The sequence below is a fragment of the Bubalus bubalis genome, chromosome 4 (genome assembly GCF_019923935.1).
Source record: "Bubalus bubalis isolate 160015118507 breed Murrah chromosome 4, NDDB_SH_1, whole genome shotgun sequence".
Taxonomy (NCBI): domain Eukaryota; kingdom Metazoa; phylum Chordata; class Mammalia; order Artiodactyla; family Bovidae; genus Bubalus; species Bubalus bubalis.
Window position 1 is genome coordinate 57,158,140 of NC_059160.1, and position 260,263 is coordinate 57,418,402.

Genomic DNA, 260,263 nt, shown 5'->3' on the forward strand with positions numbered 1-260,263 from the left:
GAGAGAACAGGAGGAAGTGTCCTGGCAGAGAGCGGAGTGGTTGCGGAGCCACGTGCTCTGCATGGCGCGGATGTACTCGTGTGTGGTGTGGGTGGGCATTCAGGAAGAGGCTGGGCTTGTGTGTGCTCCCCTGCCTCCCACCCAAGGGGCGTGCGTGTGTCCTAGGAAGGTTGAGTAGGGGTCGGAGAAAGTCACCCAAAGCCAGATTTCTCACATCAGGAACAGTGCTATCTACTGTCCTTCCCAGCAGAGCCCTCCAGAGAACCTGCGCGGATAGAGTAGAATCCAGGGCAGGGCAGCTCCTACACGAGGGGTCAGAGACCAAGTTAGTGTTACCCTGATAAGCAGACAACCAGCAGAGAGAATTCAGCCACTGCCAGATAAGAAAGGGGCCCTTGTCCTTCTCCTGTGTCCTTCTCCCCAGATAAGTGCATGAAGGAGGTAGAGCTTGGGGTAGGAGGGCTCCAAGGTGGGCTCTACTGCCCCATCAGGTGTGTGATGAGGAAGGGCAACGTTTGAATCATATATGATATTGGAGTATGGCCCATCTGGGGGTAATGATTGGAAAACAGAACATTAAGGTATCTGAACCCCCTGTGGAGTTGAGACTGTTTCATAAACTGACTCCATTTATGTGTATTTCTTTCAGGATTAGTAAACAGACTCCATGTAACTGAATAGCCCCCTCCACCTTCTTGTGAAGTCATTACTGGGCTGGCACTCCTTCCTAGCCAGCTGACATGTTGTAACACTTCCCTGTGTGACCTCAGCAAGCTACTGAACGTCTCTGGATGTCATTGTCTTCATCTGTCAGATGACAGGTGATCCCTGGATTACTTCTGTCACTAAAGGCTGTGAACGTTGTAGAAGGTGTAATGTATGTAAAAGAATTAGCTCAAAACTGTGGGTGACAGTGCTTTAAGGGTGTCCTCGAAGCATGTTTGGTGCCAGTTAAGATGGTAATCCTACTGAAGCATGGAGTTAATATATTTAAATCAGATGACAGCTATTGGAGATGAGGCTGGGAGTTTAATGACCCCAATGCTTAACTTGCTAGAGATTTAATTTTTGAAAAGTAGGAAGGGGTAGATGCCCCCCCTGTGGAGAAAATGGCATGATGTTTAGGGCAGATACTGAGAAGAGCAGAGCTGCTTTTAAGTGAGAGGTGGTTGGAAGTGCCTTTTGGTCAGACCCCAGGTATCTTACTTTCTTAACAGAATGCCAGTTACCTGACAGTCTGTCCCCAGCAAGCCATCCAGATGACAGAAGGAACGGAGAGCAAGATGTAGGTGGGTATGGAGCTGCGTTTGGAACTGGAGAGAGAGATGTTAAATTTATGGTGAGCATTTCTGGGAGGGTGGAGGTGGGAGAAACACTTAGCCAGAGGAAAGCTTTCGTTTCCACACTTCCGCACTTGCTGGTGATAGGGTTCCTTGCTGGGTTTCTAAACCATACTGTGCTTGTGTTCTTATCTCCTTTCTGCACTGATCTTTGTACGCTCTGCTTGTGAATTCTGGGGATGTTCACAGTGCTTGGCCTAATAAGCTTAGGCGTTCTGCCATTTTCTGTGATTCGATTTCACAGCGTCTTTTAGATGATGGAATTCAGGAAAAGAACTCGGTAAAGGTCAGGCCAGGAGCCTCGTTGGTTTATCTGGTGGTTTCTGCTGTAACTCCTGGGAGGGTGCTGGTTCATTGGGCATTTGGTTCTAAGCAAACATTATTGCCTTTTAATAACTGTTGGTTATTGGATTGTTAGTGGTGTGGTGGAGAGTCCAAAACATGGAGCTGACTCATTAGGCTCATAAAAAAGCAAATGCTGTTACCCAGAGTTTCTGGTGAATGACAGAACTGAGCTTCCAGACCCCAACCCACCCCCGATTCCGCCTCCATGGCGCCCCCTCCACCACCACACTCTCCCACTGCTGGGCAGCAAGCGGACACTTCTCCCCTTGTTAATCACAGAGTTTTGCCCTTGAGAACTCTGGAGGGGGAAAATATCTTCTAGGTTTATCAAGCTGAGCAATAACTAAACTAGGGAAGTCGTTTTATTGCATTGTGTGCTCCTGGTCATTTGCCCATAAGAAAATAAAAATGTTTGGCTTGTGTTAAAGACTTTTTTCCTATCTTTCTTGAACTTCATGAAAATATTTATCCTATGAAATGAATGACGTGAAGGGGGAAAGTATTTCCATTCTCTTTGGCAAGTGGAAAAACACAGTTTGCTTTCTTCAAGATGTGAGTGGATTGGTAATTTCCTTTGACATAAAACTAATGCATAAATGGTCTTTTTTTTTTCTCCCAGCCAACCCAAAATGTTTTTAAGCAAAAGAATGACTTGGCAGTCAATTATTAAACCTCGGGCAACCTAAAGCATTTTTTGAGTGTTGTTGTTTTTTTAAGAAATGTGATTCTTTGCTCTTTATTATTTTCCTCCTCCCCTTCCTTGATGCTACCTTGGTAGCTGCCGTGTTTTAAATATTGACAAGATGAGATAGTTTTCTGTTTATATCAGCAGTCGTCTGTCTGTGAGATATGGACGAATCAGAACGCTGGATTTCCTTTCTCAGCCATCCATCAGGTTCATAATGTAAGGTTACAAATGGTTATTTTCTCTTCCTGAACTTGCGCTGTGTCGTGTGTTGCAAAGTGTCGTCAATAGCTATAGGGACTATGTCCTGGCAATGCAGAAAATTTGTGATGTCTAACAACTCCTGAGATTTTTTTTTTATTATTGTTTATTATACTTCATTCACTGTGCCTCGTGACTAGTTAACGTGCAAAACATTGTCCTGAAATGAGAAACATACTTGGTTTGGAAGTCTACAGTTAAAATCTGTCCCGTGTGAGTTTGGCTTTCATCCCAGGTGTCCGCGTTCACTTGCTTTCACAGGAGAAAGGAAAAGGGTAAATTGATATATATATATACCCATGTATATATCAGTATTAGTCTTCCCCATTTTGTACTTCCCTTGTCCATGGGCTATTCAGTCCTTTGTGCCTAACACAAAGGTTCATGCGCTTCACTTGTGAGAAATATTTGAGTATGATTTGCATGATATTCTATATAAGTTTTATGCAAATGCAAGAGGACTGTAGCCAAGAGAGGCACCATTACAGCTACAAAGTGGTTCTCAGCCTAATCCTTTTTTTTTTTTTCCACTTGACAGTACTGAATTGATCTTTGGAATGCATGCAAAATCACGACCGATTTTACTCTGAGCTGCTTAATATTCAGATATTCACATTTCACCTTTGCATACATTTAAAAATTCATTTTTGTTTGGAAAGTAAACATTTTCATGTTTGGTTTTTTTTTGTCTATTTCATATTTTAAAATACAATCCTATTTTCACACTTTTAAATTTTTCTCATTGGGCAGCCTGCTGTCTGAGAGGTTGAGACTTTTGGTTGAGAATCACTCAAAAGGGCTTTTGCAGAGCTCTTGGGGCAGCATGCAGAGGGCCTCTTTTGGGGTGCCACGTCAGGCATACCCCTCCTTGTGTGCATGGGATTTCTGGCTCTTGGGGACCAGTCTATACATTGCCTGGTACTGCTGCTCCCGTGACCCAGCAGTTCCTCCTGAACACGTAAACGCTGGCTAACCAGTGCTTTTTCACGTTCAGAAGTGGCCATCTCCTCTCTTTTATCAAAAGAAACAAATTTAGGATAACCAGCTGCATTCTTTATTCTTGAAGATGTTTTAGAAGAACTGCACCAGCATCTTGCTTTCATGTGTGTGTGAACTGTTTGTAGGAGGCCTTTCCTTACATTCACTTCCCAATGTATGTACACATATGTATACATATGTGCCTTCTTCAAAGCTGTTGCGATAAGGGAAAGTAAATGTAATCACATAACTTATGTATGTTTGGGTAGCCCACCTCTAATATTTGTTAGAATTATTGAAAGTGAAACCTGAAAATAACAATTGTCATTTAAAATCATTTTAGTTTTTCATTAAGTGATCTGAAGAAATAGAAAACAATGTTTGTTAATATTCAATCTAAATTTACAAGCAGGTAGGTGGGAGTTGTTCCTAATAGAAAAGATTTAAAAGCTTCTATTAAAAAAAATCAATTAAGTCCTCATTTAAAAAATTTTTTAAAGAATAAGATAAGGCTTGGAAAATACCATACTTTCCTGTTCATGTTAGAGAGCTAGATCCTAATCATAGCTTTTAATTATTTACTGACATCCTAACAAAACTTTTCCTTAAGAAGAAAGTAAGAATATAAATAGTGTTTCCCCTTTGTATTCTCAGAACACAGAGAATATGTGATATCTTCAGTTTCCATTTTGGGGGATAGAGCGTTATATGATACGATGTTTTTGAATTAGATATCTGGTGCACATGAACTAAAACCATGCAGTTTTACCACCTTTTGAAATAATGAAAAGATTAATAGCTGCATTTTGGAATCTACCACCCAATAAACATCTATCATGGAATTTTGCAAATTTTTTTCTGCGTTATAACTAAATTCAGTTAGTGGCTTATATTTTTCAGCTGGTGGTATGAGACATTTAATTTAATTACATTATATTGAGTATGGCCCAATCCTTAAAACTCAGCAGGCTAAGAATTTCTAGTTGGCAGTTGGTAAATACCTATTAAGCAGAATCAGTTCTCTGTTTAAAACTTTAATCTCAAATTATGTTTTTCTTTTGTATTAGAAGATTAAGTTTTATTTGAGTTTGAAGGGATAGCTAAGAATGTACATTTTCTTCTGTTTAATTATGTCCTAAAGGAACAAATACACACATAAATGCCAAGTAAACAAGGTTTTAAGCCATGACCAAATTCTTGAACTATTAAGATCATTTAATACATGAACCTAAAGGAAAGGTTTTTCTCCAAGTATTTTAAGCTATAAAGAAGTAGCCTGAAGATATTTAGTAAGAGTGCCTGGAATCACTGTAATGTCTCTTCTGCAATTACTTAAGCCTTTTAAAGAGTACTGCCAGTCACTAATAGTTTACAATGTGACAGACTTTTGCAATTTTATTTTGTTATTCTAATTAAACATTATTGCCTCATAGTAACCCATGTTTTGCTAAAGATAAGACTTTATTATAAACTGTTGTTTCAGACAAAAGACTTTTTAAGTCTGTTTGGTTTTTAGTTAATATTTAATAAGCATTTTTAACTGAGAGATTATTAATTTTTTAAATTTACCTGAAGAAATACAGATAATATCTGGATATAAATTTAGTGTTTAACAGGACCTAATACTGGGCTTCACAATTGAAATTAATTTGAAATGTGAGGCAAACCCCTCCCTTGCTTTTTCTCTCTGCTGCTCCTCCATGTTATCACCACTCGACCTGTTTCCTCCATAGTTCATTCCTGCTATAATTCAGCCTCCAAAAGGACAGAGACCGAGGGCACCCTTGCTCTCCAAGTTCTTTTGTTTTTACTGTCCCTCAAGGAGATGAAGCTGAATCCCACCCCAGGGCAGGCCACATCTGCCCTTTACAATAGTGTAATGATGAGTCCATCCATTCCCACTGAATCAATTCCAAAGAGAAAAATCAACACCTACAAACAGAGTCTTCTAAATACTCTTATATCTAAAGTTAAAAATAATAATCAGTTGATGAGTTTCCAGGAAGAAAAGAAAATTATTTCCTTATAAATTCAATTTTAAGAACACTTTTTCCTCTGTTTGAAAACGAATTTCTGGAAATAGCACTCAGTATGACAAAATTCAGTTTCTATTTCCAGAAAGGCAGATTCAGTCCCTGTAGGGAATTTTTTAAATATTTGGTCTGGAGCATAGTTTCTGGGCCACAAAGAACATAAGGATTCTGTTTCTCTTCCCTATAATTATCTTCCCCCATTGCATGTCGGGGAAGCGTGTCAGAGCACTCCAGATTCGGAGCAGGTGGTTTGGGATTTCTGGACAAAGTGGAGTCACAGGAGAGCAGATGATGGCGCTGCCTAAGCAGATGAAATGGACGCACCACTAAATTCTTCAAATGCTTACGAAATAAGAGATCGAGGTCGTTTCCAGACTGAGATGCTATGTGCTGTTATTCCCAAAATGGCTGCTCTGACTTCTGTGGATGATGTAAATATTTGGATCAGCATTCTGCTTTAAGTGTATGTGGAACTCACATTGAAATTTAATTATAAAAGTGCCTGAGTTAATTCAGCAATTAGAGAATGAGTTTGCATATGATTTGCATGCTTAACGTACAAACACCTGAAATGTCCCCATAACCCCAGCTTCATCCCACCCATTCCCACCCCCAGCCCTCCCCTATCCCTTGACCCGCAACCCATGGTACCCCCAGCTCCTGCCATGTCTGTTCAGGCTTTTCTGAAAACTGCCCGTTGAGCTTGGCCAAGGTGAACCTCAGCTAAACGATGACAGGGCTAACGCTGAAGACTGGATGCTTGGTTTGCGTTGTCACGTCAGCAGACACTGGATCCAAGGATCTCTTGAGGTCAACCAGCTCCCTTTGTATCATTCCACGAAGTTGCGTGCAAACTTCTGTTGTTGCGTTAACAGTGTTACCTGTGACTTAAGTGTACAACACCTGTTTGCTGTGTTGTTGTTGCTTTATCAAGGGAGGGGGAGACCAGGGGTGTCAGTTAATGGGGGAGATGAGAGGGTGATTTGCTGGATGTGGGGAGAACTTTGAATTAAGAACTCACTGTTGCATGTTTCCAGAGTTTTAACTGTTATCATTTAAAGGTTATTACACTCACCTTTGAAATAATATTGAAATTCACATATTCTGCATTTTAAATTTTATACTAGTTTTTTTAAGAGCAAATCATGTCAGTTGAAATAAAGATCCAAACATTTAAGAGAGAAGGAAAAGAAAAGATCAAAATAGCAAGTCAGAGGAAAACTTAATTAATTGCAACTAGTCACTGTTTTTACAAAATAAAAATCCATTTAAACAAAGAGAAAACTTAAGAATGAGTCAGGGATGGGTCATAAAATGAAGGATTTTTGCTTAAAAATGCTTAAGTAAATATTCCAGATAAAGTCTTAATGATATCAACAGATGGAAGATGGGAGAACCGAGCCCTGTGCAAGTAAATTAGCAACTGGAACAAAACTAACAAGCAGAATAGCTCAGAGAGAGGAGCCGAGGGTTCTAACCAGTCACACGCTCCAGTGAGAAGCCAAGGAAATAACATGAGGCTCATTTTTCTCTTCCTGTGGTTGGGATTGACAGATCTCAAAGAGAAAATTTCAGGCTCTCTGCCTCACAAAATGGCCTGTGCATTCCTAAGGGGCTCTGGAATTCTTCTGTTTTTTAAAACCAGTTAAAAATTTGACTTTATAGGCGCTCACACTAAACCATTACAGTAATAAAACATATTGAGGTTAGCGTCATGGAAAATGGTCATGAAAATGATGGGATGTCCTTCTGTCTTAAGTCTGTCTTAGCGGGCTCAGGTACTACGTGATACACCGTCACATAGACTGTGCTTGTACTTGTGCTCAGGCTCCCCAAGTACATGCATATGCATATATGACCAACCCTGGTATTTAAATATTTATTCTTCAGTCATGCTTTAGGTTTTCTGAGGGAGGAGTTTGAGTATATCCAAGACAGTCACGGGGGCGTTATATTGATACAAATGAATTCGGAGGAGGGAAACCAGGTATCATCCACTAGTACATTTTCTTCTGAAATTTTGTCTAGTATCACGCCTAGCATATTTTCTCTCCAGAGATACAAAATTTTTCAAAGTACATGGCACATGTCCTCATCAGGAACTGAAATTTATAAACCGGTGTATTGTGAATGCATTCCAAACTAAAAATTTCAAACAGTCAAGTTTAAAAACAGAAAAGTCTTTCAAAGATCATACGTTCTTTTCTGTTGGAACAGAAAATTATGACTTAGTAAATCATTTATGAATATCTTCATGTTTAATTTTAAGAGTACTTAGCTTAGGATGTCATTCTAAAAATAGAGTAAGTCAACTTCTTTCATACCTCAAAAGTTAACTCAGCTTTGGAAACAGGATGGTAGGACATATAAAACCATAATAACCATATAACACACCCAAATGTATTTGCACCTTTATGGCACACAGGTTTAAGATGAACTCAGGCCAGCTATAGTGCATGAACTTAGCCTATTACTCATGTTACCTCTAGAATAAATGTGATTTTCAGACAGGAGACTGGGGAGAACCTTCCATTACCTTGCGGCCTCCAAACGAAGCCACAGCCTCAACTCCAGTGCAGTACTGGCAACACCACCCGGAAAAGCTCATCTTCCAGTCATGTGATTACAAAGCTTTTGTAAGTTCCCCAGAACTGAGTACTTGGGTACCAGCAGGAATAGAGGGTACATTTCTAGCTTGTTTGCTTTTATATTCAAATATCCCCAGACATCCATCACTGAAATTCCTAAAATGTTTTCCCCTTCTCTTTTTTTTCTTAAAGAAGCTTTCTTCAAAGGCTACTTGGAAATTCCAAACAAATGGAACTTTATAACTCTTTTAATTTTGTAAGCTTAAGGTCTGTTTTGCCTTCTTCATATATAGTTGTGTATTTTAAATTAAATGTGATAAATCGCTGTCTTAAAATGGAAATGACTGTAAATAAAGCACATATAGGCATTTCCACATAACTCACCAGTTATCTCAAAACATTGGGTCTACAGCTTTATTTAAATACCAGATTCTTTTCATTGTCATCATTTGGATTATATTGCTAGGCTTCTTTTTTTTTTTTTAGATAGGAGAGGGAATCAAGCTTAGCTGAGATTGTGAGTGATATGAACAGGTAAATGTTCAAAAGATACCATCAGTTTGGGGGCAGATGGTTGTCATGACTATAGCAGGGAAAGTGGCTGAACCCTCAGCAGAACATTGAAACCGTCTTTCTTCAAAATAAATGTTTTAATTAGGACAAAGTTTCCTGATATCTTAAAAGATGAGGATTTCATATTTTCAAAAATAAGATAATGAAAAACATCGAAAAGAAGATAAGGGTTTCACCACAATCATCGTCATTCATTTATGAAGATGTAAAGGTCCTGATTATCTCACAGCAGTTTAGTCTTTTCATTTTGTGCTCTCTGCACCTCTTTAACTGCTTGTGTCTTGAAGCACTGGACTTATTTCAGTCGTAATCTCCCCCAAAACTGTAAGACTGCAGTTCCTCCTTCTTCCTCCAAGACCCAAACACCAGATCCCTGAGCCTTTCTGAGCATGCCTTCTTGGAAGCCTTTGACTGAACCCTCTGCTATTGTGCCTGTGCACAAACTCTTCAAGTCCGGGATCTCCTGGGTCTAAAAGACTGATTCCCAGCCCAGTTTTTGCAGAGTGCCAGGGTCTCCTCAGTCACGTCCAGAAAACAGTCATTTTAATACACTCTTAAAAAGACATATTGAGCTGTTGTCTTTTCTCTCTTTTTTTGAAGGAAAGTAGAGAAAAATGACAGATGTAAAGAACCCTAATGAAGTTTCAAAACGTTGTGTGTGTGCATGCTAAGTAACATCTGACTCTTTGTGACTCTGTGGACTGTAGCTCGCCAGGCTTCTCTGTCCATGACATTCTCCCAGAAAGAATGCTGGAGTGGGTTGCCATGCCCTCCTCCAGGGAGTCTTCCTGAACCAGAGATGGAACCTGAGTCTCTTGTCTCCTGCACTGGCAGGGAGGTTCTTTACCACTAGTGCCACCTGGGAAGCCCCTTTCAAAAGGTTGAAGGAGAGTCAATTGATAGGAAGGCAAAATAGACATTTTGCTAAAAACTCTTTGCCCCCAGCCAGAGCTTGGAGTGTGTGTGACCATCTGTACTAAGGCAGCATTGGAGCCTATCACCTAACAGCAAAGTGACTGGTGATTCCTGGCAAGGAGATACTACCATCCTTCTCCCACCCTGTTCAGCCCCTCCAGTGTCAGTTTGCACCAAGGAACTCAGCTCCCTGGGCTGTGGAACAACTGAGAATGGCGTTCTCTCTCCCCGCATACTTCCAGCCCATTCTCAGGTGGATCAACCACCAGGCACGGAACTGAGAATGAAAAAGGTCCCAAACTTTTTCTCTGCCTAAGAGCAGCCTAACATTAATTACCTATGCAGCCAACTAAGTCCAAATGGGGTGTATGTTGCTTCGCTTCTCAGCTGTCTCATACAACCCTGTAATTACATAGATAGTGATGTGATTTATTTTTGCAGACATTGCTGCCTCAAAAAAAAAGGGAAAACATTTTTAGATGGCCCCATTTTGCAGTTAAATATGATCTGAAAGATGGCATCTTTAGAAACTACTGCAGTTTTATTATAAAGAGCAATTTACAGCTTTCAGAACTGTGGTTAATTCTGCTGCATTCTCTGTATACATGCATTTATTTGTTAGAATTAGTTACTGTTAGTTTTTAAAAGTTATGCAGCAGCCTACAACCAGGAAAGCTGGCCAGTAGTACTTCTACAATCTGCTTTTTAATTGCTACTCATATTTATGTTCTGTTTTTCATAAATCATTTATTTATTTATTTATTTTGTATTTCAGTATTTAGGTTCTATGCTGATAAAAGAGCTCAGGGGGACAGAATCAACCCAAGATGCTTGTGCAAAAATGCGGGTAAGTTTGCCAAACAATTTTATTTCTTGCCACTGAAATACTAAATACTGGGTATGGATACAAATTGCTGCTTCTCAAATTCCTATTTTCTTCATCTGTTGGTCTGCTGAATCACACTGGTGTTATATAAAAAGGTGTTTGGGTTTTGTTCATGTTTATGCCACTGTGGTTCGATTTGATGTCTATTGGATGCAGTTACTCTGATTTTTAAAGATTTAAAGTAATTTTATATACACTGATCATCTCCAGATTACAAGAAAAATGACCTTTAGTTTACTACAAAAAAAATATTTTAAGCACCCACTTGGCAGTCTGAGAATACTTACTGAAAAGACTGCCAACTAACTAAAAATTAACAAATGCAGGAATATTGAAAGCATATTATTTAAAGCTAATATGCCTTAGGAGCTTACTAATTATTCATTTTTTTAAAATAAGAAAACCATAAAACTCCAAATTGAATCATGTAAGGATACAATCTTGACAGAAATGGCAATTCCAAATGTCTGTGATTGGTGGCTGCTGGGTTCCAAGGACCCTGTATTAGTCAAACCGATTCTCACTGAGAGACTGCAGATCCAGTGGGCTTTTTCTTTCGTGTGTCCCTTATTCTTCCTCCATAGCAGATGTGTAGAAGCCATGATGATATCTGACTGATACAAAGTAAGAATATCGGACTTAATCCACATAGCAACTAACCAGTCAAGTTTGAGATCATTAGCAAGTGAAACCCTAACTTCTGTTTATCATTTATTTTATACAAGCAGCTTCGGTGGGAAATACTTAAAAGCATGTAATTTAACAGTCATTGCTCATGGAACACTAAACATGTATGAATCTTCATGACATTGATGCCTCTGTATGTAATAGCTGATTTGATATTTTGATGAATTCAGTAGCAGAAAGACTGAAATAGTTGTCTTTCTATTTGATGTAGGTATAGTATACTTAAATTGTCAGGACCAAGGAATCTTTATTCCAGGTACTGTGTTTAGATTAAAAAAAAAAAATCCCTGATATGTGCAGGAGCTCCAAGTTGCAGTTCTGTTGGTGCTTACTTGCCTTAGGAGTCACTGTTTTGTCATAATAACTGGTAAATTTACTGAGTAGTTACAATGTGCCAATCTTCTGTGCTGAATACCTTGAGTGTTTGCTCATCTAATCTTTACCACAAAGCTATGAGATTAATACTGTTGTTAATCCCCATTTTGTAGATGAAGAAACTGATTAAATAACTTTCCCAAGATCAGACAGTGAATAACTTGCCAATCTGGGACTGGGTCTGGCTGACTCCAGAGCCCAAGCTTTTAACTACTACATTCCCCTGCTTTTCCTGGGCTTCATTTTCTTAGAAAATAAGAACATTGGACTAGATCCCATTAGGGTTCTTCCTGGTTTTATAATTCTGGAAAACTTGTATTCTAATTATCTGTCAAAGAACAATAAGAATATGGGAAAGGTTTTCAATCATCAAGCCTCAATAATTTTAGAGCCATTCATGAACATGTCGAGGAAATTAATTTGGCATCTCTGATTTAATACTATTAACTCAGTTATCTGAATCCAGCTACTGCAATGCAGTAATGAGCATAAGTAGCACATAGAGCACATAGCGCCATCTAAAATACACCAGATCTGTGATTTAAATTTCAGTCAATTTCTTGAAATTAAGTGGATCTGAAATTCCATTTGGACAGCAATAGCAAAACCATTTCAACAGTCTCAGTGGAGAATTATTTAGTTAAATACTTGTCTGTTGCTTAAAATGAAAAAGCCATCTATTTAGAAGCCATTCTTCTGTTCTTTAGGGTGTTTTTCCAGTTTGCTGCCCTTGGTGTTTATTTTGAATAGTTTACATGAAAATAAGAACTTCATTGCTACTTGGGATATCAAAAAACCCTTATTTCCCATCTTGATTAAATAAATATCAGTCTTTGACAGAGTAGCTAAAGTTGCACTCACTGGGTTCATCAGAGCCTTTAAACACCAGAAATGCACATTTGATCTGCTATCTGGGACTATTGATTTGTGAACTAGAGCTCTCACTGACTGAAAATGCTATGGATCTCAGTTTGCAGTTAATGCTCTGTTTGAACCTCCAGTTACTGTTCTCTCTGTTTTCAATATGGTGACATTTCAGCCAAAAGTCCCAGTAGAATCAGATCTCCCTAGGGGAAGTTTATTAGGGCAGGGGTCCTCAACCTCCGGCATCTAATGCCTGGTGATCTGAGGTGGAGCTGATGTAATAATAATAGAAATAAAGTGCCTTGGGCTTCCCAGGTGGCACTGGTGATAAAGAATCTGCCTGTCAAGGCAGGAGACATAAGAGGACATGGATTCAATCCCTGGGTTGGGAAGATCCCCTAGAGGAGGGCATGGCAACCCACTCCAGTATTCTTGCCTGAAGAATCCTATGGACTGAGGAGCCTGGTGGGCTACAGTCCATGCGGTCACGAAGAGTCAGACACGACTGAGCTACTGAGCATGTGCACACACAGTACCTCTCACATAAGCCAGTTAAACATTTATTGCCTTGAGTTTTAAAATATCTGAAAATGGATCATTTATGTTGATAAATAGTTTTAGAGTAGTTTTAGGAACCCTTAAAGAGTCTATAAGATTCAGTCAATTCAATCGCTCAGTCATGTCTGACTCTTTGCGACCCCATGAATCGCAGCACACCAGGCCTCCCTGTCCATCACCAACTCCCAGAATCTACCCAAACCCATGTGCATCAAGTCGGTGATGCCATCCAGCCATCTCATCCTCTGTCGTCCCCTTCTCCTGCCCCCAATCCCTCACAGCATCAGGGTCTTTTCCAATGAGTCAACTCTTCACATGAGGTGGCCAAAGTATTGCAGTTTCAGCCTCAGCATCAGTCCTTCCAATAAACACCCAGGACTGATCTCCTTTAGGCTGGACTGGTTGGATCTCCTTGCAGTCCAAGGGACTCTCAAGAGTCTTCTCCAACACCACACTTCAAAAGCATCAATTCTTCGGTGCTCAGCCTTCTTCACAGTCCAACTCTCACATTCATACATGACCACAGGAAAAACCATAGCCCTGACTAGACGAACCTTTGTTGGCAAAGTAATATCTCTGCTTTTCAGTATGCTATCTAGGTTGGTCATAACTTTCCTTCCAAGGACTAAGCATCTTTTAATTTCAAGGCTGCAGTCACCATCTGCAGTGATTTTGGAGCCCCAAAAAATAAAGTCTGACACTGTTTCCACTGTTTCCCCATCTATTTCCCACGAAGTGATGGGACCAGATGCCATGATCTTCGTTTTCTGAATGTTGAGCTTTAAGCCAACTTTTTCACTCTCCTCTTTCACTTTCATCAAGAGGCTTTTGAGTTCCTCTTCACTTTCTGCCATAAGGGTGGTGTCATCTGCATATCTGAGGTTATTGATATTTCTCCCGGCAATCTTGATTCCAGCTCGTGCTTCTTCCAGCCCAGCGTTTCTCATGATGTACTCTGCATAGAAGTTAAATAAGCAGGGTGACGATATACAGCCTTGATGTACTCCTTTTCCTATTTGGAACCAGTCTGTTGTTCCATGTCCAGTTCTAAGTGTTGCTTCCTGACCTGCATATACATTTCTCAAGAGGCAGGTCAGGTGGTCTGGTATTCCCATCTCTTTAAGAATTTTCCACAGTTTATTGTGATCCACACAGTCAAAGGCTTTGGCATAGTCAGTAAAGCAGAAATAGATGTTTTTCTGGAACTCTCTTGCTTTTTCGATGATCCAGCGGTACCAAGTAAATTAAACCATTTAGGTACAGACATATGTAGTAATTTGGGGTACATTCCAGTGTGCTAACATAAAAATTTTAGGAGATTTTTTTAAATTTCATACTTATCAACTGCAAATTTTTTTTTCCATAACACTTGCTTCTGCACATTCACTTTGCCCCAGCAGAAACCAAGCACAGTTTTCCCTTCTCAGAAGCACTTGGAGTGTTTGTTTGATAGTCACAATTGGTTAATTTCTAAGTTTATCTAAGCTTGTTTATTCATCTCTAAGATCCCCTCAGTCCTGAAATAAAGCTAATTCTACATTGCTCTCCTAGTGTTCTATTATACACCTATTATTTCAATTAAAAATACAGTATAGTTAACTGGTGGTGGTAAAGAACCCGCCTGCCAGTGCAGGAGACAGAAGAGACACGGGTTCAATCCTTGGATTGGGAAGATTCCCCGGAAGAGAGCACAGCAACTCACTCCAGTATTCTTATCTGGAGAATCCCATTGTCAGAGGAGCCTGACAGCGCATAGAGTCAGACACAGCTGAAGCAACTCAACACACACACACACAGACACACACATTTATCAGGTTTCCCACAGCCCCCATCCCAGATCTAAACCCTAAATAATTCTCATCTTAAAATTACCTTTTAAATTGTGTTTATTGGGAAAGAATCAATAGAAACTTGCAGGAAACCCTGATCATTTTTAAAGTAAAATTGCCTTTTTAAAAAATAAAAGCCTACAAAACTATCTTAGGAAGAATGATTTCTATGAATTATTTTGCACTTCAGTGGTACAACTTGGCTGCTTATTTCCTTTCCCATGACAGCTTTACAGACATGTCTATTTAAAATTAAAATTTTAAGACCTATCTTAGTAATACGTGAGAAGCTGTAACCGATCTCTGAACACATTCATTTGGTGCTGCCTTTCTGTTCCTGGTTGGGTTTTCCGGCTAAATGTATGCTCAGAGACAGAGTCTTCATTCTGAAAGGACTCCTGAGAGGAATCCTGGCTCTGTGGTCCTGAATATGTGCTCCCCTAACATGTTACACAGAGAGCAGGGAACCTTGCCTCTGCCACACCTCACATCACACTCCGTAACATCTGGCTGCCCCTGCCCCATGCCCATAGAAGGCAGGAACCATGTATACTGTATCCCCAAGGCCTGCTGTGTGATAGCTGCCTTAGGAGGTGGTCGTGATGATTCCATAAAAGAATGCCTGTGAAGGGTCTAGTTCAGTAAAATCTTAAAACACGTAGACCTCTTCCTCCAAATGTTTGAGAAATAAATAAATTGATGGTTAGATTTGCTCTGGAATGTTTCATTTGTTTTTCCCCACCTCTGATGCCAGTGCCCCAGCCTTTGTCCCAGTTTTCTGTGTGTTAATACACAGTATGAAAGAGAGTATTCAAACACCTAGGAACCCTGCACTCTTCTGTCCAGTTTTTTTTTAATATATTTATTGCCTGGAGAATCCCAGGGCCGGGGGAGCCTGGTTGGCTGCCGTCTATGGGGTCGCACAGAGTCGGACATGACTGAAGCGACTTAGCAGCAGCATTTTATTATCTGGCTGTACTGGGCCTTAGTTGTGATGTAGGGGAACTAGTTCCTTGACCAGGAATTGAACGCAGGCCTCCTGCACTGGGAGCATGGAGTCTTAGTCACTGGACCACCAGGGAAATTTCTTCTGTCCAATTTTTAAAGGTCATTGCCAAAAGGGAGAAAAAAAAACCAAAAGGGCACTGTGGATGTTATATGTAATTTTCATTTTATGTTTAGGGGAGGTAATTTGTTTCTGAACTGATTGGGAGTTGCCTTTTTTAAATGATGTGTCCATAGACTGAACTTTATAAAGCAATAGATTGTTTTGGCCTTTCAGTTCTCTTTGGTATGAGTAGCTGCCACTTCAAAGATTCTAAGTATAGAGTTTGGTAAAATGAGGGATTTGTTCTGACCACATGAGGTTCCACTATTCCATTTTCCTCCCTAGGCTTACTCATACCCTATTTCCCAACCCTGAATTTTGTCCCAGGGTATATGTTTCAGTAATATATAGCACTCTCACTTCCCTAATTAAATATGCCATTAGGAACACATCTGCTCCTGTAAGAGGTAGGCCGTTATATTCAATTTAGTACTCTGAAATCTGACTTTCTCTAATCCCATATTTGAGGGTTAGAATTGTTCATCGGTGTATGTGTTCAAGGAAATTTCCCTAAAAAAAAAGAAAAGGAAATATCTGTTTTCAACTACAATAAGGTAGAAACCAGCCTTTCTGATGTAAGAATGGAAATATTTTAAAATTATTTTTAAGTGAGCAATAAGCAAATCTTCCAGTGTGTTTAGATTTTGGAACCTCTGTTTCCCAAAGGGCTTAGTTTCACAATCCATTCAGGCTTCTTGTTGAGTCTGTACCCTTTAATTTATATGATTTCTAAACTTTCAATCTGGAAGCAATTCTAAAGTTGAATTTTCAAATATATGGATTCCCAAATAATTGTCTGTGCCTTGGTTGAAGTGTGAAGACCATCTTTTTTCCTATGCTTGCAAGGAAAGAAATGAACTGGAAAGCTTGAAAAAGGTAGACTTTCGAATCAGATGAAAATGTTAAATTAAGAGTCCTCTTTCCTTAGGAGATACTCAAAGAGAAGTCATGTGTGTGTGTGTGTGTGTGTGTGTGTGTGTGTGTATATGTATGTAATTTTATTTATTTATCACCTGTGCTGGGTCTTCATTGCTGCAGTTTCTCCACCTGTGGTGTGTGGAGGCTAGTCTCCAGGTGTGGTGTGAGAGCGCCTCATTCTGGCGGCTTCTCTTGTTGTGGGCCTTGTTTAGGGCCCTGGGTCTTCAGAAGTTGTGGCTTCCAGGCTCCAGAGCACGGGCTCAGCAGTCGTGGCACGTGGTCTTCGTTGCTCCATGGCATGTGGGATCTTCCTGGAAACAGGGGTCGAACCCATGTCCCCTGCTTTGGCAGGGGAAGTCCCAGAAGTCATGTTTAGTCCTTCTGCCCTCATAAAAATCCCTTCTGTGAGGAATTATTTTCAGAAATACCTTCAGGAACTACATCTCAGAAAATAGGCTGGGGGAAAAAAAAACCTATAAACAACTGCTTTTTAAAAAGTTTCTGTTGCCCAGGTTTCAGGGGAGAATCAAATTTTGTCCTTCTGTCTCTCAGAAGTCCTGCACAAGGCAGGTATATGGTGTGTGTTGTCAGTGTGTGTGTATTAAAATAGCAGTACACACACACAAACAGCCGCACTTCTAACCCTGTTGCCAAGCTTTCCTGGGTACTTCTTGCTTTGTGAGTCTTGTCCTTTCTTAGGGGCCTATCCCAGTGGAAGACTAAACCACCCAACCACCTTATCCCAGATCATCTTCATACCCCAGATCTCTTTATTTTTCATTTTTGGTTTTATTGCTCTTGTTACTGGATTTTCTCCCCTGTAACACCCTCATTGCTCCACATTGCTAAATTTTGTGCGCCTCTTGTGTCTTTAATTTCCACTTGTCTGAAGCTCTTTCTAAACATGGTGAGTCAGTTGTCTTTGATCCAGACATGTTGCTCTGCTGAATTTTCATTGTTGCAGCCATTTCACTGCCGTCCTAGCATGTCGGCCCAGAGATTATTCAGTTGTGCTCACGGATTCCAATTTTACTTCTGCCCTCCTTTGCTAGTGGGATGCTTCTGCCCTCCTTTGCTATTGGAAAGCTAGCCACCCTCAGAGTAACAGTGACAGCCCAAATCATTGATGCTAGGCATGTGTCATCTCACAGCAGCTCCACAAAGTAGATGCTATATTAACATCCCCATTTTACAAATGAAGTAACTGAGACAAAGAGAGGTTAAAATACCTATCCACATAGTTTGAAAGGGGTGGAGGGAAGACTGGACTCCAAACATACCCTCCAGTGTTCTTACTATAGTGAGTAGAGGAGGCCCTGGAAGAAGGAGCTCATCATTGGGTCCCTTCATAAATTCAAGATAACCCCCCCACCAACACACACACACTCACTCTGAAGCTGTACTTAAAAGTGATAGGTTGAAAAAGTCCCTGTGTTTTTGCACATGTTTACAATTGGCTTTTCTCACTTAAAAAATCTTAAATTTTTAAAACTTACATTTGCTTCTTACAAAAGCAATATACATTCATTATTAGTCAACTTTCAAATAGAGATACAGAAAAGAGAAATAAGAACAACTGTAGTTTAAAAAAAAAAAATGTAGTTTTATCATCCCGCAGTGGTAAACACCTGTTAACACCTTGTTTGTATGTAATCCTCCAGACTGATTATACATTCGTAAGCATCACTTTTCTACAAAAAAATGGAAATATTATGAGCCTACTGTTTTAATGTTTTAAAATATATTTTGAAACATTTTTATTCCAATAACTGTTCATCCCCAATATTATTTGTGCCCGTTGAAAAATACTCCAATCCATAACTGAACTAAACTTATTTAACCATTTCCCCCAGTTGATCATTAGTTTATTTCCATTTTTTTTCCAGTTATAACCAATTATGGATAACATCCATAAACCTAAGTCTATTGCAACGGGTCTGATTATGTCTTTAGAATAAGCCACTAAATGTAGAATGAGTAGGTCAAAGAGTATACCCATTTTGAAACTCTTGATAAGTATTGCCAAACTGCCTTACAAAAAAATTGTTCCAATTTATACTCCGAGAAGCAGTCTCCAAATATGTACTGATGTTTGCTTGTCACATCTCTCAGGATGTGTTGGATGTGTTCCCAGTTGAGGGTGCGTTGGTGGCACTATGGTAAAGAGCCTGCCTGCCGATGCAGGAGACTCAAGAGACACAGACACGGGTTCAATCCCTGGGTCGGGAAGATCCCCTGGAGGAGGGCATGGCAACCCACTCCAGTATTCTTGCCTGGAGAATCCCATGGACCGAGGAGCCTGGTGGGCTACAGTCCATAACGTCTTAAAGAGTCAGACACTACTGAAGCTACTTAACACACACACATATGGGGAATTTCTATGAGAAAACACATCTCCACCATGACCCCTGGGCCTATCAGCTCTATCTGGTCAACGTCTATTCTAGATATAACTCTGGAATCTGTCTTTAGGACCCGAACCCTTTATTTTATGTGCATAATGTTTTATTATACTTTCACAGTCCCTGAGGAACCATGGCCAAATTAAATAATACTTGTTAATTGTTCTGAAGACCAAGATCTGCAGCTAAGTGCTAACTAAGGATTTTTGGAAATCACTTGTCAAGTGGAAATAGCGTGTTTTGATAAATTAACATCTCTCTGAATTAATGTAAGTTGCAGCACAACTTTGTATTCATGGCAGCAGAGAACAGTTCTGACAGTGACTTTCAATCAAATTGATCAACTGTATTTTTAGAGCAGAAATTCTCAGTGTGGTCCCCAAACTGGCAGCATTAGCAGCATCTGGAAACTTGTTAGAAATGCAGACTCTTGGGCGCTACCACTGACTTACTGTCTCAGTCTGTTAGAGCCACTATAACAAAAACTGGGAGGAATTTATTTCTCATAGTTCTGGAAGCTGAGAAGTCCAAGATCAAGGCCCTGGCAGGTTTGGTGTCTGGCAAAGGAACTTTTCCTGGTTCATAGACGGCCAGCTTTTCACCCTGCCCCCTTGACAGGAGAGGCAAGGGAGCTCTCAGGTCTCTTTTATAAACACAATAATTCCATTCCTGGGGGCTTCCCAGGTGGCTCAGTGGTAAAGAAACTGCCTGCCAAGGCAGGAGATGCAAGAGACACATGTTCAGTTCCTGGGTCGGGAAGATCTCCTGGAGGAGGGCATGGCAACCCGCTCCAGTGTTCTTGCCTGGAGAATCCCATGGACAGAGGAGTTGGGCAGGCTACAATCACAAAGAGTTGGCCACAGCCGAGCACACACACGTGCACAGAGTCCCTTTCCTGAGGGCTCCACACTCATGAGCTTGCAATCCTATAAAGGCCCCACCTCCTAATACCACGAATTGGGCATTAGGATTCAGTGAATGAATTTGGGGGTAGGGAGTACAAACACTTGGCCTACAGCACTTCCTGAACCAGAAACTCTAGGGGTGGCATCTAACAGTCTGTTATTTACCAAGCACTCCATGGGATTCAGATGCTCTCAAGTTTGAGAACCACTGCGTTGGTCCATGGACAACCAGTAAGGCTGCCGTGTAGACAGACTGTCCTGGTAGAACACTGTGCCACGGTGCCTGGAAACCAGCCAGGGCTGGAGGAACAGAGATCGAGGGCATTGCATTGTGCCCTGCAAACTCAGCCAGGCCGTGTTCTTTACTCTTGACAGTACACACAATAGCCAAATCTTAGGCAAGAGGACTGGTTTAAATGGCTGCTGCTTGCTGCACTGTCTGTTCTGGTCACGTGGCCTTACTTAGGCTCTATATTCGCTGAGCCTTTGGGTCAGAGTCCTTGTGACCAGAAAAGCCCCGTGAGGTCATCTATACCTTCATTTCCCGGCCAAGTGAGACTTACCCCGAAGTCATTAGGAACAGATGAGAGTGACACTATGATTAAAGAGCAGAGGGGGAAACTTCTCAGCTTTGCCTCTAATGATTCTTCTGCCCTCTCAAAGAGGCTTTCCTTCTTATCTTGGTGCTGGCAGTTGGAGCCAGTTTCCTGTTGCCAAGGCCTAACCCTCTCCTTGAAGCTGAACTATCACGAGATCTGTGAAGCGTTTGCCACCCCAGAGGAGTCTGTCTCGGTGCATCTCTCATCACATCCGTGGTTCTCCTCCCAAGTTCTTCGGAGCATCTGGGTTCTCTGCAAAGTGTTCTGAGCTCTCCACGTGTTGAGAGGCTGGGACTGCAATTCTTCTCTGTAAAGCTGGCTTCCTACTCATTGCTGTACTACATTAATTCATTTGCTCATTCCTTTAACAGTCATAGATTTCAGCAGCTTTTAGATTGATTCCTGTAAAATTGCTGGTATTTAGCCATTTTGACCTTTAAAAAAAAAATGGCACCTTCATAAGTTTCATCTGAGACCATGTGCTAGTCATTGTAGGACAAATTTGGAAAGGTGGGGGCGGGCCTCACAAGGAAACAGACAGCCCCACCCCCACCGCGAAGGAAGGAAAGGGGAGGAAAGCAGCCCCTTCAGCCAGGAGGCCAGAAACTGACCAGAGAGGGACTCCAAAACTGAGCTTTTCCCAGAAAGTAACCTTGAAACTGAGCTTCGAAGGATAAGAGTTCATTTCAGATGGCTAATTTGCAGTCTGCTTTTTCTCTCGTAACAATCCCTGCAACTTAGCTGGTTTTGCCAAATACAAAAATCACCACAATATTGCTTGTTTGGTGTGGTTTTTTAATTGTTTGAGAGTCACTTGGGGCTCCCAAACATAGAAGTTTGATCCTGTTTTAATTTACTTGCTGAAACTAAATATAATAATTAAGCGTTGAAATAAGGGAAGTATTATATGGCAAAAGTAATAGTTATGACTCAGCACTGGCTATCTCACTAGAAAGCATTCTCAGGGTAGCTGTGTGTAGGTTAATATATGCTATGAGTTGGATGGCAGTAGACCATTGAGAAATCTGTGCCAGCCTGTGCTTAAAACACCCCCTGGCAGTGATCCGGTTTTGTAAGAATGAGGGGTCAGTGATATCCTCCCTGTGGGCTCTTCACTCTGTACTGACTATGGGGCACAATTGATTCCTATTAGGAGCATAAATGTCACTCTGGACCCAAACCTAACATTGCAGCTCACAACTGAAGTGCTTCTAGCCTCAGCTCTAAACTTCTTTGCTCTCATTTACCCATGAAAGTCCTGCTTTGAGATCCATGCGTGCTCAGTCACTTCAGTTGTGTCCAACTCTTTGCAACTCCATGGACTGTAGCCTGCCAGCCTCCTCTGTCCACGGGATTCTCAGGCAAGAATACTGGAGTGTGTTGCCGTTTCCTTCTCCAGAGGATCTTCCCGACCCAGGGATCGAACCCAGGTCTCCTATGCCTCCTGCATTGGCAAGCACTTACCACTACTGCCACCTGGGAAGCTCTGCTCTGAGATCCAAGGGCCCCTGTATTGCAAAAAAATATGTTCTCACACTGTTGATTCTGCATTAGAAAATAAGAAACTATTTTGGGGGTGTAAGGCTAGAAAAGCTCAATGGCAATTTCTGACTTGATACAAATATTCCAAGCAGTTCATAATTTGTACTTTAAAAGGAAATGAAAAGTGTTTGAAAAAAATTAAAGATGGTTGTTACTACTTTCCTTGGTGAATCCAAAAATCCCTCTTTAAAAAAAAATGCTGTAAGAGTGTTCAGTTACTTTTTCTATTACAAACAGTATTACAGGGGCCTGCCCCCAGATAGGAAATTATGATCCCTGTTCTGTGTGATGCTTAAAAACAATATAAACCCAAGTGCTAAAGAAAGGACTGGCTTTGAATTGATTCAGTACTTGCATTTTATTATAGGTTTCAGAAAGGTAACATCTGTATATAACTAAATACTGTTTCTCTTGGAATAATAAAAGGATGATAATCTTAATTGGGGAAATTGTGAAGAAAATACAATGAAATATCACTATATTCTTTCAGCTTTCAGTGGGAGAGCAGGATGCTGCAAAAGTGAAGTTAATTTGGGGCATTACCCATGAGCATACAGCTGATTAGGTAGGCAGAGGTCCTCGTTACAACTTAGTCTCCCCTGTGAAGCTGAGGGGTTTCCCTAGTGGTTCAGAGGGTAAAGAATCTACCTGTAATGCACGAGACCCAGGTTTGATCCCTGAGTCGGGAAAATCCTCTGAGGAAGGGACTGGCAACCCACTCCAGCATTCTTGCCTGGAGAATCCTATGGACAGAGGAGCCTGGCGGACCCCCAGAGGAGTCCATGGGGTTGCAGAGTTGGACATGACCGAGCGACTAAAACACACACATACACATGAAGCTGGTGGGGATTTAAGACTCTGAGAAACCTTAGAAATTCCACCTAGAGTGTGGCATAGTAAAAAAGGCAACTGGAAACAAAAGGGAACCACAAAAGAAAGTTTGCCCTGAGCATTTTACTGAGGAAATGGGCCTGAAAAAGAGAAGTCTATTTATACAAATAAATAAGGCTTCAATTTTTAATATACACCTGTGGGAGTATTCACCATCCAGAAACACAGCAAAGCATGCAGCTAGGTCATAGAAACCAAGTTGCCTGAGACCAAGTGCTTTGTAATTCGAGCAGTCCAGACTAGGTGCCTTCGACCCTGGACGGCGGGATGAGGGGGGGTGGGGGGGAGATGGTTACAACACTGAAAGAGAAGCTGGGGAGGAAGGGACTTTGGCTTCTTGGGGTCGGGCTGAGGCTCCAGGCTCACCTTTTCTTTTTGTAATTGTATTCATTTTTGGCTGTGCTGAGTCTTCACTGCTGTGTGAGCTTAGTGGCTTCTCTTGTTGCAGAGCACAATAAGGCATGTGGACTTCAGGAGTTGCCGCTCCCGGGTTCTAGAGCACAGGCTCATTGTGGCCACGGGCTTAGTTGCTCCACGGCAGGTGGGATCTACCCAGATCAGGGATTGAATCCATGTCTCCTGCATTGGCAGGCAGATTCTTTACCACTGAGCCACCGGGGAAGCCCTGAGCTCACATTTTGATATCTGAAAAGCCTTCATAAAATGAAGCGCTTATTGGATTTCTTGCCTCCCTGATTAGCCAGTGAAGACTCAGTATATTTACCTTCTTGCTCTGTACTTTCATCTTTCATTAAAATCATGTGTGAATAGACCTCTTTAAAGCTCTGTAAAGTACACCATCAGAAAATCCTCTAGAAAGAGATTGGATCTGTATCTCTTGTACAGAATAGAAATGCCTTAAAAAAAAAAAAAAAAGAAATGCCTTAAAGGAGGTGATTACTCTGAAGACCTCCCACAGCCCCTCCCTGGCCGGATCCATCATCGTCTTGTCTAGACTCAGTGGGAAGAGAAGTACAGTTTGGGCCACAACATGCAGCCACCCCACCACCAGCCCTCCTAGGCCTGTGTGTAGCCTGCAGCACTGGAACCCCATTGTGGCCTCCAGTTAGGAAAGCAAGGATTCTTGATTCATTGCACCGTTGAGGTTTTCTGTGTCTGCTGCCACCATTCTCCGGAAGCCCCTTTTGGTAAAATCAGCAACAGATTTTTCTGTTTTCCCAAGCTGGGGCTTTCAGCCAGGAAACCCAATAAAAGTAGCAACCACGCCTGTGTGTGCCTGCCACTGTGCTGGGCACAGATTTGTAGGCCTTTTTAGTCCTCTTGACATCGGGCACTGCTCCCACCCTCTAAGGAATCTTCTCTTGACTTCATGATCCTGCTGTCAGGCTTCTTCCAACTTTGTTTCAGGTTCCTTCATTGACTCTACTTTCTTCCCCATTTCTTCATTATTAACCATCCCCTGCAGGGTGATTCTTAGCCCTCCTCTAGTTCACTCTGAGCCACTTTGTCTGCTCCTATTTCCTCGGTCACCCCCTCTCTGTTTGGATTTCCAGATCTAATTCTTATTTCCAGTTTCCTGCTGGACATCTCTGCCAGATTATCAAGGTGATAATCGGATTCAGAAAGGTTTCTTGCAAAAGCGCAGTCCGCTCTAGTGGTCCTTATCTCAGCTAATGGCCTCTTAGTCCTCAGCATCCTACTGCTCACCATGTGGACCAGTCAGAAGATCCTCTTGATTCTTCCTCATCAGAATGGCAGCTTCCCTTCCATTCTCCAGAGCATCTACCTCAACTTGGGGGCTTAGGACTCTGGTTTGAATTTATACCTTCCTGCCTCCCCACGTTCAGCCTCTAGCTGTTCAGTCCATACAACCCACTGTAGCTATCTTTCTGCAACACAGACCTGATCAAGTCACGCCCTACTTGAAAGCATCCAATGGATCCTAGGTTGGCAGAGTAAGTTACAACCATCCAAACCTACTATACCATCCTAATCTCCCACCAGTTATCCAAACCCACCATATTATTTCTCATTTCCAGATGTGTGCATTTTTATGTTGATTCTGCTGCTAAAACGGCCTCTTTAGTCTTCTTCTGCCACCTGGAGAATCCTATCCATCCCTGAATAGCCAGGTCAGTCACCTGGCTCAGGAGGCAGCTGGTTGAATGGATGAAGACTTGCCCACTCCCTCACCAGAGTGAGGCTCTTCCTGCTCAGCACTCTGGAAGGACTCTGTTCACATCTCTGTCACATTTGTCAACATTTGTGTTGTAGCTGCTCTCAATCCAGGAATGGTGATATGTCTCTCCCTGTCCACGGCAGATGTTGTTCCCAACCCTCCTTACTGCAGAGCCCAGACGCAGCTCAGAATCCATCTCAACATAGCACTAGATGGCCGCCTTCAGCAGACTGAAGTCTGCACACGATCTGAGGTCTCTGTGACATCCCCCAAAGTAGACTGCATTTCTCCAGCTTGTGGGCCACTTAATATCCACTCAGTTGCAGAATGAATAACAGATGGCTTTTCTTTTTTCTTTGGGATGGGGTTTCTTAACACTACATAACATGTTGGTATTTTAACCTTATGTTAGGGGAACGTGTGTGTGTTAGTTTCTCAGTTGTGTCCGACTCTCTGCGACCCTATGGACTGTAGCCCACCAGGCTTCTCTGTCCCTGAAAGTCTCCAGGCAAGAATACTGGAGTGGGTTGCCATTTCCTTCTCTATATGTTGGGTGTATGTTAATACTATTTCATGTCACAGATATCTGTCCACGAGAGTGTATTCACAAGAGATGGGCAAGGTGATTTGTTGGAACCCATTGTTACTCTTTGCAAAGAATTCTTCACACGTATGCACACATTCAATGCACCATACATTCCATCCCTTCACACACACATTCAGTCCACCAAAGTGCTGCCTGTTCCTGCCACAGCCTCTCTCTTTACAGAATTCAGCCCATGGTTTCACCTTCCAGTCAGCATGCTGCATGTTATTTCTTCTAGCCTTCAATTTATCTTGTACGTCTCTAAGAGCTGGTTGGATAAAGTATTCAAAAATAAAAGTATCTAACCTTACATTCCAATTTCATATCTCTTTTTGGCAATCACAAAAGAAAACTGGTGAGTCTGGGTAATTTTAAAACTAGTTAAAAAGCACTTCACAGGCACTGCTTTTTTTCTGTACTGTATGAAACACTTAATATTACATAGTAATACTCTCAGTAATCAATTTTCTTTATCTCTGATGCAGATATAGTAGCTCTCAAAAAGGTGTGTCAAAACAACCAGGAAAATGTGAAACACCTTTTCCATGGCTCAAGTGAAAGATGAAATGTAATTATCATTACGAAGTTCAATGAGTTGTATTCAGACTATTGGATCTTCTTTCATTCTGGTCACATTTCAGAGTTTATAAATGAAAAACGGGTAATATAAATGAAGAAATCACGAAAGTTCATATTTTCCCTCAATTCCCTTAATGTACATAAGACAGCTGGTCCTGGAATGCTCAAAGCAGAAGGCTCGTGCATGTCAGTCATATTAAGACTGTGCAATGCAGTAAACAGAACAATGAGAAAACAGTAAAAACAAAGGAGAGACAGGGTCTGGAAAAGCCTGCAGCAGTTTCTGTAAAATAACAGTTGTACTGCATCAACATGTATCTATAGAGCCTGTTCTCTTTACTGTCTAATGAGTCTGTGTTGTTGGTGAATTACTGAAATTGTTTCCTCTCACCTTTTTACTTATTTTCTCTCCTATTATGTTCTCACCTGTCTTGTCTGGAAAATCCATCAGGCTAACTGTCAGGTAAGTTCTTCTTGATGTTTAATGTGATTATTAGGAGTGTCCACAGCAGGAAATGAAGTAAACAGACAGCGGGTGACCTGTGATGAATGATAAAACTAACCAGAAAAGGCAAATGCTAAATTACAGAGAATTTAGCAGAGATTTAGCAGAAATTTACAGAGAATTTTTGAAGATTCAGCCATTGTGGACATCTAGTGTAAGAACTTTAGCCTAAGGGATTAACCTCACCTCTAAATGATGAAGTAGGTTACCTGGACTGTCCGATTTTACCATGGCTCAAAATACAACCTCCTCCCAGAGGGATTGAGCATCATGGAGTGGTATTATATCTTATGTGGCCACAAGCAATTCTGCTGCAAATATGCTACCAGCTTTTACAGGTTTGGTCAGGTGCAAGAAAAATTCACAATAATGTATTCTAAATCCCGATTTTAAGTATGTATTCAGACATGCCTTGTACCTTGAAGAAAGAGACTGGGAAGAAACAGGCAGAGGTGGCATGTATTTTGTTCATGCTAAACTCACCCTCGGATTTCCATCTGACATGGCTTAACTCTCTTCAAAAGAATGTCGCTTGAAATTGAAGTAGGGGACGGAGCTGTTTGTTTCTCCTCTTGGTGTCACAAAAAGGCAGTATTCCTTCACCCACATGAAGCAGCAGAAAAGCTTTATTTAGACCCTCAAGTGCAAGACAGATACTTTAGAAACCTAAACCAGAGCTAAGCCCAAGAGAAGAGAGACATACATTTAAATTAGAGTATGTGTGGTGTGTGTGTGTGGTGGTGGTGTTGTTTTTAACTTGAGCTTATTTTTATCTTTCAAGAGAAAAAAATTATGTGCTACAGTTGCCATGCAACACAAACTGCTCTAACAGCTTTCTAATTTTAATTTCAGAAGTCTACAGAGCAAATGAAGAAGGTCCCTACTATCATCCTTTCCGTCTCGTATAAAGGAGTCAAATTTATTGATGCAACAAATAAGGTGGGTACCATACCTCTACAGTCCGGAGTAAATGATCTAAAATCCTTTGCTTCCCATCATACTTAACATCCCCATTTTATTTAATTTTTCTTAATGTTTTGGCCACATCATGTGGCATGTGGGATCTGAGTTCCCCAAGCAGGGATCAAACCTGAGTTTAAGTCTTAACCACTGGCGTCTTAATCACTGGACCACCAGGGAAGTCCCATCATCCCCCATTTTAATCACTCCCCAACCCCCACCTCCATGCTCCCTAAACACAGCTGTAGACACACACACACACACACACACACACACACAGAGGGGCACCTTGCATTTGGAGGCCTGATCCAGGATTTCTACACATATTTTGCATTCACCTTTCCAAGGTACCTTCCCTCATAGACTGTGCTGTTCAGGATCTGACAATATCCCTTTGGGTCCAGGGAACGTTAAAACAGGAAAAATCATGTCTAGAGTGAAAACGCATCAGTGTTCATTCCTCCGTCAGAGGAAGTGTCACTAGGCAACAGGCTAGAGTGTTTGTTTTTCCGTTTCTCCAGAGATAGGCCTGTCCTTTATTTTGATGTATGTAATGAATACCTGACACAGGGAACACATGCTCTGGCTTTTACATCGTATAATTGCATTTCATTCTCAACTATTGAGATGGAACAGAGGGTTTCAACTGCATTGTTTTCTTAAGAGGCACCATCCGAAAAGCTCAGGCCATGCTGTGACCATGCTATGACCTTGCACTCACTGGGAGAACGGTTCATGGGCTCCAAGGTCAAGTGCAGACAAACGGGTTACATTTTACTTGAAAAGTGTCCTTTCTTGGCAAAGATGACGGAGTGCAGGTGCTAAACTAGAAAATGCGGGTGTGACCACTCTCACCCTCCAGAAACTCAAACCTGACTGGCTCTTCCTCCCAAACCCCCACATGTCCCTGCATTTTAGTCTTCCATCCTTCCAACCAATAAAGTATAGAAATTGGGGAAATGAGGTGATCCCCATTGGTGAACACTGTTTTCTGGACTGCCTAGCCAGTCCTCCCAGTTGGACCCACTCCATTCTGGGGAAAGGAAGCAGAAGTCATGAATCAGATGAATTTAAATGATGGAAATTTATGACCAGGGCACCTGGATTTAGATTCAGGGAAACATCCTGTAGCCAATGACTCTTGACTGTAATAAGCCTGACTATGTGAATCCCCAGATTCAATGACTTTCACCCACTGAAAGCCTTCCCAGTTTGTTTTCTGTAATGAAGAAGACTGCTGTGTCAGTGGTCAGATAAGCCCAAGCTCCCCAAGTCTACTGAGGAGAACAACCTCCCAGTTTTAGAAGCAGTCCTGAAACCCAGGCAGAAGGCTGATAATGCAGCCTACTCAAGCTAGCCAATGATGTCCAGAGCACACTCAGAGTCAGATGCCTTAGGTGGATGATGGCTTCAACCTGGCAATATGTCATTGATAGTTACCATTCAGTTCAGTTCAGTCGCTCAGTTGTGTCAAATTCCTTGCAACCCCAAAACCGGAGCACGCCAGGCCTCCCTGTCCATCACCAGCTCCTGGAGTCCACCCAAACCCATGTCCATTGAGTCGGCGTTGCCATCCAACCATCTCATCCTCTGTCGTCCCCTTCTTCTCCTGCCCTCAATCTTTCCCAGCATCAGGATCTTTTCCAATGAGTCAGCTCAGTTACCATTCAGTTCAGTTCAGTCGCTCAGTCGTGTCTGACTCTTTGCGACCTCATGAATTGCAGCACGCCAGGCCTCCCTGTCCATCACCAACTCCCGGAGTTCACTCAGACTCACGTCCATTGAGTCAGTGATGCCATCCAGCCATCTCATCCTCTGTCGTCCCCTTCTCCTCCTGCCCCCAATCCCTCCCAGCATCAGAGTCTTTTCCAATGAGTCAACTCTTCGCATGAGATGGCCAAAGTACTGGAGTTTCAGCTTCAGCATCATTCCCTCCAAAGAAATCCCAGGGCTGATCTCCTTCAGAATGGATTGGTTGGATCTCCTTGCAGTCCAAGGGACTCTCAAGAGTCTTCTCCAACACCACAGTTCACAAGCATCAATTCTTCGGTGCTCAGCCTTCTTCACAGTCCAACTCTCACATCCATACATGACCACAGGAAAAACCATAGCCTTGACTAAACGAACCTTTGATGGCAAAGTAATGTCTCTGCTTTTGAATATGCTGTCTAGGTTGGTCATAACTTTCCTTCCAAGGAGTAAGCGTCTTTTAATTTCATGGCTGCAGTCACCATCTGTAGTGATTTTGGAGCCCAAAAAAATAAAGTCTGACACTGTTTCCACTGTTTCCCCATCTATTTCCCATGAAGTGATGGGACCGGATGCCATGATCTTTGTTTTCTGAATGTTGAGCTTTAAGCCAACTTTTGCACTCTCCACTTTCACTTTCATTAAGAGGCTTTTGAGTTCCTCTTCACTTTCTGCCATAAGGGTGGTGTCATCTGCATATCTGAGGTTATTGATATTTCTTCCGGCAATCTTGATTCCAGCTTGTGTTTCTTCCAGTCCAGAGTTTCTCATGATGTACTCTGCATATAAGTTAAATAAGCAGGGTGATAATATACAGCCTTGATGTACTCCTTTTCCTATTTGGAACCAGTCTGTTGTTCCATGTCCAGTTCTAACTGTTGCTTCCTTACCTGCATACAGATTTCTCAAGAGGCAGGTCAGGTGGTCTGGTATTCCCATCTCTTTCAGTATTTCCCACAGTTTATTGTGATCCACACAGTCAAAGGCTTTGGCATAGTCAATAAAGCAGAAATAGATGTTTTTCTGGAACTCGCTTGCTTTTTTCATGATCCAGCGGATATTGGCAATTTGATCTCTGGTTCCTCGGCCTTTTCTAAAACCAGCTTGAACATCAGGAAGTTCACAGTTCACATATTGCTGAAGCCTGGCTTGGAGAATTTTGAGCATTACTTTATTAGCGTGTGAGATGAGTGCAATTGTGCGGTAGTTTGAGCATTCTTTGGCATTGCCTTTCTTTGGGATTGGAATGAAAACTGACCTTTTCCAGTCCTGTGGCCACTGCTGAGTTTTCCAAATTTGTTGGCATATTGAGTGCAGCACTTTCACAGCATCATCTTTTAGGATTTGAAATAGCTCAACTGGAATTCATCACCTCCACTAGCTTTGTTCGTAGTGATGCTTTCTAAGGCCCACTTGACTTCACATTCCAGGATGTCTGGCTCTAGGTGAGTGATCACACCATCGTGATTATCTGGGTGGTGAAGATTTTTTTTGTATAGTTACCATTATCAGATTACAATTGTGGGGAGCCTGATCAGAAAAATCCCAATTGATTTGCTTTTTCATTTCTTAGAAGCAATTTTAGTCTCTTCCTTTAGCCCTAGGTTATAGTCAATTGGTCTTTAAAGTTTCAAAACTTTATGGAATTCTTAAGATACCATTGTTTTCACTGTATCTAAACTTCAAGAAAGTCTTTGGCATTTTTTTAACCTGGAGCAGTTGCCTCTACCCCATTTGCACTTGAAAATCATGAATGGCAGTATATTTTCAGCATATGAGTTTAACAATCTCTTAGATTAACAATGTTATTAGCAGGCTTGGATTCTGACATTTTCTAAACAAGTTGTATTTGCCCTGAGAAGTTTCCAGAGTCTTAAGACTGTCGTCCCATGAAGCTGGTGGCATGACTGAGTGCATCTATGATAATAGCATCCTCTCTAATGCTCTCTCCACCATCAGAGGAAGGAGGGAGCACTGTTGGCTCTGTGGCCTTTACCTTACGGACACATTAGTGGCCATAGATCTTGATCCTAGATTTTGAGAAGATGCTTCTGCTTTAGTCACCCATACTTAGATGAGTTACTCATAGATCTCTCCCCACTAAGGACTACCTGGACATCTAAGCACTGAAAGATATGCCAAAGATAATTACATGAATAAAGACACTAGATGAAGAAAGCCCATGTGCCTTTCAAGTCCTCGCAGTGTGGTCCTCAGCCTATTCTCAAAATCCTAAGATAATATGTTACATTCCAATTTCATATCTCTTTTTGGCAATCACAAAAGAAAACTGGTGAGTCTGGGTAATTTTAAAACTAGTTAAAAAGCACTTGGCTGGCTTTTTCAGGAATTTGGGGACATTGATTTCAACACTGGAGGCTACCCAGGGTCCCCATCCCAGCATCCTCAGGTGTAGCTGATCTGCTTCAATCTGAGGGTGGATGGTGGGTGACTCAGGGCCGTGGCCTAGGAGTTAGTGTGTGAGAAACCAGAGCAGAGAGCTTGTGTTAGAAGGTAGAAAAGAGAAACAGTGAAGAGCTGCGCTGGTAGAGTTTGTCTGAGGACGGCTGAGAGACACTGCCAGCCAGGGCTGAAGGCCTGGTTTCAGGGGGTGTGGAGGAGCCACCGCTGGAGGGCTGTGCTCGGGTCGTGGTGTGAAGGGAACTGTGCTCATCAGCAGTGTCTGCAGGGCATCATGTGTACCACTTGGTCCTGTGCAAAGTCCAGCCTCTGGTTAATGCCCACAGCAGGGAAGGAGCAGGCTGATGCACTCCAGGTCCTGCTTCCGGTTTGCACCGCAGGTTCCTCCCCTGGGAAGCATTGTCGACAGGGAGTCACTCTGACTTGAAGTGAAGGACTTGGGATTTGTAGACATCTGGGAAGACCTCACAATTTGAGGTGCTGTGACCACTAAGCCTGTACTGAGACACAAGCAGAAGTCACAGCTTATTGTTTATGTTTGATGTTTCGTTGTTCTTGATTCTTAAACTGTCCCCTCCCGACCACCACATCTCTATAACCCTGCGCTGGTCACATAGAGGGGGTGTTTGGACTTCTCCGGACTCTACTCCGTAGAGTAACCAAAGGCCTCAGACCCTTTTCCAAGTGACTCCCTGCAGTGACACAGCCAGCTGGTCACTGAGAAGGACTAAAACTTGACTTTCCCATTCCCTAACCTAATGCTTTTTTCTGTTACTCCTTTTTTCTGTTTCCACAGCTCCTTCTACCAATTCGTTTGAAGTGCAATGGATGCTTAATTTACACTTCCATTCCTATTTGCTTGCATTTGACTAGGTAAAAGGTGAACCTTCCAGCAAAGCACTTCTTTCCTTTTACTCTCATGAAGAAATAGCTGTGGCTGAGTTCATGGAGAAGGCTAGGTGCCTGGTTATCAACTCATGAGTTTATTACCTACCAACATAGGAAACAAATTGAATAATTAAGCTCTATTTGAAAAGGAAGAAGCGAAAATGACATTGAACTAAAAATGGGACTTGGAATAGATTTATACTAAAATGTTACAGATAAATCACACCAGCTTTCTGGTGCTCCGTAGCCCAGAGGTAGCTCTAGCGTGGCTTTCCACCAAGAAGACTACAACTGCTTAGTTCCAAACCCGTCTTCAGATCAGCAGGGCCTTCTAAGAGGTGACACAGTCCCCACATCCAGCACTTGACCAAGATTGGGTTGCATTTTGCCTTCCTGCTCTGACCCCCTCTTCAGTCTTCCCATCCAGCTAAATTAGGAATAACTCAGTGCCTGGGTTTGTTTGTTTTGAATGTCAGCCTCAGGCGGGGCTTATGCTGTTTTTTTAGGCACAGATTAATTTAGGACTTTTGCCTAAACAAGTTGTTTATAGCACATGCAGCCTCCATTCCATCCACAGCTGTGGTGTAGTCTGTAGGCCAGGACTGTTCCTTGGTCTCAGAATCATCATACACATGGAGGCCTGGCCTTGCCATTCTACAAAGGCGATGCAGTGGTGGCAGCATTGAGCTCCGTGTCACCACAGGCTAAACACTCCCAGTGTCAGCGTTTGAAGCAGAGAAATGTTTATTGCAGGGCCAGGCAAGGAGAATGGGTGGCCCATGCCCATAGAACCCCAAACTCCCTGGAGGGTTTCAGCAAAGCATTTAAAAAAAAAAAAAAAAAAGAACCACCACACCTTTATTTAGTTTTTCAGCAGAGCATTTTTAAAGACCAAGTGAGGGACTGGTGTCCCCAGGTATGTGATCAGCTCGTGCATAGTTCTCTTGACTGGTTGATGGTGATCAACCCTTAGGCGCCAAGTGGCCTGGTGGCTGTGCACTCTTGATCATCAAGTAGTTCATTTCTTCCCAGGTGCTAGTACAAAAGAACTCGCCTGCTGATGCAGGAGACACAAGAGATGTGGGTTCGATCCCTAAGTCAAAAAGATCCCCTGGAGAAAGGCACGGCAACCCACTCCAGTATTCTTGCCTGGAGAATCCCATGGACAAAGGAGCCTGTTGGGCTACAGTCCATGGGGTCGCAAAGAGTCCAACATGACTGAAGCACTAAGCATGCATGCATGGTGGTGGTTTTTAGCATCGGAAAAACTCCGGCATGAGCTACTATTATCTGGGTACTCCTGAGAGCATGTGGGAGCGGGGTCTGTCCTGAAAAGGCCTCACTCGGTTACATCAGCAGTGAGTCCTGCTCGGTTACATCAGTAGTGAGATCCCAGGTCCTGTCCACATTCCAGCACCACCAACCTATCAGGAAGTTCTGTTCAAAATACCTCCCCAGCCAGTCCATCAGTATGAATTCATTTATAAGCATATTTTTCAACTGCCAATTAGGATGATTAAAGGCCAGTAACATGAGCTATTAACTGATTATAGAACATTTGTATTAGCCTGCCTTACCTCTGGTTTAGACCATGAGAACAGAGGAATAAAAGTTTCAGCAGTAGGTGAAGAGGCTGATTTTGGAACATGGAGCAGCATGGAGGAGGGCAGGGCCTCAGAGTTAAGAGACAGCCCTGGGCTCCTGGGGATGAGAGAAGTGAGGGAGTGGAGGGCGGGGGTGGTTGTGGGGATGGGTTTCAGAAAATTGGGAGGGAAAGTCAAGAAAGAGGAAAAGTGTCTTAGTGCTGTAATAAATTACCATAGATGCGGTTGCTTAAACCACAAATATTTATTTCTCACAGTTTCAGAGGCTGGAAAGTCCAAAATTAAGTCAGCAACAGATACAGTATCTGATGAAAGCCTCCATTTGCTGCTTCATAAACAGCCATCTTCCTGCTGTGTCCTCACGGCAGCGAGGGCCAGTTGGCTCTCTCGACTGTTTTGGGGTGGGTTGTTTTTTTTTTTTTAAGCCAACTTAGATTTATGTATTTATTTTTATTAAATGTTTTATTTTGTATTGGAGTATAGCTGATGAACAGTGTTGTGATAGTTTCAGGTGGACAGCAAAGGGACTCAGCCATACATTCACATGTATCCATTCTCCCCCAAACTCCTCTCCCATCCAGGCTGCCACATAACATTGAGCAGAGTTCCCTAGAGAATGAAGTTATGATTTCTGGGGGGAAAGATGGGGAGGAGGGATAGTTAGGAAGTTTGGGATGAACAGGTACATACTGCTATATTTAAAATGGATAACCAAGGATCTACTGGCTCCTCGTCTTGTAAAAGCACTAATCACCTTCACGAGAGCTCCACCCTCTTGACCTAATCACATCCCAAAGGCCCACCTCTAAGCACCATCACACTGGGAGCTAGGATTTCAAGATCAAACTTGGGGAGGACAGACACATGCAGCTCAGAATTAAGAGAGAGCTCCAGAGATAAAGCTTGATCTACTTTACAAGTTTTCCCTGGGCCAGAGGGCTGTCACACATCATTGAAAATCAAGAGTGACATCTTATGAACTGGCAAGATTCAGGGTATTCAGTGCAATAAAAGTCACAGGACACTTTTCACTGTAACACCTTCCTGAGAAGTTAATCTACCTTTTTTGTTGTTGTTCAGTCACGTCTGACTCTTTGCAACCCCATCAACTCCAGCACGCCAGGCTTCCTTGTCCTTCGCTATCTCTCGGAGTTTGCTCAAACTCATGTCCATTGAGTTGATGATGTCATCCAACTATCTCATCCTCTGTGGCCCCCTTCTTCTTTTGCCCTCAATCTTTCCCAGCATCGAGGTATTTTCCAGTGAGTCAGCTCTTCGCATCAGGTAGCCAAAGTATTGGAGCCTCAGCATCAGTCCTTGCAATGAATCTACCTTATGCTAGTTAAAAGTCTCAAGAACACAACATACCAATTAAGTTGGAGCCAATGCTCTATTTCCAATAAGAGTGGATCCTGGATGACGAGACCGCATCCACACAGACTTGCCGAAAGAACTCGCAGCCCCCAATTAAAATGACGGAAACAAAATAAATCAAATGACGGTGGAGGCCCAGAGCACCTGCTAACACTGTACCTATAAAGATCACGCAGCTCTTATTAATTTTAAATTTAAGATTTCACAAGTTGCTAATTTAGTTTTCTTCTTGAAGAAATGCTGTCTGGATGTCAGAAGAGGATCTGGACCTTCTATCTTGAAATTCTACCCTGCAAGAGGATGTCACTTGTTTATGCGATTCTGACTCCAGTTTGAGTTATTTTTGACAGTGCTACATGTAGTATCAACATAAGGGACCACTGTGAAGAAGGTCTTAATGTAATTTTCTTTTATGTGTTAATTCTGTAATTGCTTCCTAACCACACAGCTCAGCAGAGTGAGGGGCGTGAAAAACTTGCTCGGGGCGCTGGCAGGGAAGGGCATTTTGTAAGCATTTTTAGACACTGATGGGTGTACCCGGAGCATTATATGTGCTTGGGTTATTTAAGACTGTGCAATTACGAAGTAATTAGGGTAATCATTAAAGGTTTTAGATCTATAACAACTGCAGAAATCATAAATGAGATATTATGAGATTATAAATGGGATATTATGAGATTAAGAAATGATTGCACGATTATGTGAAATATTTTCCTTCTTAAATTCATCAATATATCAAAAGAAGTATCTGGCAGGGTTTGCAGCCCAGTGGTTTCTCCTTGATTATTTTGTGCTTCAGGATAATGGTACCTAAACCTTTCCTCGGGTACTTTCCCATTATTCTTAGAGGCTGGTTGGGATGAGGCTGGCAAGGAGAGGCCATGAAAAAAATGCTAGTGAGAAGGAAAATGAAATGGTGTTGAACCAGTGAGAGAGAGGTTGGGGGTGAGAAGCATTGCATTGTATTTGAGAGAGCCTGAGCTCTGCGGTCCGATAAACCGCAGATTGTGGGCTCAGCTCCACCACCTGCCCTGCGTTAAGGCACTTACACTGTCTGAGGACCAGTTTCCACCTGCGAGCTGCTGAGGCTAACCTCCAGCGGCCACTCGTAATTACAACACGGCGGGAATAGTTAGCAAAGCGTCGTCATCCACAGGGCCCTGCATCGAGCCTGCGGTGCGCTGTTTCCCTCCTCCCACCCCTGCGCCCTCGTCTCTGCAGAGTTGTCAAGACAGAGTGCTTTGACTTGCCCTCCCCAACCTGCCTGGCTCTGGGGAGCTCTGGCCGGCACAGGACAACAGTAAGGGATGGTGAGGGCTCAGGCTCCTGGGGAAGCAGAACAACAGGGCAGGGGGGCTTTTCCAGGAAGAGCTGGCAGGAGGCAGAGCTGACTCTCCCAGTGTACGTGGGGGATGGAAACAGTAAAATCCTTAACAATAATTATTTTTTTTAAAGTGGCTACACAGCGCCAGGCGAGAACTGCTGCTCCGGGTTCAGACTATTTTAGGTTGTTTTTCATTAAACGAAAATATTCCTTCCAGACCTGATGTCCCTTTGCCCACAGATAGTGGGTCATTTTGAATGTTGCTGGTCTAGAACATTCTAGGAAAAGGGACAGCAGCTGCTTCCCAGGTCGTTTGCCTGGGTTCTAAAATAGGCTGGTTTGCAGAGGAAAACCATGGTCATTTGTGTCATTTCTTCCAGAACATAATTGCTGAGCATGAGATTCGTAACATCTCCTGTGCCGCCCAGGACCCGGAAGACCTGTCGACGTTCGCTTACATCACTAAGGACCTGAAGTCCAATCACCACTACTGTCACGTGTTTACGGCCTTTGATGTGGTGAGTGACCATCCTCTTTAGACTGACTGAAGATTTCTGTGAATGTACCTGGAATTTATTGAGAGCAATGTAGATGCTTGGTTTGTTTGGGTTTTGTTGTTTTTGTTTTTTACTGTATCGGGTCTTTGTTGCTACCTGCGGGCTTTCTCAAGTTGTGGCGCGCAGGGGGCTGCCCTCTGTTGAGCTTCTTACTTCAGTGGCTTCTCTTGCCGTACAGAACATGGGTGTTGGGTGCAGGCTTCAGTGGTTGTGGCATATAACACAGGCTTGGTTACTCCTCAACATGTGGGATCTTCCTGGCTCCGAGATCAAACCTGTGTCCCCTGCACTGGCAGGCAGATTCTTAACAACTGGACCACCAGGAAGTCCAAATGCTTGGGTTTTGTTTGTTGGTTTGTTTTAATATTAAGGTATTTGTGGTATAAGATATTTTGCAGACTTCAGCTTTTCTGAGCTTTTTCTATATTTTCACTCATCCATTAAATTTCAAACTCCATTTCTATTCAGTATCTGAACTGCCATTGATCAACTACTAACTTCACTTTTTAAATTTAATGAATTCCTTTCTTTTTTTTTTAGAGTTTTAATTTTTTTATTTTTTTTATTTTTTTTATTTTATTTTATTTTTAAATTTTACATAATTGTATTAGTTTTGCCAAATATCAAAATGAATCCGCCACAGGTATACCAAAATACAGTAAATGTCTTTCAGCTTTTGTTCCTTCACTATATCTGTTGGTTTCTTGGGGAGCCATTTCTAAATTGTAGGACATAGTAGTCTAGGTTTGTTTGGAAGAAATATAAATTTTAGTGCCTCATACAATACTTATGGTTTTCTATATTGAATAGTAATTAAATTAGACATCTACAAATAGTAATTGGGAACAGTGAGGTTTGGTCTATCTAAATATGACCCATATTCAAAAATTAGTCTTGTAATGATGTCCTTATGGTGTTATACCACCTATAATCCTGTTTGTCATTGTCTTAAAACTAACCCATATGCAATATTTGTTTTTCTCTTTCTGACTTATTTTGTATGACAGACTCTAGGTCCATTCACGTCACTACAAATGACCCAATTTCATTTCTTTTTATCGCTGACATTCCATTGTATACATATACCACATCTTCTTTATCCATTCATCTGTCAATAAACATCTAGGCTGCTTCTATGTCCTGGCTATTGTAAATAGTGCTGCAGTGATCATTGAGTTACATGTGTCATTTTGAATTATGGTTTTCTCAGGATATATGCCCAAGAGTGGGATTGCTAGGTCATATGGTAGTTCTAGAACCTCCAACCTGTTCTCCATAGTGGGTGTATCAATTTACATTCCCACCAACAGTGCAAGAGGGTTCCCTTTTCTCCACACCCTCTCCAGCATTTATTGTTTGTAGATTTCTTGAGAGTGGCCATTTTAATTGGTGTGGAGTGATATGTCATTGTAGTTTTGATTTGCATTTCTCTGATAATGAGTGATGTTGATGTATTTTCATTTGTTTGTTAGCTATCTGTATGTCTTCTTTGGGGAAACGTCTCTATATCTTCTGCCTATTTTTTGATTGGGTTTGTATTTTTTTGATATTGAACTGCTTGTATATTTTGGAGAGTCTTTTTCAGATACAGGTGGTCAGTGTTAACAGTTAAGGACTGCAAAGCCAAGCCCTTACAGTATCCCTGGATGGATTTATTCCCATGGGATCGAAATTGTTGATTAAAGCCATGTCCACATTAGGTTTCTGGTGCCTTTAGACATAACTTGCCATTCTTGTGAGATGCAGTTGTTTCTTTAAACAACAGAATTTATCTTTCTATCCCTATACCTTTTGGTTTGCATGATACACCCTTCTCTGGGAGAGTTGCCTTGGTGTCATAGAAAGGACAAGCTGCTCAGAGTTCACATTCCAACTCGCTGCCTGCTCCCTGACATTAGATGAGGAGCAGGACTCGGAGTCCCGATCTCCTTTGTCTACAGAATGGGTGCAGGGATGTGTCCCTCACAGGTTTTCATTGGGACTGAAATGAAGGAACGTATGTAGAGGTTCATAAACAATGTGTCATGGTGAGCACCACCTCTGTCTCTCTCCTTCCCTTCTGACCTCACAATTCACTCTGGCCTTTTCCTGCTAAAAGACATAAGGTAGATTTTTCAGAAGTATATTTATGGTCCCACGTTTTCCCACTGCCCTTGCAAAAGAACTGAAAAAACTAGAATAAATAAACAGAAGCAGTAGAAAGAAAACATAGACTCTGTAGGCCTTCTCTTGGTCTATTGCTTCTATATAGTGTTTTCATTGAGTGTCAGCATTAATATTCCAGTATTGTCAGGATGAATTCCAGCCTTCCCTTGGGAATTGCAGTGTTTCTTTCTAAATTGGTTTTAGAGTAATATATAATTTGCCTCCATAAGAGTATCTAAAACAGTGTTCTCTATTCAAACTAAAAATGATACCCATGGGCCATCTGGTCCCTTGAGTTTTTCAGCTGGTGTATATGTGACGGCAGAATTCTGAGGCGAAATATAGGGGGAAAATAGTCAACTGTTTGGTTTTAAGACCAACACAATGTCCCTGGTACATTTTGAAAACATGTGGAGAATTGTTTCACCTTTTATCTTTTCATCCAGATGTTTGATTTAATGTAGACATTCACTAGCTTAGGAGTCTGGTATCAGCTCCAAAGGATTTTCATCTTACGCCATGAATCCACCATTTTAATTCTCTCTAGGTGAACAGTTTGTCTAACTTCAAAAACAGTCACAAAGGCCACCAGTCCTGACCTGGGCCTTTGAGCAATTTTGAGATGCACCAAGCTTTGTTTGTACTGAAGGAAAAAAAAGCCTCTTTGAGCATGGATTTCGTGTCTTTATATAGGGCAGTTCAATATTCAGCCCATTCTTGAAGCGTTAACATTCTTTTGATATGAATCAGTCCCCCAGGCTGCCCAAATGGCAAAAGAATACCTCCAGTATTCAGTCTTTCAGCTGATGTGTTTTGAGTATGTATTTGCTTACTTTTTATTGGAGTATAATTCCTTTACAGTGTTGTGTTCCTGCTGTACAGCAGCATGAAGCAGCTATGTGTGTATATATATCCCCTCCCTCTTAAATCTCCCTCCCACCCCCACCCCCATCTAGGTTACCATAGCGCACCAAGCTGAGCTCCCGCTACACAGCAGCTTCCCACTAGCTCTCTACTTTACACATGGTAGTGTACATATGTCAGTGCAGCTCTCTCAATTCATCCCACCTTCTTCTTCCCCCACCCCCCTGCCATGACATACACATTTTTAATTGCAGTTATTACTGCTTTCACTCTGTAGATCTCTTATGAGTCACAGGAAGTTTTTCTGAATATCTCCTATTATCAAGAAAATTCAGTGATAGGAGAACTTCCAGTTTACAGAGAGTTGGATTTTAAATTCAGAACATTTTTCCCATCGAAATCCTGTGGTCTTGGAAGGGAAGCTCAAGCCCCACTACGAAAGCAAGCATGTGAATCTAACACAGCTATTTACTCTGAGACGCTGCAGAGCCCTCAGTAGGCTCAGACACCAGGACGGGGAGTGCTCTGTGTTTTCCAGGGTCATTTGGCCGTGGGAGCCTCTTGCCAGGAAAGCTCCTCATGGGCCTGGCGTTCTGCAGAACATACTTCAGAAAATGTTATGCTTTATCTTCTCTAAGTTTGTTCTCATTCCTAAGAATCTATTAGGTTGGTACAAAAGTAATTGCAGTTTTGCACTGCAATTTTAAATTTTGTACCATGAATTTTAAATCATTATAACTAGGCTCCAACACATCTTTATTAATCAAAATAGAAACCGTTACAATCAACACATTTTTGCCAAAAAGAAATGTTTGTTTATTCCTGTAGCATGCTTCAGGATTCTACAAACTCTTGGAAAGCATTTTCTGCATCCTGCTGCTTGTGGAAGCACTTTTCCTGCAAAAAATTGTCGAGCTGCTTGAAAATGTGGAGGTCGATTGGTGAGAGGTCAGGAGAAGGAAATGGCAACCCACTCCAGTGTTCTTGCCTGGAGAATCCCAGGGACGGGGCAGCCTGGTGGGCTGCAGTCTGTGGGATCGCACGGAGTCGGACACAACTGAAGTGACTTAGCAGCAGCAGCAGGTGAATATGGCAAATGAGGCAAAACTTTGTAGCCTCAATTCATTCAACTTTTGAAGTGTTGGTTGTGCAACGTGTGAGCAGGTGGTGTTATGGAGAAGACAACAGAATGGGCCCGTTCTGTTGACCAGTGCTGGCTGAGGCGTTGCGGTTTTCAGTGCATCTCATCAATTTGCTGAGCATACTTCTCAGATACAATGGTTTCACCAGGATTCAGAAAGCTGTAGTGGATCAAATGGGAAGCAGACCACCAGTGACCATGACCTTTTCTTGGTGCAAGTTTGGCTTTGGGAAGTGCTTTGGAGCTTCTTCTCAGTCCAGTCACTGAGCTGGTCACTGCTGGTTGTCATATAAAATTCACTTGGCGCATGTCACAATCCGATTGAGAAATGATTCATTGTTGTTGCATAGAATAAGAGAAGATAACACTTCAAAATAACAATTTTTAAATTTTTAGTCAGCTGTGAGGCACCCACTTATTGAGCTTTATCACCTTTACAATTTGCTTCAAATGCCAAACAACCACAGAATGGTCAACGTAGAGTTCTTGGGCAACTTTTCGTGTAGTTGTAAGAGGATCAGCTTCAATGATCCTCTCAATTGGTCATTGTTAACTTCCGATGGTCAGCCACTGTACTCCTCATCCTCAAGGCTCTCATTTCCTTTGCAAAACTTCTTGAACAACCACTGCACTCTACATTCATTAGCAGTTTCTGGGCCAGATGCATTGTTGATGTTTTGAGTTGTCTCTGCTGCTTTATGACCATTTTGAACTCCAATAAAAAATCACTCAACTTTGCTTTTTGTCTAACATCATTTCTGTAGTCTAAAAGAAATATAAATTAAACCACAAGTAATATCTCATTAGCAAAAAAACGTAAAGTGAGAAATGCACATTAAAATGATGTATAGCAGAACCACATTTATTTAAGAATGTATTTCAATATCAAACGACAAAGTTCAACAATTGTAAAACTGAAATTACTTTTGCCCCAACCTAATACACTAAATTCAGCTTGTGATATTTTCAGTTTTAAATGACAGGTAGATGAAAATTCAAAAAAGACTAGATCAGAAGTGGAATTAGTGTTCCCAAGAAAAGCCAGTGTGTATTATACCTCATTGGGCTTCCCTGGTGGCTGAGATGGTAAAGAATCTGCCTCCAATGCAGGAGACCTGGGTTCGATCCCTGGGTTGGGAGGATCCCCTGGAGGAGGGCATGGCAACCCATTCCAGTATTCTTGCGTGGAGAATCCCCATGGACAGAGGAACCTGGTGGGCTACAGTCCATGGGGTTGCAAAGAGTCAGACGCAACAGAGCACACAGCATACACACCCATTATACTTACCAGCAAACCCCCGACCTACTCTGCATTCCAGACTCACTATGGTGGCAGCTGATTCCTAGTCACCTCTCTAATGGGACATGCCTCATCCACTTCTGAACAAGAAGCTGCCCAACCTCCACCTTCCAGGCAGTGAAAACTTGAGGGAAGAGAATAGGCCTAGGTAGGGAAAAAAATGTGTGTTGTGAGTCTAGGAGTGTAGTTTCCTGCAGTTCAGAAGACCCAGGTTCTATCCTCGGTTTGGGAAGATCTCCTGGAGAAGGAAATGGACACTCCGGTATTCTTGCCTGGAGAATTCCATGGACCAGAGGAGCCTGGCGGGCTACATACAGTCCATGGGGTCACAAAGAGTCGGACACAACTGAGTGGCTAACACTTTCATGAGTCTAGGAGTTTTGAGGCTTAAAACAACAAATTCAGCTTTTTCCTCCTCCACTCTTCTTTTTGAAAGATTTACTTATTTTATTTGTGGCTGTGCTGATGTTCACTGCAGCGCATGGGCTTTCTCTGGTCGCAGTGAGTAGGGGCTACTCTTTATTGTGGTGCGCTGGCTTCTCACTGCAGTGGCTTCTCTTGTTGCCGAGCACAGGCTCTAGGCGCAGGGGCTTCAATAGTTGCGGTGCTCGGGTCCAGAGCACTGGCTCAGTAGTTACGGCACACGGGCTTAGCTTCTCCTTGGAATGCGGAATCTTCCTGGACTGGGGATCAAACCCAAGTCTCCTGCATTGGCAGGCGGATTCTTAACCAGTGGACCACTAGGGAAGCCCCTCTCCTCCACCCTTATCTCCAGTCAGTGAAGGGGAATACCATGCTCTTGGGCTGACAAGAGGGAGAATGGGTTGTTTCTGGGGCCACTAGATCCCAAGGCTGCAGTCATTGTCCTTAAAAAGCCACCAAAAGAAACAGATAAGATAGAATTAAGATCACTTGGAAACTGTCGTTTTCTGTATATCATTCACTCAGTCTAGACATCTAGGTCATAGAATGGAGACAGGTAGATCAGAAAGATTTTGATGCATTCTTTGTGAAACTGTCAGATTTATTTTAGAAATCTGGGCGGGATCTCATTCAATAGTTTTATAGTATGAAATGTTTATTTTGTTTTAATAGCATTAAAAGCCATGACTACCACTAAACCGTAGCTAATTCTCACCTCTCTATAAAGAACATGTTTGCAGTCTTTGGGATTTTTAACCATGCTCATTTTTCTCTTACTTGCAACTCCCAAATGTTATAATCTTCAGTGTGTGAAGCGTAGACTAGTTCTGCAATATGTAGGGAATGTCAAAGTCTTGATGCCTGTGGGTGGTGTGGGGGGGAGACGAGGATCCCTCTTTCCTGTGCTTTCTTGGTTGCATGTGGGCCATTAAAGGATCCAACCTGGAAGAAGAGAGATGACAGAATGCAGGAAATTGTGGTCAGCAGGCTGGGGGACAGCATTCTATAGTCCTCTTCCATCACTAAGTATCAGCAAGCTTAAGTGCAGGGGAAGAACACCACCAGAGTCAACCACACTGTGATCAGTTTAATGAAAGTGAGATTCCTGAGCCCTTTCTTTTTCTCCAGTTTAATTAAGATACAATTGGCATATAACACTGTATGAGTTTTAGGTATGCAACATAAGGATTTGATATATGTGCTGCACAGTAAGTTTAGTTAACATCCATCACATACTTACACACTGGCTTTTGTGTGCATGTGTGATAAGAACTTCAGGATCTGTTCTGTCAGTAACTTTCAAATGTACAATATAGGCAAACCTCAAAGATACTGCAAGTTTGGTTTTCCAGATCACTGCAATGAATCAAATATCACAATAAAGAAAGTCACATGAATTTTTTGATTCCCCAGTGCATATAAAAATTATGTGTACAGTGTCCTGTAGCCTGTTAAGTGTGCAGTAGCATCATGTCTAAAAAACAATGTGTGTGCATGCTAAGTCACTTCAGTCGTATCCAACTCTTTGCGACCCCATGGACTGTGGCCCACCAGGCTCCTCTGTCCATGGGATTCTCCAGGCAGGAATACTGGAGTGGGATGTCATGTCCTTCTCCAGGGGATCTTCATGACCCAGGGATTGAACCCGTGTCTCTTAGATCTCCAGCTTTGGCAGGCGGGTTCTTTACCACTAGTCCCGCCTCTGGTGCTAATTTAAAAATGCTTTATTGCTAAAATATGCTAACCATCATCTGAGCCTTCAGCATGTTGTAATCTTTTTTCATTGGTAACAGAAGATCTGATCACAGTTCAGCATAACAAATATAATAATAGAAAGTTTGAAATATTACGAGAATTTAAAAAATGGGACACAGAAACATGAAGTGAGCAAAGGCTATTGGAAAAATTGTCAATAGATTTGCTAAGTACAGGGTTCCAAAAACCTTCACTTAAAAAAAAAATATCATCAAAAAACAATAAAATGAGGCATGCCTGTATGGTACTGTTAACTATAGTCACCTTGCTATACATGTGCACTCCAGGGACTTACTCATCTTACAACTGAAAGTTTTTACCTTTTGACGATTTTCACCTATGTTTCCATTTCTTAAACTTGGAGTTGCTTTCCATTGAGGAGTGTGGGGTTCCTAGTGGAAAGTACTTGTGGCTTATGTTGCAGAGATTGTCCCACAAAGTGGGAATTCACCGTTGCAAGAGAACTTCTATTATTGATGTTAGCTGACCTCTGATGATGGAATTAAAACTGTAATTAGAGTTAGATGGTCTCTTTCATTCTGTTTCTCATTTTCTCCACTTGAAAATGACCCTCAGGGACTTGACTGTGATACTATGAAAATAAATGGCAGTATCGTCATCGTCATTTAGTCACTCAGTCATGTCTGACTCTGTGACCCCATGGACTGTAGCCCACCAGGCTCCTCTGTCCATGCGATTTTCCAGGCAAGAACACTGGAGTGGCAGTATAAGAAAATGTTAAAGTGCATGGAGCCCTTAAGATGGGACTGTAACGCGTTCCCTGGCAAGTCTCCCATTTACAAAGTAGCAGCCTACTCTTAAGTAGAAAAACCTTTCCCTGGCACAGCCCCTAAAATTCACCAACAGGTCTGTGGCAGTAGAGATCCTGCTCCCAAGATCAATGATTGAATAAAAATGGCAGCACTCCCAGCCTTACGGCCCTTACATACCACCACCTTACCCCACCCCTACCCCCTGCCACCACCAAAAAAAAAAAGATTAATAGATTGCATTTATCAGTATATCCTGTCCATTGGCATAAACTGTTGAGAATTAATCAAGACAAAAAATATTAAGAAAATAAGTCACTTTTTCTCTTATTCCTATTTTGCTGGGGGCGGGTGGTAAGGGGATGGCTCAGGCGGTAAAGAATCTGCCTGCAATGCAGGAGACTTGGGTTTGATCCCTGGGTCAGGAGGATCCCCTGGAGGAGGGCATGGCAACCCACTCCAGTATTCTTGCCTGGAGAATTCCTGGAACAGAGGAGCCTGGTGGGCTACAGTCTCATGGGGTCACAAAGAGTTGGACTCAACTGAGTAACACTTTCACTTTCAAGGGGTTGGATGTTATCAGAACCTTAAATCAATCCCAATTTATGTTAAGTTAGAAAGTAGGCATTCTGATTTTTTTTTCTCACAGATTGTTTTACAGCATTCATACATGTATTTGTTATAACTCCTCCTATGTAACTGAAAATCAAATGTCATGTCTAGGGTTGAGGTCTTTAGAATCAGTCTGGCTTTTTTATTTATTTATTTTTAACGGAAGGATAATTGCTTTACAGTGTTGTGTGGGTTTCTGCCATACGCCAGCATGAATCAGCCATAGGTATACATACATTTCCTCCCTCCTGAACCTCCCTCCCATCTCCTACCGCATCCCACCTCTGTAGATTGTTGCAGAGACACAACTTCCCATTAGCTAAGTATTTTATATATGGTAATGTAGGAACCTGGAATGTCAGGTCCATGAATCAAGGCAAATTGGAAGTGGTCAAACAAGAGATGGCAAGAGTGAATGTCGACATTCTAGGAATCAGAGAACTCAAATGGACTGGAATGGGTGAATTTACCTCAGATGACCATTATATCTACTACTAGAAGAAATGGAGTAGCCATCATGGTCAACAAAAGAGTCCGAAATGCAGTACTTGGATGCAATCTCAAAAACGACAGAATGATCTCTGTTTGTTTCCAAGGCAAACCATTCAATATCACAGTAATCCAAGTCTATGCCCCAACCAGTAATGCTGAAGAAGCTGAAGTTGAACGGTTCTATGAAGACCTACAAGACCTTTTAGAACTAACACCCAAAAAAGATGTCCTTTTCATTGCAGGGGACTGGAATGCAAAAGTAGGAAGTCAAGAAACACCTGGAGTAACAGGCAAATTTGGCCTTGGAATACAGAATGAAGCAGGACAAAGACTAATGGGGTTTTGCCAAGAAAATGCACTGGTCATAACAAACACCCTCTTCCAATAACACAAGAGAAGACTCTATACATGGACACCACCAGATGGTCAACACCGAAATCAGATTGATTATATTCTTTGCAGCCAAAGATGGAGAAGCTCTATACAGTCAGCAAAAACAAGACCAGGAGCTGACTGTGGCTCAGATCATGAACTCCTTATTACCAAATTCAGACTGAAATTGAAGAAAGTAGGGAAAACCACTAGACCATTCAGGTATGACCTAAATCAAATCCCTTATGATTATACAGTGGAAGTGAGAAATAGATTTAAGGGCCTAGATCTGATAGAGTGCCTGATGAACTATGGAATGAGGTTTGTGACATTGTACAGGAGACAGGGATCAAGACCATCCCCATGGAAAAGAAATGCAAAAAAGCAAAATGGCTGCCTTACAAATAGCTGGGAAAAGAAGAGAAGTGAAAAGCAAAGGAGAAAAGGAAAGATATAAGCATCTGAATGCAGAGTTCCAAAGAATAGCAAGAAGAGATAAGAAAGCCTTCTTCAGCGATCAATGAAAAGAAATAGAGGAAAACAACAGAATGGGAAAGACTAGAGATCTCTTCAAGAAAATTAGAGATACCAAGGGAACATTTCATGCAAAGATGGGCTCAATAAAGGACAGAAATGGCATGGACCTAACAGAAGCAGAAGATATTAAGAAAAGATGGCAAGAATACACAGAAGAACTGTACAAAAAAGATCTTCACGACCCAGATAATCACGATGGTGTGATCACTCACCTAGAGCCAGACATCCTGGAATGTGAAGTCAAGTGGGCCTTAGAAAGCATCACTACAAACAAAGCTAGTGGAGGTGATGGAATTCCAGTTGAGCTATTCCAAATCCTGAAAGATGATGCTATGAAAGTGCTGCACTCAATATGCCAGCAAATTTGGAAAACTCAGCAGTGGCCACAGGACTGGAAAAGGTCAGTTTTCATTCCAATCGCAAAGAAAGGCAATGCCAAAGAATGCTCAAACTACCACACAATTGCACTCATCTCACACGCTAATAAAGTAATGCTCAAAATTCTCCAAGCCAGGCTTCAGCAATATGTGAACTGTGAACTTCCTGATGTTCAAGCTGGTTTTAGAAAAGGCAGAGGAACCACAGATCAAATTGCCAACATGCTGGATCATGGAAAAAGCAAGAGAGTTCCAGAAAAACATCTATTTCTGCTTTATTGACTATGCCAAAGCCTTTGACTGTGTGGATCACAATAAACTGTGGAAAATTCTGAAAGAGATGGGAATACCAGACCACCTGATCTGCCTCTTGAGAAATTTGTATGCAGGTCAGGAAGCAACAGTTAGAACTGGACATGGAACAACAGACTGGTTCCAAATAGGAAAAGGAGTACGTCAAGGCTGTATATTGTCACTCTGTTTATTTAACTTATATGCAGAGTACATCATGAGAAATGCTGGGCTGGAAGAAACACAAGCTGGAATCCAGATTGCCGGGAGAAATATCAATAACCTCAGATATGCAGATGACACCACCCTTATGGCAGAAAGTGAAGAGGAACTAAAAAGCCTCTTGATGAAAGTAAAAGTGGAGAGTGCAAAAGTTGGCTTAAAGCTCAACATTCAGAAAACAAAGATCATGGCATCCAGTCCCATCACTTCATGGGAAATAGATGGGGAAACAGTGGAAACAGTGTCAGACTTTATTTTTTTGGGCTCCAAAATCACTACAGATGGTGACTGCAGCCATGAAATTAAAAGACGCTTACTCCTTGGAAGGAAAGTTATGACCAACTTAGATAGTATATTCAAAAGCAGAGACATTACTTTGCCAACAAAGGTTCGTCTAGTCAAGGCTATGGTTTTTCCTGTGGTCATGTATGGATGTGAGAGTTGGACTGTGAAGAAGGCTGAGTGCCGAAGAATTGATGCTTGTGAACTGTGGTGTTGGAGAAGACTCTTGAGAGTCCCTTGGACTGCAAGGAGATCCAACCAGTCCATTCTGAAGGAGATCAGCCCTGGGATTTCTTTGGAAGGAATGATGCTAAAGCTGAAACTCCAGTACTTTGGCCACCTCATGTGAAGAGTTGACTCATTGGAAAAGACTCTGATGCTGAGAGGGATTGGGGGCAGGAGGAGAAGGGGACGACAGAGGATGAGATGGCTGGATGGCATCACTGACTCGATGGACGTGAGTCTGAGTGAACTCCGGGAGTTGGTGATGGACAGGGAGGCCTGGCGTGCTGCAATTCATGGGGTCACAAAGAGTCGGACACGACTGAGCGACTGAACTGAACTGAATGTATCTATTTCATTGCTACTCTCAAATTGTCCCACCCTCTCCTGCCCCTGCTGTATCCATAAATCTTTTCTCTACGTCTGAGTCTCTATTCCTGCCCTGCAGATAGGATCATCAGTACCATTTTTCTAAATTCCATATATCTGTGTTAATATATGATACTTTAATATATACTTAACATATGTTTTCACTTTCATGCATTGGAGAAGGAAATGGCAACCCACTCCAGTGTTCTTGCCTGGAGAATCCCAGGGACGGGGGAGCCTGGTGGGCTGCCGTCTGTGGGGTCGCACAGAGTTGAACATGACTGAAGTGACTTAGGGGCAGGAGTTAATATATGTTTAACATATGTTTAACATAAATATATGTTAATATATATTTAACACAAATATATATGTTAATATATGTTTAACATAAATATATATGTTAATACATGTTTTTCTCTTTCTGACTTACTTCACTCTGTATCACAGAGTCTAGGTTCATCCACCTCAGTGGAACTGACTAAAATCTATCCCTTTTTATGGCTGAGTAATATTCTATTGTATGTATATTTGCCCACCTCATGCAAAGAATTGACTCATTGGAAAAGACTCTGATGCTGGGAGGGATTGGGGGCAGGAGGAGAAGGGGACGACAGAGGATGAGATGACTGGATGGCATCACTGACTCGATGGACGTGAGTCTGAGTGAACTCTGGGAGTTGGTGATGGACAGGGAGGCCTGGCGTGCTGCAATTCATGGGGTCGCAGAGTCGGACACGACTGAGCGACTGAACTGAACTGAACCACAACTTCCATTCATCTGTCAAGGGTCTAGGTCACTTCCCTGCCCTGGGTATTGTAAATAGCGCTGCAGTGAACATTGGGGTGCACGTGTCTTTTGCAATTATGGTTTTTTCAGGATCTATGCCCAGTCGTGGGATTGCTGGGTCATATGGTAGTTTTTTCCTAATTTTAAAATAAATCTCCACATTGTTCTCCATAGTGGCTGTATCAGTTTACATTCCCACCAACAGTGCAAGAGGGTTCCCTTTCCTCCATATCCTCTCCAGAATTTATTGTTTGTAGTTTTGATGATGACCATTCTGGCCGGTGTGAGGTGATAGCTCATGGTAGTTTTGATTTCTTATTGTTGTTCAGTCGCTAAGTCATGTTTGACTCTGCAATCCCATGGACTACAGCACACCAGGCTTCCCTGTCCTTCACCATCTCCGGGAGCTTGCTCAAACTCATGTCCATTGAGTCGGCAATGCCATCCAACCATCTCATCCTCTGTCACCCCCTTCTCCTCCTGCCTTCAATCTTTCCCAGCATCAGGGTATTTTCCAATGAGTCAGCTCTTTGCATGAGGTGGCCAAAGTATTGGAGCTTCAGCATCAGTCCTTCCAGTGAATATTCAGGGTTGATTTCCTTTAGGATTGACTGTTTTTATCTCCTTGCTGTTCAAAAGGACTCTCAAGAGTCTTCTGTAACACCACAGTTGAAAAGCATCAATTCTTTGATTTGCATTTCTCTAATAAGTGATGTTGAGCATTTTTTCACGTGTTTATTAGCCATCTGTATGTCTTTGGAGAAATGTCTGTTTAGGTCTTCTGCCCATTTTTTGATTGAGTTGTTTGTTTTTCTGATATTGAGCTGCATGAGCTGCTTATATATTTTAGAGATGAATCCTTTGTCAGATGCTTCATTTGCAGTTATTTTCTCCCAGTCTGAGGGTTGTCCTTTTATCTTGTTTGTGGTTTCCTTTGCTGTACGGAAGTTTTTAAGTTTAATTAGCTCCCATTTATTTATTTATTTTTTCCATTACTCTAGGAGATGGGTCATAGAGGATCTCACTGTGATTTATATCAAAGAGTGTTCTGCCTATTTTTTCCTCTAAGAGTTTTATAGTTTCTGGTCTTACATTTAGGTCATTAATCCATTTTGAGTTTTTGTGTATGGTGTTAGTGTTCTAATTTCATTATTTTACACATAGCTGTCCAGCTTTCCCAGCACTGCTTATTGAAGAGATTATCTTTTCTCCATTGTATATTCTTGCCTCCTTTGTCAAAGATAAGGTGCCCATGGGTTTGTGGGTTATCTCTAGGCTTTCTATCTTGTTCCATTGGTCTATATTTCTGTTTTTGTGCCAACACGATGTGATCTTGATGACTGTAACTTTGTAGGATAGTCTGAAGTCAGGAAGGTTGATTCCTCCAGCTCCATTCTTCTTTCTCAAGATTGCTTTTGCTATCTGGGGTCTTTTGTGTTTCCATACAAATTGTGAAATTTTTTTGTTCTAGTTCTGTGAAAAATGCCATTAGGTAATTTGATAGGGACTGCATTGAATCTATAGATTGCTTTGGGCAGTATGATCACTTTCACAATATTGACAGAATCAGCCTGGTTTTGAATCCCAGGTCTGCACGTCTTAGTTTCATCATTTGAGCAAGAATGCCTCTGATCCTGTTTCCTCATCTGTAAAACAGAGATAACAGCAGCACCCTCCTCCTGGGGTTACTGTGAGGACTCAGTGAGATGACACATGTCCATGTCTGTTCATGGACATATGGCCCGTGGGGTTCAGTCCGTCTTAGCTGCTGAGGAGGGAGACCCGCAGCTACGGTTATGGTGGTGCTTGTGTTCTTTCTTACCAGACCCTGTGTGAGGATTTGGTTTATAACATATATTTGCTGCAGCAGTGTCCCACACCTGAGGGAAAAATCCAAGCCTGTATAAAACACATTTCTGTCCTGGCAGCTCAAGCGCAAGTTGGAAAAGAATTTCCAGACAGAGCATTTAAGAAGGGAGTGAGTTTATTAAGAGCAGGGAGTGGAGGTAATGAAGGCGCTGCGAACGCAGTGGGCTGACCTCCTGACACCCCAGAGAGAGCCGACAGGATGCTATTAGAATAGCGGACTGGCTCAAGGGAGAGCAGAGGCTTTTTGTGGGTTAATGGTCAATTTTTATAGCCTCAAGACAAAGGAAATTCCTGCTGGAAGGGTGCTATTAGGTGATTTGTTTGAGTGCTGTAGGGTAAGTACAGGGGTGGGCATTTTTGCCTCATTTGGGGTCAGGAAGCTAGATGGTGATGATCAGGGTGGACGGGAGCTTTCAGCAACGGTTACAGAGGGGCTCAGTCAGCTTCAGAGGTGGCCTTGGTTCTGGACTTTGTGTCTCTGGCCTTGGTGCAAAGCCTCGCACTTGAGGCCTTGGGATAGGACTCCACAATTTCTACATTTATAGAGTGCCTACCCTGAATTGGACACAACTGAGCAACTGAACTAACTACCCTGAGTTAGTTACATGGCCCTGCTCCCTAAGATCTCAGAGTTTCAAAAGGGTTCAGTCCTCAGTCGTGTCTGACTCTTTGTGACCCCATGGACTGCAGCACGCCAGGCTTCCCTGTCCATCACCAACCCCCAGAGCTTGCTTAAACTCATGTCCATCAAGTCGGTGATGCCATCTAACCATCTTATCCTGTCATCCCCTTCTCCTGCCTTTAGTCTTTCCCAGCATCAAGGTCTTTTCCAGTAAGTCAGTTCTTTGCATCAGGTGGCCAAAGGTATTGGAGCTCCAGCATCAGTCCTTCCAATGAATATTCAGGACTGATTTCCTTTAGGATGGACTGGTTGGATTTCCTTGCAGTCCAAGGGACTCTCAAGAGTCTCCTCCAGCACCACAGTTCAAAAACATCAATTCTTCAACGCTCAGCTTTCTTTATGGTTCAGCTCTCACATCCATACCTGACTACTGGAAAAACCATAGCTTTGACTGGATGGACCTTTGTCCATAAAGTAATGTCTTTGCTTTTTAATATGCTGTCTAGTTTTGTTACAGCTTTTCTTCCAAGGAACAACCATCTTTTACTTTCATGGCTACAGTCACCATCTGCAGTGATTTTGGAGCCCAAGAAAATAAAGTCTCACTGTTTCCTCATCTATTTGCCATGAAGTGATGGCACCGGATGCCATGATTTTCATTTTTTGAATGTTGAATTTTTTTAATTAATTATTTTAATTGGAGACTAATTACTTTACAATATTGTGGTGGTTTTTGCCATACATCGACATGAATCAGCCATGGGTGTACATGTGTTTTCTGAATGTTGAGTTTTAAGCCAAGTTTTTCACTCTCCTCTTTCACTTTCATCAAGAGGCTCTTTAGTTCCTCTTCACTTTCTGCCATAAGGGTGGTGTTCTCCGCATATCTGAGGTTATTGATATTTCTCCCTGCAATCTTGATTCCAGCTTGTGCTTCATTCTATCTGGCATTTCGTATATAAATTAAATAAGCAGGGTGAAAACATACAGCCTTGATGTACTCCTTTCCCAATTTAGAACCAGTCCATTGTTCCATGTCCAGTTCTAACTGTTGCTTCTTCACCTGCAAACAGATTTCTCGAAAGGGACGTCAGTTCAGTTCAGTTCAGTCGCTCAGTCATGTCCGACTCTCTGCAACCCCATGAATCGCAGCATGCCAGGCCTCCCTGTCCATCACCAACTCCCGGAGTTCACCCAGACTCACATTCATCGAGTCAGTGATGCCATCCAGCCATCTCATCCTCTGCCATCCCCTTCTCCTCCTGCCCCCAATCCTTCCCAGCATCAGAGTCTTTTCCAATGAGTCAACTCTTTGCATGAGGTGGCCAAAATACTGGAGTTTCAGCTTTAGCATCATTCCTTCCAAAGAAATCCCAGGGCTGATCTTCAGAATGGACTGGATCTCCTTGCAGTCCAAGGGACTCTCAAGAGTCTTCTCCAACACCACAGTTCAAAAGCATCAATTCTTCGGCACTCAGCCTTCTTCACAGTCCAACTCTCACATCCATACATGACCACTGGAAAAACCATAGCCTTGACTAGACGAACCTTTGTTGGCAAAGTAATGTCTCTGCTTTTGAATATACTATCTAGGTTGGTCATAACTTTCCTTCCAAGGAGTAAGCATCTTTTAATTTCATGGCTGCAGTCACCATCTGCAGTGATTTTGGAGCCCAAAAAATAAAGTCTGACACTGTTTCCACTGTTTCCCCATCTATTTCCCATGAAGTGATGGGACCAGATGCCATGATCTTCGTTTTCTGAATGTTGAGCTTTAAGCCAACTTTTTCACTCTCCTCTTTCACTTTTATCAAGAGGCTTTTGAGTTCCTCTTCACTTTCTGCCATAAGGGTGGTGTCATCTGCATATCTGAGGTTGTTGATATTTCTCCCGGCAATCTTAATTCCAGCTTGTGTTTCTTCCAGCCCAGCATTTCTCATGATGTACTCTGCATATAAGTTAAATAAGCAGGGTGACAATATACAGCCTTGACGTACTCCTTTTCCTATTTGGAAAGGGACATAGTAGATTGTTGTTTAGTTACCAAGTCATGTCTGACTCTTTGAGAGCCCATGGACTACAGCACACCAGACTTCCCTACCTCTCACCAGCTCCGAGAGTTTGCCCAAGTTTATGTCCATTGAATCAGTGATGCAATCCAACCATCTCATCTTCTTTCACCCTCTTCTTCTGCCTTCAATCTTTCCCAGCATAGGGGTCTTTTCCAGTGAGTCAGCTGTTCTCATCAGGTGGCCAGAGTATTGGAGCTTCAGCATCGGTCCTTCCAATGAATATTCAGGACTGATTTCCTTTAGGATTGACTAACGTTTGATCTCCTTGCTGTCCAAGGGACTCTCAGGAGTCCTCTCCAGCACCACAGTTCACAAGCATCAATTCTTCAGCACTCTGCATTCTTTGTGGTCCAGCTCTCACATCCATACATGACTACTGGGAAGAATACAGCCTTTGACTAAATGGCCCTTTGTTGGCAAAATGATGTCTTTGCTTTTTAACACACTGTCTAGATTTGTCATAGCTTTCCTGCTAAGAAGCAACCATCAACCATCTTCTAATTTCATGGCTGCAGTCACTGTCCACAGTGATTTTAGAGCCCAAGAGGAAATCTGTCACTGCTTCCACCTTTCCCCTTCCATTTACCATGAAGTGATGGGACCAGAAGCCATGATCTTATTTTATTTAATATTGAGTTTTAGATGTAACAGACAGGTGCAGTCAAATCCTGTACATGCGGCTGTGCCAGCCCCCAGCAGGGCGGGAGCACCCAGAGCAGGGGATTGAGTTTGAATGTTGAGTTTGCGTGAAAACACATGGTTCTCTTGGAGGCGCGACAATTCATTAATGCACTTTGGAAAGATGAGGTCAGGCTTTAGACAGGCATCTGCCATAAGCAAAGAAAAACTCATTTTTATCAACTGACTTGTCCCTTTAAGAAAGATTTTCAGAAGGGTTAAAATTTGGTAAGTGAAAAGTGTCTTAAATCTGGTGCCCCTTTTCAGAGGCATCACGAGTTGGTGAAGGGTTTACAGTAGCTTCCACTTGGAGCTTTTATTTTTCAAAAGTGGGGAGGAGTTGAAATCTAGCAAACTTCCCTCCTGCACACCCTTTCCCCAAATCTCTGCTGAGTGACACGACAGAGATGGGTCATGCTCTCCTCCTGCCCAGGCAGGCCAGCCCCTCTGGCAAAGGTGTGAGAGGCCTGCCATCCAGCCTCTGTGGGCTGTGGTTACGTGTGAATAGGTGACCACAGGGCGTGCATGCTGCAGAGAACCTGGAACTTTATGAGAAACCAAGTCCTGACTTACTGAGCTGGGGCCCAACCTCCTTTCTGTCTTTCACTGAGCTGCTGACCCTCATGGACTCGGGGCAAGGCATGACTTTAAACCTTAGTAGATGCAGTGGAATGCTCTGCTACCTTTAAAAATCTGGTTCTTGAAGACCATTTAATGGCATGCAAAAACCATTCATGATTTAATGTTGCATGAAAAAGCAACTCGTGAAACTGCACATAAAGTATCATTCTAATTTTGTTTTTATAAATATTCATATAGCTTATAAAAGTAATCATGGATATATACAAATGTAAAATAAACCAAAATGTAGCAGTGGCTGTATCCCAGCAGTAGAATTTTTAAATTTCTTTATGTATTTTCAAAAATTTCTGCATAGACCCCTGTTCCATGTAGAGAGAAATATTAATTTCATGACTTTTAGTTAGCTGGAATTAGCCCTAAAGAGGCTCTCTGTTTTATCCAGTTGCCATGTCAGCCCTGGACTAGATAGGCATTTTAGCAGGATGCCTAATACTTAATTTCTAAATGCTGAAGACCTGTGATTAAGCAGTGTTTGTTTCTGTAAATGTGTGTGTGTGCTAAGTTGCTTCAGTGGTGTCTGATTCTTTGCAACTCTATGGACTGTAGCCCACCAGGCTCCTCTGTCCATGGGATTCTCCAGGCCAGAATACTGGAGTGGGTTGCCATGCCCTCCTCCAGAGGATTTTCCTGACCCAGGGATTGAACTCACATCTCTTAGGTCTCCTGCATTGGCAGGCAGGTTACCACTAGCGCCACCTGGGAAGTCCATTCTGTAAATATAAACTATCAAGATGAAATTTCTGACTTTACTTGAGAGACTAACTAGGTAGAGCTAAGGAGATGTCAATGAATTCTGTGAACATGCCCAGAATATTTTCAGTTATTTTTGCCTCAAGACGTGGGTGAAGCAAGTTGTAGATGAAGCCTACCCTGGGTCTTAAAAAAACAAATCACAGAAGCAAGATACAGCTGAAGGATAAATGTGGCTTCTTTCTGGAGACCTTGAACAGACAAATATTGTAAAACACTTTCCTTTGTCTTTTGGCCCAAAGGGCATCACCTGCATTGGTTCAGCATTTGTTCATCCAGGTCTGCCTGTGGGAAAGAAGACAGAATTGGCTCTGGCCATCCCGTTACCCTTATCTTACCCTTGGGGGCAAGTCCCCTTATCGTAGGGACCTTCCAGGAAGCTTGAGCACCTGCTATGTTCTGAGCCCTAGAGATGCAGTCAAATGAGAGCAGAGCCCTCAAGGAACTCAGCCGGCCGGGGAGTTGGACCTATAAAAAGAAAATCCTAATAAATGCCACACGGTCAGTGGCGCTGTACCCAGGGCACTTTGAAGGCACCTGGCTCAGGCCTGGGGGGCTGGGGAGGGTGATTCAGGGCAGGCTCCCAGAAGATATAATGGCCCAGGTGATTCCGCAGGATGAGCAGTAAACTCCCCAGGCAAAGGGAGAGGTAGCGAAAGGGCACATTGCCAGAATAAAGGCCATCTGATAACAGACAAAAACCCTAGCCATTTAGGATGTTTTGGGGTGATTGTTGCCGTGGTGAAAGCCGGGCCCCTGGGCATTGCACCTCTGTGCACTGGCTGGTGGATTGATGAGACTTGCAGTCCAGCCTTTGGTAAAATGCTGTTGTTTAAACGTGGGATCAACTGTACATACATTTCTAAACTCAGTTCGTCATTGGTTGGGTAAGACAGCAGCTTCTAATCAGAGAATCCTGGAGCTCCCAGGTGGAGGAGCTAAAGGTCACCAGGACCAGACCCCCTTCTTAGTGCCATCTCCTCAGCGGCAGTGACAGTGCAGAGGCAGGCAGCCTAGGGCACACGCAGCCCAGACAGGAGATCCAGGCAGAGGCTCCTCTTAACGCCCCGAGTTTCTTGGCCCCACCTGGGGCTTCCTTGCACAGACGGAGCCCTCTTTTCCTCACATGTCGTTTGCACCCTCTTCAAGTGGGGATGGCTTCTGCTGACCTCAGGAATTGCCTCTGCTGGCTCCTGGGAGCCAAATACTCAGGCCCTGTAGCTTTCTGAGACTATGGACTACAATTATTAGTTCCTTCCATTTTAGTCACTAAAATGCAGTGGGACTTTTTAATGCTAATGGGAAGGTGCCCATGGACAGATTAGAATGGTCCACTTGTACACAGCAGCCTCCCAGCCTGAGCCAGCAGAGCCCTCTCCCTTTATGATGTCCCCTCTCCCCTCAGCACGCTTCCTTTTCTGTCACTTTCACCAGATGATGTGGGAACTCATGTCTGATGTACCTGGTTATTCACTTTTCAGTAAAGAGTTAAACAAAATAAGCTCTCAAGTAAATGTTTAAGTGAACAAACAGCCACCATTTATACTACGTCTCCTTTCATAAAGGACTTAAGGCAGTGTACATGGATGCATGCTGTACAGGTATCTATCTGAAAATAGATAATACATGGATCAGAAGTAGGGAAAATACCCACTAAAAGGAAGATCAAGACCCAGGCGAAAGTTTAAACATCAGCATAACAGAGTGCAGAATTCTACATAGTCTTTAGAAATGAGCCAAAGATTTGGCTCCGAGCTTCCTGGAAGTCAAGGTAAATAGGAAAACACAATCGTCATGTGCTTGATATTTCTTTGTTGATTATCCCTCATCCTCTCAGAAGACAAAACTTCAATGAAACTGATGTCTGAAAGAACATTTTTTTTTAATCGAAGCATTGTTGATTTACGATGTTTCAGGTGTACAGCAAAGTGATTCAGTTATACAGATTGAACTTGTGTCTCCTGCATTAGCAGGTGGATTGTTTACTGCTAGTGCCACCTGGGTAGCCCATATATGTGTGTGTGTATACACACACACACACATATATATATCCTTTTTCAGATTATTTTCCATTATAAATTCAATATAGTTCCCTGTGCTATATAGTATAAGTCCTTGTTATTTATTTTACATATAGTAGTGTGTATCTGTTAATCCCAAATTACTAATTTATCCCCTCCAGTCCCCCTCTGGCAACCATACGTTTGTTTTCTATGTCTGTGAGTCTATTTCTGTTTTGTAAACAAGTTCTTTGGATCATTTTGTTAGAGTTCACATATAAGTTATATCATATGATAGTTGTCTTTGTCTGACTTCACTTAGTATAATCATCTCCAAGTCCATCCATCTTGCTGAAAATGGCATTATTCATTCAAAAATGAATTATTTCATTCATTATTTTATGGCTAATAGTCCTGTGAGGGTGTGTGTGTACGAGTGCCACATCTTTCTTCATTCATCAATGGACATTAGGTTGCTTCCATGTCTTGGCTACCGTAATAGCACTGCTTTGAACATTGGGGTGCATGTATCTGCAAATTAGAGTTCCTGTCTTTTCTGGATACATGCCCAAGAATGGGATTGCTGGATCATATGGTACCTCTATTTTTAGGGTGTTTGTTTTTTGTTTTTTGTTTTTAAGAAAACTCCATATTGTTCTTCACAGCAGCAGCACCAATTTACATTCTCACTAACAGTGTGGAAGGGTTCCTTTTTCTACACATCCTCTCTGGCATTTATTATTTGTGGACTTTTTGATGATAGCCATTCTGACCAGTGTGCGGTGGTACATCACTGTAGTTTAGATTTGCATTTCTGTTAGCGATGCTGAGCATCTTTTAATGTGCCTGTTGACCATGTGTATATCATCTTTGGAGAAATGTCTATTTAAGTCTTCTGCCCATTTTTTGATTGGGTTCTTTGTGTGTATTTTGGAAATTAATGCCTTGTTGGTTGCATCATTTGCAAATATTTTCTCCCATTCTGTAGGCTGTCTTTTAGTCTTGTTTATGGTTTCATTTGCTATGCAAAGGCTTTTAAGTTTAATTAGGTTCAGTTTATTTTTGCTTTTGTTTCCATTACTCTAGGAGATGAATCCAAAAAATATATGTCGCTATAATTCATGTCAAAAAGTATTTTGCCTATATTTTCCTCTAGGAGTTTTATAGTATCTAGGAGTTTAGAGTATACTAGTCTTACATTTAGGTCTGTAATCCATTTTGAGTTCATTTTTGTATATGGTGTTAGAGAATGTTTTAATTTCATTTTTTTTATATGTAGCTGCCCAGTTTTCCCAGCACCACTTATTAAAAAGACTGTCCTTTCTCCATTTTATATTCTCTTTTGTTGTAGATTAATTGACCATAAGTGTGTGGATTTATTTCTGGACTCTATTCTGATGTGTTAATCTGTCTGTGTTTATACCAATACCACACTGTTTTGATTAGTGTAATTTTGTCATATAGTCTGAAGTCAGGGAGTCTGATTCCTCTAGCACTGTTGTTCTTTCTCACAATTGTTTTGGCTGTTTGGGGTGTTTTGTGTTTCCATACAAATTTAAATTTTCCCAGTTCTGTGAAAAATGCCATTGGTAATTTGGTAGGTATTGCATTGAATCTATAGATTGCTTTGGAGGAGGTATGGTCATTTTAACAATATTGATTCTTCCAATCCAAGATCATGGTGTATCTTTCCATCTCTGTCATCTTTCATTTCTTTCATCAGCATCCCATAGTTTTCAGAGTACAGGTGTTTTGCCTCCTTAGGTTTATTCTTAGGTATTTTATTCTTTTTGATGTGATGGTGAAAGAACTTTTCTTCCTGGGTCTCCAAGAGGGGATATTATGTAATGGTGTCTTCACGAACATTCATATTGCCAAATCTCCAAAACATAAGATGGTTCCTCAGAGGGTCCCTCAGTGCAAGTGGAGGCAGAACACCAGCAGATTCATGACAGCAATAAGGCAGGGCAGCCTAGTGGCACAAAAGTCTTATCTAAAGTCAGATCTGGGTTTGAATCCTGGCTCTTTCCCTTACTAGCTGTGTGAACTTGGCCAAGTTAATCTCACTAATCCTGAATTTCTCACACACAAAATGGAGATAAGTCCTCCTCTACACGGTGGTTGTGAGGGTTAGATAATCCACATCAGGCATTTAGCTCATCTCTGGGATGGACTTGGCAAAGTCATGTGATAGTTGTTACTACTGCTTTATCATCTATATGAGAGGAAGTAGAATGTGGTTCAAGTTCACAGGTGGTCTGATTTGGTGCAGGGATCAAAACTAGCACAGCTACAAAAGTGGATTGACTATGTGTCTGTAAGTTAATGTCCACATAGAACATTTTCCAGCTAGGTTTAATAGCTATTGAACAGAAGAGTTGACTTTTTGCTCTGGACTTGGAGTCAAGGTGTTGGGGTTTCAGGTTAAACGAATAACTGAATATTCTAAAATTCAGCTGAGCAGATGCTAGAATTGACATCCAATAGAAAACTGAAGAGCTTCAACGAGACTTTTGACCAAATGGATGGCCAGCGCCACTGGTTCATGGGGGTGAGTCATGGAAACACCAAAAAACAGGGTCTGGATTTTGCCTGGAGAAGTTCCCAGCCCTCTCTGCCAAAGAACAAAGAGGCAGGTGATAGATATGAGCTAGATTTTCTCATATTTTTAATTCTCAAATGCAAAAGCTTATTATTTTATGATTGTAAAATAATGCATTTTCATTTGAATGAAGTTCAAAACATACAAAGAAGTATAAAAAAAACGGTCCTTAACACTCAATGATCTCAACAATCGATAACCATTTAATAACATTTTAATATATATCCATTTTCTATGCACATAGATACCATCTATGTTTGTATGTATACGTAATTTTTACTGAGTCTTTTAATCAGTCTTTTAAATGCCTCCATTTTCATCTTAAATGGCTGCCTAGTAGCCCCTGTGTAGATCTATGTAGTATATTTAATCAATTCCCTATTAAGGACATTTTTAACACTGTGATGAATATTCTTGTGAATATGCCATTGAACCCTTGAGCCCAAAAGATTTTCAAACCCGGAGTTTCCAACACAGAAAAATCCTAGTGATGTGCCAATTAATAGAAAGTATTTACCTGGGTGGCCAGAATTTTTCCTAGGGGACAGACTACCTATAGTCTACGCAGCAGTTATTCTAACACCAAAGTGATGAGAGTGCCAGATGAGATGCAGGAGGTTGATGAGGGACACCTCTTTGTCTGTATCCTGAGCCCCCTCTCTCTGACATCATTCAGGGAGCAATTCCTGGACACCTGTTAGAGGCCAGGCACCAAGGACTCAGCCCTTGACATAAGGAAGTAGCTTGGTAATATCCATGGTGATTGACATTCAACTGCCAGTCCTGACTGCCTTAAGAAGCTCACAGAAAATACAGGCTGGCCTGCAGACCTCTCTAGTTTCCATAGAATAACAAGTTTGCATCCTTGGATTATACTTAAAATCTATCCTTAAAATATGGTGGCCCTCTAATGTAATCCACAGATCAAAATCCTAGGGGGTGGAGAAGGGGAAGGCCTTTGGAGATTGTAATGTGCCCCCTGGGACAGGTGTCCCCATTGAATTGAGCTTCTCTGCCTTCACCCCAAAGATGCTCCATTGGAGAGGAAGAGTTGCCTTTCATCCCTTATATCATCCCTTACCATGCAAGGGGCAGGGCCACCAGCTGAGAATCCCTGTGTTAACAGTTCATGTGAAATTGTAGAGAACACCCTCTGCCTAGAGAACACCTCCTGCCTGACTGGAGACACCCTCCAAACATGAGACCTTCACCCAGCCAAGATGCATCTATCACCCAGGAGCTTCTGTATTTAATGTTAAGATTTTTTCTTTTTTAGCAGTTTGAAGAGGTCTTCTATTTTTTAATTGAAGTACAGTTAATTTATAATGTTGTGTTTCTGGTATACAACAAAGCAATTCAGTTATACATATATTTTTTCATTATAGTTTATTATATTGAATATAGTTCCCTGTGCTATACAGCAGGTCCTTGTTGCTTATCTATTTTATATGTAGTAGTGTGACTCTGTTCATCCCAAAGTCCTAATTTATTCCTCCCCCACTTTTCCCTTTTGGTGACCATAAGTCTGTGTTCTAGGTCTCTGAGTCTATCTCTGTTTGTAGATAAGTTCATTTGTATCATACTTTAGTCTCCACATATAAGTGATATCATATGGTATTTGTCTTTCTCTGACTTATTTCTCATAGTAATCTCTAAGTCTATCACATTGCTGCAAGTGGAATTATTTCATTCTTTCTATGGCTGTGTAGTATTCCATTGTGTGTATGTGTGTATAATATATACACACACACTACATCTTAGAACCCAGGTCTCCTGCATTGCAGGCGATTCTTTACTGTCTGAGCCACCAGAGAAGCCATCTATATCTATATATATATAGAGAGAGAGGCATACCACATCTTTATCCATTCCTCTTTTGATGTACACTTAGGTTGTTTCCATGTCTTGGCTGTTGTAAATAGTGCCACTATGAACATTGGGGTGCATGTTATCTTTTCAAATTACAGTTTTCTCCAGATACATGCCCAGCAGTGAGATTGCTGGATCATATAGTAACCCTATTTTTAGTTTTTTTAGGAACCACCATACTGTTTTCCATAGTACCCACCAATTTACATTCCCACCAACAGTATAGAAGGTTCCCTTCCCCCACCTCCTCTGCTGCATTTATTCCTTGTAAACTTTGAATGATGGCCATTCTGACCCTACCTCATTGTATGTAGTTTTAGTTTGCATTTCTCTAATAATTAGCAATGGTGAGCATCTTTTCATATGCCTAATGGCCATCTGTATGTATTCTTTAATGTCTATTTAGGTATGCAGAAGTCTTCTATTTAGAAAGGAAGTGAAAGTGTTAGTTGCTCAGTTATGTCCGATTCTTTGCAACCCCATGGACTGTAGCCTACCAGGCTCCTCTGTCCGTGGAATTCTCCAGGCAAGAATATTGGAGGGGGTTGCAATTTCCCTCTCCACGGAATCTTCCCGAACCCAGGTGTCCCACATTGCAGGCAGATTCTTTACCATCTGAGCCAATCTTAAGTATAATTCTAAGGTACAGTGGTCAAGAGCACAGCCTCTAGGGACCACTGGATTTAAAGCCCAGCTCAGCCAGGTGCTGTCTTCGTGAACAAGTTATTTAACCTTCCTGAGCTTAATTCTCTGACATGCAAAACAGAGATGATAATGGCCCCACAGCTGTTTAATGTAACTTCCACAGGGTGGCTGTTAGGATTAAATGAGACAGTCCATGTGCAGCATGGCACACAATGAATAATAAATGTTAGTTGGTATTGTTATTAGGGTAAATGTTATTATGAATGATTCTCAAGGTAATCCAGTAAGGTGCATACATCATGTGTTACTATTCCCATTTTGAGAGAAGAAAACCGGCTCAGAGCATACTCTTCCCAGTAGTCACCCCCCTCCCCCCCGCCGCCAGCCCTGAAGACACATGCAGTGACACAGGCTTCCTTCTTTCTTTGCGGTCTGTGTAAGGTAGACAGTACTCAAAGTCAATTGCTGTAATAAGTGTGATCTCAAAAGAGTCACGCTGGAAAGGCCAAGGCAGGTATTTTCCAGTAAGCTAGGAGCTAGGGTCAGAGACAACCCGGTTATAGCATTTGAGGGATGGGAGGTAGTGAACATAAAACTAAATGAGTTTGGATTTATGCCCAAGCGAAGTAGCAACCAGAGATGAAAGTGTGGTTGTCAGCTGTGGTTTGGGCCAGCATGTGAAGGGACACCCAGGTGCTTACTGTGACCCAACGGATCACAAGCATCAGCTAGCTTTCCCAAGGTCAGGGCTGGGGGTAGAGGCTCCGACCTCCTGGGACTGTGTAATGTTATTTTTTAAATTTTACTGAAGTATAATTGATTTACAATGTTGCATTAATTTCTGCTATACAACAAAGTGATTCGGTTTATATTCTTTTTCATATTCTTTTGCATTATGGTTTATCACAAGATACTGACTATAGCTTCCTGTGCTATACAGTGCGTGCTTAGTCGCTCAGTCCTGTCTGACTCTTTGCAACCCCATGGACTGCAGCCCGCCAGGCTCCTCTGTCCATGGGGATTCTCCAAGCAAGGATACTAGAGTGGGTTGCCATGCCCTCCTCCAGGGGTTCTTCCCAGCCCAGGGATCAAACCCAGGTCTCCTACATTGCAGGCAGATTCTTAACCAGCTGAGCTACCAAGGAAGTCCGTGCTATACAGTAGGGCCTTGTTTATCCATTCTTTCTATAACAGTATGCATCTGATAACCCCAATCTCCCCATCCTTCCCTCCCCTGTCCTTCTCCTCCTTGGCAACTACAAGTCTGTTTTCTCTGTCTGTGAGTCTATTTCTGTTTCATAGATATGTCCATTTGTGTCATATTTTAGATTCCACATTTAAATATTTTTCTTTCTGGATTCCTTCACTTAGTATGATAATCTCTAGGCCCATTCATATTGCTGCAAATGGCATTATTTCATTCTTTTTATGGCTGAGTAGTATTCCATTGTATATGTATAGTATCTTCTTTATATATTCATCTGTCAGTGGACATTTAGGTTATTTTCATGTCTTGGCTATTGTGAATAGTGCTATTATGAACACAGGGGTGCATGTATCTTTCTTAATTATGTATTTGTCTGGACATATGCACAAGAGTGGTATTGCTGGGTCATACCGTTCTATTTGTAGCTTTCTCAGTGACTTCCATACTGTTTTCCATAGTGGCTATTCCAATTCACATTCCCACCAACAGCCATAGGAGGGTTCTCTTTTCTCCACATCTTCGCTAGCATTTATTTGTAGACTTTTTAATGACAGCCATTCTGATTTCTATGAGGTGGTACCTAACTGTAGTTTTGATTTGCATTTCTTTAATAATTAGCAATGTTAAGCTTCTTTCATGTGCCTATTGGCCATCTGTATGTTGTCTTTGAGGAAATGTCTTTTTAGGTGTTCTGCCTACTTTTTGATTGGGCTTTTTTTTTTTTCATTATTGAGTTGTATAAGATACTTTTATATTCTGGAAGTCAAGTCATATGGGTTGCATCATTTTGCAAATATTTTTCTCCTGGTCTGTATGTTGTCTTTTCCTTTCGTTTATGGTTTCCTTTGCTCTGAAAAGCTTAGAAGTTTGATTAGGTCCCATTTGTTTATCTTTGCTTTTATTTCCATTGTCTTGAGAGACTGACCCAAGAAAACATTGATACAATTTACGTCAGAGAATGTTTTGCCTGTGTTCTCTTCTAGGAGTTTTATGGTGTCGTGACCTATATTTTACTTCTTTAAGCCATTTTGAGTTTATTTTTGTGTCTGATGTGAGAGTGTGTTCTAACTTCAGTGATTTGCATGCTGCTGTCCAACTTTCCCAGCACTGCTTGCTGAAGATATTGTCTTTTCCCCATTGTATATTCTTGATTCTTTTGCTGTAGATTAACTGACTATAAGTATATGGGCTTATTTCTGGATTCTTCTGTCCATTGATCTATATGTCTGTTTTTGTGCCAATACCACACTTTTGATTACTATAGCTTTGTAGTATTGCCTGAAGACTGGGAGAAATAGTTTTCCTGCTTTGGCAATCTTGAGTCTTTTATGGTTCCATATAAATTTAAGGATTGTTCTAGTTTTGTGAAAAATGTCACAGGTAATTTGATAAGGATCACTTTAAATCTGTATATTGCTTTGGACAGTATGGCCATTTTAACAATATTAAATCTTCCTGTCCAAGAGCATGGGATATCTTTCCATGTCTTTGAATAGTCTTTGATTTCTTTTATTAACATTTTGTAGTTCTCAGCATATAAGTCTTTCACCTTCTTGGTGAGGTTTATTACTAAATATTTTTTGATGTAATGTTGAGATAGTTTATATTCCCTTTCTGATACTTCATTGTTAGTGTAAAGAAATGCAATCCATTTCTGTATGTTACTCTTAACATCCTGCTACCTTGCTGAATTTATCAGTTCTAATAGTTTTGAGTGAAATCTTGTGTTTTCCATGTATAGTATGCATCTGCATATAAAGACAATTTTGCCTTTTCCCTACCAATTTGGATACCTTTTATTTCTTTTCCAATTGCTCTAGCTAGGACTTACTAACTTGAATAGAAGAGGTGAGAGTGGGTATTCTTGAGATACCCAAGAATACCTGTTCCAGATCTTAGCAGGAAGGCTTTCAGCTTTTCACTATTATTATATGGATAATGGGTTTGTCATAGTTTTTATTATGTTGAGGTATATTCCCTCTATACCCACTTCCATAAGAGTTTTTATCATAAATGGATGTTGTTGAATTTTATCAAATGCTCTTTCTGTATCTGTTGAGATGACCATATGGTTTTTATCTTTTGTTGATGTGGTGTATCACATTAATTTGTGTATGCTGAACTTTCCAAGTGACCAACCCTACAGTGAATCCAACCTGGTCATGGTACATGAACTTTGTTTTGTTGGATTTGGCTTGCTAATTATGACTGTACTGTTCATCCCCATTTGCAGGTTGATGGTTCCTCTTCCTGCCACCTGAATGAGGTCTAGCCAGCCTTCCTTAGCATTGCATGGTATTCCAGTTATCTATTGCTGTTTATTTAGCAAACCACACCCAAAACTTAGTTCTATAAAACAACATCCATTTTATCATGTTTACCATTCTGAGAGTCAGGTATCTGGGCAGAGCAGAACACTTCTGCTCCATGATATCTGGGGCCTCCACTGGGGCCATCTGTCTGGGATCCTGGGTGTGGCATCTCTTGATGCTTGAATGTCTGGTGTCACTCCTTCACTTCATTTATCTGGAGGCTGGCCTGGGATGGCTGCAACTGCTGTTTCTCTACAGGCAGCCTCTTCCCCTGGCCAGCTTGGACATACAGTGTGGTAATCTCAAGATGAGATGTTTTTCTATGTGGCTGGTTTCCCTCAGAGTGAGTGTTCCATGAGGTCCAGGTAGAAGCTGAAAGACCCTCACAATCTAATCTCATAAGTCCCAGCATGTCACTTCTGCACATTCTGCTAGTTAGGGAAGTCAGGATAGCTAATCCAGATTCAAGGAGGTGAAAGAACAGACTAGGCCTCTCATTGGGAACACTGTGGCATGAGGGAAGCAGAAGAGTGATGCCTGCCACCTTGGAGACAAGCTACCACACATGGGGAGGGTGGGAATATACCTTTTTTGAAGCATAGTTGACTCACAATATTCCAGGTGTTTATATAAAATACAGTGGATTGGCAGAATTGATACAAAGTTAAGAGATTCAGTTTGAGTCAGAGTTACCAGCCTAGGCATCTGCTTTTATATATATTATTTTTTCAGATTCTTTTCCATTATAGGTTATTATAAGATATTGAGTATAGTTCCTTGTGCTATACAGTAGGCCTCTGTTTTTCTATTTTATATATAGTAGTGTGTATACGTTAATCCTAAACTCCCAAGTTGTCCCCCGACATTCCCCTTTGGTAACCATAAGTTTTCTATGTCTGGGAGTCTGTTTTGTAAATAAGTTGATTTGTATCATTTTTTAAGATTCCACATATGTGATATCATGATATTTATCTCTTACTACACATAGTATGCTAATCTCTAGGTCTGTGCATGTTAAAATGAAATTATTTCATTTTTTGTGATTAATATTCCCTTATATACCACATCTTTATCCATTCATCTGTTGATGGACTTGAGGTTGCTTCCATGCCTTGACTATTGTAAATAGTGCTGCTGTGAACATTGGGGTGCATAAATCTTTTCAAATTAGTTTGAAAGAACATAGACTTTTAGGTCACAAATATTGGTTCATACCACTGCTTTGTAACTTTCTAGCTTGTGATGTCAGATTAACCTTTCTGAGCCTCAGTTTCCTCATCTACAAAATGAGGATAATGATATTCCACTGCAGATGATCGTGGTAAACTTTATTGGTTGGTTCCGTGCCTAATATCTACAAAGTCCTCACTTAACAGTAGCTATGGTACCTATAGTAATAATCTGTAGTGTTATTACTCCAGCTTGGCCTTTAGATATTCATTCATTCATCAAACAAGCTCCCCTGCATGCCTGCAGTGTGCCAGGCACTGGCCTCCCCAGTTGTGAAGATGATGATATGCTGTAAGCACAGACTAATTGGGGTTTCGGGCTTTTTAAGCAGCATCTCTGGGGTCAGCAGGCCTGGCTCCGAGGAGGAAGGAAGGGCACGTCACCTAAGCCTCTCTGGTCCGACTGTGGTATCACTTTTGGTCCTGAGTCTCCTGCTCTGGCAGTTACTCTCCTCCCATCTTAAGTAGTGGTGATGGTATTAAGAAGAGGCAGGAGACACGAACCACCCCCCCCCCCACCCCGATTCAGATGCATGTCTGCAGGCTCCATCTGCTGAGTCCTTCTAGGGCCCCAGGACTCTCTGCATGCAAAGCCCCATAAGCTGCTCCTTGCAGGCTGTCGCTGGCATCCAGGATCGAAGCCTCAAACACCGAGATGACAGAAAGCATAGGCAAGGTAACAATGTCCAGCTCTTGACAGATCATAAAAGAACAACTCTCAAAATGAGCATTCTAAATAAGATGAAAATCCAAGACGTCATGGAGAATGCAAGCCAAATGAGGTTCCACCTGGCAGGGAACCTCATGGGCTAGTCTGGTCTCTGTGTCTTATCTCAGTGGTTTCCTACCACTGGGAACTTCTTTAAAATGAAAGGGTAGAGCTTCTAACCAGAACCTTTCAAAAACTTTTAGCCTTCTCATAATAGTCTTGTGAAAATCTCACCTGCTCAAATGGCCTTCATTTGAAGACACTGAAGCTGTAAGTAAATCTCACTTTCGGGAACTTGTTTTTAGGTTAACGATAAAGGAATTCACACTAAGTACCTTTGTCCCAGTATCAAAAAGCTGCATGTTACAGAATCGCTGAGTCTGCCATCTTTCCCTCAGTCCAGCTGCCCGTTTAGAGCACCAGTGCCTGCTCCTGATGGATGGACAGCCACCATCCACCTCCACAGCAGCCAGAACAAGACAAGAGCCCAGACTTTGTGGGGCAGCCTAAGCCCAGGGCCCCTTTCCAGGGCACCACACTGGTGGTGATGTAAGGGTCAGCCCTCCTCTGCTAGCATTTGTTGGTACATTGCTAATTTCCTGGTCTGACTCATCCTAGGAGGCAAATACTGGCCCATGTTCATTGAAGGAAAAGCCTGGCTGGCTGTGTGAGGCTCAGCGTCTCCAGTAAGCACACATCTGTCTTGTGGGGTGTTGCTTCTTCACCTGTGTCTCTAAAGAGAAGACATGTCCTCTGTGAGACTAATTCTCATGCTCAGAAGCGTTTAGATCTGCCAACAGTCCAGCATGGATCTAAACTCTGGTCAGGGTAGAAACCCACAGGTTCTTCCACAGGGCCTCTGATGGCCATCCTGCATCTCCCTCCTCCTTCATCAAGATGGAACAGTCCCCACCAGACCCCTCAGAGTCGTGGGAATTGAGCTCTTCTGTGTCCTGGATTGAGGAGGCAGGGCCACAGGATGCAAAATCAGCAAAGTTTTTCTGGTTTTGAGAAACCACACACAGACATCTAGGGATGTTCATCAGCGTGGAAACTTGAGATAGACCTTGCCAGCACTCAGCTGGGGCAGTGGTTTTAAGAAAACTCACTGTAACCCATAGACATCTGGCTCATTGATGTGCTGTTGACCTCAGGGTCAACGTCTTGTTTTCTCAGTGAGAGAAGATGGGGTGGGACAGTGCTCAAAAGAGAAGGCAGAAATGAAGTAAGAACCTGGAGGAGAGAAGCAAGACGTCATCCTGAGGGGAATGACTGAAGGTCTGAAGAAAAGAACTTCTCCCAGGCACTGCGTGGCATGGCATTCGGGCAGAATCTCCTTTCTCACACTGATTTAAGTGATAAAATATGGAGTGGACCCACAGGGAGAGCAGACGCCTCAAGAAATAGATGGATAATTGGCTCTGTTTGCATGCCTGCTGCTGTGACTGCGAGACACTACACCAGCATGACTAATGCCTCTCCCCTCTGCCTAAATTAGACTGTGATTGTGTTTCAGAGATGTTCACTGAATCACAGATGTTGGAGGTAAAAAAACCCAAACTTCTCAGGAGCACCTCCTGGGGAGTGTGTGGGCTCACCCTCACAGGCTGAGGGACCGGTATAACCCCTTCCCTTCCAAGGCCTGGGAGCAAAATAGTCACCCAGGGCGGGCTCCTTAGGGTAGCTGTAGGAGTGTGCATTGCGGCAGTGACTGATGCCTCCTGTAGACCCTAACTTGGACCCAGAGTGTGCAGTTTGTCAGATTTCCCCTGACTCGCTTTCACGTCAGGTGGAGCAGCTCAAGGTCCTTGCCGGTTCACCCCCTCAATGTCCTCTTTGCATGCTCAGTGACTCTGTTCTGACCTGCAGGATGCTGTTATAAACGCTTTCTCATTTCTCTTGCAGAATTTAGCCTATGAGATCATCCTAACGCTCGGACAGGCATTTGAAGTCGCCTATCAGCTCGCGCTGCAAGCCAGGAAAGGAGGGCATTCCTCCACACTTCCAGAAAGCTTTGAAAACAAGCCCTCCAAGCCCATCCCCAAGCCCCGCGTCAGCATTCGCAAGTCGGTGGTAAGTAGACAAGACACAGGTGTTCTGAGAACTGAAGGGAAGGATCTATGGTGTGTGGGTGCTGCTAAGAATCCAGGGCCTGCCCTTCCTGTCCTCCCCTCAGCCTTGTCCTGGCTTGTGACTGTCATCCTCTCAGCCCAGTTCCTGCAGTCTTGGGGACCGTCTACTGAACCTTGGAGACTCCCGAGAAAACCCCACTTACCCTGTGCCCTGCAGCATCCTGGGAGGGGGCTGGGTGCTGCTGTCCCAGGTCAATCTCTTCTCTAGATCCAGGCTACCTGGGGACCAAGTTCCCTGAGGCCTCAGCTGCCATCCCTCCAGGGGGCAGGCCTCTTCCAGGCCACTGGGCAGCAGAGAGGTTGGTAGAGGCTCACAGCGAGGGTGTCCCTGGTACCCAGCAAGTAGAAGCTGGGGGCTCAAGCTGTGCACGGAGTGGGGGTGGGAGAGGCCTGGGCACCAGGCCCTGTGTTCTCCCGGCAGCAGCTGAGGCTTCCTGCAGAGCGGGACTGTTCAGAAGGTACCTCCCCTCCTCCTCGCATCTGCCTTCCTCCAGGAATTTCCTCCCCTTCCCTCCCACACGCTCTGCACACATCCTGTCCTAACAGACTTTCCTGACTTCAAAGCGGCCTCCTCTGGTAGTAGCAGTACCCAGAAGCTGGAATGTTCCCAGCCAGCCTCACTTCTGGTTTCTGCTGCCGTATGGCATCCTTGGAACTCTGGGACTCCGGGCAGCAGTGCCATCCCAGAGGCATCACTCTCACCCCCATATATCCTTCCATCTGTGACTCTCCTCCTCCCCACTGACCCCAGGTCATGGGGAATTTTTAGGGTTTTTAATGTTTGCAGAAGCACCATGCTTGGAGATCATGTGGCTTCTTGTTCATGACTTCTCTTTGGCCTCTGCTCCTTGACAGCTCACATCTCAGATCTTTTCTTCCACCTCACCATTCACACCCATGCTTGTCCCTCACTGCTGACCATTGCCAGGAACTGCACGTCCTCCCACCTCAGCACCTCCCAGCCCCACTGGCTCCCAACCCTGATGCACTCCCAGAGCTCCAGACCTACAGGTTTAATTTCTCCTTTGATACTTAGCAGACAGCTGAAACTTAACTACCCCTAGAACAGAATTCTTGATCTCTCTGCAAAGCTGTTTCTCTCTCCCCACCTCTGCCAGCTTAGTAAACAGGCTAACCAGTCACCAAGTCGCTCAAGCCAGCAATCTAGAACGCAGCCTTGATTTCTGTTTTCCTCTCAGCCCTGTGTCCAGCCCACAAGCAGATTCCATCCATTCAGCCCCTGAAACATCTCTCAGCTCCATCCATGCCTCTCCATTTCTTCTGTCATTCTTCCCATCCTAGCCATCACCACCACATCTCTAAAACTACTCCAATACATCTCCTGAAACTTCCTTCCTCCACAGGGCAGCCACATCATGGTACCACAGCCTTGACTTCCCACCACACTCCTCCCAGGCACTCAGCCTCCCTATTCCTGGAATAGACAAAGCTTCCACCTACCTGTGTTCCTTCCACCTGGCTTTGTCTCCCCCTCATTTCTGCACAGCTGACTCTAGCTGGTCATCCAGGCCCCAGCTACACAAAGAGGCATCTCCTATTTATTGTCTTACCCCACAGGAAAGCAGGTTAAACATCCAGAAATTTTCAGAATATTTGAGGGACTAGCTGTAGTCTATTGTATACATTCCCGTGTGGGCTGGATAAATCTCTTCCTACCTCCATCTGACTTTTCTTTGGTCCCTGTAGACTTCTTCCAGGTGAGTATGAAGGGATGTGCACCATACGGGCTCATAGAATATTCATTTAGAAGCCTTCACTGAAAAAGATGGAACATACAGTGAATAATACTGCTGCTCTTTAACTGCCCCAAGATCCCGTCCCCCTCAGCAGGTGTCTGTGTTCCATTTCCCTCGGCCCCAGTAGTTTATTGTTGAGAATATCCTGTGATTAGACACGTGAAGTTCCCCCCACAGCCTTGTGGAGGTACAGACAGATCACATGCAGCTGAAGGCCAGCTCCCTTGCTCCAGGTTTCCTGAGCAGAGCAGCCAGGGGCAGACGTGGAAACACCAAAGACACACAGGGAGATCTGGTGCAGAACTGCCCCAGCCCCCTCCCTGATCCGCCCCCCCGTCACCATGAGAGCTTAGAACTCAAGCTTTACCCAGGCAGGGCCTGCATGACCTTGTATACACAGGCAATGAAATGGTGGTGACGTTTTCTAGCTCAGTTTGGTTCAAGGTCGAGGCTCAGCCTGACCTGGCCCTGCTCACCTCCTCACCCTCAGCTGTCTCCTCCCAGCTCCCCCTCAGCACCCTGACTGCAAACCCTCACTCCCTTCCCCTCAGGGACTCTGCACGTGCTGCTCCACACCCCCATCTTCACCAGGAACCTTAATTTTCCAGCTCTCCATTTGGACATATACCTTAATTTTTAAATAATGTCTAGTTGACAGGAACGGATTGGGTGCCTGTTGGTTACTGGGTTGCTGGGAGCTTGTCAACGTTAGAGGGAAACCGTAGTAAACAGAATGAAGTCCACCTTTGTGAGTGTACATTTTAGTGGCAGATGAACAAATAAACATGATGTGTATGGCATAAGGATTATAAAGAAGAGAGCAGAAGAGGAGAGCAGAAAAGCTGAGGTGCTAGTTTACATGCAGTAAACTGGTGAGGAGGTGACATTTGTGCCACACTCTGACATTAGGGCAGAAAGCACACAGGTGTCTGGAGTGTATTCAGAGAGCTGATGGGCACAGAGGGCATGGGCTTGGCAGGCAGGGCCCCAAGAGGTCACTTCGAGGACTTTGGGTTTATTCTGACTCTGAAGAAAACCAGTGGAGGTTTGAGAGCTGGGTAGGACATAGCCAGGTTCACCTCCTCCAGGAAGTTCCCCTGCCTCCCAACATGGGGTCAGTGGCCTTCCTGGGTGCCCTCAGAGTGCCCTCTTCCCTTTCAAATCTCACTTCTCAGTAAAGTGTTCCTATATCCGCTCCCCACCTGTGTGCCTTCAAGAGCAAGGGCCATGCCTCAATCACCATCCCCCTCCCCGACCCCGTGCCTTGAACACGGTTCCTATGCAGTAAACGTGATCAGAAGAACCAACAAATGGCTCACCCACCAGCATCCTGAAGTCTTGCCAGGGTGCAATGATTTCCAGGCATGCGTGCACTCCTGAGCAGGTACCGTATAACAGGCATTAGCCTTTCTGTTCTAAAGCAGATCGACCCATCTGAGCAAAAGACTCTGGCCAACCTGCCATGGATCGTGGAGCCAGGACAAGAGGCCAAGCGGGGGATAAATACCAAGTATGAGACCACAATTTTCTGATACTCACCTCCTTCCCGTCCTCGTGGTGCCTTGCACGCCGAGCAGTCCCGGAGCAGGCTTTCCACCCAGCCCGGGAGGAAGACTGCTCTGTTTGTGTGGCCTTGTCATGGGCGAGAGGCCACTGGCCACTCCTGGGGACGTTCTTTCTGCACCGGTGACAGAAAGTGCAACCAAGACTTTCCAGCTGTAACCCCTGAGAGACAGAGCAGAGGTTTGTGGCTGATGCTCCCAACCCCCACTCCTGGCCACCACCTGAGGTATTTCTCATGACTCTGCCCCAACCTCGCTTTGCTGTTATTTGGGGATAACACCTTGAAAAAACACAGGGGGTCGCTTATACTGCCTAAAAGTGTAAAAATCTTGGGTTTATTTTCCACTGTCAGCCGTTTTCAAGGTAGAACAGAACTACCCTCAGAAAGCATCTCTAAAGTCATGATCTCACTAAGTATTGTTTCATGCAAGAGGACAGAAGTTACTCCCCTGATTGCCAGGGAATTCTGTTTCCCAGTTTCTATATTTGTGGATTTTATATGTAATCAACCATGTCAGATAAGGAAAATCTTTACATCTGTGGATTGATTCAAAAACCTAATGATTTAAAACAGAGGAATTTATTATGCACAGAAAAATGTGTCTTGTATTAAATATTTTTATTAAAAAGAATGTTTCACTAATGCATCGATAAGAAAACTACATTAGTCGTGAGGGATGTTTCTGGTTTCCTTTCAAATAACTAAATTTCTCCTGCTACCACCAAGAGGGCTGCTCAGTGTGGCGGAGTACCCAGGCCACTCCCCAGAGCAGGAGATTCAGGCAGCAGACTGGCGTCTTACCGAAAGTGCTGACGCAGCCATAAGCCTGCAGAGATTTTTTTTTTTTAATCTTCACAATCTTTAATCTTTTAAAGAACATGTTAAAAAAATCTAGGGCTCCTGCTGTCAAGATTTCTGTCATGGAAACCTTGTTTGAGAAAGGTATTAATAAAATTCTATTGCAAAAAACTTTTTTTCTAGGAAAAAATAAAAAAAAACAAATAAAAAAAGAGAGATTCCAAAGTAATAAAACTTTCTTGAAACAAAATAAATAAATGTTTGCTTACTCTTTGATTAAATAAAATTTACTTACATTTCTTTAAGGTATTTTAATTTTTTAATGTCTCTGTGGAGTATTTGTATGATACCATAATGTATATTTATGTAGAATCAAATTATATAAACAGTACCAATATCATTATAGAAAAAAATAACATTTTAACGTATATTGTTCTAATCAATCACATTGTGAATCATTTTGAAGTTCATTATAGCGATATTGATAAATTGTGGGATTGTCTTAATGTTTTTTTTAATTAACCAATATTATTTTAAATCTGATTATCAGTTACATCATCAGTTGGTGAGTTTTGAAGACAGAAAACAATTTTATTTCAAACTGACAAATGTATATGGCTTTAGTTCAGTGTTAAAGAATTTTAATACAATATTAAATTACTTGAACTGAACAGTTCCTTGTATATATTTTGCCTATTCACTGTTGATATGTATGTAGTAAACTGAGAGTAAAATAACACTAAAATATGGTACCAAAAGGAAACTGTATAGGAGCAAAGTAAACAGTAGCTTTGCTGAAATGGAAACATATGTGTAAATATGCTTGGGCTTCCAGTTATAAATTTTGTAATTTTTGTCATTATTTATATCCTATTAAAAAAAAGTACATAAAATAAAATGGAAACTATACAGCTGTTGGTGCTTGGCATCATTCTGTGAGCACCTTCCCAGTTCCATTTCTAGGAAAGAACCAAAGGCTTAGCCTTCTCAGCATCCATAGTTAAATGAATTTTTTTACTTGGCCAAACTGTTGAGGAAATCAGTTCACTTCCAAGTTCAGCCAGTCTAAGAAAGATGCAGTGGCCTTTACAGTTTGAATTCGGCCATAAACCCACCACTGTCTTCGTTTAAATAGTAAAGTGGGCTGTAACAAAGAACTGCTAAAAGAGGAAGGACCACCAAACTAGATCATTTTTATAAGTTTGTCTACAGGCCTACACGTTTGTCTTAGGCTGCCATAACAAAATATTGGGTGGCTTAAACAAATTTCTTACTCCAGAAGTCCAAGATCGAGGTGTAAGCAAGGTAGGTTTCATTCTAAGGACTTTTTCTCTTGGGTTGGCTTGTTGGTGGCTGCTCTCTTGCTGTGTGTGCACAGGAACTCTCCTCTGTGTGTGCCTGCAGAGGGTGGGGGAACACCTCTTCTTATAAAAGCACTAATCCCACCATGAGGGCCCCACCCCCAAGGTCCCACCTTACCCTAATCTCCCAAAAGCCCATCTCCAGATACTCACTGTGGAGCATTAGGACACCAGCATATAGACTGAGGGGACACAGACACATGTACCAGCTCTAAAACACACGTACGAGCTCTGGGTCAAGAGATAAAAGGGCCATGTTAGAGAGACACTGGAAAAATCAATGATTCACATTCCATATCCTATAACTTTCAGAAGATCTCCCCACTGCTGGATCCAAGTGTGTTACTCTCCAAAACACGTGTTGAACCAATCTTGGGGCATTCCCAGCCTGATATGCAGAGGCCTACGGCTTTGAACCCCAAAAGGCTAAAACCATCCTGAAATGAGGCAACATTCACAGAGGTAGAAGGGCAGATTTCCTGATGGGAAGTTTGGGCTGGAATCTTAGACAGTAATGCTTTACCTGGGCTAATTTGGCCCCTTTTAATCTTTACTAAGGAGGTCAGCAATCCTCTTATTAAAAGTAAAAATCACTAAGTCTTGTCTGACTCTTTTCAACCCCATGGACTATATAGTCTATGGAATTCTCCAGGCCAGAATACTGGAGAGGGTAGCTGTTCCCTTCTCCAGGGGATCTTCCAACCCAGGGATCGAACCCAGATCCCCACATAGCAGGTGGATTCTTTACCAGCTAAGGCACAGGGGAAGCCCAAGAATACCAGAGTGGGTAGCCTATCCCTTCTCCAGAGGATCTTCCCGACCCAGGAATCAAACCCAGATCTGCATTGCAAGTAGATTCTTAACAGCTGAGCTATCAGGGAAGCCCAATCCTCTTATTATCTCAGGATTAAGATGCTTATTTGTATCAGTTATGGTCCCAGCAAGAAGAATATGGCACCCTGCAATTGGGAGAATTTTAAGAGATTAATAAATAAGAATACTTACAGAGGTGTTGGCCACATGTAGGGAACAGTATCCCTTGTGCTGCTACAGCCTGAGGGAAAGTAGGGACAGAGATGGCCTGTAGAGGGGGCTGCCAGACAGGTGCCACGGGCCTCAAAGGGAGCCTGGGTTAAAATATGCTGATCTCAGGGAGAGTGGCCAAGATGGCAGCATAGAAAGACCTGAGCTCACCTCCGCTCATGAGCACACCAAAATCACAACTATAAGCAGAATAGCCATTGATAAAAAAGACTGGCAACTACCAGGAAAGATCTTCTATAGATAAAGACATAAAGAAGGAACAACAACTAGACAGGTAAGAGGGGCAGACTCGCAATATAATCAAATCCCTTTACCCACTGGGTGGGTGACCCACAAATGAGATTGATTATATTGCAGAGATTCTCCCACAGGAGTGAGTCTTGAGCCACATGTTAGGCTCCCCTGCCCAGAGGTCTGGCACCAGGAAGACAAGCCCCCAGAGCATTTGAAATTGAAGGCCAGCAGGGCTTAACTGCAGAAGCCCCACAGGACTAGGGGAAATAGAGACTTCACTTTTAAATGGCACACACAAAATCTCACATGCACCAGGACCCAGGGCAAGAGCAGTAATCTCATAGGAGCCTGGGCCAGACCCACCTGCTGGTGAGTGTCCTGGAGAAGCAGGGTGGAGGTGCAGGGGACACCTAGCTGCAGCTCACCCTGAGGAGGCAGACATGTTGAGGAACACGCAAACAGATCAACACTGTGTTGGCAGCTGACATCTTGGCTCATTAGCACTAAGACCTGGCCTCACCCAACAGCCTGTAGGTGCCAGTGCAGAGATGCCTCAGGCCAAACAACTAACTAGGCTAGAACACAGCTTCCCACCCCCATCAGTCCAGACCCTACCATGGGAGCAGATGGGCCCTGTCCAGTCCTCTAGCAGACTAACACAATCTTCAGGACCTCATACCCAAATCACTCCACCACCATCACCACCAATGATCAATGATCTGAAACAAGCTCTGGGATCGCTGGGCCCTGCAGCAATACTCTAGGAACCAGCTCTGCCTGCCAGTAATCTGGGACTAACCCCAGACCTGGCTTCACCTGCCAGTGGTGGGTAGCAGCCTTGGAGTCTTCAGGACAAAAATGACAAAAATTAAAGAAAGAATATTAAAAGCAGAAAGAGGAAAGCAACAAATAACATACAAGGAAACTCCCATAAGGGTATAAGCCGACTTTTTGGCAGGAACTCTGCAGGCCAGAGGGAGTGGCAACATGTATTTAAAGTGATGAAAAGGAAAAGCCTACGACCAAGAACACTCTACCATTTTGATGGAGAAATCAAAAGCTTTAGATACAAAAGCTAAAATAATTTACCACCACAAAACCAACTTTATGATAAATGTTGAAGGAAGGACTCCAAATGAAAAAGCCATAACTAGAAACAAGAAAATTACAGAAGGAAAAAGCTCACTGGTAAAGGCAAATATACAGTAACAGTAGATAAGCACCCACACACAAAACTAGTAGGGAGGTTAAGCGACAGAAGTAGTAAAATCATCTGTATCCGCAATAAGCAATTAAGGGTACACAAAACAGTTAGATGTAAAATAGGATATCAAAACCAGTAAGCAGGAGAGAAGAAGTGTACAAACACAGGGTGTTTAAAACACAGTTGAAATTAAGAGATCAGCAACTTAAAACAATCATGTTTGTTTATAGATGCTACCCAAAAGCCTCATGGAAATCACAAACCAAAAATCTATAAAAGATAAAAAGGAATTCAAACATAATACTAAAGATAGTCAAATTACCAGAGAACAAAAGAAGGGGGGAAAAGACTCACAAAAACAAATCCAAAACAATTAACAAAATGGCAACAAGAACATACATACTGATAATTATTTTAAATGTAAACAGACTAAATGTGCCAGCCAAAGGACATACACTGGCTGAATGGATAAGAAAAGTAAAATCTGTATATATGTTGCCTAGAAAAGGCTCACTTCAGGTTTAGAGACACACATAGACTGAAAGTGAGGGGATGGAAAAAGGCATTACAATCATGGAAAAAAATTTTTTTTAAAAGCTGGAGTAGCAATACTTGTATCAGATAAATGGATTTTAAATAAAGACTGTTACAAGAGAGAGACAAAGAAGAACACTGCATAATGATGAAGGAATCCAAGAAGACATAACAACGACAAATACATATGCATCCTGCACCTCAATTTATAAGGCAAATCCAGGTGGCACTTGTGGTAAAGAACCTGCCTGCCAATGCAGGAGACATAAGAGATGAAGTTGGATCCCTGGGTCAGGAAGATCCCCTGGAGAAGGAAATGGCAACCCACTCCAGAGAATTCCATGGACAGAGGAGCCTGGCAGGCTACAGTCCATAGAGTCTCAAAGAGTCAGACACAACTGAAGTGATTTAGCAAACATGAATTAACATTAAAAAAAAAAATCAATTGTAATATAATAATACTAGATGACTTCAACACCCTACTTACATCAATGGACAAGATCATCCACATAGAAAATGAATAAGGAAACACTGGCCTTAAAAATACATTAGACCAAGTGGACTTAATCAGTATTTATAGAGCATTCCATCCAAAAGCAGAAGAATACACATTCTTTTCAAATGCACATGGAACATTCTCCAGGACAGACCACATGCTAGCCTACAAAATAAGCCTGAATAAATTTAAGAAAACTGAAATTATATCAAGCATCTTTTCCAACCACAGTACCATGAGGCTAGAAATCAACTATAAGAAAAAAACTGGAAAAACCACAATATGGGGAGGCTAAACAATATACTGTTAAACAACCATGGATCACTGAAGGAATGTATAACTGAATCACTTTGCTGTACAGAAGAAATTAACACATTGTAAATCAACTACACTTCAATTAAACAACAAAAAAATATGCTGATTAAAGAAATCAAAGGTCACACAAACAGGCAAAGAGATAAACCATGTTCATGGACTGGAAGAAGCCATATAGTCAAAATGACTATACTACCCTGAGGCAATCTACAGAGTCAATGCAAGCCCCTTCAAGATACCCATGGCATTTCTTACAGAAGTAGAACAAAATAAATCTTAAGATTTGTATGGAGACACAAAAGACCCTAAATAGCCAAAGCAATCTTGAAAAAGAAAAATGGAGCTGGAGGAATCACGCTCCCTGGCTTCTGACTATACCACAAAGCCATAGTCCCCAAAACAGTATGGTATTGGCACAAAAATAGAAAGACAGATCAATGGAACAGGCTAGAAAGACCAGAAATAAACCCCTGAACCTATGGTCAATTAACCTATGGCAAAAAAGACTATACAGTGAAGGAAAGATAATCTCTTCAATAAATGGTGCTGGGAAAACTGGACAGCTACATGTAAAAAAATGAAATTATAACATTCTCTAACACCTTATACAAAAAACAAACAAAATGGATTAAAAACCTAAATGTGAAACTGGACAGTACAAAATTCTTAGATGAAAAAACACAGGCTGAACACTGACATAAATTGCAGCAGTTATCTTTTTCAATCTGTCTCCCAGAGTAATGGAAATACAAAACAAAATAAACAAATGGGACCTAGTTCAACTCAAAAGCTTTCACACAGCAAGTTCAGTTCAGCCTGGTTGCTCAGTCGTGTCCAACTCTTCATGGCCCCGTGGACTGCAGGACGCCAGGCTTCCCTGTCCATCACCAACTCCCTGAGCTTATTCAAACTAATGTCCATTGAGTCTGTGATGCCATCCAACCATCTCATCCTCTGTCATCCCCTTCTCTTCCTGCACCTTCAATCATTCCCACCATCAGGGTCTTTTCAAATGAGTCAATTCTTCGCATCAGGTGGCCAAAGTATTGAGTTTTAGCTTCAGCATCAGTCCTTCCAATGAACACTCAGGACTGATCTCAATTAGGATGGACTGCTTGGATCTCCTTGAAGTCCAAGGGACTCTCGAGTCTTCTCAATCAACACAGTTCAAAAGCATCAATTCTTCAGTGCTCAGCTTTCTTTATAGTCCAACTCTCACATCCATACATGACTACTGGAAAAACCAAAGCTTTGACTAGACGGAACTTTGTTGGCAAAGTAATGTTTCTGCTTTTTAATATGCTATCTAGGTTGGTCATAACTTTTCTTTCAATGAGCAAGCATCTTTTTACTTTCATGGCTGCAGTCACCATCTGATGTGATTTTGGAACCCCAAAAATGAAATCTCTTACTGTTTCCATTATTTTCCCATCTATTTGGCATGAAGTGATGGGACCAGATGCCATGATCTTAGTTTGCTGAATGTTGAGCTTTAAGCCAACTTTTTCACTCTCCTCTTTCACTTTCATCAAGAGGCTCTTTATTTCTTCGCTTTCTGCTATAAGGGTTGTGTCATCTGCATTTCTGAGGTTATTGATATTTCTCCCAGCAATCTTTATTCCAGCTTGTGCTTCATCCAGGCCAGCATTTCTCATGATGTACTCTGCATATAAGTTAAATAACAGGGTGACAATATACAGCCTTGATGTACTCCTTTCCTGATTTAGAACCAGTCTGTTGTTCCATGTCCAGTTCCAACTGTTGCCTCTTGACCTGCATACAGATCTCTCAGGAGGCAGGTCAGGTGGTCTGGTATTCCCATCTCTTGAAGAATTTTCCAGTTTGTTGTGATCCACACAGTCAAAGGCTTTGGCATAGTCAATAAAGCATATGTTTTTCTGGAACTCTCTCATTTTTTCAATGATCCAACAGATGTTGGCAATTTGATCTCTGGTTCCTCTGCCTTTTCTAAATCCAGCTTGAACATATGGAAGGTCATGGTTCACATACTGTTAAAGCCTGGCTTGGAGGATTTTGAACATTACTTTGCCAGCAAGTGAGATGAATGCAATTGTGCAGTAGTTTGAACATTCTTTGGCATTGCCTTTCTTTGGGATTGGAATAAAAACTGACCTTTTCCAGTCCTGTGACCACTGCTGAGTTTTCCAAATTTGCTGGCATATTGAGTGCAGCACTTTCACAGCATCATCTTTTAGGATTTGAAATAGCTCAACTGGAATTCTGTCACCTCCACTACCTTTCTTTGTTTGTAGTGATGCTTCCTAAGGCCCACTTGACTTCACATTCCAGGATGTCTGGCTCTAGGTCAGTGATCACACCATTGTGATTATCTGGGTCATGAAGATCTTTTTTGTGTAATTTTTCTGTGTATTCTTGCCACCTCTTCTTACTATCTTCTGCTTCTGTTAGGTCCATACCATTTCTGTCCTTTATTGTGCCCATCTTTGCATGAAATGTTCCCTTGGTATCTCTAATTTTCTTGAAGAGATCTCTAGTCTTTCCTATTCTATTGTTTTCCTCTATTTCTTTGCATTGATCACTGAGGAAGGCTGTCTTATCTCTCCTTGCTATTCTTTAGAACTCTGCATTCAAATGGGTATATCTTTCCTTTGCCTTTTGCTTCTCTTCTTTTCCCAGCTATTTGTAAGCCCTCCTCAGACAACCATTTTATCTTCTTGCATTTCTTTTTCGTTTTCTTGCACAGCAAAGGGAACCATAAACAAGCTAAAAGAAAAAACATGGAATGGGGAAAAGTATTTGCAATTGATGTAACAAGGAATTAATTTCCAAAATATACAAAAGACTAGCTCAATATCAAAAAATAAACAACTTGATCAAAAAAAAAAAAGGGCAGATGGCCTAAACAAACGTTTCTTCAAAAAAGATATAGATGGAACAGGCACATGAAAATAGTTCAACATCACTAATTATTAGAGAAACGCAAATCAAAACTACAGTGAGGAATCATCTCACACCAGTCAGAATGACCATCATCAAAATGCCTACAAATAATAAATTACTGGAGAGGATGTGGAGAAAAGAGAATCCTCCTACACCATTGCTGGGAATGTAAATTGGTGCAGTCACTATGGAAAAAGCATGGAAGTTCCCTAAAAAACTAAAAGTTACCATATGATCCAGCAATCCCACTCCTGGGCATTTATTGGGAAATATAAGAACTAATACAAAAAGATACATGCACCCCAATGTTCACAGCAGCAATATTTACAATAGCTAAGACATGGAAGCAACCTAGATGTTCATCCACAGATGAATGGATAAAAATTATATGATACACACACACACACACACACACACACACAGGAATATTACTTGGCTACAAAAAAAAAAGAATGAAATAATGCCATTTGCAGCAACATGGATTTTTTATTTTCCTTTTTGGGTGGAGAGAGGCATACCGCATGGCTTGTGCAATGTTAGTTCCCCAACCAGGGATCAAACCCAGGCCCACAGCAGTGAAAGCACAGAGTGCTAACACTGGACCACCAGAGAATTCCCTGTGACAACATGGATAAACACAGAGATTATCATACTAAGTGAAGTCAGACAAAGACAAGCATCTTATGGTATCGCTTATATGTAAACTCTAAAAAATGATACATATGAGCTTATTTACAAAACCAAAACAGACTTACAGACACAGCAAACTTAATGGTTACCAAAAGGGAAAGGGATAATAGGATTAACAGATATACACTACTATACAGAAAATAAACAACAGGACAGGGAGCTACATTCAGTATCTTGCAATAACCTCCTATGTGATGGAAAAAGTGTATCTATGTGTGTGTGTATACCTACTGAATCACTTTGCTGTACACCTGAAACTAATGCAATATTGTAAATGAATGATACTCAAGTTTAAAAAAAAAAAAAAAGAATAGAAAAAGAAAAAAACACCCTGATCTCACTCTCCACCCTCCACCCTGCATTACCTGAAGCAACTGGAAGCCACAGGGCAAGGTGCCCATTGACTTGGTCTACACAAGGCACCACCAGTCACACAACAGGGCAGGCAGAGGGAGGAAAGTCTGGGGCACAAACAGAAGACAGCGAGCCCGTATTAAAGGGATTTGCACTTAATTTTCTTGAAGGGGGAATCTGAGACATTGGCAACTGAAATATCCATGGGGGGTGGAGACACTTGAATGTTAGTATTATTCCAAAAAAGACTTCAATTCTTTTACTTCATTTATTTTTTTCTTAAATGATAGTCTATGATAAATTTGGGTAAATGAACCCAATGAAAATTATGTCTGGTTAGTTCATTAAGAAGTCATGGAAGTGAGTTTTCTCAAGACATACCAGATTTTCTGCTGAAATACTTGGAATATTGCTAGTGCATATAATGTTTGGATATCATGGGGCAGAAGACCGGCTTAGATGGAGAACACATGGCCAAATTCTCAGAAATCAGTGAAAATTCATACTTGGACCCCAAGCAGCATTGCTCCTAAGCTATTTCTGAAAAGAAATAAAAATTTGATAAGTGGGCTAGCCACCAGAGTTCTTTTTCCACAGAACTGGAATACCATGACCATGTTCATAAGTCTGTATGGAAGGCCCCCCCCACTTTTTTTTTTAAAGACATTAAGTTTTTCAGTTCTCTTTTTATATAACTATTCACTAAGTATGTTTCCTATGAAAATTAAGCAACCTGACAGTTATAAACATATTTCTTAAAATTTGGTAACCAGCCATCACAGGCCCTCAGAGTCTTCCTGAACCTAGGCTCCATCAGCCTCTTCCACACTCCATCCAGCTGGCCCCAGCAACTGGGTCCTGCTTCCCAGAGAAAGGGAATTTCATTAGGTCTACTGCCCAATCACCATTCTGCATCCTGTGAGATTCCATTTAGTACTCAAGAGCCAGGACTTATTTTTGCAGTGGAATTAACCCAAAGACTTTGGTGCTGACCTGGGAAATGCCAGTTCCACTTAACTGCTTCCTGTCTTCATCTCAAGTCAATCCTCTGACCAAAAGCTCACTCTGTACTCACCACAGCTCCATTTCACTTAGAGTTGGTAGTGCAAAGATGATTATTCCCAGCTCAACATAGTGTACTCTGTATGTCACTCATAAATAATCATAGCTACAAATTATCATCCAAACAGTTTCTGTTTTTCTCTCCAAAACCCAGGAGACCTATGTTTGTAAAAGCTGCATGGGCATTTTAACTTTCCAAGCATGATTAATGACTGGTGATGTAAAGACTTACACACACCAGATTGAAATAGAGATTCTCTATTTGACAGCTCTAGGAGGGTTACCCCAGCCGAAGGTGGCAGTGCAGCCACTGAGGTCTACAGACAGCCAAGGAGCTGTTACTTCACAAGCCCAAAGGCACTAACATGCATCTTGCAAGTCCTACCATTTAGGAAAGCTTGGAGTGATGTCTCAGTACTGAGATTAAGAGTGAACCGACATGGAGCCACTCTTAAGAACCAAAGTCAGTTCACAACATGGTAATAAAAGCCATTCAGGTGCTTCTCTGGTGGTCTACTGGTTAAGAATCTGCCTGCCAATGCAGAGGACGCGGGTTCGAGCCCTGGTCCAGGAAGATCCCACACGCAGCAGAGCAACTGATCTAGTGCTCTACAGCACGCAACTACTGCAGCCCGTGCACCTAGAGCCCACGCGTGGCAACAAGAGAAGCCACCCAATGAGAAGTCCATGCCCTGCAACTAGTGAAAATCCCGCACAGCGACGGAGATCTAGTGCAGCCAAAAATAAATAAAAACACATAAATCTTTAAAAAAGAAAAGCCATTCAAAGCTATCCATAGTCAATACTCAGCTGTCCTCTGGATATCTCGGTGCCTCAATCAAATCCCCAAAAGCTGCTCCCTGGGAGGTCTGCAGTTCTCCTCCTTGTTGCCTCTTGTCAGAAAGACAGGTGAGCAGGGAAGCCGAGATGCCCCCAAGTAAGAAGCAATATCAGGGCTTCCCAGGCAGCACTAGGGGTAAAGAACCTGCCTGCTAACACAGGAGACATAAGGGACTGAGGTTCGATCCCTGGGTCAGGAAGATCCCCTGGAGGAGAGCATGGCAACCCACTCCAGTATTCTTGCTTGGAGGATCCCCAGGTACAGAGGAGCCTGGTGGGCTACAGTTCATAGGATTGCAGAGTCAGACACAACTGAGACAACTTATCTCACACATACAAGAAGCTGTTTTCTGACCTCTGACAGGCTGATTTCTCTCCACTCCTTAAAAATACAGTTTTCTGAGATAAAAACAAAAACCAAAAAGCCCAATATGCTAGTGTTGAGTCAGGCAGTATTGAGAACTAAATTCAGGGACTAGTATCAAAGACCAGAAATAAGACTCTCTTAAAACAAGGGAGGGGAGACTTCCCAGGGATCCAGTAGTTAAGAATCCACCTTGCAATGCAGGGTATGCAGGTTCAACCCTTTGTCAGGGAACTAGGATCCCACATACCTCAGAGCAACTAAGCCACAACTAAGACCTAAGGCAACCAAATAAATAACTTTTTTTTAACAAAGGAAGGGGTTGAATTTCTTCTCATGTAATAATGAACTTCAGAGATAAATAATACAGGGCTGGAATAGCAGCTCCACAATTATCATCAAAATCCCAAGTTCCTTCTGTATTTCTATTCTGCCATCCTTAGCTAGGGGCATCCATCTGCAAAGTCACCTCATGAGCACAATAGCTGCCAGAGCATCATTCAGCATATCCACATTTCAGACAGAAAAAAAGATGGTAAGGACCAAAGGGCTCCTGCCTCACAACTGAGTAAGGCAATCTTTCAGGAGCTTTCCTGGAAGTTTCACCCTACAAGTTCTGCTAACATCTGCTAACATCTCTGCTTAATCCACCACCCCAAGATAAGCAGCTGGAAAATACATCTATTGTAGATTTTAGCTGAGCACACTGAAGCTGGCAAGAATACAGGAGTTGTTAGGAAAAGGGAGAGACTGAATATTAGGATGGCCACTGACAGTATCTACCACAATGGTAACGTCACAGTGCTAGGTAAAAAGTGAAAGAAGCAGATACAGGTGAAATGCCTAGACAGAGAAATCAGTGACTGGAGAAGGAAATGACAATAATCCAGCCTTGGCAGAGTCGTTCTGTAAGCTAGCCATCAAATCCAAGCAGGAAACATCCCCCTGAGCTGTGTTAATATGCACACCAAACGTCTGTGGCTGCTGAGGTCATTCCATTCCTGAGAGAGTCACGACAGAGCATGTGTAGAGAGCACACTGCAGAAGCAGACATCACAGGCACAGCCAGCTGTAGCTCAAGAGTGAGACTGGCAACGGGTTGGTTGGCCATCCAGGGCGAGAGCTGAGGGTACAAGCTCTCAACCACAGCTGTACTCTAGAGTCACCTGGGGAACTTTCAAAAATATGGATGCCTGGGTCCCATCTCTGGGGATTTTGAGTTAACAAGGTCTGGAGTGAGACCTGGGTTTGAGGTTTTATACAGCAAAGTATGATAAGTTTCTGCAACCAGTCCATTCTAAAGGAGATCAGTCCTGGGTGTTCATTGGAAGGACTGATGCTAAAGCTGAAATTCCAATACTTTGGCCACCTCATGTGAAGCGTTGACTCATTGGAAAAGACCCTGATGCTGGGAGGGATTGGGGGCAGGAGAAGGGGACGACAGAAGATGAGATAGCTGGATGGCATCACCGATTTTATGGATGTGAGTTTGAGTGAACTCCGGGAGTTGGTGATGGACAGGGAGTCCTGGCGTGCTGCAACTCATGGGGTCGCAAAGAGTCGGACACGACTGAGCGACTGAACTGAACTGACTGATGGTAAGTTTCACTCCTGTAGACCAGGTCCTCCAGATCCCCTGAGAAGCTGGGCAGCCCACTGAGAAGTTCCCCACATTTGAGGCTCCCTTGGAAGTAGTGCCTTGAGAAGATTAAACAATTTGCTGAAGGCCACACAGCTGGGACGGTAGGACAGCCAGGATCTGAACTTGGATCCCTTTGACAGGTCAAAGCAAAGCCGCTGGCTCAAGGTCTTTTTTCCAATCTCAATCCCAATCCTCCACCACTTGATGGGTGCAGGAATATCCCAGAAAGGCTGGAACAGCTTTCCTGCTGAGCAAGGTCTGTCTCAGGGAGCTAACAGCCACGAGGACAGATTCACCAGGAGGGAGAGAAAGATATCTGGAGAGAGGCATGCTCTACAGAGCAAAAGCCACACAATCCCAGTCTGCAAACCAAGGAAGTGTGGGCAGCAAAGGAAGAGGGGTGGCAACCGGGACAAAAGATGACTAACACTGCTGAGACCTGTGTCAGATGTCTGACATATTTTTCAAACCTCACAAAAACCTGTCACTTAAATGCTGTGGTCCCTAGTGACAAAGGAGGAAACTGAGGCTCTGAGAGTTGACACCTTTTCAAATGAAAGGAAAAAGAAACAGAAACGAAATCAAGATGGCAGAAGAAACATAAGTGTCCACTACCCTAGGGCTGCTGCTAATTTGAAATGAACCCCCTAAAAGCTTCAAAGTAGAATCAGGTTTCTCCACGGAGCAGGTCACAGTGGGGCCACCACCTATCTTGCCAAGTGCTGGCAAATCCAAAGCCACTCCCCACCTCCCAACCTCTGCTGTTCCTTCGGCCTCATCAGAACAGCCCCTGATGCTTTTTCAAAGAGCCGTCCCTACAGGCACAGGGATGGATTGCCAGGATAGCAAAGGGGCAGAGGGGGAAGCTCTTCAGGAGTAGGGACTACCTCCGATATCATCTCTGGGAGCTCAGGACTCAAGACCAATCATGCACAACCTCTGAGTGAATGAGTGAAATGAACAATGAATGAAGTGCAGAGCTGAAATGCTGCTCCTGGATCCTCCAGCCCAGGGGCTGTGGAGGAGGCTGATGACTGACCAAGACCACAGCTCTACCCCTTGGTTGTGGGCTCTGGTGACTTGACCTCTCTGCACCTGTTTCCACATCTAGAAAACATGTAACACCTTACAGCCTTGTCGTTAGGATTTAATTAAATAATGTGTGAAAAATGCCAGCATGGGGCCTGACACATAAAAGGCCCTAAAAAACAACAGTAGCTCCTTTTTCCTTCCTCCTAGAAAGGATTTATGTCTCAGAGAGTCATTTGATAAAGTGCAGCAAATAAATCAGAAATGAGAAATACAGACCTCCTAAGTCTTCCCCAGCTGCTGAACTGCACACTGACCCTAGCCTGCTTTTCATCTCCCATGAACCCAAGAGGATCCACTCACAGCTGAAACACTCAATGTGTAGTTTAGTGAGTCTGGGTATTTCCATAAAGAAAAGAAAATCAGGTTTAGATTCCATCCCTGGCCTTAACTTCTGGGGGATGTAATTCTTCCCCTTTATTCTAGGACTGTAGCGTCTGCAAATGCACTCAACTACTGTGAAGATAGGGAACTTCCCTGGTGGCCCAAATAGTAAAGTATCTGCCTGCAATGCAGGAGACCTGGGTTCAATCCCTGGGTCAGGAAACTCCCCTAGAGAAGGGAATGGAAACCCACTCCAGTATTCTTGCCTGGAGAATTCCATGGACAGAGGAGCCTGGCAGGCTATAGTCCATGGGGTTGCACTCACTCACTGGATGCTTCCCGGTCAATCAGATGCTCAGAAACACCAAACCCAAAGTCAGGTATAGAATGCTCTCTCAAGATACTCATTCTAGTCCTGGTGATGAGAAATTACAGAGAAATTTTCTTTCACTTCCATGTGGTTAAGTAGTTCTGAGGGCCTGACGTCAAAATGAATTTACAATGAACATGAGCAAGTCATTTTCTTGAATCATAACTGAAATGAAGATGTCCCAAGTCTTGTTCTAGTCACAATGTCATCTGACTCAGCAGTAAGTTCCTGCTGATGTCAAGTTGACTTCAAAGGCCTGGTCTCTAATGAGCCCCATGGCATGCAAATTCTTCTGCTCCTGCCCTGTAGTCTTGGGCTTCCCTGGTAGCTCACATAGTAGCTCACATAGCTCCTGCAATGCAGGAGACCCGGGTTTGATCCCCGGACTGGGAAGATCCCTGAAGAAGGGAATGAACCCACTCCAATATTCTTGCCCAGAGAATTCCATGGACAGAGGAGCCCAGCAGGCCACAGTCCATGGAGTCACAAAGAGTCAGACATGACTCAACAACTAACACTTTCACTTTCATATCTATAGTCTGAAGGATAGGGGTTACAAGCAAGGGAATCCATTCAAGTGACCATCTTCAGAGACTAAGAGTTCTTAGAATATCATTTCTCCTTCTCTAAAAGTTGGTAAGTAAATTATAATAACAACACAGAACATATGTTGAATAGATCACCATACTTGCCAACTGAAACACTCCAGGGATATGTTTATTCATTTTATATAATCTGGAAGCAAATCTTTTTTATCCAAGTAAAATTTTACTTTCGCCTAACGATGCTTCACAGTAAAGTGCCAAATTAAAACAGGAAGATAAAATGCTGGTGATGTGATACATCTTAACTTGACAGCCTCATGACATCCTAGTGCAGAGGGAGAGCAAAGAGCGCACTATGGGCATGAGGGTATACGAGAATTCCAATCACTCAGCAAAGAGGCGCTCAGGCACCAACTGAAGCTGGGCTTACAGCAGACTGGAATGAAACACCTGGCAGACCCGGCTTTTGTGGAGTTTGTGATGTAATGGGGGCTCCATTAAGCAAACAGTACAGGGCAATAAAATCCATGACAGAGAAAAGAGGGGGCTACAGGAGGACAGGGGAGCCTTCAGCAGAAGGGTTATCTCAAGGAAAAAGACAAGGAGGAATCAGGAACAAAAACCAGGTTGGGGAGGGGCAGTGTGGAAGTGAGAATAGCTACAAAAGCTACAGAAGCAAGAGAACACAGCAGGTCCAGGGTTTTAAAGAGAAGTGACACGATAAGATGAGCAGTCTAGAAAGATCACTCAGAGGCAGGACTGCTGGGAAAGAGCACAACTAGGGAAGTGCTGAAGAGACCCAAATAACATCAAGGAATGTGCAGTGAGCACTTTATTGGTCCAAGCACTGATACAGTAAGTACTTCATGAACATTCTTATTAGATCCTTACAACAACCCTGAGGAGGAACTTCTACAGATGAGACAACTGCTGGTCTTTTATTCTCATTTCCCCAATTTTCCCCAAAAACTAAAATGTGTTTGTTGCCTTCGCTGCTGCTTAAAACAGTACAAGGCACAGTAGATATTCAAGGCATAGAGGATAAGCCAGGTGACTGAATGAACCAATAAAGCAATCTTACCCGAGACCACACTGAGTGAAGGACCCCACGCCCACTGCACTTACCACACTAGGTTGCAATTGTTAGTCTCTGCTGGTCCTTCTCCATCTCGTATGCTGGTCCCTCAGCTCACCAACCTCCAGACTGTGCCGAGCTCAGAACAGGGCTTTCTTCTGTCTTATCTACATCCATTTCATTGCATCTCGTCCTATGGTTTTAAATACCATCAATTGGCTGATGACTCTCAGCTTTTTATCTCCATCAGAGACTTCCCCCCATGAACTCTAGACCTTTTTTTTCGGTGGGGGGTAGGGATGGGGGAGGAGGATGGAGTGTAGCCCAAGGGATCTTAGTTTACCAGTTAGGATCAAAGCCCTAGTTCACCAACTAGGGCTCACAGCAGTGAAAGCTGGACCACCAGGGAATTCCCTCCAGACCCTTTTCTTCAATCACTTACTCAGCATCTCCACTTGGCTGCCTAACACTCACCTCGAACTTATTTTGTCTGAAAGTCAGCTCCTTTCTCTGCCTTCTCATCTCAGTCAAATGGCAACTATATTCTTCCAGTTGCTCAAGTCAGAGGCCAACACCTTGGTATTTTTCTTGACTTGTCCCTCTCAAACCTTTATCTGCTCCATCAGCAACTCTTATTAACACTTACCTTTAAAATATATCCAGAATTCAGCTTGTCACAGCCTCTACTGCTGCCACCCCAGTCTGGCCGCCTTTATTGTGCCCAAATTATTGTAAAAGCTTCTCAGTGGCCTCCCCAATTCCCTCCCTGCTTTTTTGATTCTCAACTGCCACATTTATGTCCAATGCCTCCACTGTTCACAGTCCTATGCTGGCTCCTGTCTCAGGCGAGACGTCCTCGCCCTGGCCTGGGAGACCCCCTGAAGAGCTGGCTGCATCTCCTACTGTGCTCCCAGCTCTGTCTTCTCTGGCCACAGTGGCCCCCTTGCCTTTGCTGGAGCAGACCAAGCCATCCCAATGTCAAGCCTTCGTACTTGCTGTATCCTCACTTGGGGACACTCTCCAGACACCTGCCTGACTCACTACCTCACCTTTGAGGTCTCAACTCAAGTGCCACCCTCTGAATAAGCAGCCCCCCTGTAACTGCAACCCTCCTTCTCCCTACTCACATACAAGCTAATCACTAAATTTGACTTTTTGTCTGTCTCTCCTGAGCCCCCAACTGCAGGAGGGCAAGGACTCTACTTGGCTCACTGTTATATCCCCAATACTAACAAAATTGCGAAGCACAGGGCAGATCTCAACAAATATAAACTGAATGGAAGAAGGAATGAATGAATTCTCTTCTTTACAGGATCTTCTCTGTGCTGGCCACACTGGGCATCAGAGACAAACTGAAGAGACAGAAAATTTCAATAGAACTGCATTACACCCGATAAGGCACAGAGGCTGATGGCTTTAATTTGAAGAATCTCCCATATGTGTTTTTTGATCAAAAAAGAACAAGCAAGGAGTCTGAAATAATCTGAAAATGCTTTTCAAAAATATTTTAGGAATTTTATTATAAAATTTTTAATTCATGTATTAAAATGTATACCAAGGCAAAAAAATCATGTAAGCATATCACAAATACAAAAGTTTTCAAAACATACAAAACATATCCAATGTAAAACACACACACACACACACACACACACACAAAATACAATGTATTTCCAATTAAAAAACAATAATAATAAAGCAAGGAGAAATGTTTGAAAAATGCTCATCCAAAAGTAAAAAACAAAACCCTCCCCTTGACTGGCCACTTAAGCTTGAAAGGCTCTTCTTCTTCCCCCATGTTACCTGGTCTTTCTTGTTATTTTTCTTTTTATTTGTAAGATAAGGGCCAATCAAGGCATTTTTAAAGGCATATCTGTTGCTATACTTTCATAGTCAAGTGACTTAATTCCAAAAGTTGTAACTTATACTCTGAGCTATAAACAGAGAGTTCCTAAACACTGTATGTACATCAAATTATGATTTGGGTACTCTACACAAAACATGCCACTACAGAAATTTTCTTTTTATGAAATTGAGATTTTCACATCACATTTGCTTAAGTCATAGTAAGTCCATAATCAGTTTCTCAACCCACCATAAAACCAAGAAAACAAAAACAAATCTAATCAAAGTATTTTATTCACTCTACTTATGGTTCCCTCAAGTGCTAAATATGAACATCTAATCTAAAATACATCTGGAGTGGTCTATCCCCCTACCCGCCCCACATCTACTAATATGCACCAACAACAGAAACTGGCTCAATGCTTGCCTACTATTAAAGCTGATATTCACTTGATTTAGTTCTTGTTGCAGCAACAAAAATTTTTGAATTTTGTCTTTTTATGTAAGAACCACACCTATTACTAACACTTAACAATATATTTCAGGGAAAATGTTTGGATTTAAGCTGCAAATAAAATTCCTAATCAGGAGGTCAAAAAAGCTAGTTACTGATATTACTGATATGCTTTTCCCTGTCAAAAACTATCTGGCAGCATCCATGTTTGCTGTGCATTAGGAGACTTTGACCTCTGCACTGACAAGATCAACTTTACACCTGGGCTGCAGTTAGTCACCCCACACACTCACTGGATTATACTGAAAGGCAGTTTCCCAGGACAGTCCCAGCTGCTTGGCCACCATCTAAACCTCCTGATGAAGAACACAGGCCTAAGGATGCTGACACAGGAAGTGTGTGACATGAAGTCTGAGGGTCAGGCCACTGTCATCCAGTAGCTGGAGCAGACCAACGAGGATCTGAAGACCAGGACAGCTAAGCTGGAGAAGCAATACCTCGCCCTAGAGGCGGGTCTGGAAGCCCTCAGTTTGGGCGAAAATGACGTCGGATATGAAAGGACTGTACAGGCCAAGTCCATCCGGACATCCCCGATGGGAGAGGGTGGTATGCTGGCGCTTGCTCCTGAGGAGGCCCCACCAGTGGGCCCCCACCCTTGACCGCACATGGAGAATCAGTGGAGCTGCCCTTGCCTTCAGGACCTCAGACCAAGTTCTGCTCAGAAATCTCTTTGGTCGTGTCTCCAAGGCGAGTATCAGTTCAGCCTGATGGACAGCCATCCCTCCAGCCTCCACCGCCTGCATTCCTTCCCTGGTCTGACAGTCACAGACAGGCCAGAGATGCCAGTGCTTCACTTATTTGGGAAAAAATTGAAGAGCCATCCATAGATTCACCCAAAAGCCATCCAACCTCAGAAAACTCAAAAAAGACCTGAGAGCCTGTGAAGTTGAAGCGGGGAAAGTTTACCAAGTGTCCTCAAAAGAGCACATTTAGCCTTTCAAAGATAACATGGAACAATTTCTTATTCAAGCTAAAATTGACCAAGAAGCAGAGAAGAACTCACTGACAGAGACTCATAAGTGCTTTTTGGAGACCACAGCCTATTTCTTCATGAGACCAAAAATTGGAGAGAAGGAAGTGTCCCCAAACGTTTTCTTCAGTATCTGGCATGAATTTGAGGAACTGTTTTCTAAATATACTGTCAAGGAAAGGCAGAAACCCATTTCTGGCACCATCACAAAGACCAAGGCTAAGGAAGTTGTCAAGTTACTAAGCAACAAAAGGTCTCAAAGCAGTTGGAATATCCATGTCTAGCCTTCACTTAGATATGAAAGATATACAACATGCTGTGGTGAACTTAGACAATTCTGTGGTTGACCTGAAGACCCTTCAAGCTCTCTATGAGAATAGATATGCACAGTCAGTTGAACTGGAAAAAACTGAAAAGCATATTCAGTCCTCCAAAGACAAGGAAAACGCCAAGTCTCTGGACAAACCTGAGCAGTTCCTTTATGAACTGTCACTAATCCTCAACTTTCAGAGTGAGTCTTTTGCATCCTGTTTCAGTCCACATTTTCAGAAACCATTTGCTCAATTCGGTGCAAACTGGAGCTGCTACAGAAGTTGTGTGAGACATTAAAACATGGCTCAAGGGTTATGCAGGTTTTGGGTTTGGTTCTTGCCTTTGGCAACTACATGAACGGTGGAAATAAAACTTGGGGACAGGCAGACTGTTTTGAATTAGATATTCTCCCAAAGCTGAAAGATGTTAAAAGCAATGACAATAGCAGAAGCCTGTTGTCACATATCGTGTCATATTATATTCGCAATTTTGATGAGGACGCTGGGAAAGAACAGTGTGTGTTTCCACTGCCCGAATCCCAGGACCTCTTTCAGGCCTAGCAGATGAAGTGTGAAGATTTTCAAAAAGACCTCAGAAAACTCAAGCAAGACCTGAGAGCCTGTGAAGTTAAAGCGGGGAAAGTTTACAAAGTGTCCTCAAAAGAGCACATTTAGCCTTTCAAAGATAACATGGAACAATTTGTCATTCAAGCTAAAATTGACCAAGAAGCAGAGAAGAACTCACTGACAGAGACTCATAAGTGTTTTTTGGAGACTACAGCCTGTTTCTTCATGAGACCAAAAATTGGAGAGAAGGAAGTGTCCCCATTTTCTTCAGTATCTGGCATGAATTCAGCTCTGACTTTAAAGACTTTTGGAAGAAAGAGAACAAATTTATTCTACAAGAAAGAGTAAAACAAACTGAAGAGGTGTGTAGGCAGAAAAAGGGAAAATCACTCTATAAAATAAAATCAAGACATGACTCTGGAATTAAAGCAAAAATAAGCATGAAAACCTGACCAATGAAAAGCAGAACAAAAATGAGTCACTGCAGCTGCTTCCATCGTCCTGTCTCCTTTAGTCCCTCCATGTGTATATGAACTTCAATGATATAATGGGGCATTTAACAGAGATTGCTGTGTGCAATACTATATTTAGTGTTTCTATTTTAATTTTTCTAGGATGTTAATTTATATGAAAATAAAATACATAAAGAAAAAAAAGAAAAACTATCTTTTCTAATTTCTTTTTTTAATTAACTTTTGAGGGACAGAAAGGAGGAGGAAGAGAAGGGAAGGAAAACAGACTGGCTGGGAGATTAAAGGTGACATCTTCCAGTCACAATGACTCTTCCAGTATGGTGTAGAAAATCAGAGAATTCTCTTGAAATTCGCTAAGAGAACAGCACTGGCAATGCCATTCGTCTACAAGTAAATGGAATTTAGAAGAAAATTATTATTATTATTAACTATTTTCTATATCTTAGAAGAAGTCTGTTGTTAAAACTTATGATTTAAATTAGCTCCTCCTCAATTATTCCAATTTACTAACATTTAAATGTGGAACAATTACTTTTAAGAAAAGAGAGAAAGTGAGGATTAAGAAAGGTTAAGTTCAGCCAAGCAGGAAGTCTGGTACGTAAAAAACCAGACAGAGCAGGAGAGGCCCAGTCCAGCGACTGACAGAGTCCAGGTCCAGCCTGGGGCTGCCACAAGCTAAGGAAAAAAGGTAGACCGACAAAATCTACTCTCTACTGTATGCATAACATTTGCTTCACAGAGAGAACTTTGAAACCTAAGACTCACTTATCAAGTGAATTAAAGAAAATTTTGCAAACTGTGCACATAGACATAATATTTTGAAAGCAAATTTTAAGGGGTGCAAATAGGCTCAGAGATTATATACCCCCTTGGGGTGTGGTTCAGAAAGCAGGCTACCACCACCCTGAGGCATGGCCTGCACCAATGATAGTATTACAATATATATATTTCCTTCCAATTATTTTCATTATGTCAACCAATTTGCAGCAAGGGAGAATTTTACCAATGGTATAACTAGGTACATATTTACATTTTCATTTGCATCTTAAGGACAAACTGTTAAAAATGATGGTGATTATGAAAAACAAGATTAAAGGCATGTTCATTTGGGAAAAATTACATTAATATTATTCATCCAACCACAAACACTTTTGTAATGAATGCAATACTACAAAACAATTCACAGCTTTATAAAAGTTAAAGTACAGAGTTTCATTAGGATTTTTTTCCAATTCAAAATTAAAAGGGGTCAACTTACATCACCACTTAACTATTTTACTCTAAAATCTTTAGAATATATAAAATACCAAGATTATCAACAGTCACATATGTTTTGAAGTCAGGGGACACATGTATTTTCTTAAGATTGGTTCCGTTTGTGTAGAAGGTCTGTGAGGATTCCCCAGTGACAACATTCCACCACTGTGCAGAGAAAAACAAAATTCTTATTAGGCTGGTAATTACAGTGTGAGACAATCTGCAGTGCCAACAGGATCCTTCACCCCCGCCCCTCCTACTCCCAAATTTAAGCTAATGCCAGGAAAGATGTCTATAGATAGTTTAATGCTAAATACAGTATCAACCCAGTCTGCCTTTCATGATTAGCCCTGGTGAGTGCCTCACAGCAACCCCACACCTAACTAACCCCCCCTTGTATGGCAAAATGGAGAAAAACACAACCTACTCAAAACTGCAGACACAGGCTACCTAGAGCCCATTACAGCCACAGCTGGACTGAATTCTGTCTGCATGTCCTCAGTAGAATGGCAAGAACAATCCTCTATGTAGTCAAGTAGTCCTGACTACTCATAATAGGAGCTGCAGAACAGAATAGGTTCTCTCTACTGAATCCTTTCACTTGGAGTGATTCAAGAGCCCATGACCAAATTTTTTATTTGGGCTTCCCTAGTGGCTCAGTGGTAAAGAATCTGACTGCCAATGCAAAAGACACAGGTTAGATCCTTAATACAGGAAGACCCCACATGCCTTGGAGCAACGAAGCCACACCTCTTGAGCCTGTGCTCTGAGGCATAGGAGCCACAACTACTGAGCCCACGTGTCATAGAGCTGGTGCTCTGCAGCAAGAGAAACCACAGCAATGAGAAGCCCATGCGTTGCAATTAGAGAGTAGCCCCTGCTCACCACAACTAGAGAAAAGCCTGTGCAACAACGAAGACCTAGCACAGCCAAAAATAAAAACATAATTTGTTTTAAAAAGTCTATACATGTATTTGCCAAATAAATACTGAACATTCAACTGCAGGAGGTACTCGGACCAAGTCCTTCCTTTCTCCTCCCAACTGTTGAGCTGGCTAAGATTATAATAATATTTATATTCTATTACCAAATGGAGATCATGATGCTTTACCTATATATCACAGCTAAGGCAAGAGACCATGTACATGAACAACTTCTGAAAAGGCCTCAGGTACATCAAGATTCTGATAATTATAAATGCAATGGTCACTTCTGTATCCGTGGCAATGCCCAGTATTCTGCCTTGCTCGTGTGACTGGATCAACTATTCATGTTCACTATTGGTCATGCTAACTGGTAAAAGCATACCTGTGGACTTAAGTAAAGCAACATGTACTACCTTGAAATTTTCCAGAACTAACAATTTTGCACTATAAAACAGCAGTGTAATCAAGACTGCAGACGACAGCCACTAAAGGCAAATCATAGAGATCAGCTGGTCCAAGGAAGCCAGGGCTGAGAGAGAAGAAAGGCGTTGTCACTGTGGATGACACTGCTAGCAGGTGGCAGAAGGGGAACAGATATCTGGTTTCCCCTTTGTGCACCCATACCCTTCCCACTATTAAACCTCTCTGCTTGGAAAAACTACCCCACAGTCATTAATGTGACCATGGATGAAAACACAATATTAAACAGGACTCTCTTTTTGGCCATACCACACAGCATGTGGGACCCTTAGTTCCCTAACCAGTGATTTAATCTATGCCCCCCTGCAGTGGAAGCACGGAGTCTTAACCACTTAAACAGGACTTACGCAGGGGACTTCTAGGGCAGTGCAACTGCTCTGCATAATACTACAATGGTGGACATGTCATTATACATTCATCAAAATTCACAGAATGTACAATACCAAGAGTGAATCCTAACAGAAATTATGGACTTTAGTGATAATGAACATTCATCAGTTATAACAAATGTACCCTCTGGTGGAGGATGTTGATAGTGGGGAGGCTTATATGTGGAGGTGGTGGGGTATATGAGAACTCTGTACTTTTCAACCAACTTTACTGCGAAACTAAATTTGCTCTAAGAAATAATTTTTTTTTAGAAATAGCAGGTAAAGGAAAGGATACATTGGGAATTGGGGACTAACAGGTACAAACTACTATATATAAAATAGATAAGCAATAAGGACCTACTGTTACAGCACAGAGAATTATATTCAACACCTATATTATAAATATATATATAACTGAACCATTTTGCTGTACAACTGAAACACTAAATCAACTATACTTCACTTTTTTAAAAACAGAAAAAAATAGCTAACATTTACTCAGGTACACAATGTGCCACCATGTATATGTACTTTACATGTATTAACTCCTTTAACCCTCCCAACCCTATGAGGTAGGTATGATTATTATACCAATTTTATAGATGAGAAATCATCTTATGCAAGATCACAAATCTAATGAGTGGCAGAGCTAGGCTCTGAATTCAGGCAGTCTGCCCCAAGGTTCATTCTCCTGAACTTAATATTCTGTTGCCTCTAAGTAATGGCAAACCTGTACTTATCACCATGTATTTAATATTTCAAATCAGCCATTCTCCTCATGAGTATAACTTACGGTGGATTTCTTGCCTTTCTAACAGGATGTACTCTGTGGTATAACACAAGTAAATCACATTATTTTTAACTTATAAATAGAAATAATTTTAAAAGTTAAGAGCTTTTTAGCTACTGGATACACACTTTATCTTACTGACATTCAATTTATATAGCTTGGGTTATAAACAGACTCAAAAGGCCTATTTTCTTGGGTACTACAGCAGCTATTTCTTTTTACTTTTTAATTTGCTTTGTGCTTTTGCACAGTCTCATTAACATGCTGGGTAGACTCAGGCTGGGCTATATCATAATCAGTTTAACCATGCTGGTAACCAAACCAGAAGAAAGAATAGCCTGTCACTGAAATATACAGACTGAATACATAGGCTATAGGTTCTTTCACGCTCAAGACATAACTCTACAGACGTTGATTCTGCTGTTTATCTCGTGCTTCTCTAGGAACGCTGGCTATCTAGTCACTGATCTCTATTCTATCTTGTAAGCCAGACTCACAATTCTGTGACAGTCTTCTATGGGGCCCAGAGCATCAAAAGACAGGGTATCTAGAAGCTCAATGTCAAAGCTGAGCAGTTAAGTTTTTCACCAGTTAATACAGCTAAAGACTCCCAGCTTCAAACACAAAAACAGCAATGCTGCTCCCCTAAGAATTATCCTCGGAGCAGTTTCTCTCTACACTCAAGGAGGACAAGGGGTAACAGTATCTCAATCCCCCAATAACTAAATAAAGGTGTGCCTTTCTTTGCTGCTACTGTTTAGTCACTGAGTCAGGCCCATGACCCCATGGGCCTTTATTTAGGTACAGGCTAATGCAACATTTTGTGAACTACAGTGTACTTTCAATGTAAACTTGTAAAATGAATCACAACACACATCCTCTCATAGAGCTAAAAACTGCCCTCTGACTTCTCTTTTTTACAAGCTAGAGTATTCATTAAATAAAATTGCATTTATATAGGTGCCATATATCCAAAAACTTCAATTCAGTCATTCAGATATTTTTGAACATCTATACTGTGCTAATTTTCAAATTACACCACAACTGCACTCATTTCACATGCTAGTAAATGCTCAAAATTCTCCAAGCGAGGCTTCAACAGTACATGAACCGAGAACTTCCAGATGTTAAAGATGAATTTAGAAAAGGCAGAGGAACCAGATATCAAATGGCCAACATCCGTTGGATCATAAAAAGAAGCAAGAGAATTCCAGAAAAACATCTACTTCTGCTTCATTGACTACACTAAAGCCTTTGACTGAATGGATCACAACAAACTGGGGAAAATTATTAAAGGGATGGGAATACCAGACCACCTTACCTGCCTCCTGAAAAATCTATATACAGGTCAAGAAGCAACAGTTAGAACCTGACATGGAACAACGGTCTGGTTCCAAATTGGGTAAGGAGTACATCAAGGCTGTATGTTTTCACCGTGATTATTTAACTTTATAAGCAGAATACATCATGCAAAATGCCAAACTGGATGAAGCACAAGCTGGAATCAAGACTGCTGGGAGAAATAGAAGATATGCGGATGACATCACCCTTATGGTAGAAAGAGAAGAGGAACTAAAGAGCCTCTTGATTAAAGTGAAAGAGGAGAGAAAAAGCTTGCTTAAAACTCAAAATTCAAAAAATGATGATCATGAGATCCGGTCCCATCATTTAATGGCAAATAGCAAGCAGATGGGCAAACAATGGAAACAGTGAGAGAATTTATTTTTTTGAGCTCCAAAATCACTGCAGATGGTGACTGCAGCCATGAAATTGAAAGACGCTTGCTCCTTGGAAGAAAAGCTATGACCAACCTAGACAGCATATTAAAAAGCAGAGACGTTACTTTGCCAACAAAGGTCCGTCTAGTCAAAGCTATAGTTTTTCCAGTCATGTATGGATGTTGAGAGTTGGGCCATAAAGAAGGCTGAGCATTGACGAACTGATGCTTTTTAATTGTGGTGTTAGAGAAAACTCTTCAGAGTCCCTTGGACTGCAAGGATATCAAGCCAGTCAATCCTAAAGGAAATCAGTCCTGAATATTCATTGGAAGGACTGATGCTGAAGCTCCAATACTTTGGCCACCTGATGCAAAGAGCCAACTCATTAGAAAAGACCCTGATGCTAGGGAAGATTGAAGGCAGGAGGAGAAGGGGACGCAGAGGATGAGATGGTTGGATGGTATCACCAACTCAATGGACATGAGTTTGAACAAGCTCCAGGAGATGGTGAAGGACAGGGAAGCCTGGCATGCTGCAGTCCATGGGGTTACAAAGAGTTGGACACGACTGAGCAACTGAACAACAATATTGTGCCAGGGGGCTTTCCTGGTAGCTCAGCTGGTTCTCCTGGTCCTTCACCCCTGAGAAGGGACAGGCTACAGACTCCCGTATTCTTGGGCTTCCTGGGTGGCTCAGATGGTAAAGAATCCACCAGCAACTCAGGAGACCTGGGTTTAATCCCTGGGTTGGGAAGATCCCCTGGAGAAGGGAATGGCAACTCACTCCAGTATTCTTGCCTGGAGAATCCCATGGACAGAGGAGCCTGGCGGGCTACAGTCCATGGGGTCGCAGAGAGTCAGACACAACTGGGCAATGAAGCACAGTTGTGAAGTACACAACACTACACTACAGTACACATACACTACAGTATGTAAGTACACATACCGTACTAGACAATTAGAATCATCTCCTACCCTTGAACGTTTTCAGGAAGAAAAACACAGTATCACAAGATCTAATTCAACAGCATTCTATATTAAGCGATCAGTACAATATACAGTACCATCTTCAAACCCCTTTTACACATCAACTACTACTCAAAAGGCTCAACTCCAACATCCCTTCCCCAGGAACCCTCTGTCGTCTCCTTTGTGCTTCCAATATCCTTCTGCAGACATGTCCTAGAACCCCTCTTACACTTCCCCCAAAGACTGTCAACCACCTAGGCAAGAACCAAGTTTTAAACTCTGTCCCACACAGGAGAGTCAGCACACAGTGGCACTTAGTACACTCTTAGTGAGGGGATGGATAAAAAGATGCAAGCATCAAAAACAACCCTGAGGCACCACAATATACTCGACAGTGGCCTCAGTATTTACTAATACTAGGTTCGTATGAGCAAATATACTAAGCAATTTTAGGAAATTCACAGCCTCTATGAACATCACTTTCCTCACTTACAAACCAAAGATGATAAAATTTAAGTCTCACAAAGCTGGCTACAAAGATGATGTAAGTAAAGCATTTTCTAAACTATAAAGCAATATGTTGCTGTTGCTATTTTTATTATTATTACTACTATAATGATAGTATAATACTATTATTACTATTTTTATTATTGTTACTACTACTATTACCACTAATACTTAAGAAAAAAAAATTCACAAATAAAAAAATTTTTTAAAGACTTTCAACCAACACAGTTCACAATTAGCAAAGTAGGAAATCAAATCCAGTTAAACACCCTACTTTCTAGTCATTCTGATCGTCTAAGACTTGTATGGGGTGGTATGAAAGCTCTGGTCTGAGAATATCCCTAACACTGTCATCAGAATTTCCGAAAGACCTGAGGAAAGCAGCCTTGTAGATCCATCTTGACACCCAAAACGGGGTAATAGTAACTGCCCCGCCTTTCTGATGGGTTGTATGAGGCCCAACTGAGACACAAGATGTGAAAATAGCTTGGAAAGTAGGGTACAGGCTGCTCTTTTCCTTCAGTCTTTGAGAATCCCTCACCTTGAGATATCCTCCAGCAGAAACAAGCATTTTGGTGTCTGGAGAAAAGCAAAGGTCGGTCACCCAGCCTCCATGAGTAGCAGCTCCTTCTTCTACTGAAATCGGAGCACACAAATGAAGAAGCTCACCGTTTGAGACATTCCATATCTACAAAAGTGATACACAGTTCATTAGCAGGCTTACTCAGAAGTTTTATATCTATCTCATCTGGAAAATATATGGAAATTTTTCTTAAAAATATAATTACAATTCGGTGATACCTTAGTAATTTTTTTAGACTACATTCTTTTTCAAATTAAAAAATATATATACAATTAAAATGCATTACTTATGATATTTACCATTAACTATACTCCAAAAAAAAATAACAAAAGGACTTAAGAGTGATTAATTAGAAAACTGCGACTCTTTCACTGAATAAAAAGAGTATGATAGGAGAAGCAGGGAATAAACAAAAAGGCCTAACAAATTAAACTACCTCAAAAGAACAAAGAATTCTAGTTTAGGATCTAGAATAACAACAGATACAATACAAACACCTAAAGTACACATATTTTAAAACAGTAAGTCCAGTAAGTTTTTTTTTTATACACAGATGTATAATTTTTAATATTTTATATGTATAAAGTAAGGAAGCAAACATATAAACATTCACTAAGATTATTTACTGAACTCCTATAAACCACCTAATTACTAAAAGATACTAATATTTCCATTTACTTCCAGTGATAATATATCAGCAGTACTCTAATTTTTTCAAAGAAACTACACATCAGAATAAGAAAAATAGAGGCATAAATAGCAAAAGAAAATAATAAAAATCATCATTTGTAAATATCTCCCTGGGAAATCCAAGAGAACCAAATGGAAAACTGACTAGAAAGAATTCAGTAAGACAGCTAGATATAAGAGAGAGAGAGAGAGAGAAAGAGAGAGAGAGAGATATATATATATAAAATTAACTGCTTTCCTGTATTTTTGAAAAATCAAGTGGAAAAACAAAATTTTTTTTAATGTACTAAAGAAAATTTTTTGAATAGCACTTAAAGAGAGACAATTTTTACCTTTAGGGCTTTCTGGAAAATGAAACACTGCCTTATAACCAATAAAGAGGTCCTTTCATCCAGAGATGAGGACTCAGAGCAAAACCAATGTTCCCAAAGCAGCCCTGCTCCTTCAGCAGGTCTGATATTTGTGAGAATGGCATAGAGATTACTTAGTTGATTACTTAGTTCTTAAGCAAGAGAATCTTCTTTTCCTAGAAGGCCTATCTGATAATGCCTCTGTTCCAGCAAACTGCATACTGTCTCACTCTTCTACATTATATACCTAATTCCCTGAATTTTAATTTCTCTTTCATAAAAAAAAACAAAAAAGACTCTCCTTAATTATACTGGTTACCAAAGCACCCCAATGTCCAATCATTTTCAACCACCCAGTGCTTCCAATACAACCAGCAGCAAAGAGCCCCATGAGGACAGCAACAGGCCCTACTCTAAATGTTGACTATTTAATGGATACAGTGCTAAAGAGGCCTTTCAGTGCAGAAAACAGCAGAATTGCAATTCATTTATAATCTAGGTAACAATTTACAAAAATTATTCTCCTCAAATTCTGCCACTAAAAACAATCTTTGGTTCAGATCCAGGAATTAGGATGAATCATTCTCAAGCTAACAGCTGAGAGCCACCTGCAAATAACTAGGGCATCTGCCTTCTCACATACGTAGGAAACGCTTCTAACTCTAAAACGAATTCTTTTCTGCAGTGGAGTGCAGCTGTGAACACAACGTGCACAGGAAACAGAACAAAGCATGCCTCATCCAACCAGAACCCCATAGCCTGTGCTTCCCTGTTACATTAACAAAGAGCCCCGATGTGGTACAGAGGACCAGCCGCAGCTATAAGAAAAACAGTGCTTTCATGTCAGCAAACACCTTACCCTGATTTCTCCATTGTCATCTCCAGTCGCCAAAAAGGTACTGTCCACAGAGAAGGAAGAGCAGCGCACACAGCCTTTGTGGCCTCTCAATTCATGAAGAGGAGAAAGGAGTTCAAAACTCCAAATCTGGAAGGCAATTCAGATTGTTTAGGAATCTCGAAATAAGCAACTACAAACCCTGCCTCGAGTGCTGTGTGTATTAGTTGCTCAGTCTGACTCTGCAACCCCATGGACTGTAGCCAGCCAGGCTTCTCTGTCTATGCAATTCTCCAGGCAAGAATACAGGGGTGGGTCACCATTCTCTTCTCCAGGGGATCTTCCAGACCCAGGGATTGAACCCAGGTCTCTCGCCTTGCAGACAGATTCTTTACTGGCTAGTTAGACATAAATTCAATCATATGAAGTACTAATATTCAGCAGTTTATAACCTTTTATGAGAGGCCCAAATGCCAATTAGCAACCTTGTTAATATTTTAGTTTCCCTTTAATTATTCAGGTAAACTTCAGCATAAACATCAAAGTCACAGCTTCCTTAACTTCTTTCGACTCAGAAGGAAGAACAGCAAAATGGTCTACAGAGTGAAGAAGACTTGAGTGGAGTGCTGGCACCACAATGTATTAGTTCCTTGGCCTAGGACAACCACATGAGCTTCTCTGGCTTGTTTCTGTATCTGTATGATGGGAATAGTAACACCTGTAGAATGAAAATTAAATGAGATAATAGGGACTGAAATTCCTAGCCTATCCTTAGTTCTTCACTTTCTGCCATAAGGGTGGTGTTATCTGCCTATCTGAGGTTATTGATATTGGCAATCTTGATTCCAGCTTGTGCTTCATCCAGCCCAGCCTTTCTCATCATGTACTCTGCATATAAGTTAAATAAGCAGGGTGACAATATACAGCCGTGATGTACTCCTTTCCTGATTTGGAACCAGTCTGTTGTTTCATGTCCAATTCTAACTATTGCTTCCTGACCTGCATACAGATTTCTCAAGAGGCAGGTAAGGTGGTCTGGTATTCCCATCTCTTGAAGAATTTTCCACAGTTTGTCATGACTGACACAGTCAAAGGCTTTGGCATAGTCAATAAGGTAGAAGTTTTTCTGGAACTAACTTTCTTGCTATTTCGATGATCCAACGGATGTTGTCAATTTGATCTCTGGTTCCTCTGCCTTTCCTAAATCCAGCTTGAACATCTGGAAGTTCATGGTTCACATACTGTTGAAGCCGCACTTGGAGAATTTTGAGCATTACTCTACTAGCAAGCGAGATGAGTACAATTGTGCAGTAGTTTGAGCATTCTTTGGCATTGCCTTTCTTTGGGATTGGAATGAAAACTGACCTTTTCCAGTCCTGTGGCCACTGCTGAGTTTTCCAAATTTGCTGACATATTGAATGTAGCACTTTCACAGCATCATCTTTTAGGATTTGAAATTGCTCAACTGGAATTCCATCACCTCCACTACCTTTGTTCATAGTGATCCTTCCTAAGGCCCACTTGACTTCACATCCCTGGATGTCTGGCTCTAGGTGAGTGATCACACCATCGTGATTATCTGGGTCATGAAGATCTTTCTTTGTATAGTTCTTCTGTGTATTCTTGCCACCTCTTCTTACTAACTTCTGCTTCTGTTAGGTACATTCTGTTTCTGTCCTTTATTGTGCCCATCTTTGCATGAATATTCCCTTGGTATCTCTAATTTTCTTGAAGAGATCTCTAATCTTTCCCATTCTATTGTTTTCCTCTATTTCTTTGTACTGATTGATCACTGAGGAAGGCTTTCTTATCTCTCCTTGCTGTTCTTTGGAACTCTGCATTCAAATGGGTATATCTTTCCTTTTCTCCTTTGCCTTTCGAATCTCTTCGTTTCATAGCTGTTTGTAAGGCCTCCTCAGACAACCATTTTGCCTTTTTGCATTTCTTTTTCTTGGGGATGGTCTTGATCACTGCCTCCTGTACAATGTCACTAAACTCCATTCACAGTTCATTGGGCCCTCTATCAGAACTAATCCCTTTAATCTAGTTCTCACTGTATAATCATGAGGATTTGATGAAGGTCATACCTGAATGGTCTAGTGGTTTTCCCTATTTTCTTCAATTTAAGTCTGAATTTGGCAATAAGGAGTTCACGATGTGAGCCACAGTCAGCTCCCAGTCTTGTTTTAGCGGACTGTATAGAGCTTCTCCATCTTTGGCTACAAAGAATATAATCAATCTGATTTCGGTATTGACCATCTGGTGAGGTCCACGTATAGAGTCTTCTCTAGTGTTACTGGAAGAGGGTGTTTGCTATGAGCAGTGCATTTGCTTGGCAGAACTCTATTAGCCTTTGCCCTGCTTCATTCTGTTACTCCAGGTATTTCTTGACTTCCTACTTTTGCATTCCAGTCCCCTATAATGAAAAGGACATCTTTTTTGGGTGTTAGTTCTAAAAGGTCTTGCCGGTCTTCATAGAACTGTTCAACTTCAGTTTCTTCAGCATTACTGGTCGGGGCATAGACTTGGATTACTGTGATATTGAATGATTTGCCTTGGAAATGAAGAGAGATCATTCTGCTGTTTTCAAGATTGCATCCAAGGACTGCATTTTGGACTGTTGTTGACTATGATAGCTACTGCATCTCTTCTAAGGGATTCTTGCCCACAGTAGTAGATATAATGGTCATCTGATTTGAATTCACCCATTCTAGTCCACTTTAGTTCGCTGATTCCTAAAATGTTGATGTTCACTCTTGCCATCTCCTGTTTGAGCACTTCCAATTTGCCTTGATTCATGGACCTAATATTCCAGGTTCCTATGCAATTGCTCTTTACAGCATCAGACTTTGCTTCTATCACCAGTCACATTCACAACTGGGTGTTGTTTTTGCTTTGGCTTTGTCTCTTCATTCTTTCTGGAGTTATTTCTCCACTGAACTCCAGTAGCATATTGGGCACCTACCAACCTGGGGAGTTCATCTTTCAGTGTCCTCTATCTTTTTGCCTTTTCATACTGTTCATGGGGTTCTCAAAGCAAGAACACTGAAGTGGTTTGCCATTCCCTTCTCCAGTGGACCACATTTGTCAGAACTCTCCATCATGACCCTACTATAATCCCTATACCAACCTACTATCTTGGCAGAAAGATGCTGTTCTTTTCCTTCCAATATTCTCCCTGGTGGTTCTGTCATCACCATTTAACAAGCACATACTGAAAAAATGTTCCAGAGCAAAGAACTGGTAGTACAAAGATAACCAGACTCAGTCCCTGACCTTGAAAAGTTTCTACTTTAATCATAAATGACTGAGCAAACAGTGGTATGAAGTAAATGATTAACATGAGAACATGTAATAGGAACACTTAAGGTAGAACAGCTAATCCTGCCTGAAGGCCAGGAAAGAGTTCACTGAAGAATTGACCTCAAATGCTGATCTAAAAGAATGAGTCACGATGCATTGATATAAAAAAGAATAAAAGGTTGAGTTGAGCCAAAGATAACAGTGTGCACAAAAAGGTGGAAGTAGAAGTAGTCTGGCACAGAGGAAACAATTTAGCAGAAAGAGACAAAGATAAGCTAAGGATATAGGCTTGTAAACCACCAAGTCTCAGAGGAGCTTCAACAGGGCACTTGGGCAGCAGCAGGGAAGATAAATTGGAAGAGGCGCAGACCAGTGGCAGGTCCACCAATAAAAGAGGACAGCCTGGTCTTAGGGGTGGGGAAAAGGAAGAGAATAAGGATCCAAGAGACACTGAGTAGTAATCAATAGAACACAGAAGACAGGAAAGTCCCAGGAAATTCCAAGGTTTATAGTTTGGAAAGATGGACAGATAACAATGCCATTAACAAAGATGAAGAAAAAAGAATAGGATGGAGTCTTCAGTGTCCCCGAGCAGCAGCATCATTTCACTGGAATATGATTTTCAGAAGCATCAGTTTACATCGATTACAAAAAATTTAACTGTGGGTGTACAATTAAATGTAAGTCTCTTTCAATACTTTTTATCCCTATAATATGCAGTAGATGCTGCCTTTGATTACTAACAGACAAAAATATATCAGTAAAGGAGAAATCAAAAGTCCTCAATGTCATTCACTTAACATATCTGGTACAAACTAAATGCCAATGGTCATCCTCCAAAAATTCACAAGAGACAGACATGTAGACAGAATATTATTTTTCTCTTTTACACATTAGTTAGTGTTCGTCACTCAGTCATGTCCGATTCTTTGCAAACCCATGGACTATAGCCCACCAGGCTCCTGTGTCTATGAAATTCTCCAGGTAAGAATTCTGCAGTGGGTAACTATTCCCTTCTCCAGAGGATCTTCCCAACCCAGGGATCAAACCCAGGTTGCCTACATTGCAGATGGAGTCTTTACCATCTGAGCCACCAGCGAAGTATTTTACACATTAGTTAGACTCACAATACATAACCAACACTCAAGTTTTAGGCATGCACCTTTCACCCAATTGACCTACCTTTGCAGTCTTGTCAGCAGAGGTAGAAGAAAACTTAGTAGCGTCAGAGGAAATATCACAAGAAAGAACGGTATCCTGGTGACACAGGAAATCTTTTTCTATTCTTCTGGTAATAATATTCCATACCTTCAAAGAAAAACTCAGAAGTTGACACTTTTCAGAACACATTGTATTACTGAGCATAATTAGCCAGAAAACAAGAGCTTTAGCACACTGGTTGTTCTGACCTCTTTAAGTGCCTTTTAGTACAAATGTTCATAGACACAAAGCAGATGTAGATGATGGCAATAAACAGAAAACAGGCATTTCTACTTTAGAAATTTAAAAATTTAAGTATTTACATATCAGCCATCTGCTTTTGGCTGTCACTATATAATCAATACAACAGTAAAATATTTCTTAACAAAGAAACGTCTGTTAGAAATTACCTTTACTGTTCCATCAAATGACCAGGTAAGAAGTCTTGAATTTTTCAAGAGTCTAAAGTCTTTCACTGTTTCCTGGTGGGCTTGGAGAAAGAAAGGGTCCTCTGATTGCCAGTTCCATATCTGAATATCAAAGAAATAAGTCTGTTATAACCCTTTTCCAAAAACACCCCATTAGAAGGGTAGGGGAGAAGCATTCCCTTGTCTGAAGTCTTTCATCTGCATGGCACTTCAGTAAAATATAGACAAGAACCAAATAAGAATATGGTATCCCCATTTTACAGAGAGAGAAGAGAAAAGCTGGAGCTAATTAACTTGACTAAGGGCAAAATAAAATATTTTTCCTCCTAAATAAAATTTGTTTCCTTCGGTTGCTTGGAGAGCAGTTAATTATATCAGAAGATAGAGAAAAGTCACAATATGCCAGTGAGCTCACCATCTGATTAAATTTTCCAAAGAAAATTATCCCAATTACATATTCACAGATATCTGAAGCTCACAAGCTAGGCCAAGCCCTGATTCCAGCTCAACTGAAACTACTCAATCCTACTGGTTCTACTGCCTGTGAAGGTCCACTGACCGGAGCAGCTTCAAACCAGGTTGTGGGATTTCTGAGCTTCAGATATCTTAGCTAGCCCCCAATACAATCTTCAAAATGACAAGTGATACAGTAGATCATTTTTCACACGGCATTCCAGGAAGAACTCCTCATGACACAAGGGAAAGAGAAGAGACTGCAATGTTGGAGACAGGGCATTCGAAGTAGGCTTGAGAAATGAACTGGAATTATGATTCACAAACGGAGGAGGGCATTTCAAACACACACTATGAATGCTTGAGTTAAAGCACAGGAGCAGGAAAAGGTGGAAAGGTTAGAGGGACCTGTTCACAGTTTAATCTGGCTGGAGTACAGGATATGCAGAAGGAACGGTAGTGGGGAAAGGTTGAGAAGATATTCTAAGAAACAGCCCAGAGAGCCTGAAGCTAGACTTCTGGGCTTCAGGCAATTAGTCAGTCTCCCATAGAACTTTCTTCTTTTTTTATTTTAACATAAGAGATAAAAAGATAAAGAAAAAGCAGCCACCATCTCAGGTATGCACATTAATAATATTCTGGGTCTAGTTTCTGACTAGTGAAGGTTAAACAGTAGAAATCCCTTTGAGGCTTTTTCTATCAGGCTTAGACCAAATCGTAAAAGAAATTACATCTCTCTTACCCTCTTTCTTTACTCCTCTATCCTCCACTTTTAGCAGCCACCCTCCCACCTCCACCACGCCCTGGCTCTCAGACATCTCCATCTTTTCTGTCTCTGAGTGCCCATTCGTGGAAGCAAGGTTATCTTGTATGAGAGCAAGGGAACTTAAGAGAGGAGCTGGAAGTGAGAGTAATTCTGAGGAGAATGAATTGGGAATTTCGGTATTTTAAGAGCTCAATAAGATATGCTAAGGTGAGGGGGAAGAAACAGAAGCTTTCTGGCTCCCCAAATCATATCAGGAAAAAAGGCACCTTGTGTGACTAAACATAAAATACCCTGGGCCATTGTCATAGGAAGTTTCTGGCTCCCTCCTTCAACTTTCTGGGCTTTAGCGGCCTAGAAGATAAGTGGTTTCTATTAACAGCTCCTCCTGGTTGACTGGTACTGCCATTCCTAGCTGTGTCTGACTCAGTGTTCATTCCTGACTGAGGTTCTTACTGCTATCCTCCACATCAAGAAGTCAGAGAGCCCTCCTGAGCAGACATAACAAAGAATTTGACAATCGCTGAGGGTGAAGAGACTAGCCTTAGCAGATTTTTTTTTTTTTTTGGTAGTTGCTTTCTGATAAGGCAATGATGACAAAGATACTTTTTTGTTGGACTTAAATGTCCTGTGCTAATCGAATCATCTTATATAACAGCTAAACTTCTACCAACATTAGTCAAATGTATAAAGGTTGAGTCTGGCTATGTCTCTACCATTAGCTGTAATTTTTACAATGTATGTACACTAGAATTTTTTCAGCTATATAAGTTTAATGTTTTAAAATGCTAAAGAATCTTTTATACCTGTAAGAATCAATATATTCTCAATCTCAGGTGAACACAGCTACTATTTGGGCTTTATTTACATCCAGGTAAAAAGGTCAAAAACTACCAAAATAGACCTTAATATTTACAGCTCTAGGTGCTATCATCAGGAGAGATGATTCTTCAAATTTTGGCAATAACTTTAGTTCAGCTTGACAAAGATTTACCAAATCCCTACTACCACATAGGCACTAGGGATACAAAGATGATTAAAATAAACCTCCAAAATGGTGACTGTGTGAGGTATTTGCATATTTGTTAGCTTGGTGGTGGTAATTATTTCACAATGTATACATATATCAAATCATCACATTATATGTCTTAAACATACTACAATTTTGTCAATTCAACCTCAATAAAGCTGGGGGGTGGGGGAACCAAACCTCCAATTGATTATTGACTAAAACACTAAAAAACTAAAACAAAAACCCAACCGATCAATTCTTAGAAATACCTACCAAGAATTGTTACGTGAATGTATACACATTAAAACATTTTAAATGTAAAAAGTATTCTGAGTAGAGCAGAAAGAGAGGATGAAACACAACTCATTTCTAAAAATAACTTAACTCAGATTCTAAAAATATTCATAGATATTATTTCTCCCTCTGGCTGAGAACATCTGATCTTCAAGCAGGTCATAAAGCCTATGGCTTTAGCTTTTGACAAAAAGGCTATACAGTATATAATGTCTCAGCTGAATTTCATCAGATATAGCTTAGTTTTACCCATTTCAAAGCCATCTGGAGAGGAAGAAAAGTGAATATTACACTGAGTTTCACAGCTAATACACTGCTATCATGGGATTCCATAATGAGTAAGTCTCTGTACTAAAGGCAAACTTCATTCCAACCATATAGGACTCACAAAGACATAAAAGACTTTTTTTCCAAAATAGTTTCTAATAGTATAAAATACATGTGGGAAATACATAAATATATAAAAGAATACATACTAACTTCTGTTGAACATATGCATTTATCTCCTTTACTTCTAAACCCCACTAAAATGACAAAGTCAGGAGAATGAGAAAGAAAATAACAAAACAGAGGCTATAAAGCAGGAGAATGGTAACTGGCTTTGTAGAACCAGGAAAACAGAATCCTAAAAGCATCAGAAAGACAAAAGCAACAAAACTGACACTAAAGAATTCCCCAAATGCTCAGGAACTGAGGTCACTAAAAGTACATCAAGAGGTTAGGAGGAGGGTAGGTCTGAAAACAGAAGTATCAGTAGCTGTGGGAAGATGGCAGTGGTATGGGTAGCTCCCTGAAGCCTCCATTAAGAGCAGACAAAGCAACTAAAACAGCAAATCCAAAACTGCACAGGCAACATCAACAACAAGACCGTGTTAAGTGACAAAGTAGCATCACACACCACAAGATACGAGAGCTGTAAGACTCGTGTGGTACCAGCATCTATATAGGTAGAAGCAGAGGAAAGCATGGAGAGTCCACAAACCTAAAACCAGGAGAATCCCCAGACAGCCAAGTGCCATTCACTGGAAAGTGCAAAGGACCCATGGGGAACAGCAGGAGAAATTTAATGCAAGATGACTGTGGTATAGTCTGAAAGGGCTAAAGCAGTCTGGACCCTACGAACTCTCAAAAGTAAAGGGGACAGGGCCACTGGTAGCCCAGTGGCTGGGACTCTGCACTCCCGATGCAGGGGGCCTGGGTTCCATCCCTGGTCTAGGAACTAGTAGATCCCACATGCCACAACTAGGACCTGGTACAGCCAAATAAATATAAAAAACTGGAGCAATCCTACAATAAGGAGGGGCTGTTGGGAAGAGAATTCAAAGTGAGCAAAACAAGGATGAAGGCAGAAGAGGAAAGGAGAGGTCTCAATGAAAATGAGGGAGGGGGAGAGAACGAAAGGATCTGATCAGAACAAGGCTGAATTTTTAATGCTTTAGGAAAACAACAGAAGAAACTGCAGAGCTGTGAAGCTAGAAAGGCTGTCCTTTCCCATCCCTTGAAAGAGTTCAAGAAAACTGACTTCATGTAAAAGGAAAACAAGTCACTATTGAATACCAAAGTCATTATGAGGGGGAAAAAAGGGAATAAAGTAGTGCAGAATAATGCTCCTAAAACAAGCTAGAAAGAAGACTCTCTGGATTCAAGGATGGCTGAGGGTGGGACTGCAGTTGTGAGAACAGGGGGAGCGGCGAAGGTCTGTACACTAAGCGCTGAGACACTGCGCCACCTGCAGCCCCCCCTCCTCCTTCCCCTCTGAGCTCTAGAGCCTGCATGCAGGGTCTACACCCTCCAGGCAGAAGACGGGAGACTCCTCTCTAGGAATCCGACAAGACCAAGACAGACCTAAAGACACAGACAACAAAGTTTTCCATCCAGATCACCTTTCAGAGAAGGTCTCAGTCAACAAAGAGCATCCCAATCAGCATTTTAGCATCCATCTCTGGGTAGTAGATGACCACCACACAGCTGAGGAAAGCCTTTAAATAAGAGGCCAAAACAACCAAAAAGAAAATAAAAGCTGGGACTTCCCTGGTGGGCCAGTGGCTAAGACTCCACACTCCCAATGTAGGGGTGTGGAGGTTCAATTGATTAGGTTCAATCCCTAGTCAGGGAACTGGATCCTACATGCCACAACTAAGATCAAAGATCCCATGTGCCACAGCAAAGAACCAGGACAGCCGAACAAATAAATATATTTGTAAAGAAAGAAAAACAAACAACTTGGAGGGAAGAACAACTATGAAGGAAAATTAAATCTTGACAGAAAAATTATATATAACACATATTATATCATTTATATATTATTTGGGCTTCCCTGGTGGTTCAGTCAGTAAAGAATCAGCCTGCAATGCAGGAGACTTGCCTGCAATGCAAAAGACCCAGGTTCGATCCCTGGGTTGGGAAGAAACCCTGGAGGAGGAAACAGCAATCCACTTCAGTATTCTTGCTTAGAGAATGCCATGGACAGAGGAGCCTGGCAGGCTACAGTCCATGGAGTCACAAGAGTCAGACATAGCGATTAAACCACCATATATTATTCACATATCCATCTATCCTCAGAGAAGAAGATATTTCATCTACAAAACAAGAATACATACATACTCTCAAAAAGAATAAATAAAAATAGAAAGGCTCTCCAGCATTAAAAATATACCAAATGAAAAGCTCAAAGAAAGGGACAGACGATAAAGCTGAGGAAACGTCCCAAGAAATAGAGCACAGTATACAAAAAGATGAAATGTAGAAAAAGAAAATCAGATGATCAGTCCAGGAGATCCAGTATCTGAATAAGGGATAACAGAAAAAAGAAGTATATGGAAGGCAGGGGGTGTCAAAGAAATAATTCAAATAAACCTCTCTGAATTGAAAAACATAAGTTTCCAAACTGAGAAAGGTAGTGAAAGCCCAAAACAATGGACGAAATAAACACACTATGACATACCATCATGAAATTTCACAATTCTAAGGACAAACGAAAGATCCTAAAACCTTCCAAAGAGAAAGATTAGGAATCAGAATGGCTTCAGACTTCTCAACATGAGCTCTGAAATCTGGAAGAAAATAGAACATTGTCTTCAAGGTTTAGGGTAAAATAATTTCCAACTACAACCAGGTTAAGCGTTTCCTGAACTGCACTAAGGCAGAAAAGGCATCCGTAGTACACTTGTCACCTGTTCTACTTAGTCTGAACAGTGACACCAATGACCTAAACAAAATTTTTTTGGTATTGTGTTGGGGGGAGGGGGATTGACAAAAGGGTGGGTGCACACTCTGGAGTTAAGCAGGAGGAGGAAAAAAGCTAAATTTTCATCTTAATATGAAAAATTCAATAAATTGTCAAAGCTAAAAATCAAGAATTAGCACTATAAGTATGCACTGTGGGGGCATGAAGATAAATACCAAAAAAAAAAAAACCATCTAAAAGCTAAAAGCAGTGCTTTAAGAGAAAGAGAAATGCGGGAGTCTGCTTTTGTTAAAGAGCCTTGTAGTACTATTTGAGTTTTAAAAGTATATGTACTAGAACTTTGATTAAAAATAAAGTTTAAAAGAACATATAGTAGGCTTAAGGCCTCTATACCCACAATTCTTAGCTTTGGTAAACAATTCTTTTTCACAGGATTTTATAATAAAATCCTATAATAAATATCTTACTCTTAAAGGAAACAATGAAAATATTTCAATCTAAAATAATTACTATTTTAGTAGTGTAAAGAAAAATAAACTGAAATTACATAAATGTGGCAGGAAGTATATTGACACAAATCCAAACCCCAATACAGGTGGGAGAATACAAATGAATGCTTGATTTTCAAAGTAAACAATTTCCCAGTAGAGGGCTCTGAACCAAACTGCCTGCCTCATGCACAGAAAAATACAGAACAGAATGGGTTTCATTTATGCCCAATGCATAATCTAAAAGGAAGCCCAAAGTCATCTGAAGTTTAAAACATGTGCTGGATTTGAGTCACAACTGAAGTGTTCCCTTGTTGGGATCAGTGTTACACCCATTAGGAGGGCAACCTTCTTCTCACCTGAACTGCAGAATCATCAGAGCTTGAGATAAGAGTCTTTCCATCAGCTGTGAACTGGATGTGCCGAACAGTGGTCTTATGCCCATTCCTGGATTGGAAGATTTTGTTGTTCAGGAGTTCTAAAATCTACAAAGCAGAAAACCACAGAAAAGTTAATACAAGGATATTCAGCAACACCTGAATTACACTCTGAAAATATTAAATCAAAACTAGACTACAGAAGGGCACAGAATTTCCATCTCATAGTGCTTTCAGTTGAACTAAAGACACACAAATGAACAGCACAAAACAGACAAACACATCTGTGCACGCACACACACATCTACACGCTAAAATAAAAAACACTCACTGGAATAACCAGATAGCAGTGGCAACCAGTGGTCCTTCTGAGTACTCAGCTACCCAATTCATCAAACAATGGCAGTCTAAGCTCAGTCTCCAAAAAGCAAATGACATTTAAGATGGATGAGAAGGAAGAAAGAAAAACATCTGTGATGAGAGATGAGGCAATCTCTTTACAAAATAACAGAGACAAGGAAAGATAAAGGATGGTGAGAGAGACAGGTAAAGGAAAAGAGGGTATGAATGGGCTGGAAGGCAGTGCACTAAGGAGACTTAAAAAGGCTAAAGATTAATATGACAAATGCAGAGATTAAGAAAAGTAGAACATAACTCAAAACCTAATGACTATGTCAAAAAGGCTGTCAAATAAATTCACATCAAAAAAGTAGATACGCCCTAAATAAGTACAAGGGATATAATGTACAACATAATAATATGATTAACAGTACTGTATATTATAACTGAAAGTTACTGAGAGTAAATCCTAAGAGTTCTCATTAAAAAGGAAAAATAATTTTCTATTTCTTTAATTCTGTAACTACATGAGATGGCAGATGTTCACTAAACTTATTGTGATAACCATTTCACAATGTAAGTCAAATAATTATGCTGTACAGCTTAAAATAACATACACAGTGTTGCTGTTTAGTCGCTAGGTCATGTCTGACTCTTGTTCGATCCCATGGACTATAACCCGCCAAGCTCCTCTGTCCATGGGATTTCCCAGGCATGAATACTGGAGTGGGCTGCTATTTCCTTCTCCAGGGGATTTTCCCAACCCAGGAATGGAACCCATGTCTTCTACATTGGCAGGCAGACTCTTTACCACTGAGCCACCAGAATGCTATATGTTAATTATATCTCAGTAAAGCTGGAAGGGGAAAAAAACTCAAAAAATATAAATATATATACAGTCTCCTCTTTGTGGGGCAAATGGAACTGGAGAGTATTTGTGTAATTCCTTATCACAATGAAGCCAATGTAAAATAAATGTGGCTAATGCTATAATTAACAAATTAAGAAATAATTCCAAAAAGCCAAGTGAGAAAAAGAAAAACCACCATGTTCTCTGATCTATTACATAGCTAGACAAAATATGCTTCTGTGATGAATTTCACTCGTGATGAAATCACTTTTTTTCCCAAAATGATTTTCATTTTACTATCCTTTTTCCTTCAACCTGATTTTTATTTATTTAATCTTATTTGATAAATTAAGGATTTCAAGTGGTAAACAGGTGTACTTCTAATACCAAAAGCAGGACAGCAAAGATTGGTGAGGTGAGTAAATATAAGGTACCAACACTGAAATTCTTGACGAACCTGATCAGAACCAACATGGAAACAACTTATACCCCTATATGGCTGAGCTTCTAAGAAGAGAAAAAAATGCTCTTTGCATAACTAAATCTCTGAGAGTGTTTAATATAATTCAGGAAAAGCAAGACAATTGGGCAGTGAATAAAGAACACAAAAAGACAAAAAGTATGAGACAGAGCAATAAAAGCAATATGAAAAATATACAACCATAGGATTGCAAGATTATTTTAAATCTAACAGAGGAATGACTAATATACCATAGAAAGATTTATTTACTAGGTAAGTCTACAAAGCCAGGTGTCTACTTAATTTTAAATAAAAACTATACTGCTCAGAATGCTTCTGCAGACGAGAACTGAATACCTGAATGGCTCCATCTTCACCTCCGAATGCAAGGTACTGAAGATGTGGACTTAAACAACAGCAACTCACTTGAGCTTCAGTTAGGTAATCAATCTGACCTGTGTTTCCATTAATGAGCTAATGAAAAATAAGGCACAATCAGGTATTAGACTGTAAGAGCCATTTTTGTTCTTTAGAACAGAGACTGGAAAATAAAACAGAAAATAAACTGGAAAAATAAAACAGAAAATAACCAACAAGAGCTCCCAGGGGAACAACAAAGCCCTGTTCTATTCTCAGCAGCTGCATTTAGCACTTCACACTTTCATTTCATTTTACTTTTGTGGTTCATATACATTTTCATAAAGTAAAACGAGCTTTAAAAGGTTTAAAAAGCAGCTGCTGTGCCGGCCACCTGAGACACATCTGCCCGATTTGTAATCTCACAGCTGGCTCCACATACTCTTTCCTGTTTCTTCACAGAGCCCATTTTAATAGTGCTATCGTTTGTTAAAATACACTTCTCATTTTTCAAGGAGTTTGGTGAAACAGGACTGAGACAGACATTACATAAAAAGACAAATTAAAATTAAACTGGGTTTTACATCCTCCAAATTCCTCACCAGACAGTGCATAGTAAGGTTTTTTTTTCCTCCTCCTTCTTTTGGGAGAAGGAGGCACTGGGGAAGAACCCATTAGCACAATTTGGGTGGCTGGACTTGTAAGGTATAAACTAAGAGCATCACGTTTCATAGTCTGTACCAAAACTAAAGATTATTTTTTTAAATCCCACTAATAAAAATGCCTATCATTCAACTAAAACATGTGGCCTGGGAAAATATTTCTCAAGCTTAAATCAATTGTTGGATAAATCTAACTAAGCATTACAACCTAAAAGTCCTGAATTATTTTTCAATATGAAATAAGCAATCACCTTTGTTTCAGGGACAAAGATTATAGGATCAATCAATCAAAGTAGCTTTTTCTTTACAATATTTTACCCAGCATGTTCTCTTAGGCATTCAAAATGAAGACTGAACTATTAAAAGGTGAATATCTTTCCTAATCAATTTTCATATTCTTTTAAGTAGTGACTAAAAAAATGTATGTTCACTTTAATGGAATGATTACTGGTCAGTTTATTCTCTAAACTCTTCCACAACCAATGACATAATAAAATGATACTTTTAATAGTCAGATGACTTCTTTAAGTCTTACAATTATGACTACTGCTAAAGAAAGGTTATACAAATTTAATAAAGGTAATACAAGTATTGAACTTGACAAGAAAACTGTAGTGGAAAAAAACCACAACTGGAACAATCAGTCTGCTAAAAATCAGTAATGAGGAAACCACGTTTAATTCCACATTCCCAATTCATACCAGAAATATAGGACATGAGGAGTTTCTCATCAACACATTAAGGACAACAGTAAAACTTGTAAAATACAGAACAAGCTATATTTAAGAGGTGTCTCACAGCTGAACTCTGACCCTCACAGCAGACAAGGAGAAATTACCACATGCCATAGACAATTTATTCCCAGATCTCTGCTTCCTGTATTTGGACTCCACCTTAACCCTTATAAATAAACCAGCTTACAGATTTTTTTTAAATGAAAAGGACCTTCTAGGTGAAGAAAGTGAGGCTCTGAGAAGTGATGCAATTCACTCAACATCACAGAACTAGCTGACGATACAGCTTGAACTTGTACCTGGGTCTCCTGAGTGAACAGTCACCGTTCCCTCTACTACTTCCAGCTGAGCTTTGCAGCTCCAGAACTTAAGCTCTGGCCTCCCCTGCCAGTCTGTCTCAAGCCTGCCAGCTCTCACACCTTCCATATGCCTGCTCCCTCTACTCCCCTCTCCTCTTCTCTATTCTGTTTCTCTCTCCACTCCAGTTCCACTCCAATATCGAGTCTCATTTTCTTACATGTTCCTGCTCCCTGCCTTCCAGTTAACAAGAGGAGAGGAGTGCAGTAAAGCAAGGTTTAATTCTAAATACTAGCATATATGAGCCTCAGCTCAAAACCCATGTATTTATTCAACTGACATCTACTGAGCATTTCTTAGATACTAGACAATTATGCCTGATCAAGTCCATTTTGAATTCAGAGTTTGATCAAAACAATTTTTCCAACTGTTTTCTAAAAAATACTCACTTGCAGACGTCTTATATTGTCAACTGCAAGAACCGTCACTTCATTTTCTTGAAACACAACATCTATTTCTTGCTTTAACACTGTAGCAGAGTTCTTACATACTTTCTTTGTCTCCCAGAGCTGATTAAGAGATAAAAAAAAAATACAGCAGGATCACTGCATTCTCTCAAATAATGTAAAGACAGTCTTAGTCTTAAAACAGTATACAACCATACTTCACACTCCAAATGCCTATGCTAGAAAATTTTCAATTAGATTATAATTCAACAATAAATATTTATTAATTGCATTCTATAGTAAGAAGTAGGGCTTTCCTATTGGCTCTTCCCTGGTAAGAAGCAGGGCTTCCCTGCATTCAATAGTAAGAAGTAGGTAAAGAATCCACCTGCAATGCAGAAGACACGGGTTCGATCCCTGGGTTGGGAAGATCCCCTGGAGGAGGAAATGGCAGTCCACTCCAGTATTCTTGCCTGGAAAATCCCATGAACAGAGGAGCCTGGCTGGGCTACAGTCCATGGGGTCACAAAAGAGGCAGATACGAATGAGTGACTAAACAACAGTACATGCTAAGATGCCTCAGTCACATCCAACTCTTTGTGACACTATGAACTATAGCTTACCAAGCTCCTCTGTCCATGGGATCTTCCAGGCAATAACACTGGAGTGGACTGCCATTTCCTCCTCCAAGGGATCTTCCTGACCCAGAGATCGAACCCATGTCTCTTATGTCTCCTGCACTGGCAGGCAGGTTCTTTACCACTAGCGCCACCTTATTAACAAGAATAGTAAGAAGCAGTCATTATTAAGAGCAATGGGTGCTAGAATCAAAATGCCTTAGTGTGAATTAACTGAAAGTTGTGACTTTGGGCATATTACTTAACCCTGTGCTACTCCAAGATAAGAATCTGCTATTTCTCAAATTGTCTGATAGCAAGATAAGGAGCCTAAACCAGAAAGAAAATCAACTCTATCACTAAACACACTGTTAACAGTATGCTTATGATACAGCTGATTTTTTAAAATAAGACTTTCTTAATGAAGGAAGCAGTGCTGATTTACATTCTGGCTCAAGCTTATTGAGACTTATTACACTGTAAATAGCACTGACTTAACCTTTCTGTGACTGCTTCCTCAGCTGCAAAAAGGACTGTTGTGGGAATCAGCAAATTAACACATTCAGGTACTTTGCCCAATGTCTGGCATACAGTAAATACTAAACGAATTTTAACTACAATTTGTACAAGAGACTGCATAAGATGCTACTTGGACAGACCAGGGTCTCCAGGCTCAAGAGCTTAATTTAAAATGTGTGAACAAGTTGGAGGGGTAGTGACACATTAGTAGTGAGGAGGTGAAATTCTTATCAAGGCAGAATTTGATAAGTACCATAAAAAAAATGATACAGTTACATGGCATTGAAGGAGAAAAGACAGTCCTCTGAACAGAATACTAGGAAAGGCTTTACTGAAAGCTTGAGGGGACTCGTAGGATTCTTAGGATTTCAACATGGAGACATACAGAGAAGTAGGGTATTCCAAACATAAGAAACACAGAAGCAGGGAAGTACAAGGTGTCTGGGGAAATGTAAGCAGTCCAGTGTAGGTTATTTGAAGGAATAAATCAGAAGACAGACTGGTATAGAACAGCCTTAACCGTAGAGAATTTTAACAGCAATTTATTTACTCCAAATGGTAGGCAAGGCAGTCACTATCTTTTTGAGCAAAAATGACATGTCTGCATTGTACATGAGGAAATGTCTCACAAGCAGTATGCAGAAAACCAAGAAAGAAAAGACTTGCAAAGAGATTAATATAAGAAAGACAACAGGTAATGAGTACCTAAACTTGAAATGGAAAAGTAGAAATAAATGATAGAAAATGGAAAGGTAGAATCCATTCAAACATCATACCTGCCAGAGATGCTCGGAGGGCGCAAACAAAACCTTGTGCCCACCAGGACCCAGGGAAAGGAGCAGTGAAAGAATCTAACAGTACTGGCAAGTAATTGGATGTGGGAATTTAAGGTAGGGAGTCAAAAGTTATTCTGATGAAATATATTTAAATTAGCCAAAGTGCAGTTTTATCAATGGATTTTTCCAGCACCTGGGCCACGGTAACAACTCAGTGTAAGTGTACTGAATGAATGTGACTGCTACAGTCCATATACCAGCACTTTTCAAGGATAAATGTGAATCCAGCAGTTTCTGTTTTACTTCCCCCCAATAGTGCCCATCAATTTCTCAATTGGTAGGAGATTAAGCTTACCATCATTAAATGTTTAAAATGAAAATCTCAATTATTTCTCACCCTGATTGTCTGGTCATCAGAAGATGTCAAAAACGATGATCCATCAGGAGAAAACATCACACAATGGACCCAACTTAAATGTCCTCTGCAATCAGCTACTTTTAAACCTGAGTCCATACTCCACAACTACAGAATAAACACAATATATAGGAAATCACATTCATAAGCATTTTGAATATATCAAGAATATTAAAAACAGCAAGAATGATCCAGCAATTCCACCTCTATGACTATAGCCCAAAAATACATTAGCAAAAATACAAAATAACTTGTGTGGATTATTCACTGCATCAATTGTTTTTAACAGCAAAATCCCAAATGACCATCAGTAGGGAACTGACTAAATAAACCTCATTAATCACAAAATGGGACAATATGCAACCGTTAAAAAAAGTAATGAGAAAAACACTCTGACAATGACTAGTCTATGGCATATGTTGCAAAGAATAGTATACATGTTTTTGCAGAAGTGTGTGTATATATATTTATAAATACTATATATATGCAAACTATACTAAATGAGATGAAAAATAAACATGTGAGTATAGAATTAGATACAGTGTGATACATATAATAGGTGGATATATATAGCTATATTATACATATAGATACTGCTTATACATGCAAAAAGAAACATCAGGATGCTAAGACAAAAATGGTTACCTTCAGAAGGTGGGGACCAGAGTGGAAGGGATAGGGATGAAAGTCAGACCTCCCTGAATAAAACTTATAAAGCTTTGATTTGGAATCATATAAACATTTTACATATTTTCAAAAATCAATATAAAAACAACAGGATGAGCATTAAGTGGCTTTCACATTCTGACTATTCTCCACTGTCATCTAATCTTCATTTCAAATGACTGCAAAACCCTGCAACAAATGAATGTACTAACTGTACATGTACACTTGTCTCCTGTTATTCATGCTGGTTACAAATTGTCAATGTCTGTCTCTAGCCTGGCTGCATTTTGTCCTGAGTTTTGCTGCAAATTACTCAAATATATTCCAGTCTAATGAAGTACCATATGTGCCTGAGTTCCTCTCATTAGTCTCTGAATTACAGCCCCTACTTTATGATTTTAGAACTAGCATGGACAAAACAAGTACTTCATCACATGCCCAGTGGTTTTCAATCAGTGAGTTCTATAATTATAAATTAGTTACAGGAAATTTTCTCTGCCTTATCTTGAGTCCAAGCTGAGACATACAGAGCTAAAGGCCAGAAATGAAAAGGATTCCACAACTGAAAAATCTGATTTGAAAATCCTTCCTCTCTTCCCTCCTTGCTCTCTCTCATCATTTCTGTCGTTCACAGCCTTCAAAACCAATAAGTGCCTATATTTAAAAAAAGGAAGACAATGCTCCTTGGAGATTTTTTAAGAAAAACAGAGGGTAAGGATTTTAGAAGTGATGGAAAGGCCAAAAGAAAAACAGAGGGTTAAGATTTTAGAAGTGATGGAAAGGGCAAAAAGTGATGTCCTTCACTCCTAATATCCAGGAAGAGGAAACTTCCAATCACACCTACCTTGAGGATCTACAGGTAAGGCGCAAGAGCTCCTAGTAGCTCTGAATCTTTCGATTCAAAGTCTCTGCTGAAGAGAACACAGCCCACAGCACCTACTCCTAACCACCACTGCAAACAGGACTGGAGCCCATTCACACTCAAGGGGAAGATTCTCACTGGGAAGGTCTTCAGTGTTAGCTGCACTGCTATACACAGAATTAGGGTTAGAAAACGAAGATCATGGCATCTGGTCCCATCACTTCATGGGAAATAGATGGGGAAACAGTGGAAACAGTGTCAGACTTTATTTTTTGGGGCTCCAAAATCACTGCAGATGGTGACTGCAGCCATTAAATTAAAAGACGCTTACTCCTTGGAAGGAAAGTTATGACCAACCTAGATAGCATATTCAAAAGCAGAGACATTACTTTGCCAACAAAGGTCCATCTAGTCAAGGCTATGGTTTTTCTTGTGGTCATGTATGGATGTGACAGTTGGACTGTGAAGAAGGCTGAGCGCCGAAGAATTGATGCTTTTGAACTGTGGTGTTGGAGAAGACTCCTGAGAGTCCCTTGGACTGCAAGGAGATCCAACCAGTCCATTCTGAAGGAGATCAGCCCTGGGATTTCTTTGGAAGGAATGATGCTGAAGCTGAAACTCCCGTACTTTGGCCACCTCATGCTAAGAGTTGACTCACTGGAAAAGACTCTGATGCTGGGAGGGATTGGGATTGGGGGCAGGAGAAGTAGGGGACGACAGGATGAGATGGCTGGATGGCATCATCGACTCAATAGACGTGAGTTTGAGAGAACTCTGGGAGTTGGTGATGGACAGAGAGGCCTGGCGTGCTGCGATTCATGGGGTCGCAAAGAGTCGGACATGACTGAGCGACTGAACAGAACTTAACTACAGAGCTCATCCACTCACTCCCATTTTAATCTGTATCTGCATGCTGAAGGACTACAGCTCAGCCACACCTTCACGTATTAGGGCAAGGTTGGAAAACCCACTAAAAATCGCTGGAACAGGCACGGAACACTAAAGAAATGCTCGCCGTGGTCAAGCTTCCTTTGAAGGGAGCCTGTGAACCAAATGAACTTCCCTGTTTTCCAAATAAAGGCCCATATCTATCTTCTTAGACTGCAAGCACAGGGCTTCCATTACTTGGTGGTAAGAGTCACTTAAGAAATGAGTAGTAACAAAGCTTGGAAAAACTATCTTTGGAGGAAAAAAAATCAGGAAACTCACTGTTTTTGAAAAACTTAATATTAGCAGCTCATTTGAGTAGAATTCTTCTAGATACAGACACTGGATACAGACACTGAGTACAATAAAATCTATTAAGTTAAGGGCAAAATTATAAAAGTAAATGAGAAATCATTTTATTCATTAGTACTTAGCAATGAAAATCCTAGATTAACCAATTTTAAATTTAACTTCCATCTTACCTTTTACAGTGATCTAAGAAATTTGAACTGGACTCACTTCTCATCATCTCTTTTACAGAAGAGTCTATGCCCACATTTAAGAGATGCCATGTTCCTGCTTAGGAAACCAGTGGTCATTCCATTGTTTTCCCCAGACCTTGGCACATACTGACCATTCAGTAAATGCTTAGTGAATGATACTGCCTGTCATTCTCTGTCATACTGTCAAGCCAAGTCTTCAATCACTGCTAAAATATTGAAGCTGTCAATGTGGCTTAATGTCCTAAAGCTAGAGGCCATTATGCTATGAAGAAAACACTCTTATGATTTCGCAAGCAAACATTCTCAGCAGTCAGTGGTTTAAGCAACCCATTCTTTGTCATTCTTGTACCTCTGGAGACCCAGACTTCACAGAGTAAATTCAACTACTCACCTCCACACAGTACTGGGACAAAGCCACCACTGCCAAATGGTTGTGGGGGGAGAAGTCACAGTACTGGACAGTGCTATGATGGCCCATGTGGATTTCTGCCAACAGGCCACTGGCGTGAATGTCAAAAAGCTGTCAACATAAAACAGAGAGATGTCTATACAAGTAAGATATTTTAAAATATCTGCTATACCCAAAGTGAAACTAAATTTATTTCCAAAAGAATACCCTCTCATTTCAAACACAGAGTACAAGTCCTAAAGAAAAAACTACTAATAATTGACATAATTAAGTCATAAAAAACATATAAATTAATACATATATAGTTTTTAAATACTGCTTATCTTGATATCTGTTTCTTATAAAGAAAACTTATCATAGATGATCTCTCAAGCAAGCTTAGGGAGAAATAAAACCTTTGTGAATACACAAATGGACTAGTCAAATTAATATACAGAACAGTTCTTCCTAACGTTTCTTTATTCAAAGGGGAAAATGCATGTTCATAAATGAAGATGATCAAAATAATACAGAGCAGAGGCTTGCTAAAATGAAATAGTTCAATCATTTCTATTTCTTTTCAGAGCCCAAATTACTCCATCATCAGTCATTTTCCCATTTTTGAACCAAAAAAAAGCTATTCAAATTTGACTCATTTAAAATTCATTTCAATTTCTGAAAGATTTTTAAATGCTGAATGTGGCACTAGTGGGTAAAGAACCCATCTGCCAATGCAGGAGAAACATGGTTCGATCCTTGGGTAGGGAAGGTCCCCTGGAGGAAGGCATGGCTGCCCACTCCAGTATTCTTGTCTGAAGAATCCCATGGACAGAGGAGCCCGATGGATCCTTAGGGTCGTAAAGAGTTGGACACAACTGAAGTGACTTAGCACACGTGCACACATACTCTTCCAAAGTTTTTGCCAAATGATAAAAATGTTTATACCAATATACTGTATAATGATTTAAGACCAAGGCACAGTCTTCAGGAAGGAAAAAAATAATTTCCAGAGGGAGCCATGAAAATGTTTTGTGAATTCACGGCCCTGTGAACATACATAGGTGGTAAGCAGCACAGCATCAGGGGCCAACAATAAAGGACAGGAACTCACGCTTAAAATGCTTCCCAGGACAAGCTGTTCTTAAGAATTAGTGGCTGATAGAGGGGTGGGATAGGCAGGGAGGTTCAACAGGGAGGGGATATATGTATACCCTATGGCTGATTCATGTTGAGGTCTGACAGGAAACAACAAAATTCTGTAAAGCAATTATCCTTCAAATAAAAAATAAATAAATTTTTAAAAAAGAATTAGTGGCTGAGAGTGATAAAGGAAACTTTTCAAGTACGGAATAGGCAGTTGTCCCAATTATTGGGTAACAAAAAGACGTAATAACAGGAGTGGGCTAATAACACAAAAGAGTTGAAAAGAAAGACAGGAAAATAACAGAGACACCAAGAGGAAGAAACTGGAATCTGTGTGTGGTTAAGGGTGATCTTAGGGTAGCTTTGTTTTACCACAGTAAAATACAGAGCTGGCCTACAGATTTTTAAAACAGGAAAGCATTTCACGCAATATAAAATTATTTTCCTCTTTCACTAGAACAGCTATTTTTAAATGTTCAAATTTTACTCAACACGATCAGTCATTAGGGAAATGTAAACCAAACTATAATGTGGTGCCACTTCACACCTAATATGACAGTTATAATTTTTTTAGAATGGAAAAAAGCAAGTGTTAGCAAGGATGTGAAGAAATTGGAATCCTTGTACACTACTAGTGGGAACAGAAAATTATACAGCCACTATGGAAAAGTCTGGTGGTTCGTCAAAAGCCCAGAATTAAATTACCATACGACCCAGAAATTCCACTCCTAGACATATATACAGAACTGAAAGCAGGGGCTCACACACATACTTGTACACCAGTGCTCTTGTGGCATTATTCACAATAACCAAAAGGTGAAAACAACCCAACAATAAATAAATGGATAAACAAAATACAGCATATCCATATAAGATTATTATTCAGTCATAAAAAGAAATGAAGTTCTAACACATGCTACAACATGAATGAACCCTGAAATGTTACGCTAAATGAAATGAGCCAGACACAAAATAAACTATATAGTATGACTCCACTTATATGAAATATCTAGAAAAGGTAAATTCATAATTTAGAGGTTACCAGGGGCTGAAGAGGGAATTACTACTTATTGGTTACAGTGTTTCTGTTTGATGAAAAAGGTTTTGGAAAAATGGTGATAAATGCATATACAGCATTGTGAATATAATGAATGCCACCGAATTGTGTATTTTAAAATAGCTAAAATGGCAAATTTTATAAATCTTCACATCTTGTAAATGCAGGGTTCCTTTCTGTGTTTATAGACTTTAACAAACTTAAGACAAAAGTATATATTTCTCTTTGGTTTCCTGCTAAAGGGGTAAAAACCTATAAGCAACCAAGATCCAAGGGTCATAACTTACTAGATCAATAATAATAATATAAATGGTCCCTCCGTTAGTTTTTATACAACTATATGTATGCTTCAATTGTGTTCATTAAAACTGGAATCTCTTGGGTGGGAGAAATAGGGAAAGGTTGACAAAAGGATACAAACTTTTAGTTACAAGGTAAATAAGGTCTGTGGATCTAATGTATAACATGGTGACTATAGGTGATATTGCACTGTAAAAGAGAGTAAAATGTAAACATCTTAAAGGAAGGGAGGGAGGAAGAAAAGCAGACAAATATGTAAGATGACAATATGTTAATTAGCTCAATGAGAGTAATCCCTTCACAATGTATGTTGTTATTTAGTCGCTAAGTAACACCCAACCCTTTTGCGACCCCAAGGACTGTAGCCTACCAAGCTCCTCTATCTATGGGATTTTCCAGGCAAGAATACTAGAGTGGGTAGCCATTTCTTTCTCCAGGGGATCTTCCTAACCCAGGAATTGAACCTGGGTCTCCTGGGTCTGCTGCATTGGCAGCCAGATTCTTTACCACTAAGCCACCAGGGAAGCCCTCACAATATATACATACATCAAATCATCATGTTAAATACACTTTAAATATTTTACAATTTTTTAAATCATACCTCAATAAAACTGAAAATGAAATAAAACTGTAATCTAAGATCGCTCATTAAGTTTTTAAAATTACCATCAGAATGTAATGGCATTGGGCCCTAAATCAGAAGACCTAGGTCTCCAAATCACAGTGTAACTTTGGACACATTACTACCATAGGGCTACTGCAATGTGCTGTGTCCTTTGGGTAGTTATATCAAGAGAAATTCTATATGAGAGTACTGTGAATACTACAAATGTAAACTGTTACAAGAACTGAAAAAAGAAGGCATTTCCTAGGCACTTACCTTCTTTTGCATATCTTCCTCATTTACTTCACAGAAATTTCACAAACTTCAGTTGTTGATAAGTATTTCCATCAGTCACCAAATCATAGTATTTTAAGGCTATAGAAAGTACTCTGAAAGTCACCTAAACCAATGTATTTCAAATTGTGGGGGGAAGCAGGGTGAATGATGCAGCCAGCATTCCATCTATGTTTTAGATCAATTTGAGATACACTGGTTGTAAACAACATAAATTGTTTCTTTATTGTAGGACTTCTAGAGGCCATAAATATTATATATGTTAGTATACACTAAAGGGGGAAAAGTACCTCCAATAGGGAAAGTAATACATAACATTTCCAAACCTGTTTGACCATGGAGACCTTTTCTCACAAGGCCCATGGACACTCCCTGAGGCACAGTTCTAAGAACTACAGGAGGCTAGGGCATCTGCCCCAAAAACATTCAGCTATACTTTATGTCAATAAACAGTATAAAATGCAACAATCAATAGGTATTTCAACTTTATTAGACTAAATTTGGCTTTTTAAAATACCAGTACTTACAAAGACTTTATTTTTCGCAGCCACCATTATCTTAGCACCATCAGCAGACCACGAACAGCATTTCACTATCACTTCCAGATCCTCCTGAGGCTCCTCTGAATTCAGGAAGAATTGCTTCACATTAATGCTTTTCCTCTCATTTGCAGATTTCACATCCCAAAGCTTCAAATTTCAAAAATAAAAAAATTTTTTAAGTTTGTTTTGATCTCAAGTCACACCTCTAGAATTCCACCTGGATTAAATGTCACACAAAATATTCAAGTTCACTTAATGAATTATTTTTCATTATGTATAACTAAGGCTTTTAAATTAAGTATTCCAATTTCATTCATCACTTTCCTAAAAAGAAAAAAAAAAATTAAAAGCACTCCAAAAAAGAATGTAAAACTATATAAAATGTTAAAAGAGCCTTGCATGGTGTGGAGGAGGCTAAAGATTAGGTGTTGACAGCAGGATGAGCATAAAGGATAGAAGGAAGGTGTGACTCACGACTTGCCACTGCTGCCCTCTGCTGTGCCAGCCATGAGGCGTGCCTCACAGTCTACTGTATGCACAGCATGGACGCTACACACAGGACCCAGTCCAAGCTGAGCTACAATCTAGCAGAGCATCCAGAGATATAAGGAAATCCCTGAAAATACAAAACAAAGCTATGCTGAAAGGAAGCAATCTTGTGCACTTGGTGGGGCTAAAGGGGTCTCTAAAATAACTGGATCCTGAGGAGTGGGAGACAAAACACCAAACCTCACTTACTAGCGAAGCCACCTGAGCAGCCCGAAAAACAAAGGGCTTCAAAAAAGATCTATCTTGGACTTTCCTGGTGGTCCAGTGGTTAACAATCCACCTTCCAAGGCAGGGGACACGGGTTCAATCCCTGGTCTGGTAAGTTCCACATGCTGTGGAGCAACTAAGCTTGTGCACAAATATTGAGCCTGTGCTCTAGACCCTATAAGTCACAACTACTGAAGCCCAAGTGCCCTAAAGCCTGTGCTCCAGCAACAATAGAAGCCACTTCAATAAGAAGCCCACACACAACAAAGAGTAGCCCCCACTCTCCACAACTAGAGAAAGCCTTTGTGCAGCAACGAAGACCTGACGCAGCCAAAAAAACTAATTGTAACTACTTTTTAATCCATCTTCACTCCCCTTGGCCTTGTGCAGTGTCCCAGCTTCACAGAATGATAATGGCTGCCATACACAGACCGAGCGTTGGTCAAGGACAAGGATTTAAAACAAAACAAATAAACAAACAAGCTGTTCCTCAAGCTTCAACTCAGCTTCCAAAGCATAGCTCCAAGAGTAAAACCAGATTTGACTGGCCAGACACAAGCTTCCCCAATGACTCAGTGGGTATAGAATCTGCCTGCACTGCAGAAGACAGAGTAGATACAAATTTGATCCCTGGATCAGGAAAATTCCCTGGAGAAGGAAATGGCAACCCACTCCAGTATGCCTGCCTGGGAAATCCCAGTCCATGGGGTTGCAAAGTCAGACACAACCAAGTGACTAAGCACACACATGTTTAAACGTCTCAAGTTTAAAGATTGTATACACTAGAAATACAGCCAAACCCAAAACCTTTCCCCATGCAATAACTTTTGAACCAAAAGAGACTTCTAAAGTATTGTTAGCCCTTCTTGACACTCAGGAGAGAAAATCTAAACTCCAGTGCCAGAAGCTTCAGTCACATCAGCCAGATTATGTAAGAAATCACACGGTTTCCCTCTTAACACGAAAAACAAAAGCAATCACTGCCTTGATTTAAGGAAGAAAAAGAAAACTAATACAACCCGATTTCACTACATCTTTTACATGTGGACCTGACTTCAGCTCCTATGCAAGGAGTGATGAAATTCCACATGTCGAGGGACCAAATAAACACCTGAATTTCATTCTGAGCTAGTCACTGCCCTATATCCTGGGCCCACATGCACCCTGGCCTTTGTGTGGTTTAAACGGCAATTTTTAAATAAAACTCACGTTTTGAATAGTTTATCATCGAGGCCTGAAAAACACATGTTTATCAACATGATACACTATAAAACACTTAGATGATTACAGAGCCATTTGGGGCAAGAAATAATTTTACAGTTCTCCATCGTCTTGGAAAATAAAAGCTTTACAAGACATTGACCTTGAAATGCTGTTATCTAGCATCATTTTGCAGGACGTCTGCTTACTGCACGTCACTGTATCAGTGCAAACCAGCCAACGACACTGGCTTAATAGCTCTGTGGGAAAGCTGCCACAAACACAGCAGTTCTCACCCAGGGTGCAGTGATGTCTGTCCCCCTGCTGCTAGCGCTCTGTGCTCCACAATCACACTTGATACTCACCAATGAAATCAGAATCCTGTCCCTGAAGACTTTTAAAGTGTTTTTCTTCTGAGTTTCAAGAAGTCTTAATTCAATCTGAGGGGACACGGTAAAGGTTTATCATCTTGCTCACATAATGTGAGTCACTTTGAGATCATATAAACGAATCGGATACATACACTACTCTCAAGGAGTTTAGAGGCCAGTAAAGGAGGTAAGACAAGCACATGAATGACTAACGGGACTTTCCTGGCGGTCCAGTGGTTTAAGACTTCGCCTTCCAATACAGGGGGTATGGATACAATCCCTGGTTGGGGAGCTAAGACCTACCTGCCCTGGGGCCAAAAAAACAAAACATAAAACAGAAGCAATATTGTAACAAATTCAATGATGACTTTTAAAAAACATGCTCCCCTTTAAAAAAATAAAATCACAAGATATGTCAGATGAGTCATTCGAAAGGGAAACACACAACACAGTGGAAATGCTTTACCAAACCTGTGGGCTTGAGGAAACACTTTTTATCTCCTCACTCTCCTGCCTGAAGATCAGCCTCTTTACACCAACTTAAAGAAAGAAAGAAGGAAAGTGAAGTCGCTCGGTAATGTCTGACTCTTTGCGACCCCATGGACTGCAGCCTACCAGGCTCCTCCATCCATGGCATTTTCCAGGCAAGAATACTGGAGTGGGGTGCCACTGCCTTCTCCAAGAGATCTTCCCAACCCAGGGATTGAACCCAGGTCTCCCACACTGTAGGCAGACGCTTTACCATCTGAGCCACCAGCAACTACACCAACTTAAGATGGATACAATTTCCATTATCAAAATGATACCCAAGAGTTTAGGCTAAGAGGTCAGCATAAGTGAAGATACAAAATAGGGAAGCAGAGATAATGCAAAGGGAGAACACGGCAGTGTGGGAGCAGCAGCAAGGGTCTACATGCTCCCGCACAGAACTTTGCCTGCTCTGAGGCCCCTGACACATACTTTTACCATCTTCATGGTTTGTCTATGCCTTGGTTTTCTCCTCACTAGACCCTGAATAACTTCAGGCCAGGAAATATACTTTTTCTCAAAAGTGTTTAAAAACCAAACATCTAGTACAGAATCTGCCACATAGTAAGTACTTAATAAATAATCAGTAAATACATTTTAAAAGACAGATTATTCCCATGTTTCAAGCACAGGTGAGAAGAGACAATAGTGTTAGTGAAACAAAACTGAGTTCTGCAGATAGAATATATATATATATTCACCTCTGTACCCTCCCAAAACCCACATGAAACAGGAGTAAAGAAAATTTTTCTCTCTAGGCATATTTTGAATAATCTCTTATAAAATTAAACATTATTTAAAAACATTAATGGGTACACTTAAAAATATGATAGCAGAAATTTAAAACAAAATAGAAGGAGATGAAAATAAAGCTAAATAAATTTTCCAAGAAGTAGGACGAATGGATGACGGGAGAAAAATAAGAAAACATCCCAAACAGACATTCTAGAAAAAGAAACTAGATGAGAATAAATCAAATGATTAAAGAAAACCTCCAGAACTGAAGGACATGAATTTCCAGATTGAAAGAAGCTACCAAGTGCCAAGAACAATAAACAAAGACAAACCCACACCAAGGCATACTGTCATGAAAGTTCTAAAAAGAGAAACACTGGGAATTTTATAAAGATCTTAAAAGTTTCGAGACCAAGAAAATAGATCACATACAAATCAGAATGTCTTCAAACATCTCAAGAGAAACTGTGGGAGTTCAAAGACAAGGGAACAATGTCTCCAAAATTCTAAGAAAAAAATTATTTCCTTCCATATGCAATCAAAAATATCAATTAAATATGAAGCTAGAATAAAGGCACTTTTAGACAGATATGGTCTCAAAAATTTCCTCTCACATTCTTTCTTAGAAAATTAGGGGAGATTTTCCACCACACTGAGAATAAACCAATAAATTCAGGAAATAAGGGTTTCAACTCAAGAGAAGAACAGGAGGATCCCAGGATGGTAGCTGAGCACTGGGGATAAATAGTATCACCAGTCACAATGGAACAAGACAGATGCCTCCAAGAAAGTTATTTCTAAGAAAAGAAAATGTCAAATCAAAAAAACTGAATTATTTAAGAAAAACTTAGACAAGGGATAGCTTGAAGATGGATGAGCGATATGCATATTAAAAAAAATAAGCAAAGGAAAACACAAAATGACACTGTTAACTGTGCAACACATTTAATCCCAAAGAGAACAAAGTATTGTATGAGAAAGGAGGGGGAAAAAAATCATCATATACTACAGGGCCCAACTGTAATCAGTCAGGATGATGTAGATCCTGAACACTGATCTAATCAAAACCATGAAAACATACAGGAACCATAAAAAGTAGGTCAGTTTGGGGAAGAAAAAATGAAGAGTTCAGTTTGGAGCACAGTGAGTTTGAGGTACAGTGTTTTATCTAAGTGACAGCAAACGAGCAGACAGTTAAAAATGCAGGACATAGGCAGGTAAGAGAAACGAGGGCTGGACAGAACACATGTGAAACACACTCACATGAGAAAGGAGATAAAGCCATGAGGCTGGCTGACATGGAACAGAAAAAAGGTGATGGAGGTGGCAGTCAAGACTAGATGCTTGAGGAACGGCCATACTTTAATGGGAAGGAAAAAGTTAAAGAAGGGGTAAGAGAGACAGGCTTCCCTGGTGGCTCTGATGGTAAAGGATCTGCCTGCAATGCAGGAGACCTGGGTTTGATTCCTGGGTTGGGAAGATCTCCTGGAGGAGGGCATAGCAACCCAGTATTCTTGCCTGGAGAATCACATGAACAGAGGAGCCCGGTGGGCTACAGTCCACAGGGTCACAGAGTCAGACACAACTGAGCAACTAAGCACAGCACAGCAAGAAAGACAGGAGAAGAAAGAAGAAAACACTAATGTCAAATGAGGAGTTTCAAAAAGGAAACACAGGTGGTCAACAGGAGTGTGGTAACAAAGGGAAAGAATAAAAACTGGATAAAGAAAAATACTGGATCCCACACTCTTCCAAAGAGCATTAGATTTTACATCAAAAAGAATGAAAATGAAATAAAACTGAATATTACTCTTCAAGGGAATACGTAGAAGACAGACCAGGCTGAAAAAGAGTTAGCAGTGAACAAGTAGATAGGAAGTGGAGGCAAGTGTAGGTGATTTAAAGGTCTAATCAGAAAGAAAAACTGAATGTTTCAGAGGATAACACAATCAAGAAGAGTCAAAGGGTTTTCACTTTTTTGCTTTTACAATGCTTAGGAAGGCCCAAGAACATCTGTAAACTGTGGAAAGGGGTTCAAAAGAAAAGAAAAACTGAAAATGCAATACAGAAATAACCAATGGGGCAAGGTGTCAGAGGAAGAAGGAAAAAAGAAACAGTAGGCACAAGCAGAGGACTTCCTGAGCATGGAGATGAGAGAAAAGAAGTGCAGTAGAGCCTTTTACTTCCCAGGTGGCACTAGAGGTAAAGAACCCTCCCGCCAATTCAAAAGACATAAGAGACACAGGTTTGATCCCTGGGTTGAGAAAGATCCCCTGAAGGAGGGAATGGCACTCCAGTATTCCATGGCACTCCAACCCACTCCAGTATTTTTGCCTGGAGATTCCTATGGACAGAGGAGCCTGGCAAGCTATGGACCATAGGGTCACAAAGAGTCAGACACAACTGAAGCATCTTAGCGTGTAGCATGTAGAGTCTTTTATGGCAATTTATGAGGGAGCTCATGATAGGTAACTCTTGGGTGGTATCAACCTTCTGAATAGGTATGAGGTAAAGTTATCTCCATAGAATGAAAGAGATATATTGACAGGGTTGGGGGCTTAAGAACAACAAAAAAGGTTTGGAATAGGCACTGTGGTGAATTCAATTCAGGGAACAAACCATTACCTGGCAGCAAAGAAGGCCTAGTTGAATTGTACAAACTGAAATTGTTTAACAGATAAAAGGCCTGGTTTCACAACTTTCTTCAACATTAAGTAACCTAATAATAATGGAATCTTTCGAGAACTTAGAATTAGCAATGGAGATAAAAGGAGAACCTGCCTTGAGACATAAAATGCTTTCTGAAGTCATTCTCTAAGTAAAAATCAAAAACTTATAGGACTGAAAGAATCTTTCAGAAGAACGTTGCCTTCACCGGACCTCTGAAAAACCTCCTCTGACATGGATCATCCCAAAGAAGACACAGGTATTTGGTTTTACAGAGAACATGTCACAGAGGCCAAATCCATTTACCTGAATGTTCTAAGAATGCTCCCAACATCAACTAAATGCTAGGAAACTCTATAAAGTAATGTTCTACCCAGAAAATCCCTAGATGCCCTGAAGTAATCTATACAAAAATGAGATATCCTCAGTCAACAAAGAGAGGTTAAAGATTCAACCAAAGGATGAGCATCAAGAGAGTTTAGCTTGCTGTAAACTTAAAAGTCACCTAGCAGCATTAACAAATCTCTAGAGATTCTAACAAGCAAAACAGAGTCTAGTGGGTTCAAGTATTTCCCTGGAAGAGGTACATGCCAAGAAAATTTACTGAGCAGATGTTTTGAGTACAACTGTGTACAATGAACTTCAGCGAGTTACAACAAGATGACAACGTCTCTGCAGGTCATAAACCTATATTTAACCTTATCAAAGAAACAGAAGACGTATGAAAAATTACTGAACTGAACCATACAACAAATTTGTAAGTGGAGGGCTCCCCTGGTGGCTCAGTGGTGAAGAATACCCCTGCCAATGCAGGAGACATGGGTTCAATCCCTAGTCCAGGAAGATCCCACGTGCCACAGAGCAGCTAAGCCTATAGGCTACAAGAACTGAGCCTATGCTCTAGATCCTGGGAGCCATGACTACTGAGCCCATGTGCCGCAATTACTGAAGCCTGTATGCCTAGAGCCCATGCTCTGCAACAAGAGAAGCCACAGCAATGAGAAGCCTGCACACTGCAACTAGAGAGTAGCCCCCACGCAACACAGCTAGAGAAAAAGCCCATGCAGCAATGAAGACCCGACACAGCCAAAAATTTTAAAAAATAATTTTTTTTTTAAATTTACAAGTGGAAGTCAGAAGATCAAGCAGTTTCCATCTGTATGTACAGATACAGGTAGATAGATATGTGTATATATTCTCACAACCAGATGGATGGATGTTATAAGAGAACACTTTCTGAAGAAGGCTTTTCATTTACTGTTTAAATTTATAAAGTTGAGGGTCATTAAAAACTATAGACAAGTGAATTGGAGTCAAAAAAAAAAAAAAAACCCTCCAAAAAAGACTAATGAAACACATATATAGGGACAGTAGCTGAAATAAGCGCCCAAAATTATCTTGCCCAGAAGTGACAATTAATATATTGAATAGGAACAGAGATAAGAATGATGAAGGTGAAGAGCCTTAGAGGTGTGTCTGATGAGCCTGGGTTTATAAAATTTAGAACTTGGTACTTTCATGTTCCAGCTAAAAAAGGCAAGATGAAAATAGAGGTAGAGAGTTCATCTAGCAGCTATGTATTGGGATAAAGAGAGATGGAAATACACCGTAGAAGGCTGCTATGAGACATGAGGGTCTGACACCATGAACCAGAGCAAACACTACAGCATGGGAGGGAGATGAGGAAGTCAAAGGACTGGATTCAACACGAAAGAAGACCAGAATAACAGCAGAGACAGGAAATGGCAAAGCAAGTGGCACTGGATCTTATTGAGAAGGTGGAGATTTAAAAAATTTAGTTTTTTTAAACACTATAAATTTCTGGAGGCTGAATACTTTTTTTCCCCCTAGCTCTGACTCCCCCCCCCCCATGATTTCTCAAGAACAGGAATATAGAAACATAAAAAGCAGAATAAGTGAATGATAAATAAAATCAAGAACTTTACAAACTTGATACCATAGAGCTCAAAAGGTTTTACAAATCATAAATTAAATGTAAAGCTTAAAAATTAAAGAACTTGGGCTTCCCTGGTGGCTCAGTGGTAAAGAATCCACCTACCAATGCAGGAGATGAGGGTTCAATCCTTGATCCTGGAAGATCCCACATGCTGTGGAGCAACTAAGCCCATGTGCCACAACTACCGAGCCTGTGCTCTAGAGTCCAAGAGCTGCAACTACTGAACTCCCCATGCCCTAGAACCCACGCTCTAAGAAGAGAAGAAAAGCCACTGCAATGAGAAGCCCACGCACCCCCAACTACAGAGTAGCCTCCACTTGCCAAAACTAGAGAAAAGTCCGACAAGCAACAAAGACCCAACACAGTCAAAAATAATTATTAATAAATAAATGCATTTCTAAAAAAAACTAAAGAATTTCAATTATATGAACTTTTAAGCATAGGGTAGTAAACCATTAACAAACAATCATTATGACAAGGAATTACAGTTACATTAAAAATGCTCCTGGATGGTGAAGAAAGCAGCTTTCTGTAGCAATGGGAAAAACAGAAACCTGTTTCCATAACCCAAGTATTAAATAATACAGTTATGCAAAAACCACTTTAACAATGAACAAAAGCATACCTTTAATGTTCCATCAGCTGAACAACTGGCCAAAACCTGATCATCTGGTGAAAATCTGCAGTGACTGACCGAATTTGTATGGCCAAACATGGTATTTCGACATTCTTCTTGATTCAGATCCCAGAGCTATTTGAGAAAGAAAAAAAGATAACTGAAAAATTACCACTGAATGGGGAAAAATTAGAAATCATGTAAAGTTCTTCCTTCCCTCCCAATTAAGCTTTTCCAGTTATAGGAATATGTTCACTTTAGTTTGACAAAGGTGTCAAACATAGAGGTGAGCATGGGATTAACAAGTAATGGGGCGGCCCTTAGATCAGCACCTAAATCTAAGGGACTTGAAGACTTACTTAGGCTTTCCTCTGAGCACTAAACCAGCCATTGCTTATTTTTAACAAAGCAGTTTGAAAATTTTTTTTATTCAGCTCTATAATAAGTGATATGTAAAATAAATTACATTTGTAATTTTTTAAGATGCTAAGTTATCCAACTCTTTAAACGGTCATTGCTAAGATTTCCCGATACAAACCTTGAGTCTCCTAACTAAGCTAAAATCTATTAACACTCTAAAAAATGATTCAAAAGTACAATGACTGTAAAGATAGATATAGATTCATCTGACAGCAAACATAATGGATCAGGATAGCAAGTTAAACAACTCTTCCTGGAAGAAGTCAACCAAATCCAGAATGTGAGACATTCCACAGGAAAACTGACTCAATTTCTCTAACAAATCAGTGGCATAAAAAAAGAGGTAGCAGGAAGGAGAACGTTTATAGAATAAAAGTGTCTTAAGAGACTTATCAACCAAATGCCACTTAAGTTTGGATTCTGACTGGAGGAGGTTGCCATCTCCTTCTCCAGGGAATCTTCTCAACTCAGGGATTGAACCTACATTTCTTATATCTCCAGCACTGGAGGGCAGATTCTTTACCACTAGCACCACCTTGGGAAGCCCAAATCTATGGTAGAAAGATGTTTTGAGACTAGTAAGAAAAAATGAATATGGACCAAGTATGCTATGAAATTGTTTATTATGCTAGGTATGATAATGACATGCTATTTATGTTTTATACCTGAGAGATACATGCCAAAGTATACATCCCATCATTCCGAGTGAAATGATGGGATTTGCTATAAAATGCTTAGTCCAAAAAAAAAATGGGAGGTGGTAGGGGAATAAAATATGATTGGCAAAATGCTGATAATTGTTGGAGCTAGGCAAAGGACACCACGGTGCTCACGATTATTCTTTCTCCTCTGGGGTATGTTTGAAAAGTATAAAAAATGTAAACAAAAGGCAACAGTCATCTCTGGTGATTTATGCTACCTAGGTTAAACAAAGGAGAAATCCTTTATCTCCCAAAATTAATTTTGGTAAAAATCCTTTGGGAATAGTCAGTAAGTGAGGTTAAGTTCTGATGTTTATGTCCATCTCCATTTTGGGCTCCTTTAATCCCAGTCCTAGATAAACCCAAATCTGCAGATAACACAAGTTACATGGGGACAACTTCAGATTTACATCTTTTCATTGACTTCTCTCAGTTCAAAAAGCACAAGAAGTAAGTTCTGACAGACCTAATGGAAATGCAGGTGTGGAATGACAGGTTTTAAAGTAAAACTTGTCCTTAATTAAAATGGTTGACCAACCAATAACCACTTCCCACATCTTAGAGAATTTTGTCTATATTTAAAAAAAGGAAATATGAACTTCCTCATCCTACAAAATGTTAAAAGGAAATGTCGAAAGTTATTCACAGATATTTGTTGTATATCTATCCCAAACAATTTTTCATCTTGAGAAGCATTAATTTTAATTAAGTCAGAGAAAGACAAATACTGTATGATATCACTTATACGTGGAATCTAAGAAATACAACAAACTAGTGAATATAACAAAAAAGAAACAGACTACAGATACAGAGAGCAAGCTAGTGGTTACCAGTGGGGAGAAGGAAGGGAGGGCAAGATAGTGGCAGGGGATTAAGAGGTACAAACTATCACGTATAAAATAAGCCACAAGGATGTATTGTGCAACACAGTTTTCTCTATAGGAAAACTACAGGCCCTCACTCTGTGATTATGAGCTGTAGTAACCATGCACACCTTGAGCTAAGGATACCTGTATTTCCTGCCACACAGATAGAATAGGCCTGAATCAACACAAAGGGAAACAAGATCCAGAGATGGAGGAGGAGTTTAAGAGCCTAAGAATGTAGTTTAGGCATCTGGAATCAGTTATGCCTGAAGACAGGCTCCTTCCAAACTTTCCAGTTTCAAGACCCAGTAATATCCTTTTTGCTGTTGTTGCTTAAGCTAACAGGCAAGTTTCTATCCCTATAACCAAAAGATCCTTGATTAACACAATATATGAAAAAAAATCAAAGGAGATGTCCTGATGTATCTATCAAATTTATCTACATGATTCTCATTCACACTTACTTTAAGGAAGTAGTCATTTGAACCAGTGGCTAAGAGAAGGTGATTACTGTTGTTGGTGAAGTGGCAGCAATTGACTTGCTCTGAGTGCTCATCATAGATACGCACTAGTTCCCCAGTCACTGAATTCCAAATCTGAAGAGAATAAAGTTTACAAGAACCTTATTTTCAAAGGGAAAATAGAGACGCAAAACAAATGTGAGGTGTTCTGCAGATGTTATCCATCCTGTCTGCCAGGTTTTCCCAGTCAGACATGATGCTAATGAATACCTCCCCCTTCCCTAAAATGTCAGCATTTTGCTACAATTTTTTCTTTTTAATTACCTGCAAGTAACGCAAAACATTACATTTTTCAAGGGCAAGATTTCACACGTTCAAATGAATGACAGCAGGCAGAAAAGTGTTATAAAGGGGATGGGATAATGGACTTCAGATCAGAAAAATTAATCACAGCCAGTCCAAGGCCCAGTTCTACCATTTTTAAGTTGGGTGTACCTAGTCAAGTCCTTAATCTACCTGCATCTCAGCTCCCTACTCTGTAAAATGGGGATATTTGCACCTGTCTTCCACAATTCATGGTGTTGAATGACAAAGAACTTGACAAGTGTTCTGCTGACTTCAAGGTACTAATAAATAAGTAAAGGCAGGTGAGTCAGTGGGAAAAAAAAACAAATAAAGGCTTTAGAGTCTCAGGGAAACCTAGCTTTCAATCCTGGTTCCACTTGATATTAGTTAATATGAGCCTGGGCAAGTGACTTCATCTCTGAACTTGTTTCCTCATCTGTAAAATGGGATCAACACTTATCAAGATGTAGTGAGAAAAGGATAATGTAATATGCTGCTGCTGCTAAGTCGCTTCAGTCGTGTCCAACTCTGTGCGACCCCATAGATGGCAGCCCACCAGGCTCCCCCATCCCTGGGATTCTCCAGGCAAGAACACTAGAGTGGGTTGCCATTTCCTTCTCCAATGCATGAAAGTGAAAAGGGAAAGTGAAGTCACTTAGTCATGTCCGACTCTTCGCGACCCCATGGACTGCAGCCTAGCAGGCTCCTCCGTCCATAGGATTTTCCAGGCAAGAGTACTGGAGTGGGGTGCCATCGCCGTCTCCGAATGTAATATGAGTAAGTGTATATACAAAGCCTCATGCAGTGTTAAGTTCTCAAGTAGTCGTCTTCATGGTTACTATGAAAATAATCTGTTCCATTGAAGAAACAAAAGAAATAAATTACCTAGTGATTCTTTACTGGGCTTTGGACTGTTAGAGGTACTAATGTGCCTTCCACAGCATTTTGTTTTATCCTCTCAAAGCACTCCCCAGATGTCCAAAGAGTTTATTTCAAAATTCTTCAGTAAGTATTTCAGCCTCTTGCTTTAAATTTCTTACAAACAGAAACTTGAGCCACATAGCTCTGGAACAGCACAGAATGGCCAACTCCAAGTCTGACTCAGTATTAATAGAGGCTACAAAGTAAACTAACTGGTTGGTTGTAAAGCCACATAGAAAGTCCAATCTATCAAGTAGTAGATTTTTCCTGGACACGCCAAGGTCCTCAAGTAGGTGCAAACTCAGGAAAACTTTCAAGTGACTTTCATGCTCCCAGGCCAACTAAGGCCCACCCCACCTACCCAGATTCAGCACTCACACCCCTTTTGGAAAAAAGCCTACAATAATGATTTCCCTCCATTTATCAAATAAAGCATTCCTCTAGACTTCAGGTTCTCTTAAATTCCACATAAATGCTCTGGCTTAAAGCCAAATTTAGGAATAAGAGACAAAAAAATAATCAGTTCAGTTCAGTCGCTCAGTTGTGTCCGACTCTTTGCGACCCCATAATCACAGCACGCCAGGCCTCCCTGTCCATCACCAACTCCCGAAGCCTATCCAAACTCATGTCCATCGAGTCAGTGATGCCATCCAGCCATCTCATCCTGTCGTCCCCTTCTCCTCCTGCCCCCAATCCCTCCCAGCATCAGGGTCTTTTCCAATGAGTCAACTCTTCGCATGAGGTGGCCAAAGACTGGAGTTTCAGCTTCAGCATCAGTCCTTCCAATGAACACCCAGGACTGATCTCCTTTAGGATGGACTGGTTGGATCTCCTTGCAGTCCAAGGAACTCTCAAGAGTCTTCTCCAACACCACAGTTCAAAAGTATCAATTCTTCGGCGCTCAGCTTTCTTCACAGTCCAACTCTCACATCCATACATGACCAGTGGAAAAACCACAGCCATGACTAGACGGACCTTTGTTGGCAAAGTAATGTCTCTGCTTTTGAATATGCTGTCTAGGTTGGTCATAACTTTCCTTCCAAGGACTAAGGGTCTTTTAATTTCATGGCTGCAATCACCATCTGCAGTGATTTTGGAGCCCAGAAAAATAAAGTCTGACACTGTTTCCCCATCTATTTGCCATGATCTTAGTTTTCTGAATGTTGAGCTTTAAAGCCAACTTTTTCACTCTCCTCTTTCATTTTCATCAAGAGGCTTTTTAGTTCCTCCTCACTTTCTGCCATAAGGATTGTACCGTCTGCATATCTGAGTTTATTGATATTTCTCCCGGCAATCTTGATTCCAGCTTATGCTTCTTCCAGCCCAGCATTTCTCATGATGTACTCTTCATATAAGTTAAATAAGCAGGGTGACAATATGCAGCCTTGATGTACTCCTTTTCCTAACTGGAACCAGTCTGTTGTTCCATGTCCAGTTCTAACTGTTGCTTCCTAACCTGCATATAGGTTTCTCAAGAGGCAGGTCAGGTGGTCTGGTATTCCCATCTCTTTAAGAATTTTCCACAGTTTATAGTGATAATTAAAGGTAAAAATCAATAGGTTTTCTTTTCTCTATTTACTTTGTAGACTGTTAGTATGTTTATTCATCTAGTTTTGCACTGAATACAAGACAGTTCATAAAGATAAAAAATCTGGGTTGCATTTCACAGATTAACAAGAGTCAACTCAGACAATAATTTTGTGCAACAACACTTCCGATCACAATACACTCAGAGATTTCAACTGATATTTAACCCACAGACTTATCAATAAATGGCAGGCAAATTCATTAATTTGAAATTGTTTTTCCCAGCTGCCTGATAAATATCATGGGCTGATCAACCTAAGCATTTTTGCTGGTGCTTATAAATAAAAAATTTTAGACAGCATTAATTTATAATGGATAAAAACTGGTTGGCCTCAAGTTAGTAGATCAACAGGCAAGAGTCCTTGAACCCAACTTATTCTAGTCCCTCAATAACAGAAAAAGAAAATGAATTTTATGGTGGTTACAACTCAAGAGGAAAACAGTTCCATACCTTCACTTTTTTATCCACTGAGCAGGTTGCTATAAATTTGTCATCTGCAGAGAATGCACAGCAAAGCACTTCATCCTCATGAGCCTTGATTTCTAGAAGTTTCTCTCCTGTTTCAGCTTTGAATACCTATACACACAACAATAAGATCTTTTTACTATAACTGCTTACCCATGGGTCATCATTGAATAAAAAGTATTTCTTTAAAAGATCTTAAACACTATTATTTTGCAAGAGAAGTGAACCTTGGCAATATCAATCCAAAAAAATCAAAATTTGTCAGAATTCATATGCCTTAACATAAAGAAAACTGTCTCTTGTTAAATATTTATAACACCAATAAAAAGAACTGACAGGATAGCTTCGGTTCTTGAAAACAGCTTAGCAAATTCTTAACAATCAACAGAAAACAAATTATTCAATATGCTTTCTGTGGCTCAAAAGCCAAATTAATACACATGGTAATCAAGTACACATATAGAAGTAAGGCTTACAATCACAGCCTTGCAAGCTTAATTTTTTAAAAAATATTATTTATTTGGCTGCATCAGGTCTTACTTGCGGCACGTAGGATCTTTTTTAGTTGTAGCACATGAACTCTTAGTTGCAGCACATGGAATCTAGTTCCCCAACCAGGGATCGAACCTGGGCCCCCTGAGCTGGGAATGTGGAGTCTTAGCCACTAGACCACCAGGGAAGTCCTTTGTAATCTTAAATTTAAGTGTTTTAAAACTAATTTTTGTTTCCTTCAAAATCAAAAGGTTCAATACCAATTTAAAGAAAAGCACTCAATCATGCTGTCTGAAAACAAATGAGAAATTTAAGAAAGCACCTTCAAGCACCTTAGGAAATAGTCTAGTCCGACTCCGATTTACAGTCAGAAATTTTCCCAAGCCTGTGATAAAACAGGTATTTGATTTAATCAGCATTTTTTAATCAGAGTCCTGTTCACTGCACTGTGACATCCTTCTGTCCTTTAACCAAATGATCATTTCCTCATTACCCTTAGCTGGCACATGGGTGACAGTAACTGAATGCTAAGGTAAAAGGTCCTTCTACAACACTTGGCAAGTTTAGAATTATGAAAACACACCACCATACCTTTTAAATCTATAGAGAAATCTTTCATAAGATGTTCAAGAGATCTGAACATTCCTCTACTCCTAATGTGTCATTTTCTTGAGTTTCAGAATTGAAATATACTCTAATATGCACACAGGAATTCCCTGGCAGTCTAATGGTTAGGACTCGGCACTTTCACTGCTAGGGCCCAGGTTCAATTCTTGGTTGAGGAACTAAGATCCCACAAGCCATGTGGCATGGCCAAAAAAGAAAAAATTATATATATATACCCAGTATTAGGTATGTGACTCAATTTTTCTCAAGAGAGAGGTTTACCTGTAAAGTTTTATCAGCTCCACAAGAAGCTATTCTTTGACCATCTTCAGAAAAGCAAGCATGGTAAACAGCATCTGTATGGGGGCGGACAACCAAGTGGGAGAGGTTCTTCATGTCTTTTTTGTTTCTAAATATAAGGAAAAATTGAACAAAAACCAAATAAATAAAAGTAATCATTTTCTTTCCATAATAAACTCTTTTAACATAGTTATGCTCAAAAAAATACAAAACTCTTACATTACCAGCATGTAAATGACAGCAGAAATCACCTGAAGTAAAAAAGCATAACAGAAAGCAGCATTTTAAGATAAAAGTTACCCTGTATCAAGCAACCTATCATGTATTATAAATATCTAGTTAATCAAATACCCGTCATTTATTTTCCTCTGATACATTAATAACAACATGTGCAGAGAAAACATCATGAAAGGAAAAACCTCAAAAAAATCTCCATCTTTTTTAAAAGGAAAGAGTTATACCAAAATGAAGCTCATTCCCTAACTAAAATATGACATTACACCCACCATTATGATGTGCACTTTAAAACTGCTCTTTTCTAATTATTCCAATATAGAGGAAAACAATGTCATTTTCTTTGTATCTTAATCTACTAAATACTACTCCACTACTATATGTATTACTTTACAGGGCTAAAGGATAATGGAATGGAATGCACATACTTAAAATGGGGAAAGCATTAGAACAGTGTCTGAATTACACACACACACACACACACACACACACACACACCCCAGTTACTATGAATAAGTATGTTAAATGGTATCATCTTAAATGTCAAAGGTTAGGAGTCAGACAAACCTAAAAGGCCACCCTAGTTCTACTACTCATTGGATGTGTAAATGCACACAAATAACGTAAGCTAGTAAGTTTCCTTTTCCTCATATGTAAATATAAGTAATGATACCTATTCTAAGCAAGTGTCACACACAAAATAGCCCAAAGGAAAAAAGGGAACACAAAGGTAAATCAGACTTAAATCTTGCCTGTTGCTGCTGCTGCTAGGTCGCTTCAGTCGTGTCCGACTGACTCTGTGGGACCCCATAGATGGCAGCCCACCAGGCTCCCCTGTCCCTGGGATTCTCCAGGCAAGAACACTGGAGTGGGTTGCCATTTCCTTCTCCAATGCATGAAAGTGAAAAGTGAAAGTGAAGTCGCTCAGTCGTGTCCGACCCTCAGCAGCCCCATGGACCGCAGCCTAGCAGGCTCCTCCGTCCATGGGATTTTCCAGGCAAGAGTACTGGAGTGGGGTGCCATCGCCTTCTCCGAAACTTCACTAGAAGTGATAAAAAACAAGCTACAAGAACTAGAGTGATGAGAATCCAGAGGATAAACAGGTAAGTTACCAGCAAAGTTTAGAGAATAAGATTAAGAAACTACTTTCCACTATCTACTCAATTTCTCAAAATTCGGAACTGACCAGTCACAATGATTGCACATATAGCCAAAAAGTATTAAATAACAAATTAATCTATGAATAAATGATTTCTTTGAAAGCTGAAACTCAGTTAAATTAAGTTTATATGAACCTAAACTTTCTACAGAAAGAGCAGAAAAGCTTTCTAGTACTGAAAAATAAAGCTTCTTTGAATATGACTTGGTCAAACCCAGTTAAGGCTTACCCAGTGGCTCAGTAGTAAAGAACCCACCTGCCAATACATGAAACATGAGCTCTATACCTGACCCAGGAAGATCCCACATGCTGCGGAGCAACTAAGCCTGTGCAACACAATTACTGAGTTTAAGCTCTAGAGCGTCAGGGCCACAACAATTGAAGCCTGTGCACCCTAGAGCCTGTGCTCTGCAAGAAGAAGCTACCACAATGAGAAGCCCGTACATTGCAACTAGAGAAAAGCCACGCAACTATGAAGACCCAGCACAACCAAAAACAATCAATTTATTAAAAAATACAACTATAAAGGGAATTCCCTGGCAGTCCAGTGGTTGGGACTCCATGCTTCCACTGTAGGGGACACGGATTCCACCCTTGGTCAGGGAACTGGGATCTCACAAGCAACAGAGCCAGAAAAAAAGAAAAAACAATGATACAGCTATGAATGACTAAGCATCAGAGGGTTGAAATACAACTGATGAAATGAGAATAAAAAATAATAACAAACTCAGCAATTCAAAAGAGAACAAGAACTAAATCTATGTCCATCTGATTATGAGACCAAGTATTACAATTCTATTTTAATCACTAAGACACAAATTCAACAGTATATATTATACCAACTATATAAACCAGGCAAAATACTAAATGCTATTTATTCTTAACAACAACTACTAATATTCATGGAGCACTTTCTAAGATCTAAGTACTGTTCTAAGCAACCTACAAATTTATGTTTACATATACACACACATTCATTTAATCCTCACAATAATGCTATGAAATAGTACCACTAGGCAAGGGACGCTGAGTAACTCTCTTCTAATAATACACAACTGAAAAACAGCACAAGCTAGGAGTCAAGCCCAGGCAACCTAGAGCCAGAGCCCGCCAGGCTCCTCTGTCCATGGACTTCTCCAAGCTAGAATACTGGTGTGGGTACTCTCCGACATAAACTACAGCAGGATCCTCTATGACCCACCTCCCAGAATATTAGAAATAAAAGCAAAAATAAACAAATGGGACCTAATTAAAATTAAAAACTTCTGCACAACAAAGGAAACTATAAGCAAGGTGAAAAGACAGCCTTCAGAATGGGAGGAAATAATAGCAAACAAAGCAACAGACAAATAATTAAAATATATATCTCATAATATCTCGATATATCTCAAAAATATACAAGCAACTCCTGCAGCTCAATTCCAGGAAAATAAAAGACCCAATCAAAAAGTGGGCCAAAGAACTAAACAGACATTTCTCCAAAGAAGACATACAGATGGCTAACAAACACATGAAAAGATGCTCAACATCACTCATTATCAGAGACATGCAAATCAAAACCACCATGAGGTACCATTTCACACCACTCAGAATGGCTACTATCCAAAAGTCTACAAGCAATAAATGCTGGAGAGGGTGTGGAGAAAAGGGAACCCTCTTACACTGTTGGTGGGAATGCAAACTAGTACAGCCACTATGGAGAACAATGTGGAGATTCCTTAAAAAACTGGAAATAGAACTGCCTTATGATCCAGCAATCCCCTTGCTGGGCATACAAAGAGAGGAAACCAGAATTGAAAGAGACACGTGTACCCCAATGTTCATCACAGCAGTGTTTATAATAGCCAGGACATGGAAGCAACCTAGATGTCCATCAGCAGATGAATGGATAAGAAAGCTGTGGTACATATACACAATGGAGTATTACTCAGCCATTAAAAAGAATATATTTGAATCAGTTCTGATGAGGTGGCTGAAACTGGAGCCTGTTATACAGAGTGAAGTAAGTTAGAAAGAAAAACACCAATACAGTATACTAACGCATATATATGGAATTTAGAAAGAAGGTAAGGATAACCCTGTATGTGAGACAGCAAAAGAGACACAGATGTATAGAACAGTCTTTTGGACTCTGTGGGAGAGGGCAAGGGTGGGATGATATGGGAGAATGGCCTTGAAACATGTAAAATATCATATAGTGAAACGAATCGCCAGTCCAGGTTTGATGTATGATCCAGGGTGCTCGGGGCTGATGCACTGGGATGATCCAGAGGGATGGGATGGGGAGGGAGGTGGGAGGGGGATTCAGGATGGGGAACACAAGTACACACTCATGGCAGATTCAAGTCAATGTATGGCAAAACCAATACAATATTGTAAATTAATTAATCAATTAAAAAACACAAAAATCAGATCACTACAATTGTGGAAAATAAAACTGTCATTCTGCATAAAAAAAAAAAAAAGAATACTGGTGTGGGTAGCCATTCCCTTCTCCAGGGGATCTTCCTGACCCAGCGATCAACCCTGGTTCTCCTGCCTTGCAGATGGATTCTTTACCAGCTGAGCTACCAGGGAAGCCCAATAAGGGCTATATGCCAGGCAAAGTACTCATCACTTTATATCCAATATCTCATTTGAATCGTCACAAAAATAGAACTTATTTTAAAGGTTTGTTATCACTACTTGATGTATGAGAAAGGAAAGTAACCTGTAACTTGTTCAAAAATCACAAAACTCTTAAGGTTCCAGAACTGAGTTACGAACCTAGGTTTGTAGCTTCAAAAACAATGCTCTTCGCTACTACAATGTACTAAAGTAAAGCATTTATACCAATATTTAGGATGACTTATCAAAAGTCAACTTATAGGCAAGCACCTATTTCAATGGACTCTTTGAAAATATACGGTTACTTTTCTAGAACTTTTCAATAAGAATGCTTATTAAAAGTTCAAGCCCTTTCCAGGAAGTAGTTAAATCTTCCTGGAGTGAATGTATTTGCTACCTGAGAAATAATGACATAGTCAGCGCTCAGCTCCCTCTGGTTTCTCTCCTAACCTACTTACACCCACTCCAGGTAAAGCATTCCGTTATCGACCTCCTGCTTGGCCTGCAGCTTAGCTTGCCGATAAACCTCTGAAGTTTCCAGTTCACAGAGGCCCAGTTGCACAATATTAGGAAATGGCCGTCGTCCAAGAAGATGTCCATTTAAAGATAAAAACTCCTGGAAATTCTCACAGTCTGTACCATCCTATGAACAAAACGGAATTGCTTAGAAACATAACCAGAGCCAAGATCAGACATTTTTCTGTTTCTGTGATCTTGCCACTTTAAAGGCTTAAATATTCTCTATATGAGCTAAAATTAAATAGCCAACCATTAGGTAACAAATACACAGTGATCCTCTTCAGACTTTTAAACACAGGGTAAAAAAAATCTCATTATCAAAATACTGCTCTAACACATTCTTTTTCCTAAAAAAAAATTTAAAAAAATCACTGAACACTTTACCTCCCAGCTTTCAAATCTCAATACTATCCACATTCCCAGTAGGAGAGTAGGCAAAATAATCAGACTAATCCATATTAAAGTGAGGAAATTATTGCTCTTCACCTCTTCTATTTTGCTCAATATTAAACCTAGAATTAAATGTATGTCCTTTAAGGACTTATTTTTAATATTAATATATACCTTTTCATCCAATATATGCCTGTATTCCACAAATTCATGAATCAGATGAGCAGGGCCTACGAGTTCCGTTTTCGCTTTAATCCAATCCAGGGAAAACATTAAAGCACACAGTTCCTTTTAAAAAAAAAAAAAAGTAAGATCAGGAGCACTGTTAAAGAGATCAAAGCATTTTAAATCTGCCATCATTACCCTAACACTACTGAGAGAAACTTAGCAGATATCTAGAATTTAAGGACAAAAAGGAACATATCATTAATAATTCCAAAGAAACAGAAAATGAACCTCACAGCTTAACTCAAATTTCAGTTGGACCATTAAGACTTAAATATAAAACAAACTTCAAAAACCACCAGAAGATACAGATATTTACTATTTTTGTAACCCTGGGGTGAAGGAAATTTTCATACACATGACACCAAAACAAAATATCAGAAAGAAAAACAGTGATGCATTTAACTACATATAAGCTCCAATCTTCAATACATTAAAAATCAATATAAATAAAATTTAAGACAAAAAACAGAACAGAAAAATAATTTACAAATGTATGGTAGATGAGAACTTATTATATTTTCTTATAAAAATTATAACAAAAAAAAGACAAACACTCCAATAGAAAAATAGGTAAAGGCTATGGATGAGAGCTAACTCAAAATAAAAAATACAAATGGTCATAAATCTCACCAATAATCAAAGGGAAACAACAAAGATTACAACTTATTATTATCAGATTTTTAAAGACTGAAAGGAATGATAAGAATATTAGCTAGAATCAGGAAATGGTCACTCTTGTACACTGCTGGCAGTGATATAAATCAGAGCACTCTTCTAGAGGACAGTTTGGCAATCTACATTAAAATTCAAACTGTATACATCATCAACCCAGCATTACACTTATAAATGTGTCCTAAGAAAATAAGTCAGTTGAGTGTGCTTAAGTAATCTAACCATCCCCAAAGCAACTGACCAACCATAATATAGCTATACAATTAAATAGTATACAACTTTTAAAAATTATGTTTAAAAAATTATTGGGACTTTCCTGGTGGTCCAGTGGCTAAGACTCTGCCTTCCCAATGCAGAGGGCCCCATTTCAATCCTTGATTGGAGAACTAGATCCTCCCACATGCCACAACTAAGACATTCCCATGCGGCAACTAAGACCCAGTACAGCCAAATAAAAAATTTTTTAAGTATATAAAAAATGTTAGCTCGAAAGAAGATTATATCAGTCTATATTAACTGGCATAAAAAGATAACCATAAAATACAATTAAGTAGAAAAAATAAAATATAAGACTATATTCCTATCAAGATCCCATTCTGGTTTTAAACAACAGGTGTGTGTATCTGAGCAGCAAAATGATCTAGAAAACTACACACAAAAGCATTAGCAATGGTTGTGATCTTCATTTAATTTTTTCTTCAGTTTTCCAAAGAAAGTAAGCCACTATTCTTAAAAATCAAGGGGAAAAAAGGTTAAAAAAAAATGAAAGGAACTGAGTCCTATGACACTATCATACATATCAAATGTTTTTAAAAGGTGCATTGACCCAGTAATTTCACTTCAGGGCATTTCCAAAGGAAATAATACAGGTGTTAAGACAAACAAGAATTTCATTACATCATCATAAAGTGGGAAAAAAACTGAAAACAACCCAAATGTTCAATAACTACAGTCTAAGCAAATTACAGCACAGATATTTATTGGAATACCATCATTCCAATGTTGATTATTAAACAAACTATTTTGCTAGGTGGAAAAAAACAGGCTACAATACACCATATTCATAATCAAGGGACAATATACCTTAGCATACAAAAATTATTCAAAGTACATATGTTTTCTAAAATGTTAACATTTTGAATATGACTTCAAATATCCTCTATGTGCTGATGATTCCCCAATTTTATCTTTATAACATAACTCCCCATAGGTTCAGGTTGGTATACCCAACTATATGCTCAGTATTTTCAGTCAGATATCTTAATATGTACACCAGACATAATATATTCCAAATGAATTCCTAATCTTCCCATCATCCCTGGAAAAATACTTGTTAGACCCACAGCTATTCCCATCTCAGTTCACGGCAACTCCAATCTTTCCACTGCACAAGCTTGAAGTTATCTTTGACTCCTCTTTCTCTTACTATACACATCAAATTCTTAGCAAATCACGATGATCCCAACACCAAAATCATCACTTCCTTTCTCCATGTAGGCTTTTTCCTTCTTCTGAGCACCTACTATCCCTTGACATAGTAGAAATCTATCTGTCCTGTATCAGTATCTCCCCAGCATGGAAGTTCAATGAGAGTAGGGACTTTGTGCCGTGGTAGAAGGAAATGGCAACCCTCTCCAGTACTCTTGCCTGGAGAATCCCTTGGACAGAGGAGCCTGGTGGGCTAAAGTCCATGGGGTCGCAAGTCGGATACGACTGAGCGACTGACACACACACACACACACACACACAAACACACACACACACACACACACATGTTGTTCATAATGAAGAACAATACCAGTACACAACAGGCACTCCATAAACATTTAATGAATGAATACACTTTCCCAGCCACCATTTCCTCTCAAAACTTAAAAACAAATCCGTATCACCCACAAAGATAATTACTGGTATGAAGAGAGTTAATTTTTAGGAGGTTCACTTACTGTAGTTACTAAGGTACCTGCAGGTAAAAACAGTTAACAAAAACTAAATTACTTACATAGAGTATAACCCTATTTTTACTAGTCAAAGAAAATTCTCAACATAAGACAAAATAAAAGTCAGACTGAAGAAAATAATGTTCCTTAATGAGTCATCTTACTTTGTGCATATTAGCACTGGCCATGTGATAGGCCAGAAAACTGTACCAATACATGCAATCCTCCTGATCTGGTGAAAGAGAATGTAGCTGGTGATGTCTCTGGAACTGAGTGACCATCTTCTTGTGGAGATCCTGAAACCCAAATTCAACATTTCAGAAGGCAGAAGCAATTTCATAGCCCAAGCATCACAGAATCCCCATCCTCCAAAGTTATTTAAGAATGTACAGGACTTCCCTGGTGACACAGCAGATGGGAATCCACCTGCCAATGTAGGAAACATGGGTTAGATCCCTGGTCTGTGAAGATTCCACATGCCACTGAGCAACTAAGCCCACGTGCCACAATTCCTGAGCCCTCGGCTCTAGAGTCGAAAGCTGTAAGTACCAAGCCCGTGGGCTGCAACTGCTGAAGGCTGCACACCTAGAGCCCATACTCCACAAGAGAAGCCACCGTAATGAGAGGCCCACGCACTGCAATAAAGAGTAGCCCCCACTTGCTGCAACTAGAGAAAGCCTGTGCCAACAAAGACCAAAATAAATAAAATTACATATTAAAGAAAAGGTACAGTGAATCTCCCCACAAGACACATATTAATTACAAAAGGAAAAAACAGTAACTTTACAGTGGAGAAACTTTAACCAGGTAATCAATGTTACTATCACTGATAAACCATTATCAACACCCTGGGTCTGATGCACTGAGAAGGACACACAGCACCTCTGTAGTGTTACTGCTAAAAATATATAACCTTGCTCTAGTCAAGAAAAAACATGAGACAAACCCAAACTAAGGAACACTGTACAAAATAACTGGTGAGTACTCTTCCAAAGGGACCAGAGAAGCAAGCAAGCTGAGGCATTTTCCTAAATTTGAGTAATCTAAGGAAAGGACAATATTACGTAATATGGGAAACAGAATTGAATCTGATCTACAAAAAGGACATTAATGGGAAAGCTGGCAAAATTCAAATAAAGTATCAGTTAACAGTTCTTTTCTTGTTCTTGTTAGTCGCTTAGTCATGTCCATGTGCAACCCCATGGACTGTAGCCCGCCAGGCTCTTCTGTCCGTGGAATTTCCCAGGCTAGAATACTGGAGTAGGTTGCCATTCCCATCTCCAGGGAAAGTAAGGCACAGTATTTAGTCAATGTTAATGTCCTGGCTTTGATAACTGTATTGCAGTTATTAAGATGTTAACATTGAGGGAAGCAAGGTAAAGGTATGTGCACAGAAACTATACTATTTTCTATACTAAAATTCTATAAGACTTATCTATAAGTATAAAATCACTTCAAAATAAAAACTTAAAAAAAAAAAGGAATGTACAGAGATGCAAGTACCTGAAGCTGGCTGCGATTCTTTTCAGTAAGGAAATCTACTTGCAGATCATGTAAATAATAAAGAAATGATTTTCCATTCCGGTCACAGAACAAGAGAGACTTATTAACAAATTCCTGTAATATGTCTTCAACTTCTTCCATTTCCAAGTCCCAGAGGATACATAACACCTAGGAACATTTTAAGCATTTAATGTGCCACAATGTATAGTGAACCAGGACTGCAGGTAAAGAGAGTAACACACAAAAAAATCATGTATTTAAATCCCTGAATAATATCTCCATTTGATAAGAAGTACAAATATGCATCAAGATAAAAAAGAGAAAGTTCTGAAGAAATCAAATGTTTCTCCAGGTTCATGAAAATCACTGAGAAACAGGCAACTCACCTGAGTTCAAATACCAAATCCTTGAAGGAAACTAAGAGTAGTGGGATTTCTACATCCTCTACCCTACCTCCTCAGGCACACAGGTTTTATCTTGCTAATATCCTCTGTAACAATATCCTCAGTACTAAGCCAAAACTTACATGCCACAAATAAGGGGATGACAAAGATTGTTGATCCATCTATTACCTTTGTAGGCACCTTAACATCTTTCTGTAAGATGGAAAGATCTGTGTAATAATCTTTGATGTCTTCTCTGAGCATTTCAACACTTATAGACATGGCTTCATCTAGAGCCTCATAGTCATAAGATGAAGATTTTCTTATCCTCTTAAATTGCTTATTCTGAAGTTGCCTGAGGTAGTACTCCCAGCGGTTGGGAAAATCTCGTAAAAGTGCACCAATTAAAGATACTACAAGAGGGGAACCTAAAAAATAAAAAATCAGTGTTAATACTGTATCATTTCCAAATTACTACCAAATTAAGAATCAATCTGTCCTCACAGAAAGAATTTTTGCTGCATTCTATCCAAAGCCTTAAAATACATAACTCTTGGATTCACTTCAAGTATTTATTCTAAGGAAGTCACTAAAAATAAGAACTATTTCATTTAAGGATGTTAATTACAGCATTGCTTAAAATAGTAAAAGAATTTTAAATAATAACAGGGAAATGACTAAATAAATGAAAATATATCACAATATTATGCCACTGGTAAATTTTTTTCAAAAGATTTTAATGACAGAAAAATGCTCAAGATCTGCCATTAAATGGATAAGACTGAAAATTATGGGAATTCCCTGATGGTCTGATGGTTAGGACTCCATGCTGACTGCCAAGGACATGGGCTCTATCCCTGCAAAATAATTCAGGGAAATAAGATGCCACAAGTCACAAGGCATGGCCAGAAAGTAAAAATAAATAAAATCCCCCCCCCCCCAAAAATTAAAGCTTGACTCTCACTATATTTTTTATTCTCTGAGAGCAGAGGCCATGTCTTCATCTTACCCCATGCATAACATATGTGTCTTCATTAACTATTATTTTAACTAATGAATGAACAACAAAATATCACTATCCATTTAGGGTACCACACTGCTGCTGCTGCTAAGTGGCTTTAGTCATGTCCGACTCTGTGCGACCCCATAGATGGCAACCCACCAGGCTCCGCTCTCCCTCGGATTCTCCAGGCAAGAACACCGGAGTGGGTTGCCATTTCCTCCTCCAATGCATGAAAGTGAAAAGTGAAAGTGAAGTCGCTCAGTCGTGTCTGACTCTTAGCAACCCCATGGACTGCAGCCTACCAGGCTCCTCCGTCCATGGGATTCTTCAGGCAAGAGTACTGGAGTGGGTTGCCATGAAGAACCTAAAATACTAAATATTCTAGTAAAGTTTCTGAATGTCATGTGTTAAATTGTCATGTTCGAGGGCAGACGGAAGAAGCAAGAAGAAACCCAATCCCGCAGCCTCCAAAACAAAAACTATATTATAGAAAGTTAATCAGAATGAAAAAGCAAAAAGTTATGTGCCAGAAGAAGAGACAAGATAAAACCCCAGGAAAACAACGAAACGAAGTGGAAATAGGTAACCTTCTAGAAAAATAATTTAGAATAATGATAGTGAAGATGATCCAGGATCTCTGAAACAGAATGGAGAAAACGCAAGAAATGTTTACCAAAGATGCAGAAGAACTAAAGAACAGATATGAACAATACACTAGAAGGAATCAATAGCAGAATAACGGAGGCAGAAGAATGGAAAAATTTCCTGGAGGACAGAATGGTGGAAATCACTGCTGCAGAACAGAATATAGAGAAAAGAATGGAAAAAAAATGAAGAGAACCTAAGAGACCTCTGGGACAACATTAAATACACCAATGTTAGCATTATAAGGGTCCCAGGATAAGAGGGAGAGAGAAAGGACCCAAGAAAATATTTGAAGACATAATAGCTAAAAATTTCCCTAACATTGGAAAGGAAATAGTCAACCAAGTCCAGGAAGAACAGAGTGTTCCAGGAAGGATGAACCCAAGAAGGAACACACTGAGACCCACAGTAATCAAAATGACGAAAATTAAAGACAAAGATAAGCATTAAAAGCAACAAAGGAAAAACGCTAAATAACATACAAGGGAACTCCCATCAGGTTATCAGCTGATTTCTCAACAGAAACAACAAGTCAGAAGGGAATGGCACAATATATTTAAAGTGATGAAAGGGAAAAACCTATAATCAAGAATACTCTACCCAGCAAGACTCTTGTTCAGATTTGATGGAGAAATCAAAAGCTTTCCAGACAAGCAAAAGTTAAGAGAATTCAGCAGTACCAAACCAGCCTTACAACAAATGCTTGAGGAACTTTTCTAGGAAGAAAACACAAGAGAAAGAAAAGGCCTACACAAAATAAAGCCAAAATGATTAAGAAAATGGTAATAGGATTATATATACTGATAATTACTTTAAATATAAATGGATTAAATGCACCAACCAAAAGAATACATAGACTGGCTGGGCAGATGAAAATCTGAGCATGTATGCACTTGCACTTACACGTCATTCTACATAATCCCCCAAATTTTATGTAATTATTTTATATTGTTAGGTTAATCATGTTTCCACTATGGCTTGCAATTGCAATTATCTGTTATTTTTCATCTGGCTATTGATTGTGAAAACTGATAAACATCTTTTATTGTTGCAATTATGTAACTATTATTCACTTAATACCACTGTACCATGATTAGTCAACAGAAAATAACAGAATTCTATTATCACTAAAACTACCATTTAATAGAAAAACCTGTAATCACTTTTAAAATTCAGATACATATCAGAATTATGTAGGAATTTTTTGAAAAATATAAATGCCCAGGTATTGCTTTTTTCTCCAAAGCTCCATGTTTGGAGCTTTTTAATGAGAAGTCATATTTAAAAACAACTGGACTATGTGATGACCTCTTACTTTTACCTAGTTTTTCACTTTTTCTATTTCATATTCAGTGCTCCACTTCACTTAGTTTATGTTTTCCAATTTCTTCATCTTTTTTGTTGTAGTCTTCTCAAGCCTTTATCAAGTGTAGTAAAAAAGCTTTTGTGGGGGGAGGAGCCAAGATGGCGGAGGAGTAGGACGGGGAGAACACTTTCTCTCCCACAAATTCATCAAAGAGCATTTAAACGTCGAGTAAATTCCACAAAACAACTTCTGAATGCCGGCAGAGGACATCAGGCACCCAGAAAAGCAACCCAACTCTTCGAAAGGAGGTAGGAAAAAATATAAAAGACAAAAAAAGAGACAAAAGAGGGAGGGACGGAGTTCCATCCCAGGAAGGGAGTCTTAAAAAAAGAGAAGTTTCCAAACACCAGGAAACCTTCTCACTGCCGAATCTGTGCCGAGCTTTGGAAGCACAGAGGGCAACATAAAAGGGAGAAAAAAAATAAACAAACAATTAAAAATCGCGGATTGTGAGCCCTACGGTAACTCCCCCAGCGGAGAAGCAGCGCAGATGCCTGCACACGGCATTAGCAAGCGGGGGCTGGGCAGGGAAGCGCGGCGCGGGCTGTGTCCCTTAGAGTAAGAATCCGCCCGAATGTCCTGAGCGCTATCTGAGCGAAATAATTTGGGCTAGCAAACCAGACTGTGGGATTTCTACCACGCGAAAAGCCAGCCCTAACCTAAGACACCGCCAGGCTCGCGCACAGAACAAAGAACTGAACAGAGATAGCCGGCTGCAGACCTTCCCCCTCCGGTGACAGGCAGCCAGAGCCGGAAGGGGGCAATCGCAGCCCAAGAGAGACACTATCCATAAAACTGTAAGCAGGCTTTTTTGCTAACTAAAACTTCTTGGGGGTCTGGATGGTCAACATCTGCCTGAGAAGGTGCGCCGGTTTTACACCCAGTTAACCGAGTGGCGGGGAGGCGATAAGTCGCAGCATTGGCGCCCGCCAAACACATCACCTGAGCTGCTCGGATCTGGGAAGAACACAAAACGCAGGCCCAACCGAGTCTGCGCCTCTGAGGACTACCCGAGTGCCTGAACCTGAGCGGCTTGGACTTGGGAGCTCAGCCCAGGGCCGGCCTCGGACTGTTCCCGGCGGAACAACCTAGAGCCCGAGCAGTGTGGGCAGGGAGGCTACACGCGCCGTGAGCGGGGGCAGACCCAGTGTGGCTGAGGCACTGCGAGCGCACGCCAGTGTTATCTGTTTGCAGCATCCCTCCCTCCCTCCCTCCCCACAGCGCGGCTGAACAAGTGAGCCTAAATAAAATTTAAAAAAAAATAGTGTCCTCCACCGTCCCTTTTGTGTCAGGGCGGGAACCAGACACTGAAGAGACCAGCAAACAGAAGAAGCTATAACAGAGGGAACCGCCTTGGAAGCTACAGGCCATAGATTAAAACCCTGTGGTTACTACGGACTACATAGGAAGGGGCCTATAGATCTTGAGAAATAAGAGTCAGACCAAGGAACTAGCCACAAATGAACTGAACCCACAATACTCACAACAAAACCAGAGAAAGACCTAGATATATTTTTACTATTTTTATGATCATTCTTTCTTTTTTTTTTAATTTTTTTTAAAAAAAAATTTTAAGTCCTCTATTGTCCTTTAATTTTCACTTTTATAACTATTACTTTGCAAAAAAAAAAAAAAGACCCTATTTTTTTTCTTCTTCAGCAAACTTCATATATATATTTTATAATTTTTTGACCGTGTTTTGTTTTGTTTTGTTTCTTTTTCTTCTTTTCTTTAACATTGTATTTTTGAAATTCCAAACTCTACTCTAGATTTTTAATTTTAGCCTTTTGGTATATGTTATCAACTTTGTACCTATAGTTTTTTTCATAATTTCTGTGACTTTTTTTTTCCCTCTGTTTCTTTCTCTTCTTCTTTTGTATAACATCGTATATCTGCAATTCCAAACTCTACTCAAGATTTTTAATTTATGCTTTTTGGTATTTGATATCAATTTTGTACCTGTATTTTCTGTATAATTTTTGCAACATTGTTTTTGTTGGTTTGTTTGTTTTCTCTCTTTATTTTTCTTTTTTTTTTTTTAACATTGTATTTTTGAAATTCCAAACTCTACTCTAGATTTTTAATTTTTCCTTCTTGGTATTAGTTATCAATTTTGTACCTGTAGTTTCTTTATAATTTTCGCAACCTTGTTTGTTTTTCTTTGTTTGTTTTTTCTCTCTTTCTTTTCCTTCTTCTTTTCTTTAACATCGATTTTTGAAATTCCAAACTCTACTCTAGATTTTTAATTTTTGCTTTTATGTATTTGTTACCAATTTTGTACCTTTAAGAACCCAATCTTCAGGACCCATTTTTCACTAGGGAACGAGATTACTGGCTTGACTGCTCTCTCTCCCTTTGGACTCTCTGTTTTCTCCACCAGGTCGCCTGTATCTCCTCCCTAACCCCTCTCTACTCTACCCAACTCTGTGAATTTGTGTGTGATCCAGACGGTGGAGAACACTTAGGGAACTGATTACTGGCTGGATCTGTCTCCCTCCTTTTCATTTCCCCCTGTTATCCTTCTGGCCACCTCTGTCTCCTGCCTCCTTCTTCTCTTCTCTGTATAACTCCGTGAACATCTCTGAGCAGTCCAGTTGTGGAGTGCACATAAGGAAGTGACTACTGGCTAGCCCACTCTCTCCACTATTGATTCCACCTCATCTCATTTGGGTCACCTCTAACTCCCTCCTCCCAATTCTCTACTCCATGTAACGCTGTGAACCTCTCTGGGTGACCCTCACAGTAGAGAAACTTTTCATCTTTAATGTAGATGTTTTATCAATGGTGCTGTATAGAAGAAGTTTTGAAACTACTGTAAAAATAAGACCGATAACTGGAAGTAGGAGGCTTAAGTCCAAACCCTGACTCCAGGGAACTCCTGACTCCAAGGAACATTAATTGACCGGAGCTCATCAAACGCCTCCATATAGACACTGAAACCAAGCACCACACAAGGGCCAACAAGTTCCAGGGCAAGACATACCAAGCAAATTCTCCAGCAACAAAGGAACACAGCCCTGAGCTTCAAGATACAGGCTGCCCAAAGTCACCCCAAAAGCACAGACATCTCATAACTCATTACTGGACATTTCATTACACTCCAGAGAGAAGAAATACAGCTCCATCCACCAGAACATCGACACAAGCTTTCCTAACCAGGAAACCTTGACAAGCCACCTGTACAAACCCACACTCAGTGAGGAAATGCCACAATAAAGAGAACTCCACAAACTGCCAGAATACAGAAAGGACACCCCAAACTCAACAATTTAAACAAGATGAAGAGACAGAGGAATAGCCAGCAGATAAAGGAACAGGATAAATGCCCACCAAACCAAACAAAAGAGGAAGAGATAGGGAATCTACCTGATAAAGAATTCCGAATAATGATAGTGAAATTGATCCAAAATCTTGAAATTAAAATGGAATCACAGATAAATAGCCTGGAGGCAAGGATTGAGAAGATGCAAGAAAGGTTTAACAAGGACTTAGAAGAAATAAAAAAGAGTCAATATATAATGAATAATGCAATAAGTGAAATTAAAAACACTCTGGAGGCAACAAATAGTAGAATAACAGAGGCAGAAGATAGGATTAGTGAATTAGAAGATAGATTGGTAGAAATAAATGAACAGAGAGGATAAAAGAAAAATGAATTAAAAGAAATGAGGGCAATCTCAGAGACCTCCAGGACAATATTAAACGCTACAACATTCGAATCATAGGGGTCCAGAAGAAGAAGACAAAAAGAAAGACAATGAGAAAATACTTGAGGAGATAATAGTTGAAAACTTCCCTAAAATGGGGAAGGAAATAATCACCCAAGTCCAAGAAACCCAGAGAGTCCCAAACAGGATAAACCCAAGGCGAAACACCCCAAGACACATATTAATCAAATTAACAAAGATCAAACACAAAGAACAAATATTAAAAGCAGCAAGGGAAAAACAACAAATAACACACAAGGGAATACCCATAAGGATAACAGCTGATCTTTCAATAGAAACTCTTCAAGCCAGGAGGGAATGGCAAGACATACTTAAAATGATGAAAGAAAATAACCTACAGCCCAGATTATTGTACCCAGCAAGGATCTCATTCAAGTATGAAGGAGAAATCAAAAGCTTTTCAGACAAGCAAAAGCTGAGAGAATACTGCACCACCAAACCAACTCTCCAACAAATACTAAAGGATATTCTCTAAACAGGAAACACAAAAACGGTGTATAAATTCGAACCCAAAACAATAAAGTAAATGGCAACAGGGTCATACTTATCAGTAATTACCTTAAACGTAAATGGGTTGAATGCCCCAACCAAAAGACAAAGACTGGCTGAATGGATACAAAAACAAGACCCCTGCATATGTTGTCTACAAGAGACCCACCTCAAAACAGGGGACACATACAGACTGAAAGTGAAGGGCTGGAAAAAGATTTTCCATGCAAATAGGGACCAAAAGAAAGCAGGAGTAGCAATACTCATATCAGATAAAATAGACTTTAAAACAAAGGCTGTGAAAAGAGACAAAGATGGTCACTACATAAGGATCAAAGGATCAATCCAAGAAGATATAACAATTATAAATATATATGCACCCAACACGGGAGCACCGCAGTATGTAAGACAAATGCTAACAAGTATGAAAGGAGAAATTAACAATAACACAATAATAGTGGGAGACTTTAATACCCCACTCACACCTATGGATAGATCAACTAAACAGAAAATTAACAAGGAAACACAAACTTTAAACGATACAATAGACCAGTTAGACCTAATTGATATCTATAGGACATTTCATCCCAAAACAATGAATTTCACCTTTTTCTCAAGCGCACATGGAACCTTCTCCAGGATAGATCACATCCTGGGCCATAAACCTAGCCTTGGTAAATTCAAAAAAATAGAAATCATTCCAAGCATCTTTTCTGACCACAATGCAGTAAGGTTAGATCTCAATTACAGGAGAAAAACTATTAAAAATTCCAACATATGGAGGCTGAACAACACACTGCTGAATAACCAACAAATCACAGAAGAAATCAAAAAAGAAATCAAAATTTGCATAGAAACGAATGAAAATGAAAACACAACAACCCAAAACCTGTGGGACATGGTAAAAGCAGTCTTAAGGGGAAAGTTCCTATATAGCAATACAGGCACACCTCAAGAAACAAGAAAAAAGTCAAATAAATAACCTAACTCTACACCTAAAGCAACTAGAAAAGGAAGAAATGAAGAACCCCAGGGTTAGTAGAAGGAAAGAAATCTTAAAACTTAGAGCAGAAATAAATGCAAAAGAAACAAAAGAGATCATAGCAAAAATCAACAAAACCAAAAGCTGGTTCTTTGAAAGGATAAATAAAATTGACAAACCATTAGCCAGACTCATCAAGAAACAAAGGGAGAAAAATCAAATCAATAAAATTAGAAATGAAAATGGAGAGATCACAACAGACAACACAGAAATACAAAGGATCATAAGAGACTACTATCAACAATTATATGCCAATAAAATGGACAACGTGGAAGAAATGGACAAATTCTTAGAAAAATACAACTTTCCAAAACTGAACCAGGAAGAAATAGAAAATCTTAACAGACCCATCACAAGCACGGAAATAGAAACTGTAATCAAAAATCTTCCAGCAAACAAAAGCCCAGGTCCAGACGGTTTCACAGCTGAATTCTACCAAAAATTTAGAGAAGAGCTAACACCTATCCTGCTCAAACTCTTCCAGAAAATTGCAGAGGATGGTAAACTTCCAAACTCATTCTATGAGGCCACCATCACCCTAATACCAAAACCTGACAAAGATCCCACAAAAAAAGAAAACTACAGGCCAATATCACTGATGAACATAGATGCAAAAATCCTTAACAAAATTCTAGCAATCAGAATCCAACAACACATTAAAAAGATCATACACCATGACCAAGTGGGCTTTATCCCAGGGATGCAAGGATTCTTCAATATCCGCAAATCAATCAATGTAATACACCACATTAACAAATTGAAAAATAAAAACCATATGATTGTCTCAATAGATGCAGAGAAAGCCTTTGACAACATTCAACATCCATTTATGATCAAAACTCTCCAGAAAGCAGGAATAGAAGGAACATACCTCAACATAATAAAAGCTATATATGACAAACCCACAGCAAACATTATCCTCAATGGTGAAAAATTGAAAGCATTTCCTCTAAAGTCAGGAACAAGACAAGGGTGCCCACTTTCACCATTACTATTCAACATAGTTTTGGAAGTTTTGGCCACAGCAATCAGAGCAGAAAAAGAAATAAAAGGAATCCAAATTGGAAAAGAAGTAGTAAAGCTCTCACTGTTTGCAGATGACATGATCCTCTACATAGAAAACCCTAAAGACTCCACCAGAAAATTACTAGAACTAATCAATGACTATAGTAAAGTTGCAGGATATAAAATCAACACACAGAAATCCCTTGCATTCCTATACACTAATAATGAGAAAACAGAAAGAGAAATTAAGGAAACAATTCCATTCACCACTGCAACGGAAAGAATAAAATACTTAGGAATATATCTACCTAAAGAATCTAAAGACCTATATATAGAAAACTATAAAACACTGGTGAAAGAAATCAAAGAGGACACTATCAGATGGAGAAATATACCATGTTCATGGATTGGAAGAATCAATGTAGTGAAAATGAGTATACTACCCAAAGCAATCTATAGATTCAATGCAATCCCTATCAAGCTACCAACAGCATTCTTCACAGAGCTAGAACAAATAATTTCACAATTTGTATGGAAATACAAAAAGCCTCGAATAGCCAAAGCGATCTTGAGAAAGAAGAATGGAACTGGAGGAATCAACCTACCTGACTTCAGGCTCTACTACAAAGCCACAGTTATCAAGACAGTATGGTATTGGCACAAAGACAGAAATATAGATCAATGGAACAAAATAGAAAGCCCAGAGATAAATCCACACACATATGGACACCTTATCTTTGACAAAGGAGGCAAGAATATACAATGGATTAAAGACAATCTCTTTAACAAGTGGTGCTGGGAAATCTGGTCAACCACTTGTACAAGAACGAAACTAGAACACTTTCTAACACCATACACAAAAATAAACTCAAAATGGATTAAAGATCTCAACGTAAGACCAGAAACTATAAAACTCCTAGAGGAGAACATAGGCAAAACACTCTCTGACATACATCACAGCAGGATCCTCTATGACCCACCTCCCAGAACATTGGAAATAAAAGCAAAAATAAACAAATGGGACCTAATTAACCTTAAAAGCTTCTGCACATCAAAGGAAACTATTAGCAAGGTGAAAAGACAGCCTTCAGAATGGGAGAAGATAATAGCAAATGAAGCAACTGACAAACAACTAATCTCAAAAATATACAAGCAACTCCTACAGCTCAACTCCAGAAAAATAAATGACCCAATCAAAAAATAGGCCAAAGACCTAAACAGACATTTCTCCAAAGAAGACATACAGATGGCTAACAAACACATGAAAAGATGCTCAACATCACTCATTATCAGAGAAATGCAAATCAAAACCACTATGAGGTACCATTTCACACCAGTCAGAATGGCTGCGATCCAAAAGTCTACAAGTAATAAATGCTGGAGAGGGTGTGGAGAAAAGGGAACCCTCTTACACTGTTGGTGGGAATGCAAACTAGTACAGCCACTATGGAGAACAGTGTGGAGATTCCTTAAAAAACTGGAAATAGACCTGCCTTATGATCCAGCAATCCCACTGCTGGGCATACACACTGAGGAAACCAGAAGGGAAAGAGACACGTGTACCCCAATGTTCATCGCAGCACTGTTTATAATAGCCAGGACATGGAAGCAACCTAGATGTCCATCAGCAGATGAATGGATAAGAAAGCTGTGGTACATATACACAATGGAGTATTACTCAGCCATTAAAAAGAATACATTTGAATCAGTTCTAATGAGGTGGATGAAACTGGAGCCTATTATACAGAGTGAAGTAAGCCAGAAAGAAAAACACCGATACAGTATACTAACGCATATATATGGAATTTAGAACGATGGTAACAATAACCCTGTGTACGAGACAGCAAAAGAGACACTGATGTATAGAACAGTCTTATGGACTCTGTGAGAGAGGGAGAGGGTGGGAAGACTTCGGAGAATGGCATTGAAACATGTAAAATATCATGTATGAAACGAGCTGCCAGTCCAGGTTTGATGCACGATACTGGATGCTTGGGGCTGGTGCACTGGGACGACCCAGAGGGATGGAATGGGGAGGGAGGAGGGAGGAGGGTTCAGGATGGGGAACACATGTATACCTGTGGTGGATTCATTTTGATATTTGGCAAAACTAATACAATTATGTAAAGTTTAAAAATAAATTAAAAAAAAAAGCTTTTGTATACATATATAAATAGTATGCATTAATATATATTTTATAAAAATTATGAATTTTTTCCTAGCTCAAAAATTTGTGACATTTTGATTCCACCTGTTTGACTTGGTATGAATAGAATGCTAGATTTCTAGTTCATATTCACTCAAAACTTTGCAGTAGTTTCATGTATTTTGGCATCTAGTATTACTGCTAAATATCAACTTCTGCTTTATTAACTAAGCTAAAGCCTTTGACTGTGGGGATCACAACAAACAGTGGAAAATTCGTAAAAAGAGATGGGAAAAAAAAAAAAGAGAGAGATGGGAATACCAGACCACCTTACCTGCCTCCTGAGAAATCGGTATGCAGGTCAAGAAGCAACAATTAGAACCAGACATGGAATAACAGATTGGTTCAAAATTGGGAAGGGAGTACATCAAGGCTATATATTGTCACCCTGCTTGTTTAACATGTATGCAGAGTACATCATGCAAAATACTGGGCTTGATGAAGCACAAGCTGGAATCATGATGCCAGGAGAAATATCAATAACCTCAGATATGCAGATGACACCACCCGTATGGCAGAAAGTGAAGAGGAACTAAAGAGCTTCTTGATGAAAGTGAAAGAGGACAGTGAAAAAGCTGGCTTGAAACTCAACATTCAAAAAACGAAAATCATGGCATCCACTCCCATCATTCATGACAAACAGATAGGGAAACAATGGGAACAGTGAGAGACTTTCTTTTCTTGGGCTCCAAAATCACTGCAGCCATGAATTAAAAGATGCTTGCTCTATGGATGAAAAACTATGACAAACCTAGATAGAATATTAAAAAGAAGAGACAGTACTTTGCCAACAAAGGCCCACAGAGTGAAAGTTACGGCTTTTCCAGTAGTCATGCATGGTCCAACAGAGTTAGACCATAAAGAAGGCTGAGTGCTAAAGAATTGATGTTTTTGAACTGTGGTGTTGGAAAAGACTCTTCAGAGTCCTTGGACTGCAAGGAGATCCAACCAGTCCATCCTAAAGGAAATCAATCCTGAATATTCACTGGAAGGACTGATGCTGAAACTCCAATACTTTGGCCACCTGACGCAAAGAGCTGACATTAGAAAAGACCCTGATGCTGGGAAAGATTGAGGGCAGGAGGAGAAGGGGACAACAGAGGACGAGATGGTTGGATGGCATCACTCAAATCAATCGATTTGAGTTTGAGCAAGCTCTGGGAGTTGGTGATGGAAAGGGAAGCCTGGCAGTGCTGCAGTCCCTAGGGTGGCAAAGAGTTCAGGCACGACTGAGCAACTGAACAATTACTGCTAAAAGTCTAGAAAATACATTATATTAGTGATTTAAAAAAAAAAAAAATGAGGCTTGAATACTTCTAATCCGATTTTGAGAAGATAAAGAATTACCGTTGTGAAAAAAAACAAAACAGGAAACATGACAGTATTATTAACTAAAATACAGATTTTGTTCAAACTTCACAAAATTTTATGCTAATGTCCATCATTTGTTTTCACAGCTTATTCAAGACTCCACACTGTACTTAATTGCATTGAACAGCTTCAGCTGCATGCAACAAATACTGGTAAATTCTCTTTTCATTTTTATTCTATTACAAATAATTTAAAATTTTCCTTGCTATGGATTCTTAGACACACCCATCATTTAAATGTAGAAATTTAATTACCAAATATGTAGGATTTTTTTCAAGTATCTTTGATATTCATTTCTCATTTGGGTGTTAATTTCTCATTTAAATACTTTCTTCTCTGCAATCACCCTCTGTGTTTTTAGTCTTCTAACTTTATTGAGACTTTCAATATTAAGTCAAAGATCTCTCTTGGTAAATGTCACATTGCACTTGAAGATATGTGGGTTATTTTCAAATACCTTTTGATATTGATTTCTAACATAATTCCACAGTGTTAAGAGAACAGACTCTGTATGATTTCACTATCTTGAGACCATGAAATTTTGTACTTTTTTTTTTATGTCCCTGGATATATCCCAGTGTCTCCTAGTTTATAGTTTATGGGAACTTGAATTGAATTTGTATCCTATTTTTGTAAAAAAAAAAAAAAAAAGTAAATTATCTTGTTTATTAGCTTATCTTACAAAAGGGTAAATTAATATCTCTATTAACTCCCTCATACACAAAATAAATAATTATACCTTTACATTCTTGTATAATACTGTGAGCTTGTTCTGGCAAATCTGCTTTCTTCATATTAACAAAAAGGGATAAAATTTCAAGTCCTTTTTCTTTTCCTAAACCACTCTCCACAGGCACTACATATTTAGGACCTGCAAAATCACCAAGACACAGTAAGCAATTTGGTATGCCACATATTTAAATGTAATTGAATCATCATTAAAAAGAAAATAATACTTACCCATTACTGAATCTGTAACACTCTTATCTCTGGTTGTGAGAAGAATTTGACACTGATTGTCAAAAGCTTTTAACACCCAAGGATCCCAAATATCATCCAAGATCAATAAAGACCTTAAAAAGAAAAAAAAAAAACCTGTATTGAGCCACTAATGACATTTTAAACTTCCTTTCAAAAAAAAAAAAGAGCATGACTGTGTTTTGTTTTTTTTTCTAATTTACAAAAATTTTTTTAAAAAGATGTCTATATTGGTTGTTCTTTTCTTTGGTATCCCTTATACGATATACCAATAAGAAAAAGATTTAGAGACTTCCCCTTCCTTCCACCCCAAATCATTTCATATTAAAGTTAAGGGACTTACAAAAAGAGAACTGTGAATACCATGTAAATATTAGAAATAAGCCTCCTAGCATCTAAAAAGAACTATCCAAATAAGGAGATTCTTCCAATTCCAACTTTAAGCACCCAAACAAAATAAGAACTGGGCTTAGGTTAGCATTAGAAAGCATCACAGAACAATGACAATATTTGACCATTTTTTACCTATATAACTAGCAATTTCATATGTTCCAACCTAATAGAATGCATCAGCAAATACTACTTTTCACTTGGTACACTAGTGGGCTTTTTTTTCCATCCAAGAAATCAATTTGTTTATGCATAATGACAAAGAACCTCTGTGCTAATTCCTAACTGGTCCCTCTAAAAACTCTTTTATACTCACCAGAACAAATAGAGAAAAAATACAACTAAAACCTGACAGCATAATTATACACTAGCGTTTTTATCTGGCTGGCACACTACTTCTGTACACTACAAAAAAAGACTCTAGGAATATACACAGGTTGGAAAATTACAAAAACATAAACCAAAATGATGCTGAGTAACAAAATGACTACCTTTATATAACATGGTCTGATATAAATGAGAGTGGTTACAGTAATTTCCTAAACAGAAATCAATTTTATTTTTGCAGAGAAAGAAAGAAGGACTAAGGAGAAGTTACTGAGCAAGAAAAGAGGAAGCGGTTAGTGATCTCAATCCTACTTCTCCATGAAAATAGATACTACAGACTATTAAGGCAAGAGCAAGATACTGGAGTTATCTAGTAAAGAAATCAGAGATAGGGGAGTCTGCTCTCTGTAGTGAGTACGATCATAATCACTAGGAGGTTTTTTCCCAAAAATTATTCCTCTCCCCCAATATCCTGATATGAATCCTCTTACCAGTTTGGGAATCACTGCCATAGTCCAGCCACTGTTACACATGAAAGCATATAGCATCATTAGGTGAATCAGGGCATTAAAAAAAATTCAGAGCCATTACCTAATTCTCACCCAATTTAATGTTACACTCACAAGGAATGCTTTATTCATCTTTGTACTTGTAGCACTTGACCCAGAACCTGGCACAAAACTCACTGTTGGTTAAATGAACAAATGAAAGAAGGGTTGCTAGATCACAGAAACCAAATTGTTGACTAAATCCTTTAACTCTTAAGAAAGGCAACAACTAAGTTTCTGTCTCCCTCTGGTTAATGAAAATAATGAAATAGCTGGTAATACTTCCTGGCACATAATTATAATGGTATTTATTTAATAAAGTATTGAAATAAAAGAAACTACTAAAGTATAGGGAAGTAGAAGAGTTACATGTATACCCAAAAACTGAAATAACACAACAGAAGAATCCCATTAAATAAAAATCTTTCCTGACTCCATCTTTCACAAGTTGCCTACATTTATTCTGTCCTTTGTTCTATGTTAATCTATTAGAAATGATGGTTTCAACGTAAAACGTTTGCATTTTTCTAATAAAGACCACCTACTTAGGAAATATTTCTTAAGAACCTACAATGGTACACAAGAGAGAACACAGCAGGCATCATGCAAACGCCAGTGGCAACCACTTCTTTTTTTTTAAATACAAGAGAAAGAGCAGAAAAGCAACAGTTCTTTTTCAATCTTCTACCCAAGAGCAAGAAAAGATTATGATGTTCTCCAGATGTCAGTAGTTAAGTCTCACTGGGACTTCACACATCTACTGAATACGACCATCTGTACCTTGGATGTTTGCGCAGCATCAGAATGCGGAGACGGTCTTTAGCCTCTTCAATATTAAGTGGAAGCCTCTGGGAGAAGCTCTCATCCTGATCCAATCGTGCACAAAGATTCTGTAGCTTCATCAGAAGCCCGGATTTGTCCTGTTTCCCAACTGACACCCAATGCACGCCTCCTGGGAAACAATCTGGTGAGGAAAAAGAAAATAAATTTAAGGTCTTTAAACAGGAGTCCCCCTTTGAAAGATTTTACTGATAAGCAGCAGTAAAGATTTGTTCCAATCTTTGATTTCATCACATCTTCCAACTTCTCTTGATTCAGAGTTTATATTTGCTTGTAGACTATTATTGAGCTTCAGAGCCCAAATCTAAGAAAAGTTGAAGATGTGAATCATCTGAAGTTTGGTGTTAATCTGCTACATATCAGTAAAATCTTACCAAACAAAATTTCACATCTTTGTCCTGTGTCCTCAATGATTACTGTACAACAGTTTCTCAACAGAAGCACTCTGGACATTTTGGGCCAGATAATTCTTTGTTGTGAGGGAACTGTCTTGAGCATTACAGGATGTTTAGCAGCCTCCCTGGCCTCTATCCACTAGATGCCAGCAGCACTTCCTCTCCCCAGTTATGTCAACCAAAAATGTCTCCGAGGTTTGTCACATACCCCTTGAGGGGGGAAAAAATCACCTCTGACTGAGAACCACTGATGTGGTTCCTGGGAACACATAACTCGTTCATTATCATTCTCATATAGAGACTTCAAGTAAGAAGTTAGGCTCAAGTCTGGCTCTACTGCTTACTAGCTATGATACCTTTAGCAAATCACTAACTTCAATTTCATATACAATACTAGAATAAGACTGTTTACCCCTATTTCAGTTATTATAAGAAATTAATGTATTTAATATGTGATTTGGCTATGTTAAAAGGTTATAACAGATAGGATTATTAGTGATATGGATGAGACCACCTTTCATATAATTAAGCTTTGAACTAGGAAGCATTATAATAAGAACAGACATTATTATTACTGCTACTGTCAACTGACATCGTAATCATTTTTGTTAATCAAGCCACGTGTGCTAAATTGCTACGTCCGACTCTTGTGCAACCCTATGGGCCAAAGGCTGCCAGGCTCCACTGTCCATTGGATTTCCCAGGCAAGAACACTAGAGTGGGTTGCCATTTCCTTCTCCAGGGGATCTTCCCAACCCGGGGACCAAACCCATGTCTCCTGCACTGGCAGGTGGATTCTTTACCACTGAGCCACCAAGGAAGCCCAATACAATGATTACGCATCTACTAAATAAACTAAGTAAAACTGCCAAAGCATGATCATGAATTTAAACTGAAGTTCAGTTAGGTGATTTTCTTCTGCAAAGAAGACGGAAATAAAGTCTGGATAAAACAACAGGGAGCACAGAGAAGCCATCAGCTTTTATTCAAGATAAGGAGAAAACTAAAGAGTATGTACTGAGGAGCAACTGAATAATAGGCAATAAAAATCTAGGCCCAAGGCTGAGAGGGGGCTGATGGGACAAACGGTAAGGATATTATGCTATTAATGGATAGGACTCAGAAAACTGTAGTGAACTTGAAAAATAGAATAGATGGAGGTAGGCAGGGTGGAATAGAATTTTATAGTCAAGATTTCAAAAGTGGTATCATTTCTGGTAATGCCAAAGGCCAGGATCCAACCTGTGATCAGTAAATTATATGGCTGAAGGGGAGTGAAGAAAATAGTCACTGTAGATACATAAGTCAAGGAACTGAGAGGCCAAGGTTTTGGATGACTCATCCACAAAGATATCAAATCACTAAGATTGCCAGCAGAAGGAGGACTTAAATTTATAACTAAGAACTTCAATCATCAATCAATCAGAGGGCTATAACATAACCAGGAAAGATTAGAAAAATGAGCTTCAAAGGACAAAAAAATTAGCTGGAGAAAGGAGTATTAAAGGCCCAGATGGGAGGAGGAGCCAAGATGGCGGAGGAGTAGGACGGGGAGAACACTTTCTCCCCCACAAATTCATCAAAAGAGCATTTAAACGTCGAGTAAATTCCACAAAACAACTTCTGAATGCCGGCAGAGGACATCAGGCACCCAGAAAAGCAGCCCAACTCTTCGAAAGGAGAGAGAAGAAATACAGCTCCATCCACCAGAACATCGACACAAGCTTCCCTAACCAGGAAACCTTGACAAGCCACCTGTACAAACCCACACACAGCGAGGAAACGCCACAATAAAGAGAACTCCACAAACTGCCAGAATACAGAAAGGACACCCCAAACTCAGCAATTTAAACAAGATGAAGAGACAGAGGAATAGCCAGCAGATAAAGGAACAGGATAAATGCCCACCAAACCAAACAAAAGAGGAAGAGATAGGGAATCTACCTGATAAAGAATTCCGAATAATGATAGTGAAATTGATCCAAAATCTTGAAATTAAAATGGAATCACAGATAAATAGCCTGGAGGCAAGGATTGAGAAGATGCAAGAAAGGTTTAACAAGGACTTAGAAGAAATAAAAAAGAGTCAATATATAATGAATAATGCAATAAGTGAAATTAAAAACACTCTGGAGGCAACAAATAGTAGAATAACAGAGGCAGAAGATAGGATTAGTGAATGAGAAGATAGAATGGTAGAAATAAATGAATCAGAGAGGATAAAAGAAAAACGAATTAAAAGAAATGAGGACAATCTCAGAGACCTCCAGGACAATATTAAACGCTACAACATTCGAATCATAGGGATCCCAGAAGAAGAAGACAAAAAGAAAGACCATGAGAAAATACTTGAGGAGATAATAGTTGAAAACTTCCCTAAAATGGGGAAGGAAATTATCACCCAAGTCCAAGAAACCCAGAGAGTCCCAAACAGGATAAACCCAAGGCGAAACACCCCAAGACACATATTAATCAAATTAACAAAGATCAAACACAAAGAACAAATATTAAAAGCAGCAAGGGAAAAACAACAAATAACACACAAGGGAATTCCCATAAGGATAACAGCTGATCTTTCAATAGAAACTCTTCAAGCCAGGAGGGAATGGCAAGACATACTTAAAATGATGAAAGAAAATAACCTACAGCCCAGATTATTGTACCCAGCAAGGATCTCATTCAAGTATGAAGGAGAAATCAAAAGCTTTTCAGACAAGCAAAAGCTGAGAGAATTCTGCACCACCAAACCAGCTCTCCAACAAATACTAAAGGATATTCTCCAGACAGAAAACACAAAAATTGTGTATAAATTCGAACCCAAAACAATAAAGTAAATGGCAACGGGGTCATACTTATCAGTAATTACCTTAAACATAAATGGGTTGAATGCCCCAACCAAAAGACAAAGACTGGCTGAATGGATACAAAAACAAGACCCCTGCATATGTTGTCTACAAGAGACCCACCTCAAAACAGGGGACACATACAGACTGAAAGTGAAGGGCTGGAAAAAGATTTTCCATGCAAATAGGGACCAAAAGAAAGCAGGAGTAGCAATACTCATATCAGATAAAATAGACTTTAAAACAAAGACTGTGAAAAGAGACAAAGATGGTCACTACATAATGATCAAAGGATCAATCCAAGAAGAAGATATAACAATTATAAATATATATGCACCCAACACGGGAGCACTGCAGTATGTAAGACAAATGCTAACAAGTATGAAAGAAGAAATTAACAATAACACAATAATAGTGGGAGACTTTAATACCCCACTCACACCTATGGATAGATCAACTAAACAGAAAATTAACAAGGAAACACAAACTTTAAACGATACAATAGACCAGTTAGACCTAATTGATATCTATAGGACATTTCATCCCAAAACAATGAATTTCACCTTCTTCTCAAGCGCACATGGAACCTTCTCCAGGATAGATCACATCCTGGGCCATAAACCTAGCCTTGGTAAATTCAAAAAAATAGAAATCATTCCAAGCATCTTTTCTGACCACAATGCAGTAAGATTAGATCTCAATTACAGGAGAAAAACTATTAAAAAATCCAACATATGGAGGCTGAACAACACACTGCTGAATAACCAACAAATCACAGAAGAAATCAAAAAAGAAATCAAAATTTGCATAGAAACGAATGAAAATGAAAACACAACAACCCAAAACCTGTGGGACACGGTAAAAGCAGTCCTAAGGGGAAAGTTCATAGCAATACAGGCACACCTCAAGAAACAAGAAAAAAGTCAAATAAATAACCTAACTCTACACCTAAAGCAACTAGAAAAGGAAGAAATGAAGAACCCCAGGGTTAGTAGAAGGAAAGAAATCTTAAAAATTAGAGCAGAAATAAATGCAAAAGAAACAAAAGAGACCATAGCAAAAATCAACAAAACCAAAAGCTGGTTCTTTGAAAGGATAAATAAAATTGACAAACCATTAGCCAGACTCATCAAGAAACAAAGGGAGAAAAATCAAATCAATAAAATTAGAAAGGAAAATGGAGAGATCACAACAGACAACACAGAAATACAAAGGATCATAAGAGACTACTATCAACAATTATATGCCAATAAAATGGACAACGAGGAAGAAATGGACAAATTCTTAGAAAAGTACAACTTTCCAAAACTGGACCAGGAAGAAATAGAAAATCTTAACAGACCCATCACAAGCACGGAAATTGAAACTGTAATCAAAAATCTTCCAGCAAACAAAAGCCCAGGTCCAGACGGTTTCACAGCTGAATTCTACCAAAAATTTAGAGAAGAGCTAACACCTATCCTGCTCAAACTCTTCCAGAAAATTGCAGAGGCTGGTAAACTTCCAAACTCATTCTATGAGGCCACCATCACCCTAATACCAAAACCTGACAAAGATCCCACAAAAAAAGAAAACTACAGGCCAATATCACTGATGAACATAGATGCAAAAATCCTTAACAAAATTCTAGCAATCAGAATCCAACAACACATTAAAAAGATCATACACCATGACCAAGTGGGCTTTATCCCAGGGATGCAAGGATTCTTCAATATCCGCAAATCAATCAATGTAATACACCACATTAACAAATTGAAAAATAAAAACCATATGATTATCTCAATAGATGCAGAGAAAGCCTTTGACAAAATTCAACATCCATTTATGATCAAAACTCTCCAGAAAGCAGGAATAGAAGGAACATACCCCAACATAATAAAAGCTATATATGACAAACCCACAGCAAACATTATCCTCAATGGTGAAAAATTGAAAGCATTTCCTCTAAAGTCAGGAACAAGACAAGGGTGCCCACTTTCACCATTACTATTCAACATAGTTTTGGAAGTTTTGGCCACAGCAATCAGAACAGAAAAAGAAATAAAAGGAATCCAAATTGGAAAAGAAGAAGTAAAGCTCTCACTGTTTGCAGATGACATGATCCTCTACATAGAAAACCCTAAAGACTCCACCAGAAAATTACTAGAACTAATCAATGACTATAGTAAAGTTGCAGGATATAAAATCAACACACAGAAATCCCTTGCATTCCTATACACTAATAATGAGAAAACAGAAAGAGAAATTAAGGAAACAATTCCATTCACCATTGCAACGGAAAGAATAAAATACTTAGGAATATATCTACCTAAAGAATCTAAAGACCTATATATAGAAAACTATAAAACACTGGTGAAAGAAATCAAAGAGGACACTAACAGATGGAGAAATATACCATGTTCATGGATTGGAAGAATCAATGTAGTGAAAATGAGTATACTACCCAAAGCAATCTATAGATTCAATGCAATCCCTATCAAGCTACCAACAGCATTCTTCACAGAGCTAGAACAAATAACTTCACAATTTGTATGGAAAAACAAAAAACCTCGAATAGCCAAAGCGATCTTGAGAAAGAAGAATGGAACTGGAGGAATCAACCTACCTGACTTCAGGCTCTACTACAAAGCCACAATCATCAAGACAGTATGGTACTGGCACAAAGACAGAAATATAGATCAATGGAACAAAATAGAAAGCCCAGAGATAAATCCACACACATATGGACACCTTATCTTCGACAAAGGAGGCAAGAATATACAATGGATTAAAGACAATCTCTTTAACAAGTGGTGCTGGGAACTCTGGTCAACCACTTGTAAAAGAATGAAACTAGAACACGTTCTAACACCATACACAAAAATAAACTCAAAATGTATTAAAGATCTAAACGTAAGACCAGAAACTATAAAACTCCTAGAGGAGAACATAGGCAAAACACTCTCTGACATACATCACAGCAGGATCCTCTATGACCCACCTCCCAGAATATTGGAAATAAAAGCAAAAATAAACAAATGGGACCTAATTAACCTTAAAAGCTTCTGCACATCAAAGGAAACTATTAGCAAGGTGAAAAGACAGCCTTCAGAATGGGAGAAGATAATAGCAAATGAAGCAACTGACAAACAACTAATCTCGAGAATATATAAGCAACTCCTTCAGCTCAACTCCAGAAAAATAAATGACCCAATCAAAAAATGCGCCAAAGAACTAAATAGACATTTCTCCAAAGAAGACATACAGATGGCTAACAAACACATGAAAAGATGCTCAACATCACTCATTATCAGAGAAATGCAAATCAAAACCACTATGAGGTACCATTTCACACCAGTCAGAATGGCTGCGATCCAAAAGTCTACAAGTAATAAATGCTGGAGAGGGTGTGGAGAAAAGGGAACCCTCTTACACTGTTGGTGGGAATGCAAACTAGTACAGCCACTATGGAGAACAGTGTGGAGATTCCTTAAAAAACTGGAAATAGACCTGCCTTATGATCCAGCAATCCCACTGCTGGGCATACACACTGAGGAAACCAGAAGGGAAAGAGACACGAGTACCCCAATGTTCATCGCAGCACTGTTTATAATAGCCAGGACATGGAAGCAACCTAGATGTCCATCAGCAGATGAATGGATAAGCAAGCTGTGGTACATATACACAATGGAGTATTATTCAGCCATTAAAAAGAATACATTTTAATCAGTTCTAATGAGGTGGATGAAACTGGAGCCTATTATACAGAGTGAAGTAAGCCAGAAAGCAAAACACCAATACAGTATACTAACACATATATATGGAATTTAGAAAGATGGTAACAATAACCCTGTGTACGAGACAGCAAAAGAGACACTGATGTATAGATCAGTCTTATGGACTCTGTGGGAGAGGGAGAGGGTGGGAAGATTTGGGAGAATGGCATTGAAACATTTAAAATATCATGTATGAAATGAGTTGCCAGTCCAGGTTCGATGCACGATACTGGATGCTTGGGGCTGGTGCACTGGGACGACCGAGAGGGATGGAATGGGGAGGGAGGAGGGAAGAGGGTTCAGGATGGGGAACACATGTATACCTGTGGCGCATTCATTTTGGCAAATCTAATACAGTTATGTAAAGTTTAAAAACAAAATAAAATTAAAAAAAAAAAAAATAAAGGCCCAGATGAAGCAATAAAGAGCAAAGAAAGCATCCACCCATTTCTTGGTGCTGAAATATGTGAAATAGAAAGGGAAAAGGGTTACCACACCACTGAAAAAGGATACAGAGAAGGAGGTATCCTCAGGAAAACTGGCCCGTTTCACACATGACAAGGAGGTCTAAGAAGGGTTGATGATATAGAGGAGTTTCCTGACCACAGAGGAGGAAGTCTAGAAGGCACAGCAAAGGCTTGGGAGTGAGAGGAAAGGACCTAGATCAGAATTTGGCAATGAAATGGGTAGTAACTGCATGAGAATCCAAAAGACGACAAATGACCAGAAGAAAGAACTCTACGTGACTGAAGTAAGGCAGGGCTGTTAAGCACGGTTTGATTACCAGCAGTGCCTATGTCTTATAAGAAGGTAAACAACAAGTCCCACATTTTGTTTGTTATTTTGGCTGCGCTGCATCTTCGTTGCTGCATGCAGGCTTTCTCTAGTTGAGGCCACTGGGGGCTACTCTCTGGTTGCAGTGTGCAGCCTTCTCATTGGGGTGGCTTCCCTTGTTGCAGAGCATGGGCTCTAGATCATGAGGGCTCAGCAGTTGCAGCACACGGGCTTAGCTGCTTCGAGACATGTGTGATCTTAGTTCCCCAACCAGGGATTGAACCCCATTGAAAGGTAGATTCTTAACAACTGGACTGCCAGGGAAATCCCAACAAGTCTTACTCTTTCCTCCTGAAAGCTTAGTGAAGTTCTCTAGGCTTGTTAAAGTCAACAGTTATGAAACAGTAATTCCCTGGGGCTTTGCTTAGTGCTACAGTGGTGTTCTGTGTTGGTGACAGTGTTCAGTCACTCAATTGTGTCCAGCTCTTCTGTGTATGTACATGTGTGTAAATGCACAGGAAAAAGTTTGGAAAAACTCACTCTAAACTGTTAACCATGACTACCTCTGGTGAACAATTTAGGAGAAAAGAAAGAAGGACAAGTGAAAAGAAGTTTTACTTCATTTTACATGAAAATACGACTACTGTAATATTTAAAACAGTTTTAAACTACATGCTGCTCCTAAGGGGTTTTTCTTTAATTTGCGCTTTCTACTTAAGATTTTTAAAACTTATCCTAAGGTTTAAGACAAGGTAAAGAAAGTAGCCAGACACAACTGGCTAGTGAACTCTGCAGATTTAAATTTAAATACCTGCTGCTGCTAAGTCGCTTCAGTCGTGTTCAACTCTGTGCGACCTCATAGATAGCAGCCCACCAGGCTCTTCCATCCCTGGGATTCTCCAGGCAAGAATACTGGAGTGGGTTGCGATTGCTTTCTCCAAAATATCTACTATCTACATCAAAGGTCTCTCTCCTAACCTTAGGAGTAAATTAGGGCATTACTAACATATGTAAGAAAAATAACAAATTATTGCTTGGAGAGAAAGACAAACAGGACTATTCCCTGCTGGTCCAGTGGTTAAGACTGCGCTTTCGTTGCAGGAAAGTAAAAGTGAAGTCGCTCAGTCATGTCTGACTCTTTGTGACCCCATGGACTGTAGCCTACCAGGCTCCTCCATCCATGGGATTTTCCAGGCAAGAGTATTGGAGTGGGTCGCCATTTCCTTCTCCAAGGCACAGGTTTGATCCCTGGTCAGAGAATTAGGATCCTGAATAATTCATGGTGTGGTCAGAAAAAAAAAAAAAAAAAAACAGACCAAAAGACCAACTGATCTGCAAACCTTCTATCACTGGGAGCATAAATTTCACATTTCAGAAAGAATCCAAACATCTTGACTGTGGGCACAAGAGGGAGCAATTTAGCCTTGAATGAGGCTTGTACCTATAATTCACTCAGAGAAATTTAAGCAAAAAAAAAAAAAAAAACCTGCCTTTATTCAGAGAAAATTAACCCATCCTACTCTCACAAGAGGTTTATCAAGGTAGCAATCAATAATCTAACAGCATCAGGGAAGTCCTGGGAAGGAAGGAAGCAAACAGACAGCCTCTAAAGAAGCTTTCTTTTTTCTAAAGAAAACTTCCACATCCTTAGAAACTCAGCACTGAAATACAATTGTGTAAATGGTGGAAAAATTCATCAACTCTTTTAATTTTTAATTTGTCAAATTAAATGGCTGAACTTTCAAAAATAAACTGGGTTTCTTAAAAATATATAGACAGAAATAGTTAAGAACTTCATAGTGTTCGTCAATTTATACCGACCACCCTAAGGTAACACAGTTTCTATAGAAACCAGTTTTAATGAAGTTTGTAACCCATACAGTTACCTGCACTTTCAAAAGAAGAAACAAGGTTTTATAACAATGGCAACATCCAATATTCCTATATTTTAGAACAGACAAACTCCAGAGATTAAAATTTATCTTTGTTGTTGTTGTCTTTCAGTTGTGTCCAACTCTACCTTTAGGGAAGTATCTACTCTTGAACTAATGGATATGCAAAAGCAGACTTCAGATTAAAGAGCTAAATATGAATGGTAAGACTATAACAGGACTTTTGCTGTCAGTCGCTAAGTTGTGTCCAACTCTTTGCGACCCCATGGACCCCATGTCAGGCTTCCCTGTCCTTCACTATCACCTGGAGTTTGTTCAGACTCATGTCCATTGAGTTGGTGATGCCATCTAACCATCTCAACTTCTGCTACCCACTTCTCCTCCTGCCTTCATTCCTTCCCAGGGTCAGGGTTTTTTCCAATAAGTCAGCTCTTCGTCTGTCAGCCAAAGTATTGGAGCTTCAGCATCATATCTTCCAATGAATATTCAGGGTTGATTTCCTTTAGGATTGACTGGTTTGATTTCCTTGCTGTCCAAGGAACTCTCAAAAGTCTTCTCCAGCACCACAATTCGAAAGCATCAATTCTTTGGTGCTCAGCCTTCTTTATGATCCAACTCGCACATCCATACCTGACTACTGGATAATAATAATGATACTGGATAATAGGACTACTTAAAGTTCAGGAAGCACAAATTAGAAGGCAAAAAAGTTGACTAATCTGACAGAATTAAAGATTTCTATTAAGGACATCTAGGACAAAGTTAATACAGATGATATAAGGAGAAAGTATTTACAGAGTCTAAAACCAGTAAGTCCTACTATCTATAGTATTTAAGAAACTCCTTAAAAGCAACAAGATGGAAAAAAATAATGATGTGGTATCACTGATACCACAAATGGTATCAATAAACTTCATAACAAAAAAACTCAAAAAGCTAAAAAACGTATAAAGAAATGGTCAAGCTCAAGTTATCACAGAAATGTAAACTAAGATATCGTTTCACATCTGCTAGCTTGTCACTAATTTAAAAGATGGAAGATAAGCTACTATTACTAGGAAGTGAGGACATAGGAGTCATCACATGTTACTGATAGGAATGCACAGATAGGAGGGCAATCAAATCTGGTATTTATATACCCTGTATATTTACAAAGAATATAGATTAAGTAGGCTTCTCAGGTGGTGCTAGTGGTAAAGAACCTGCCTGCCAATGCAGGAGACATAAGAGATGTGGGTTCAATCCCTGGGTCAGGAAGATCCCCTGGAGGAGGACACAGCAACCCACTCAAGTTTTCTTGCCTGGAGAATCCCATGGACAGAGAAGCCTGACGATTACAGTCCAGAGGGTCGAAGAGAGTCAGAAATGACTAAAGTGACTTGCTGCTGCTGCGAAGTCGCTTCAGTCATGTCCGACTCTGTGCGACCCCAAAAACGGCAGCCCACCAGGCTCCCCCATCCCTGGGATTCTCCAGGCAAGAACACTGGAGTGGGTTGCTGCCAGGAGCCAGCACGGGAGATCCCACCCATGACAAGGTCATGTGCAGGTGGCCTGACGAGCAAGGCGGATCAGGACTCGAGGGACCCCCTGGACCTGCTCGAGCATCTACCCCAAAACCAGAATCTGTCTGTCCTACTATTTTGTACCTTTCACCAACTCTTCTGATATTAACAGGGGGCTATCCCCGACCACTTTTCTCTGGAAAAAGTCAACTTAGGGCTTTAATTAATAAGTCTCCTGGGCATGATAGGAGTGTTTCAATTCAAACCCCTCTGATGGCTTTCTAGCTTGCCTGACAGGTTTATCCAGACTCTTGCAGCTACGCACATGATTGTTCACAGCCTCCCAACCGTAAGACATGGGAAGCCTAAAACATTCTAAAAATATAGAGCCTTTTGAAGAGTTAAAAACTATTAGAGTAGTGCTGGTGTGATTTCATTGTTGAGCCAATGCTTGCTGCCAAGTTCCCATATCCCTTATCCATTGTGCACCTGGGAGTGCATTAGTTAACATAGTTGGAATGTAAGAAAAATAAGTAGTAGCCTTGGAATTACCATATCAGACTTTTGAGCTAATTGGTTCTTTCTTTCTTGTAACTCACTGCACCTTTGCTCCGTGAGAATGTAACTCTGTTTAGCACTTTCTGAGGCTGGCATAGATTAGAAATATAAAGAAAAAACACTTCAAGGGAAAATAAGTTTTCTGGTTGATCAACCTTTATCAAAAAAGGGTCATAAAATGTCCACAGGCCTCCAAGGCCAGAAGATAATGTACAAAACATTGTTTATGGGAAAGGTATGCAGAAAAAATCCTGGTTTCGATAAAGACAAAACAGATGTAATGTTTGGGCTGACTCTGCATGACTTTGCATCTTTCATTTCCCTCTATGTACAAGTCAAGATATAAAAGTTCCTTTTGAAAATAAAGTTATGAGCCCCGCCCACCGAAGCTTGGTCTCCCCGTGTCATTCTTTCTTTCCTTTTCTTTCTTTCCCTCTCTGTTCTTCTTCCAGGATGACTCCTTGGAATACAGGAGCTTTACTGGCTTTCTGTATAAACCAAGGAAGATCAAGCCTCTTTCTCTCCCCTTTTACTTTCCCTATCATTGACGCCGTCATCCTGAGGGTATCCCTGGATCCTGCTGGGGCTGGACCCCAGCAGGTTGCCATTTCCTTCTCCAGTGCATGAAAGTGAAAAGTGAAAGTGAAGTCGCTCAGTCGTGTCCGACTCTTCGCCACTCCATGGACTGCAGCCTACCAGGCTCCTCCGCCCATGGGATTTTCAGCGTGCACATATATTAAATACATCAGAATGATCACATATGGGGAGGTATGATTCTGTGATTAAATATATATATATGATCTTTGTCACTATTCCTAGCACATAGCTCTAAATCCCTTGTAATTTCCCATGTGAGAGCCTTAAGTGCATCTTTTAACAGTTTTGTTCCCAGTTCTTGAAACTGTCCAGAGTATAAAAGTGAAATGGTGTCTTATGTTCATATAACAAGCCCCTTTCATCTACACCTGAGTTTATGTCAATAAAGTAATTTCTGGGAAGTCTCTAAATACCTAGGGATTTAGGGGAACCTTGCCAAGGGAACCAAACACTTGATTAGTACTGAACTTTCAGTCCTACCTCCAGACCTCTGGGGAGAAGGGAATGGTTAGAGATTGCATTCAATCACAAATGATTTAATCAACTACACCTATGTAATTGGAAATTCTGTAAAAAACCAAAAGGATAAGATTCAGAGCATGTGGGTTGGTGAACACAGGGAGTACACAGAGAGTGATGCATCCACATGGGGCACAGGGACTCTGCACCCGTTCCCCCATATCATGCCTGACACATCTCTTCTGTCAGGTTGTTCCAGAGTTTTATGCTTGTATGCATGCGTGTGTGCTAAATCGCATCAGTCACATCTGACTCTTTGCAACCTTATGGACTGTAGTCCACCAAGCTCCTCTGTACATGGGATTCTCCAGGCAAGAACACTGGAGGGGGTTGCCGTGACCTTCTCCAGGGGATCTTCCCAACCCAGAGATCAAACCTGCATCTCTTACACCTCCTGCATTGGCAGGAGGGTTCTTTACTACTAGTGCCACCTGGGAACCCCCTTATGCTTGTCTAATAAACCAGTAATCTAGTAAGTATAGTTCAGAAGCACAGGTAACAACCTGGACTGGCAACTGTCATCTGAAAGGGCTGGGGTAGGGGCAGGCTGGTGTGATCTGATGTTATCTCCAGGTAGGTAGCATCAGAAATGAATTAAATCATAGGACTCTCAGCTGGTATTGAAGAATTGCTAGATATGTGGAAAACTCATGTATCTAGTGTCAGGAATGAAGTAGTGTTGTAGTTGCATAGAGGAGACACATAGGAAGAGTGTGTTTTCCTTTAGAGGAGGGAAAGGGAAATGAGAATGGGATTTTTTTTTTTTTTTTAAAAGGAAATGTATGCACTTTGGCCACCTCATGCGAAGAGTTGACTCAATGGAAAAGACTGATGCTGGGAGAGATCGGGGGCAGGAGGAGAAGGGGACGACAGAAGATGAGATGGCTGGATGGCATCACCGACTCTATGGACTTGAGTTTGAGTGAACTCCGGGAGTTGGTGATGGACAGGGAGGCCTGGTGTGCTGCAATTCATGGGGTCGCAAAGAGTCGGACACGACTGAGTGACTCAACTGAACTGAACACACTAAGAAACTCAGAAAATTTAAAAAAAAAAAAAAAAAAAGAAACTCAGATAGACTTAATATGAAAATAAGCTGTAAATTAAAGAATATGATTTACTCATCCCTCTGTACTTGAGATCTCACTAATGCTTATTAGGAATATGAATTAAGCTCATTATACACTAGAAAATTGCCAGTATCCCTGACCTTTTCTCAAAACAAAGTGGTTAAAATCTATTCCAAGACTACGTTTTATATAATATGATTCTTGGGTAATTAATTCCGTAGCTTGTTGGTCAATTTTAAACCCTAAAATTGAAAATTCACCCCAATAATATTGAGTGATTTAAATAGTATTAAAGAGCACTTTTAATCCTAAAAATTGGTATATTATACATATTTTAAAGGAAATTTAAGATTATATTGAAACAAAAACCATTACTTCACACTAAAGAAATTTAAACCAATTTTATCCTGAAATATCCTTGGTGATCAACTTTGCAGGAGAGGTTAAAAAAATGTGAATAAATAAATCCTTGGCCCTGAGATTTGCATAGCTCTGAGTCACCTAAAACTTCTCTATAAAAACAAGACAGAAAAACCAGGGTTTAGGAATTAGGCATATTTCTGACAAGAGTATGACCAACACCATTAACAAAGGCTGTGATGTATAAATTAAAACCAGGTGTGTACAAAAGCTGCACCCCAGCCTCCAACTTTCTAAAACTCTCAGGTGCTTACCATGTATTCCACTCATTGTGTCATCTCATCATAAACTTTTTTGCCTTTTTTTTTTTTTTTTTTTTGCTGCCCTGGGTCTTCTCTCAGGCTTTCTCTAGTTGCAGTGAGCAGGAGCTACTCTCTAGGTGTGGTGCATAGGCTTCTATTGTGGTGGCTTCTCTTTTTGCAGAGCACAGGTTCCAAAGCACACAGGCTTAGTTACTCCTCGGCATGTGGAATCTTCCTGGACCAGGCATCAAACTGTGTCACCTGCATTGGCAGATGGTTTCTTAACTACTGGGCCACCAGGGAAGTCCTCCTCACAAACTATTTTAACTGGTGATTATATATTGTAAACAACAACAACAAAAATATTAACCACTAGAAGTTGGGAACTATCTTTTTAAATTCCCCCAAACTCACTAATGGATGGAGGCAACCAAAGACTGAGGACGCTATACAAAATTCCTGCTAGGGAATACCCGGAGAATCTACGGGACTCATTAGGGTCAGCAGTGCACCTGCCAAATGTCCTAAACTCCCTGCTGCACAGTCTGACCTTCCTCACTCTGGTAACTACCCAACTCCCTTTCCACCTTCTCTACTCTCCCATCCTTGCTGAGTTCGCCTGCCAAACTTGTTTCTATTCTCCAAACTCCAGCTAAAATGTCATCTCATTCAGGAAGCCTGGCCTGCTCATTCTCTTCCCCTGATGGAAAGTGTCCTCCCTTTATTCTAACTTTGTATGTACCTTATACTTGTTTCTAATGTTCAGATGATCACATATATCATAGTTAACCTGTCTTCCTCTCCTACCAGACAGTAAGTAAATTTCTTAGATACACAGGCTGTGCTTTCTTTCTGGATTTTGCCCAAAACAGTGCCAAAATCCATAAAAGATTCTCAAACACTTTTTGACTACAGAATATTTGAAGCAACGAAAATCAGTTGCCAGATGTCTAATGAATCTATAAAGCCTGCCTGCAAAAACTCATTGTTTGCTACAGTCAACTTCCAATTTTTTTTTCTTGGAGTTACACATAAGATAGATAAGTTACTAAAGATTTTTATTTTTAAAGGTAAATAAATGATAGAATTAATCCAGAAATGGAATTTCTATTAATGATTCAGGATGCCAAATACAAGAATCACCCCCGGGAAGTCATTAATGGAACTGCGTTTCCAACAATCTTCCCTACAGCACTCTGCCAGAACACTCGACTGCCAGGAAGCTATGTTAGTACAGTTCTGTTGAAAGGCAGGGATACAGATGCATAACCTTTCAAGATACTTTTTCAACCATATAATTCCCTCAATTATTAAGATGGGGGGGGGGGGGCAGTCAAGGGGAAGGACTTTCCTGATGGTCCACTGGTTCAGAATCCACCTTGCTAGGCAGAGGACTCAGGTTCGATCTCTGGTCAAGGAACTAAGATCCCACATGCCAAGGAGAAACTAAGCCTGTGAACCACAACTATTGAGTCCATGCAACACAATGAAACATACTACATGACGCAACTAAGACCCTACACAGCCAAATAAATTTTAAAAATTTGAATTTAGATACAAAGGAACTAGTTTCATTCCAGGGATAGTGAGTGCCAACTGATAACACACGAACTTACTGGCCTGGGTAGTCAAGCTTCATTGTGACAGGTGAGGTAGAAAATTAAGTTCAAATTTAATCACCTATGGTAGGTAGAAAACTGCCCCTCCCCTCCCCATGATGTCCACATCCTATTCCACAGAATTTGTATATATGGCCCCTTATACAGCGAAGAGAGACTCTGCAAGTGCAATTAAATTAAGGATTTTGAGATAACATTATCCTAGATTATCCATTTGGCCCAATATAATCACAGGGGCCCTTGTAAGGAGGAGGCAAGAAGGTCAGAGCAGATGTGATGACAGAAGCAAAGATCAGAGGAAAAAGATCTAAAGATGTTATGCACTGCCAGCTTTGAAAATAAGAAAAAGGACTGTGAGTTAACGAATGCAGGGCACCTCTAAAAGGTAGGAAAAGGAAGGGAAAGGATTCTCCCTGAGCCTCAAAAAGGAGCTAAGCACTGCTGACTCTTTGATTTTAGCCCAGTAAGAGCTATTTGATCTTCTGACCTCCAGAACTACATGGTAATATTTGTGTTGTTTTAAGCCACCAAAAGCTTTGGTAATTTGTTATATCAGCAATAGGAAGCTAATGCAATGCCTAAACAATATCTTCTTAGCCAGCAATGGTAATCAAAACTTACCTTCTAGGAAAGAATGATCTCGAACAGCTTCTGCAGCTAATACAGACTTCCCACAACCTGCCATCCCATATATGGTGACCCATCCTGGTTCACCATTCAGTTTGGAGAGCTTCTGCTGAATTGCATTCACTAGCTTCTTCCTAGTAACAAAAACAACGGGCCTCTGTGGTACTCCACCTTCACACAGGACTGTCCTTACTGAAATCCAAAACAAAACAAGCATGAATGAAGAGAACTTTGAAATGGTTACTCAAGTAATTCCATAAAAACCAAAGAGAACAGGCTGAGATCTCTGCCAGAATTTCCAAGAGAAGAAAACATGGCTAGCAATTAACTTTAACTTTCTGATTTCTCAGAACACCCAGAACAAAAGATACACCTTTCAAGACGACTATAGAGCAATGAAAATCTCCATTTATAGCTGCCCTTAACTCATCCTCTCCAACTCTCCAATCTTTTTATCATACTGAAGAGAGTGTAAAGGAAGGAATATGGAATTGCTTTCAAGAACATAGATTTCTAAAGATTTGCTCTTTCCTATGCTCGAACTTGGTAAACACAAAACTGGAGAAAAATTTAAAGGCTTATAAATTATCTTATTATCTCTAAAAATTAAGGTATGTATATTATTATCTCAGAAGTAGATAGTTCACTGGGTAAGGAAATGAGAAGGTAATATGGACACAAATAAAAATATCTGAATTGGAAAACAAGACTATAGTTTTTTCACATGCATGTTTCACTGAACTGTTAAGTCTCTCCAGCAGACACCATCTACAATAAAACAAAATTTCAGCCACCAAAACTTCAGCCACACAGCCATTTTGATAGAAGGCATGGTGGATACAAACCATACGAAGTTATTCCACTAACTGAATCTTTGCCATCGGAAGAAGAGATGACAGGAATGCCACCATGCAGAAGGGCAGCAAGATCTTTGTAACCTTCATGAAGTAGAGCATTGTAGAATGATATATAGGAATGATTATCTTTTTTAAGTATCATTTTAATTAGCATTGCTGCTCGTTGCCGTTGGGTGGGCTAAAAAAAAAAAAAAAGTAATTCAGTATACTATAAAGAATACATTTGCAACATAAATTAGTGGACACCAGTACAAATTTTGAAATAAACTCTAAAAATTTTTAAGAAAGTACAGACTGAATCTTTTAAAAATCAAAAAGAAAGCATACACTGCCTCAGAGGGCTTTACCTCATTTTTCACTTTTTCCTCCTCTGACACTGTTAAAACTCCATTACTAATCATGTGATCCATGATGTAGGATGTTTTGATGTCCCTTTCCAAGGCTTCTCTATGTTGAAGCAAACAATTTCGAGCTTTTGCATCCATCTTCCCTCAAATTTTTCTTTCTCTGAGCTGTCAACCATGAGCTACAGGCAAAACATCAAATTCTTGTCAGCCCAATAAAGATATGAAAAGATGTACAACCTCATTGGTAATGAAAAACATAAAGAAAGGATTTTATTTTTGCAAATTTTTTTTTAAATAAACAAAATCCAATGCTTTCAAAAATGTGAGGAAATTAGTATTCTTTTAAGATACCTGAGGAGAGATAGGTAATTTGGGATAGATATGTACACAGTGCTGTATTTAAAACGGATAACCAACAAGGACCTAGTGCATAGCACAGGGAACTCTGCTCAATGTTATGTGGCAGCCTGGATGGGAAGAGAGTTTCAAGGAGAATGGATATAGGTGTATGAATGGCTGAGCCCCTTAGCTGTCCACCTGAAACTATCTCAACATTGTTAATTAACTATGGGTGTGTGTGCTAGGTCGCTTCAGCTCCGTCCAACTCTTTGCCACCCCATGGACTGAAGACCGCCAGGCTCCTCTGTCCATGGAATTCTCCAGGCGAAAATACCATAATGGGTTGGTTTATTAGCTGTATTCCAACACAAAATAAAAAGTTTAATAAAAAAAAAAAAAAGGTACCTGAAGGGAATACAAAGTGGATGCAACTTTTCTGGAAGGCAAGGTACGATGTATTTGAAGTAAGCATTCTCTTTTAACCAGAAATCCCACTTCCAGGAATTTACCTCAAAGAGATAGTCATATATGTATGCAAAAAATATCCACAAAAAGAGTTAAGAGTGTTTAGGTAATATTAAAAAGATTAAAACAACCTAAATGCCCATCATTCTGAATATAGATTTAAAAAATTAGAGTATGTATATACAATGGACTATTATACAGCCATTTAAAATAAGACACACATCCATGTACTGACATGGAAAGGTGCTCATTACACATCACTGAAAAAATTTAAATATGATCCCATGTGTACCACAAAATATGTGTTGGTCTCATCTAAATACGTATGGAGATGTTTAGAAGTCTGTTCAACAAAATGTTTGGGTTACTTCCAAGAATCAAGATTTAGGGATTTTTTTTCCCCTTTCTTTTCTGTTCTTTTCTATACTATCTTAATTTTTTTCAATACTCATGATCATTTGTACAACTATAAAACTTCCTTTAAGACTTTATAAACAATGATCATACTGAAGTCCTAATAATTACAAACTTCTTGATTTTTTTGCCATCATAAAACTAAATAGAGCATTCTCGGTATTGAGTATTAGTTCTCACTCAAGATGGGCGTCAGCTGGTATGTCTTCACACATTTCTCATGGGCTTACTCCATGAGTTTCAGCTGAGCTGCTAAGTATGACAAAGCAACAGAAAATATCCTCTGATGTCATTTCTTAGATTAGGAGGACATAAAAACAGAACAATATTCTTCATAGTATAATACTCGGAAGTTCCTACCAAATTTATTTCAAATATGATGCAAATTTCTCAATGAGTATAAACCCCAGATCAGAATGTTTCCAAGTTTTTAAACAGAATCTACTAATGTATTACAGTGAGTGTCTAAATGTGCTTATTAATGTATTTACTCGATAAATATTTGAGTCCCTCCTATGTAGGGTCCTGAATCTACAGAACTTAAATCATACCCATGAAGGAATTCACTATCTGGTAGAAGAGGAAAATACAGATAACTATAATGTGATGCACTGAGTGCAAAGAGACAAGCACAAGTAATTTCGAGCACACAGAAGAGGAGTAATAATGATTAAGCTTCAAGATTGACTAAAAAGTACAACCATATGTGTCAGCTGCAATACAAAGGTAAGTAAAGCATTTCCCCATTATTGTCAAGGTTCACAAAATGCCCAATACTGGCATGAAACTGCTTGATAAAAGAAAAAGTTATGGTTAGGACCAGGGCTACGGTAATTTTTAAGTGTTAATAATGTTTTTATGATCTCAAACATAAAATGTCCCTTAATTGTACAGTAATAAAATTTGGTTTGACAAAAACAGAAATAAACTTTTTAGGTTAGGTCCAACAGCTAAGGCAAAAAACAGTCTGAACACTTGTAACTAATTTTCAACTTTACCTAGCTCTATTAAAACTAAAGAAATTAAGTTAAAACTAAAGAAAACTTAAAACTAATGAAGTTTCACATGTTTTCCTAAACTCTGTCCCCATTGAAACATGAACAAATTCTCAGCGTCCCACCTTTATGTAACCACATCAACGTAAAGTCAGGACTCTTGTGAAATATAAAGTTCAGTTTCATCCAGGAAAACCGTTAACAGTTGACCAGTTCCTTTTTAGATATTTCTCTTCCTGGTACAGTATCAGAATGATTAACAAGTATCCCTTGAACGAGAATTCTAAGTCCCTTAAACTGGCTACTGAACCTCCGGAAAACCCAATTCTGAAAGAAAAGCGAGACGCAAACTTACCCAAACCTTCGCACAAGAGTCTTCACTGGGAAATCAAGTTGGGGTTGAGAGGAGGCAACAGGGCTTCCAGAAAAAAATTCAGGGCTAGGGACACATGCCAGGGAAGTTCGGAGCCTCACAGGTGTCTCACCTGAGCGTCCGCAGCAAGGGGTACCTGAAGACCCCCCGCGAACCTCCGACCCGCGGAGAAGGGGGCGTCACCCCCACAGGCGACCGGCGCAGTCCCGCGGCGCCGAGGTGGTAACTCCAACCCAGACACAAAGGAAGGAGGGTCACTGGGGATGTGGCTCCTTCCCTCAGGCTGCACTTGCAGCCGGGCGGGAGCAGGGCGCCACTCTAGATTCCGCTATTGCGGCTACTTCAAGTCCTCGCGGGTAGCTGACCGCTCAGACACCTCACCACCAGCTCCCATACTCCTTCCGCACAGAAATAAAGGCAGCCTCTCCGCCTTAGGGCCGCGGAGCATTCAAAACCCGCCTGCCGGCCCAGCTGGGACGTCGCGGCCCCGCGCACGCAAATAAACACACCCGGAAATTCACGAGAAGGCCGCCGCCGCCGCGCGCGCTCTACCCCATCTTGTGCCCGCGCGCGCACGAGAAAGCGCCTCCGCCCCACCCTCTGCGGGGGCCCGGCTAGGCCCCTCAGGCGCTCCGCGCTCCTTAGAAGGGAGGGCCCAGGCGGCGGCGCGCTCGACGTGGCGCGCGCGGCCCCGCCCCGCCCCTTGGCGTCCTGACGTCCAGAACGCGCCTGGGAGCCACGGTATCCTCAGGCTTGCATTCCTAAAGCAGCGGTTTGGCGACCTAGGGATGCCCCCTACCCCACCTGACTTCCCTGGTGGCTCAGACGGTAAAGCGTCTGCCTACAATGCGGGAGACCCAGGTTCGATCCGTGGGTCGGGAAAATCACTTGGAGAAGGAAATGGCAACCCACTCTAGTAGTCTTGCCTGGAAAATCCCATGGACAGAGAAGCGTGGTAGGCTACAGTCCATGGGGTTACAAAGAGTGGGACACGACTGAGCCACGTCATTTTTCACCTTCCACCTGAAGGGACTCGATAGCGGGTGGCTGGGAGACGCTGTGGAGCAGCGAGTTGATGGCCGGGAGGGAGGGAAAGGGGGCTGGCTTCTGGGCGGTGCCAAGTCTAGAAGGGGGCGCGGTTAGCGCCGAGCCTTCTCGCAGAGGCTGAGGCGGCCACGTCCCGCTACCCAAGGTTGTAGAGGCGTCCCTCTATTTTTCCTGGGGACCTCCAGACATGTCCGAGGTGAAAAGCCGGAAGAAGTCGGGGACGAAGGGAGCCCCGGCGGAGCCTGAGAAGCGGAGCGAGGGCGGGAAGAGTCCCGAGGCTCGGGGTGGTGGAGGCAGGGGCTGGGCCGACCCCCGGACCGGCGTGAGCCTGCTGTCGCTGGGGACATGCCTGGGCCTGGCCTGGTAAGTGGTCTGAGGCCGCTGGGCCGTGTCTGGGCTCCCGCCTCTGCCCCAGCCCCGCACTGCTCGGCATCCTGCTGACCTCCAGCTCCCAAACTTGCCGCTTCTGTTTCTCTGCATCAACCCCAAAGAAAGGACGGCCCAGCTTTTATTTTCCCTTTCGCTCATTTCTTGTACTGCCTGCGTGCCTGATCGCCCAACTGGAATTGAGGCTAATATTTGGGAATGAGGCAGCCATTAAGGGGCTTCCCTGGTGGTTCAGATGCTAAAGAATCTGCCAGTAGTGCAGGAGACCTGGGTTGGGAAGATCCCCTGGAGAAAGGAATGGCAACCTACTCCAGTATTCTTGCCTGGAGAATCCCGTGGACAGAGGAACCTGGTGGGCTACAGTCCGTGGGGTCCCAAAGAGTCGGGCACAACTGAGCGACTAACACTTTCACTCACTTTGACCATTAAGAAACGTACATTCGGCCAAACTTCATTAAGCGCATTCTTCACGACTGAAGAGTTCCCGTTTTTATAACACGTTACTTCCTGTCCACTGTGCATTTGGGACAAATTTGCCCCACCCCATCAATGCCTTGTGGCACAGTTGACAACTTGAAAAAAAAATTCATTATGATCTTAAAGAACCAACGTTCTTGATAACAAATTTTGGAGGAGTGCTCATATTTGAATCAATGTGCATGCGTTCAAAGTCTATTCCTGTTACAGATTGAATTTTAGTATTGGAAAACTACAAAAGTATAGAAATTGTGTTCACCTAAAAGTACATATATATAGTTTTTAAACCAAGCAAATAGCGATATATTGATGTCATAGGAAAAATGAATATTAAGAAATAACCTTACAACCAACTTATTTTCCTCAACCATATCCTTTAGGATTAACCTCTTTCACTTTAATAACGCGACTGATGCTTTAGAGTTTCCCTCCATTTTCCACCGATTTTTGAAGTATTTAGAAGATAGTTATTCGTGTTCAAGAGTAATTGGATTCTAGAAGCGACCCCAGATGTCCTTTTCGTCTAGATTATTTTTGATGCTAGTAAATTTTGAAGTATACTAATCACTCATCCTGAGTCGAAGTCAGTAAAATGTTACTAATACAATAAAGTGAAATGTTGATTATTAAATATTCTCTTCAAAGAGATAAATTGTTACCTTACTAATATATTTGTTTATAGAATATTTTGATCTTAAATGTACAGAATTTACTATTTTAAATAAACTGGTTTTATGTCTTAAAATGCATGAGTTTCTTTGGGTAAATCAAAAACTGTGCTGGCAAAGTTACTCAGAACTAGAACTTAGTAGGCTAAAATATATAGGTTGCTTCTTTCTGGAACCTAAAACAACTGGTTTTAGTTACTGAATTCATTAATTCTTATTAACTATCCAGAGATTCATATTCATATGAGATAAATTACTTCAGAAAATGTTCAGCTTTTCAATAATTTAGTTACTATCCTGGGAAGGCACACTAATAGGAATCTATAAAGGAAAAAGCTATTGAAAAGCAGACACTTCAGCTCAGGAATTTACTGTTAGTGCCTACAATAAAGAAACAAGTTATATTCCAGTAGGAAGATTTTATTTGAACTGTGTCTGCAACATAATAAAACAATGCTCAAAGATTATTTCTAAAATGGGCAAATTCAATGATTGTTATTGCTCTGGTGAAATCTTTTGCCACAAGAGTTAAAGTATAAATTCAGTCACTATAGCAAATAGCTATTCGTGATAAATTTGGGAATAACAAATTATTAAGACATTAGGAAAAATTTTCTAAAAATATTTAGAATCTGAAAATACTAAAAAGCACACTGGAATTATAACTAAGCCACTGATATTTTTAGCACTAGGATTAGCACCTAAAGATCGTTCTATTGAAAATGCTTACTGTACTGACAGTGTCCTAGTTATTTAAATACAAAATTGAATATGTGTGCCTCAATACAGCTTAGGAGTGAGTCTAAGTTAGGGCAGAGATTTGAACCCTTGTATTGTCCGAGGAGGATTTCAAGGCATCACTATGTCAGTATCTTCAAACCTTTAGTCTTTGGATCCTTGTTTGGAAAAGAAGCAGAGACAATGCATAATAAAATGGTGGTACTTAAACATTTCTCAATTAAATACAGTGCTGATGTCAGCTTAACAATAAGATGGAGATAAGAGTTGCTCAGGACTGTAGGGCCTGAATGTTGGGTTTGCATACCTCATTTATAAATTATTTAAGGAAATTTTCCAGATAAGAGTATTGAAGACTTTATGCTTTCAAAAGGTTTTTAAAGGTTATGAAGTTACTAAACAAGACACAAAGTCTTAAAAGCTTATCTTATTACACAGAAATTTAGTTAACTAGAAGTTCCATTGTAAAATTTTAGGTTTCTTCTGGAAATTTAAACAGATTCTCTAATTGCTTTTATAAAAGTTTGCCATAGCATTTGTGATAATTATGTATCAAAAGTCAAAAGCTCTTTCAACAATCGGATAATTCAGGATTTTTTTTTCCTCTATCAACTAATACAACTTTATAAATCATTTATACAGCAAAATCTTGGCTAACTCCATTTTTCAGCTTTTGTTGTCATTAGTAGAGTTTAAAAGACAGAGGTATCCTTTAATTGTCTTGATTTTTTTTTAATGGAATATGGTCATTGTTTTCCTGAACTTTCAATATTATGTTAAAATGAAGTGGTGGTATGAAACATGGCTAAATGGGTACTGACCGTAGTAGTGGCCCTGGAACTCCCTTGCTTGCAGAGGGTTCATGATAATAGCTTCTTGTGGGTTGCCTCTTTCTTATTACTAATTGAAACACAGCCAGAGAAAATCCTGTATATGTATATATATCCTCAATCAGCTGTCTGCCAACACAAGGAAATGCATGGTTTATTCCTAAGGGCCCTGAATCTATATGAGACCTCTGTAAACTGCAGTAGATTATGAAGGAGTCAGAAAGATTCTTTTTGTTAAGGCCTATACTAGGGTACGAGAAGGAAATGGCAACCCACTCCAGTATTCTTGCCTGGAGAATCCCATGGACGGGGGAGCTTGGTGGGCTACAGTCCACGGGTCGCAAAGAGTCGTACACGACTGAGCGACTTCACTTTCACTTTCACACTAAGGTAACCAGTTCATCTAGGGCCTTTTCCTCTATATCCATACCTTTAAAATCCTTAACCAAAAAAAAAGATAAAAATAAAATAAAATCCTTAACTATGATAGTGAAAAGAGGCTGCAAAACATAGGGTAAGAGAGTGCTTACTTTTAGTGGATCTCATCCATTCATTCCATCCTTTGTTGGCTGTAAACCCAAGGCTGCTTCAAACAGACCTGGAGCTTCTAATGATATCAAGTGTAAGTAGAAGAGAGCCCTGATCTATTTTACCACTCTCGGCTTGTCTGAAGATGGGAAACGCAGGTGCAGAAAGCAATTCAAAAGAAAAAGTCAAGGTACTTAAAGAGAATAGTTGATGTTTTATGTTCCAGGAACTGTAAGAACTTTATAAATATAAACCTATTTAATCTCTACAACACCCTAATCCCCACTTTACAGATGAGGAAACTAGCAAAGGTAAGTTAAATAACTTGCCCGGGGTGGTTGTACAGCTAGCAAATAGCAGAGCCGAAGTTGCTCAGCTTCACATTCAACCAGTATGATGTGCTGTCCACCTTTAGTATTAATCCACAAACAGGCCAAGATTCTAGAAATAGAAATCCTTAGCCCAGAATTGTGTATAATCATTTTCTTTCTTCTCCTAGCCCTTAGCAGACCCTGTTGTCTTACCTAAGGGAAGGAAGATGGGAGTAAGGAGGTTTTAAACTGCTCCTGTTTGAAAATCCCTAAAACAAAACAAAGCACCTTGGGCACTAATCCGGATGCCAGTTTCAAAAATTACTGTTTCAGAATTGAAAGCACCTTCTCTCAGTGTATATTTTTGGCTTCTAGAAAATCATCCTCTTCCTTAATGTTAAATGAGTTAATATTTATAAAGCTCTTAGAATAGTGTTTGGCACTTCTAAGTGAAAAATAAACCGGGAATTCCCTGGTGGTCCAGTGGTTAGGGCTTTGCGCTTCCACTGTAGGGGGCTCAGGTTCATCCCTGGTTGGGGAACTAAGATCCCTCATGCCATGGGATGTGGCCAAAAAAGAAATGTATTTTAACTCAGCATCAGACAGACCACTGTTGATTATTTTCATTACACACTAAATAAACTTTATGCCTTTTTTTTCTTATATGCATTATTCATATGTAGAAATGGTGAATTTTTTTCCATTTTGGTGAGAAGCTAACTATGGGGGAAAAAACGGCAAATTATCATCAGAAATGATCATTCATATGATAAAGTTTTCTTCACGTTTTTGCTTAATATTTGAGATTTTGAGACGTGCAGAGATAACATTAAAAAGATTAAATAAAATGAGAAGTCCTGTAATGAATTTTAATGGATCAACCTTCACAAAAAGTTCCCTCTATAATGATTTTATTCTAAATGAACATATTGATCTATAGAACAAATCCATGAGTTAACACTATGGAGTAATGGATGATAAAACCAATTCCTGAAATTAGGCTTTTCTTTAGAGTGGTCTTTGTTCTTCCCCTCTGTCTACTGGTCTCTTAAAAGCCAACAATGAAATAGCCAATCAGAAAAGAGCTTTGAAATTAGGATAATAGTGTTTTCTAACAACTAAAAGTTTTGTTTAAAAGTTCATATTAACACACAGGAGAAGTCAGTCTGTACTAATTATGCAACCTGGGCTTGCTTACTTAAATCACTTATCTCAGGATAAATATTTGCCGTTATCGAAAGAAATTTATTTCATCCAACATTGTTAACACTTGTTTAAAAACACAAAAAATCCATTTTAGTTTTGTACAGTTTTAAGTAACAGCCTAATGATGACTATGAGTTTGACTCACAAAACTCAGAAGTCTTTCACCTCTCCATTGAGTTTCAGAATCTTTAAATGTTTGTCTTTCACTCTGTCTTCCACTGTTTTTACAATAGTGTCAATTAGTCATTCTCAACTTGGCTGGGAGGTTTGAAAATTTATAATGTCTAAGTCACATCCCAAATCAACTAAGTCTGAATTTCTGTGGTAGGACCTAGACATTACACATTTTTAAAGCTGCCAGGTGACTCCAATATGCACTGAAGCTTTTGAACCACCAACCCACATACTCTGATTAAGTCACTCCTCCAGTTCCTACTGGGCTTCACTTGTGGCTCACCTGGTAAAGAATCTATGTGCAGTGTGGGACACCTGGGTTTGATCCCTGGGTTGGGAAGATTCCCTGGAGAAAGGAACAGCTACTCACTCCAGTATTCTGGCCTGGGTCACAAGGAATTGGTCATGACTGAGCGACTGTCACTTCACTTCCGGTTCCTATGGTTTTGCTCCACTGCTTTTTTATTTTGCCACACCACAGGGTTTGCCGCTTTTGAGATCTTACTTCCCCAACCAGGGATTGAACCCGGGGTCTCAGCAGTAGAGCGCTGAGTCCTAACTACTGGACCACTAGGGAATTCCCTGTGCCACTGCTTTTTGATGACTCAGTTCAGTTCAGATTTATGTCCAACTCTGTGACCCCATGGACTGTAGTTTGCCAGGTTTCCCCATCCATCCCCAACTCCTGGAGCTTGCTCAGACTCATGTCCATCGAGTTGGTGATTTGATAACAATAAATACACAAAGAATTTTAGCCGCTGCTTTTTCTGGGCCCAAAGAATTGAGTCTAAATAGCTTAACCAAAATGGTGCTAGATCCAAAACATTCCTTTTGTGTCTGGTCATTTCAAGTCCTTACAAACAAAAGATTATTTATTGTTTTTAAGATTGGGATAATTTTTTGTGTGCTTCTACCCTTTACCAGATGGAGAATACATTCCAATTTTAGATTGGCATCTAAAGAACATTTGCAGCTCATAATTTAGAGTATAATCAACTGCACATATTATATACCTTGAAAAGCCTATGTGTTCTATTGTCACATGGACAATGATTCCTGTTTTCAGTTTTGACACCTGATATATTTTGACTTCTAATAATCATCACCTCTCTCTTCCACTCCACTGCTTTTTTTCTCTTCTCCTATAGTTTTATTTTAAAATGCTTTTTTAACTTAGATAACTTTTGCTTCTCCTACATCTCAGTGTAAAACACTTATTTTCTAGATATTACTCAAATATCACCTCAAAAAAATAGTAGAGATTACATATCTCACTCTAAATAATTCATTATTTCTTTCTTCCAAATGTTTCTTGCGGGTAATTTCTATTACAGATGTTACCCCATCTCACTTACTGAGCTGTAAACTTGAGGAAGGGCAGTGTTTCACTCTTTTTTACATGTACGATTAAACCCAACTACACATCAAGCTCTCCCAATGTTTGCTGAAGTAAACTCATGTTTGTTGAAATAAACTACCTATACCAGAATTTATGTTGTCCTTACCAGAAGTGGGCAAAAATATTGCTTTAACATTCAGACTTTAGTGGGTATGAATTAGAAAATAATGACTTTTTTTTCACCTTTTCTAGGTTTGTATTTCAGCAGTCAGAAAAGTTTGCAAAGGTGGAAAACCAATACCAGTTACTGAAGATGGAAACCAGTGAATTCCAAGGGCTTCAAAGTAAAATCAGTTTAATTTCAGAAAAGGTAATTATTAATTGACATATTTGGAGAGATTTTACCATTTTTATTCCCCATTGCCACCCTTCTACCCTATTCATAAATTCTTTCTTCCTGCCTTTTAGACCATTAGTACTTTAACCGTTGCTGTTTTCCTGCTTCTTCACATTCTCCCTTCAGTCTAAGCTAACTTTAGATTACATTTTGAAAGGACAAGACTTTTCTTAATATATAACAACTGTTATTGTTTAAAAGGACCAATCTTCTTATATTGATGTGACCTCAACTTTCTATTTAAATATCAAGTGTCTAGGGCGCTGAAAATATAATTGATTTTTAGGTATAAACTTAGAATAGGAGTAGCTCTTGTTGGGCAAAGATCCACTGGTTTTTGTTTTATTTCTACTTGGTAAGTATATACATATTCATATGCATATAAGAATGACTAACCTAAAACAAGGGGCTTCCCCAGTGGCTCAGCTGGTAAAGAGTCTGCCTGCAATTCAGGAGATACGGGTTCTATCTCTGGGTCAGGAAGTTTCCATGGAGTAGGAAATGGCAATCCGCTCCAGTATTCTTGCCTGGGAGATGCCATGGACAGAGGAGCCTGGCAGGCTACAGTTCATGAGGTCACAAAAGAGTCGGACACAACTTAGTGACTAACAACAACAAACCTAAAATAAATATTGATTATAGCCAAATGAAAATTATAATCCAAATCTATGTTGTAGTTCTTCAAGCTGTAAATGCAAATGCATTATTACTGTGATTTTTAGAAATGTGAGACAGATAAAAAAATTTTTTACTACCTAGTTGTCTCAAAAGAGGGGCAGGTGCAACCAGTGAGGCATCAGGTGGGCCTTGTCTGGCCACCAGGGACCAAGCTGTCATTGGGAAATATGGCTTGCTTTTCTCATTTATTCATTCACTAAACCTTTACTCCTGTCATAAGGTAGAAAAGGACTTGTGTTTGGCACCAGGGTAAGCAAGGATGTTGCAAAAATAGAAATTAAATAGATGGCCTAAGTTCCTGCCGCCTGATGCACAGAAGGAGCCTAAAATCCCCCAGCAGAAAAGAATCATGGATGAAAATTATCCTTCACACATGCCAGTGAATTGCATGGAGCATGAGTTTAGGGGCCTCTGGAAAGGTGTTGCAAGAGTTTGTATTTTGACCTAGAGCTCAAGATGAAATATGATTATAGTTATGTGCTGCTGCTGCTGCTGCTAAGTCACTTCAGTCGTGTCCGACTCTGTGCGACCCCATAGACGGTAGCCCGCCAGGCTCCCCCATCCCTGGGATTCTCCAGGCAAGAACACTGGAGTGGATTGCCATAGCCTTCTCCAATGCATTAAAGTGAAAAGTGAAAGTGAAGTCACTCAGTTGTGTCCGACTCTTAGCAACCCCAAGGACTGCAGCCCACCGGGCTCCTCTGTCCATGGGATTTCCCAGGCAAGAGTACTGGAGTGGGGTGCCAATGCCTTCTCCAAAATAGTTATCTAGGGCCCTCTAATCAGAGCAAACATGATAGAAAAATTCCAGGAAATAGAAACTTCATGTACTTAAATGCTACTGAAGAAAGATTTCCTTTTTTTTCAGCCATGTCACACAGCATGCAGGATCTTCATTTACTGACCAAGGATTGAACACTTGCTCCCTGCAGTGGAAGCTCAGAGTCTTAACTGCCTGAGAAGTCCCAAAGATTTCCTTTTTAAATGAAAAAATTTGGCAGCAATTAAAAAGATTTTTCAAGCAACAAGAATATATTTTACAGAACAGGGAAATAGAGCCATTACTTTGTAATAACTTCAAGCGGAGTATAATCTATAAAAATATTGAATCGCTATGTTGTACACGTGAAACTAATATAAAATTGTAAATCAATTATACTTCAATTAAAAGTAAATAAATAAATGCTTTTGAAACAGATATTTAAAATATCACCCTAGGATTCAAGAAATATTCCATCTTCACATAGCTCTTTCTCTCCCAATCTGCCCTAGGAGTAATTTAACAATAGCTGCCTCTTTACAAAGCAGGCCCTTAAAGGCCAGCTTAATACAGTAGGAGGGAAAACAGCTAGACATGGGCTCTCACAAAACTGTGTGACCTGGGAAAAATCACTTTAACTTCTCTTGCCCTCTATTTCATCACTTGTTAAATGAGAGTAACAAAACTTTTATTAAAATCAAATGAGATACAATATACAGGCAAACTCTTTGAAAACTTTCAAGCAGTAATAAATTTAAGAATTTAACTTTTTTTAAAAATGAAAAACTATTAAAATATATTCACAGCCCATAAATGCTAACTATTGTGGTGTTCCAGGACTTCCCCGGTGGCTCAGCGGTAAGGAATCTGCCTGTGATACAGGAAATGTAGCAACCCACTCCAGTATTCTTGCCAGGAAAATCTCATGGACACAGGAGCCTGGTGGGCTACAGTTCATAGGGTTGTAAAGAGTCAGACATGACTGGTGTGAGCACCAGTCACTCATTAATTGCAGATTAAATCTTGAGACCTTTATTATCCTGAAAAGTTGATCTTGTCTTTGGGGTCTCCTGGGTTATACTGCCTCTAGGTTATAGTGAAACTCTGGTGAACAGCCTAAACAGGAAGTTATCTTGCATGTGTACAAAGTCGCTTCAGTCGTGTCCAACTCTTTGTGACCTTATTGACTATAGCCCGCCAGGTTCCCCTGTCCATGGGATTCTCCAGGCAAGAAGACTGGAGTGGGTTGCCCTGTCCTCCTCTGTGTGAACTTCCCGACACATGGATTGAAACAGTGTCTCTTATGTCTCCTGCATTGGCAGGCAGGGTTCTTTACCACTAACTCTACCTGGGAAGCCCAAACAAGAAATTACCTTGGATGAAGATAAGCTTGTCTCTTCAAAGTGCTGCTAAGAAGATAACTAAACATAATACTGTTACCAATGTACAAGTATTTCTCAGAACTGCTTTTTAAAGGAACTTGCATTATGTCTACATGTGTACATTAAAAATAATTTTTAGACAAGGTTTCAGAATGACACTGTTCATGCATTGTTTGGGAACAATCAAACAGTCACCTAGAACTATCACCTGGAACTGCTTCAGGTCCTGACTGGGGTAGACCCAGGTTTCCTGGACGTTTTTCCTCCTAAACATCAAGAAACATGTTCTTTAGACCCTGAGACATGAGCACTACAAAAAGGCATAAGACATGGTCTCTTCCTCTAAGGAATTTAGAAACTTTCATAGCTTCACCTGTTTAATTTATCAGCCTATTAGAGTCAGATTTGAGAGTCTAAACCTCTTCATTTCCTCCAGACTTCTGATTTCTCCTCTAAGCATGCCTTCTCCCCGTGCTAATTCTGACATGACACAAATAATCATCTACTGTGATTTTTATAGTTGTTGTTAATTCGTTTGTCTCCTTCACTGCTCCTTAGAGCAAATGCTGTCTTTTTTCTCTGTATCCTTAGTTCCTAATAGTGAAACAAAGTACACTCAGTACATCTTATTACGGATCCAGAATACATGACATAGAAGATCCAAAACGCTATCTCCCCTATCAAAAATTGTGAAGTCAAGGACTGTACTTTATCTATATTTTTATACTCAGTGTCTAACTCAAGTCTGGTATAGAGTGAACACTCAAGAATTCTTGAGTTATATGTGCTAAGTGCCAAATAAATGGTAAATATGTAATACAATAGGTGCTACAGGAGTTCAGGCTCTCAGAGTGAGGGCCATGAAGGAAAGCTGAACTGAGGAGCTGAGGCCTGGCCTGAGTCTTGAACAAAGCAAAGAACTTAGCTAGGCAAAGTGGAAGGAAAATAGCATATATAGGGTTTATATAATTTGGCAGTTTCTCCTAGGAGTATGAGGAAGTAGTAAGGTTTTTTTAATGTTGTACCATGATGTACATCCAGAGAAGACAATGGCACCCCACTCCAGTACTCTTGCCTGGAAAATGCCATGGACGGAGGAGCCTGGTGGGCTGTAGTCCATGGGGTCACTAAGAGTCGGACACAACTGAGCCACTTGACTTTCACTTTTCACTTTCATGCATTGGAGAAGGCAATGGCAACCCACTCCAGTGTTCTTGTCTGGAGAATCCCAGGGACCAGAGAGCCTGGTGGGCTGCCGTCTGTGGGGTTGCACAGAGTCAGACACGACTGAGTGACTTAGCAGCAGCAGCATGATGTACATTTGGAGAAGAAAATGGCAACCCACTTCAGTATTCTTGTTTGGAGAATTCCATGGACAAAAGAGCCTGGCATGCTACAGTCCATGGGGTCACAAAGAGTCAGACACGACTAAGCAACTAACACACACACACACACATGATGTACACAGCAGTTTTTAACATCTTAAATCTGGCTGTAGTATGTAGGATGATTTAGAGGAAGTAACTAGAAGCAGGTATTAGATATTATTTCTATAATATTGTCCTTGGTCACTGAAGTTCAGTTTGGACACCCTATGTAATTGCTTCCATTACTCTTTCCCTGTTAAGCACGTGTAAACTTCACTTTCTCTCCAATTAAACTAAACTGCACATGGGCAGAACTGTGTCTTGTACAGTGCTGCGACTTTAACATCATGCTGCAGATATTTGCTGAACTAAAGATTATTTCCAGGCCTTCCTGTAGTCTCTAAGGCTGTTATCCGTGTGAGGGTAGACTAAGAAAGAGGTCCTCAACCTGGTCCTTCTATATTCTGGACATATTAGGAGATGCCAGGACCTTACCATAATTTATAGATATTTAGATATTTATACTTTTAGATATTTGCTGTTTACCATAATTTTTAGATACTTAGAACACTTTACCATTTGACATGAGTTGTCTCTGTAAACTGATCTTTTAATTCACTTTTTGCCTTTGTGATAGCTATAAGATCTGATTCTGGTACCTTTTCTGCAAAAACTCAGTCAACAAATTTCTTTTCAGGCAGGAAGTCTTCCAGAGTGATACAACTTAGGAAAGTTAACAAATTTTATAACTAAATCAGTTTCTAAAAAGCCAAGTAACTCTTAAAATGACAATTAAGTTGATTTACATTGGAATTAAAAAAGAAGGAAATGTGATATATTTCAGGCTTCTTTAACATTATTTGGAATATTTGAAAGTGCACAAATAATCAATATTGAGGATTAGAAGTTCCAATGTTTATAGTTTGCCCTCCATATCCATAGGTTCCACATCCAAGTGTTCAATCGTGTATCAAAAAATACTTGAAAAGAAAACATCCAGAAAGTTTAAGAAAACAAAATATGAATTTGCCATTCACTGGCAACTCTTGACACATCATTTGCATTGTGTTAGGAATTATAAGTAGAGATGATTTAGTTTATAATATGCAAACACTGTGCCATTTTACAGTGTTTTATATGAGGGATTTGAGCATCCATGGATTTCAGTATCCACAGGGAAACCAATCCCACACAGGTGCATACCAAGGGATGAGAAACAGCTGTATTTTTATACCATAGCCCTAATCTATTAAATGTGTTTTAAATGTTTTTTTAAAAAACTATTAAGTAATAGTTATTTTTGTCTTCATGATTCTGATGTACTTGGATATTTTAGACATCTTCAGAACTTGAACTTGGCACATTGTTGCTAAAGTGTGTTTCCCTAATATAAATAAGTTATTAAGTAGCCTTGGGAATTGTTTTGTGTTACAAATGCAGCTTGCCTCTACTGAAAGTATCCTGCAGGAAGCTACATCCTCCATGTCTTTGGTGACCCAGTTTGAGCAGGAAGTAGCCACCCTCCAAAGAATCATGCATGACATTCAAACCAGTGAAGAGATGCTCACCCAAAAGATGAAAAGCCTTAATGAGAAATTCCAGAATGTTACAGATTTCTGGAAGAGAAGCCTACAAGAAATGAATGTTAATACAGACATTTTCAAATCAGAATCAAAACATATACATTCTCAAGTCACTGTCCAAATTAACTCAGCTGAACAGGAAATAAAATTGCTCACTGAAAGGCTAAAAGATTTGGAAGATAGCACAGTAAGAAATATTAGAACTATACAGAGACAAGAAGAAGAGGATCTTCTGCGAGTAGAGGAGCAGCTTGGCTCTGACACAAAAGCAGTGGAGAAGTTAGAGGAGGAGCAGCATGCTCTCTTTGCCAGAGATGAAGACCTGACTAACAAACTCTCCAGCTACGAACCCAAAGTTGAAGAATGCAAGACACATTTGCCGACAATTGAAAGTGCTGTTCGCTCTGTTCTGAGAGTCTCTCAGGATCTGATCGGGACAGAAAAGAAAATGGAAGACCTGACCCTTCAGATGTTTAACATGGAAGATGATATGCTGAAAGCAGTATCTGAAATCATGGAGATGCAGAAGACCCTTGAAGGAATTCAGTATGACAATAGCATCTTAAAGATGCAGAATGACCTGGATGTTCTCAAAGGAAAAGTTCACGATTTTATAGTATATTCAAGCACAAGAGAAAAGGGGACTCCAGAAGAATATAATCTAGAAAATAAAGAAATCGATAGTGATTTCTAAATGCACTGCATTTATTCTGATGAACCACACTATTATGCACAGGCTAATTAGCTCCAGGCTTTTATTTCCATATGCCTCACTTTATCCTAAATTATTAGAGAATAAGTGAGATACCACAAAAATGGATTATCCAAATAATCAAACCTTATCTTTTTAAGCAATAAAACTTTTCATTTTAACCATTTTAAATAGATATTTTAAAAATGTTTCTCTGCTTTTTTGAAGTATATACTTAATATTTTTAAACGTTTTTCTGATAATTGTGTGTCTGCTCAATCTCTCAGATGTGTCCAAATCTTTGTGGCCCCATGGACCGTAGCCCAACAGGCTCCTCTTTCCATGGAATTTTCCAGGCAAGAATGCCGGAGCAGGTTGCCATTTCCTATTCCAGGGAATCTTCCTGACCCAGAGATGGAACCTGAGTCTCTTGTGTTTCCTTTGTTGGAAGGCAGATTCTTTACCACTAGCACCATTTGGGAATCCCCTTTCTAATAGTTAACGGACATTATTATGAATTTCATCTGTTATATTGGACCCAAATATATTAATGTTCCTAGGAGCTATTGAGAGGTGTTCATCTCCTTACTCAATGACCTCAGTTTGCTATTTTTCAAATCTTAATGTCTCTTCCTTATACCTTTTCTGTCACCTGAAAAAGTGTTGCATTGACCTGATCTTACCATCAGGTTGATCAGTAATGTGTTTGCCTCCTCCAGTTCTTCATTTCTGTTGCAGTTTACTGCAGGCTAAGAATCCAGACAATTTTGTCCAAAATAAAACATGCCTGGGGTGCTTTGCAATGAATTGATTATGCACTTTTTGGAAACTGAGGAGCCTGGGAAACATTTTTACTTTTTGTTAAGGTTTTAAACTGTTACAGATAATTGTAAGAACTTTTTTAAAAAAGAGTAAACATGTTCTTTTTAAAGAATATCCCTTTGAATTAAGTGTGGATCCTTTGAAGCATGGACTTTGGGAACATTTTTGTATACCTTTATTTTTTTTAAGGTTCTAACTGTGTTACAGACTCTTGAGTTTGCTCAGTACATGATCATTAGATAAATTACTTATAATAAAAATATACCAATAAACCTGTGGCATATTTTAAAGAGGAAAAAGCAGCATAGTGAGAAATAATGTGATAATTATGGTAATTAAAAGTATGTCATTATTTTAGAGTCCCCAAACCAATCACCCAACCAAATTTGTTTCACGCAGTGATTTTATTTTTTTATTTTATATTCAAATTAATCTTTATTGGAGTATAGTTGCTTTATAATGTTGTGTCAGTTTCTACTGTACAGCATACACAAAATTTTAATTTACACAAAATTATATAATAGAGTCACAAGGAATAAAACATGGACTATTGAGGTGAAATTAAGGGGAGGCCTAGACAGATTTTTGCAATAATGATAATCAGAAATGTACAGGTTTGGGGGGGCACATAAGACTTTTATTGGTAAACTGATGTATCAAGACCTATGGCTGATTCATGTTGAGGTTTGACAGAAAACCTTTACAAAATTCTGTAAAGCAATTATCCTTCAAGAAAGAAAGAAACTGAAAAAAAAAAGTGTCCAAGGTTGGAGTTGAAAATTGAGTTAATTTTCAAAAATTGCACACGGAAGTAAAGTTCTTACTTGTTTCTTCTTGCCAATAACCAACTATAGTCCCAGTTTTGTAATGCAATTTCAGTGGAATTAAACACAAAGAACTTGAAAGCAGTCAGCTACAAAAGATAGGTATGGTCAGGTGGTTTTATTATGTAAATTTGTACATTTTTGGAAAAGTTCCAAATGAATGCTACATTGGAATTAGGAAGATTTATAGTAGACAGCCAGAAAAGTAAGCCTGAAAGAGTGCTACTATTAAGGAGCATAGCATTAATTTCTGGAATCTTAACATTAAATTTCTTGACTTCTGAATGTCTAAATTCTTATCTGTGTGCACTGGCAAATTGTATTTGTTTTATTTTCACATTCATAAAACAGATTGTAAAGTTAGCCAAAACTGTTTCATTTCAGCCTCCATCCTGCCAGGACGGATATGATATCTTGCACTCTTCAGTTTTATATATTTATCTATTTTTTGGCGTGTCACCAGATTTGATACATCTTTATTATTAACTAGAATGTGTCATAGTGATGGTTACAGAAAATAAAATGGAAATAAGGTGGTCACTGAGCTCTATAGTGACAGTTACAAGGAATATGAAAGCTACACTTCTGCAAGTATTTCTTGAGAAAATATTGTGCGCATGTATGTACACATGTATATATTCCTTTATTCAGGTGTTTTCCTATTAAAAAGTGTAATTATAGAGATTTAAATGTACCTAATTTGTCTTCCTGTGTTTCTTAAATTCATTTATTTAACACAGATACTTGAAATTTCAGAAAGTTCCCTAATGTATCAAATATTAAGCTACATTATTAGTCTTTCCTTTAAGGAAGATTACCATGTTCTGAGACACATTTTTGTATCTTTGTAATTAATAATAAATTTTATATCAGTTTCTTCTAGAATACTGTGTCATTTTTTTCATTAGCACATATAAATCACTTACAAAACAAGCACCTAATTTTTTTAAAAGTTTAAAAGTGAATTTGGGGGGACTCTTTACCCCCCTCAGTGTCTATGCTGAGAGCTTTGTAATTCTCTTTAATAAATCCTGCTGCTGCTGCTGCTGCTGCTAAGTTGCTTCAGTCGTGTCCAACTCTGTGCGACCCCACAGACAGAAGCCCACCAGGCTCCCCCGTCCCTGGGATTCTCCAGGCAAGAACACTGGAGTGGGTTGCCATTTCCTTCTCCAATGCATGAAAGTGAAAAGTGAAAGTGAAGTTGCTCAGGCGTGTCCGACTCTTAGCGACCCCATGGACTGCAGCCCACCAGGCTCCTCCGTCCATGGGATTTTCCAGGCAAGAGTACTGGAGTGGGGTGCCATTGCCTTCTCTGTAATAAATCCTATTTGTTTGCAAAAAAAAAAGTGTATTTGTAGTAATAGTTCCTTAAATTTTGCGTTAAGATGAGAAGCTATTGACTAAAGGTGAATTTTTATATTTTACAATGAAAAATGTTGATTTATTAGCCTGTACGGTTTGATAGAAAACTAAATTTGTAAGATACAAAGTTAACGTTTTTGGTTTTTTTTGGGGGGGGCGGGGGAGGGTGGCAGGCTCTACTGTGTGACTTTTGGGAAAGCTTGGTTCCCTGACCAGGGATTGAACCAGTGCCCTTGGCAGTGAAAGTGCAGAGTCCTAACCACTGGACCACCAGGGAATTCCCAATAGCATTATTTTAATTTTAATCTAATTGTAGGTCTTTGTATGACTATAATCTTGAGCAAAGATTATTATGATGTCATTATAAACTAATGATGCTCCAGATTCACCAAACACATTTGGTGTGCTCTGCAAATTCACCCAACATCTGTTTCAGTTCAGCTATGAACTATTAATTTCACACAAGTCAAAATGCTCCATCCCAGCTTTACAGAGCAGAGGAAGACAGAACCAGCCTTCTGGAGCCTATTTTGTGTCCCACTGCTAGGAGGCCCACGGTCCATCATCATCCTAACAGCTCTGCATATTGAGTACCTACCCTGTCCCTGTCCCTGTCCCTGGGCGAGGCACTTTGCATGTGTTATTGCAAATTCTCACCACAGCTTTGACAGCTATGAGACCCCTTTTACAAATGAGGAGACAGATCAAGATTCCAAATATTACAGTCTTACTGCTGAGTCTGTCCAACTCCAGAGGCCGCTCACCTCCCATTGTACCTGCTGCTGTTCAACAAAGGAGGAAAAAAAAGAAATCGGCTATCAGTAGCACTATCTTGAGAATTCAAAAAGCTGTAATTCAGCCAAATGTGTCCACTACTGGCTGCTGCTGCTGCTGCTGCTAAGTCGCTTCAGTCGTATCCGACTCTGTGCGACCCCATAGACGGCTTCCTACCAGGCTCCTCTGTCCGTGGGATTCTCCAGGCAAGAACACTGGAGTGGGTTGCCATTTCCTTCTCCAATGCATGAAAGTGAAAAGTCAAAGTGAAGTCGCTCAGTCATGTCCGACTCTTAGCAACCCCATGGACTGCAGCCTACCAGGCTCCTCTGTCCGTGGGATTTTCCAGGCAAGAGTATGTTGCCATTAAACTAGATATAAGTCCCTCAAAAGTTTTAAATGTGACCTAAAATTATGTGGGCCTTGGGTGTAAGAAGGAATCAATAGATGTTTAGGAAGACTGAGAAAGCAGTGGAAGAGAAAACAACTTTAGACTGGAATCTTTTAATCTAGGCTTTGCCACTAACTCTGTGTGTTTTGGGGGCACTCTGGGGGCTCAGTTTTTTAATTTGTAAAATGGGGGAATTGTACCAAATAATTTCTAAAATCTCTTCTGGCTTTACAGTGTACAGTGTCAGTCACTCAGTCATGTCCAACTTTTATGAACCCATGGACCATAACCTGGAGAAGGCAATGGCACCCCACTCCAGTACTCTTGCCTGGAGAATCCCATGGACGGATAAGCCTGGTAGGCTGCAGTCCATGGGGTTGCTAAGAGTCGGACATGACTGAGCGACTTCACTTTGACTTTTCACTTTCATTCATTGGAGAGGGAAATGGCAACCCACTCCAGTATTCTTGCCTGGAGAATCCCAGGGACGGGGGAGCCTGGTGGGCTGCCGTCTATGGGGTCGCACAGAGTCAGACACAACTGAAGCGACTTAGCAGCAGCAGCAGCAGGACCATAACCCATCAGGCTCCTCTATCCATGGGATCCTCCAGGCAAGAATACTGGAGTAGGTCACCATTTCCTTCTCCAGGGCATCTTCTCAACCCAGGGGTCAAACCTGGGTTTCCCTGCATTGCAGGCAGATTCTTTACTGTCTGAGCCAGCTGGGAAGCCCCTTCTGGCTTTAAGTGGTTTTAAATTCTAGAGATCAATAAAATTTCCAGGTCTCTTAGTATGGTTCAAAAATCCTTTAGCAAAGTTTTTGGAAGGCTGATTGGATCCAAAAATCATTCCCTTGACTCATGTTGCTTTGGCTTGAAGAGTAAGACAATGTTTAACATTACAGGGCAGCATGTAGCTGCTGCTTCTTGTTCAGTTGCTAAGTCGTGTCCAATTCTTAGCAAGTCAATGGACTGTAGCAGGCCAGGCTTCTCTGTCCTCCACTATCTCCTAGAGATGTCCATAGAGTCAGTGATGCTATCTAACCATCTGCTCTTCCTGCCCTCAATCTTTCCCAGCATCAGGGTCTTATCCATTGAGTTGGTTCTTCTTATCAGGCAGCCAAAGTTTTGGAGCTTCAGCTTCAGTCACAGTCCTTCCAGTTAATATTCAGTGTTGATTTCCTTTAGGATTGACTGATTTGATTTCCTTGCAGTCCAAGGGACTCTCAACAGTCTTCTCCAGCACCACAATTTGAAAGCATCTAGCTTAGTACCTTGTTTATGTGATAAGACTAGGAATATTAGTAAATATTTAAATTACTGGGTGAATCTTTTGAGCTGCTGATAGACTCCAACTCTTCTGTTCATCTTAGGCAAATAGCTTAAACAAGCCGTTATGTAATAATAAACGTAATTCAGTGAAGTAATTTCTAGGCTATTCCTATACTGTATTGAGTTTCTATTTTAGTGAAGACCAATAGAAGTTCATAATATACTGTTTTTATAAGCTGACAAGTGAAACAAAGAAGCTTACCAGCAGTTTCTTAATGATCTAATACTTCTAAGAATAAAGTTAACCCTTTCTGAGATGTCTTCATTGTTTAATACTGTTAAGTTATATCTACTCTACCAGAATAGATACATTAATAAATGAAACCTAGAATGAAATAGATGAAAGTAAGCCTTCTCCTTTCACCTTCTATTCGTTACCGTCATACCCACTATAACATTTTCACAATCTAACTTCTTTACCAAGATTAAAAAAAAAAAACAACAACACCTTTGGGCCACCTTCCCCACCACTAATCAACACTGCATAAAACTATTGAGAAAAATCTTAAAATATATTTTGGAAGCAAATATATATGATGGGGCAAGAAGGGGGTATTGAGGCTTTGAATTAACTTTTTTACTGCCCCATTTCAGCTTGTCATTTTTTTGCAACCATATGACTGCTCCTTTTTTAAGCCTCCATAAAAATAATAGTCCAAGCATACTAAATATTTATTTGCATTAAGTAGAACTAAATTAATGTAACCAAAATAACTCTAGCAGATTACCTGAGTGAACCAGGCAAATGCAATTTAAGAAAGACAATTCATAAAAAACATATAGAAGAAATACAATTATTTTGGAAAAAACTTGCCGACTTTAAACTGTATTTTTTTTTTAATTTAAGAATGTTTTTTTAATTTTATTTTATTTAACTTTACAATATTGTATTGGTTTTGCCATATATCAAAATGAATCTGCCACAAGTATACATGTGTTCCCCATCCTGAACCCTCCTCCCTCCTCCCTCCCCATACCATCCCTCTGGGTCGTCCCAGTGCACCAGCCCCAAGCATCCAGTATCGTGCATCGAACCTGGACTGGCGACTCGTTTCATACATGATATTATACATATTTCAATGTCATTCTCCCAAATCATCCCACCTTCTCCCTCTCCCACAGAGTCCAAAAGACCGTTCTATACATCAGTGTCTCTTTTGCTGTCTCGTATACAGGGTTATTGTTACCATCTTTCTAAATTCCATATATATAAACTGCATATTTTTAAAAAAAATTTTCAGTCTGCATATTTGGTTTTTATTCCTTATTTTTTCTGAATTTTAAATAATCTATTTACATTATTTTTCTTTCCCAAAATAAGTGACAAACTTCCTGAAAGCAGAAACTGTTGATCAAACTAGTACATATCAGCACAGTAAATGTTGCTGAATGAAGCTGGTTTTGATTTTTAGTAGGAAACTATAGACAATTTCCACTTTAAAACAATGCTTTCCTAGGAAACAAGCTGAAAGTTAAATGTGCTAAAGTTGAACAACTGACTCTTAATGTTATAAATGGAATTCCTTTTTTCAATGTAATCACAATGTATATCTGTTTGGACACAGGCTTTGACAATATATTTTACATTTGTTAATTTTTTTTTCTTCATAGTTTAGCACAGCACACAGGCATAAGTGAATCTTCTGATTGAAACTTAATTGAAGCCTGACATGTGTTTTATTTTTTAATTAAATAAATTTGACATATAACATTGTGTAAATTTAAAGTGCACAGCATGATACTTTAATACGTTTATATTTTCAGTCACCAGAAGGGAGGATATCCTGCCGTTTATGACAACATGGATGGATTTTGAGCATGTGTGTTTTAATTTTTAATTTTGTATTGTTCATGATACTTACCCATCTTATCACCATAATCAGCACTTTAATTTGCCCCCTTTCCTCTTAACTTTATTAACTAAATAGCACAATGCAACAAAACTTCAAATATTCAAAATACAATAACTCAGCTTCCCCAAAACCACTATATAACACATATACACAACAACAACAACAAAAATAACAACTTCAAGTTTTTCCAGGCAGTTGTATGGCTCAAAATGGTCATCAGCTAAATGTGTCCAAGTTAAACCAAAACAGTTTAGAGACATCAATTTTCAATGGAAGGTGGGGAAGGAGGATGGCATTGAAAAACCAAAAAGGTGAGAATGACTTGTATTTGGAATCATGGAATTTTAGAACCTTGGAGATAATTGTTTGTGTATTGTTTTGTTTTTACACATCCATCATCTCTATTATTTAACTACTGAACTGAGTTGAAGCCACAGCTGAAGCTGTGCTCATCTTTATGTCCCTCAGACTTCACATGCCTAACAACATACTAGGAACTTAGAGATCACTGCTGCTGCTGCTGCTAAGTTGCTTCAGTAGTGTCTGGCTCTGTGCAACCCCATAGGCAGCAGCCTACCAGGCTCCTCCATCCCTGGGATTCTCCAGGCAAGAACACTGGAGTGGGTTGCCATTTCCTTCTCCAGTGCATGAAAGTGAAAAGTGAAAGTGAAGTCGCTCAGTCATGTCCAACTCTTAGCAACCCCATGGACTGCAGCCTACCAGGTTCCTCCGTCCATGGGATTTTCCAGGCAAGAGTACTGGAGTGGGTCGCCATTGCCTTCTCCAGAGATCACTAATTAAATGGAATTAGTTCAATACTCCAAAAAAGTTTTCATGAAAGTAAGTCGACAATAAAGTCCCTTCATTCTGGCACTTGTTATACCTACAAACAAACGTGTTTCAGAGGTCATGTTGTCTTGATCCCCCCAATTTATTTTTAATTAATTTCTACTGAAGTATAGTATAGTTGTGATAGTTTCAACTGTACAGAAAAATGCATCAGCCACTTTCCTCCCCTTTGGACTTCCTTTCCATACAGATCACCACAGTGTAGAAAGTACAGTTCCTTTAGCTGCACAGTATGTTCTCATTAGTTACCTATTTTATACATAGTGTCAGCAGTGTTCAGTTCAGTTCAGTTCAGTTCAGTCACTCAGTCGTGTCCGACTCTTTGCAACCCCATGAATCACAGCACGCCAGGCCTCCCTGTCCATCACCAATTCCTGTGTTATCAAGTCGGTGATGCCATCCAGCCATCTCATCCTCTGTCATCCCCTTCTCCTCCTGCCCCCAATCCCTCCCAGCATCAGGGTCTTTTCCAATGAGTCAACTCTTCGCAGTGTATGACCTCTCAAATTTACTACAGCTCATCTGCAGGAGGGGCTTCCCTGAAGGCTCAGACAGTAAAGAATCTGCCTGCAAGGCAGGAGACCAGATCTTCTGGGTCGGGAAGATCCCCCGGAGAAGGGAATGGATACCCACTCCAGTATTCTTGCCTGGAGAATTCCATGGACAGAGGAGCATGGCCACCTATAGTCCATGAGGTCACAGTCAGACACGAATGAACGACTAACACACACACACACACACACACACACACGTACCTACGTACAGGTGGCTTCCTCCTCCCTTCTCCAGCAACTGAAAAAACGTCATTGTCCCTCATTGAGCTCATTTTGTCTCTATACTAAGGACTGAAGGTGCAAAAAGAACTGGAAAATGCCATTTGTAGTAACGTGAAATTTCTTTAATGTTTTCCTTCCTATTCATTACCAATACACAATGCATCTTTTACCAAACGCTTTCCAGAAGAGTAGTAACTTTATAGTTTAAAAATGACACCTAAAATTTAAGTTGTATCTTAAACATTAAGTTTTTAATCAATTTAATTATTCTGGTACTATATTTTCTTACAGTGTCAGAAGTCTGAAGCTATCATAGAACAATTGAAGGCTTTTCAAATAATTACTCATCTAAAGCATCTACAGGAGGAAATTTATGAAGTGAAAACCTGGTCCAGCAGGATAAGCGAAAAGCAGGATATACTGAACAACAATCTGACAACTGTTTCTCAAGATGTTGCAAAAGTAGACCAAAGTACAACTTCCATGGCAAAAGATGTCGGTCTCAAGATTACAACGATAAAAACAGACATACGACGTATGTCAGGTTTAGTAACTGATGTAACATCATTGACAGATTCTGTACAAGAACTGGAAAATAAAATAGAAAAAGTAGAAAAAAATACAGTCAAAAACATAGGTGACCTTCTTTCAAGTAGCATTGACCGAACAGCAATGCTCCGAAAGACAGCGTCTGAAAATTCACAAAGAATTAATTCTGTTAAGAAGATACTTTCTGAGCTACAGGGTGATTTCAACAAGCACACAGATAGGCTTTTAAGCTTAGAAAGTGACAGAGTGAAAGTCCTGAAGACAGTGACTTTTGCAAATGATCTAAAACCAAAGGTGTATAATCTAAAGAAGGATTTTTCCCGCTTGGAACCATTGGTAAATGATTTAACACTACGCATTGGGAGACTGGTTACTGACTTACAACAGAGAGAGAAAGAAATTGCTTTCTTAAAAGAGAAAATATCTAATTTAACAACAGTCCGAGCTGAGATTAAAGATATGAAAGATGAGATAAAACACATTTCAGATATGGATTAGATTGAAATTATTTAGATTAGACTGAAATAACTCTTTTTAGTAGGACCTCTGTCATGTTATAAAAAGACTGACAGCCGGAAATAATGAAATTTTGGAGTAAATATTATTTTATAGTAGGTTCTATTTTGTACAGTAAAAATAAAAATTTGTGGACTAAGCACTTGATTTCCCAAAATAAATGTGCTAAAACATGTTTAGAACTTTATACAAAACGTGTTTGCAACTTTATATAGCAAGGACCTTATGCATCCCCCTTATATACACACTCATGCATTTACATGCATGCATGCATGCATACTAAGTTGCTTCAGTCCTGTCCGAGTCTTTGCGACCCTATGGACTATAGCCCTCCAGGCTCCTCTGTCCGTGGGATTTTCCAGGCAAGAATACTGGAGTAGGTTGCCATGCCCTCCTCCAGGGGATCTTCCTGACCCAGGGATCAAACCCAAGTGTCTTATATCTCCTGCATTTGTAGGCGGGTTCTTTACCTCTAGCACCATCTGGGAAGCCCATGTATGTGTACACACACACACAAATGTACACACACTCATGGTCTGCCAGTCTAGCACTGGGAAATCAAGATGAGGCAGGATCTGAATGTCCACTTGCTCTCACTGACTGCCAAGGAGCATGGTATGTGAAGTGGGGTCTTACCTGGAGAACTGTCCATCAGGATCAGGGCTGTAACATGCATTATCCATTTAGTCAGCAAAACCATCAATAGAAAAGTCACAACCACCAGGGAGCTACAGGAAAAGAATCATGTAAGCCCTCCTGGGTCTTCGTGGCTTTAGGACCTAGGGAAAGGGCACCTAAAATGAGGTAGGGAAGTGGCAACTAGAGTAGGGTTTGGGAGGTGGGGGCAGCGTACATTTCAGAGGGCTTGCCAAGTCTCATACAGAAGCTGCCCCAAAGCAGCAGAACTCATGTGTGGTGTTGATGTGACCAGAAGTGGCCAAAGCAAAGAAGGTAGTTCTAACATTTAAAATAGCATTACAGGTGACTTCTCTGGTGGTCCAGTGGTTAAGACCTCACCTTACAATGCAGGGAGTGAGGGTTCAATCCCTGGTCCGGGAGCTAAGATCCCACATGCTTCCTGGCCGAAAAACCAAAACATGAAACAGAAGCAATATTGTAACAGATTCAATGGACTTTAAAAATGGTCCATGTTAAAAAATAATTAAAACAGCATTACATTAGCATGAGAAAACCCAATCTCATCTATAGGGGTGGAAAATAAATCAGCGGTTGCCTGGGAAATATAGCTTTTTGGAAAAGCAAATTGAGGGGTGAAGGATATTTATTACAATATCTTGATTGCAATGATGGTTTCATAGGTATATACTTGTGTCAAACTCATCAAATTGTACTCTTTAATAAATATGTGCAGTTTATTGTATATCAGTTATTCCTCCAAGAAGTTGTGAAAAAAAAAAAAGGTACAATACAGGGAATTTCCTGGTCCAATAGTTAGGACCCCATACTCTCACTTCTAAGGGCTGGATTCAATTCCTGGTCAGGAAACTAAGATTCCACAAGCCCAATGGCACAGCCAAAGAAAAAAAGTACGATGTAATAATCTTAAAAACAAAAATCACCCACAAACATTAGCTTCAGTTTCAAATGCCTAGCATGAACAGTATCTACATGTATACAACTAATTACTTCAAAAAGATGTTTATGGATTTTTTTCCTTCCAGTTTTACTGACATATATTCAACATATAGTACTGTATGTTGAAGGTGTACAGCATAATGATTTGACTTACGTCATGAAGTGATTGCCACTTTTTAGTGACCCTAATTACCTCATGTAAACATAAAATTAAAGAAATAGAAAAATACATGTTTTTCCTTGTGCTGAGTACTCAGATTTACTCTTTAACTTTCATATATAACATACACCAGTTAATTGTATTTATCATGTACCTTATATCCCTAATATAAGTGTGTACCATTTGAATACCTCAATCCAATCCCCTCTTCCTACCCCCCACCACCACCCCCCATTACCAACAAATCTGTTCTCTGACTTTGTTTTTGAAGTAGAATTAACCTGCAAAACTACATACGTTCCAGGCCCACAACATAGTGATTTAATTTTTCTATATATTTCAAAATGCTCACTGTAAGTCTAGTTCCTTCCATCACCATACAGATTACATTTTTATTAACTATATTCCCCACCCTACATTTCATACCCATGACTCACTTTGTAACTGGAAGTTTGCACCTCTTATTTAATCTCCCTCTTAGTTCTCTCCACTGCCTGCCAACTCCATTCCGTTTGTTTAGTCGCTAAGTTGTGTCCAACTGTTTTGTGACACCAAGGACTGTAACCTGCCAGGTTCCTTTGTCCACAGAATTTCCCAGACAAGAATACTGGAGTGGGTTGCCATTTCCTTCTCCAGGGGATCTTCCCAGCCCAGAGGTTGAACTCATGTCTCCTGCATTGGCAGGCAGGTTCTTTACCACTAGGGCCACCTGGGAAGCCCTTCAGTTATAGCCAACCTGACTGTTGCATGCATGGCACTTTAAGAGTCTGTAAAAAAAAAAAGTCTGTAAAAACCACTCATGAAAACCTTAGTTGCTTTCTAGGAAATTCAAGTCACCAAAGATACAAGAACCGTATCAATGGTGAGATCAACATCTCCTATAACTTCTGAGGATGTGAAGTCAAGGCTGCCATGCAAAAGAGAAAATGATTCAACAGGTAATACCTGAGGTAAGAGCTGTTTCAGTTCAGTTCAGTTCAGTCGCTCAGTTTAGGAGTAGCTAGTTATTAAGATATCTCATTTGATGTATCAGGAGAGGCACTAGATTCATCAAAGCTTGAAATCAATTTCTTATCCATGTTGTATCTGGGATTTTTAACAATTATTTTGTGAATTATCTTACAAATAATAAAAATATTGTGTAAAAAAATTACATAATTTAACTTTAAACTTTTTATTTTGTATTGGGGTATAGTGTATTAACAATGTTGTGGTAGTTTCAGGTGAACAGCAAAGGAACTCAGCCATATATATACATGTATCCATTCTCCCCCCAAACCCTTCCCATCCAAGTTGGCACATAACATTGAAGATTATATAATTTATACTAAAGAAACAACATATAACTCTTAATTTAGCAGGAAGACTGACTGCCATGCACCAAACTTGAATATTGTGGACACTCCTCAAATGGCATCAAAACAGTTCATCAAACTTTCACAAGATACAGATTTGGTTAAACTGTAACTTCAATTTCATTGTATATATCACTAAAAACCAAAGTCACTCAGTCATGTCCGACTCTTTGCGACCCCATGGACCATATAGTCCATGGAATTCTCCAAGCCAGAATACTGGAGTGGGTGGCCTTTCCCTTCTCCAGGGGATCTTCCCAACCCAGGGATAGAACCCAGGTCCCTGCATTGAAGGCAGATTCTTTACCAGCTGAGCCACAAGTATAATTCAGCAAAAATCAGACTTTCTTATAATCCAATTAAACTAGTAATCATATATACTCATTCCACTGGGTGCTACTTTGTGGAACTGAAGTTTTCTTAAAACTAAATGTGAGAAAACAATGTTATTAAAATTTCCTTATTAGTTTTCAGCATGAATCAATTTTAAAATATAAAGTGGAAATTCATATTTTAAGTGGTCATTTTAATTGAATTTTGATGAAATGGTTTTACCTTAGTAATAGCTCTGAAGTATCTCAACTATAAATAGCAAGTAATTCTTGACAGCTTGAACACAGCATACTTTATGTCAATATCCACAAATAAAACCTATTGCCTCTCTTGAAAATAAACACTTGAATCCCACAAGGATGGCAGTGGAAATCCATCTCATGGTGAAGTTTGGCTGAACCACATACCCTAAATCCACAGTCCACCTTTGACTGGCCATACACATACACACACACACACAATATTCATACATATCCAGTCCCACAGGCTCTTAGAATGTAACTGATCCTCCTCCTAGAAAGAGGTGGAGTCAGTGTTCCTTTTCTTTGAAGCTGGGATTTGACCTTATATGACTTCAGGTGATCAAGAGTATAGTGATCACCTTGACCAGGTACCTGCTGACCAAAGTGATCACTTTCAAGGCTAAGTCCTAAAAAAGACCCAGCTTCAGAGTCCTGAAATAAGTCCAGCTGCCTTTCAAGGAAAGGCTCAGCCACTAATAGGGAGATACTCAAAGAATCTCTCCTAGCCTGGATGTCACAAACCCTTTGGAGAGGACCCCAGAGCTACCATCTCACTTAACTTCAGGAGAAACCCAGAAGCAGAAGGGTCCAACAGATGCTCCAGAATTGCTGACCCACAAAAAGCTTGAGATCATATTGTCTCTTGCAAATATATTTCAGATGATTCGTCACACAACAGTAACTGATGCACACTGGTGACACCAACGGTCACAGCCGTCATTGCTTGAGCTCAGACCGCAGCTCTACCTTTTGACCGTTTGGTCCAAATTTATAAGCATAACCCTTCCCCTTCCTCTGCAACACAGGTAAAACCAAGACCGGAACCTTAAACTAAACCTGGTGATGATAATATACAGAAGCTTAACATGCAGGAAGATACACTTGTTTTCTAAACTTAGTTCACTGATCCTTATTACATGGGTTTGTAGTGAGAACACTTCTCTTGCTGTTTAGACTGCTTTAGAAGTTTTTTCCTGAGGTCCCATCTGCATAATTTACATAGGGGCTGCAAACTCAGATTACTATACCCAAAGGCCTCAAGGTAAAAGGTAATCAGACTTGAAAACAATTCCTAGCCAAATACAAGGGGAAACTTAGTAGTTCTTAGAAAAATCAGTTTGGGTTTAAATCAAATTTCAGATGTGTGAATATATAAAGTGCTGCTTTCTCAAGAGCATTCACCCACTCTAGTTCTCAAGTAAGTACCTTTGTGAAAAACTAACTGAAAATAGTTTAAGGTAAACTTTCTGTAACTCAGAAAGTCAGATTTGTGCAAGGACTATTAAGTTACCTGAAATACTTTCCAGCTATCAATAGCTCTGGTGTTTTAAAATCTATCATTCTAAGAATTAGCCTAATTTAGATTAAATTATTTTACAAATAAATAAGGATTAGTAAACAGATTAGGATTTTTAAAAGTATACTAAGTGCTGCAAAAATTTGATTATATACTGAAATGTGGTCAAAATATAACTATAAATGAATATTTATCCATATTCACATTTAACAGTTTAGGGCATGGTTCTTAAAAATGTAAGAACTCTCTCGAGTGACCAAACTTGAGACATATGACAACTTACAAATAGGGATCACAGTATTCAACCAACAGTAAATTATTTTCCTTGAGGTTTTAATGTATGTGTAATTCTTTCCACCTTAGAATTCTTTAGCTTTAAAAATAATTATCAAATCACAGACAAATCATGTACAGTTGGGTTTATTTCCACATTAAGTTTGAAACTCTTGCTTTTGACAAGAGTACTACAGTAATTATATTAGGAATAGACAACTTCCTACACTGTCAAATATATAAAAGTTCCTTCTGCATTTTCCTCAAACACTGATCAACACGCAGATTCAGTCCATATTTGCTTTCATTTATCTACTGAGTGTACCCAAGCTTTTTCTTCAGAGATTCTGGCATCTCAGGTGGAGGAGGGCGAGGGAGCCTGAAGTAGACCTTCACAGAGTCATAGATAAACCACTGTAGTGCAGTCAGAGTGCCGATCATGATGATACGGGCAAAGAGTCCCTTCCATACACCTGGATAAAATAAGATGTAAGTGAAAAATATACTCCCAAGTGTTACTCTTTCTTTAGAGGGGAGGAAACAAATCCTACCTCTAAATCCAAGCCTCTTCAGGACCTGAGAGGCACTGCTACCCTTCTCTTTATTCAACACTGACACCACGGAATCAGCAGGGTGAGAAACAATGGCACAGAAGACTCCAGCTGAAAAAAGTCAAGACAAATGACCCATTACAGAGTCAATTAAAAAAACTTTTCACACGATAGCCGACAACCTTTCCATGAGTAGTAAAATTTTGTTTTTTTAAAAAACCACATTTTAGAGTGAGAGTGACAAATTAATTAAAAAGCAGTCTACCCTATGTATAACAGAACCATCCCGCAAGTTATATTCAGATTTTAACCAACACTTTCTCTTGTATTAAAAATTTGTTCTTGGAAAAACTAACAAAAAAAGGTGTAGCGGTGAAGTCAATACACTCCCAAGTTTAATTATGACATGCAAACCACAAAACAATTATTTTAGGAACTAATTAGCAAGTATTTATGAGTATATCAAATGCAATGGAAAGGTAAAACTTCTTTGGAATATTTTTCCCTCACAAAAGAAGTCAAGAATGGAACTGATTCTTTGTTCTTAATTTCACAAACATGTTCTAAGTAGTTCATACCTATGTAACCTGCCACAAATGTGACAACCAGCTGCTCTGGCTTTGAACATTCACTTCGGGGCTTGGGAACCACAAACTTGTACAATGCTTCAACAGTACGTTCAAAGCAGGCAAACTTCATCATGGTGTATGGTATCTGCCTCATCCAGAGAGGAGCAACCCCCTTGTAGAACCTAGGAAATCAGAAGACTTATTTCACTCAGTTGCACATATTCATCTAGCAGAGTTCTTCATTACTAACAGAAGTGTCCGCACACCAGTCGAGTCCTGATAGTAAAAAATGGCAGCACAATTGCATGTCATTTCTATCAGAACCTAAGACTAACATGCAGGTATATTTATCTTACATGCCAATGACTCAAGCACCTTTGACTATACAACCAAAAAAGTTGCTGGATGTTTCTTTGACTGGAACTACAAGAAACCAGAAGTTTACAAGTAGAACTCAGCTCAAGACTGGCATCCACAAAGGTGGATCTAAGGAAGCATGTGTGGCCTGACCATATGCCAAGTCTTAACAGTGAACACAGATGACAGGAATTCTAACAAGGGTACTTTCCAACCCCCAAGTTGAGAGTTAATGTGCTAACAAATACAGTTTTCTCAAATGAGTATTTTATACTACATATTTAGGCAAATGTTTACTTACGCCTTTAAGCCTTCTTCCTTATACATTTTGGGAGCTGCATCCCTCAGAGTGTTAGCATAACCTGGCTGGGTTTGAATTCGAACCTTAGCAGCTTCCATAGGAGCCAGAGCAATGTCAGCGAAGAATTCAGCACTGGCAGAGGCAGCCAAATACAGTGATGTGCGCCACAGATAGGCATTCTCCTAAATGAAGAAACACAAGGAGGAACATGAATTGCTGTTGCATGGGCTCTTCTCAGTAAGAGACAGTTCTAGAAAATGGCTAAATTTCAGGTATTTTAAGTGTTTCTCTATCACACAGTCCACAGATAACACACAACACTGAATACTTCTCAGTATTTAGTGTTTACTTTGGACACCAAGGAGATCCAACCAGTCCATCCTAAGGGAAATCAATCCCGAATGTTCACTGGAAGGACTAATGCTGAAGCTGAAACTCCAATACTTTGGCCACCTGATGCAAAGAACTGACTAATCTGAAAAGACCCTGATGCTGGGAAAGATTGAAGATAGGAGGAGAAAGCGACGATAGAGGATGAGATGGTTGGATGGCATCACCAACTCGATGGACATGAGTTTGAGCAAGCTCCGGGAGTTGGTGATGGACAGGGAAGCCTGGCGTCCGTGGGGTGGCAAAGAGTTGGACACGACTGAGCAACTGAACTGAACATCAACCATAGTACACTGTGAATATTTTTAAACTCAAATCCAACTTCCTTGGAAAGCAGCACAGCATAAAAAACAAGCACTGAAATCTTACGAAATGCAGTTTATCTTATCCTGTCTGTATTAAAATAGCCTTATGATTTGAAACACATTCACTCTTTCTGAGACTATTTCCTCAGCTCTAAAATAAGGTGGACCAAACAAAGAAGATGCTTTTTGGTCTTACCCTTTAAGTTAAAAGCTTAGGACTTTCCATTTCAAAGTTAAATTACATACCTCTCCAAGCATGTTGCTGTACAAAACTTTGAAGACTTCATAAAAGCCAAACTTGCAGAGTCCCTGCAGGGAGTAGCCAATGAAAGTCGGAGCCCATCCTTTGGCCAAACCACGAAAACCATCCTCTTTGAGTGTAATTGAAAATCCATTAAATATGCCCTTGTACTTTTGTGGGTCCACCTTTACATAAAACGAGAAGAAAAAAAGTTAAATGTACCAAAGGAATAACCCTTCTCATAGATAATTTTGTTATTAGTTTTTTCTTTTGGTTTTTATATAATCTCTAGTAACTATACAAAGTTAGGTAAATAAGTTCACTCCATGTTATCCACTTAATGTCTATAATTATCTTTGTAAATGTAACTTTTTGTACATTAAAGTCTAGCTTTCTTTCAGTGAGACGTAAGTCTTAGTAGGTTATTAAGAGAATAAAATTCCTATAAAAATACATAATAAAACTGACACTTTAAGAGATTTTTCCACCAACCAACTCTTCTAACCACTTAAAAATTAGTCTTAAAGCTACTTTATAAAATCTATCCTGTCTACATCCCTGAAATATGCTGGTTCATTAATTAGTTTTGTGAACTTAAGACAATCAAATTAAATACAAATTAAAAAGGTACATCAACATAATTCTCTTTTCACTTAAGTTCACTTTGAGACATGCATAAAACACTCTAGCAAAGGGATACTTAATATTCACTCGATTAACAGAGGTAAAAATCTTATCTATTTCTGCCAGTACTATAAGGGCTGATATACATACATCACCTTCCTCTCCCTGCTAATATTTCACCTTCCTTTCTCTTTTAGGTAAGTAGACTTCTAATCCTGTTTGGGACAAATTAATTTTTGATGTTTGATTATTTTTGTTTCAATAATCCTAATTAAGACATTTTAATTGTAAAAGAAAATCTTTTACGTAAGTACGCAAGAAGCTTTGCCCACAAATTTTAAATACTCAAACACTGTCTTTTTTTTTTCATCTACAGTGTTCTCTGCCTTGATCTTATCAATAAACAAGAGCTATGAAGTCACATCATACAGTGCACAAAGAATGACAGCCTGCTCTGACACGTAACTGCTTATAAAATGCTATTTGGACGTAATTGCTTATAAAATGCTATTTGGAGCATTAAAAATCAGCAGGCCTTTAAGAACTCTAGGCAGAATTAAGCCCAGCAGCAAAAAAGAAAAAAAAACAAACACATAGCTTTATCTTAAAAGAGGTATTTTTTGGATTTAAAACACTAAAGTAAAAATCTTACTGAGTAAAAGAAATTTGAGTTTGGTTTCCTACTAAAATTTCTGGCAGTTGTAATGTCTTCAAATTCTTCTCACTTGTGAAGTCCTTTAATATTATTTGGAATTAAGTCATACACAAAAGAGATGTTCAGTGTTGTCATCTCAATACAAACCTGCATACGGCATTTCACTAAATCCAGAGGAACAACAGCAGTGTGTGTCAGACCACAACTTAAGACCCCGCCAAAGCCACACAGTGCATAAAACTTCGCGGAGCCATATTCACAACTGTACTCTGTAATAAGACAAGACACACCATGCATTTTAATATAATACTCATGTTACTGGTTATCAACTTACCTCCTGGACAGTTAGGTTTCCACACAGCTTGTTAGTAGTTAACAGCCATGCTTCAACAATGTTTTATTTAGTCCAACATGCAAAAACAAACCTGCATCCTGCATTTAACCAGATCTAGAGGAACCAATGCTGTATGTGTTGTGCCACAGCTAATAATTCCTCCAAGTCCACAAAGGATAAAGAATCTGCCAGATCCATAGTCACAGCTATACTGCTCTGTTTGATTGAAAAAAAAAAAATCAAATAAGTATTTCTTCAGAGATGACTAAGGCCATGGAAATGCAAGAGAAACTACATTTCCTTGTGAAAAAGTACAATCACAACTTAACAGCTCTGGCCATGGTTTACAAGTAAACAAAGATAATTTTCCACCTGGTGTGAACACAAAATCCACTGCCAAAATCAAAACAATTGTTTAAAGATTATGAAGGTTCTTATCTGTGAGATACTATCCCTCTCTCATTATGCCATATTAATTTTAAAGATAGTTTTCTACATCATTAATAGCTCTTCCAATTAAAACCAAACTTCAGATTATTAATGGCTGATAAGAACACATTTCTGAAGTACAAATCAAACTCAAATCGTGTAAAAGCTTGCAAACCTCTTACCCCAAACACTAACCAATACTATTCCCAATTATGGATTCCTATAGTGTAAAACTAGATAAGCAAATTTCTCCAGTCAAATACATTTACTACACAAATGACCACAGATTTAACTTTCTACATTGAAGGACCAATTGATCATGTAAAGGTTTTTTATCCACACTAAAGAAAGAACAGAACAGAACAGAAAGGCATACATGATTTTTTAAAATCTTCATACAGTTTACAAGTGCAAGGTAGGTAATATTTCCAGTACTCTTCCTGCAATTTGGTTTTCAAGTTTCTCTGTATATACACTCCACTGGGATTTAAAACACAAAGGATTAAAATAAAGTTGTTTCTCAACATCAAGAAAACCGAAAGAGACGATCAAAAGTATTCCAATCAACTACTATCTCCTTTCTATGGTCTCTCTGGGGCTACAGATCAGGAGCATTAAAAAAGTCCAAGTTATCTCACAGAGTTTGTGTCAACTAGTTTTAGCCCCGGGAACACCCAAGGGAGGGAATAAAGGAACAACTAAGGGAGAGAGTACTTTTAAGAAAATTAAAGCAAAATCAAAGAACAGGTAATACAGTTAGAACTACTGCAGCCAAAAGTTAGGAAGAAGGCTTTACCCAATACTTAGTCAACTGACCAAGCGGGCTCACCGCGGAGAAGAGAAGAAGCTCGACACGGCCTCTATGCCTCTAGGCGATTCGAGGACGTGGAGGTCACGGAGGGAACAGAGCCTAGGCCCTTCCACGTCCTTGAGAAAGGGCCAAGGATCCAACACCCGGCTGAGGGCGGAACGGGCTGACATCCTCGGACAAAGCAACTGGGCGCCGTCCTGAAGGGCTGGACGCGTCCTTCCCTGTCCTCCAGGCCGGGCCAGGCCATGAAAGCCGAGGGGGCCACGAGTGTACTTCCCGACAGTATAGGGACAGGGTCTGACCTCACCTTCTACAGCGGCAGCTGCCAGGTTGCGGGAGCGGCGGGGTGGGCCCGGGGGGCCGGCGGGGTCGCTGCGGGGCCCCGCGAGGCCATCGTGCACCAACTGCAGGTGAGGCGCGTTGAAGGGGTTCGCCCGCGCTAGATGCACCACGGACGAGTACATCTTCCTAGGAGAAGAGGAAGCGATGGTAAGAGGAAAGGCCAAGAGGGCTGGAAGGCCCGCCAAAGTCACCTGCACGCTGGGAACCCCTACACGGGCCTGGCCTCTTCCCGTCTCCGCGCCCTTGAGGAGGTCACAGCGGCCTCCAAAAAGGAGGAAGTCCACCGGGCCTACAGCCAAAGGAGCACCCCTCCCGGGCTCCGCTCCCTGCACCCACAGCGGGGAAGGCCAAACCACACTCACTCCCTAAGATGGCGAACACACAACCGGTCTCTCGGAAAGGTTGCAGCTCACAGAGGCCGAACGTCCTCCGGGCCTTTAGATCTGTGCCCTTCGAGCGTCGTCAGCGCGACGCACACAGCGCGTCACTACCGGCAGATAGCACCCATTGGCGGAGAGGAACGCCGAGGCCTTAACGTCATCGCGTTCTCCTAGCAACCCTATCCCCGCCTCACTCACCCCAGCCCTTCCGGCCCGGCCTTTGCGCAGGAGGATTCATTCTGCGCTTGCGCGCATTCCGGGCAGGGCTTTTTGAGCTGTGTGGGACCGTGTTTGTGACCTTCTCTTTTTGTCCCTTCACCTTCAAACGTCTCTCTTAGAATCCCGGCTGCCGTTCTTTTCATTTAAATGAGTCCCAAAATAGTAGTCACTTAAAAAAAATGCGGATACATGATGATTTATTATTTCGGTGTTAGAATGTCACTACAGTATTTTGTGTCACAACTTCTGCCATTACGGTACTTTTTTTTTTTTTAAGTTGCATCCATTGACATTACACATAGACTGTCTTCGTCTCCCATCAGACTTTAGGAGAGTATTTTAAAAGGAAACGTGTAATAAGAATTCTTAAGACTGCTTGCTGCTTCATCACAATAGTTTATATAACATATATCAGCATTGGGGCTTCCCAGGTGGCAAGTGGTAAATGCTTGCCAATGAAAGAGATATAAGAAACTCAGGTTCTATCCCTGGGTAGGGATGATCTTAAGACATGCCCTGGAGGAGGGCATGGCAACCCACTCCAGTATTCTTTCCTGGAGAATCCCATGGATAGAGGAGCCTCCTAGTCTATAGTCTGTAGGGTTGCAAAGAGTCCAACTGGAGTGAAGCGACGTAGCACGCAAGCACACACATGATAGCATTAAATAAATTATTTTTAACAAGTGGGAGTTCAAGGGTGAACTAGAGTGAAAGTGATTGGCGGCAGATTTTTTATGTCTAATAAATTTATAAAATCTTCTTTCAGTTCAGTTCAGTCGCTCAGTCGTGTCTGACTCTGCAACCCCATGAATTGCAGCCCGCCAGGCCTCCCTGTCCATCACCAGCTCCTGGAGTTCACTCGGACTCACATCCATCGAATCAGTGATGCCCTCCAGCCATCTCATCCTCTGTCGTCCCCTTCTCCTCCTGCCCCCAATCCCTCCCAGCATCAGAGTCTTTTCCAATGAGTCAACTCTTTGCATGAGGTGGCCAAAGTACTGGAGTTTCAGCTTTAGCATCATTCCTTCCAAAGAAATCCCAGGGCTGATCTCCTTCAGAATGGACTGGCTGGATCTCCTTGCAGTCCAAGGAACTCTCAAGAGTCTTCTCCAACACCACAGTTCAAAAGCATCAATTCTTCGGCACTCAGCTTTCTTCATAGTCCAACTCTCACATCCATACATGACCACAGGAAAAACCATGGCCTTGACTAGACGGACCTTTGTTGGCAAAGTAATGTCTCTGCTTTTCAATATGCTATCTAGGTTGGTCATAACTTTCCTTCCAAGGAGTAAGTGTCTTTGAATTTCATGGCTGCAGTCACCATCTGCAGTGATTTTGGAGCCCCAAAAAATAAAGTCTGACACTGTTTCCCCATCTATTTCCCATGAAGTGATGGGACCAGATGCCATGATCTTCATTTTCTGAATGTTGAGCTTTAAGCCAACTTTTTCACTCTCCTCTTTCACTTTCATCAAGAGGCTCTTTAGTTCCTCTTCACTAAATGCAGGGTGGTGTCATCTGCATATCTGAGGTTATTGATATTTCTCCTGGCAATCTTGATTCCAGCTTGTGCTTCTTTCAGCCCAGCGTTTCTCATGATGTACTCTGCATAGAAGTTAAATAAGCAGGGTGACAATATACAGCCTTGATGTACTCCTTTTCCTATTTGGAACCAGTCTGTTGTTCCATGTCCAGTTCTAACTGTTGCTTCCTGACCTGCATATAGGTTTCTCAAGAGATCAGCCCTGGGTGTCCTTTGGAAGGAATAATACTAAAGCTGAAACTCCAGTACTTTGGCCACCTCATGCGAAGAGTTGACTCATTGGAAAAGACTCTGATACTGGGAGGGATTGGGGGCAGGAGGAAAAGGGGACTACAGAGGATGAGATGGCTGGATGGCATCACCGACTTGATGGATGTGAGTTTGAGTGAACTCCGGGAGTTGGTGATGGACAGGGAGGCCTGGCGTGCTGCAATTCATAGGGTCGCAGAGAGTCGGACACGACTGAGTGACTGAACTGAACTGAACTGATGCTTGGTTTAATTTCTGTTGTCACCGTTTTGAAATTCTTAATGAACAAGAGACCCTGTGTTTTTCATTTTGCACTGGGTCTTGCAGGTTATGTAACTGGTCCTGGACAGGAGTGATACCTTTCTTGAAGAGTTTGTGAAAACTCAGTGAGATAATATCTTTTTTTTTTTCTTTCATTTTTGTTTGCTTAAATGGACTTGAAAAATTAAGCTAAGTCATGTATACTAATGGTAGCAATATTGACTAAAACTCCATTCCTATATAAGCATGCAAGATTTTTATAGAAAATTAACATTACAATATTAGAAAATTATTCACTATTAGCATCCTAAGAAAAAAACTGGACAAACCTTTCAAAAGCAGATATCAGAGGCTTCATTCTTGTCTATTTTCCATCCTTTGACTAGAGTTCAATAATAATTTTGGTGAGATCAATAGTGTTCACATTTTTATGACTATTACTTATAGTAAGCCATGGTGAATGGTATAATTATATTTCCAATATTGAATGATTGGAACTTCACCATGGTGAATGGTATATTTCCAATATTGAATGATTTATTATCCTCCAGAGGTAATAATTGTCACTTTTGACATTTGTTTGGTTTTCTAATTACTCATCACTAATTCAAAATCTGCTGTTTTAGTTTCCTAGAGGCTATCATAACAAGGTACCTCAGACTGCATGGCTTAAGCAAAAGAAATGTCTGTTCTCATAGTTCTCAGTGAAACAGTTTGTAAAAGTGAATGTTTTTAGCCAAGGAGCAGAGTTGCGATGAGTGGGGTGTTAGTGGATGAGAAGTTACTAAGGGGTTAGGGTAATTCTTGCTAAATTGATGTGACAGGATTCTTGAAGAAGGAAGGCCAAAGTTATCAGATATCACTTGAGAGATGAGGAATTTAATTAGGTATTGAGGATAATCAGTTACCAAGTTTGGGAGATTCTAGCTAAACCGATTTGCAGAATTCTTACTACACTTGGGCTCCTTATGACTATGCCCAAGGATGGGCTTAGTGGAAAAAGGGCTCAGAGTAGCGTAACTAAAGTTTGGTCAAGGAGAGAGTCTTCGTCCGTGCCTTCCTGTAGTATACCAAGGGATTTTAATTTCATTTCATATAGGCCACCATTGGATTAAAATTTCAGCCAAACCATTTAGAGACACTCTCAGCAGGTTGAGCTAAAACAATGCACTGGGACATGTCTTTACTGTACTCATATCAATTAACTTGGCTTGGTCTACCATTATATTCCTTCCCTTTTATTTTAGTTATTGCTACTTACCAAATTTCCTCAAAATTTAGGGACATAAAACAACAAACACTATCAGCTCGTGTTTTCTGAGGGCTTACCCATGCGACCTGACTCAAGGCCTGTCATGGGGTTGTAGGCAAGCTTTTGCCTGGGACTGTGGTCTCTGAAGACTTGATCGGGGCTGGAGGATCTGCTTCCAAGGCCACTAACTTGACTGCTGGCAGGACACTTCAGTTACTCATCACAGGGGCCTCTCCATAGCACTGCTCATGACATGGCTTTCCCAGAGTGAGTAATTCAAAAAGAAAAGAGCAACAGAAGCTGCAGTGTCCTTTATATCTAATCTCAGAAGCGACACAGCATCACTTCTGTATTTTATTGGTCACGCAGATGATAATGATGTGGAAAGAGAGGTGGGGATCATTGGTTAACTACTTAGTTAACCTACTACACATCCAACCAAACATGCTTAGCCTCCATCCCCAGGCATGCTGCCCAAGTTTCTGTTAACATAAATCTTGCACTTTTTTTGTCTTACCTTCTAGGATCTCCTGCATCAAGGTCTAGAAGCAGTGGGAGGTATTGCCAGTTGCTTTTAAGAAAGCCTAACACACTCTACAAGGCAACTACCTCAGGGAAGTCTATTACAATTTCTTTCAGGTAAGGAACAAATAGGCTGCACAGGTAAGGGAGGAAGGGCTCTTTCTACCAGCAAAGGAGGCTCAACAGGATTTAGAGATTCATGATCCCAGTGCGTCTGAATCTTCTTGTGTGTTCCCATTCACGCTACTCAAAACAAAACAAAACAAAACACCTTATTTTAACACGAGGCCTGCAAGATTGGAAATTCAGTTGCATTGTAATTCAGGATTGGATTTTAGGTTTGGTTTGGTTTTTAGAGATTACGGGCTTCCCCTTGTGGCTCAGCTGGTAAGGAATCTGCCCGCAATGTGGGAGATCCTGGGTTCAGTCCCTGGGTTGGGAAGATCCCCTGGAGGAGGGAATGGCTACCCACTCCAGTATTCTGGCCTGGAGAATTGCATGGACTCTATAGTCCATAGGTTTGAAAAGAGCTGGACACAACTGAGTGACTTTCACACTTAGAAGTGCATATAGGAAGGCAGTCAATATGTTTTCTGGTCCTTTTTCTCATCTAAACTGAGAGTTTAAAACCCTAAGTTCATCGTTTCCTTTCCCCTAGTTCTCCAACATAGTTAGGAAAAGAAACAACCCCACTGTAGTCCTTATTTTCACTTAAATATTCTCTGGAAGCATCTACTTGGTCACCCAGAGCTTTGCCTTATTTAGCCATTTGGCTAATGATGTCCACAGATCATAATTTAAGATTTTTTTTTTTTTTTTGGCTAATGCATGCCATGAACACCAATGTCACAATTATGACAACTGGTTACCAATGCCTTTAAATTCAATAAGACCAGATAACTCAGAACAAATTCAGAGAAACCCATTTTTTTCTTTTTTTGGCTGTACTATGGGGCTTGTGAGATCTTAGTTCCCCAACCAGAAATTGAACCCAGGACCAGGGCAGTGAAAGTGATGAGTCCTAACCACTGGACCACCAGGGAATTCCCAAGAAACCCATTTAAGGTTTGATTCTCCCGGAATTGCTTCCAATCCTACTGTCTATATCAGAGTTTGATCAGAGAAGCATAGGCACTATGAGTCATATGGAATACAAGATTTATTTGGGGGATTAGACCTTACGAAATTATGGGAGCTGGAGAAGAATTTGCCTCTATGTCTGAGGTTGGACCTGAAATTACTGTAAATTGGTAGGACTTACAGCCAGATGGGAAAGCTGGACGTGAAGTGGGAGTGAGCAGGAACAAACTAGAACCCACAAAGTCAAACGAGACCGTAAGTCTGAATTATCACCTTCAGTGCAGGTTCCTACAGGAGCCATGGTGCGAGTGTTCATGGGAGCCATGGTGCAAGTGCTCATGGGAGCCACAGTGCTGCTATGAATCTGGCCCAGGACTCAGGAGAAACCAGGGAAGGTCCAGGAGTTCTGTGAAGGAGCTCCATACCTGGCCTCTGCCCCAATCTAAGGTGAGCCAGCTAATCGGCAACAATGAGCACACGCGGCCACAGCACCTCATGTCTTGCACTGACCTTCAGAGTGTGATGACTGCTCCTTCCCGTCTGCCTTTGGAATCTTGCACAAATTTCCCTTGTGACCAGTCCTAACTCAGGCTCATATTGGGAGATAAGCAGTTAAACTTTGAGATCCTAGAGAGAGAGAAACTCCAAGGAGAACTTTGCCACAGTTGAAAAATTTAGAGCTAAAAGTCAAGTTTGCTTTTATAGATTTGATGATCTTCTCTGTCATGGGGAATCACCAGAAAGGCCTTAAATAATTCCTAGCACAGTCATGTAATAAAAAGATATAATTATGCAAGGAAGACAAAAGTCCATTTTCATATCCACCCTGAGGAAAAAAGGATGACATCCACTGTTTGTTGTTGTTGTTTTTTAATTAAAAATCTTATTTTTTAGTAGGTTTTACTCTTTCATATTTTTGTGTGACTTCATAAACAGAGTAGAGAGAAGTTTGTCTCTATGTAGCTGAAATACGTTAAAGTAGGCTTTACTTTTAAGGCTGTAATTTCCATTCTGGAAAGTTTTAAAATCCCTTCTTTGAAACAGTATCCTTGGTTGAGCCTAAATTACCTTGGCTGTAAAACTAGCTGTGAGCTCTACCATAGTGCACCCCAAGAAAGCAGACCTAGCTCTGAAGACTAGGCTTAGACTCTTAAAAAAATTTTTTTTTAATTTATTTTATTTTTTTGGCTGTGCTGGGTCTTTGTTGCTGCAAAGGCTTTTCTCTAGTTGTGGAGAGCAGGGGCTACGCTCTAGTTGTGACGCACAGGCTTCTCATAGTGGTGGCTTCTCTTGTTACAAAGCATGGGCTTTAGGGCATGCAGGTTTCCGTAGTTGCGGCACGTGGACTCAGCAGTTGCGGCTCTCCGGCCCTGAAGCACAGGCTCAGTAGTTGTGGTGCATGGGCTTAGTTGCTCGGTGGCATGTGGGAAATCTTCCCGGACCAGGGATCCAATCTGTGTTTTCTGCATTGGCAGGTGGGTTCTCTACCACTGAGCCACCAGGAAAGCACCCCCACCAGGCTTAGACTCTTGAAGTCACCATGTTTGTGTGTGGAGCTGAACACAGTGAAAGTTATAGCTGTATATTCAGAGACATTTTATTTTATAGGAAATAAAAGGCAGGTGAATCCTTTTACCCAGCCTTTATCACTTGATATCTTGAAATTTCCTTTTTTTTATGCAATTAAAAGCATAAAATATGCTTTGGTCCAGAGAGGAGAGGCATACCTAGATATGGCAGAACCTAAAACAGTCCACATGGAAGGTGCACACCCATGTGGCACTCTAGTCACTCAATGACTACAGTTCATCACCTGGACAGATTTTATGAGGCTTGGTTATCACAAATTCAGTTCAGTTCAGTTCAGTCACTCAGTTGTGTCCGACTCTTTGCAACTCCATGAACTGCAGCACGCCAGGCTTCCCTGTCCATCACCAACTCCCGGAGCTTGCTCAAACTCATACCCATTGAGTTGGTGATGCCATCCAACCATCTCATAACCTGTTGTTCCCTTCTCCTCCTGCCTTAAGTTTTGCCCAGCATCAGGGTCTTTTCTAAGTTGTCAGTTTTTGCATCAGGTGGCCAAAGTATTGGAATTTCAGCTTCAGCATTAGTCCTTCCAATGAATATTTAAGACTGATTTCCTTTAGGATGGACTGGTTGGACGTTCTTGCTGTCCAAGGGACTCTCAAGAGTCTTCTCTAACACCACAGTTCAAAAGCATCAATTCTTTGGTGCTCAGCTTTCTTTACAGTCCAACTCTCACATCCATACATGACTACTGGAAAAACCATTGATTTGACTAGACAGACCTTTGTCAACAAAGTAATGTCTCTGCTTTTTAATATGCTATCTAGGTTGGTCATATCACAAATTAGAGTTTCCCAAATCTGGTTTCTCATCAAAGCACCTGGGGAGCTTTTAAAACACAGATGTTCTCAGATCTCAAAAGATTCTACTTTAATAAGTCTGATGAAGAGTCCTGCTGCTGCTGCTGCTAAGTCGCTTCAGTCATATCCGACTCTGTGTGACCCCATAGACGACAGCCTGCCAGGCTCCCCCGTCCCTGGGATTCTCCAGGCAAGAACACTGGAGTGGGTTGCCATTTCCTTCTCCAATGCATGAAAGTGAAAACTGAAAGTGAAGTCACTCAGTCATGTCTGACTCTTCGTGACCCCATGGACTGCAGCCTAGCAGGCTCCTCCGTCCATGGGATTTTCCAGGCAAGAGTACTGGAGTGGGTTGCTGTTGCCTTCTCTGAATGAAGAATCCTCGAAGCTGCCATTTTTTTAATAAGATTTCAAGGTTATTCTTAAAATAGCCAGGTGTAGGGACTGCTGATCTAAGAAATTCAAAGATAGGCGAGAGCCTTTGAAATGGGCCTGCCCCAGTGGTGACAGCATCTTGAATTATCTAGTTTGCCACGGTTGTAAAGTGCTCAGTTACTGGAAAGGAATCTCTGCTCAGCTGGTCTGCTTCAGACTGACTGTTGACTTTGATCTTCCACATGGAAGAGCAAGGTGCAAGGCTGCAGTGCACACCAGCAGTGCCCCATACAAACTCAGGCATCTTAAGTAAGAGAAGTATAAAAAGAGCTGCTTAAATACAGACACAGCCACAGGAAGTTTTAGAGAGAAATTTATATATCTGAAGAATAGCAAATGTGAAAAATAATGAATATAAAATGAAGGGACTACACAGTTCCCTGGAGGCCTACTGGTTGGGATTCCAGGCTTCCACTGCAATGGCCCAGGTTCAGTCCAGGGTCGAGGAACTGAGATCCTGCAAGCCAAAGAAAAAAGAAGGAACTAAGCCTTACTAAAAGGAATAGAAATAGTTTTGTTTCTCCTTAGATGGTACAGACTATGCTGCTGCTGCTACTAAGTCACTTAAGTCGTGTCCGACTCTGTGTGACCCCATAGACGGCAGCCCACCAGGCTCCCCCGTCCCTGGGATTCTCCAGGCAAGAACACTGGAGTGGGTTGCCATTTCCTTCTCCAATGTATGAAAGTGAAAAGTGAAAGTGAAGTCGCTCAGTCGTGTCCAACCCTCAGGGACCCCATGGACTGAAGCCTTCCAGGCTCCTCTGTCCATGGGATTTTCCAGGCAGGAGTGCTGGAGGTGGGGTGCCATTGCCTTCTCCGGGTACAGACTATATCTAACACCTAAATTTAAATGTAGTTTATCACAGTTCAAGTCTCACGTCACTTGGGATGTTTTTCCTGTAGCGACTAAGAGGCCTACTCATAAAAAAGATCAAGTACAAGCTCAGTCGCTCAGTCATGTCTGACTCTTTGCGACCCCATGGACTGTAGCCCGCCAGGTTCCTCTGTCCATGGGATTCTCCAGGCAAGAATACTGGAGTGGGTTGCCATGCCCTCTTCCAGGAGATCTTCCTGACCCAGATATAGAACCCACATCTTCTGCAGCTCCTGCGTTGGCAGACAGATTCTTTACCACTGAGCCACTTGGGAAGCCCAAACGATAAAGAAAAGCCATCAAAATCAGGATATGACCAGTGATATAATACTACTGTCCAATCTACAGGTCCTACTTAAATTTTCCAATACTGTCATTTATAGCAAAAAAAAAAAAAAAATCAACACTAACCAAGAATACCTTTTATTCTAGTCCACTATCCAGTCTAGGTGCATGCTGCATTTAATTTTCATGTCACTTTAAGTTTCTTCAATTTGGAACAGTTCTAACTTTCTTTGTCATTCATGCCCTTGGCATTTTAAGAGTACAAGACAGTTATTTTGAAAAATGTTGTTCAAGCTGGCCTCTCTGATATTTTCTCAGGACTGGATTTAGAGTATGCATTTAGGGCAGGACTATCATAGGAGTGATTCCTTCTTCTTCTCAGAGTGTCATATCAGAAGGCACATCATGTTGATTTGTTCTCTTACTGATGAGTGGAACTTTGATCACTTGATCAAGTTGGCATTTGCCCAGTTTCTTTACTGTAAGGTTACTATTTTTGTCTGTAATTAATATGTAGTTTGTGGGGAGATACTTTGAGACTGGGCTTCCCTGGTGTCTCAGTGGTATAGAATCCACCTGCTAATGCAGGAGACCCAGGTTTGATCCCTGGGTTGGAAAGATCCCCTGGAGGAGGGCATGGCTATTCATGCTAGTATTCTTGCCTGGAGCATCCCATGGACAGAGGAGCCTGGTGGGCTATAGTCCATAGGGTCGCACAGAGTTGGACACAACTGAAGCGACTTAGCACAGTACAGCATTTGAGACTACCTAAGTATTCTGTTCTACAACAAACTTTCACATACTAATTTTCACATTTGTCAGTGATTGTTGCTTGAATCAATTACTATTGTGATAATTGCCAAATAGTGATTTTCTAACTCCATCAGTCCTACATTTATTCTACTACCAGGAAGTGCTTTCCTTTTCCCTCTAATTTAGTTCATTTATTTGTATCAGTATGGACTAATGGATTCCCATTTTATTCAACAATTTATAATCCAATACCAACATTATTTTTTTTAATGCTTCTCTTGTCCCAGATTTGAAACCCTTTAAGCTGGGAACCCCTTTAAGCTGACCTTACATTTTTTTTCTACAAGTCCCCATCATTTTTTGAGCACTTTGTTACATTCTGGTGCAGCAAGAGGTTCCAGGCTCACCATATACTTTTTCTACCCCAGCCCAGGAATCAACCATTTATCCAAAGGGCTTTGGTTCTGTTTACAAGAGAATAACAGAAACAAAAATCTGGGAGCAAAATATGGTTAATGTTCTGAGGTGTTTTCTCAGTATATACATACATACATACACATTTCTATCAATCCATCTATCATTGATTATATCTTCTATTTTTAAAATTTTAATTAATTTATTTTTTACTGTGCTTGGTCTTCATTGCTGTGCATGAGCTACTCTCTAGTTGCCTTGCTCAGGCTTCTGATTGTGGCTTGTCTTGTGGAGCATGTGTTCTAGGTCATGTGGCTCTGTAGTTGTAGCATGTGGGCTCTAGAGCATGGGCTCAGTTGCTCCAAGGCATGTGGAATCTTCCTGGACCAAGGATTGAACTGTGTACCCTACACTGGCAAGGGGATTCTTAACCACTGGACCACCAGGGAAGTCTGATTATATCTTCTTCCTTTTTAATTGCTATTCTTTGCTTCAACAACTCATCTGGTATATATATATATATAATTTATTTTTTAATGTGTTTTTGGCTGTCCTGGATCTTTGTTGCTGCCTGGGCTTTTCTCTAGCTGTGGTGCGCGGGGGTTACTCTCTAGCTGCAGTATGCAGGCTTCTCATTGCAGTGGCTTCTCTTGTTGTGGAGCAGGGGCTTTAGGGCATGGGGGCTTCCATAGTTGTAGCTCCTGGGCTCTAGAGCACAGGCTCGGTAGCTGTGGTGCACAGGCTTAGTTGCTCCGTGGCATGTGCAATCTTCCCGGATCAGGGATCGAACCAGTGTGTCCTGCATTGGCAGGCAGACTCTTTACCACTGAGCTACCAGGGAAGCCCCTGATTATATGTTCTTTTAAAAACCATGAGTGCACATGAATACTTCCAAATCAGAATTCCCCAGAATTCAGTCTAGCCTTTTTTTTTTCTTTCCACACTTCCAGTACCCTTATTTGGTTTCCATTACCTTCAATATATTGTCTCTTACTTGCTTATCCCTTTTCTTTTGGAACCAATTTCTCAATCCTGCCCACTGTCTCCCTGGCATAAACCTTACAGGCCCACTGGCACTGGTTACCTGAAATTAAGAAGAGAAACCAATAAATTAAAGAAACCAACCCATGTTTTTTAAGGAAAAGAAAAATGGAGAAGAGGAAGAGGAATGGGAAACAGCTTTGGCTCTCATTATTAACAAATTAACTCCAAATTTGTATTAGTATAACTCAGTAAGAGTGTACTTCTTGCTTCTGTAAAGCTTAATGCTGATTGAATGGTTCTCGAAGAAGTTCTCTTCCGAGTGGTGACTCAGGGATCAAAGGTGCTTTATCAACACCATTGCCATCTCAACACGTGACGGCTGCTGGTTTGGCCAAAGGACAGAGTTGCAACAAGGAAAAGGCACACCCTCTCTCAGCTGCCTCAGAATGAAAGGAAAACATCACTTCTGCTCATGTTCCTTGATGGAGAAATAATCTCATGACATCACCCAGATGTACAGGATTGAGAAAGGTAATAGCATATGGATATTCAGGGACTTATTGGGCATCCCTGGTGGCTCAGATGGTAAAGAATCTGCCTGCAATGTGGGAAACCCAGGTTCAATCCCTGGGCCAGGAAGATCCTCTGGAGAAGGGAGCAGTAACCCACTCCAGTATTCTTGCCTGGAGAATTCCATGGACAGAGGAGCCTGGCAGGCTACAATCCATAGGATCTCAAAGAGTTGGACAGGACTGAACGACTAACACATCCAATGTAGACACATTTGCACAGATTTTATTTATATCTAGATAACAATGTAGCTTCCTGATGAATATTCTTGGAGAATAACAATGAGGAAAAATTGAATAAACTTATATACTATTAAATACAGCAGTCATCTATAAAAATGATTTCAGTTTTGGATTAGTTTACTTATATACTTTATTTATTAACTTTTTTAAACAAAATTCACATTTTATTTAGGTTGAAGTAAACTATGCAAAATTGATTTTCTTCACCAAAAATAATAGCGATATTTTCTATATTATTCCTAGATAAACCACAAAACACTTATTTTTGTTGGTTTTCTAGGTTTTGCTTGTAAATCAAGATGAGGCAGTAGATATAGTCATGGAAAAAAGAAGAAAACAGACAGGTAAGTTGTTCGTATCCATGGCCTCTGAACTTGTCTTGACCATGAAACTGAAGTGTTTAACATATACCTGCCAAAAAGCTTATGAAGGTGTAGACACAACAAAGTAAGGTAAACAGCAACAACCAGATGTGGAAGAACAATGGCAGGTACTTCCATTCAAACTTTAACAATAATTTGTTCCTTTAACTTCATTTGGTAAAGACAAAATCTAAACTGAAATCCTTGTTTGGCGAGCTCACATGTTTCTCTGATGGTCTGATTATTGGATTGTCTGATTCAAAGATATGTTTTCCAGTAGTTGGTAGTAATTAGTAGTTAGCAGGATCATGTCTCTATAATAGCCACTCCTAGTCCAAAGGCTAATATACTCTTTCCTGGTGGTCCTTGTAAGCATCTCAAGTATTAGCAGTCAAAGATTGGAGAAACCCCAGTAAGATGGTAGGTGCTGGAGCAGCTGTGAGGAGATACCCCATATCCAAGGGCAAAGGAGAAGCCCCAGCAAGACAGTAGGAGGGGTGAATTCATGTTTAGAATCAAACTCCATTCCTGCCAGAGATGCTGAGAGTGCTCAAACAAACCGTGTGTGCACCAGGACCCCACAGAGACTGAGACAGAACTGTGTTTGAGCATCTCCTGTGGAGGTACGGGTCAGCAGTGGACTGCCACAGGGGCAGGGCCTCTGGGTGCAGCAGACTTGGGTATGGCATAAGCCCTCTTGGAGGAGGTCGCCATTAACCCCACCATAGAGCTGCCAGAACTTACACAGGACTGGGCCTCTTGGAGGGCACAAAAAAACCTTAGGCACCAGGACCCAGGAGAAAGGAGCAGTGACCCCACAGGACACTATCCCGGACTTGCCTGTGAGTGTCCAGGAGTCTCCAGCGGAGGCGTGCGTCGGAGGTGGCCTGCTGCAGGGTTGGGGGCACTGAGTGTAGCAGTGCCAGCATGGGATGTTTTGAAGGAGGTCACCATTATCTTCATTACCTCCACCATAGTTTGGCCCCAGGTAAATAGCAGGGAGGGAACACAGCTCCACCCATCAACAGAACACTGGATTAAAAAACTGTAGTAAAGGTGCAGCCCTGTGCTTCCTTCCTTAATTATAACTATTTTTAAATTTTGAAATAATTTCTAATTTACACCAAAGATGAAAGAATAGCAAAAGGGTGTACTTCATCTAGAGTTACCCGTTTTTAACATTTTGCCACAATTGCTTTAATAGATTCTTTTTTGTCCATCCATCCACCCATCTTTATAATTCGAACCATTTGGGAATAAGCTTCAGACTTACACTTTTATCTAAATACTTGAGTGCATTTCTTAAGAAGCATTGTTTTCTTACACAATCCCAGTAAGATGATCAAAATCAGGAAATTTAACTGTGATAATATAATCTACAATCCCCAATCAAAATCTGCCAATTATCCCAATTATGTCCTTTAGTAATGGCTTTTTTTTGGGGGGGGGTAGGGTCCACATCCAATCCAGGATGACACATTGCATTTAGGGGTCATGTCTCTTTAGTTCCCTTTACTCTGTAAGTTTCTCAGTCTTTCTTCATCTTTCATGACATGGACAGTTTTAAAGAGTACAGTTCAGGTATTTTGTAAGATTTCCCTCTTTGATGTTTCCTCATGATTAAAGTTGTGCATTTGGGGAAGGAAGGAGTATAGCTGATTAACAATGTTGTGATAGTTACAGGTGAACAGCAAAGGCCTCAGCCATATATATGCATGTATCCATTCTCCCTCAACTCCCCCACCCCATCCAGGCTCCCACCTAACACTGAGCTGAGCTCCGTGTGCCATAGAGTAGGTCCTTGTTGGTTATCCATTTTGAACATAGCAGTGTGTGCATGTTGATCCCTAACTATCCCTTCTCCTCATTTTTTCCCCCCTGGCAACCATAAGTTCATTCTCTAAGTCTATGAGTCTGTTTCTGTTTTGTAAATATGTTCATTTATATAATTTCTTTTTAGATTCTGTATATAAGGGATGTCATATGATATTTCGCCTTCTCTGTCTGACTTCACTCATATGACAATCTCTAGGTCCACCCATGTTGCTGCAAATGACATTATTTCATTCTTTTTAATGGCTGAGTAATATTCCATTGTATATATGCACCACCTCTTCTTTATCCATTTCTCTGTCAGTGGACATTTAGGTTGCTTTCATGTCTCTGCTATTGTAAACACTGCTGAGTGAACACTGGAATGCATGTATCCTTTTAGACCAATTTTTTCCTCTGAGTACATGCCCAGGAGTGGGATTGAAGGGCCACACAGTAGCTCTGGAACTTCCCAGGTGGCACTAGTGGTAAAGAACATGCCTACCAATGTGTTCTAGGAGATGTAAGATGCAGGGTCAATCCCTGGGTGAGGAAGATCCCCTGGAGAAGGAAATGGCAACCCACTTCAGTATTCTTGCCTGGAGGATCTCATGGATAGATAAGCCTGGCAGGCTACAGTCCATGGGGTCTCAAAGAGTCAAACATGACTGAAGTGACTTAGTACACACATACAGTAGCTCTACTTTTAGTTCTTTAAGGAACTCCATAGTGGCTGTTGGAGAAGGCAATGGCACCCCACTCCAGTACTCTTGCCTGGACAATCCCATGGACGGAGGAGCCTGGAAGGCTGCAGTCCATGGGGTCGCTGAGGGTCGGACACAACTGAGCAACTTCACTTTCACTTTTCACTTTAATGCACTGGAGAAGGAAATGGCAACCCACTCCAGTGTTCTTGCCTGGAGAATCCCAGGGACGGCAGAGCCTGGTGGGCTGCCATCTCTGGGGTCGCACAGAGTCCGACATGACTGAAGTGACTTAGCAGCAGCAGCATAATGGCTGTACCAATTTGCATCCCCACCAACAGTGTAGGAAGGTTCCCTTCTCTTGAGAGGAGCTACTTTTGAGACTGTGTCAATACCCTGTTTCTGAAAAATCTCATACCAACTCATTTTCACATCCATTGATGATGCTTGCCTGAGTCAAAGACTACTACAATAGTTAAAAATGATAATTTTTAAAGTTCTTTTCCCTTCTACATTTTTTAGTTAACTATTCTACTCTAAGAATGAGCTTCCCTTTTTAAAAAAATTTATTTACTATTGATATAGACTCTGGATTCTGGGTTATAATACATTATGGTTATTTTGATGTTCAAATTATCCTAGTGAAAGCCCCTTCAGGCTGACTTCTTGTTCTTCTAAAACGTCCCATCACTTTTCACACACATCCTTACTTTCCAAGATAAGATATTCTGGCTCTTTTTTTTTTTCCCACATTTTTCAATCTTCGAATCAGTCATTTCTCCATGAATCCCTGATTCCTTTTACTGAGTAATGGTATTTAGGAACCTAGTCCTTTCTTAAGGAAGGGCTTACATTATTGAACCTAAAATGATTTGGGCGGTCTTAACTGCAGAAGTGAATTAGGTCCCATTTGCTCCAGCTGTGAAAGCATTTACCTCCTTTACATTTCTGTAAGATCCTAAATTTTACAAGGATTTGTTTTGATTATCAGTGGGTTCTCAGCACATACAGTGCCAGAGATGCTTAATAAAGTATTCTGTAAACATTTGCTGAACGGTTTACATGCTGCCAAGGAAATCTATTTGATATACAGTTCCAGGTTTAAGTTCAAGGATCACTAATGTGCTTACATTTTTTGCATTCATTTGTTATGGCCACTTATGCTACAGATTGGTAGCTTAAAATAGACTTATGTGTCCTTCTGTTTACCTTGATGTTTTGTATTATATTAGAAACCTTTAGGAGTCAACAGTTGAGCCAAAATTTTTCAGTGTCCCTTTTTCAAGACTGTCCTGTCTTCATGATGTTCTAAATAACTAGGCCATGGTTTCCATAAATGTCATTTCTTTTTATGAAGACGGAGACGATACTATAAAGTCTGAGGTGTTAATTCACAATGAATAGTTGAGAATTTTATGCTTGTTTCCTCTGATAAAACTGAGGTCATAGTCATTCAGGAAAAAGGAACAACACTAGTTATTTTTTTTTTACTATCGGACTTGGGTAAACAGGCACAAAGAGAACATTGAAGTCACACAAATAATAACTACAGAAAGCAGTTACTGCCATCAATGCTGGAGGAACTGATTTCAGACGCAACAGCGGTGAGCAGTAGCTGGAAGTGAGACCCTAGTTCCCTGACCAGAAGTCTAATTGCTAGACCAGAGGCCAGCAGCCAGGGCTTAAAGCCCCAGTCCTTGCCTACCTTGACAAGAAAGAATTCTGACAAGGAGGCAGAAGGTAAAGAGAAAAGTAAAATGTTTATTGGAAAAGCAGTGTAGGAATTCCCTGGTGGTTCAGTGGCTAAGACTGCGCTCCCAGGGCAGGGGGCCTGGATTCGATCCCCGCTCAGGGAACTAGATCCTGCATGCTGCAGCTAAGAGTTCACACATCACAACTAAAGATCCTGCATGCTGTAATGAAGACCAGGTGCAGCCAAACAAAGATTTTAAAATGACATTTTTTTAAAGAGAAAGTAAAGCAGAGTACATACAGGAAAACCCATGGGCAAACTCAGTGAGAGTCTTGAGAATTGTGCCCTTAGGAAGTTAAAATATTTTATAAAGCGGTAGTATTCCTGTCTTCCCTCTGACCAGTCATCTTGTTTTTCAGCCCCCTCAACCCACCTCAGCTAATTTATCTCAGGACCTTCCCCTAGGTGCACAAGCACCCCTCAGCCAAGATGGATTTCAATACAATTTCAACACAAAGGCATCTGAAAAAAGCAAGACGTATTACGGCTTGGCATCCCCTGAACATTAACCCCCAAGGAGCCTTTCTGCGCCTGTGTAGTGTCTCCCTTGCCCCAAGGAGGGAGAATGTGACATCTCTTGATCCGTTTACTTAGACAAGGTTTAGCCCCTCTCTGTTCCTACCGTAACTGTTATCTTCAAGTGTCCTCAGGAGACAAAGCCTGGCTATTAACCCTGTTTTGTTGTTACTTTCATTTCAGAGAGCAAACAGGAGGCTGATTGTACCTGGAGACCACCTATCTCCTGTCTTAGGAAATGCAAACAGGAGGCTAGTTGTACATGTCTGACCTGATGCCCATCTTTTTTCTCATACCAAGAAATGTAAACAGGAGGCCAGTAGTAAATGCCTAACCTAGAGCCCATCTACCTCCTGCCTCAGAACAAATTAAAGAGGTTGGGGTTATTAGGATTTAAGAGTTGCGAGAAGGGGCTCTGTGGAACCAGAAGCCAAACCTGTGAGAAGGTGCTTGCCTGGCTGCTGCTGGTATCTCCCACGGGGACTCAGGGAGGCTAATTCTAGAAATGCCAGAAGAAGCTGTTGACAGGAGTTAACTGGTGCTGCTGCTGGAGTAGGACATGGCAGCCCACTCCGGTATGCTTGCCTGAAAAATTCTATGGACCTATAGAAACCTGGCGGGTTATAGTCCCGGGCTACAGTTGCAAAGAGTAGGACAAAACTGAGCAGGCATGCGCGCTGTTGGAGTGACGGGAGTCAAGATGTAAAGGATTCCAACAGGAGCAACGGTGAAGTCCCTCCTCTTGCTTCTAGCATCCCCTATTAATGGAACCTAAAATAATTTTTCGCTTGTCTCAATCCTAGGCATAGAGTTATAGAGGAGTGGGTTTGGAGCCAAGAGACAGTCAATTCTATTAATTCAGTTCAGTCGCTCAGTCGTGTTGACTCTTTGTGACCCTGTGAACTGCAGCACACTAGGCTTCCCTGTCCATCACCAACTCCTGGAGTCTATCCAAACCCATGTCCATCGAGTCGGTGATACCATCCAACCATCTCATTCTCTGTCAGCCCCTTCTCCTGCCCTCAATCTTCCCCAGCATCAGGGTCTTTTCAAATGAGTCAGCTCTTCGCATCAGCTGGCCAAAGGATTGGAGTTTCAGCTTCAACATCAGTCCTTCCAATGAACACCCAGGACTGATCTTCTTTAGGATGGACTGGTTGGATCTCCTTGGAGTCCAAGGGACTCTCAAGAGTCTTCTCCAACACCACAGTTCAAAAGCATCAATTCTTTGGCGCTCAGCTTTCTTCACAGTCCAACTCTCACATCCATACGTGACCACTGGAAAAACCATAGCCTTGACTAGACGGACTTTTGTTGGCAAAGTAATGTCTCTGCTTTTTAATATGCTGTCTAGGTTGGTCATAACTTTCCTTCCAAGAAGTATCTTTTAATTTCATGGCTGCAATCACCATCTGCAGTGATTTTGGAGCCCAGAAAAATAAAGTCAGCCATTGTTTCCACTGTTTCCCCATCTATTTGCCATGAAGTGATGGGACCAGATGCCATGATCTTCGTTTTCTGAATGTTGAGCTTTAAGCCAACTTTTTCACTCTCCACTTTCACTTTCATCAAGAGGGTCTTTAGTTCTTCTTCACTTTCTGCCATAAGAGTGGTGTCATCTGCATATCTGAGGTTATTGATATTTCTCCCAGTAATCTTGATTCCAGCTTGTGCTTCTTCCAGCCCAGCGTTTCTCATGATGTACTCTGCATAGAAGTTAAATAAGCAGGGTGACAATATACAGCCTTGACGTACTGCTTTTCCTATTTGCAACCAGTCTGTTGTTCCTTGTCCAATACTAACTGTTGCTTCCTGACCTGCATACAAGTTTCTCAAGAGGCAGGTCAGGTGGTCTGGTATTCCCATCTCTTTCAGAATTTTCCAGTTTATTGTGATCCACACAGTCAAAGGCTTTGGCATAGTCAATAAAACAGAAGTAGATGTTTTTATGGAATTCTCTTGCTTTTTTGATGATCCAGCAGATGTTGGCAATTTGATCTCTGGTTCCTCTGCCTTTTCGAAAACCAGCTTGAACATCAGGAAGTTCATGGTTCACGTATGCTGAAGCCTGGCTTGGAGAATTTTGAGCATTACTTTACTAGCGTGGGAGATGAGTGCAATTGTGCAGTAGTTTGAACATTCTTTGGCATTGCCTTTCTTTGGGATTGGAATGAAAACTGACCTTTTCCAGTCCTGTGGCCACTGCTGAGTTTTCCAAATTTGCTGGCATATTGAGCGCAGCACTTTTACAGCATCATCTTTCAGGATATGAAATAGCTCAACCGGAATTCCATCACCTCCACTAGCTTTGTTCATAATGATGCTTCCTAAGGCCCACTTGACTTCACATTCCAGGATGTCTGGCTCTAGGTCAGTGATCACACCATCGTGATTATCTGGGTCATGAAGATCTTTTCTGTACAGTTCTTCTGTATATTCTTGCCACCTCTTCTTACTATCTTCTGCTTCTGTTAGGTCTCTACCATTTCTGTCCTTTATTGAGCCCATCGTTGCATTAAATGTTTCCTTGGTATCTCTAATTTTCTTGAGGAGATCTCTATTGTTGTCCTCTATTTCTTTGCATTGATCGCTGAGGATGGCTTTCTTATCTCTCCTTGCTATTCTTTGGAACTCTGCATTCAAATGGGTATATCTTTCTTTTTCTCCTTTGCTTTTCACTTACCTACTTTCCACAGCTATTTGTAAGGCCTTTTCAGACAGCCATTTTGCTTTTTTGCATTTCTTTGTCTTGGGGATGGTCTTGATTCCTGTCTCCTGTACAATGTCACATACTTCCATCCATAGTTCATCAGGCACTCTGTCAGATCTAGTTCCTTAAATCTATTTCTCATTTCCACTGTATAGTCCTAAGGGATTTGATTTAGGTCATACCTGAATGGTCTAGTGGTTTTCCCTACTTTCTTCATTTAAGTCTGAATTTGGCAATAAAGAGTTCATGATCTGAGCCACAGTCAGCTCCCGGTCTTGTTTTCACTGACCATATAGAGCTTCTCCATCTTTGGCTGCAAAGAATATAATCAATCTGATTTCAGTGTCGACCATCTGGTGATGTCCATGTGTAGAGTCTTCTCTTTTGTTGTTGGAAGAGGGTGTTTGCTATGACTGGTGCGTTCTCTTGGCAGAACTCTATTAGCCTTTGCCCTGCTTCATTCTGTACTCCAAGGCCAAATTTACCTGTTACTTTGCTAAACAGCAATTATAGAAGCTCTGTTTGAAAGCACTGTAATATAGGGACTTCCCTGGTGGTCCATTGGTTAAGATTTTGCTTCCAATGCAGGGGGTGTGGGTTCGATCCCTGGTAAGGGAGCTAAGATCAATCCCACATGCCTTGTAGCCAAAAAAACCAAAACATAAAACAGAAGAAATATAACAAATTCAATAAAGACCTTACAAATGGTCCACATCAAAAAAGAAAAATCTTAAAAAAAGAGAAAGCAGTCTAATATACTGATAAGTACAAACTCTAAAATACTATAGTCAGAACATTTAAAGGCCCATGTGATTGATTTGTTGCATATATAAATTCAGTTATGTTCAGCTTTTGTTAAAGTATGCAGTTATTTCAAAAAGTAAAGTTAACATATAGAGCTGTCTTATTGTGGAGCTACATATAAATAAGCTGAATAACTCAGATTACAAATTTGAAGCAGATTACAAATTTGAAGAATTCTAATTCAGTCTCTGGTTTGAGAAATCATACAGTTAGTAAATGTGGTTTGATTTTTTTTCTTGACAGAAACCTAATAAATGTGTCAATCTGCTTTTTAAGGTACTGAAAGATCAGAATATGAAAATCAAGGGGTAGGCAGGAAACTGTTATATAGAAATCAATTGACAGCCAAAAGGAGGGACAAATAGTAGATAATAAGGGGAAAAACAAGAATAAAACCACCACAAACTAAAAATATACAGCTGGCTCCAGCCCTGTGTAAAATTAAAGAACTTTACATGGTACCTGGTTACATATATCTTTGCTTATTACACACACATACACAGGACAAAAGGGGGTGTAGAGAAGAGCAAGAGAGCGAGACTCCCTTAGCTATCAAGACATATTGTCCTGACAATGTCCATCTATCAAAAATCACAAACGCATGTACCCTTTGTTTCAGTCACCTCACTTCTGGGAATTTTTCTCTCACTTTTAACACATGCAAAAAAATGCACATACAAAATGATTCATTGGGGCGTTATTTACAAGACAATAACGTGGAAACAATGCACTAAATATACCAGTATGATTAAAAAATAAATTATGGTGCAGACACAAATGGAATACTTTGTACCTGTGGATGGATAGGTAGGTAGGTAGACAAAACTGGAACCTTTTTATTGATGTATAAAGACTTGCAAAATACTGTTAAATGAAAAAGCATATAAAGAAAATAGTACCATCTGTGTAAAAGGGGGTAATGTCTTCTTGTGTCTATATAACATCTCTGAAAAGATATGCACACAAAACTTAACGTTGGTTGCCTGTGACGTGGAGAACTGAAGAGCTGGAGGTGAGGGGCAGGAGGGAAACTTTTCATTTCACAATGAAAAGTTTTGATATATTTAAAAGTTTAAATATATAAAAAATAGTTTGAACCATTTGTGTAGACTCTTTCAAATCTTTAATTTTACAAAAAGTAAACAAAATTACTACTGGAATGTTTCTGGATATTTCAGATTTTACCATGTGCAAGTTGGTAACATAAAGGGTTCCTGTTGAGTTGTACTGTAAATACAAAGTAAATTATCCTAAACTGTTATCCTAAACCTTGATAGTCAAGCTGTATTGGAAATAATAAGCTCAAATTAAGGCCATTTATTTCCTATTTACTAATTTTCTATTAGTCTACCTTCATGCTCATTTTTGTGTAGTGATATGAACAAAAGGACTGAAACCTAATTGCATTTTCCATCCATTATACAATAATATCAACTCATCATTTAGGAAAGTGAGCTGCTAAGTCGCATCAGTCGTGTCCGACTCTGTGCAACCCCATAGACGGCAGCCCATCAGGCTCCCCTGTCCCTAGGATTCTCCAGGCAAGAACACTGGAGTGGGTTGCCATTTCTTTCTCCAGTGCATGAAAGTGCAAAGTGAAGTCGCTCAGTCGTGTCCAGCTCTTAGCGATCCCATGGACTGCAGCCTACCCGGCTCCTCCGTCCATGGGATTTTCCAGGCAAGAGTACTGGAGTAGGGTGCCATTGCCTTCTCCAGTAAAGTGAGAGTACCTGTTAAAACTCTGATTGTAGGAATTATTACAGTGAGTTTCACAGCGACATCTAGTGCCCTTTTGGTACAATTGTTTAGATTCTGGGATATTTACCATTTACTGAACACTTACTTTGGGTACAGTTCAAGATATTATTTGTATATTAACTTATTAATATGTGAAACAAATCTAGATAATAGAACAGACATAGTCTTGGCCTGAAAGAGAACATAACCAATTGTTACAGAAGAAATGACATATCAGACACTTTTTCCTGCCAAGCAAGTATGTGTGTGTGGTCAGTCCTGTCAGACTCTTGTGACCCCATGGACTGTAGCCCACTAGACTCCTTTGTCCATGGCATTTTCCAGGCAAGAATAATGGAAAATTCTTGCCATTTCCTTCTCCAGAGTGGGATTTATTTCTGAGATAGCTTGTGGCCATAAGACTAGGCATTATTTATAAAGTCCTGAAGTAAACAGTCTAAGGAAAATCTGCCTACCAATACTTATGGATTTGGGGGGAGGGGGATGGGGCTTTTCTGGTGGCTCAGACAGTAAAGTAAATTTTTCGATTACATTGCAAAGTGTGTTATTTTGGGCGGTTCTCACTGTACATGTCATAGCTGGATTAGAACTCACTACTGTAGTTGACCACAGTATAAAAAGTTACATTTGGTTGCTCTAAAAATTTACTATAAAATTTACATAGTTTATAGTAAGAAAAATTAGGAAATTTTGAGTTCATCTGTAAGTTTTAATTCAGAGCTTCAATTCAGAGCTGCCAAACTCAAGATATAATAATATAAAATGGTAGAGAAGGGACCTCTGTACACAAAACAGAAACTGTTTGTCCAATATTGTGATATTAAAGTCACCTCAGTGAAAATATCAGATATTCTTGACTAATAAAGAAATACTGTAATAGGTGAAGACACAATAGGTGTTTAGAATACGGATGCACCCAGAATATATAAAGAATTTTTTCAACTCAGAAGACAACCCCCCAAATGGGCAAAAAATTGAAATAAACAGTTCGTAAAAGACAGTATACAAATGCCCAATCAGAACATAAAAGATGCTCAACATAGTCACCAGAGTAATAGAAATTAAATCCGCAGCTAGATATTGCTACATACCTACTATGCCTGTGGACAAAGAATGCTGCCTACCGTTTCAGCAAAAGCTTTGTAATCAAGCTATCAGCCAGAATGGCTGCCCTCACTGTGAGCCCTGAGGGACCTCAAGATGGAGACAAACAGGTTGCTCTGTTAGCCACTACAGCCACCCCTAACAGTGCACCCTAAGGGGATTCAGGATGGGAAAGAACAGGATACTGGCCCTGGATAGTTAAGGTGCATTCCAAAGGAATGATTTCAATAAGCCTACACTCATTTGCCAACAAAGGTCCGTCTAGTCACAGCTGTGGTTTTTCCTGTAGTCATGTACGGTTGTGAGTTGGACCATAAAGCTGAGCACTGAAGAACTGATGCTTTTGAACTGTGGTGTTGGTGGACTCTTGAGAGTCCCTTGGACTGCAAGGAGATCCAACCAGTCAATCCTAAAGGGAACCAGTCCTGAATATTCATTGGAAGGACTGATGCTGAAGCTGAAACTCCAATACTTCGGGCACCTGATGTGAAGAGCTACATTGGAAAATACCCTGATGCTGGGGAAGACTGAGGGCAGAAGGGGATGACAGAGGATGAGATGGTTGGATGACATCACCGACTCGAAGGACATAGGTTTGGGTAGACTTTGGGAGTTGGTGATGGCCAGGGAAGCCTGGAGTGCTGCAGTCCATGGGGTCGCAGAGTCAGATATCAATGAGCAACTGAACTGAACTGAGTCTTTTGATGTTCTGTCTCCCCGGTTTTTGTTGCAAAAACTCCTATGAAGCCTGGCTCCTCCCTTATGTCTTCAGAGCAGTCCCTTAGAGCTATCTAAGAGGCTGTCTTCTGGGCTTAAGTCCTTGGAAAGTCTGCCAAATAAAACATAGGTCACAACTTTTAGACTGTTTTTTGTATTTCTAGTCAACAAGCCAAAACAGACTCACAATACTAATGGCAGTATTTTAAGGGTTGTGAAATGTTAGTCATGCATATTCAAAAGCAGAGACATTACTTTGCCAACAAAAGTTCATCTAGTCAAGGCTATGGTTTTTCCTGTGGTCATGTATGGATGTGAGAGTTGGACTGTGAAGAAGGCTGAGCGCCGAAGAATGGATGCTTTTGAACCGTGGTGTTGGAGAAGACTCTTGAGAGTCCCTTGGACTGCAAGGAGAGCCAACAGGTCCATTCTGAAGGAGATCAACCCAGGGATTTCTTTGGAAGGAATGATGCTAAAGCGGAAACTCCAGTCCTTTGGCCACCTCATGTGAAGAGTTGACTCATTGGAAAAGACTCTGATGCTGGAGGGATTGGGGGCAGGAGGAGAAGGGGACGACAGAGGATGAGATGGCTGAATGGCATCACTGACTTGATGGACCTGAGTCTGGGTGAACTCCAGGAGTTGGTGATGGACAGGGAGGCCTGGCGTGCTGCGATTCATGGGGTCGCAGAGTCGGACACGACTGAGTGACTGAACTGAAGACAGTGGGGCAATGTTCATAGTTTTAACATACAGTTACCATAAGACTCAGCTGTTACATTTTTCTATTTGTCCAAGAGAAACAAAAGTATGTGTCCAGCATTCATCTGCAGGTGAATTACCTACCTTACCTATTAACATCTGTGCAGCAAAATAAATTATTTATGGGATATTTTGAGCCAAAAAGATGCTTATAAAATCAAGAGAACAAATGAAAATCACAAAGATGGAGGTATATATTAAAAATTAAAAAAAACAAAAACAAAAAACCAACATGGGGAAGCATCACTGTCAAGAGCATTAGTGGGTCTGTGTTCCTTCCTCTTTATTCATTTTTAAAGAGGATTAAAATATTTTCTACTTTCTTTCCTTGAAAAACTCAGAAATGGTTTTCTGTTTATGGTATTGTCAGTTGGGTTTTCAGTCAGTTGTTCTTTGCTGAGGAGTGACAGATTCTCAGACCTACAGGTCCATGTTGTTCCTTTACAGAGACTTTCAAAGGCTCTCTTACCCTGGTCACAGGATGGGCATGTTGATCATTAGCTGCTGTACTGTCGCTCAGTCGAGTCAGACATTTTATGACCCCATGGAGCCTGCCAGGCTCTTCTGTCCATGTGGATCCTCTAGGCAAGAATACTGGAGTGGATTGCTGTGCCCCCTCCTGGCTATCTTCCGAACCCATGTCTCCCGCACTGCAGGCGGATTCTTTACCACCTGAGCCACCAGGGAAAGCCCAAGAATGCTGGAGTGGGCAGCCTGTCCCTTCTCCAAGGGATCTTCCTGACCCAGGAATTGAACCAGGTCTCCTGCATTTCAGGCAGATTCTTTACCACCTGAGCCACCAGGGAAGCCCCATTAGTAGATATCACCAAATAGTATTCCAGTGTAATTCAGTTGCAGTTTCCGGCTGCTCCACTAGCTATTTCATTTTCAAATGCTTATTTGGGTATTTCTTTTTGTGATGAGATTTTCAGGTTTTTGTTAGTTTTTTGAGTTATCTTTTTCTTGTTGACTTGCACTTTTCAAAACATTCTGATTTAAGTCCTTTGTCAGATACATGTATTGGGAATATTTCCTGCCAGTCTTTACCTGTTTACGAAGGGTCTTTTGATTCAAACTTCTTAGTATGTAATCCACCTTACCAATTGGTTAATGCTTTTGGGGTCTTTAAAAAGAAATGTTTGCCAATTCAAAGGTCAAGAAGATATTCTTGTGGTTTCTATTTAGAAGCTTGATCTAGCTTTTACACTTAGGTCAATCATTCATCTCAAATTAATTCTTCTGCATAGTGTAAATTAGGGGTCAAGATTAATCTTTTCCCTAGAATTCATTAGTGAATTCTATCATGCAGTTTTGTGTGAAGTTTATAATTAGATATTCATCTTAACAGATATAGTACTATTATTTTCTTGAGTTAGTTGTGGTTAGCTGCCTTTTATCAATTCTTATCTCTGGGCTCTGAAAGCAATCTCTTCCATACTCTGCTTTGTAATGCTGAGTTTAGGACTCTGCAACCACATTTCCACTTTGTAGACTGGTTTCCTGTTAGGCTCTGCTTATAGCAGTTGCTAGAGACTGAAAGGCTAGAGAAAGACTTGTCTTTCCTGCAGACTGTCTTCTTGCAGTTTCTCTCTCAACTCAGTGATGCCTCTTCTTTGTGGTGCTGCAGTTTCTTATATCAGCTGCTGAATCCAGTGTGGACTCTCTTCTCCCTTCAGCTGTCAGCCTCTCCTCTTCAGAGGTCTGAGTTTCAGTCCCAAGGGAACCTGGCCCAAACTTCTAAGTTTTAATATTCCAACCTTTTCTCTGTTCTCTCAACCTTAGGTTTTAATAGTTACTGCAGCTGCTCTTTCCATAATACTTCAAAATTCTTGTTCCTCTTTCAGTTACCTAACTGCATGGTCAGTAATTCTTTTATTTCTGTTCAAGTAACTGATATCATTTTTGCCTGATTAGAATCTGACACACTGACAAAGGGCTAGAATACACAACAGAACTTCATTATGAAAGGTGGCCTCCTGGTACATACGCAAACCCTGTAAGAGAGACATATATACACACATATACACCCAGAGGACACTGTACAGAAATGTTTACAGCAGCATTTTTGCTAAGAAGCCCAACCTTCAAACTATACCCAAATGCCCATTAAAAGTTAAGTGGACGTTAGGCTACATCCACACGAACTATAGCAGTGACACTGATCAGTCTATCACTATATATAGTTACATGGATTCATTTTACAAACACGAAGTAAAGCCACTCAAAGGAGAAAATAATGTATGGTTTTATTAATAAAGCAACAACAAAAATCCATGGCATTGTCAGCACAGTGGTTACTCTAGGTAGAGGGCTAGAAACTAGCAGAGAAACGAGGATCTCTGGGGAACTGATAATACGGCGTCTTGATCTATGTATGGCTGCATGGTCTCCCATTTTTAGAAATAAAAGGCCTTCCTTGACATACTGCCAGCTCTCAAGCTACTGCTCTAGTCTCTTTGTTAGAGCTGTCTGCATGTCTGCCCCTGCCTTAACACTGAAATTATTCTCACCAGTCATCTGACTGTAAATTTAGTAGGTATCATTTCTGTGCCCACATTTTACTTAGCATAACTGTTGACCACTCTTCTTAAAACACTCTCTTCAATGACACTGCATTCTCTTGGTCTTCCTTACTTACCATCCCTTCAATATTGATACTCATCCTTAGCTCTTTCTCACTTCCAAATCTGTATATAATCTTACATTAATATATTCCCATCATTCAGAAGTATCTATTTGCTAAGGACTTTCAACTATCTCTCATTTCTCCTAAGATTGTTAGCTACCTAACTGCCAATGTATATCCATTTGGATCTATTCACACAGTATCTCAGTGCTTACTATGGGTCAAATACTGTTGCAACAATTTCTCACAGAAATAGTCACTGTAGTCAAACTCAAGTCTATCTTCTTTCCTGTATATTTAGTCTTCTTTTAGAATTCTTTCAATGACTGGCCCTACCTTCTACTGCTGCTGCTAAGTCGCTTCAGTCGTGTCCGACTCTGTGCGACCCCACAGACGGCAGCCCACCAAGCTCCCCCGCCGTCCCTGGGATTCTCCAGGCAAGAACACTGGAGTGGGTTGCCATTTCCTCCTCCAATGCATGAAAGTGAAAAGTGAAAGTGAAGTCGCTCAGTCATATCCGACTCTTAGCAACCCCATGGACTGCAGCCTACCAGGCTCCTCCATCCATGGGATTTTCCAGGCAAGAGTACTGGAGTGGGGTGCCATTGCCTTCTCCGCTACCTTCTACTAGGCCAGCCAAATAAAAAACCTGCAGGTAATTTTTTTTTATCATCTCTCTGCCCATATTTTAGTAAGCAATCAAGTCTGTTAAATTTACATACGCAGGATAACTACCTCTCTCTGGAGTTCTCACTGCTACTCATTCATATTTAATTTGACATACATTTTTTGGAATGATGAACAGATCAAACTAGACTCCAAAGAAATGTCCCTATATATTCCAAAGCAATATTTTACATTGTTTTCAAATGCTAAGGAATGGCCAAATTAAATATCTATATAACCTCTTAGATTAAGATAGCTGTAGTAGCCAAACTCCAAGATGAGCCTGAATCATCTCACCTTCTGTGTATTTACTCTTCTGTAGTCCTTTCCCCATTTGGCCTGTAAAACCAATAGAATATGACAAAAATGATGGTATTATTCCCAAGATTAGGTTGTATAAATGTTGTGGCTTTAATCATAGGTACACTTTCTTGGATTATTCTGGGAGATCTGGTTGCAACATCATGAGGGCACTCAGGTAACCTATGATGTCTCTAGTCACAGCCTGTAAGGAACTGAGGCCTGTCAACTACCCCATGAGCCTGGAAGCACATTTTATCTCAGCTGAACCTTTAGATTATATTCAGCTACAAAAGTCATGAGATTTGGAGCCAGAACCACACAGCCACGTTCCTGATTTTGAACACATAGAAACTACAATTGTTTTAAACTGCTAAATTTTGAGGTTGCTTAATTGCTATTGAGCAATAGAGAACTTATTTCTTTTCCCAATCAAACCATAAGTTGACTACAATTTTTGTCACTAAAACAAATAAAACAAGTACACTTTATACTGCTTCACAATTTCAAAGTATTCACTATCACAAGATCAATGCGTTAAATTCTGGACAACAGAATCAGTAGTGGTATAGTATAAACACATTTGATTAGGACTGTATTTGCATAGTCAGCTTTAATTTATTCCAAATAAGCTGACCAATTTTTGGTTCTTTGGCTTACAAGGGTTAAACATTACCAATTCCTCTTAATTAGCTAAAGAACAATTAATACAATTAACACCTAATAAACCTACACTAATAGTTAATTGGATGATCAAATGTTTTCCCTTTAAAAAACAAAAAAGCTACTTTCCCCAAAGATACTTCTAAAACTGCATCCATCCACTTCTAAACATTTTACATGGCACAGAAGAGGCACTGAATATATATTTGTTCAAGTGGGCAGTAAAATCTTATAAGCAATTTCAAAGAGCTGCGAACATAGCATAAATGTCATGAAGTGTCAGTTCTACTAATGATTTTATACCAGAACATAACAGAACCGAACAGTTTTGGGT

The 260,263-nt window shown here is 40.4% G+C and overlaps 4 protein-coding genes, 1 long non-coding RNA gene, 2 other non-coding genes and 1 pseudogene across 22 annotated transcripts in view; 3 read left to right on the forward strand and 5 right to left on the reverse strand.

Annotated features, from left to right (window-relative positions):
• The window catches only part of ANKS1B (ankyrin repeat and sterile alpha motif domain containing 1B), a 1,160,059-nt gene extending 1,083,690 nt beyond the window's left edge, over positions 1 to 76,369 (forward strand). For 3 of the 7 annotated variants that reach the window (XM_025285022.3, XM_025285036.3, XM_025285035.3), the window contains 8 exons: positions 2,515 to 2,589; positions 8,150 to 8,278; positions 10,494 to 10,565; positions 27,039 to 27,050; positions 27,945 to 28,031; positions 37,793 to 37,930; positions 72,042 to 72,209; positions 75,447 to 76,369. In XM_025285022.3, coding sequence (XP_025140807.3) covers positions 2,515 to 2,589; positions 8,150 to 8,278; positions 10,494 to 10,565; positions 27,039 to 27,050; positions 27,945 to 28,031; positions 37,793 to 37,930; positions 72,042 to 72,209; positions 75,447 to 75,557 — 792 coding nt within the window. In that variant the 3' untranslated portion in view covers positions 75,558 to 76,369. Of the gene's footprint in view, positions 1 to 2,514; positions 2,590 to 8,149; positions 8,279 to 10,493; positions 10,566 to 27,038; positions 27,051 to 27,944; positions 28,032 to 37,792; positions 37,931 to 72,041; positions 72,210 to 75,430 lie in introns of all 7 variants that reach the window. The other 4 variants (XM_025285025.3, XM_025285027.3, XM_025285028.3 and 1 more) reach the window with 4 other exon arrangements.
• On the reverse strand, positions 32,001 to 36,308 carry LOC123333246. Its single transcript, XR_006550477.2, has 2 exons — positions 36,083 to 36,308; positions 32,001 to 32,722 (listed from the first exon to the last, which is right to left on the reverse strand). It is a non-coding gene; the product is annotated as an uncharacterized LOC123333246 (long non-coding RNA).
• Positions 76,370 to 87,530: 11,161 nt separating the features above from the next.
• On the forward strand, positions 87,531 to 97,511 carry LOC123333375 (annotated as a pseudogene).
• Positions 94,343 to 195,063, reverse strand: APAF1 (apoptotic peptidase activating factor 1). 6 transcript variants are annotated; one of them, XM_044941458.2, is made up of 28 exons: positions 194,951 to 195,063; positions 191,856 to 192,034; positions 191,497 to 191,686; positions 190,646 to 190,843; positions 173,779 to 173,962; positions 171,716 to 171,828; positions 171,495 to 171,626; positions 158,090 to 158,328; positions 157,518 to 157,685; positions 156,179 to 156,310; positions 153,349 to 153,462; positions 152,724 to 152,908; positions 148,248 to 148,374; positions 146,853 to 146,978; positions 143,552 to 143,683; positions 141,110 to 141,235; positions 134,592 to 134,666; positions 132,256 to 132,417; positions 128,334 to 128,462; positions 124,967 to 125,092; positions 122,661 to 122,780; positions 120,519 to 120,635; positions 118,495 to 118,620; positions 111,921 to 112,040; positions 111,493 to 111,618; positions 107,032 to 107,157; positions 105,091 to 105,237; positions 94,343 to 98,954 (listed from the first exon to the last, which is right to left on the reverse strand). In XM_044941458.2, the coding sequence occupies exons 2-28, from the start codon at positions 191,991 to 191,993 to the stop codon at positions 98,808 to 98,810; spliced, it is 3,825 nt and encodes a 1,274-aa protein (XP_044797393.1). In that variant the 5' UTR covers positions 191,994 to 192,034; positions 194,951 to 195,063; the 3' UTR covers positions 94,343 to 98,807. The 6 variants fall into 6 exon arrangements, with proteins under 6 accessions (XP_044797393.1, XP_025140825.2, XP_025140824.2 ...); XM_025285040.3 differs by lacking the exon at positions 194,951 to 195,063 and adding an exon at positions 194,554 to 194,944; XM_025285039.3 differs by lacking the exon at positions 194,951 to 195,063 and adding an exon at positions 194,424 to 194,944.
• A 66-nt stretch (positions 195,064 to 195,129) lies between these two features.
• On the forward strand, positions 195,130 to 219,238 carry LOC102391716 (IKBKB interacting protein). Of its 3 annotated transcripts, none has more exons than XM_006071115.3 (4): positions 195,130 to 195,269; positions 195,634 to 195,851; positions 202,399 to 202,516; positions 208,171 to 211,535. In XM_006071115.3, exons 2-4 carry the CDS (start codon positions 195,676 to 195,678, stop codon positions 209,005 to 209,007), a joined length of 1,131 nt encoding a protein of 376 aa, XP_006071177.1. In that variant the 5' UTR covers positions 195,130 to 195,269; positions 195,634 to 195,675; the 3' UTR covers positions 209,008 to 211,535. The 3 variants fall into 3 exon arrangements, with proteins under 3 accessions (XP_006071177.1, XP_006071178.2, XP_025140831.2); XM_006071116.3 differs by lacking the exon at positions 208,171 to 211,535 and adding an exon at positions 218,278 to 219,238 and having other exon boundaries at positions 195,162 to 195,302; XM_025285046.2 differs by having other exon boundaries at positions 195,162 to 195,302.
• On the reverse strand, positions 212,217 to 212,289 carry TRNAE-UUC. The gene has a single exon. It is a non-coding gene; the product is annotated as a tRNA-Glu (tRNA).
• A 5,200-nt stretch (positions 219,239 to 224,438) lies between the features above and the next one.
• SLC25A3 (solute carrier family 25 member 3) lies at positions 224,439 to 230,738 on the reverse strand. 3 transcript variants are annotated; one of them, XM_006071113.3, is made up of 8 exons: positions 230,579 to 230,738; positions 230,182 to 230,342; positions 228,448 to 228,569; positions 227,027 to 227,206; positions 226,086 to 226,267; positions 225,437 to 225,609; positions 224,859 to 224,969; positions 224,439 to 224,780 (listed from the first exon to the last, which is right to left on the reverse strand). In XM_006071113.3, the coding sequence occupies exons 2-8, from the start codon at positions 230,336 to 230,338 to the stop codon at positions 224,620 to 224,622; spliced, it is 1,086 nt and encodes a 361-aa protein (XP_006071175.1). In that variant the 5' UTR covers positions 230,339 to 230,342; positions 230,579 to 230,738; the 3' UTR covers positions 224,439 to 224,619. The 3 variants fall into 3 exon arrangements, with proteins under 3 accessions (XP_006071175.1, XP_006071174.1, XP_044797398.1); XM_006071112.3 differs by lacking the exon at positions 228,448 to 228,569 and adding an exon at positions 228,726 to 228,850; XM_044941463.1 differs by lacking the exon at positions 230,579 to 230,738 and adding an exon at positions 228,726 to 228,850 and having other exon boundaries at positions 230,182 to 230,321.
• On the reverse strand, positions 225,681 to 225,928 carry LOC112584825. Its single transcript, XR_003109223.1, has one exon. It is a non-coding gene; the product is annotated as a small nucleolar RNA SNORA53 (small nucleolar RNA).
• Positions 230,739 to 260,263: the final 29,525 nt, after the last annotated feature.

Coding starts and splice junctions, on each gene's coding strand:
- APAF1 (XM_044941458.2), bottom strand. CDS start 191,993: ATGGATGCAAAAGCTCGAAATTGTTTGCTTCAACATAGAGAAGCCTTG. Junction 153,463..156,178: donor CCAGTGCTAATATGCACAAA/GTAAGATGACTC, acceptor TTTTTTTAAAAG/GAACTGTGTGCTTTAATGTT. Junction 107,158..111,492: donor CTGCTGACAAGACTGCAAAG/GTAGGTCAATTG, acceptor ATTGCCTTCCAG/ATTTGGAGTTTTGAACTCCT.
- LOC102391716 (XM_025285046.2), top strand. Junction 195,852..202,398: donor ACATGCCTGGGCCTGGCCTG/GTAAGTGGTCTG, acceptor CACCTTTTCTAG/GTTTGTATTTCAGCAGTCAG. Junction 202,517..208,170: donor TCAGTTTAATTTCAGAAAAG/GTAATTATTAAT, acceptor TTACAAATGCAG/CTTGCCTCTACTGAAAGTAT.
- SLC25A3 (XM_006071112.3), bottom strand. CDS start 230,338: ATGTACTCGTCCGTGGTGCATCTAGCGCGGGCGAACCCCTTCAACGCG. Junction 228,851..230,181: donor GGCAGCTGCCGCTGTAGAAG/GTGAGGTCAGAC, acceptor TCAATCAAACAG/AGCAGTATAGCTGTGACTAT. Junction 226,268..227,026: donor ACAGCAACATGCTTGGAGAG/GTATGTAATTTA, acceptor TTCTTCATTTAG/GAGAATGCCTATCTGTGGCG.